Below are 288,358 nucleotides of genomic sequence, written 5' to 3'. Positions count from 1 at the left end.
GGCGTGACACTTCTGTGTCCAGCGGGGCGCTGGCACTAGCTGTGGCTGCATTTCTTTTATTCTTGACCTCGGCTGCCTGCATCTTCCTTGTCTTTGCCGTCTGAGTTTGGAAGATTACCAGTAGCGTTTTCCGGCCCCAGGAGGAGGATCCAGTCTTCAGCATCTCCCTAGAATCTAGGGACCCCGCTCCAGCCGCCCGAAGTGCTCCCGCTCCAAGTCCAGCCCCTACTGCAATTGCCTTCACCGTGGGCATTTCACGGCCTCTTGCACCTCTCGCAGGCTTCGACAGGGTTGGAGCCGCAGGGATACTCAGTGGCGGCCAGGAAAGCAGCAGTTAGGTGCACTGCGGCAGTCGTAACTCGTGGCGCCTCACACAGAGCCTCCAGAGCATCTCCACCAGGCAGAATCCGTTATTCATCCATCAGGACCGGTAGGTGGGGGGGAACGAACTCAGGGGAAGAGTCAGCTTACTCAGCCGCGGATGCGGCCGTCATCTTGCCTCTCTCTTCTTGTGTATATTTTAGATTTGTAAATTTTTCGGATGAATGGTGAATATTTTGTTGATGTAATATATTTTTATTTAAAATAAATATGTGTATAAAAAGTTTTAGGTTCCTGTAAAGTAATTGTTTTATGTGAAAAGTGTTTCTTAGTGTATTATTAATGATTATTTCATTATTTTGGCGATAATATTGTACTCCATATTGTGTGGATCGATATTTTGACATATTTTATGTTAATTTAAAGGTAACTACATTTTTGTTTCCGGTATTGTTGCTTTCGGTGTATGTAAAAATCGATATTTTTAACAACAATATTTGAGTCCTCGATATTTGTGAGTTTTATAGTTAAGTATACCTAGTCAACAATTGTGTTATCAATATTTAGTTTTTGATATTTTTATGTATCGATATTTGTTGGCTCAATATTTTATCAGTGATCCTCTTCACAGAGTAGCTGGATTGATACAAGTAGAGACATCTTATCTTGAAAGAATACCCAACGTCTGTCTGTGTCCGAGTTAGACCTATCAGCCGGCTTACATTTTTTCTTTTTGGCTTTGTTTCTTCTGAAAGACTTAGCATGGGGTTCAAATTGTATCAGCACACTTTTCAGCGCTGTTTCTTGAGGCATTACCACAGTTTCTTAAAGCATCACTGCTGTTGGTTGTATCTTTGGACGGCTCTTGGCCCTTCATGTTAATGCCCTGCTTAGCTTTGAGTACCTGAATTTTTGTCAAAGTGTCTCTGCTCATTGATGAGTTGCAGCATTTCTTTAGCTTATTCGAGTCATTTGAAGGAAAAAAATCCCCCAACAATATTTTTGGCATTGATTGCACATCACCGGTCTGGCTTGCTGGCAGTGGCTGGCTTGCCTTAATTCTTGTGTAGTCTTTTACAGCAGAGGAAAGCACTATATTGCAGATGCCCAGTAGATGTTACACGTAGGATAAGCCATTTACATGGTGGATATACCAGACAATCTGATGGGGGTCTGGTCTTATCCATTTAAGTCTGGGGTTAGGTTGAGACACTGTTTCTATTTATGCAGACAACACTATCATAATGGATCTTACACTTGTTGTGGTGTGATACTTTTGCCAACTATTGAGCTGCGAATTATCTAATAATTAATGTGGCTAAAACCAAAGTAATGACCTTGCTGAGAAACTGGTCTAAAACATCTAAGCAGACACTGGAAATAAACAGTCAACTGGTTGAGTTTGTCGCTGATTACGAGTATTTGGGCATGATTTTTTCATAGGAATCTTGACCTTAAAAGTCGCTTCTGATCCCAGAAACAGCGAAGCAAAGCAGCAGCGGGTGCGCTGGCCAGACTAGATCTTGAACTGGGCCACAATTCAGTGGAAGTGTTAAGAGAAACATACAACCTGAAAATCACAAACTTGCAGCTATATGGATCCGAAATATTGGAAGAGACAGAAATAAAACAGAGTTAATTAAAATGAAAATATGGAAGTCTTGGCTTGGATTGTCAAGAGGGACAGTGAACTCAGCACTGCGGTAAGAGTTAGGACTTCTGAATATTAAATTTACATACTTTTGGGAAAGAATAATGGAAGCAGCAGAGGGATCAGTAAGGTATATAATACAATCATACCTTCAGTCGGAGCCTTACCTGCCTTAGATGGTTAATATAGACAAAATTATAAGATCTGTTCACTCAACAGGGATTTTGAAGCAAGGTCCAAGATTGATGTCAATCAAGAAGAAAACGATTATGTTTTTAGTCAAAGCAAATGCCGATGTATATGATCTTGAGGTTTGTGGTCTCCGACCACAACTTTTCCCATACGCAGGAAACTGTGCTGATTGGATAAATGCAGCCTTATTTACAAAATATACAGGATAGCAGTATTAGACGTTGGATGCTGGTATTAGGAATGGGCTAAGTACAGCTCATCGATTGGAAAATGCCTAAAAGTGGACCAGTTCTCTTAGTAGGGAATTCAGGAATATGTCTTTGCTTCAAAAATACTTTTTCAAAGATCCATTTAATCCTATTCTGTTCAGCCTTTTTTCAAGAAAAAAGGGATCTTTTATTTTGTGGTTTTAGTGTTACGGATTAGAATGATTAACGTTTTGGTGACTACGGTTATGAAATGTGATAATGTAACCCTGTGTTTTAGGCTAGGTAATATTTTGTTTTAATTAGCAAAGGGAGGATAGGGTAGTCTCTGCTGTGGAAGGTACAGTTGTTAATAATTTAATACAATGCTATCCTATTATATAAGATTCTGCTAAGCACTTCACTTAATTATTTGCTGCTATGGATTCTATGTATTGTAAATTAGTTTTACTTTGAGGTAAACCTGGTGGATATCACCATCTGAATTTAATCACAGAAAGATTGGGATGTTCGGTTCATAATTTCATATGTTTCCTATAAATTACACTGCAACAAGCTCTTAGCAACAAGTTATTACCCCTAGTAAAGGTTGGTTTTAGATAAGCTTAGAAATAGAAGCAGGTAATGTAACAATTTGGTAAGCTTTACTACACGATTTTGATGAGCACCTTATAAACTTTATCGCTCCTATGATACATATGCACTTTATGACATTTATCACCCCGAGGTTAACCTTTAAGATATTGTGATGGGTTCTTTCAACCATATAATGCATGTAATTAATTGTATAAAACTTTTTTGTCACTTGGAATGTAATGTATTTTTAAATATTTGTAGGTTTAATGACAAGGTAGCACCATAAGCAATACATTTGTTAAGCTCAGGGCTGGACTGAGGGAGATTGATATTCTTAGCCTATCCTGCTTATTTGTATGAAGATATTTTACTTGGTAATCTTCCTCCACCCCCTGGTTGGGGGTGGGTTGTGAGATATCTTTTATTAATAGTCTATTGGTGTTAAATATTATGTATAGTGTTACACTGCTTTCAAAGTTTGTTTTTCTATGTCGGCATAACATCAAACTAAATAGAACTTGAATATAGGACAAAACAGGATTGCCTCAGTTATCTGTGTTGCAACTGGAACTTTGTGTTGCGGATAAGCTGGCTGTTTGCATTGTGTGCAGTCGACTTTAGACGCTGAATTATTTCAGAGACTATGAAATCTGGGACAGTACAGCTGAATTATGACAGACCCAGCTACCAATCTCTTAAGTAATGATAGTGTAGAACTTAAAATCCTTATTGACACATTCACAGTGTCTGATAATGTTACTGTCTCTCTCCCTTGAAATCAGGCCTATTCGATGCAGTTATATTTCTTGTAGGTACCCTTAGGATGACAGAGTCTGCAGAACCCATGGGGAAGCTTTTCCCACAATTAGATTCACCTGTGTTTACAGACTGTTTTCCAGCTAGGTTTTCTAGTGGGCCTACTTCCACCAAATGAACACAATTGAGACATGTGAGAAAGTTGCTCTTTTGACATGGTTAGCCCCCCACTTTTTGCCTGGAAAATGATGTGGTTTTGTTTAAAAGTGCACAGGGTCCCTACCAACAAGGTCCCTGTGCCAGAGCTCCATACCTAAAACTGTACCATGAGTGGCACAACTTCAGACCCCCCTGGAAGTCTCTAGTAAATGGTACCCCTGGTACCTAGGGAATTGGAGCTGAGTTCCCCTAGGGACCCCTCACCGAGACTATGCAAACTGCCACTGCAGCCTACAGGCCTTGGTGCAGAGAATAATGACAAAGTCGACCTGGCACACTCCTTGTGCGCCATATCAAGTAGCACTGCCTAAGGTATAGATAAGTCACCCCTCTTGCAGGCCTTACGAGCCCGAAGGCAGGGTGCACTATTTCTCAGGTGCGGGCATAACTGCATGAGCAGATAAGCCACAACAATATTTAAGTCTATTCTTAATATTGTAAGTGCCAGGGAAGCCATAAAGAGTATGTGGGCTGGAAACTCGACAACTTGGGTTCCCCAGCTAAACGGATTGAGTCGCGGGAGCTCCCGTCATGCTCCGCGACTGAAGGCGAGGTGAGCTGGGCGGCTTTCGTTTCCAGCGGCAGATGTCCTGGTAAGGGGAGAGCTGCTCAGGATTTCTGCCGCGGAGGCGCAGGGCTCAGGGCGGTTTCAGGAGGTGGCTGGTTCGGCCATCGTGGCCATAACGGGAGCTGGTCAGCAGGAGGTGGAGGTAGACTCTACGTAGGGGACGGCTGGAGCCATCGGCGGTGAGTCACTGTTTGGCTTGTTTGGCTCACCGCATCACCTGGAGCATCAGGCAGTTACTGTACCACGGGTTCTGGAGGCTTGACAGGATATTGCAAGTCTGGAAAGGAGAAGCATTTTCCATTGCTCTTTTTCCATCAAGTCAGAGATATTGACTCTCTCTTTTAGTTGCCCTATTCAGGAAAATACTGCCAAATGTTGGTCATTATATCTCCCTTTTTTTCCGCTGATTGTGTCATTGTGTTTTTTGTCTCCTGGACTGCTGCGCCTATTAATAGGGTGCTGTAGAAGTGCATAGTGTGCCAGGGGGTGGGCGCAGAAGTGGTCTAGCTAGGTTTGGGTGCAGCTTACGTCCCTCCTTTTAGGCTGCCTCCTCCCAGCACACTGCAAAAGAGATGAAAAGAATTTCCAGCGACAGTACTGCTAATACCCAGCTAGTAGCTAACTCCGCACGGGCTACAAAAAATCACAACAGGATCCCTTCCACAAAAGAAATGGAATTCAGTTTATTCAGCGGCGAGCCAAAGAATGAGTCCCCTAATGGGGATCTGCCCTTAAAAAAACAGGTGAGCAAAAGAAGGCCCGAAAGACGGCTATTCCTTGGAGCTCTGCATCAGTCAAAGGTGCTCACAATTCTAAGGTGAATCCTCCGCATGCAGCTAGGCCTCTCCTCTGGGACTGGAAAGTAGCCCGTCAGCATCAACTGTAAAACCCACAACAAAGTTGCACCCTGGAGATATGCAGTTGGGCACCTATTCACTATTTTCAGGCCTCAAAGCAAAGACCCAACAAACATCAGCCAGTCTAACTACACCTAACCAAATTCCAAGTCTTGATAATCATGATGTGTGTTCCTCCAGGAAGGCTATAACAAACCTGCTTCACGATACTTCTCTGTTCACCGCTGCTGCCGAGGCCCCAAATGAAACTTTAGCCATGACCGCTCCTCTAAGTCTTTCGGCTACACAAGCTGCTCCTTCACCCAGAATTCCTGAGACCACGGTGGGGCTAGGAGATACCTCGCACATCCTGCTACAACAAATTCTGGCAGAACTCAAAAGAATGAAAATGTCCAAGGAAGAAGTACAAAAGAAAACTGAAGCTCAGCTGGGCTCTATCCAATCTTATATTCAGCAACTTTCATCATGCATCACGGATGCAGAACAACGTGTATCAGACGTCGAAGACAAGATGCCTCTGCAAACCAACCAAGTCACCAAATTACAATCGGAGCTCATCCGCCTGCAAATTAAGGTGGATGAAGCAGAAAAACGATTGCAAAGATGCAATCTTTGTATAACAGGGGTTCCGGAAGGAAGCAAAAATGGCCAATCAGTAGTAGAAGTTGTTTCTGACCTTATATCTGAACATATATACCCTGAAGTCGCAACACAGAAGATCGACCTTACTATCACTCGGGCCCATCGTGTCCCTGCAGTCCAGCATCCCAATGCAAAATATTCAAGAACTATTATCGCAAACTTTGGTGACTTTAGAATTAAGGAAAAGATCTTGGCATGTGTCATCCAGGATAAAGTATACCAGACTTCCAGCGTAGGAAGGAGTTCAGAGGCATGAATAACTCTTTTCAGCAACTAGGGCCCCTGGCGGGCATTATTCAGCAATCCAAACTGAAAGTTTTGCATAAGGGGCGCGCCTGTGTTTTCCATTCTGTTGAGACGACGAAGGAGTTTCTATAGTCCCTACAGCATCCAGGAGATGGAAATAGGGGTTAGCTTTGCGCCTAAATTAAACCCACGGTCAAGAATGATGGGGCATATATGTGTATGGTATCTTTCTTCTGTTGTTTTCTTCTCTAGTCAGTAATCACAGGCAAACTCCACGATGCGTGGAGAAGTAAACAAAAGGCGCGGGGTTCTAGGAGCCTCCACTACTAACTGTTTACCCCAAAAAGAGCTGCTCCTAGAATAGTGACCCTGTTGAAGTTACAATAACATTGTGAGTGAAGGCATCTCACAAAAAGTGATGGACTGGTCTCACACACCACCTGGGGGCCGATTCCAATCATGGAAAAAGGCTGCACGAATAGTCGTACGGAGCGTTTTCTCCATAAAACTAGTACCAGGTAAACTCATTCTACAACCTAGGAAGTACGATTCGTACAGAAAGCCTTTTTCTGTACGAATCGTACAAAAGACCATACAGCAAAAACATACCCATGATTCCGATCCGGAACTGCTTGTACGCGACGTCCGCACGTATTTCAGCAGCGTTTTCCGGCCCAGCAAGTACGATTTGTACCGACGTCACTACGTACCTCGCTGTGACTACGGGAACGAAAAACTGCCTGGAAAGCAGAACCCTACGCCACGGAGCCCCGGTACGCGACGTACAGCCATGAACCCCATCGTACGTGTCATCCTGGTCTTCTTGGCCTACGACCTGGTGCACCGCACACGCCGCAGAAGGTGAGAACATGCGTGGGTACGGTGCGTACCACACGTACCCCTACGGCGCCATGACAACAGTGGTAGGGACAGTACCCCCGTGTTAGACCCGGCCTCGTAGCATGGCTCTTCCTGTCCTCGCACTACCTAACCGGGTACCAGGGACCCCAAGCACACGGCCCAGCCGATCCTTCCCACCAGAACACACACACGCAGCCCGGGCCTCCCCGTCCATGGCCTCTCTCCTTTCGGCCACCCCGGGCACGCGTGCCCACTTCGTGCACCAAGATGGCCGCCCGGCCCCAGCACAACCCGGGCCTAGAGGCGCCACTCCGGCTGGGGAACATCACGCTTCCAGGGGATGAGAGAGGGAGGAGCAGTTTCTATCGCACCTCTGAACTCCCCGGGGACGATGGGTTTCGATCGGCCCTCCGGCCTCCCTGAGGGCTGGCTCCACGCCTGCTGGGTGTCTGGGACTCCTCCCGACCCGGCCCTGAAAGGATCAAAAGACAATAGCAGGAAACCTCGACAAGCGACCCCCAGGTGACAAGACCCCTGCCTGCACAGACTCCGGACATCAAAGAGGGGTCGACCTATAACAAGGGGTGCTCTGGGACTGTCCGGCAGATTCGCCTTGGAACATCTGAGCCCTGCTGAGTGACTCGCGGCTCCCCGAAGAACGTAAGACCTCCGAACTTGTGCTTGAGCCCTGCTGAGTGACTCGCGGCTCCCTGAAGATCGTAAGACCTCCGAACTTGTGCTTGAGCCCTGCTGAGTGACTCGCGGCTCCCCGAAGAACGTAAGACCTCCGAACTTGTGCTTGAGCCTTGCTGAGTGACTCGCGGCTCCCTGAAGATCATAAGACCTCCGAACTTGTGCTTGAGCCTGCTGAGTGACTCGCGGCTCCCCCTGACTCTCTTTGGTCCCGCCGGACCCCACGACGACAAGCGTATCCCCCAGCTCGAGGATTGTGAGCTGTGCGCCGGGTACGCTCCTGTATTTGATCCGATCCCCCCCAAAGACTGTCCCGCTACCTCCTACCCCCGCCAAGACTCTGTGAGCCCACGCTCTGCTTGTAAATATCTGCCTTGCTGATCATAAAGATCCTACCACTTCGATTTGATAAAGCTTGAATCCTAAGAACCCTCGGTGTGGTGTCTCTTTGTCGTGTGGTGCCAAGTGTACGATCCTAGGTACGAGATTCCTCCCCTGCGGAATCTCCCGCCAGTGCCCGGCTACAATACCTTGAGGGTGGGTCTCAGGGCAGTCAGGGCCCCCTCCGGGCTCCCCTGAGGTCGCCTTCTAACATTGGTGGCAAGCGACGGGATTCGGGCCCATAACCTAGAGATCGTACCGTGAACGACTGACACACTATCGACAAAGATGGCAGAAGGAAGCGCCATGAGCCCCGCAGAAACCAACACCAACAGGGTTTTCCAGGTGGAACAACTAGAAGAATACACGCACAAAGAACTGAAGCAATTCTGCAAAGAACTTAAAATCGCTACCACCGGTCTCAACACCAAAGAAGATTTGCAGAAAGCACTGAAAGCTTGGGTGGATGCCGGGGCCTCCCGCCCAGAAGGCATGGGGGAGAGACACGACGAAGCAGAACCCACCCAAGGCGAAAGCAGCAGCAATCAGGTGCGAGGCTTCGTGCCAGACGGGGGCCTTTCCCCGGAAGAGCTCGCAGACAGAGAGAGAAGTCGCAATCACGAACTAGAGTTAGCCAAACTCAAAATCGAAGGCGAATTGAAATTAGCAGAAAAAAAGCTAGCAGTAGAACAAATGCGCGTACAAGGCGAATTGGAGGAGAAGAAGCTCCAACGGGAGCACGAAGGAAGGAAGCTCCAACTAGAGCACGAACGCAGCTTGAAGGAGATCGAGCTCAAAGCCAGAAACGAGGAGGGGAGGCCCCCGGGGAACCGAGAGGCGACCTCCCCGGCGGAACAGAAGGTCCACATCCCCAAGGACGTGGTCAAAGAATATTATAAAAATGATGACATTCAACAATGGTTCAGGGCCTACGAGGTCGCCATGACCTCTCATTGGGTCCCGCAGAAGGACTGGGGGGCAGGGCTGTGGGGACGGTTTATGAGCGAAGGAAGGGACACCCTGCTTGACCTACCCCTCTCCCTGCAGACCTCCTACAGCCACATGAAAGAGGCTCTCCTCACTAGGTACGGCCTCACCCCAGAGATGTACCGTCAGCGATTCCGGGACTGCAGGAAGATCCCGGGCACCACCTGGTTGGAGTATGTAAACTTTTTCAGTCGGGCCTTCGATGGGTGGATCAAGGGCAGCAAGGTCACCACCCTCGAGGGACTCACCGACCTCATGTTGTGGGAACACCTGGCGGCGAACTGCTTTGTGGAACTACGCCAGCATCTGCTCGACAGCAAACTCACCGATCCCCGGAAGCTGGCTGTGGAAGCAGACCGCTGGACCAACCCCGGAGCAGTGTAGGAGAATACCCCCGAGCCAGTCAGGGACCACCCCGCCAGAGAGGGGGAGGCACAGGTGGTCGGAGTTCGGGAGCCGCGATTCCGTCAGCAGGCTCAGATGGTTCAACAGCTGGGGGCCGCGAGTCACTCAGCAGGCCTAGGTGGTTCAATGTTCGGGAGCCGCGACCTCGTCCGCTGGGCTCAGATGGTTCAATAGCAAGAGGCCGCGAGTCACTCAGCAGGCCCAGGTAACTTCAGCATTCAGGAGCCGCGACAGCGTCTGCAGGCTCGGATGGTTCCAGGTCTTCTCTGCACTCACTTCTCCGGCACCCCTTGTTATACTCCGCTGGTTCTTTGAAGTCCGGAGTGCTCGCAGAGGGGGGACTGGGGTGACGGAGGGGGTTCAGCGGGATTTCCTGCCGCTCACTTCTTTGGTCTTTTCAGGTGGGTCTGGGAGGGACCCCAGACGCTCGGCAGGGGAGGCGCCTGCTCCCCAGGGGCCTGGTGCCGATCAAGTCCTCCCGGGGAAGGCGACCCGAGGTGTGACTGGGCTGGCGCCTCTGGGTCTGGCTCGAGGGTTCCCGCTCCCTCAGTTGGACATGCGTGGTAGGGTGTTGAGTCTGTCAGGCCTCTGGCCGGCCCGCGGATCGGGGGTGGCTGGGGCGGCCGGAGTCGGAGATGTCGTGTCTTGAGGGTGGTTGCAGGTTGGCTGGGTGATGGAGAGGCCGGTCTCACACGCGTCCCCCCCAGCTGAAAGGCGTGGAGAACTACCCATCCACTGGGGGGTTCTCCTCGCCGAAGCGGAAGAACCGGGACAGGCCGTCGGCGTTGGCATGATCCGTCCCGGGGCGATGCTCGACAGTGAAATCCATCCCTTGGAGAGAGATGGACCATCGTAGTAGTTTGGGGTTCTCCCCCCTCATCTGCATTAGCCACCGCAAGGGCCGGTGGTCTGTCTGTACCCGGAAATGGGTTCCGAACAAGTAGGGCCGTAGTTTCTTGAGGGCCCAGACTACGGCAAAGGTCTCTCGTTCTATAGTACTCCAACGCTGCTCTCGCGGCAGCAGCCTTTGGCTGATGAAGGCTATGGGCTGATCAATGCCCTTGTCGTCGAACTGCGAGAGCACGGCCCCAATGCCGTGTTCGGAGGCGTCGGTCTGGACCACAAACTCTTGGGAGTAGTCGGGGGCCTTGAGTACGGGGGCGGTGCACATGGCGGTTTTCAAGGCGTCGAACGCCTGCTGGCACGGGGTGGTCCACTGCACCTTCTTTGGGAGCTTTTTGGAGGTCAACTCCGTGAGGGGCCCCGCGATACTACCATAATTTTTAATGAACGTCCGGTAGTACCCCGTAAGGCCCAGGAAGGCCCGGACCTCCGTCTGCGTGGTGGGGGGCTCCCAGGACTTGATGGCGTCGATCTTCGGTTGGAGGGGGGCGACCTGGCCGCTGCCCACCTGATGCCCCAGGTAGACCACGGAGCCTTGCCCGAGCTGGCATTTGCTGGCTTTCACTGTTAGGCCTGCTTGGCGCAGGGCCATTAGTACTTGTCGGAGGTGCTGGAGATGCTCGTGCCATTGAGAGCTGAATACGGCGATGTCGTCAAGGTACGCGGCGCTGAACTCCTCGAGTCCGGCCAGGACCTTGTTCACCAACCGCTGGAACGTGGCTGGGGCGTTTTTCATCCCGAACGGCATGACCCTGAAGCGGTAGTGGCCATCTGGCGTGGAGAAGGCAGAGCGTTCTTTCGCTCCCTCCGTGAGAGCAATCTGCCAGTATCCGCAGGTCAGGTCGAAAGTGCTGAGGAACCGGGCGGCCCCCAGGCGGTCGATGAGCTCGTCGGCGCGGGGAATAGGGTGAGCGTCTGCTCGGGTGACCGCATTAAGCCCCCGATAGTCCACACAGAATCTTAGTTCGGGGGTGACCCCTGGGGCAGCCGCCTTCGGGACCAGAACCACCGGGCTGGCCCAGGGGCTGTCGGAGGGCTCGATTACTCCCAGGGTGAGCATCTTCTGTACCTCGGTCTTGATGCCGGTGCGGACCCGGTCAGGCACCCGGTAGGCTCGGTGTCTCACAGGCGGGCTGTCGCCGGTGTCCACGTCGTGGACACACCAGTCGGTGACCCTTGGAATGAGGGAGAAGAGGTCTGCGAATTGTCTGAGCAGCTGGCGGCAGTCGTCGGACTGCTGGGGGGTGAGGGTGGTCGAAAGTCTCACTCCCTCCACGGAACCATCCAGGTCTTTAGCGCACAGGGGGTCGGGCAGGGGCTCGGTGTCTTCTTCCGCCCCATCATCGGTGGCCAGTAGCAAACTTAATTCCGTCCTCACAAAGTGGGGCTTGAGACGGTTCACGTGGAGGACCCGGAGGGGGTTCCGTGGGGACTGTACGTCGACCAGATACGTGACCTGGCTCTTCCGCTCGACCACCTTGAAGGGACCAGTCCATTTGTCTTGTAGGGCGCAGGGTTTCACCGGGGCCATGACCCAAACCTGCTGGCCCGGCTGGAACTCGACCAGGGTTGCGTTCTGGTCATACCAGCGCTTCATTTCTTCTTGGCTGGCCTCGAGGTTAGCCTCTGCGAGTTCTCTGAACTTCCTTGTCTGGTTGCGGAGCGCCAGGATGTAGCGGAACACATCAGGGGGTGTCCCCCGGGGGCTTGTCTCCCAGCCCTCTTTGACTAGGCTCAGGGGCCCTCGGACGGGATGTCCGTACAGCAGTTCGAAGGGGCTGAACCCCAGAGACTTTTGGGGGACTTCTCGGTATGCGAACAGGAGGCAAGGGAGGAGGACGTCCCATTTCCGGCGCAGGGGCTCTTCGAGGCCCAGGATCATTCCCTTTAGGGTTCGGTTGAAGCGTTCCACTAGGCCGTTGCCCTGGGGGTGGTAGGGGGTCGTGAACTTATACGTGACTCCGCACTGCTGCCACAGGGACTTCATGTAGCGGGATATAAAGTTAGTGCCGCGATCACTCACAACCTCTCGGGGAAATCCGACACGGGAGAAGATCCCCATGAGAGCCCGGCCCACCACGGGAGCCGTCACGGTGCGGAGGGGGATGGCCTCGGGGTAGCGGGTGGCATGGTCCACCAGGACAAGGATGAATCTGTGGCCCTGGGCGGTCTTCGGATCCAGGGGTCCCACGATGTCGATGCCGACCCGCTCGAACGGGGTACTCACAACGGGGAACGGTTGTAAGGGAGCTTTGCGTTTTCCGCCACTCTTCCCACTGCCCTGGCACGTGAGGCAGGATTTGCAGTGTACTTCTACATTCGCTCGCATCTTGGGCCAATAGAAGTGGGTAACCAATCGTTGATATGTCTTGTCTTGGCCTAAGTGTCCTGCCAAGGGTACATCGTGGGCCAGGCCCAGGAGGAGGCTCCGGAACCGCAGGGGTACCACCAGTACCCGTGCTGCGCCTAGCTCGGCGGACTTTTGCTCGCTGTATAAGAGGCCATTGTCCCAATAGATCCAATGGGTTCCGGTTCGGTCACCGGCGGCCTGGGCTTCGGCTTGTTGTCTGAGTCCCCCGAGGGAGGGGCAGGTGGCCTGTTCCTGGCAGAACTCCTCACGGGAGGGCCCCCCCTCACAGCGCCACTGGGCCATCTCGGGCAGTTCTTCGAGCTCCGTCAGGGCCTCTGGGGCGGAAGGTTCCAGTCCTACCCCCCGGGTTAGTGTCTTCTTCTCCCTCTGAAGGAGGGTTGTCTGCTTCTGGTAGGGTGTCCCGGCTCTCAGGGATAGTGTTCGGTAAGGGGGCTTCACCGCCCTCGGAGAGAGGCAATCGTGCGGTCATGGAGCGCGTGGTGGCGCAGACCCATTCTGGTAGGCCCATCATCTCCAGGTGGGCCCTTCGTTCTACTTGCCCCCACGGGGAACTCTCCAGGTCGTTGCCCAGGAGGCAGTCTACGGGCTGCGATGTCCGGACCGCTACCTTCAGTTCTCCGGAGACCCCTCCCCACTCGAAGGGCACCAGCGCCATCTGGCAGAGGCTCTCAGAATTGTCGGAGGATACGACCGGACAGAGGGCCCCGGTTAGGATCTGGTCTTCTGAAATTAGGCTGCGGTGGACCGCGGTGACACTCGCCCCGGTGTCGCAAAGGCCCTCGACTCGGTGGCCGTTGATGGTCACCTGCTGTCGGTATTTTTCTGTTTTGGCGGGCAAGGGTGTCCCGGGGACCATTTCTCGATCACCAAGGGAGACCAGGGCCATGGCCGCCGGTTCCCATTCCTCGGAGTCTTCCATCTCTTCCCCCAGAGCCACGGAGGCCATCTGCCGGGCCGTGGGGTTGGTCGTTGTGGTTCGCTGATACTGGGGACACTGTGGGTCATTGGCGTAGTGTCCGGGCTGCTGGCAGCGGAAGCAGGTGATCCTAGCTCGTGGACCTGGTCGTCCTGGGGCTCCGGTGCTTGCTGGGGACGGTGCCGAACCCGCCGCTGGTGGGCTGCTGGGGGGGCTGGTTGAGGACCCCCCCGGGAAGTCTCTTGGTCGGCCGTGGTTCCCTCTGCCCCTCTGGCGGGGGGGGCCTTGACTGTGGCGGCCGTAGTCCCCCACGGGGCCCCGGGTGGCCCGGGTGTTCACCCAACGATCAGCCTCAGCGTCCAGCTTCCGAGGGTCGGTGAGTTTACTGTCCAGGAGATGCTGGCGCAGTTCTATAAAGCAATTGGCCGCTAAATGTTCCCAGGCAATCAGATCGAACAGTTCTTCGAAGGTGGAGACCTTGCGGCCCTTGATCCACCCGTCCAAGGCTCGGCTGTAAAAGTTCACGTATTCTACCCACGTGGTGCCCGGTATCTTCTTGCAATCTCGGAACCGTTGTCGGTACATTTCGGGGGTGAGTCCGTACCGGCCCACGAGGGCTTCCTTCATGTGGCTGTAGGAGTTCATGACCGTGGAGGGCAGATCTAGCAGAGTGTCTCTTCCTTCGCTTAAGAACCGGCCCCATAGGCCAGGCCCCCAATCCTTCTGCGGGACTCGGTGAGAGGTCATGGCGACTTCGTAGGCCTTAAACCACTGCTGGATATCATCGTTCTTGTAATACTCTCTTACCACATCCTTGGGGATGTGAACTTTGGTTTCCCCGGTGGGAGCGGACGGTGGATTCCCGGGTGGCTGTGATTTTTCGTTTCTAGACCGCCACTCAATCTCCTTCAGGCCGCGTTCATGTTCTAGCTGGAGTTTCTTTTCGTCGTGCTCCCTTTGGAGTCTCTTCTCTTCGAGTTCCCCTTGTAGCCGTAGCTGCTCGACGGCCAACTTCTTTTCTGCCAGTTTTATTTCTCCCTCGATTTTTAGTTTTGCCAGTTCAAGTTCGTGGTTGCGGCTTCTCTCTCGGTCCGCTAGTTCCTCGGGGTACAGGTTCCCCTCTGGCCCGTTGTTTCTCGCCGGGATGCTTGGTGGTTCATGGGTCGAGTCTCCTTCCGTTTGGGTCGGGGACGCCCCCGTCTCGACCCAGGTTTTCAGTACTTTCTAGAAGTCTTCCTTTGTGCTTAGTCCGGTGGTAGCGATGCCAAGGTCTTTGCAAAACTGTTTTAATTCTCTATGCGTGTAATAGTCCAATTGATCCTCTCGGAACGGTGAGCTTATTTCGGTACCTGCGGCACCCAGGGAGGTTTCTCCTTCCATCTCTGTTTGGTAGTGCGTCAGTCGTTCACTGCACGCTCTCTTTCGGTGTCGGCTCGGATCACACCGCTGCCACCAAATGTTGGAAAGGCGTTCGCCGGAGGGGGGTTCGATACACGTCCTGCCCACCCCTTTGACCCACCTCTCCCAAGTAGGCTGAACCAGGCGCGCCCACCCTGAGATACACTACGAACAGAGTGACACCACACGTATTCTTTGTAAGACGATAGGTTCTTTTATCGATGATTTCAAGGGATCTTTATGATCCAAGATGCAAGCAGTACAGCAGTGGCACAACGTACCACCAATCGGTCGGGGGGAATGGGGGTAGCGGGACAGTCTTTCAAGATAGTGTCTCTGCGAAATACCCTGCGGAAAGCTCACAATCCTCGAGCTGGAGGGTGTCGTGTCTCTGGGCGATCTCTTACCGAGTCGTCCTCAAGGGGGAGCGCCGCGAGTCTCTCAGCAGGCACAGGTGGTCGGAGTTCGGGAGCCGCGATTCCGTCAGCAGGCTCAGATGGTTCAACAGCTGGGGGCCGCGAGTCACTCAGCAGGCCTAGGTGGTTCAATGTTCGGGAGCCGCGACCTCGTCCGCTGGGCTCAGATGGTTCAATAGCAAGAGGCCGCGAGTCACTCAGCAGGCCCAGGTAACTTCAGCATTCAGGAGCCGCGACAGCGTCTGCAGGCTCGGATGGTTCCAGGTCTTCTCTGCACTCGCTTCTCCGGCACCCCTTGTTATACTCCGCTGGTTCTTTGAAGTCCGGAGTGCTCGCAGAGGGGGGACTGGGGTGACGGAGGGGGTTCGGCGGGATTTCCTGCCGCTCACTTCTTTGGTCTTTTCAGGTGGGTCTGGGAGGGACCCCAGACGCTCGGCAGGGGAGGCGCCTGCTCCCCAGGGGCCTGGTGGCCGATCAAGTCCTCCCGGGGAAGGCGACCCGAGGTGTGACTGGGCTGGCGCCTCTGGGTCTGGCTTGAGGGTTCCCGCTCCCTCAGTTGGACATGCGTGGTAGGGTGTTGAGTCTGTCAGGCCTCTGGCCGGCCCGCGGATCGGGGGTGGCTGGGGCGGCCGGAGTCGGAGATGTCGTGTCTTGAGGGTGGTTGCAGGTTGGCTGGGTGATGGAGAGGGCAACGCCGTGAGGCCGGTCTCACAATCACGCCACCCGATACCCTGAGGCGATCCCCCTACGCACCGTCACGGCTCCCGTGGTGGGCCGAGCCCTGATGGGGATCTTTTCCCGGGTGGGTTTTCCCCGCGAGGTCGTGAGCGATCGCGGCACTAATTTTATCTCAAAATACATGACGTCCTTGTGGCAACAATGTGGGGTGTCCTATAAGTTCACCACCCCGTACCATCCCCAAGGGAACGGCCTAGTAGAAAGGTTTAATCGGACTCTGAAGGGGATGATCAACGGCCTAGAAGAACCCCTCCGGCGTAAGTGGAACGTCCTGCTCCCCTGCCTCCTGTTCGCTTACCGGGAAGTCCCACAAAAGTCCTTGGGGTTCAGCCCGTTTGAATTACTATATGGGCACCCCGTCCGAGGTCCCCTCAGTTTGGTTAAGGAAGGGTGGGAGGCAGCACCCCAGACCCCCCCACGAGATGTGTTCCAATACGTTCTGGCCCTCCGGAACCAGACCAGGAAGTTCCGGAAGCTGGCCGAGGCCAACCTGGAGGCAAGCCAAGAAGAGATGAAGCGCTGGTACGACCAGAATGCCACTCTGGTCGAGTTCCAGCCGGGCCAGCAGGTATGGGTCATGGCCCCCGTGAAGCCTGGCGCCCTCCAGGACAAGTGGACCGGGCCCTTCAAAGTGATTGAGCAGAAGAGTCCAGTCACGTACTTGGTGGACGTCCAGTCGCCCCGGAATCCCCTGCGGGTCCTACACGTGAACCGCCTCAAGCCTCACTTCGTACGGACAGAACTGAGCCTCCTGCTGGCCACCGATGACGGGGCCGAAGATGAGTCTGATCCCCTCCCGGACCTCCTGTGTGTCAAGGAGAAGGATGGCTCTGTAGAGGGAGTGAACCTCTCCCCATCCCTCACTGACCAGCAACAAGCGGACTGTCGCCAGCTCCTAGGACAATTCTCCGACCTCTTCTCCCTGATCCCCCGAGTCACCGACTGGTGTGTCCATGACGTGGACACCGGGGACAGCCCGCCAGTAAGACACCGAGCCTACCGAGTCCCTGACCGAGTCCGGTCCTGCATTCAAGCTGAAGTCTCGAAGATGTTGACCCTGGGGGTGATCTAGCCATCCGATAGTCCCTGGGCCAGTCCCGTGGTCCTAGTTCCGAAGGCAGCGGCCCCCGGTGTCGCCCCGAGCTCCGATTCTGCGTGGACTACCGGGGGCTCAATGACGTCACCCGGGCCGATGCCCACCCCATCCCCCGAGCCGACGAGCTCATTGACCGACTCGGGGCGGCCCGGTTCCTCAGCACATTCGACCTCACCTGCGGATACTGGCAGATTGCGCTCACAGAGGAAGCCAAGGAGCGGTCCGCCTTCTCCACCCCAGATGGGCATTATCGCTTCCGCGTAATGCCCTTCGGAATGAAAAATGCCCCGGCCACCTTCCAGCGACTGGTGAATAGGGTCCTGGCCGGGATGGAACAGTTCAGTGCAGCCTATCTAGACGACATCGCTGTTTTCAGTTCCGGATGGAGTGAGCACCTCCAGCACCTCCGGAGAGTGCTAACCGCCCTGCGCCAGGCAGGCCTCACAGTAAAAGCCAGCAAGTGCCAGATTGGGCAAGGATCAGTAGTCTACCTGGGGCACCAGGTCGGGAGCGGTCAGGTCGCCCCTCTACAGCCAAAGATCGACGCCATCCTAGCCTGGGAACCACCCACCACCCAAACGGAGGTCCGAGCCTTCCTGGGCCTCCCTGGCTACTACCGAAGATTCATCCGGGGGTATGGCAGCCTGGTTGGCCCCCTCACCGAACTCACATAAAAAAAACAGCCCAAGAGGGTGCAGTGGACAACGGCCTGCCAGGAAGCGTTCGATGCCCTAAAGAAGGCCATGTGCACAGCCCCCGTCCTCCAGGCTCCCGACTACTCCAAGGAGTTTGTAGTCCAGACCGATGCCTCTGAGCATGGCATTGGAGCCGCCCTGTCCCAGGTGAATGACCAAGGCCTAGACCAGCCCATCGCCTTCCTCAGCCGGCGGCTGTTGCCCAGAGAACAGAGGTGGAGCACCATTGAGCGCGAAGCATTTGCCGTAGTCTGGGCCCTCAAAAAGCTGCGCCCTTACCTGTTCGGCACCCATTTCAAAGTACAAACCGACCATCGGCCCTTGCGATGGCTCATGCAGATGCGAGGAGAAAACCCCAAGCTACTGCGGTGGTCAATCTCCCTCCAGGGGATGGATTTCACCGTAGAACATCGCCCTGGTACGGACCACGCCAACGCGGACGGCCTCTCCCGGTTCTTCCGCCTCAGCGAAGAGAACCCCCCAAGATGATGGGTAGTTCTATCCGGCTTTCAGCTGGGGGGGACGCGTGTTAGACCCGGCCTCGTAGCATGGCTCTTCCTGTCCTCGCACTACCTAACCTGGTACCAGGGACCCCAAGCACACGGCCCAGCCGCTCCTTCCCACCAGAACACACACACGCAGCCCGGGCCTCCCCGTCCATGGCCTCTCTCCTTTCGGCCACCCCGGGCACGCATGCCCACTTCGTGCACCAAGATGGCTGCCCGGCCCCAGCACAACCCGGGCCTAGAGGCGCCACTCCGGCTGGGGAACATCACGCTTCCAGGGGATGAGAGAGGGAGGAGCAGTTTCTATCGCACCTCTGAATTCCCCGGGGACGATGGGTTTCGATCGGCCCTCCGGCCTCCCTGAGGGCTGGCTCCACGCCTGCTGGGTGTCTGGGACTCCTCCCGACCCGGCCCTGAAAGGATCAAAAGACAATAGCAGGAAACCTCGACAAGCGACCCCCAGGTGACAAGACCCCTGCCTGCACAGACTCCGGACATCAAAGAGGGGTCGACCTATAACAAGGGGTGCTCTGGGACTGTCCGGCAGATTCGCCTTGGAACATCTGAGCCCTGCTGAGTGACTCGCGGCTCCCCGAAGAACGTAAGACCTCCGAACTTGTGATTGAGCCCTGCTGAGTGACTCGCGGCTCCCTGAAGATCGTAAGACCTCCGAACTTGTGCTTGAGCCCTGCTGAGTGACTCGCGGCTCCCCGAAGAACGTAAGACCTCCGAACTTGTGCTTGAGCCTTGCTGAGTGACTCGCGGCTCCCTGAAGATCGTAAGACCTCCGAACTTGTGCTTGAGCCTGCTGAGTGACTCGCGGCTCCCCCTGACTCTCTTTGGTCCCGCCGGACCCCACGACGACAAGCGTATCCCCCAGCTCGAGGATTGTGAGCTGTGCGCCGGGTACGCTCCTGTATTTGATCCGATCCCCCCCAAAGACTGTCCCGCTACCTCCTACCCCCGCCAAGACTCTGTGAGCCCACGCTCTGCTTGTAAATATCTGCCTTGCTGATCATAAAGATCCTACCACTTCGATTTGATAAAGCTTGAATCCTAAGAACCCTCGGTGTGGTGTCTCTTTGTCGTGTGGTGCCAAGTGTACGATCCTAGGTACGAGATTCCTCCCCTGCGGAATCTCCCGCCAGTGCCCGGCTACGATACCTTGAGGGTGGGTCTCAGGGCAGTCAGGGCCCCCTCCGGGCTCCCCTGAGGTCGCCTTCTAACACCCCGCATGAATACGTGGGTACGGTGCATACCCCTACGGTCCCATGAGTACTCAGGTACGGACCGTACCCACGCATGAATATGTGGGTATTGTGCGTACCCCTACGGCCCCATGAGTACTCAGATACGGACCGTACCCACGCATGAATACGTGGGTACGGTGCGCACCTCTACGGCCCCATGAGTCCTCAGGTACGGACTGTACCCACGCATGAATGCGTGGGTACGGTGCATACCCCTACGGCCACATGATTAATCAAGTACAGACCGTACCAACGCACACATGCGTGGGTACGGTGCGTACCACACGTACCCCGTTACGGCAGCAGGAAATGTTGGATACGAGGCGTACACACGCAAGGAATGTGGCCATAGAGGACTGGCCCAGCATGTTACCTACAAATTGTTGTGTGTGTAAGTCCTGGCCAGCAGTGTACAGCTCCAAGGGGGTGCGTGGGTGTGTGCAGAGGTCTCTTAGCAGTGCCCAGACAAATGAGGGGTGGGTGCAGTGGCCTCCCAGCAGTGCCCAGACATATGAGGGGTGGGTGCATATCACTCCCAGCAGTGCCCAGGCATATGGGGGGTGGGTGCAGAGCCCTCCCAGCAGTGCCCAGACATATGAGGGGTGGGTGCAGAGGACTCCCAGCAGTGCCCAGACATATGAGGGGTGGGTGCATATCACTCCCAGAAGTGCCCAGACACATGAGGGGTGGGTGCATATCACTCCCAGCAGTGCCCAGACACATGAGGGGTGGGTGCATATCACTCCCAGCAGTGCCCAGACATATGAGGGGTGGCTGCAGAGGACTCCCAGCAGTGCCCAGACATATGAGAGGTGGGTGCAAGGACTACCAGCAGTGCCCAGACAAATGAGGGGTGGGTGCAGAGGACTCCCAGCAGTTCCCAGACATATGAGGGAATGTGGCCATAGAGGACTGGCCCAGCATGTTACCTACAAATTGTTGTGTGTGTAGGTCCTGGCCAGCAGTGTACAGCTCCAAGGGGGTGCGTGGGTGTGTGCAGAGGCCTCCCAGCAGTGCCCAGACAAATGAGGGGTGGGTGCAGAGGACTCCCAGCAGTGCCCAGACATATGAGGGGTGGGTGCAGAGGACTCCCAGCAGTGCCCAGACATATGAGGGGTGGGTGCAGAGGACTCCCAGCAGTGCCCAGACATATGAGGGGTGAGTGCATATCACTCCCAGCAGTGCCCAGACAAATGAGGGGTGGGTGCAGAGGACTCCCAGCAGTGCCCATACATATGAGGGGTGGGTGCAGAGGGCTACCAGCAGTGCCCAGACAAATGAGGGGTGGGTGCAGAGGACTACCAGCAGTGCCCAGACAATTGAGGGGTGGGTGCAGAGGACTACCAGCTGTGCCCAGACAAATGAGGGGTGGGTGCAGTGGCCTCCCAGCAGTGGCCAGACATATGAGGGGTGGGTGCAGAGGACTCCCAGCAGTGCCCAGACATATGAGGGTGGGTGCATATCACTCCCAGCAGTGCCCATACATATGAGGGGTGGGTGCATATCACTCCCAGCAGTGCCCAGACATATGAGGGGTGGGTGCAGAGGACTCCCAGCAGTGCCCAGACATATGTGGGATGGGTGCAGAGGACTACCAGCAGTGCCCAGACAAATGAGGAGTGGGTGCAGAGGACTACCAGCAGTGCCCAGACAAATAAGGGGTGGGTGCAGTGGCCTCCCCGCAGTGGCCAGACATATGAGGGGTGGGTGCAGAGGACTCCCAGCAGTGCCCAGACATATGAGGGGTGGGTGCATATCACTCCCAGAAGTGCCCAGACACATGAGGGGTGGGTGCATATCACTCCCAGCAGTGCCCAGACACATGAGGGGTGGGTGCATATCACTCCCAGCAGTGCCCAGACATATGAGGGGTGGCTGCAGAGGACTCCCAGCAGTGCCCAGACATATGAGAGGTGGGTGCAGAGGACTACCAGCAGTGCCCAGACAAATGAGGGGTGGGTGCAGAGGACTCCCAGCAGTTCCCAGACATATGAGGGAATGTGGCCATAGAGGACTGGCCCAGCATGTTACCTACACATTGTTGTGTGTGTAGGTCCTGGCCAGCAGTGTACAGCTCCAAGGGGGTGCGTGGGTGTGTTCAGAGGCCTCCCAGCAGTGCCCAGACAAATGAGGGGTGGGTGAAGTGGCCTCCCAGCAGTGCCCAGACATATGAGGGGTGGGTGCAGATGACTCCCAGCAGTGCCCATACATATGAGGGGTGGGTGCAGAGGGCTACCAGCAGTGCCCAGACAAATGAGGGGTAGGTGCAGAGGACTACCAGCAGTGCCCAGACAATTGAGGGGTGGGTGCAGAGGACTACCAGCTGTGCCCAGACAAATGAGGGGTGGGTGCAGTGGCCTCCCAGCAGTGGCCAGACATATGAGGGGTGGGTGCAGAGGACTCCCAGCAGTGCCCAGACATATGAGGGGTGGGTGCATATCACTCCCAGCAGTGCCCATACATATGAGGGGTGGGTGCATATCACTCCCAGCAGTGCCCAGACATATGAGGGGTGGGTGCAGAGGACTCCCAGCAGTGCCCAGACATATGTGGGATGGGTGCAGAGGACTACCAGCAGTGCCCAGACAAATGAGGGGTGGGTGCAGAGGACTACCAGCAGTGCCCAGACAAATAAGGGGTGGGTGCAGTGGCCTCCCCGCAGCGGCCAGACATATGAGGGGTGGGTGCAGAGGACTCCCAGCAGTGCCCAGACATATGAGGGGTGGGTGCATATCACTCCCAGAAGTGCCCAGACACATGAGGGGTGGGTGCATATCACTCCCAGCAGTGCCCAGACACATGAGGGGTGGGTGCATATCACTCCCAGCAGTGCCCAGACAAATGAGGGGTAGGTTCAGAGGACTCCCAGCAGTGCCCATACATATGAGGGGTGGGTGCAGAGGGCTACCAGCAGTGCCCAGACAAATGAGGGGTGGGTGCAGAGGACTACCAGCAGTGCCCAGACAATTGAGGGGTGGGTGCAAAGGACTACCAGCAGTGCCCACACAAATGAGGGGTGGGTGCAGTGGCCTCCCAGCAGTGGCCAGACATATGAGGGGTGGGTGCAGAGGACTCCCAGCAGTGCCCAGACATATGAGGGGTGGGTGCATATCACTCCCAGCAGTGCCCATACATATGAGGGGTGGGTGCATATCACTCCCAGCAGTGCCCAGACATATGAGGGGTGGGTGCAGAGGACTCCCAGCAGTGCCCAGACAAATGAGGGGTGGGTGCAGAGGACTACCAGCAGTGCCCAGACAAATAAGGGGTGGGTGCAGTGGCCTCCCCGCAGTGGCCAGACATATGAGGGGTGGGTGCAGAGGACTCCCAGCAGTGCCCAGACACATGAGGGGTGGGTGCATATTGTTAGACGGCGACCTCAGAGGAGCCCGGACAGGGGGTCCTGACTACCCTGAGACCCACCCTCAAAGTATCGTAGCCGGGCACTGGCGGGAGACTCCTCAGGAGGAGGAATCCCGTATCGAGGATCGTACTTCTGGCACCACACGACACAGAAACACCACACCGTGCGTTCTTAGGAATCACTCTTTATCAAACAGGTTAGCACTGCAAATATGTACAAGTAGAGCGCGGGCTCAATGAGTCTCGGAAGGGATAGGGGGTAGCGGGACAGTCTCTGGTAAAAGGTTCAAGGCAAGGACATACCCGGCGCACAGCTCACAATCCTCGAGCTGGGGGGTAGGCTGGTTGTCGTGGGGTCCGGCGGGACCGGTGGAGTCTGTGGAAGCCGCGAGTCACTCAGCGGGCTCAGGTACTAGTTCGGAGGTCTTACGATCTTCAGGGAGCCGCGAGTCACTCAGCAGGGCTCAAGCACAAGTTCGGAGGTCTTACGATCTTCGGGGAGCCGCGAGTCACTCAGCAGGGCTCAGGTACAAGTTCGGAGGTCTTACGATCTTCAGGGAGCCGCGAGTCACTCAGCAGGGCTCAAGCACAAGTTCGGAGGTCTTACGATCTTCGGGGAGCCGCGAGTCACTCAGCAGGGCTCAGGTACAAGTTCGGAGGTCTTACGATCTTCAGGGAGCCGCGAGTCACTCAGCAGGGCTCAGGTGGTTCTAAGTTCCAGGAGCCGCGACCGCGTCAGCAGGCTCTCGTTGTTCCAGCGTCGAATCTGCCGGACAGTCCCAGAGCACCCCTTGTTATAGGTCGACCCCTCTTTGATGTCCGGAGTCTGTGCAGGCAGGGGTCTTTTCACCTGGGGGTCGCTTGTCGGGGTTTCCTGCCAATGTCTTGTGATCTTTTCAGGGCCGGGTCGGGAGGAGTCCCAGACACCCAGCAGGCGTGGAGCCAGCTCTCAGGGAGGCCGGAGGGCCGATCGAAACCCATCGTCCCAGGGGAGTTCCGAGGTGCGACAGAAACTGCTCCTCCCTCTCTCATCCCCTGGAAGCGTGATGTCCTCCAGCCGGAGTGGCGCCTCTAGGCCCGGGTCGCGCTGGGGCCGGGCGGCCATCTTGGTGCATGAAGTGGGCACGCGGGCCCGGGGTGGCCGAAGGGGGAGAGGCCATGGACGAGGATGTCCGGGTCGGGTGCGTGTGTTCTGGTGGAAAGGATCGGTTAGGCCGTGAGCTCGGGGCTGCAGGTACCAGGTGAGGTGGTGCGGGGACCAGTAGAGCCATGCTACGAGGCCGGGTCCAACACGCGTCCCCCCCAGCTGAAAGCCGGAGAGAACTGCCCATCATCTTGGGGGGTTCTCTTCGCTGAGGCGGAAGAACCGGGAGAGGCCGTCAGCGTTGGCGTGGTCCGTACCAGGGCGATGTTCTACGGTGAAATCCATCCCCTGGAGGGAGATTGACCGCCGTAGTAGCTTGGGGTTTTCGCCCCGCAACTGCATGAGCCATCGCAAGGGCCGATGGTCGGTTTGGACTTTGAAATGGGTGCCGAACAGGTAGGGGCGTAGTTTCTTGAGTGCCCAGACCACGGCAAAGGCTTCGCGCTCAATGGTGCTCCATCGCTGTTCTCTGGGCAACAGCCGCCGGCTGAGGAAGGCGGCGGGCTGGTCTAGGCCTTGGTCATTCACCTGGGACAGGACGGCCCCAATGCCATGCTCGGAGGCATCGGTTTGGACTACAAACTCCCTGGAGTAGTCGGGAGCCTGGAGGACGGGGGCCGTGCACATGGCCTTCTTTAGGGCATCGAACGCCTCCTGGCAGGCGGTCGTCCACTGCACCTTCTTTGGCTGTTTGTTGGATGTGAGTTCTGTGAGGGGGCCGACAAGGCTGCCATACCCCTTGATGAATCTTCGGTAGTAGCCAGTGAGGCCCAGAAAGGCTTGTACCTCCGTTTGGGTGGTGGGGGGTTCCCAGGCCATGATGGCGTCGATCTTCGGCTGTAGAGGGGCGACCTGGCCACTCCCGACCTGGTGCCCCAGGTAGACTACTGATCCTTGCCCAATTTGGCACTTGCTGGCTTTTACGGTGAGGCCTGCCTGGCGCAGGGCGGTTAGCACCCTCCGGAGGTGCTGGAGGTGCTCACTCCATTCGGAACTGAAAACGGCGATGTCGTCTAGATAGGCCGCGCTGAACTGTTCCAGCCCGGCCAGGACTCTATTCACCAGTCGCTGGAAGGTGGCCGGGGCATTTTTCATTCCGAAGGGCATTACGCGGAAGCGGTAATGCCCATCTGGGGTGGAGAAGGCGGATCGCTCCTTGGCTCCCTCGGTGAGCGCAATCTGCCAGTATCCGCAGGTGAGGTCGAAGGTGCTGAGGAACCGGGCTGCCCCGAGTCAGTCAATGAGCTCGTCGGCTCGTGGAATGGGGTGGGCATCGGCTCGGGTGACGTCATTGAGCCCCCGGTAGTCCACACAGAACCGGAGCTCGGGGGCGACACCGGGGGCCGCTGCCTTCGGGACCAGGACCACGGGGCTGGCCCAGGGACTGTCAGATGGCTCGATCACCCCTATGGTCAACATCTTTGAGACTTCAGCTTGAATGCAGGACCGGACCCGGTCTGGGACCCGGTATGCTCGGTGTCTCACCAGCGGGCTGTCCCCGGTGTCCACGTCATGGACACACCAGTCGGTGACTCGGGGGATCAGGGAGAAGAGGTCGGCAAATTGTCCTAGTAGCTGGCGGCAGTCCTCTTGTTGCTGGGCAGTGAGAGCTGGGGAGAGGTTCACTCCCTCCACGGAGCCATCCTGCTCCTTGACACACAGGAGGTCCGGGAGGGGATCGGACTCATCTTCGGCCCCGTCATCGGTGGCCAGCAGGAGGCTTAGTTCTGTCCGCACGAAGTGAGGCTTGAGGCGGTTCACGTGAAGGACCCGAAGGGGATCCCGAGGCGACTGGACGTCCACCAAGCATGTGACTTGACTCTTCCGCTCAATCACTTTGTAGGGCCCGGTCCACCTGTCCTGGAGGGCGCCTGGCTTCACGGGGGCCATGACCCATACTTGTTGGCCCGGCTGGAACTCGACCAGAGTGGCATTCTGGTCGTACCAGCGCTTCATCTCTTCTTGGCTTGTCTCTAGGTTGGCCTCGGCCAGTGCTCGGAACTTCCTGGTCTGGTTCCGGAGGGTCAGGACATAGTGGAACACATCTCGTGGGGTGGTCTGGGGTGCCGCCTCCCACCCTTCCTTAACCAAGCTGAGGGGACCTCGGACGGGGTGTCCATAGAGCAACTCAAACGGGCTGAACCCTAGGGACTTCTGGGGGACCTCTCGGTAAGCGAACAAGAGGCAGGGGAGCAGGACGTCCCACTTACGCCGGAGGGGCTCTTCTAGGCCGGTGATCATCCCTTTCAGAGTCCTGTTAAACCTCTCTACTAGGCCGTTCCCTTGGGGATGGTACGGGGTGGTGAACTTGTAGGACACTCCACATTGTTGCCACAGGGACGTCATGTACTTCGAGATAAAATTAGTGCCGCGATCGCTCACGACCTCGCGGGGAAAACCTACCCGGGAAAAGATCCCCATCAGGGCCCGGCCCACTACGGGGGCCGTGATGGTGCGTAGGGGGATCGCCTCAGGGTATCGGGTGGCGTGATCCACCAGGACCAGGATGAAACAGTGACCTTGGGAGGTGGGGGGGTCCAGTGGCCCCACGATGTCGATCCCGACTCGTTCGAAGGGGGTACTGACGACCGGGAAGGGTTGGAGGGGAGCCTTGCGCTTCCCCCCACTCTTCCCACTAGCTTGGCACGTGGGACAGGACTTGCAGTGGGCCTCTACAGCTGCTCTCATTCTAGGCCAGTAAAAATGGGTCACGAGACGGCTGTAGGTCTTGTCTTGACCCAGGTGGCCGGCGAGGGGGACGTCGTGGGCTAAGCCCAGGAGGAAGTCTCGGAAGCGGAGGGGTACCACCAGCACCCGTCCGGATCCCAGCTCCACCGACTTCTGCTCACTGTATAAAATGTTATTCTCCCAATAAATTCGGTGCGTTCCAGTTTGGTCGCCTGCGGCTTGGCCCTCGGCCTGGCGCCGTAGTCCGACCAGGGAAGGACAAGTGGCTTGCTCCCGGCAAAACTCCTCCCGGGTGGGCCCGCCCTCGTGGCGCCATTGGGCTAACTCGGGTAGATCGCCCAACTCGGGGACCGGGGTGGTGTCGGACAGTGAGGGTTCGTCGCTGGCGACGGGCCCTTCCGATGGGGGGACGGGAGGACCCTCGGTGGTTACTGCTCTGACTTCTTCGGTCGGGGCGTCTTCGACTTCTCCCAGGGGGGGAAGTCGAGCTGACATAGATCGGGTGGTGGCGCACACCCACTCGGGGAGCCCCATCATCTCTAGGTGGGCCTTGCGCTCGACGTGCTTCCAGGGAGAACTCTCCAGGTCGTTCCCTAAGAGGCAGTCGACCGGCTGGGAGGTTCTTACGGCCACCCTCAGTTTACCTATCACCCCACCCCACTCAAACGGCACCAGAGCTACCTGACACATACTCTCTCTATTATCTGCGGAAATAACCGGGCAAAAGACGTTGGGGAGGATCTGCTCCTCGGGGACTAAGTGCCTGAGGACACCGGTGATGCTGGCCCCGGTGTCCCGCAGGGCCTCTATTTGGTGGCCATTGATCTTGACGAGCTGCCCGTATTTCTTCGTGTTGGAGGGCAGGAGGCTACCAGGGACCATCTCCCTATCTCCCAGGGATACTAGGGCCATGGCTGCGGGTTCCCACTCCCCGGTTTCCTCAACCTCCTCCCCCAGAGCTATGTTGGCTATCTGTCTTGCAGGGGTGTTTTGGGTGGCCATGGGGCATTCTGGGTCATTGGCGTAGTGCCCGGGCTTCTGGCAACGGAAACAAGTGACGGTTACCCTGTGTCCCCGTCTCCCGGGGGGTCCGGTTACTGGTGGGGGGGGCGCTGGGAAAGGTGGAGGTTGGGTCTTTGGGGGGCTAGGCTGGGACTCTCTCTGGCCTCCCTGGTTCCCCCCTCCTCTCTGGCGGGGTGGTCCCTGACTGGCTCGGGGGTATTCCCCTACCATGCCCCGGGTGACCCGGGTGTTGGTCCAGCGGTCTGCTTCCACCGCCAGCTTCCTGGGATCGGTGAGTTTGCTGTCAAGCAGATGCTGGCGTAGTTCCACAAAGCAGTTCGCAGCCAGGTGTTCCCACAACAGGAGGTCGGTGAGTTCCTCAAGGGTGGTGACTTTGCTGCCCTTGACCCACCCATCGAAGGCCCGACTAAAAAAGTTTACATATTCCACCCAGGTGGTGCCCGGGATTTTCCTGCAGTCCCGGAATCGCTGACGGTACATCTCGGGGGTGAGACCGTACCTTGTGAGTAGAGCCTCTTTCATGTGGCTGTAGGAGGTCTGCAGAGAGAGGGGTAGGTCGAGCAGGGTGTCTCTTCCTTCGCTCAGAAACCGTCCCCACAACCCTGCCCCCCAGTCCTTCTGCGGGACCCGATGGGAGGTCATGGCGACCTCGTAGGCCCTGAACCATTGTTGAATGTCATCGTTTTTATAATATTCCTTGACCACGTCCTTGGGGATGTGGACCTTCTGCTCCGCTGGGGAGGTCGCCTCTCGGTTTCCCGGGGGCCTCCCTTCCTCGCTTCTGGCCTTGAGCTCGATTTCTTTCAAGCTGCGTTCGTGCTCTAGTTGGAGCTTCCTTCCTTCGTGTTCCCGTTGGAGCTTCTTCTCTTCTAGCTCGCCTTGCACGCGCATTTGCTCTACTGCTAGCTTTTTCTCCGCTAACTTTAATTCGCCTTCGATTTTGAGTTTAGCTAACTCGAGTTCGTGATTGCGGCTTCTCTCTCTGTCCGCGAGTTCTTCCGGGGATAGGCCCCCGTCTGGTACGATGCCTCGCACCTGATTGCTGCTGCTCTCGCCTTGGGGGGGTTCGGCTTCGTCGGGGCGCTCCCCCGTGTCTTCCGGGCGGGAGGCCCCGGCATCCACCCAGGCTTTCAGTGCTTTCTGCAAATCTTCCTTGGTGTTGAGACCGGTGGTAGCGATTCTAAGTTCCTTGCAGAATTGCTTTAGTTCTTTGTGTGTGTATTCTTCTAGTTGTTCCACCTGGAACACCCTGTTGGCGTTGGTTTCTGCGGGGATCATGGCGTTTCCTTCTGCCATCTTTGTCGGTAGTGCGTCCGTCGTTCACGGTACGATCTCTCGGTGATGGGCCCGAATCCCGTCGCTTGCCACCAATGTTAGACGGCGACCTCAGAGGAGCCCGGAAAGGGGATCCTGGCTACCCTGAGACCCACCCTCAAAGTATCGTAGCCGGGCACTGGCGGGAGACTCCTCAGGAGGAGAAATCTCGTATCGAGGATCGTACTTCTGGCACCACACGACACAGAAACACCACACCGTGTGTCCTTAGGAATCAATCTTTATCAAACAGGTTAGCACTGCAAATATGTACAAGGTGAGCACGGGCTCAATGAGTCTCGGAAGGGATAGGGGGTAGCGGGACAGTCTCTGGTAAAAGGTTCAAGGCAAGGACGTACCCGGCGCACAGCTCACAATCCTCGAGCTGGGGGGTAGGCTGGTTGTCGTGGGGTCCGGCGGGACCGGTGGAGTCTGTGGAAGCCGCGAGTCACTCAGCGGGCTCAGGTACTAGTTCGGAGGTCTTACGATCTTCAGGGAGCCGCGAGTCACTCAGCAGGGCTCAAGCACAAGTTCGGAGGTCTTACGATCTTCGGGGAGCCGCGAGTCACTCAGCAGGGCTCAGGTACAAGTTCGGAGGTCTTACGATCTTCAGGGAGCCGCGAGTCACTCAGCAGGGCTCAAGCACAAGTTCGGAGGTCTTACGATCTTCGGGGAGCCGCGAGTCACTCAGCAGGGCTCAGGTACAAGTTCGGAGGTCTTACGATCTTCAGGGAGCCGCGAGTCACTCAGCAGGGCTCAGGTGGTTCTAAGTTCCAGGAGCCGCGACCGCGTCAGCAGGCTCTCGTTGTTCCAGCGTCGAATCTGTCGGACAGTCCCAGAGCACCCCTTGTTATAGGTCGACCCCTCTTTGATGTCCGGAGTCTGTGCAGGCAGGGGTCTTGTCACCTGGGGGTCGCTTGTCGGGGTTTCCTGCCATTGTCTTGTGATCTTTTCAGGGCCGGGTCGGGAGGAGTCCCAGACACCCAGCAGGCGTGGAGCCAGCTCTCAGAGAGCCTGGAGGGCCGATCGAAACCCATCGTCCCAGGGGAGTTCCGAGGTGCGACAGAAACTGCTCCTCCCTCTCTCATCCCCTGGAAGCGTGATGTCCTCCAGCCGGAGTGGCGCCTCTAGGCCCGGGTCGCGCTGGGGCCGGGCGGCCATCTTGGTGCATGAAGTGGGCACGCGGGCCCGGGGTGGCCGAAGGGGGAGAGGCCATGGACGAGGATGTCCGGGTCGGGTGCGTGTGTTCTGGTGGAAAGGATCGGTTAGGCCGTGAGCTCGGGGCTGCAGGTACCAGGTGAGGTGGTGCGGGGACCAGTAGAGCCATGCTACGAGGCCGGGTCCAACAATTTTAGTACAGCCAATTCTCCCACAAATGTCAGACCTGCCAGTTAAAAATCTGAGTTGCACATGTATGCCTCTCCCGCACCCCCCTCCCCAATACCTGAGTCAATGTGATGTATACAGATCAAGAAGTGACACCTCTTATTCAGGGTTACAACAACTGTGCTTACAAAATAGCTTCATTGACACAACATCACCTCGTGGGGCTGAGAACACATATTTGTGACAAACAACCATCAACAGATTGTTGTGAATAGCCACACAGGCAATGCCCAGTGTGAGTATGCACAAGCAAAATGTTGTATCCCTGTCCAGTGGACACATGTAGCACACATTAACCAAATCAAAGTAGGGCAGGGAACAATGCCACAGAGGCAGACCTATGCAGCACACACAGAGAATGTGCACAGTGTTGGATGACACACACGATTAGGAGGCCAGAGTGTCTCAGGGGACTGTAGTGGGCACACTGCTCCATGGTCCTGGAATGAGCTGACTCTACCATGTACAACCGTCATGGCACTATGCATATCTCACACTCATGCACATCATGTCTGAGGCCACAACATTGCACATGCATGCTGCAAGGGTGTCCAGTTGAAGGCTCACACTCCTATGTTGAGAATCAGCATCAGTGACAACAACTATGGACCCCCTACATAGTGAACAGGTCATGGCACAGGCAAGGTACCGACACAAGTCACAGACCACCCACCCACATAATGCAGAAAGCAATGTGCACTTAGATGTACTGGCACCATAGATGACCATGTGCAAATGTGATTACCCACACACCAGGGGACACATGTCAAGGAGAGGAAGGGATGAAAAAGATGGGCAGGTGACTTTTAGAAAGAGAAAATGCACTGCACATATGAACTCTGGGAGTGTATTCATGCAAAATAGCCCTTCCTAAAGCTGGCGACACATAACACAACAAAAAGCCATGTACCTACCCCCTCCTTGCTGCAGTTCCTCCTCTAACTGCCTATCGAAGTCAGGAAAGACCACTGCCAGGACACGTTTCATGCGGAGGGTCAGGTGTCGGCGCCCGCCGTGGCGGCGAGGTGGAGAGGTGTCCAAGTACGTGTAGGCACCAGTCGTACACGGACGTGTACTACTGGTGCCTACACGTACGTGTCCAAGTACGTGTAGGCACTGTTAGTACACGTACATGTACGACTGGTGCCTACACGTATGTGTACTACCAGTGCCTACACGTACTTGGACACGTACGTGTACGCACCAGTTGTACACGTCCGTGTACGCACCAGTTCGTACACGTACGTGTCCAAGTACGTGTAGGCACTGGTAGTACACGTAGGTGTACTAACAGTGCCTACACGTACTTGGACACGTCCGTGTACGCATCAGTCGTACACGGACGTGTACTACTGGTGCCTACATGTACGTGTCCAAGTACGTGTAGGCACTGTTAGTACACGTACGTGTACGCACCAGTTGTAGCCATACGTGTACCACTGGTGCTTACACGGACGTGTACGCATTTCACACGCTTACAAAGGTGATACAGCCGTACACATTCCAGGAATGGAGGGCTACGAGTCGCACATGGATGTCCATCTAGTACTTATCATTGCATAATTTCAGGTGCAGGCCCTAGGTGTGTTAGCCTGTGATCTTGCACAGGTCCTTCCATCTAGTTGCACAATTGATGTGTTCTGACCTGTGGACACATGTCATGTGTGATGGGGCACGATGTGGCACACATCACCTTGACATGTGCCACATGTGTGTCTGTAGTCCAACTGTGTCATGCATAGCAGCAGTGGGTGGCACAGTCATCAACACCCGCACCTGTCTCCTGATGCCAGGGACAGGGACATTTATGAACTGACCTGTCACGATCAGAGTGCCCCTTTGGGACTATGTCGGCTGTGTGTCATGTGTTCCCATTAGCTTCATGTCAGTGTCCCGTCAACGGCATCTGCTGTTGGTGCATCCAACAGGGGTCTGTGTGGAGATGGGCATGTAACACATCTACGCACACCATGCCACATGTGGATTCCCAAGGCTGTAGAGTCTGTGTGCATGGGACATCATATATTTTCAGTCATTCATGTGTTTGTCGTCTCAATGACTGTGTCTTTGTGTTGTCACGTGTACCCCTTCATCGCACTGTGTGTGAAATGTACATTTGACATTCAATGTGACCTGTGCGTGTGCCTTGCAGTCAGCTGTCTGGATGAGCTGACATCCTTCAAATGCAGCTATGTGGTTGTGTGTCACTCCGGTCATATCTGTGGCTCTTCACTCAGACTGGCCCCCAAATCATTTCAGGGCATGTCATGTTGACTTGACAATTAACAGGTGTATCATGCATTTTGTCGGATTGCCAGCAAGCTGCCATCTGTGTCCTGGATGTATTGCACACACCAGACTCCATAGTTACCTGATGTGTATTATCAGTGTAGCATGTGCTATGTTCATTGACATTGATGTTTGCCGACTCTCAATCTTCATTCCTCTAAACTATGTTTTGCAGGGCACCACCTATCCCAAGACTAATGCCAGACTTGGGTGCCATGATGGAACGTGCCTGCATCCGCCGTTACAGATTCACTCAATAGTTGATTGAGGACCTGACAAACAGGCTGGCACCACACCTCCAACCGCAACACAGGTATCCTACTGCGCTGACCTCCAAGATGAAGGTGATGGCAGCCTTACATTTGTTTGCAACAGGTACGTTTCAATTGACCATAGCTGATGTGGGTGGGATGTCCCAGACTATGTTCAGCCGTGTCCTGCATGATGTTTTAGCAGCCATGTTGGAGCACCTTGATGAATTCATCACATTTCCAAGTCCAGAGGGGTTGAGGGATGTCAAGGGGGATTTCTATGCCCTGAGTGGGATGCCCCATGTAATTGGGTCCATTGATGGTACACATGTGGCTTTTGTACCACCACAGGCACAGGAACAGGCCTATCGCAACCGCAAACATTACCACTCGATAAATGCCCTTGTGGTGTGTCTTGCTAACATGCTGATTTCCCATGTCTGTGCGCATTTTCCAGGATCAGCACACTATGCCTACATCATGAGGCGTAGCAGGGTGCCACAAATGATGCAACGGCTGCACAACGAACGAGCATGTCTTGTTGGTGGGTATAGTCTTTTTGTCCTATGTGTTGCGGTATCTTAGTCTCTTACGGCATCTCGTTACCCACTTATTTACATGATGTTTCCATGTAGGGGACTCTGGCTATCCCAACATGCCATGGCTGCTGACACCTCTCCGCAACCCAAGAACAGCTGCAGATCACCGGTACAATGATGCACACGGCCAGACCAGGCGAGTGATTGAGAGGACGTTTGGACTCCTGAAGAGCCGATTCCGGTGCCTGGATAAGACAGGCGGGTCCCTCCTTTATGCCCCGGAGAAGGTCTGCAAAATCTTCATTGTGTGTTGCATGCTGCACAACATGGCAGTTGAGAAGGCAGTGCCACTCATCCTGGATCCAGATGAGCAGGAGCATCCACCCGTGGAGGATCAAGGGCTTGGTCATGAGGCTAGTGATGATGAGGAGGAGGGGGATGATATCCGGAGTCAGCTCATACGCAACTTCTTCTCATAATGGTGAGTCACTGGCTATTAGTGTGCAAGCTTGTAGCATTGAGTGGCATGTGTTGCAATGTGTGTGTTCAGCTGACTGAATGCACAGTGACATGGATGTGTGTTCTGATGTGTCACTCGAGTGATGATGTCATGCAACACAGTTTTGCAGAGAGACTTGATCGGCAATTTACATGTGTCCAACATTGTTGCTGTTTTGTACACTTCCATGTGTGCGTTGAGAATCATTTTTTGGTGACTTCTCGTGTGTCTGTCATTCCCAGGTATTTGCCACCTGTTGTCTGGTTGTGTCATCGTTGTCCTCCTGCTATTCCTCGTGTGGATTGCAACGTGTGCTGCATCAGCGTTCCATGCACGAACATGTGGAAATATCAGTTTGGGTGAGTATTGTAGCAAGGCTTTTTTGTGGTGATACAGGTTGTGAATGTGTGGTGACTGCTTCTGTGCATGTTGTGGTACCATGCATACATGTCTTCTCACCATGGAGCATATGACATGTAGCATCACTCCCATGACATGATAGTCAGCCTTCTTGACAGTCATCTTTAGTGGAATATGGCGTCTGATGAAGGCTTCAATGTGTGTGTACCTTGGTTCTGAAACATTGCAGAGGCTACGGGTGGACATAGTGGGAGACATCACAACAACATGCTCTATGGGGAATTGCAGCCTCTCAGTGTGTATCAGGATGTGTTTTGCTCATCCCCTTACCTTGTGTGCCAGTTCATTGGGATTGACATCATCCGTGTTGTGAAGGGGGTGTCCAGCGTATGTCCCACATGTTCTGTCAACTGATCTGTGAGTCTGTTAATATGGGGGCATATCCCTTTGTGTGTGTATGTGGAATAAAGGTGTTCAGCACAATCCAAAGTGCCTCATCTCGGTCACTGCAGATATCTTACCAGTTTGCATACGTCATCTATGGCAGACTTGACAAAGCTTGGGCATATGAGTGTATGTGTACTTTGGCAACATGCATGCAGTGCTTCATGGCTAATGATCTCTATTGTGCATGATGTGCCTGGTTGTGTATGTATTTGTGCAGGTTACTGCCCACAAGGGGACGTGAATGGCTGCTGATGGTGTGTCTCCTTTGCGCATCTCCGCATTTTGCTGCCTGACACAGTGGCTGTCATTTATGGTGATTGATCATACACTTTCTGGGAGTGACCCATGAGTGAGCTGACACTCATTCCTTGACATACACCTGTTGCACTGTGCCTTGCAGACCTCCTTGTCTTTGTGTGTTGATTTTTGCATGATTTCTATGCCCTTCCGCCTGCTGCTGCCTCACCTGCGGCCACGCCACTCCGAGTGCCCTAATTCTGCAACCCCCATGCCTCTGAAATGCTCAGCCCTTCCCCCTCCCCCTCCACCCATTTGTAATGCAGCCAGCAGCTTTTCTGTGCCACTGTAGCCCCACCACCGTGCAAAAGGACGGACCGTCTGCGCCTTCAACATGCACAGTGCACGACCCTCTAGTCTTTGCATTACCCACGTCACACAACAGGCTCTGGCTGCAGCCTCTCTCCAAGCAATGTCCTCGTGACAATCATCCTCCTGCCATCAGGCAACCCCTAAGCACACACACGACACCTTCGCATGCTGAGTGTGCAACTCCAACTGCCTACACAGCGCTGCCCAGCCTCCCAGACCCTGTCATTCCAACCAGGTTAGGTGCCTCCTACTCCACACCCGCTCCATCCACCAGCACGCCATTGGACTCTGTTACCTCCTCAACACTGCAGCCCCACACATCACCTTCATGACAGTAACCTGGACAAAAGCATCCTCAGCACATGACGTCTTCATTGCCATCTCAGACGGATCCAAGATCACCCGCAGGGACGCCAACACCACTCACGGGGGCTGAATAGGTAATAATTGACAAGTACAGCCTCAGAGTCACAAGTCCGGGTTTGCAGCAACTCCCTAGCAACCCTCGGAGTAACACTCATCTACAGATCTGCAGGCCTACATCCACAATTCCGCTAAGCCATCAACACGTACATCTGCACGCAGGCCCTCATCTCCACAGGCTACATGTGGCTGGTGGCCCGTAACTTCTTGCGGGAGGGGACACACACCACCATCCATCATTGGTTCATCAACATTTGAATCCACGTCTCCAACAAGCAACACAGTGCCACTCACCCCGCTACCGATCCCTCACAGATGCCAGATGTAAGTCGCCACAGACAAGCTGTGTGGGACACTCAAAACAACACCACCGCCACAGCCTGCAAACTCACACACTGGATCAGCAACTGATCCATCAATCTAGCCACATTGACGGACTTTCCTGTGAAGCACAATGACAGTTAAGGCACCTGGGACAAGGCAGACCTACTGGACTCCTACAGACCTAGCCGGACTCTTGTGCAAACCTTGCAACACAAAGAGCCATCATTTTGCTTACAGCCCTGGAAAACACCACACACAGCCATCACCATATCTTCAGGAAGGACAAGTGGAGATCTTTCAGATAGTGCCGAGACACCCAAACACACAACATCAAGGAGCTCTTCAGCATTGTGAGTGAACTGACAGCAGATCTCGATCCAAGACACCCCACCCTTGCAAGGCAGATCCCATCCCTTGCTACTTTGTACCACTGCAAGCTCATGGCCATGGACAACTGCCTTGGCACACAGAGGCAGACAGCACTATTTTCCGCTGGACAAACCCCCCTCAGGTCATGGACTCCCATCAGCAGCAAGTACACAACCGGGATCATGTGCACCATCCACTCTGGCTCTCCATCAGGCCCCTTCCCACACAACTTCTCAACCACATCATTCGCCATCCTTGAAGCCCACATCCTGCGCGTCATGAATGTCTCCTTTGAGTTAGCCACATTCCATGGCTGCAGAAGGCATGCAGAGCCCCAGGCCCTTCTTAAACAACGGACGGCAGTACCACAGGATTTCCTGGTACATCAGCCTACTTCCCTACCCAGCAAATGTCACCAGGAAGACACTCTACTAGCAACTGTCCAATTTCCTACATGCTACCAGCTCCAGGCAACTGGCACCTGACCGTTTTACACAGTAATTACAACACTGCAACCGTCATCATTGCCAACACCAACGACTACTTTGCCCTGCTCACCAATGGTGAGCCCACCACCCTTGTCCTCTCAACGCCATTCTACACCATGTGCTACCACACTGTCAGCTCTCACAACTCCAACAGTGGTATCCAGAGGAGGGCCCATGATTCACTCAGGAAGTAACTCACCAGCAAGGGCCAGGGAGTCTGCCTCCACCCTGCAACATGTAGTACACTGGGGGCATCTGGCCCATGCCACAGGGCTCTACTCTCAGCGTGACAATCTTCAATGTCTCCATGACCCCCCTCTCCACCATCACATGCACACACAACCTCATCATCTGGTATGCCATTGACACCCAGCTGCTCCTCAAACTCACCAAAGGGCCAGCCATTGACAGATCCAAACTTCACAAAGGCATGAGATCCGTTGATGAATGGCTGTACATCAGCCATCTGAGGCTGGACTTGGACGTGACAGAGGTCATCATCTGAGGATTGTCCCCTTACGGCTGGGTCAACTCCTTGCGTCCCACTGGTGTGTGCACCGCACCAGCACCCAGTGGCCACGCAGGCAAGCTGGTGTTCGTCATGGACCCATCGCTCACAATTAACATGCAACTCACCAACATCTGTACCTCATGCTGAAATACCCTCCACATGCTGCTGATGGCCCCCAGATAGATCCACTCCAAGGCAAGACAGACCGTCCCCCTGGTCTAGGACGCCAGCCGGCTCACATACAGCACCGGCCTCTACAGAGGACAACAGCAAACATGCAGGAGAACTTATCCACATCCAGGGTGCATCCGCACACCTCATCTGCAACATCCCCCGCCCCAGCCACATCACCGTCCACCTGAGATAGGTAAAATGGCTCACTGTGTGCTGCAGGATCATCTTCAGACTCCTCAACCGCACTCAGGAGGCACTCCACAACCCCTGACCCAAACCGACCTTGGACGTGTGTCATCCAACACCCCGTTGGCCCTACTCCATGCAGCAAAATTTTCTACAAAATTTGTCTGTCAGAGCAATATAGCAAGACCCCCCTCAGCAGCTTGAGGACATCACGGGTGAGTGTTAGGCTCCATGTCTGCATTTTGTGATACATTGTGAGCCATGTGTGTCCACGACCGGACTCAGATCCAAGTGTATGGATGGCTGGAGTTAGTTCCACGCACAGGCATACTTTAACATATCCCCACACGTAGGTTGTGGACTCATGCTAAATGACTGCAACATGAAATTTCAATAATTACATTTTTAATTTTGAACTCTGGGGCGTGATTTGTGCACAGAAAAAGGGGAAATGCAGGGACCATAGTTTCCAAAGTTCACAGGGGGAGATGGGATCCTTGGCATTTGAAGTCATCAGAGTCCAGCCCACAGTGTTTGGCATCATTGGTCAGACTGTGACCAGCAAGTCCATGTGGCAGATGATGTCAGTCAATGGGGTGATGCTGTCACACATGAAGGCCAGGTGACCTGGGAGATGTGGATGGCCCGCTGCCTCTCACGGTCTTTTCCGTGGACGACCAACCTTCCTCCGGGGACCCTCAGATGCAGGCCTTGACAATGTTTGGGACGCTCCGTCGGATGAATCCTCCTCCTCCTCCTCCCTCCCTATGGCTGGTGCTGGTCTGCACCTGGTGTCACAGGGAGGGTTGCCCATGTTGTCAGCGATCCGACGGAGTGAATGGCTTATGTCCCTTTGCACCACCAGGAGCTCAGCCAGTCTTGCCTCCATCCGTCCTTGGTATTGTTGTTGACTGGCGTGTTTCTCGGCCTGCTGGTTTTTTATCTCAGTGAGGGTCACCACTACCTGGCTGATCTCCCTGGTGTCACGCCAGTATGCCTCCATGATGTTGCGGATGTGTGACATACCGGTCCCTTCAGCTGGCTGGTCAGGTTCTCGCCTCCGCCTGCCTCCACTCCCGCCACCCCTGCCCACACGAGCCGGGCTTGCCGTTGTGGGCACATCGGGTCGACGGGACCCCTGAGGGATGGCAGTGGCGGTGTTGTCTGCCTCCTCCTGGGTGCCCACCACACCTTGTCCCTCCTGGTCAGACTGGCTCTGTTCACTGCGGGCAGGGCTCCTGGGTGTCTCCTGTGATGTGGCAGGAATGGGGGTGGTGGTTGACACAGATGTTCCTGAAGCAGGTGCTGCAGGGGCTTGGACACCAGAGGGTCCAGGTCGGTCGGGGTCATCCACAGAGTGTTGAGAGGCGTCGCTGCTGGTGGGATCCGGTTCCTCCCGAGCCTGTGACTGTGATTCTTCCCCCCCATTGTTGGAGGGATGTTCATCACGTTGCCCTGTGTGTGAGAGAGAGACAATGTTGAAGCTGTTTAATGCAACATGCATGTTTCATACACATTCAAGTTGGCACAGTTCCTCCAGGTAGTTGTATGTGCCTAGCATTCTCCTCAATGTTCACTTGTGTATGGGTATGTTGCGGGGGACAGATTGATATGTTTGCCTGAGTCTTTGACATGTCCATTTGTGGCTTGGATGCTTCTTCGGCTAGGTATTGGTGTTGTTGTGTTACATGTCCATTGTGGCAGTGGGTAAATCCATTGCCTGTCCTGGTGGTGTGTGCTTGTGTAAGTGGTGTTTGTGACAGGGCCTGCTGGTGGGTGTAGTGTGATTTGGCCCTGGGGCTCCCAGGTAATGTAGCTGTCCCCCCATGGAGCATGCTGCCATGACAGTGAGTGTGAGTTCCTGTCCTAGATATCTGACCTGGTTGTCTTGGTGTTTGCACTGGTCACAGGAGGGCCTTGTGCTGCCTACACCCGGGCCGAGTGTGAGCTATCTTGTCAGTACTTTCCCAATCCCTATGCATTGCGCATGGTGCATGGGTATGTAGCTGGGCCATATGGGATGAGGGCAATTGTGGCTGATTTGGAATTCAAAAATGCGTTTTGGTGCACCCACCCTCCCAGCATACGGGACATCCATTCTTGAGTTGGTGCTTCGTGTAGCATGGGACATGGCATGGACTTGCTTTCTCAATGGGGCATACACATGTTCTTGGCATTCGCGTTGTTTGTGACTGTGGTTCTGGCGGGTGAGGGCTTGGGGGTAGTTGCGTGCATTAGGTGTAGTTGGGGTGTGGATGCCATTGCCCCCATGTTACGTAAGTGGTTTGTGTACTCACCAGGCTCTTGAAGTCCTTGGAGTCCATGTACTCCCACCGGCGGAAGCATGGCAATCACCTTCTCCTCCCAGGGATGGTAATGTACTGGTCTGCGGGGCGAGCCACCTCCAGTGATGTTGGTCTGGGCGTGCTCTTCATTCATTTTTCTCTTGACCGCCCTCCGCAGATCATACCACCTGGCTTGGAATTCATTCCTGGTCCTTCTGATGGGTGCAACAGCATTCACCCTCTCGATGATCCTCTGCCACAGGCATGATTTTTCAGCTATGCTGGTCTGTCTGCCCAATGTTCCAAACAGCTGTGGCTCGACTCTGATGACTTAATTGACAAGGATGTCCAGCTCCTCCCTTGTGAACTTTGGATTCTTGTCGGTGGGCATGGTGTGGGGTGAGGGTGTGGATGGTTGTGGGTGTGTGGGTCTGAATGTGATGGTGTGTGTGTGAATGTTTAGAGGGGGTATGTGTGAAGGGGTGTGTGTGTAGGTGTATATGTTTAGGTGGATGGGTGCAGTGGTTTGTGTGTGCTCTGTAGCAGTGGTGAGTCTGTTGCAATGGCTCATGGTTTGTGTGTGTGGGCCCTTTTTATTGGTCCAGTTTGAATTTTTGGTGGGTGTGTTATAAGGGGTGGTTGTGCGGTTGCCCCTCTGTTTGCCTGTTTGGATGTGTCCAGGTCAGTCCTTTTCATTTCTTGTGCAGTGTAGACGTGTTTTGTGGTGTTGTGCGAGTTGTATAGGCCCTCCTTGTGCTGTTTTACAGTGTCCGTGGTTCTGTACGGTACTGGGGTACGAGTCGTACAGCCACACACCCCCATGCGTTGTGTATGTACGGCGCGTACACGGACATTGCTATGTACGGTGCGTACACCCCATTGCTTCTGTACGGTGTGGGTGCGTAGACCGCCAGCGCGTATGTACGGTGCGTAACCCCAGCGCATAGGTATGCACCGTACCCCCAGCGCGAATGTACGGTGCGTACCCGCATCTTCCACTGTACATACGCGATGTTGGGGGTACGCACCGTACATTCGGCATGGGGTATGGTGCGTACATACCCGCTGGGTGTACGCACCGTACATACGCGCTGGGGGTACGGTGCGTACCCCCAGCACGTATGTACGCACCGTACCCCCATAGCGAATGTACGGTGCGTACCCGCAACATCGCGTATGTACGGTGGATGATGCGGGTACGCGATGTTGGGGGTACGCACCGTACATTCGCTATGGGGGTACAGTGCATACATACCCGCTGGGTGCACGCACCGTACATACGCGCTGGGGGTACGGTGCGTACCCCCAGCGCGTATGTATGCACCGTGCCCCCATAGCGAATGTACGGTGCGTGGGGGTACAGTGCATACATACCCGCTGGGGTACCCCCAGCGCGTATGTATGCACCGTACCCCCATAGCGAATGTACGGTGCGTACCCGCAACATCACGAATGTACGGTGGATGATGCGGGTACGCGATGTTGGGGGTACGCACCGTACATTCGCTTTGGGGGTACGGTGCGTACATACTCGCTGGGTGTACGCACCGTACATACGCGCTGGGGGTACGGTGCATACCTACGCGCTGGGGGTACGCACCGTACATTCGCGCTGGGGGTACGGTGCGTACCTACGCGCTGTGGGGTACGCACCATACATTCGCGCTGGGGGTATGGTGCATACCTATGCGCTGGGGGTACGCACCATACATTCGCGCTGGGGGTACAGTGCGTACAAACTTCGCTTCATAGCGGGCAAAGTCATTCCCCGTGTACGGGACGGTCCGGATCGTACTAGTACGGTCGGACTTCATTTTTACGATTTGTACGGAGAAGTGTCCGGGTCCGTCTCGTACTAATTTTCCTGCTACGATTCGTACGGATCGTGCCGATCCGTATGTACTTTTTCCCTTACGGATCGTACTTCACGGGTCGGACGTGACTTGTACGATTCGTACGGAAAAAAATACGGATACGAGTCGTACGGGAAAACAAAATACAGGATCGGAATCGGCCCCCTGGTGTCATGCTTCATCATTGAGCAGTCCTCGTCCTCTAAAACCTTTGTTTGATAGAGGGCGGGCATGCACCTGACGACAGGGATGCACTTCTAAACTACTAAGTGGGGGCCCGTGGGAATGTGAGTGAGGATAAAAATCATTATAGTTATTTTAAATCTATTTTAATGTGGCTAATAACTATATGATACTAAAACCAGTGGACGGTGTATGGGGAATTTATTGTCCCCTAGCCGTCGTGTGAGTGGTCAACATGTTTCTGCCGTGTTAGCCCAAGTGGGTCCAGGGCATTCATCAGGACCTAAGTATAAAGATGGGGGCTCCGTTCTTACCAACTGGTGGCAAGGAGATACCACTGTGCGGGTGTGGCCTAGGCCACTCTCAACTTCATAAACGGCTGTCGAAAATCAAGCCTAGATAAAAAAGTGCAATAAATGATATACATTATTGTAACGGTAAACTCGGGTCATGACAACATAAATATATACATTTATGAAACAACACATGCATTGGTTCATTAAAGGTGCGTGACTACTTGTGTGACATGTGACACTCTGGGGCCGATTCCAATCCTGGAAAAAGGCCCTACGAATCGTCGTACGGAGCGTTTTCTCCGTATGACTCGCACCCGGTAAACTGTCCCTACAACCTAGGAAGTACGATTCGTACAGAAAGCCTATTTCCGTACGAATCATACAAACGACCGTACGTGGGAAAAAACCTACAATTCTGATCCGGTACAGCTGGTACGCGACGGGGTGGGGGTGAGGGGCAGGAAACAAACCCCATACTCAAAGCCAAACCTATAATATGGAGGCCATACATTACCACCAGGGTCTGGTCACTTGGGGGGGCATGGCCAGCAACCCCTGCGTACCGCAACAACGGAAGTGGTCGTGTACGGTGCGGTCCACACGTACCCCTACGGCACCATTAGAACAGTGATACGGACCGTACACACGCAATGAATGCGTGGGTATGGTGCGTACCACACGTACCCCTACGGCACCATTAGAACAGTGATACGGACCGTACACACACAATGAATGCATGGGTACGGTGCGTACCACATGTACCCCTACGGCACAGTACAACAGTGATATGGACCGTACACACGCAATGAATGCGTGGGTACGGTGCGTACCACACGTACCCCTACGGCACCATTAGAACAGTGATACGGACTGTACACACGCAATGAATGCGTGGCTACGGCGCGTACCACACGTACCCCTACGGCACAGTACAACAGTGATACGGACTGTACACACGCAATGAATGCGTGGGTATGGTGCGTACCACATGTACCCCTACGGCACAGTACAACAGTGATACGGAAGGTACACACGCAATGAATGCGCGGGTACGGTGCGTACCACATGTACCCCGTTACGGCACCAGTACATTTGGGATACGAGGCGTACACACGCCAGGAATGTGGGCTTAGAGGACTGGCCCAGCATGTTACCTTCATATTGGTGTGTGTGTAGGTCCAGGCCTGCTCCAAGGGGGTGCGTGGGTGGGTGCATATGACTCCCAGCAGTGTCCACACATATGAGGGGTGGGTGCATATAACTCCTAGCAGTGTGCAGACATATGAGGGGTGGGTGCATATGACTCCTAGCAGTGTGCAGACATATGAGGGGTGGGTGCATATGACTCCTAGCAGTGTGCAGACATATGAGGGATGGGTGCATATGACTCCTAGCAGTGTCCAGACATATGAGGGGTGGGTGCATATGACTACCATCAATGGACAGAGATATGAGGGGTGGGTGCATATGACTCCCAGCAGTGGACAGACATATGAGGGGTGGGTGCATATGACTCCCAGCAGTGTCCACACATATGAGGGGTGGGTGCATATGACTCCTAGCAGTATCCAGACATATGTGGGGTGGCTGCATGACTCCCAGCAGTGTCCAGACATATGAGGGGTGGGTGCATATGACTCCTAGCAGTGTGCAGACATATGAGGGGTGGGTGCATATGACTCCTAGCAGTGTGCAGACATATGAGGGGTGGGTGAATATGACTCCTAGCAGTGTCCAGACATATGAGGTGTGGGTGCATATGACTACCAGCAGTGGACAGAGATATGAGGGGTGGGTGCATATAACTCCTAGCAGTGTGCAGACATATGAGGGGTGGGTGCATATGACTCCTAGCAGTGTGCAGACATATGAGGGGTGGGTGCATATGACTCCTAGAAGTGTGCAGACATATGAGGGATGGGTGCATATGACTCCTAGCAGTGTCCAGACATATGAGGGGTGGGTGCATATGACTACCAGCAATGGACAGAGATATGAGGGGTGGGTGCATATGACTACCAGCAGTGGACAGAGATATGAGGGGTGGGTGCATATGACTCCCAGCAGTGTCCACACATATGAGGGGTGGGTGCATATGACTCCTAGCAGTATCCAGACATATGTGGGGTGGCTGCATATGACTCCCAGCAGTGTCCAGACATATGAGGGGTGGGTGCATATGACTCCTAGCAGTGTGCAGACATATGAGGGGTGGGTGCATATGACTCCTAGCAGTGTGCAGACATATGAGGGGTGGGTGAATATGACTCCTAGCAGTGTCCAGACATATGAGGTGTGGGTGCATATGACTACCAGCAGTGGACAGAGATATGAGGGGTGGGTGCATATGACTCCCAGCAGTGGACAGACATATGAGGGGTGGGTGCATATGACTACCAGCAGTGGACAGAGATATGAGGGGTGGGTGCATATGACTCCCAGCAGTGTCCACACATATGAGGGGTGGGTGCATATGATTCCTAGCAGTGTCCAGACATATGAGGGGTGGCTGCATATGACTCCCAGCAGTATCCAGACAAATGAGGGGTGGGTGCATATGACTCCTAGCAGTGTGCAGACATAGGAGGGGTGGGTGCAAATGACTCCTAGCAGTGTGCAGACATATGAGGGGTGGGTGCATATGACTCCTAGCAGTGTCCAGACATATGAGGGGTGGGTGTATATGACTACCAGCAGTGGACAGAGATATGAGGGGTGGGTGCATATGACTCCCAGCAGTGGACAAACATATGAGGGGTGGGTGCATATGACTACCAGCAGTGGACAGAGATATGAGGGGTGGATGCATATGACTCCCAGCAGTGTCCACACATATGAGGGGTGGGTGCATATGACTCCTAGCAGTGTCCAGACATATGAGGGGTGGCTGCATATGACTCCCAGCAGTGTCCAGACATATTAGGGGTGGGTGCATATGACTCGTAGTAGTGTGCAGACATATGAGGGGTGGGTGCATATGACTCCTAGCAGTGTGCAGACATATGAGGGGTGGGTGCATATGACTCCTAGCAGTGTCCAGACATATGAGGGGTGGGTGCATATGACTACCAGCAGTGGACATGGATATGAGGGGTGGCTGCATATGACTCCCAGCAGTGTCCACACATATGAGCGGTGGGTGCATATGACTCCTAGCAGTGTCCAGACCTATGAGGGGTGGGTGCAGAGGACTCCCAGCAGTGGACAGAGATATGGGGGGGTGTACATCATCATCAGATGACCACACCTACATGGTGGCATGGACGCATCCCTAACTTTCGACTATGATGTTAGTGCTATTACAACACATCACTGACAGCAGGGTCCCACTCCCAGGATGATGGATGTCTGTCACATACTGCATGACAGACCACATGTGGGTGTGAGGACATATAACACATGCATACCCACCCATGGAGGATGCAGCACAATACACACCCTGATTTCATGTCAACAGACTGTATAGTTATGTAACTGCATACAAAACTAAGATAGCCAAAGTGAACACACACTGTCACGCACATCCCAGAAGTGTAAGGAATGTACAGGTGCTGGTCCAGCCACCAAGATGTTGTCTCTCATGGAAGGAATAGGGTTCAATTCCACCAGATACAATGCCCACAATTGTGAGTCAGGTGCCCAAATACCCTGCATAACAAGTACCATTTGTGTGGTAGGCCGTGATTACACACATGCATAGTGCTGAAAAGGGCCAATTTGTCCCTGAAGGCATTCCTACATACCCAAAACACAAGTACAGTGACTAGCAAGGATGGCACAGACGATTCAGCAGGAGACATCGGTGAGCAGGCATGGCCATTGTTGAAGGGATCCGTCACCAACAAAGGAAATGTGGACACAGGTCAGCACTACAATTGTGCAAATGTTTACAGGGAAGATGTCAGGTGCCACAGAGGAAGGAACACTCCTTGGGACAATGTCTCCAAACTAAATGAACACACACTACCAATGATTCTTTGCAGAGACATTGTGATGGCACACAGATACCATGGTCCACCTCATGACCATCATACAAAAACATTTCTCAGAACCCTAACACATTACCAGAACACCAACTCCCAGAGCCTCATCACCAACATCAAGTACCTGAAATGCAATAGTGTTGAAAGTAAAAGAAAAGGCTTTATTCAGCACCAAAAATAAATTTATGTAAAAGATACTATGTACAAAGGCCAATGGCCAGTCCATTTCTCAAGTCCAAGGGTGGACGTAGGGGACCGCGTCCACCCCTACCTTGCCTGCACTAAGGAACCTCAAGGTTTGTCGACCGGGGGGGGCATCATCTGTGGTAGGACCAGGCACCGCTGGGACATGAGGGGGAGGGGTAGGTGTGGTGGGTGCAGGGGCGGACGTCTCCACCACAGGGGGTGGGGGTGGGGCAGTGCCAAAGGTGGAGGTGAACTTGGCGCTGCACATGGCTGCTAGGGCCTCCATCCTAACCCCTGCACCTGAAGATACCCCAGGGCCAACGGAGGGTGTGGTGGCCAAGGGATGGGGTGCAGCGCTCTTGGGGGAGGGGGTGGACATGGTGGGGGACTCAACTCCCGTGCCCGGGGACTTCCTCGTCCGCTTGTGGGGTGGTGGCTCAGTGGGGGCGAGGCCCCGCTCAACCATACAGGTCTCCTTAGGTGACAGTTTGGCAGGGGAGCTAAGGGGAGTGGTTTTGGAGGAACAGGGTTGTGAGGACTGCGGACTGCGGCTGCGTGTATGTCGTCTGCCCCCAGCCCCTGTGGGTGTGCCTACATCCCCCTGAGTGTGCGTGCCAGGAGGTGTGCGCTGTGCCTTACTTGGGGGTGTGCTGGATGTGTCTGGTGGGGTGCGTGCCCGTGACTGTCTGGGTGTGCATTGGGCAGGCATGGGAGATGGCTGTGTGGATGGGTCCGGGGTAGGGGGGGACGGAGCACTGCAGGAGAGAAACTGCTGCCGTCAGGGAAGAGTCCATGGACCGCAGAAACATGCGTTGGTCAGACATCGTTGCTGACATGCCCTCCATGAACGACACCATCTGTGTGAGCAGTTTAGTGTGTCCATGGAGGACAGTCAGCACCGATGCCTGCCCAACCTGAAACTGCCGCAGTATGTCCACAGACTCTTCAATGAGGGCAGCAGGGGTGACAGGGGCAGGGGGTGCGGTGCCTGGGACGAAGGAGACATGGTGGGACTCTGCACGGACAGAAGGGACGGGAGCAACTGGGAGGGCGGAGATGGTAATGGAGAAGGCAGGGACAGATGTGGGGATGCTGCCAGTAGGTGTTGCAGCCTCTGCCTCCTCAGGGAGGTCAGCCTCAGACCCGTCGGCGTCGTAGCTGGTAGACAGGTCCTCCGGCTGACTCCCCTCGCCCTCCGTGCCACTGGCTCCTTCTGACTGCCCAGCACTGGCGGCACTGTCGCTGGGTCCCTCCTCCAGGTCCATGCAGGTGTCTCCCTCGGTTGCGGATGATGATGCTGTGGACAAGGAGAAGAAACCGAAATGCATCAGTCACCTGTATACATCTGACACATGAGCACAAGAACAATTGGTCACAGTGCATATCAGGCAATGCATCATAAGTAACAGCTAGATAACTCCGCACATATGTTAGCCCTGTACTGCCCATTTGGTAGACCCACTATGCCACTTGGACACCAGGGAAAAAAGAACACAAAATGCCACAACTTGAATGAGAAATACACTGAGTGTCTGTGAACCGGTGAGCACAACAATACAATGAAGTCATGCCACCTCTTGTTTCACCTGAAAGAAACAGTAGTGGTGCTCCCATTGTAAACTGACACACCTCAATACTCAAGGTGCCACCACACTCAGAGACCTGTAAGTACTTTGAAACACAAAACGAAAAAATGTAGCTACCTACAATACTTTACACAATCTACATGTTTTGAATGTGCTAATTCGCCATTTCGTGATAAGAACACTCATGTGCCTGCATGAAATATGTCGCACAAGGCAGTGCACACAAAAGTACATTTACACTGTCATTGAAGAAGCTGGCACCTTTTCTAAGAAGCCACTGTTAGAAATTAATGGTGTTGCAGAAAGTACATATACATGGGCCCACGGAGGTCCTGATGCCTTGAGACTCGTCAGTTTGTATCACCAACAACAAAGGAATCTCACAAAATCAAGAGCACTGTGGGAACATGTATATGGAGAATCTGCAACACCATTTAATTCTAACAGTGGCTTCTTAGAAAATGTGCCAGTGTGTTCCATAAAAGTGGAAATGTATTTTGGTGTGCACTTCCTTTGGTGACTTTTTTCATGCAGGCACATCAGTGTTCTTAACACAAATCATCAAATTTCCACATTTAAAACATGAAGAACTGTTGACAAGTGCTGTGAGTGCCAAGGTACAATTTTGTAAGAGTAACAACTTGAATTAAGTCAGTTGTCACATGGCCATCCGTCACCTGATTACACAGTTGGCTACACATATGACCTACTGCCTGTCATCTGGAGTGGCACACATGTCCACACCCAGGACAATGCATAAGCTAATGGGCCTGCAATTGGGTAGAAAAAAAGCCTAGCTGTACTGTGGGGACACCTTCATGGCAAGCCAGAATGTACACACAGATGTCATCACACAAGGTCCAAACAGCGTTGCATCTGAACCACACACAGGTGCTAAAAATGTATGAGCAGGAATCATGTTTTTATAAAACTGACACAGGCTGCAAAGCAGGTAAATTAAGCACTGGCCAGCATCACAAGGGCACTGCACGGTGAATCTTTGTACAGCCAAGTATCACACACAAGTCAGACCTGGCAATGAAAAATCCGGGTTGCACATGTATTCCTCTCCTGCACACCCCACCCAATGCCTGAGTCAATGTGATTGATACAGATCAAGAAGTGACACCTCTTATTCAGGGTTACAATAACTGTGCTGGAAAAATAGCTTCATTTACACAACATCACCTCGTGGGGCTTGCAAAACACATATTTGTGACAAACAACCATCAACAGATTGTTGTGAATAGCCACACAGGCACTGGCCAGTGTGAGTATGCACAAGCAAAATGGTGCATCCCTTTCCAGAGGACACATGTAGCACACATTTGCAAAATACTAACTTGGCCAGGGAACAATGCCACAGAGGCAGACCTATGCTGAACACACAGAGAATGTGCACAGTGTTGGATGACACACATGATTAGGAGGCCAGGGTGTCTCAGGGGACTGTAGTGGGCACACTGCTCTGTGGTCCTGGAATGAGCTGACTGTAACATGTTCAACCGTCATGGCAATATGCATATCTCCCACTCATGCACATTATGTTTGAGGCCACAACATTGGTCATGCATGCTGCAAGGGTGTTCATTTTAAAGTCACACTCCTATATTGAGAATCATCATCAGTGACAACAAATATGGACCCCCAACATAGTGAACAGGTCATGGCACAGGCAAGGTACCAACACAAGTCACAGAACACCCTCCCACATGATGCCAAAAGCAATGTGCACTTAGATTTACTGGCACCCTAGATGACCATGTGCAGATGTGATTACACACAGACCAGGGGACACATGTCAAGGAGGGGAAGGGATGAAAAAGAGCACCAGGTGACATTGGGGAACCAAAAATACACTGCACATATTAACTCTGGGAGTGTATCCAGGCTACAGAGCACTTCCAAAAGCTGGCGACACATAACACAACAAACAGCCATGTACCTACCCCCTCCTTGCTGCAGTCTCTCCTGTAACTGCCTATCGAGCTCACGGAATACCACCGCCAGGACACGTTTCATGTGGGGGGTCAGGCGTCGGCGGCCGCCGTGGGGGCGTGGACTGTCGAGCCCCAGCTGGACCCGGGCGATCCGCCGGGTCCAGCACAGGATGTCCTGCCACCTCTTGCGCACCTGGGGCAGCTGCCGACGATGCTCCCCCTCAGATCTCATGGCCCTGACGATGTCTTTTCAGATCATGCCCTTCTCGTAGGCAGTTACCTGTCAGGATGAGAAAGTGACACAACATCAATACACCTGCTCCATGTCCCAGAGACACACATTTGAACATCATTGAAATGTTGCACAGGGCATAGGATGCAGACAGGAATTACATCATACACAATAAGAAAGTGCCCTGTGTGCAAGCCCCAATGCACTACATGGCATTGAAAGTCAACAGGTTGGCATGAGGGGTGCGACACACTCACTGATCATGCCACACACTGTGCAGCACATGCAACAGCAGGCTAAAGGGCAGCACGTGCCAAGCAGTTACATGTCCCACTCCACTGACGCACCATCAGCATACTAGACAGACACACCCAAGCACAGATCACTCGCCTGTCATTGACAACACCGGATACAACCCTCACTTTGCATATGTGCCACTTGCCAGTGGGGTGTCACAGGTGTCATGCTAGCTCTGCAAGTCAGACACACAGCACGGCTTACTTGTCACATCCGATGGGTTGATCTGTTGCCTCCTTCATGCAGCTGTAGTGCAACACTTCACACAGACACTCACCCACATGACAAGGAACATTCACACACATCAATGTCCATGAGGTCGTACACATCATTTGGACACTCTCACCACTGGGCCACTCAACTCATACACATCTGTGAGTACAGTCACCTGTCACACCGGGGGGACCACTGAATCACCTAAGGACAATAGGAAAAAAAGCCACCAAGGATTCGCCAGGCTGAAAGTGTCATGCACTATGCAGTGAAAGTCACAGTAAGCACAATGCAAGTGAGGAGTGCACACAGGAACTACATAATGCTCTGCATGAGAGACATCAGCATGTCCCCCCCCTGGGACCCACTCTAAACAACATTGCATGTCTGTCCCACCTGGACACAATATTGACACTCACACAACAGGTGCATAGGCAAAGTTAGTGGACTCAGCACTCACCTGCTCCCCTGGTCTCCCATACAGCTTGGTGTACTGTGGGAGGAGGACGTCCAGCAAGGCCTGATTCTCCTCCTGGGTAAATGGCTGGGCCCTCTCACCAGTACGTGACATGGTCCAGAGGAAGCAGAGACAGCAGCAGTGTGGTCGACAGGAAAGTTGTGCAGGCAAGTGCCCTCTCATGGGTTCTGGCTGCCTTATATCTGTCTTGCTGAGGGGCATTCATTTAGAGGAGTACATAGTGATTGGTCAGATTAATTCGCATCCTACGTTTACTCCAATCCCTTTAAACATACACCAATGACTTTAAACATACACCAATGACAGCATTCACATCGTTCAAATTTTGAGCATCATGTCAAGTCAACAACCACTTTGCAACATTGGATTTTGTGGCCAACTGACTGTTCCAGGACACATGATCGACACTTTTCAACTGAAAACTGTCTCCATGACAATCAGCATGCATTTAGGGCCTAATACTTGTCCCTTATGTGTCCCCTATGTAAATTTGAAATCCACACACAGGTACGTTTCACACGTATCCCTACGGCACAAGTACAATGGTAAAACGAAGCGTACACACGCGATGATAGCGGGTGTACGGTGCGTTTCACACGTACCCCTATGGCACCAGTACTATGGTGAAACTAAGCGTACACACGCGATGATAACGAGTGTACGGTGCGTTAGAAACATACGGGTACACACTAGTTCACACGTACGGGTACGCACTAGTAGTACAGTGCGTTAGACACCTATGGGTACGCACGAGTAGTACAGTGCGTTAGACACGTACAGGTATGCACTAGTTCACACGTACGGGTACGCACTAGTTCACACGTATGGGTATGCACAAGTAGTACAGTGCGTTAGACACCTACGGGTACGCACTAGTAGTACAGTGCGTTAGACACGTACGGGTACGCACTACTTCACACGTACGGGTACGCACTATTAGTACAGGGTACGCACTAGTCATACAGTGCGTTAGACATGTACGGGTACGCACTACTTCACACGTACAGGTACGCACTAGTTCACACATATGGGTACGCACTAGTAGTACAGTGCGTTAGACACCTACGGGTACGCACTGGTAGTACAGTGCGTTAGACACGTACGGGTACGCACTACTTCACACGTACTGGTACGCACTAGTTCACACGTACGTGTACGCACTAGTAGTACAGTGCGTTAGACACGTACAGGTACGCACTAGTTCACACGTACAGGTACGCACTACTTCACACGTACGGGTACGCACTAGTTCACATGTACGTGTACTCAATAGTAGTACAGTGCGTTAGACACGTATGGGTACGCACTAGTTCACACGTACGGGTACGCACTACTTCACACGTACGGGTACGCACTAGTTCACACGTACGAGTACGCACTAGTAGTACCGTGCGTTAGACACGTACGGGTACGCACTAGTTCACATGTATGGGTACGCACTACTTCACACGTACGGGTACGCACTACTTCACACGTACGGGTATGCACTAGTTCACACGTACATGTACGCACTAGTAGTACAGTGCGTTAGACACGTACGGGTACGCACTAGTTCACACGTACGGGTACGCACTACTTCACATGTACGGGTACGCACTAGTTCACACATACGCGTACGCACTAGTAGTACCGTGCGTTAGACACGTACAGGTACGCACTAGTTCACACGTACAGGTACGCACTACTTCACACGTACAGGTGCACGCTAGTTCACACGTACGGGTAAGCACTAGTAGTATAGTGCCTTAGACACGTATGGGTATGCACTAGTTCACACGTACGGGTACGCACTAGTTCACACGTACGGGTACGCACTAGTAGTACAGTGCGTTAGACACCTACGGGTACGCATTTTACACGCTTACAATGGTAATACAGGCGCACACATGCCAGGAATGGAGGGCTACGAGTCGCACAAGGATGTCCATCAAGTACTTGTCATTGCATAATGTTATGTGCAGGCCCTAGGTGTGTCAACCAGTGATATTGCACAGGTCATCTCATCTAGTTGCACAATTGATGTGTGAGGACCTGTGGACACATGTCATGTGTGATGGGGCACTATGTGGCACACATCACCTTGCCACTTGCCACGTGTGTCTGTAGTCCAACTGTGTCATGCACAGCAGCAGTGGGATGGCACAGTCATCACCACCCGCACATGTCTCCTGATGCCAGGGACAGGGACACTCTATCAACTGACATGTCACGATCTGCGTGCCCCTTTGTGACTATGTCATGTGTGTGTCATGTGTTACCATGAGCTTGCTGTCAGTGTTCCGTCAACTGCATCTGCTGTTGGTGCATCCAACATGGGTCTGTGTGGAGATGGGCATGGGACACATCTACGCACACCATGCCACATGTGGATTCCCGCGGCTGTAGGGTCTGTGTGCATCGGACATCATATTTTCCCAGTCATATATGTCTGCGTTGTCTCAATGGCTGTGTCTTTCTCTTGTCACGTGTACCCCTTCATCGCAATGTGTTTGATATGTACATTTGACATTCCTTGTGACCTGTGCGTGTGCCTTGCAGTCAGCTGTGTGGATGAGATGACATCCTTCCAATGCAGCTATGTGGTTGTGTGTCACTCCGGTGATATATGTGCCTCTTCACTCAGACCGGCCACCAACTCATTTCAGGGCATGTCATGTAGACACCCGACTCCATAGTTACTGGATGTGTATTAGCAGTGTAGCATGTGCTATGTTCATTGACATTGATATTGGCAGACTCTCAATCTTCATTCTTACAAACAATGTCTTGCAGGGCATCGCCTGTCCCAAGACCAATGCCAGACTTGGGTGCCATGAGGGAACATGCCTGCATACGACGTTACAGATTCACTCAACAGTTGATTGAGGACTTGACCGACAGGCTGGCACCACACCTCCAACCGCGACACAGGTATCCTACTGTGCTGACCCCAAAGATGAAGGTGATGGCAGCCCTACATTTTTTTGCCACAGGTACGTTTCAATTCACCATAGCTGATGTTGGTGGCATGTCACAGACAATGTTCAGCCGTGTCGTGCGTGATGTTTTAGCAGCCATGTTGGAGCACCTTGATGAATTCATCACATTTCCTACTCCTGAGGAGTTGACAGATGTCAAGGGTGATTTCTATGCCCTGGGTGGGATGCCCCATGTCATTGGGTCCATTGATGGTACACATGTGGCTTTGGTACCACCACAGGCACAGGAACAAGCCTATCGCAATAGAAAACATTACCACTCGATAAATGCCCTTGAGGTGTGTCTTGCTAACATGCTGATTTCCCATGTCTGTGCACGTTTTCCAGGATCAGCACACGATGCCTACATCATGAGGCGTAGCAGGGTGCTACAAATGATGCTGTGGCTGCACAATGAACAAGCATGTCTTGTTGGTGGGTATACTCTGTTTGTCCTGTGTGTTGCGGTATCTTTGGCTCTTACGGCATCTCCTGACCCACTTTTTTACATGATGTTTCCATGTAGGGGACTCTGGATATCCCAACATGCCATGGCTAATGACACCTCTCCGCAACCCAAGAACAGCTGCAGATCACAGGTACAACAATGCACACGGGCAGACCAGGCGAGTGATTGAGAGGACGTTTGGCCTCCTGAAGAGCCGATTCCGGTGCCTGGACAAGACAGACGGGTCCCTCCCTTTTGCCCCGGAGAAGGTCGGCCGAATCTTCCTCATGTGCTGCATGCTGCACAACATGGCAGTTGAGAAGGCAGTGCCACTCATCCTGGATCCGGATGAGCAGGAACATCCACCTGTGGAGGATCATGGGCTTGGTCACGAGGCAAGTGATGAGGAGGAGGAGAAGGAGGATGATATCCAGAGTCAGCTCATACGCAACTTCTTCTCATAATAGTGAGTCACTGGGTTTGAGTGTGCAAGCTTGTAGCATTGAGTGGCATGTGTTGCAATGTGTGTGTCCAGCTGACTGAATGCAAAGTGACTTTGATGTGTGTTCTGATGTGTCACTTGAGTGATGATGTCATGCCACACAGTTTTGCGGAGAGACTTTCTTTGAAATTTACAAGTGTCCAACATTGTTCATGTTTCGTAAATGTCCCTGTGTGCGGCGAGAATTCTTTTAGGTGACTTCTTGTGTGTCTGTCACTCCCAGGTTTTTGTGCCTGTTGTCTGCTCGTGTCATCTGTGTCCTCCTGCTATTCCTCATGAGGATTGCAACGTGTGCTGAATCAGCGTTCCATGCACGGACATGTGGAAATGTCATTTTGGGTAAGGATAGCAGCAAGGCTTTTTGGGGGTGGTACGGGTTGGGAATGTGTGGGCCTGCTTCTGTGCATGTTGTGGTACCATGCATACATGTCTTTTCACCATGGAGCATATAACATGTAGCATCACTCCCATGACATGATAGTCACCTTTCTTGACTGTCATCTGTAGTGGAGTGTGGCGTCTGATGAAGGCATCAATGTGTGTCAACCTTGCCTCTGAAACATTGCGGATGCTACGGGTGGACATAGTGTGGGACATCACAACAACAGGCTCTATGGTGAATTGCAGCCTCTCCGTATGCAGCAGGATGTGTTTGGCTCATCCCCTTGACTTGTGTGACAGTTCATTGGGATTGACATCATCCGTGTCGTGAAGGGGGGGTCCAGCGTATGTCCCACATGTTCTGTCAACTGACCTGTGAGTCTGTTCACATGGATGCATTTCCCTTTGTGTGTGTATGTGGAGTAAAGGTGTTCAGCACAATCCAAAGTGCCTCATCTCTGTCACTGCAGCTCTCTTGCCAGTTTGCATGCGTCATCTATGGCATACTTGTCAAATATTGAGCATATGTGTATGTCTACTTCGGCAACATGCATGCAGTTCTTCATGGCTAATAATATCTATTGTGCATGAAGTCCCTGGTTGTGTATGTATCTGTGCAGGTTGCTCCCCACAACGGGACGTGAACACATGCTGATGGTGTGTCTCCTGTGCGCAGCTCCGCATTTTATTGCCTGACCCTGTGACCGTCATTTTAGGTGATTGGTCATACATTTTCTCGTAGTGACCCATGACTTACCTGACACTCCTTCCTTTACATACACCTGTTGCACTGTGCCTTTCTGACCCCCTTGTCTTTGTGTGCTACTTTTTGCCTAGTTTCTCACCCCTTCTGCCTGCTGCTGCCTCACCTGCGGCACCGCCCCGCCGAGTGCCATGATTCTGCAACCCACATGCCTCCAAAATGCTCTTCCCTTCCCCCCTCCACCCATTCTTTATGCAGCCAGCAACTTGTCTGTGCCACTGTTGCGCCAACGCCGTGCCAAAGGCAGGACCGTGTGTGCCTACACAGTGCTGCCCAGCCTACCAGACCCTGTCAGAACAACCAGGTCATGTGCCTCCTACTCCACACCCGCTCCGTCCACCAGCACGCCATTGGACTCTGTTACCTCCTCAACACAACAGCCCCACACATCACCTTGATGACAGTAACCTGGACATAAGCATCCTCAGCACACAACTTCTTCATTGCCATCTCACACGGATACAAGATCACCCGCAGGGACGGCACCAACAATCCCGGAGGATGAATTGCAATTGATTCACAAGTACACCCTCAGAGTCACAAATCCGGGTTTGCAGCAACTCCCTGGCAACCCTCAGAGTGACACTCATCTACAGATATCCAGGCCTACATCCACAATTGCGCTAAGCCATCAACACGTACATCTGCGCGCACGCCCTCACCTCCACAGGTTACATGTGGCTGGGGGCCAGTAACTTCTGGCTGGAGGAGAACCACACCACCATCCATCATTGGTTCATCAACATTTTAATTGACGTCTCCGACAAGCAACACACTGCCCCACACCCTGCTAACGATCCCCCAAAGATGCGTGATGTAAGTCACCACAGACAAGCTGTGTGGGACACTCAAAACAACACCAACGCAACACCCTGAAACCTCACGCACTGGATCAGCAACTGATCCAACAATCTTTCCACTTTGACGGACTTTCCTGTGAAGCACAACAATAGTTAAGGCACCTGGGACAAGGCAGACCTACTGGACTCCTACAGACGTAGCTGGACTCTTGTGCACACCTTGCAACACAAAGAGCCATCATTTACCTTACAGGCCTGGAAAAGACCACACACAGCCATCACCATATCATCAGCAAGGACAAGTGGAGATCCTTCAGATAGTGCTGAGACACCAAAACACACGACATAAAGGAGCTCATCAGCATTGTGAGTGAACTGACAGCATCCAAGACACCCCACCCTTACAAGGCAGATCATATCCCTTGCAACTTTGTACCACTGCTAGCTCATGGCCATACACAACAGCCTTGGCACACAGAGGCAGACAGCACTATTATCCGCAGGACAAACCCCCCTCAGGTTCTGGACTCCCGTCAGCAGCAAGTACACCACCTGGCTCATGTGCACCATCCACTCTGGCTCTCCATCAGGCCCCTTCGCACACAACATCTCAACCACATCATTCCCCATCCTTGAAGCCCACGTCCAGCGCGTCCTGAATGTCTCCTTTGAGTTGGCCACATTTCATGGGTGCTGGAGGCATGCAGAGACCCAGGCCCTTCTTAAACAACGAACGGCAGTACCGCAGGATCTCCTGGTACATCACCCTGCTTCCCTACCCAGCAAATGTCATCCGGAAGACACTCAACAAGCAACTGACATATTTCCTCCACGCAACCAGCTCCAGGCAACCGGCACCAGAACATATTCCACAGTAATCACACCACTGCAACCGTCATCATTGCCACCACCAACGACAACTTTGCTCTGCTCAACAATGGTGAGCCCACCCCCCTTGACCTCTCAACGGCATTGTACACCATGTGCTACCACACTGTCAGCTCACACATCTCCAACACTGGTATCCAGAGGAGGGCCCAGGATTAAATCAGAAAGTAGCTCACCAGCAAGGCCCAGGGAGTCTGCCTCCACCCTGCAGCATGTAGTACACTGGGGTCATGTGGCACATGCCCCAGGGCTCTTCTCTCAGCGTGACGATCTTCAATGTCTCCATGACCCCCCTCTCCACTATCACATGCGCACATGACCTCATCATCATCTCGTATGCCATTGACACCCAGCTGCTCTTCAAACTCACCAAAGAGCCAGCCATTGCCAGATCCAAACTTCAAGAAGGCATGAGATCCGTTGACGAATGGCTGAACATCAGCCACCTGAGGCTGGACTTGGACAGGACTGAGGTCATCATCTGAGGATTGTCCCCTTATGGCTGTGTCAACTCCTTGTGTCCCACTGGTCTGGGCACCGCACCAGCACCCAGTGGCCACGCACGCAAGCTGGTGTTCATCATGGACCCATCGCTGACAATTACCATGCAACTCACCACCATCTGTACCTCATGCTGCAACACCCTCCGCATGCTGCAAATGATCCACAGATAGGTCCACTACAAGGCAAGACAGACTGTCCCCCAGGTCAACGACACCAGCCGGCTCAACTACAGCACCGGCCTCTATGTAGAACAACAACAAAACTGCAGGAGAAGTTGTCCACATCCAGGGTGCATCCGCACACCTCATCTTCAACATCCCCAGCCCCAGCCACATCACCGTCCACCTGAGATAGCTAGAATGGCTCACTGTCTGCTGCAGGATCACCTTCAGACTCCTCAACCACACTCAGGAGGCAGTCCACAACCCCAGACCCAAAACAAACCTTGGACGTTTGTCATCCAACACCACTTTGGTCCAACTCCGTGCAGCCCACCTTGCCCTGGCCACCATTCATCACATCCACATAAACACTGCATGCAGGAGATAGTTCTCCCACCTCGCCACACAGACCTGGGACTCCCTCCCCGGGCACATCAACATGACCCATGACCTCTACACCTTCATGATACTCTTCCGAATTGGTCTGTCTGAGCAGTATTGCAAGCCCCGCCTCAGCAGCTTGAGGCCATCACAGGTGAGTATTGGGCTCCATGTCTGTATTTGGTGATACATTGAGACACATGTGTGTGCTTGACCAGACTCAGATCCAAGTATATGGATGGCTGGAGTTAGTTCCACACTCAGGCATCCTTTGACATATCCCCACACGTATGTTGTGGACTCATGCTAAATGACTGCAACATCAAATTTCACGTATTAATTATTTATTTATAGGTCTGTGGTGTGATTTGTGCACTGAAAAAGGTGCAATGCAGGGACCATAGAATCCAAAGTTCACAGGGGGAGATGGGATCCTTGCCATTTGAAGTCATCAGAGTCCAGACCACAGTGTTTGGCATCATTAGTCAGACTGTGACCAGCAGGTCCATGTGGCAGATGATGTCAGTCAATGAGGTGATGCAGTCGCACATGAAGGCCAGGTGCCAGGCCAGGTGACCTGGGAGATGTGGATGGTCCGCTGCCTCTCACGGTCTTTTCCATGGACGACTCACCTTCCTCCGGGGACCCTCAGATGCAGGCCTTGACGATGCTTAGGACGCTCCGTCGGACGAATCCTCCTCCTCCTTCTCCTCCTCCCTCCCTGTGGCTGGTGGTGGTCTTCGTCTGGTGGCACAGGGAGGGTTGCCCATGTTGTCGGCGATCCGACGGAGTGAATGGCTTATGTCCCTTTGCACCGCCAGGAGCTCAGCCAGTCTTGCCTCCATCCGTCCTTGGTGTTCTTGTTGACTGGCGTGTTGCTCGGCCTGCTGGTTCTTGATCTCTGTGAGGGTCAGCACTACCTGGCTGAACTCCCTGGTGTCACGCCGGTATGCCTCCATGATATTGTGTATGTGTGACATACCGGTCCCTTCAGCTGGCTGATCAGGTTCTCGCCTTCGCCTGCCTCCACTCCCACCACCCCTGCCCACACGAGCCTGGCCTGCCGTTGTGGGCACATCGGGTCTACGGGACCCCTGAGGGATGGCAGTGGCGGTGTTGCCTGCCTCCTCCTGGGTGCCCGGCGCTCCTTGTCCCTCCTGGTCAGACTGGATCAGTTGTTCACTGTGGGCAGGGCTCCTCGGTGTCTCCTGGGATGTGGCAGGAATGGGGGTGGTGGTTGGCACAGATGGTCCTGAACCAGGTTCTACAGGGGCTTGGACACCAGAGGGTCCAGGTTGGTAGGGGTCATCCATGGAATGTTGAGAGGCGTCGCTGCCGGTGGGATCAGGTTCCTCCCGGGCCAGGGACTGTGAATCTTCACCCCCATTGTTGGGGGTAAATTCATCACGTTGCCCTGTGTGTGAGAGACAGACAATGTTAATGCTGTTTCATGCAACATGCATGTATCATACACATTCAAGTTGGCACTGTTCCTCCAGGTAGTTGTATGTGCCTAGCATTCTCCTCAATGTTCACTTGTGGATGGGTATGTTGCAGGGGACAGATCGATATGTTCTCCTGAGTCTTTGACATGTAGATTTTTGGCTTGGATGCTTCTTTGGCTATGTATTGGTGGTGTTGTTTTACATGTCCATTGTGACAGTGTGTAAATCCATTGCCTGTCCCGGGGGTGTCTGCTTGTGTGAGGGGTGTGTGTGACAGGGCCTGCTGGTGGGTGTAGTGTGATTTGGCAGTGGGGCTCCCAGGTGATGTAGCTGTCCCCCCATGGAGCATGCTGCCATGACAGTGAGTGTGAGTTCCTGTCCTAGGTATCTGACCTTGTTGTCTTGGTGTTTGTGTTTGCACTGGTCACAGGAGGGCCTTGTGCTGCCTACACCCGGGCCGAGTGTGTGCTATCTTGTCAGTACTTTCCCAATCCCTGTGCATTGTGCATGGTGCATGGGTATGTACCTGGGCCATATGGGATGAGGGCAATTGTGTCTGATTTGGAGTTCAACAATGTGTTTTTTGCCACCCACCCTCCCAGCATACGGGACATCCATTCTTGGGTTGCTGCTTCATGTAGCATGGGACATAGCCTTGCTTTCTCAATGGAGCACACACATGTTAGTGGCATTAGCGTTATTTTTGACTGTGGTTGTGGCCAGTGAGGGCTTGGGGGTAGTTGCGTGCATTTTGTGAAGTTGGGTTGTGGATGCCATTACCCCCATGTTACGTAAGTTGTTTGTGTACTCACCAGGCTCTGGAGGTCCTTGCAGTCCATGTACTCCCACCGGCGGAAGCAGGGCCATCACCTTCTCCTCCAAGGGATGGTAATGTACTGGTCTGCGGGGCGCACCACCTCCAGTGATGTTGCTCTGGGCGTAGTCATCATTCATTTTGCGCTTGGCCGCCCTCCGCAGATCGTACCACCTGGCTTGGCATTCATTCCTGGTCCTTCTGATGGGTGCAACAGCATTCACCCTATTGACGATCCTCTGCCACAGGCGTGATTTTTCAGCTATGCTGGTCTGTCTGACCAATGTTCCAAACAGCTGTGGCTCGACTCTAATGACTTCATTGACAAGGATCTCCAGCTCCTCCCTTGTGAACTTTGGATTCTTGTCTGTGGGCATGGTGTGGGGTGAGGGTGTGGATGGTTGCGGGTGTGTGGGTCTGAATGTGACGGTGTGGGTGGGAATGTGTAGAGGGGGTATGTGTGAAGGAGGTTGTGTGACGGAGTATATGTTAAGGTGGATGGGTGCAGTTGTTGGTTTGTGCTCTGTAGCTGCAGTGAGTCTGTTGCAAAGGCTAATGGTTTGTGTGTGTGGGCCTTTTTATTGGTCCATTTGTGGGTGGGCCTCAGTTTGAATTTTTGGTGGGTGTGTTATAAGGGGTGGTTGAGAGTTTGCCCCTCTGTTTGCCTGTTTGGATGTGTCCAGGTCAGTAATTTTCATTTTTAGTGCACTGTAGACGTGTTTTGTGGTGTTGTGCGAGTCGAGTAGACCCTCCTTGTGCTGTTTTCAAGTGTCCGTGGTTCAGTACGGTACAGGGGTACGAGTCGTACAAGCACACACACCCCATGCGTAGTGTATGTACGGTGCGAACACGGCCATTGCTATGTACGGTGCGTACACCGCCATTGCATATGTACGGTGCGTACACCGCCATTGCTATATACGGTGCGTACACCGCCATTGCTAGGTACGGTGCGTACACCGCCATTGCTATGTACGGTGCGTACACCGCCATTGCTATGTACGGTGCGTACACTGACATTGCATATGTACGGTGCGTACACAGCCATTGCTATGTACGGTGCGTACACCGACAGTGCGTATGTACGGTGCATACTACGACATTGCTATGTACGGTGCGTACACCGACATTGCGTATGTACGGTGCATACACCGCCATTGCTATGTACGGTGCGTACACCGACATTGCATTTGTACAAGTCATTCCCCGTGTACGGGACGTTTACGGTGCATACACCAACACAATCATGCATTACAGGATCAAAAAAAACAGAAGTTTTCTGTCTGCTCAATCACACTCCTACTGCCTCAGGAAAGTTTTCCTTGTGCGTCCTATGAGGCTGCTCCCGGTCCTCCCTAATGTTAGAGTGAGGGAGTGGTGCTGTCGAATTTATAGTGCGATCCGTTTCACTGATTGATGGTAACTATGTCTGTAATTGCCGAAAAGTGCCTCCCGGTGTGTGGTTTCCACTGTCCTCTTGATCTTAGACTCAATCATGCCGGCAAGTGCCTGTTTGGGAAATGGCAGTGGTGCGCGCCTACTGATTGGGTGGACGGAACCAGACGTACCCTTTCAAGGGGCGTCCGGGGCGGGGTGAGGCTAAAGACGAAGTAAAAATACTCCGTGAATGGCTAGAAGGAGTGCGCGCATGGATGTTATTGTACACTAAAGTCAGGTGCCGCCCTAGTGTAGGTTCAGTTGTGATCAAGCGTTGTCATGCGTGCGATCGTGAAGCACAAAGGCGTATGTTGTTACCATAGTGATGCGTATGGCATCATAGGATTATCGGTAAACGACCGCCGAGGCAGAGTACGTGTTGAAGTTAGTGATTGTTAGACGGCGACCTCAGAGGAGCCCGGAAAGGGGTCCTGACTACCCTGAGACCCACCCTCAAGTATCGTAGCCGGGCACTGGCGGGAGATTCCCCAGGGGGAGGAATCTCGCAACTAGGATCGTACTCCTGGCACCACACGACACAGTGACCACACTGGGTATTCTCAGAAAACAAGCTTTATCAAATAGTTATCACTGCAAATATGTACAAGGTGAGCACGGGCTCGAGAGTCTCGGAAAGGTAGGGGGTAGCGGGACAGTCTCTGGTAACGGTTCAAAGCGGGGACGTATCCGGCGCACAGCTCACAATCCTCGAGCTGGGGGATACGTGGACGGAGTCGGGGTCCGGCGGGACCGTGAGAGGCTGGGGGAGCCGCGAGTCACTCAGCGGGCTCAGGTACAAGTTCGGAGGTCTTACGATCTTCAAGGAGCCGCGAGTCACTCAGCAGGGCTCAGGTACAAGTTTAGGAGGTCTTACGATCTTCAGGGAGCCGCGAGTCACTCAGCAGGGCTCAGGTACAAGTTCGGAGGTCTTACGATCTTCAGGGAGCCGCGAGTCACTCAGCAGGGCTCAGGTACAAGTTCGGAGGTCTTACAATCTTCAGGGAGCCGCGAGTCACTCAGCAGGGCTCAGGTACAAGTTCGGAGGTCTTACGATCTTCAGGGAGCCGCGAGTCACTCAGCAGGGCTCAGGTGGGTTCAGGTTCCAGGAGCCGCGACCACGTCGGCAGGCTCTCGTTGTTCCAGCGTCGATTCTGCCGGACAGTCTCAGAGCACCCCTTGTTATAGGTCGACCCCTCTTTGATGTCCGGAGTCTGTGCAGGCAGGGGTCTTGTCACCTGGGGGCCGCTCGTCGGGGTTTCCTGCCATTGTCTTTTGATCCTTTCAGGGCCGGGTCGGGAGGAGTCCCAGACACCCAGCAGGCACGGAGCCAGCCCGCAGGGAGGCCGGAGGGCCGATCGAAACCCATCGTCCCAGGGGAGTTCAGAGGTGCGATAGAAACTGCTCTTCCCTCTCGCATCCCCTGGAAGCGTGATGTCCTCCAGCCGGAGTGGCGCCTCGAGGCCCGGGTCGCGCTGGGACCGGCCGGCCATCTTGTTGCATGGAGTGGGCACGCGGGCCCGGGGTGGCCGAAAGGAGGGAGGCCATGGACGGGGATGTCCGGGGTTGGTGCTGGTGTCCGGGTGGGAAGGGTCGGCTGGGCCGTGTGCTTGGGCTGCAGGTACCAGGTTGCGGTGGTGCGGGGGCACGGAGGGCCATTCTACGAGGCCGGGTCCAACACGCGTCCCCCCCAGCTGAAAGCCGGAGAGAACTGCCCATCACCTTGGGGGGTTCTCTTCGCTGAGGCGGAAGAACCGGGAGAGGCCGTCCGCGTTGGCGTGGTCCGTACCAGGGCGGTGTTCTACGGTGAAGTCCATTCCCTGGAGGGAGATTGACCACCGCAGTAGCTTGGGGTTTTCTCCTCGCATCTGCATGAGCCATCGCAAGGGCCGATGGTCAGTTTGGACTCTGAAATGAGTGCCGAACAGGTAGGGTCGTAGTTTTTTGAGTGCCCAGACCACGGCAAAGGCTTCGCGCTCTATGGTGCTCCACCTCTGTTCTCGGGGCAGCAGCCACCGACTGAGGAAGGCGACGGGCTGGTCTAGGCCTTGATCATTCACTTGGGACAAGACGGCCCCAATACCATGCTCGGAGGCATCGGTCTGGACTATGAACTCCTTGGTGTAGTCGGGAGCCTGGAGGACGGGGGCAGTGCACATGGCCTTTTTCAGAGCATCGAAAGCTTCCTGGCAGGCAGCCGTCCACTGCACCTTCTTTGGCTGCTTTTTAGACGTGAGTTCAGTGAGAGGGCCGACCAGGCTGCCATACCCCCGAATGAATCGGCGGTAGTAGCCCGTGAGCCCCAGAAAGGCTCGGACCTCCGTTTGGGTGATGGGTGGTTCCCATGCCAGGATGGCGTCGATCTTTGGCTGTAGAGGGGCGACCTGGCCACTCCCGACTTGATGCCCCAGGTAGACTACGGATCCTTGCCCGATCTGGCACTTGCTGGCTTTTACGGTGAGGCCTGCCTGGCGCAGGGCTATTAGCACCCTCCGGAGGTGCTGGGGGTGCTCACTCCACTCTGAACTGAAGACAGCGATGTCGTCCAGATAGGCCGCGCTGAACTGTTCTAGCCCGGCCAGGACCCTATTCACCAGTCTCTGGAAAGTGGCCGGGGCATTTTTCATCCCGAAGGGCATCACGCGGAAGCGGTAGTGCCCATCGGGGGTGGAGAAAGCAGACCGCTCCTTGGCCCCTTCGGTGAGCGCAATCTGCCAGTATCCGCAGGTGAGGTCGAAAGTGCTGAGGAACCGGGCGGCCCCTAGGCGGTCAATGAGTTCGTCGGCTCGCGGAATGGGGTGGGCATCGGCTCGGGTAATGTCATTGAGCCCCCGGTAATCCACGCAGAACCGGAGCTTGGGGGCGACACCGGGGGCCGCTGCCTTCGGAACTAGGACCACGGGGCTGGCCCAGGGACTGTCAGAGGGCTCGATCACCCCCAGGGTTAACATCTTCGAGACTTCAGCTTGAATGCAGGACCGGACCCGGTCAGGAACCCGGTAGGCTCGGTGTCTCACCGGCGGACTGTCCCCGGTGTCCACATCGTGAACACACCAGTTGGTGACCCGGGGGGTTAGGGAGAAGAGGTCGGAAAATTGTCTGAGGAGCTGGCGGCAGTCCGCTTGTTGCTGGGTAGTGAGGGCTGGGGAGAGGTTCACCCCCTCCACGGAGCCATCCTGCTCCTTGACACACAGGAGGTCCGGGAGGGGATCCGACTCATCTTCGGCCCCGTCATCGGTGGCCAGCAGGAGGCTCAGTTCTGTCCGCACGAAGTGAGGCTTGAGGCGGTTCACGTGCAGGACCCGGAGGGGATCCCGAGGCGACTGGACGTCCACCAAGTAGGTGACTTGACTCTTCCTCTCAACCACTTTGTAGGGCCCAGTCCATCGGTCCTGGAGGGCGCCAGGCTTCACGGGGGCCATGACCCACACCTGCTGGCCCGGCTGGAACTCGACCAGAGTAGCATTCTGGTCGTACCAGCGCTTCATTTCTTCTTGACTCGCCTCCAGGTTGGCCTCGGCCAGTTCTCGGAACCTCCTGGTCTGGTTCCGGAGGGCCAGGACATTTTGGAACACATCTCGGGGGGTGGTCTGGGGCGCTGCCTCCCACCCTTCCTTAACCAAACTGAGGGGACCTCGGACGGGGTGCCCATAGAGTAATTCAAAGGGGCTGAACCCTAAGGACTTCTGGGGGACCTCCCGGTAAGCGAACAAGAGGCAGGGGAGCAGGACGTCCCACTTACGCCGGAGGGGCTCTTCTAGGCCAGCGATCATCCCTTTCAAAGTCCTATTAAACCTTTCTACTAGGCCGTTCCCTTGGGGATGGTACGGGGTGGTGAACTTATAGGACACCCCACATTGTTGCCACAGGGACGTCATATACCTTGATATAAAATTAGTGCCGCGATCGCTCACGACCTCGCGGGGGAAACCCACCCTGGAAAAGATCCCCATCAGGGCCCGGCCCACCACGGGGGCCGTAATGGTGCGTAGGGGAATAGCCTCCGGATAGCGGGTGGCGTGGTCTACTAGGACCAAGATGAAACGGTGACCTTGGGAGGTGGGGGGGTCCAGTGGCCCCACGATGTCGATTCCGACTCGTTCGAAGGGGGTACTGACGACCGGGAAGGGTTGGAGGGGAGCCTTGCGCTTCCCCCCACTCTTCCCACTGGCCTGGCACGTGGGGCAGGACTTGCAGTGTGCCTCTACCGCTGCTTTCATCTTAGGCCAATAAAAATGGGTCACAAGACGGCTGTAGGTCTTGTCCTGACCCAGGTGGCCGGCGAGGGGGACGTCGTGGGCTAAGCCCGGGAGGAAATCTCGGAAGCGGAGGGGTACCACCAGTACCCGTCCGGACCCCAGCTCCACCGACTTCTGCTCACTATACAGGATGTTATTCTCCCAATAGATTCGGTGCGTTCCGGTCTGGTCACCTGCGGCTTGGCCCTCGGCCTGGCGCCGCAGCCCGACCAGGGAAGGACAGGTGGCTTGTTCCTGGCAAAATTCTTCCCGGGTGGGCCCGCCCTCGTGGCGCCAATGGGCCAACTCGGGTAGATCTCCCAACTCGGGGACCGGGGCGGGGTCGGATGGTGCGGGTTCGTCGCTGGCGACGGACCCTTCCGATGGGGGAACGGGAGGACCCTCGGCGGGGACGGTACTGGTTTCTTCGACCGGGGGGCTCTCGACTTCTCTCCGGGGAGCGAGTCGGGCTGTCATAGATCGGGTGGTGGCACACACCCACTCGGGGAGTCCCATCATTCCTAGGTGGGCCTTGCGCTCTACGTGCTTCCAGGGAGAACTCTCCAGGTCGTTCCCTAGGAGGCAGTCGACCGGCTGGGAGGTTCTTACGGCCACCTTGAGTTTACCTATCACCCCTCCCCACTCAAATGGCACCAGGGCTACCTGACACATACTTTCCCTATTGTCTGCGGATATTACGGGGCAAAAGACATTGGGGAGGATCTACTCCTCGGGGACTAGGTGCCTGAGGACACCGGTGATACTGGCCCCGGTGTCCCGCAGGGCCTCTACCTGGTGGCCATTGATCTTGACGAGCTGCCCATATTTCTGTGTGTTGGAGGGTAGGAGGCTACCAGGGATCATTTCCCTATCTCCCAGGGATACTAGGGCCATCGCGGCGGGTTCCCACTCCTCGGCTTCCCCCACCTCCTCCCCCAGGGCTACGTTTGCTATCTGTCTTGCAGGGGGGATTTGGGTGGCCATGGGACACTCTGGGTCATTGGCGTAGTGCCCGGGTTTCTGGCAACGGAAGCATGTGACGGTCACCCGGTGTCCCCGTCTCCCAGGGGGCCCGGTCACTGGTGGAGGGGGCGCCGGGAAAGGTGGAGGTGGTGTCTTCGGGGGGCTAGGCTGGGACTCTCTCGGCCCTCCCTGGTTCCCTCCTCCTCTCTGGCGGGGTGGTCCCTGACTGGCTCGGGGGTACTCTCCCACCATGCCCCGGGAGACCCGGGTGTTGGTCCAGCGGTCGGCCTCCACAGCCAGCTTCCGGGGATCTGTGAGCTTGCTATCCAGCAGATGTTGACGTAGCTCTATGAAGCAGTTCGCAGCCAGATGTTCCCATAACATGAGATCAGTGAGTTCGGCAAGGGTGGTGACTTTGCTGCCCTTGACCCACCCATCGAAGGCCCGACTAAAAAAGTTTACATACTCCACCCAGGTGGTGCCCGGGATCTTCCTGCAGTCCCGGAACCGTTGGCGGTACATTTCTGGGGTGAGGCCGTATCTTGTGAGGAGAGCCTCTTTCATGTGGCTGTAGGAGGTCTGGAGGGAGAGGGGTAGGTCGAGCAGGGTGTCCCTTCCTTCGCTCAGAAACCGTCCCCACAACCCCGCCCCCCAGTCCTTCTGTGGGATCCGATGGGAGGTCATGGCGACCTCGTAGGCCCGAAACCATTGCTGAATGTCATCGTTTTTATAATATTCCTTGACCACATCCTCGGGGATGTGGACCTTCTGTTCCGCTGGGGGGGCCGTCTCTCGGTTTCCCGAGGGCCTCCCGTCCTCATTTCGGGCCTTGAGCTCGAGTTCCTTTAAGCTGCGTTCGTGCTCCAGTTGGAGCTTCCTTCCTTCGTGCTCCCGTTGGAGCTTCTTTTCTTCCAGTTCGCCTTGTACGCGCATTTGCTCTACCGCTAGCTTTTTCTCCGCTAGCTTCAATTCGCCCTCGATTTTGAGTTTGGCTAACTCGAGTTCATGACTGCGGCTTCTCTCTCTGTCCGCGAGTTCTTCCGGGGATAGGCCCCCGTCTGGTACTATGCCTCGCACCTGATTGTCGTTGCTTTCACTTGGAGGGGGTTTGGCTTCGTCGGGGCGCTCTCCCGTGCCTTCCGGGCGGGAGGCCCCGGTCTCCACCCAAGTTTTCAGTGCTTTCTGCAAGTCTTCCTTAGTGTTGAGGCCAGTGGTAGCGATTTGAAGTTCTTTGCAAAATTGCTTTAGCTCTTTGTGTGTGTATTCTTCCAGATGCTCCACCTGGAACACTCTGTTGGCGTTGGTTTCTGCGGAGCTCATGGCGCTTCCTTCTGCCATCTTTGTTGGTCGTGCGTCCGTTGTTCACTGTACGATCTCTAGGTGATGGGCCCGAATCCCGTCGCTTGCCACCAATGTTAGACGGCGACCTCAGAGGAGCCCGGAAAGGGGTCCTGACTACCCTGAGACCCACCCTCAAGTATCGTAGCCGGGCACTGGCGGGAGATTCCCCAGGGGGAGGAATCTCGCAACTAGGATCGTACTCCTGGCACCACACGACACAGAGTGACCACACTGGGTATTCTCAGAAAACAAGCTTTATCAAATAGTTATCACTGCAAATATGTACAAGGTGAGCACGGGCTCGAGAGTCTCGGAAAGGTAGGGGGTAGCGGGACAGTCTCTGGTAACGGTTCAAAGCGGGGACGTATCCGGCGCACAGCTCACAATCCTCGAGCTGGGGGATACGTGGACGGAGTCGGGGTCCGGCGGGACCGTGAGAGGCTGGGGGAGCCGCGAGTCACTCAGCGGGCTCAGGTACAAGTTCGGAGGTCTTACGATCTTCAAGGAGCCGCGAGTCACTCAGCAGGGCTCAGGTACAAGTTTAGGAGGTCTTACGATCTTCAGGGAGCCGCGAGTCACTCAGCAGGGCTCAGGTACAAGTTCGGAGGTCTTACGATCTTCAGGGAGCCGCGAGTCACTCAGCAGGGCTCAGGTACAAGTTCGGAGGTCTTACGATCTTCAGGGAGCCGCGAGTCACTCAGCAGGGCTCAGGTACAAGTTCGGAGGTCTTACGATCTTCAGGGAGCCGCGAGTCACTCAGCAGGGCTCAGGTGGGTTCAGGTTCCAGGAGCCGCGACCACGTCGGCAGGCTCTCGTTGTTCCAGCGTCGATTCTGCCGGACAGTCTCAGAGCACCCCTTGTTATAGGTCGACCCCTCTTTGATGTCCGGAGTCTGTGCAGGCAGGGGTCTTGTCACCTGGGGGCCGCTCGTCGGGGTTTCCTGCCATTGTCTTTTGATCCTTTCAGGGCCGGGTCGGGAGGAGTCCCAGACACCCAGCAGGCACGGAGCCAGCCCGCAGGGAGGCCGGAGGGCCGATCGAAACCCATCGTCCCAGGGGAGTTCAGAGGTGCGATAGAAACTGCTCTTCCCTCTCGCATCCCCTGGAAGCGTGATGTCCTCCAGCCGGAGTGGCGCCTCGAGGCCCGGGTCGCGCTGGGGCCGGCCGGCCATCTTGTTGCATGGAGTGGGCACGCGGGCCCGGGGTGGCCGAAAGGAGGGAGGCCATGGACGGGGATGTCCGGGGTTGGTGCTGGTGTCCGGGTGGGAAGGGTCGGCTGGGCCGTGTGCTTGGGCTGCAGGTACCAGGTTGCGGTGGTGCGGGGGCACGGAGGGCCATTCTACGAGGCCGGGTCTAACAGTGATCATAAATAAATGTGCGCTATTTTAAAAAATATCAAAAGAGACAATTCAGTGGTGTTAGCTAGCTGCAAGGAGCAGGGGAATAACCGTATGGAAGTTACGGCTGGAGTTAAATAAAACGTCGTTCTAATGACAGGTGTTACCTGTATGAGGGAATTGAAAGAATCTATTTGTACGTCTAGTCTCCCTTTTTTTTTGTCACTGGCCATCGTCAGTCGCCTGCTCGCCGCCATGTCACAGCACCCTAACTTAGGCAAAAGTGGGAGGGTTGGAAGGGGCACAGAGTGGGGGGAAGGCGGGTGGGTAATCACCTTTAAGGGAAGGGGGGGCCACCCAGGGAGCCCCAGACGGGTGGAGTTTCCAGAGCCAAGGGGGCCCACGGGATGGTGGGGTGAGGGGTCACGGAGGGTGGGGGGAGAGGAGACTGGCAGGGTCACAGGTGAGGGGGTAAAATAAAATGTAGCAAACGTGAAGAAGCTCAAAGGTCCAAGAAACTCTTCTTTCTTTTTTCTTGTTATCATGCAATATCTATTTCCCAAAAATGTCTATTAAATCGTTGTCCTGCAATGTAAATCATTTTAATAATAAAGTGAAGAGACGATCCATGCTGGGTTTAAATTCCTACAAGCTAATATAATTTTTCTCCAAGAGACACACTATAATGAAGGCTCACCTATGGATAAGGCTGCTGGCTATATCCAACATGAATTCTATGCTTCTTCAAATGCAGCCATTAGGGGGGTGGCTATATTAGTAGTTAAAAACCTCCATTGCGAAATCACGTTGGTGCATAGAGATCATAGTGCCAGGTGGCTTTGGGTGCAGATGAAGATCTCAGACCAGCTCTTTAACTTTGTGAGCTATTTCGGCCCTATTGAAGATTCTCCTGCAACACTACAGTCTCTGTACGATTTTGCAACTGTTTAGTCTGGGCATTTTGTGTTAGGTGGTGATTTTAATCTATTGATCAACCCGACTATACGTTGTTCCCGGGTTTATAAAACACAGACAAAAGTTGAGATGGCTATACCAAGACCTAATATTCCATTTCCCATTGGTTGACTGCTGGAAAGATGAATTTCCAGTCAAGAGACAATATATATGCCATTCAGGAAGATTTCACTTCTCTTGTATTGATTTTTTCCTGATTTCACATACTCTCTTAAAAACCGAGTCTGAGATACATGAAAATCACTTATCAGACCATGCAATAATTTCAGTAAAGTTCAAAATCAAAACTCAATCTAAGATCGCGTCTAGATGGATATTTGACAAATCCCTCCTCACTGACGAACAGTGGGTCTCGCATATACACCTTGCATCAGAGAAATTCCTTAATTTGAATATTAATACAGCTTTGACGTTTTCGGTATGGAATGCTTTAAAAGCCTTCTTAAGAGGGGAAGTAATTGCATACTCAGCCTTCAGGAGAAAGAATGAGAATGACATAAAACTCCAGCTAGAGAAAGAGCTGTGCAAGGTAACCACAAGATACCTTGCTCTACCTACCCCAGAAGGCAAAGTTAAACTCTCCAGCGCCAAGCTCAATCTACAAGATTTCTTTGTATCTAAGGAAATCTTGAGCCACAACTCAGTTTTGCAAAAAAGATATGAAGAAAGTAATCACATAGGCAGGTACCTGGCTTGGTCTGCAAAGCGGAGATCTAATGCCAATTGCATAAAAAGAATAATAGACCCAGTCACTTTGAGATCTACTTCACATCCCTCTGAGTTTTCAGAGGTCTTTCTTAATCATTACAAGGAGCTCTACTTTGAGACACATAACACCATCCCGAAGGCTGCTCTAGATTTGTTAGGCGGGAGAAATATCCCCACATTACCAACTGAGCATCGAGAGTTTTTGCGTGCAGCCGTTTCACCTGAAGAAGTTATCCAAGAGGTGAACCTGACCCGATGGCCAAAGCCTGTGGGCCACATGGAGTTCCTATTGAGGTCTATAAGATTTTCACCCTCCAACTGTACGTTTTCTTAGTGCCATTATTCAATGGGATCCTAGAAGGGGACCTAGTTCCTGAAACATTTACCCAAGCTGCTGTGATTAGTGTTGTTAAAAAGGGGAAATCGGCAGATGAGGTTAATTCATATAGACCTATTAGGCTACTAAATTCTGACTATAACAATTTTACTAAAATTCTTGCAAATAGGCTCTCACAAGTCGCTCCTTCTCTCATCCATTGCGACCAAAATGGTTTTCTTAAAGATAGGCTTTTAGCTTCCAACACCCATTACTTGATTCAGGCGATTGATTACTTTAACACTAATAAAACCAAAGCAGCAATAATAATGCTAGGCGATGAGAAAGCGTTTGACAGAGTGCAATGGAACGTTCTCTTTGCAATCCTAAACAAATTTGCGATCCCTGCTGAATTCTGCCAGGTGGTGAAAAACTTATACCACAATGCTAAAGCTTCTATAATTATCAATGGGAACAAGGCTGGCCTCATTTCAATTAGTTGGGAGACGCATCAAGGCTGTCCCCTATCTCCTGTGCTATTTTCCCTCTGGCATGTACTATAAGGCATGATCACGCAATTGCCGTCCCTATACCTGGATCCGCCAAACTTGAACTACTTGCAGACGATATGGGTCTCTACCTAGAAGCAGATAGAGATCATTTGGTGAGAGCTCTTCCCAAAATAAGGGATTTTACAGATATCAGGGGATACAAAATAAATTACTCAAAGTCTGAGGTTCTCCTTTTTAATTGCTCTTTAGATATTCTGCCACCCGCAATACAGGAGCACTACTCAACAACTAAGCCAATAAGGTACCTGGGGATTTTAGTGACCACCCAACTTGAGGACTTATATCTGCTAAATTTCATTCCCACATTAAATAAAATGAGTAATTTGTTTAAACAATTGGAAAATCTCCCTATATCAATTATGGGATGAGTCGCTCTCATTAAGATGAATATTCTCCCATTATTTTTATTTCTATTTTCTAACATAATGATTAAGGCTCCCAAATTCTTCTTTGACTCCATTTACTCAGAATTTAGACATTTTATTTGGCATGCAAAAAAAACGAGAATAAGATTACAAGTGCTAAGATTAGTGGAAGAGAAGGTCTTGCCCTACCGGATCTACGGCTATACTATCAAGCCTTGCTTATTAATTGGGTAAATTATAATAATTCAGGGGCCATGCTTGATGCCAATTTATTTCTTACCGTAATGTTCAAGGAACCCGAGATAGGCCTCGCTCCTTTTTTACCCTTACCTAAACTTCCCAAAAAGTCACGCTATAAGACTCCTAGAGTTATCACTTTGCATTTTCAAAAAAATTGGGAAGGATATGGAATCCTGTGGCTCCATCCCCAGTTGAAACTAGAAGAATGTATTCTTCTGGGGCTCCAATAGTCTCCTCGGAACTGTGACCAGTGGGCAAAGCTGGGGTTTCATGTATTACAAGACTTCTATAAAAATTAGAATTTCCTGGCCTGGCAGCAAGTTTTAAATTATAAGAGTAATATAAACAGCCTCCTGATTAAGCAGTTTTGCTTGGGTTTAATCATCACAGAAGACAGTGAAGGCACACTCCTTGGGAAGGCACATTTTGTATAAAAAAATTAAAGGGATAGGCAATTGATATTGATTATTTAAATCCGTGGAGAATAAACAGGTGATTTTAGATCATCTTGAGCGGGTGAGCTTTGCAACGAGCTGTAGCTTTAATCTTTAGCAATAGCAGAATTACAACAAAATGAGCTGCAAGACAGTAAGGGCTACTAATTTATGAAGGAAGGCATGGTTCAGCAAATGGATGGTCTACTATACCCCTGATAGACTCCACAAAATGTATCCCACTGTCGATCCTGGATGCTTTAGATGTGGACTTGCAACTGGGGATTGGCTCCATGTTGCGTTCACATGTAGCCACTTAATGGACTTCTGACAAGATGTCTTTTTCGAAATTAGTAAACAAAATTGGCAATCAACCTCCCTCCCGGTGCTCTAGCCGCTCTCTTTGGCAGAGCAGATGTAGACGAACATTAGTATCAAGATCACTTATCCTAGACAATTGGAAATCTAGGGTGATCCCGATAGTTTGCCAATGGTTTACTAAAATGCAAAGAGTTCTCAAACGGGAAACCATTTATGCAAAAAGGGTAGGCTCCGTTGCCAAACTTTTTCAGAATATGGAGGTACTGGAAATGAACTATTTTAGCAATTGGCATACGATAATGTTACATTGTACCAAGTGCTATGAATTTTGCACATACTGTTATTTTCTAATGATCTATCTTTATAATGAACATGCCACTTTATTGGTCTTATGATTTCTGATATTTTTATACACATTAGGGTTCCAAGCACTCTATTAATGGAATCAGAAATGCATATGTTGTATTCGTCAATATGAAATATATCAGGTTATATGCACATTTTCCTATGGTAAACTAGATAGAATATGGCTGAACTGGAAATTAACTATTTTAGCAATCAGCATATGATAGGTTTAACTTAGGTATTTTTCCAATTACAATGAAATCTGTTTATACTGCTAATATCTAATTATCTATTTTTAGTATGAACTTTCCATTATATGCAGAGTACCTTTTTGAATGCTCAATGAAAATTCAATTCTTTTTGCAACGCAAAGACCCCTTGAAGCCAGGGCAAGGTGAGTTCTTAGAAGAACAAGATGATTATTCTATTTCAACATTTATACTTTTTATTCATTTTAGGGAAAACCTATCCGTATAGGAAAAAAAAAAGCTGGATACCTATCGCAATCACTTTATTATTGGGAATCAAATATGCAATTTTGTTTTATCAGCAGAAATGAAATATACCATGTTTTATGTTTTTCTTTTGTATGTACTCTGAATTTTCTATGCACTGCTTATTATTTATACTAGATTCACGATGAATTTTGGATTCTGTACTTTTGCAATTGCATTATACTGGTTGTTTTATTTCTGTATAGACCTTTCTTTTACTACATTGAAACTAAAATAAAAATATATTTTAAAAAACAATGATGGTTTCACTGAACGCAGGAGTGTTTGGCCCCAAACAACTCCTCTTAATAAACCCCCACTGATGCAAGTGTTGGCTGTATTAGAACATGTACCCAGAAGGCACCTCAGAGGTGCCCGCTGAAAACCTACCAACTCCGTGTGGTCTCTAACTGGCTTTAGGCAGCCGGCCACCACCAGACATGTTTCTGGACCCATGCGGTGAGAACCCTTGCCCTCTGAGGCCAGAAACAAAGCCCATCCTGGGCATAGGTGTCACACACCCTCCGCAGGCAGGCACAGTGCTCGAGATGGAAGCTTCAAAGGTATTATCGACTTTGTAATGCAACCCCAGCCCCTGCTGCTAGCAGTAAATGGCAGCCCCCAGTTCAAACCCCCACTTTTGGTGGGAGATCTGGCAGCACTATGCCCCCCCCCCACAGGACCCATTGATCCCTACCTGTCACTTTCCTGTAACAACCCAAAATCTAGTATTTAGGTGGCACCCCCAAACCCTGAAATCGGATTCCTGATGACCTACTAAGCAGCCACAACAGCAAGAAAGAAGGACCTGTGACTGACTTAGTGCCAGCCCTGCCGGCCTGTCTGCTGCCTTTCGACCCTGCTACAAAAGTTGACTCGTTCTGAAGGTCCAGCAACCTCCAAAACCCTGTCTTCAATAAAGATCAAGAATCCCCATGGACAGTGGCTCTGTCCAGAAGAAACCATCTTTAAAGAACAAGAGCGCTGCCTCGAGGAACCACGAAACCACCCACCGGACCCACGGCTCAAGTCCAAGTGGCTCACTGGTCCTGCGAAGGATCCTCAGCAATTCTGAGCAAGAGTCAATTGTGGGTTGACCCCGCCGGACTCCACGCCGATACCTGCATTCTCTGCACGACAACCCCTCTAGCTGCAAACTGCTCCGGTAAGCATTTTCCGACGTCTAAGGACACCCCTGCACCCGAAGCCCCTGGGCCTTGGGGAGGACAGCCAACAGTGTCCCTACATCCACAAGCATCAGTACTTACATGGGCAGATGTATGTTTTCTTTGTCCAGCCTCCTGCCAGAACCTACAGCCTTTTTTCAACACCAATTTTCCCCATTGATTTGCATTGGACGCCTGATGCTGTGTTGGCACTCTTCACCCAGCTGCCCATGTGCCACTGAGTGTGTAAGTTTGGTGTTGCCTTGTGCCCCAGCGCCCACTCCCCCCCTTGTGCTTACCTTAACCCCTGGAGACTGGGTTACTAAACTGTGTTACTAACCTGTAAGTAGCCTCTCTTCGATTACCCCCTTTCTCTATTGGATAACATTGGCGCCAGATTCCAAATTTGAACCCTTCACCCAGCAACCTCTGTACTGCTGGAGGTGCAGAGCTATTACCTACCTGAAGCTTATCTGGTGTTGATCCTTTATCCTGAAAACCAAAACTGTAAGTCGTATACTTAACTACAAAACTGCATTCCCGTAGGTTAACGTTGCTGAACCAAAAAAATTGCATCAAGTTTAAAGTGAAAAGTATTTTTATTGAAAAACGTACACACCTTTTAACATAAATCTTGGTCTTAAAATAAATCTAGAAAGAAGCTAATTTTTCTAAAATTGGTGTGGATCTCCTTTTTGAGTCGTGTGTCATTTGTTAATCACTTTGTGCGTAACAAATGTCTTACACTTCTCTGTGTTAGGCCCAAGGCTGCTCGACCTCACCACCACAAATAGAGCACTTTGGGTTTTGGGGGAATCTTTGGACTCTTTACACAATATAACCAATTATTGGTATATTGCATAATGAGCAGCTTCCTACAAGACATAAGGGAGGTAAAATGATGTGCAAATGAGAAACTTGCCACAGGGCTTGGTTTGCCCATCTCAATTTCTTTATTTATATTGGGCTTGTAGGGTAAGTCCTCATTGTGTGTTAACTCAACCAATGGCCGGCTTCCAAGGTGGCATTGTTAAATTAAAATTTGCTGGCATGATCCCTCACATAAGGCATCCAAGGCGGTTGCTACATTTTTATTTTCATTGACCAGTGCAACTCTGGCACATGCACCAGTATTAACTGAGCCTAGTATCGAGTTTGAAGATGTTGCCTGGGCTTTGGCACTTGTGTTCTTGAACAAATATTCTGTGATAATTTTAGACATAGGGTCAGGAGGGGGTGCCAGTTCTGGGCTCAAGGTAGAAGGAACCTTAGAAGCTGGCCTCTAAATAATACATAGGTCCAAGCTGTCCAATTAAATTTGTGAGACCAGTATGGGTAGATCTGTCCTCTGTCAATGCTGCAGCTTTTGCATAGGAAACTATCAATCTATTATATACAGGTAGGCATCTTTCTGGCACTAGGACCATGGTGCATAACTTAAGGATAGTCATGATTTGTCTATATAGTAACAACTAAATAACAAATAAACAAAGACAGTGCTCGATGTTGCTCAGTATTTCTCTGTGCTAGTGTTGAACTCTTCAGCTGGTTGAACCAATAGTTAAAATGGTTACTTCGCCTCACACAAGGTGTATCAATCGATCAGACAATCTTATAGACAGCAAAAGCCATAAACCAGTGCATCAGTGTGACGATGAGCATGATAGCACCAACTATATATGTGGTGTCAGCTATCATAACATCCTTCGAAACTCACAAAAACTCCCACTCATTAAACAATATTCATTAAACAGTGGGCAGAAAAGAGTAAGAGGTGAGCAGCAAACAATATTGCAGTGCTCAATAATAGTAGATGTATAAAAGATGTATAGATCGGGGTATATCAGTAAATCAATTGCATGTGACATCACAGGAAGTGACATAACAAGAAGCAACATCAGATATTAAGACCTCACACATATGTTGATCAGGTATATCATAAGTATTAAGCGCATTATGAGATTTAACAAATGAGATTTTGCATTGGAGTTGTGCCAAAAAAGTGACGCAATCCTGATGCAAAATCTGGGCCTCAACTAATGCATTTATTTTTTCGCAACCCTGCCACAAAGATATTGGCAACAAACAGAAGCATGTCAGTAGATCTGTTCTGCTTAATTGGTTGCAAATACTGCATTTTGAAATTTTTGATTGGGTTAAGGCATCTGCTGCACATGTGCCCTGTAACTCTTAGGGAATGGTAGTAATGATGAGACAACTCTGGAGGTTAACGCATTTGTAGGAGAGATTTGTGTGTTTTGAGAAGTCCCAGATTTGAATCAAAGTAGTATAGAAGGTTAATGTGTCTCCTTCTAAGCACATCATGTAACATGCAGATGACATATATTTATTTTATGTAGATAGGTAAGTGGGTTACTGCTTTTAACACAGAGATCCTTTTGTTACCTGCAGTTCTCCTACACTTTGTAACCCCGTCTCAAGTCACTCATCTTGTACATTGATTTACACACTTACATGATTTATAGTCAATGTATAATGTGTATGTTTTGTAAAGAGCTATTTGTGTAAATACTGGGACAACAGACCTGACATTCTTACAATGCATGCATCTCTTATATACAAGGACTGATCAAAGGCAAAAGCATGCCTCTCTTAAGTACCTGTGAAGAGATAACAAGCTGTGTGCCTTTGTTTCCCCTCCGTTATTTTTAAGTGTGAGGTTCCAGACTGCCTCCAGTCAGCATCTTCAAACAAAAAGAAGGCTGATGGCCCCTTAAGTTAGGCCTTTATCTTTGGCCCAGCTGGAGGTGAAAAAAGCCCCCTCACCGCCTGCACATTGCTGCTGGGAATGGAAAGCAGACAAAGTTCAGGCGCTACTGAACGTGTCCCAGTGTCTGAAAATGGCACCGGATAAGTTCAACATACTTCTGTGGGGTTCAACTCCTTGGCAGGGTGGATGGTGTCCACCCCCTGAAAAAAAAGGGTGGACGCCGTGTACCTGCATGTATCCCCGACTTGTGCCCTGCATGGCCTGCCACGTCTGTATGCTTGCTATATACAACGTAGTCAGGAGGAGGAGCAAAAAGAGGAGTCAGTGAAGGGGCAACGCCTTTATTTTCGCTTGATGTATTTTGCATCCTGACTGCTTTGCAACCAATGTATAAATCAGTCATAGCACAAAACCATAATTCGCAAAGGGTTAAAGAAACCCCACCCTCATTAATATGCATGAGGCAGGATTTGTTTATCAACTCTTTGCAAATGGCCTTCGGGTGAGTGAGGGTTCTCGTCCTTAAAAGGAACACTTTCTGCTTTCTTTTTCCCTTTAACATATGACCTCCGGTTCACAAGAGACGTATTTTATGTGAGTTTCAGTCATAGACAGGGAGTGATACAATCTCTTCTGGGATTGTCTCCCTAGTGTGTTTTTTGATTGAAGGAAATAAGCCTGACAGGGACAGCAACCAGTCATCTCTGACCCCCTTTCACAGAAGGAGGACATTTATTTGTTAAAGCAGGCAATAAAGGGGCATAGGCTGCACTAAAAAAAAAAAATGAAAGTGGAAGCTGTCCCTTTTCCTAGCTTCCACTTAGCAAATGGATATCATCCTCTTGAGTTGTCAGTGTCTGATCAATGGTTTGCAACAAACAATTGTAATAAGTGGGGGTGCGCAGCTCACAAAGTCCAACATGCCAGTGTAGGTAGAAAAGTAACTTCTTTATTTGAAAATATTTCTCTTAAAAAACATTGATATCAGACAATCCAGCCAACGCGTTTCGTTCCCATATAGGGAGCTTCCTCAGCGCAAGAACAGTATCATATGAAAATGTACCAATCACAAAGTATATCTGCCAAACTTGCAAGAGTTCGTTGTCAAAAAAGCGATATCCGTTCACAAAAAGTGTAATGCTCCCAAATGATCCTGTTACCGATAGAAAGGAATTTCCAATCCACAACTCAGAAATAGTTCCAATAGTGATATGTTGGACCCATCAGCCAAAATCAATGATCTGGGAATAGCTCTCAAAGATTGGAAGACGTGATAGGTCAGTATGGCATAGGTGGAAACAGGCGGAATCTGTATTTGAGCCCGAGCCACTCCAGAATAGGAAGACCCAAGCCACTCCAGGGTTGAAAAATATGTCAGATCGGTGTGGCAACGATGTAATACAGCCCAATTTGGCTCGTATCTGTACTTATGACCAAGCCACTCCAGGTTTGGAAGACGTAACAGTTCGGTATGGCGTTAACAATAAAAATCTCAAAAAACGACAAGTCTCTTTGGCAGATTCATCTAGTCATTATTGCGTTATCCCAAGACGCTGAATATCAATCAGATCACGTGTATTGCATCGTGGCTCAAAAAGTATAATATGATTCCCCCTTACTAGGAGGACCCCCTTCTAAGAAGGAAATTCTATGCTGGATTTTAGTAGAACTTTACTGAGTTCATTGCTGTACCTTTATGATTTATTATGCTTATTAGATTAATTGATTGATGGCCCAGCTTATGTATTTCTGTAACTGATATTTATTAAGTAAATCTTTAAACTTTAACCCTTGTCTGTCATTATTTAAGCAGAAATTATTTCTACCCAATATTCCATGTCTACATTTTAACCCCTTGGATGCTCATGACGGAGCGGTTCCATCATGAGCATCGGTTGGGCTGTGCTCATGACGGAACCGCTCCGTCATGGCACCCACCCATGGGGGAAGCGCTGGCTTTCCCCCCATGGGCAGCCCAACATATTGGCACAAAGGCGGATGGCAGCGGAAGAGCTTCCGCTGCCACCCCCGCCCCCACCCCCTCGGCGATCCTGTGACATCAGCGCGCACAGCGCGCGCCGACGTCATCAGGAAGCGCTGGGACGCCTGGAAGCCATTGGCTTCCAGGCGTCCGGAGGAGAGGGTGAGTGTTTGGGTTCTCCGGTGGGGCGGGGGGGGGGATTTGGAGACACATTGAGGCATCGGGGGAGAGGAAAGAGTATTTCCTCTCCCCTGATGTCTCAATGTAGGGCATTCCTGCTTCACGATCGCGCACAGCGTTGCGATCATGCAGCAGGAATGCCCCACTAGACACCAGGGATGTCCTTTTTTGTTGAAAGGAAGCGACCCCTTGGGCAAGGGTCGCTTCCTATGGGGGCAAATTATTTTAAAGACTGGCCTTTTTTTGGCCGTTTCTGGGCCCAGGGAGGGCAGAAAAGCCCACTAGACACCAGGGAAATATTTTAAATTGTAATGGAAGTGACCCCTTGGGCAAGAGTCACTTCCAGGGGGACTTTTTTTTGTAATGGGAATTCTGCCCCCCATGGGGGCAGATCGGCCCCCCCACGAGACAGCAGAGAATTATTTTAAATAAAAATGGAAGTGACCCCTTGGGCAAGGGTTGCTTCCAGGGGGCAATTTATTTTTGAATGTGTATTCTGGGCAGATCTGCGTTTTTATTGGGTCTTTCTGGCCTTTTTTTGGCCGTTTATGGGCCCAGGGGGGGCAGAAAACCCCACTAGACACCAGGGACTCATTTTAAAAATGAAATGGAAGTGACCCCTTCGGCAAGGGTCGCTTCTAGGATGCATATTGTTTTTGTATGCGTATTCTGCTGGGCAGATTGGCCTGTTTTTTTTTGCCTTTCTGCCCCGGGGGGGGGGGGGGGCAGAAAACCCCACTAGACACCAGGGACTTCTTTTAAATTGAAATGGAAGCAACCCCTTGGCCAAGGGTTGCTTCCGGGGGGCAGATTTTTTTATATGTGTATGTTGCCCCCACTCGGGGGCAGATTAGCCCATTTTTTCCCTTTCTGCCCGGGGGGGGGGAGCAGAAAACCCCACTAGGCCCCAGGGATTGTGTTTTGTGTGTAATGGAAGCGACATGGTTGCTTCCTGGGGACAGATCTGCCCCTTTTTTGGCCTTTGTGCCATAGGCGGGAGGGGGGAGCCATAAAACCCTACTAGGCACTACGAATTTATTACTTTTGCAAGAGGGGCACATTTCTGTCTGCTGTTTTCTGCCCCATCTGGGGGACAGATTGGCCTGGCAGACAACCTCACCCGATCCCTTGGGCAAGATCACCCCCCATTTTTCTCAGCCCTATTTGAAGGCCCATCTGGCCGATTGACCATTTGGGTAGTGACATAGCGTGTTATAATGTCAATTGTTTTATTATTTGTGAATTGCAATTGTAATGCTTTATTTCTCCCTTTTTGTTCTAGTTCAAGGCTTTTGCTCTTTAGACTGTTCCAGGTTGCGGTTTCGTTACTGGTGGTTCTGCTGTTTGTGTAGTTGCATGTGTTTGGTAAGAGACTTTTTTTGTACAATGTAAATGAGTTTCATTTCGCAGCATGAATGTGTTTTTTGAAAATGGTGTAATAATAGCAGTATGTTTGGCTTCTGTTTTTTGAGTGTCAAAAACTTTTTGCATTTGTGCTCGATGTGTATTTTGTTGTCTTGTGAGTAATTGGTTTTGTTTTTTTCTTTCTAGTGGGATATTGTTGGTTTTTGCTGTGTCTCTGCAGAGTAGGTGCTGGTGAGTGTAGCTGTCTCTTGTAAGTGAATCGTATAGTTTTTGAGTATATAGATCTTTGGGATAAAGGCACACATTTTTTTACTTACTTATCTTGCACATTGTTGGCTGTTGTTGACTTGTTTGTGTAGTCTCATTTCTTAGTAAGGATAATGGCTAGCCGTAGGATTACTTCTCAGCAGGTTGTTGGTATGCTTTTTGAGTCTTCCTCTGACCATGGGCCAGAGACCGACTGATTCTGAGGCAGAGGTGGGAGGGGAAGATTCAGGCAGTGAGTTTTCTCTCCACATGGCATCATCGGATGATGAAGCTACTCTCAGTGCGGATGAAGCTACTCTTAGTGCGGATGAAGTGCCTATGTTAGAGGAGGGCTTTGATGTGCCGATAGTGCGGCAAGAGGCATCTGGGCTGCAGCCTGGGGCTGCAAGGCTTCCCGTTGGTGTAGTGCGGGAAGAGACATCTGGGCTGCAGCCTGGGGCTGCAAGGCTTCCCGTTGGTATAGTGCGGCAAGAGGCATCTGGGCTGCAGCCTGGGGCTTCAAGGCTTCCCGTTGGTATAGTGCGGCAAGAGGCATCTGGGCTGCAGCCTGGAGCTGCAAGGCTTCCCGTTGAAAGTGCTGACGTCTGGGTTGCCCCAGGCATGCTCCAGCCGGCATTGCCAGACTTTACTGGTGTTCCAGGGTGTAGAGTGAATACTGAAAACTTTTTTGCCAATACATTTTTTTCAGTTGTTTATGGACGATGTATTTTTGGCAGAGATTTTTGAGCAGACTAATTTGTATGCCGAACAGTTTTTGAGGGACAACAGTGCCAGCCTTAAGCCCCACTCTAGAGCTACCCGGTGGACTCCCACAAATCTGGAAGAGATGAAGAAGTTCTTGGGTTTAACTTTTTTAATGGGCTTGCTAAGGAAACCATCAATGTCTTCATATTGGTCTACTAGTCCCTTGATGGCAACAGCTATATTTCCGGCAGCCATGAGTCGTGATAGGTATTTGCTTCTGATTCGGATGATGCATTTTGTCGATAATGGGTTAGCGTTGGCACGAGATCACCCTGATTGTGACCGTCTTTTTAAGATTCGTCCTGTCATTGATCTCTTTGTTGATCGATTTTCTGAGATCTATGCTCCAGGGAAAGAAATAGCAGTGGATGAGTCTTTGGTGTTGTTCAAGGGCCGCTTGGTTTTTAGGCAATACATTCCTAGTAAGAGGGCACACTATGGAATTAAGCTGTATATGCTGTGTGACAGTCGGACTGGATATGTCTCTAATTTCAGGGTGTACACCAGTAAGGAATCCAGGATTAACACCCCTGGTTGTCCATCCACTTTTGGAGTGACTGAGAAAATTGTGTGGGAACTTGGTAGAGGACTTTTTAACAAAGGCCACCATTTATATGTAGATAACTTCTACACTGGTGTGCGGTTGTTCAGGGAATTGGCCAAAGTGGACACTGTTGCTTGTGGCACACTCCACTCTAACCTTAAAGGTTTCCCAAAAGAACTTGTTTGTCAAAAGCTTGTGCGGGGACAGTGCAGTGTGCTGCGTTGCGAGGAGCTTCTAGCTGTGAAGTTTTCAGACAGGAGAGATGTCTACATGCTGACTACCATCCATGATGAAAGCACTTCACCTGACTATTTGGGGTCAGGTTGCTGAAGTGCGCAAACCTGTGTGCATTTTAGACTATAATAGGCACAGGGGTGGTGTTGACAGAGTAGATCAGAGGTTGGAACCTCACGCTGCTCTTCGTAAGGCTTACATTTGGAATAAGAAGTTGGCTATCCATCTTTTCCACTTGGCAACCTTTAATGCTTTTGTTGTATTCCAGGATTCTTGTCCTGAGTCAAAGATGACTTTTGCTAAGTTTCAGGAGTCTGTAATAGGCAGCCTTGTTTTAGTGAAACAGGCATGTGTTCCTAGAGTTGGAGTTGTGGAGGATGTTGCTAGATTGAAATATCTCCACTTTCCTGATCACATTCCTCCCACACCCTCAAAAGACTTTCTCAGTAGGAGATGTAGAGTCTGTTGGTGAAGAAGTACGCGGAAGGAGACTCGTATGTACTGCCCCGAGTGTCCTTCTAACCCTGGGCTGTGTGTGCCTGCTTGTTTTAGAATGTACCACACGCAAAATAATTTTTGGGAGCCTCCATGAGTGGTAAAGTGAACTGCCTGGCCTCTATTGTTTAATATTTTTTGTTCAGTTTCAAGGTTGACATTTGTGTAGTGTATTTAGTTTCAGATTGTGTGTTAGAAGATTTGTATCTATTTGCAATTTGTTTGTGTTTTCTTATTTGTATAAAAAAAATCCTAAATGTGAAGGCGTTGTGCGTGGAGTGGCGCTTGTCTAGCGGTGTGCGTGGAGTGGCACTTGGCTGGCCGTGTGCGTGGACTGGCGTTTGGCTGGCGGTGTGCATGGACTGGCGCTTGGCTGGCGGTGCATGGACTGGCACTTGGCCGGTGGTGTGTTTGGACTGGCGCTTGACTGGCGGTGTGCGTGGACTGGCGCTTGGCTGGCGGTGTGCATGGACTGGCGTTTGGCTGGCGGTGTGCATGGACTGGCGCTTGGCTGGCGGTGTGCGTGGACTGGCACTTGGCCGGTGGTGTGTTTGGACTGGTGCTTGGCTGGCGGTGTGCGTGGACTGGCGCTTGGCTGGCGGTGTGCATGGACTGGCGCTTGGCTGGTGGTGTGCGCGGACTGGCGCTTGGCTGGCGGTATGTTTGGACTGTCGCTTGGCTGGTGGTGTGCGTGGACTGGCGCTAGGCTGGCGGTGTGCATGGACTGGCGCTTGGCTGGCGGTGTGCGTGGACTGGCGCTTGGCTGGCGGTGTGCATGGACTGGCGCTTGGCTGGTGGTGTGCGCGGACTGGCGCTTGGCTGGCGGTATGTTTGGACTGTCGCTTGGCTGGTGGTGTGCGTGGACTGGCGCTTGGCTGGCGGTGTGCATGGACTGGTGCTTGGCTGGCGGTGTGCGCGGACTGGCGCTTGACTGGCTGTGTTCGTGGACTGGCGCTTGGCTGGCGGTGTGTGTGGACTGGCGCTTGGCTGGCGGTGTGTGTGGACTGGCCCTTGGCTGGCGGTGTGTGTGGACTGGCGCTTGGCTGGCGGTGTGTGTGGACTGGCACTTGGCTAGTGGTGTGCGTGGACTGGCGCTCGGCTGGCATTGTGCGTGGACTGGCGCTCGGCTGGCGGTGTACATGGACTGGCGCTTGGCTGGCGGTGTGTGAGTAGTGACTAGCTGCTGGTCACTACACACACTGCTAGCCAAACGCCACTCCACGCAATCCGTGAGCTGGTGTGGTTGCTGTGTCAGGAATATGGGTGTGTGAAAGTGATGGGCCCTTGAATGGCGCTGTCTGCTGATGTGAGTGTTGTAAAGTGCTGGGCCCACGGCTGGCGGTGTGAATGGTTTTGTATGTGTCACACGTATGAAAGGTGTATGAATGGACTGTAAAGAGGTTGGTGCCTTGTCGTGGCTTTACAGCTCACGAGCTGTGAGTCAATGGTTCAGTTTCTCGTCCTTTCAATTATTAACAGTGCATTTCATTTTTGTGAAATCTCTGGTTAATACAACTGTATATACTGAACCATCACTCACCCTCGTGCCAAATCCAACCAGTAGTCAGTCAGTCAAATCACTTTATTCAATTAATTAAAATCACAAATGTACAGTACACATTGCACAATATAATAAAATCATGTAACCCAATAAGACCTATGAGCGATTTTTTTTTTTAAAGGAATTATTACAGCAGGATCCATTTTCTAATGCAAAAGAGCTTAAAACTCAATTAAGTCCAACCAGTATGTGTGTGTGTGCTTGAGGATTAGATGGCTGTGCAGTAATTGTTGTCTTTCTTTTCTCTTTGCCAAGGTGTACATTTCGTCGTAAACTAAACACCCATGGGAGTACATGGTGATGTCTCTTGTGGATTCCAACAAGTTATCTTACCCACAATGGTCTGCAAACCTCAAAATGTCTGTCACATTTTCCTTGCAATATTGTGCCAAAATGTTCACGCTGCAGAAAGAAATAACAAAGTTCCTACCCCTTCACCTTTCTCCAAGTATCCCAATAGAAATGGTACCTCACTCGCATGGGTGGGTCAAGGACCCGTGACAGACAAAGGCCCAAAACCTTCTGAGGCGACATCATAATTTGCCTATCACAAAACAAACTGGTTTTGCAAGGGGGGGTCACCTGGGATTTTGGCCCCGTGCTCGGCGGCCAGCTAGGGAAGCATACCAAACCCACACATTTCTGAAAAGTAGACACCCGGGGGATTCTAGGGAGGTATGGCTTGCATGGATCCCCAAACGTTTCCTTACTCAGAATCCCCTGCATACCTCAAATTTAGTTGAAAAAATAACTTTTTCCACACATTTTTGTGTGGGAAACTTGTGGCATCACAGGGCTGACACAAATTTCCTGCCACCCAGCGTTCCCCCCCCCCCCCCATGAGGGGTTGTCCTTACACCTTCAACATTGAAGATGCTAATCTTTACACTCCATACGTCAAACTGAATTCTGGTCATTTTGCCTCAGTTATGTTGTTTTTGAAGAATTATATCCATCTATTTACTAATAAGCCCTGAAGAAATTCCTGTGGCAAAGGGAACGAAACGCGTTGGCTGTTTGCTGTTTCTAAAATAAAGGAAGAAAAAATTGTTCTGGAATATATGTAATAATTGGGACTTAGCTTTGAGTGCACCTTCTTTTTGTGTGTTATTCCTTGGATCCTTTGAACATCTAACAACGACGGATGTTGGAAGTTGTTGCACCAAATTTACAAATTTATTATTTACATTTCAAATAAATTCTTGGAACTTAAGTGCTTAACCTTGGTCCGTCGTTGGTGTTGCTTTGTTTGTACAACTTCTCCACCTCAGCGGAGGAGCGGCAACTGGTAAAGAGCCAGGCAAGACAGCGCATGTTGGGATTTGTAAACCGAAATGGAATGGTGAGATGCAGTGGATGAAGTTTTAATTCTTCAACAATGTGGCGTTAATTCTTGGATTTGTAGAGACGACAAATATTGAGCTCTTGGCTATGTTTTCATCTTTCAAGGACAGCAATGTATAAATAGTTTTGGGCGAAATAAGCTTGTGGAAAGGCACCTTGGCTGTAGTTCAAGAGTTACTGAATTATCGAAGTTGTATGCTAAGGAGAGGTGTACTGTGAGGCGCTATCATTTACACCAGGATAAGGACGTAACTTTCTGTAGTGCAATTATACTAAACCAGGCCGGTGGTCGTTCATTCTTTGGTACACAGGAGTGACTGCACTGGTTACGTTAAGCTCCCACAGGTTTGAGAGTATGCTATGCGCGAAAGTGGACAGTATTTTGTGCATTGTAGAAAATTTCCATGAGAGGAAGCAAGCAACATTAACAGTGAAAAGTGTGGAGAGAGTCAGGAGAGAGCAACAGTATACGGTTACTTACATCATAAGGTGCCACGCAAGGATTGGCTGGCAAGCACTGAAAGTCATGCTGCGATTGCTTGAACTTTGACTGGAACGCTCTGGTACTGGCAGACAGATTGTGAGCTTGGTGAGATACAATAAAGAGTGCAAGAGGTCAGAAAGAAGAACGACTGTTGACGTTTGATAAAATGGGGAATCCCTTTTCAAAAACACAGAAAGATTCATATAAGAAAGAGAGAAGTCCACCCAAAGGCACACCAGCAAGGGAAATGGCAGCAAAGAAAGGGTTACACATGTGCATGTGGCACAGCCAATGGTAAAAATATACTTTGAAAGATGGGGAATTACAGTTCTCATTGAGTGATACATTCCACATCCCTAGATTTGAAAACCTAAGGAGGATGTATGATTTAAAGCCCCAGCCTAGACCCACACAATTTCAGGCCTTAAACCTTTGGGAACAGGTAGCGAATGTAAAGAAGCAAATTAAATTTGTGCTGAAACTCCATAATAAGGCTTACTCTTGGATTAGCACACAGAACGATGAGAGGCAGTGGAGATGGCGAGAGGATGTGATTGAGACAGGCGGAGCTTACCCGTTGATATAGGGTCAGGACATAGAAAAGGAAAAGACCAATACCATAAAGTAACAAAGAGATGGGACAGAGGCAGAAATTGATGAGGGGGATGCCTTCACAGAGGAGCTCTGAAGAGTAATACCACACTTGTATCATGCAACACCTACAGCAGGTGCAACAGCCCAGACGCTAGCAGAGAATGATTCTATTTCTATACCCTCTTCCAATGCCAGTGCAACCCCAAGTTACATTGAGATCACTGTCACACCCATTGCACAGACCCCAACACCTGCCACTTCAATTATGTCTCAGACCCTGACTAGCATAAGTATTCCTTCCACTCTGATGATCACTAGCAAACCCCAGAATCACCCACTCTTGAGTATTCCCCTAACTCCAGTAGACACATTGAGTATATTTATTGCTGGAACCTCACAGGGAGAAATCCCAAGAACCCCAATTACGAGAGGGACCATAACACCTACAGCTCCCAGACTCACCTCACAGCCCAGCGGACAGACCCCACAAAGACTAAACATACCTCAATTAAAAATTGAGTTTGAGGAGATCACAAAGGATAATGTAGGATTGGATTTCTTAGGACACTACAATGAGAGTGAATTGCTTAACCTGAGCAAAGAGGCTGCAAGAGTGGCACAAGAAGCTTATGCAAAGATGGAAAGGGTGGCTGATAAATGTGGGTTTGACGACGCAAAGGATGAAATTGTGAAAGAATGCCAGGATGATAATAAACGACAGTGATTTGAGGTTGCTTAAGCTGAAGGGATTGAAAACGCATGTAAGGGAACTGATTGAGGCATCAGGAAATAGAGAGATGTGGAGATATTTAGGGAACCGTGGTCCAAAAAGTAAAGGTTGAACGTAAAACGGAAACAGGAACCCATGAGGAAGGGGTAGAGAGAAGTCACAGAGGGAGCAGGAACTGATTGAGGAATCAGGAAATAGAGAGATGTGGAGAAATGTAGGGAACCGTGGTCCAAAAAGTAAAGGTCGAATGTTAAACGGAAACAGAAACCCATGAGGAAGGGAGAGAGAGAAGTCACAGAGGGAGTACTAAAGGAATACCCTTTGAGGGAATCCAGGGAAGAGCTTATGTTCCTTGTCCATGTACATGTCCTCATCCATGTACATGTCTCTTGGTCTAGATCAGATCTCTTCCACTTCACGAATACTCTCCCAAAGTTGAGGGAAAACCTTGACAAATGGCACACTCAAATAGATCAGATAGTAACAATCTGAAAGGGCTTGTGGGGGGATTTGGGTTTGCTTTTAAAAGTATCAGTCCCAGAGGATCTGTGGGCGGAATGCAAAACAGCTGTAAACTTGCCAACGCACGAACCCCGAAGTAGCAAACACAAATGTCCCGTCTTCATTAGTGAAGACCAAGTATGATTCAGTCATTGCCCACCTCAAAACTACAGTCCCCCAAATGGAAAAGAATGTGCCCAAGATTTTCCAAACATCCCAAGAGCCCAAAGAGCCAGTACATGCTTACTTTATGAGATTAATGCAGGTGTACATGGAGTACAGTGGTATGAATGATCCTCTTGGGAACAACATAGGAGGATTTCTCGCTTTGTTTTTGTATAGGGCTACAACCAGAAATCAGTACACGAATAATACAGGGTGTCCTTTGCTGGCAAAGCTAGACCGTAGACAAGATACTGCAGTATGCAAAATATACAGTGACACATCAGATTCAAACAGAGAGGACTGAAGGTAATATTCATGGTCGCCAGACCAAATTAGAGCAGAATGAAGATGTGAGGGGAATAAATATGCCAGATCCAGGGCTAGACTATGATACAAGTATGGAGTTGAACATTCAGGGAGTCTCCATCACTTAAGGAGGAATTCTCCAAGGGATTGGAAGAGGATAGGGATTTATGCCTGGAACAAGTATAAGCGCTCTGAAGAAAGTTACCTGCCACATTTGCAACTAGGTTGGCCACTAGAAATGGGAGTGCCGATACAACCCTGGCCTGGTGATGAAAGACGGTCAAGTACCTAATCCCATGACGCAAAAGGGACCCTACCCCCGTGACAAGACCTACAATGATGAACCAAAAAACCCAAAGGCCAGGACTACCACAAAATTCCTTGGTGCCCATACAGATGCAAGGAGGAAACCTTTACTTCCAATCTAACGTTACAGCGCAGTAAAACCCATTCATGACTCAGGCTTCCCCAGTTTCCATTATGTTCAGAAACTCAGTTGAAACCGAACAGGCCCCACGACGGTGCCGTAGGAGGGGTGAAAAGTGCCTGTTTGGTGCAACTGGAAGTGGAACAGAGTGTCCCTTATTTAGCAGAAGAGGCCAATGGACATTCTATATCTTTCCTGATATATACTGGAGCCACCAGTTTGACCGTTAGTGCAGTTGAGGTCCCGAACCTACCCCTCTCTGAAAAAGAAGTCCCAATGATTGGCATCATAAATCAGCAGCATCCTAACCAGTATTTCCCTGAAAAATAGGGGCCATCAAAAAGCATCCCCAATTCGTCATATGCAACTCAAACCCCAGGAACTTGTTAGTGAGAGACCTACTCTGTAAACTTAACTGCGTGACATATTGCCCACCAGATGGAGCAGAGTTGGAGAATCTGGCGGCAGATGCCGAGTTCAAATTGCAGACACAACAGCCTGTTGTACGAATATATCCTGTCTTCACCATGGAAGATATACACCTGGATCTAAAGGAATCAGTGAGAGAAAAAGTGTGTGATTTTTTGGGGAAGGAGATTGGATTAAGGGTGCTAAACCCCTACAGATAACTCTCAGGTCTGATGCAGTCTTTCCACAAACTCATCCTCACAAATTGACCCCAGAAGCCATCGAAGGGATAACTCCTGTCATTGAAAATATGATAGAACTGGGCATTTTGAAGGAAATCATCAGGAGTCCATGCAATTCTCTGCATATATGGCCTCACAAAAAGCAAAAAAAAATGGGGGAGAGTGCAGGACGTCCGTAGAATGAACCAAATAATAATTTCATGCTATGCCGTGGTATCAAACCCTGCGGTAATCCTATTCCAAATTCCACCAGAAGCAGAGTGGTTCACGGGCATTGACTTATGTCAGCCATTCTTTTTCATTCCCCTTCACAAAGAGAGACAATATCTCTTTGCATTCAGAATCCATGAAAAAAAGTATTGTGTGGAGTTGGGCTCCTTAGAGGTATACAGACATCCCCGCATATTTTGATTGGATACTAAAGAACCGAGAGACCCTACAGCTACCATGCAGTTCCACCTTAGTGCAGTACATCAATGACCTGTTCATAGCATCGATGACAAAATCAGTTTGTAGGCAGGACACCATCATCCTCCTCAACCACCTTGTTTAGAACGGGCACAAGGTTTCCCCTGAAAAACTGCAGTACTGCCAGAAAGAAGTTAAGTAACTAGGACATCAGATTGACAAGAGAGCTAGAAGAGTGGACAATGAGCACATTGAGATGGTCCTCAAAATGAAATTCCTGACCACACAGACATAAGTGTGAATGCTCTTGAGAAAGGTTGGCTATTGCTTACAATGAATCCCAAATGTTTTCCTTGTGGCGAAGCTTCTGCTGAGGTTGATGCATACAGATGTCAGTGACCTGGTACCAAGGGATGACGAGAGAATAGAAGCCTTCCAGGAGCTCAAAAATGTACTTTGCAGTGCACCTGCTCTTGGAATGCCAGACTACACCAAAGAGTCTATCCTCTTCTGCCATGAGCATGATGGGTGTGCTATACCTGTGATGGCATAGCCCATGGAGAGGCAAAATTCACCAAAGCCTATTTTCCAGCAACACTTGATCTGGTAGCCGCAGCATTGCCTGGCTGTCACAAAACAGTTGCAGCAGGTAGTCAGAGTATTCAGCAAGTAGAAGAAATTGCAATAGGTCACCCCCTCATTTTCATGATGCCCCACTCAATTCAAATCCTCATGTCTCGCACCCGCACACAGCACTTCACCAATAGCCGCCTAAACCGCTATGACAGAACTATTCTGGCTGCAGACAATGTCTCTTTAAAGAGGTGTAATGCCCTAAATCCTGCTTCTTTGTTGCCTACTTCTGATGAATTAGAAGAAAGTTAATTTGATTATAACTGTAGGGATGTCACCTTGCTATGCAGAAAGCTGAGACGAGAGATACTGAACGTGCCACTTCTTGAATCTAACCATACCATGTCTCTTGACAGCGCTTGCCTGAGAGACAGACGTGGCATTTTAGAGCTGTGTACGGTGTCTATACCCTAAGTGGATTTGTAGAAACATCCTACCTATGCCATGTAACTGTTTGCCCTTATTAGAGACTGTTGCACTGGCTCTCGAGTCACCATTATACTGACAGTATAGGTTTGGCGTTGTGCATGAATTTGGCCAATTGTGGTCCCAGAGAGGATTTTTTTACTTCAGCTGGTTTGCCTATCAAGAATAGTATGTATGTCAAGAATCTGTTGAATGCACTCCAGATGCCTAGGGAAATAGCAGTAGTGAAGTATGCTGCACAGAGGAGTGGCAAGAACTTTGTCACAAGAGGCATCTGCTGCGCAGATGAGATTGCTTGATACTGCACTCTTGAGCCCAGCACATTTCACATGAATGAGTCATGCTGTGCTGAGGGCTAGACAGTTTCAAACATGCTCCTGAACACTGTACAAACATTTATCGAGTTGAGGGAGCTGCAACATGAAGCTCCAGAGATCAGAAAGGTGAAATGGGGAAGGTCAGAATGTATAAAGGATGCTAGAAACATCTGGGTAGCTAGTGACGGAAAGTCTGTTTTGCATGACTCTATGTTATCTGCGATGCTGAGACATGTGCATGGCCCACCAAACATGGGACAAGATAGGATGGTGATGACCTTTAGGCAGTATTGGTATAATCCTCACTTCTGCACAATGCCTGAAAACCTCTGCCACCGTTGCGTGACTTGCCAAAGGCAGAATGTAGGCAAGAAGGTTGTGGTGACTATGAATCATATAGGGAAGTCAGATGGCCCCTTCAACCATCTCCAGATTGATTTCATGGAGATGCCCCGTTGTAATCAATTGAGGTACATATTGGTGATTGTATGCTTATTCTCCATTTTGTTTTTTAAACAAACTTTATTGCCTTTTACATACATCTCAGGCGCTTCTCCACATCCTTACAGGTGGACACCTTAGATTCTGAATCTCAACATATCACGTTGTGTGTATAGAATAAATATAATCATTTCAAATGCATTAGTATAGTTCCCAATTCTATTGTATGCTTATTCTCCTATTGGATTGAAGCATACCCCACTAGGAGATGTAACAGTCTGACAGTTGCCTAACTACTATTGCGGGAATTGATTCCACAATTATGAATGCAAGTTCACCTTGAATCAGATCAAGGGAGTCATAAAAAAATTAAGTGATGCAGCTGTTGTGCACGACGCTAGGGACTGACCAAAGGTGTCACTGCTGTTGCAGTGGTTAGTCAGAGCATTCAGCAGGGGGAAGGAATTGTGATAGGTCTCCCGCTCATTTTCATGGTGCCCCATTCAATTAAAATCCTCAGGACTCGCACCTGTACGCAGCATTTGAACAATAACCGCCTAACCCGCTTTGAGAGAACTATTCTGGCTTCAGAACTTGGCTCTTTAAAGAGGTGTAATGCCCTAAATCTTGCTTCTTTGTTGCCTACTTCTGATGAAGGTGATGAAAGTGAATTTGATTATAACTGTAGTGATGTCACCGAGCTATGCACAAAGCCAAGACCAGATATACTGGATGTGATACTTCTTGAATCTGACCACACCATGTCTATTGACAGCTCTTGCCTGAGAGACAGATGTGGCATTTTAGAGCTGTGTACACTGTCTATACCCTAAGTGGAGTTGTAGAAACATCCTACCTATGCCATGTAACTGTTTGCCCTTATTAGAGACTGTTGTACTGGCTCTCGAGTCACCATTATACTGACAGTATAGGTTTGGTGTTGTGCATGAATTTGGCCAATTGTGGTCCCAGAGAGGATTTTCTACCCTAAGTGGAGTTGCAGAAACATCCTACCTGTGCCATGTAACCACCGCACAAGTAGCTGAACCGATTGGCTTACTAGAGCATGCTGTACTAACTCTCGAGTCACCAATAAACTTACATTATGGGTTTGGCGTTGTGCATGACTTCGGCTAATTGTGGTCCCAGAGAGGAATTTTTAATTCAGCTGGTTCATCTATCAAGAATATTTTGTATGTCATTAATCTGTTGAATGCACTCCAGATGCCTAAGCAGTAGTGAAGTATGCTGGACACAGGAGTGGCAAGGACTTTGTCACAAGAGGCAACTGCAGGGCAGATGAGATTGCTTGATACTGCACTCTTGAGTCCAGCACATTTCACATGAATGAGCCATGCAGTGCTGAGAACAAGACAGTTGTTGCAAAGTCATCCTGTGCCCTGGGCACCCCCCAACGTTTTGCTGACTGGTACTGGTGGTAACTGACTCTGACTGATCCTGGGCTCTGCCCAACCAGACACTTAGAATACAATGAAAACACCTACATACACTAGGGTACACTATGGGTTGGGGTACCCCTGTGATTGGCATGACCTACCCTATAAGCCCCTAGTACATAAGAGGGCAGGGGGATTGAAACTACCTCTAAGTCCCTAGTATATAATAGGGCATGGCAGTTTAGAGGCCAGCAGCCCTTTCTGCACTAGCATGTGTGCACTGCTGAAGCCTGAGGTCAGTTTAAAAGTGGCTCTGTGTTGCGGGACTGCTTTAAAAAAAAGTACATTTTGCCCAAACTCGACTTTGGTGTTCGGGGCACCAAAAAATGGATAACCTACAATGTTTGGGCATAGTAGGAACCCCTAGGGTCTCCTCCCGGAGTCCCAGGAGTGGGGTCCGGTATTTATAAGGAGGACCCTTATAAAATGAGTTTTATATGCCCTGGGTTAAGTGAAATTGCACATTTCACTCCCCACATTGTGATAAAGTGCTGCACAAAATCGACTTTGGTGCTAGGAGCACTGTGGAGGGATGATCTGAAATATTTCTACATAGTCAGAACACCTAAAATCTCCCCTGGGTGTTCCAGGGGTGGGGGTCCTGTAGATATAGGCAGAGTACTTAAAAACTATCTTTTTAAAAGCCCTGGTGCTGGACAAATGGCCCAAGTCATTTTCTCATTGCAAATTCCCTGCCGCATAGGTTAACATGGCAAGAAGTTATTAACTACTAGATCCTGCTAGGAGAAAGATAAAAAGGCATTCAAAAAGGCATTCAAAGGCTTCCCAGAATGGTATTAATACATCCAACAATATGATATTGTTGCATTTCTCCTAAAATGTACAGACAAGAAGTTATAAGACTTTCTTGTCTATGAGCCCAGATTCAGCCTTCCAGTGGTCTGTCCTGATTGGTCAGAGTTAAGTGAATTAGCCAGGCTCCTTTGAATAGGTGATAAAGAGCCCCTGGCGTTAACCAGCTCTGCTGGGGGGGGGGCAATTTTCTGTTACACAGGAATGCTGGAGCAGGGGGAGGAGTCTTAAACAGTGGACTTCAATGGAAGGGGAAGACAACAGTGTCATTTACAACTCTACTCTTTTAAACCCAGCCAGATGCTAGGTTTAAGGAAGGAATAAGCAGATGCAAGGGGGCGAGACTATGGAGATTAGCCAGCTGGAAAATCAGCCATGATGAATTTGGAAGAATTGGTGCACTCTGAGACAACATTGTGCCAAACTCTGCAGGATGTGGCCATACCTCTGGGCGTTGCCCTGCCCCCTATTAGACAGGAGTGCCCGCGTGCTTGACCCAGAGAACTTGGAATAAGTATCTGAGAGGGGCACATTATCTCGGATCTGCTGCTTGAAACCTAAGGAAGCAAGAAGGGCCATGCTGAGAAGTTTGATGTGAAATCACTAAGGCCTCCTGAAGAGTGCACCTTCTGTACCATCTGGACTACCTTGCTGTAAAAGGACTAAAGAGTGGACTCCCTGCAAGCTACAGGTTAACAGAGCTCACCTGGAACATCACCACCAACAATCCTCAACCTGGAGCACTACCAGTGGATTTGTAAGGGTTTTGTCCAAGTGGATTGTGGGAACTGAAATCCTCAAATTTCAAGGACCATCTTGGAACTTCCAGACCCTTGGAGTAAGTTTAAGACACTTTGGGACCCTTTGGGAAATTTCAGGAAGAAGTTCCAGAAGTTTCGAGGACTTTGGAGCAACTTTGGGAAAAAGCTCAGTTAGTAGACCGACTCAACCTGGCCTGCCAAGCCGCCTGCCTTCAACCGCAAGCCGGCCTACCGTCCAGGTTCATACCGCTGAAAGCTCTGTAGGTCCGACTTCCAGAGTTTGACCCGGAGTAGGCAAAATCCCAGGCCAGCGAACCCTCACCGAATCCGGCCTGGTGAAGATCTTCGAGGGACCCCGTGGGAAAAAGCTCAGTTAAAGTTTCTAAGTCCGAACGAAGAAATGGTGACCGGGAGCAACCGCAAGACGCCTGCCTTCAACCGTGAGTCGGCCTGGATCCTTGGTTCATCCAGGTGGAACTCTCCGGATGTCAGACTTCCATAAGTTTGACCGGGAGCTCGTCCCAAGGCAATCCAGCGAACCCTCACCGAATCCAGACTGGCTGAGAACTTCGAGAGACCCCAGGAAGAAAAGCTTCAGAAACGTTTCTAAGTGAGAAGGTTAAAACTTTGACTGAGACCTACCGCGAGAGGTAGACGCGCAGGGCTCCATCGCGGTCGGCCTGAAACTTTGACTTTGACCCGGTCTATCACGACCAGATGTCCCAATAAGGTGCTATAGGTTTCTATGTGCTATATAATGCTTAAACTTTAGAAATGCATATCTCCGGTTCCCTACATTGGATTTTGTCCTATTAGTGTCATTTTAAAGATAAAAATATTTCCTATTTTTATAAATTGGTGTTGGATTTTTATTTTGTATTGTTTCTTAATTATTCACTGAGTTGGTGTTTTTTAAATGCTTTACATACCTGTCTTTGAGGTTAAGCCAGCCTGCTCGCAGCCAAGCTACCAAGGGTTGAGCATGGGAATAATTTTCTAAGACCTATTCTGAGCCCTATACCGTACTAGTGGCCTTATCCCCAGCGGCAGATATACATTTGCCCCTACTAATAATCCACTTGAACACTGTACAAATATTTAACAATATGAGGGAACTGAAACATGGAGCTCCAGAGATCAGAAAGGCAAAATGGGAAAGGTCTGGATGTATAAAGTATGCTAGCAACATCTGGATATCTAGTGGTGGCAAGCCTGTTTTGCCTGACTCTGTTATCTGCGATGGTGAGACACATGCATGGCCCAACAAATGAGGGACAATATAGGATGGTGATGACCTTTAGGCAGTACTGGTAGATTCCTCACTTCCGCGCAATGCCTGAAAACCTGGTCCACCGTTGCACTACTTGCAAAAGGCAGAATGTTGGCAAGAAGGTTGTGGTGACTACGAGTCACATAGGGAAGTCAGATGGCCCTTTCAACCATCTCCAGATTGATTTCATGAAGATGCCCCGGTGTAATCAATTAAGGTACATATTGGTGGGAACGCTAGGTGGCGTGCAGGCAAGGTGGCCGCACGGTAGTGAGGCTCTGTAAGCCCCAGAATCGACATCCAACAATTATCCTTATTCCACGGGGCCATCTCACTCAGAAAATGACCCCAAGACACAGCCTAGGGCCGGCTGCACCGACAACGGGCTTTGAGAGCCGGACACCCGCTGGAAACTATCACCCTGAGACCGCGTGAGTGCTGCGGCCTGCTACGCGGGGGAAGACCGGCTGGCTCGATTGAGGGAGGAGCCGGAGAGTGATCGTGCCGGACGGGCGTCCCCGTTTCACCCCTTGCCGCGAAGGGCTTGAAGATCCTGCACGCCCTGCCGGGCGGGGCACCCAGGCTGTATGCAAAGACCGCAGAGGAGCGGCGGCGGCCGGTGCACTGGAACACGCCTGGCCAGGCCACGGAGAGTGAACACCTGCTACTGGGCGATGGGCCCGGATCCGACTGCACCCATGCCCCCCCTCCCCTGCCTGCCTGCGGACTGCCCGAGACCTCCCCCCAACAACAGAAAAACAAAAGCAACGCTCTGGCAAGTGAGTAGGTTGATCTGACGGTGGATCGAGCTGAGCGGCGGGAGTCCGGGGAAGACGAGGCGGGCCGCCTCGGGCACCGCTCGCCCGCGCTGCTGACACGCGAGGCTGAGGAGTAAGGCCTGAACCATACAGAGCTCCTCCTTCCCCCTCCTGAGACTTTGTGACGGGCCCCCCTCCGGTGCTCGTGGAGCGAGGGGAGCCTGGGTGCCCAACTGCTGCGAGACCTGTGTGGCGAAGGGTTGGGAGGGAGCGCTCCCCAACGATAGTTTTTTCGGACCGCAGACCGGGCCCCACGTGCTGACCTTACCGCTGGCTCCTGCGGAGGAAATATGGCAGGGAGTGGCGGAGAACATCGGCCCGCGGTGTGGGCGGCGGCGAGGACCCAGGGGCCTGGAGGATGCTGCTGAGGCCCGGACACGACAAACTAATTGCCGGGCAGCCGCCCCTTGCCTGCTAGAATTGCGCCAGGCTATGGAGACTGGTGGCCTGCCCCGCCGGTTGGAGAGTCGTGTGCCTGTAAGCGAGCAGACCCAGAGGCGGTCGGGACTGAAGCTGTGAGGCCTATTGAGCGTTGCCCAATCACTACACTGCTGAGATATAGCAGAGGGCCCGTGCGGGGCGAGGCGGGGGGGCTGCGCCTGGGGGCATACAGAGGGAGAGTCACAACACACCGAGAGCCAGACACAACAGCTGGGGGTACTGGAGAGCGACTATTCACACCGGTGTGCCGGACCTTGACTTGGGGGCCGCCGGCGATTCCACCACCCGCCCACACAAATGCGATAATGGGGAAGCCAGACATCAAAAAGCCCAAGCTCACGTTTGACTCCCGCAGGATGCCCAGAGGGCAGCCTCCCGAGGAAGAGTGAAAAGACGCTGGCCAGGTGAACCAAGGCGAAGAAGTAGTCAACATGAAAACGCTACTTACCACAATGAAAGCTAGCTTCGCCTCAATTGAGGGGAAAATGGACTCCATGTGCGCTAGAATGGATCAACTCACTCAAAAGATCTAGAAACAGGATGGCAGAATCAAAGAGGCGGAAACGCGAATCTCCATGCTTGAAGATGACCACCAAGGGCGGCGGAGCAACTCATGGACATTGATAAGCTGCTAAAAGTGATCGCAGCCAAAAACGAAGACATCGAAGCTCGCTCCAGGCGAAAAAATATACACATCACAGGAGTGCCTTAAACAACCAACACAGGGCGGCTGGAGGAGTATGTTGAAAGACTGTTCACTACCTGCTTTGGAGAGGAGAACTTTTCCAAAATGCTAGTCGTGGAACGGGCGCACCGCACATTGGCACCGAGGCCCCCCCCACCCGGGAGCTCCGCCCTGGCCCATAGTCACAAGACTGCTCAACTTTCGAAATCGTGACGTAGCACTTCGCAAAGCAAGAGAGCTGAAACGCGTTACATTAAAAAACAATGCCATCTCACTGTACCCTAACTTTACTCTAATTTCCAAGAGGCACGGAAAGCGTTCGTACCTATCAAAAAGAAATTGCAGCAAGAAGTAATCGAATATGCCATGTTGTACCCCGCACGGCTGTGAATAACCCACGGCGGGAGCCAGTTCATCTGAGCCACTCCGCAGCAGGTGGCGGAGTACTTAAAAAAACACAGTGCTGGCGGCAAAGAGGACGGAGCGATCTCCTTCGAGCGGTGGGGAGGATCGCACACAGCAGGACGAGGAATAACGATCCGGAACAAGCAGCGGACTGCCGATACTTACTGGTTTGACAGTGAACACTCCATACGGGGTGCGGACCCCAAGAAACAGGTAATGCCAAAAACTGACAGTCTGGGACCTTCTGAACTACCAATAAAGTGAACATAGACGGAGAGAACCTGGCTGGATACCGATTTTCCATTCCGGGCCCACCTCCTGCACAAAGTGTTGTGTGGGAGGTGATGTCACGCCCCCTGGGATACACGTCTCCGAGGGTGTTCCCCTTTATTCACCTAGCACGGGCTGTATGGTTAGGCTGTTGCCTATGTTGTTGTTTTGGGGATCTGTTACAGCCAAAAGTCACTAGCAACCCTGGGACAAGTATGTTATTGCCTCATGCTAATGTTGGCGCCCCCAGGCCACCACTCTCTCACGCTTTGGGGGGCTATTGTACACAATTGAACTGGCTTCCAATCAGACAGAGAGCTCATTTTAAAGGCCTCTGTATTGCCCATAAAGCAATTTTGGCCAAGCACCAGTGTACATAAAAGAATGCCTGAGAACTATGTTCCTGGCTGGACGCTGTGATCATCTGAGGCCTGCCGTTTAGTCCCTTCCCGGTATATCACCAACTCCAAAGGGGGTAGAGCGGTCTCTGTCATGCCTCCACAAATTTGGAACAATTTACCTGAGCATCTTCGTAGGGAAACGGTCCTTCTCACATTTAGAAAACAACTCAAAACGCTCCTATTCAGGGCGGCGTTACTCACAGTATAAGTCTGCTGCCTGCCGATTGCCGTCTGTGCTTCCGGTCACTCTTTCTAAAAAGCGCTTAGAGGCCTGAAGGTGATTTTGCGCTATACAAAATACATTTAACATTAACATTGCACGATAACGCCACAGCGACGAAGGTGCACCGCCAAGACAGGCTAGCTTTGACGAGGCTGAGGGGGAGTTTTCAGGGCACACTGGGAGGGGACATGAAGGAGGGACACGTACACGGCAAGTTGGGGTCGCTGATGTGGGAGGGGGGGCAGGACACCTAAGGCAGGCACCTTCACAACTGCACTGTATACTGGAGACTGCAGATACAGCGCAAGCGAAATAGCAGACAAACATGTTTACAAAATGACAAGGCACGGGACACAAGGCAATGACGGGCGAGGGACAGAAAGACAATAGTGCATCACACATGGGGCTCCTTACGTGGAATGTCCAGGGCCTGGGGGACCCTAGAAAAAACCAGCATATATTGGGGTACCTGGAAAGACATCATGTCAGTATAGCTATGCTCCAGGAGATGCACACCCCCCCAAACGCAGCAACCCCAGTTTGCATCACGATGGGCATCCCACAGATATTTCTCCTCGTACTCCACGTACTCAAGGGGCACGGGTATTCTCATCAGAAAATCAGTGCCATACATCAAGGAAGGCTTTGCCACTGACCCACAGGGTAGGTTCTGTATGACCTGGGGTAGGCTTGCGTCAGCATCTATCACCCTCGTCTGTAGCTACGGGCCCAACGTAGACGACAAAGACTATTTTATCTCTTTGTGGGCACAAATAGTGAATATTGGCTCGACTCATCTTATATAGGGGGGTGACTTTATCTTGACGTTGTGCCTTGCGCAGGATCGCTCTCACCCGATGCTGCATCATTTTTCCAAATATTGACGGATAATTTGCTGGTGGACGTCTGGTGCCATCATCACCCTACTACGCGGGAGGGAACTTATCACTCTGCAGTACATAAGAGCTGGTCCAGGCTGGACCTTTGGATTGTGTCGCAAGACATCGCATTACACACCATTTCCTCTTGCCACCTAGCGCGCACCTACTCAGACCACTCCCCTGTGCTCATGAGGCTGAATCCGCTGGGTATGGCGCCTTCAGCCCACAGCGCTTCTTGACTTGGTATTTGCTACGGAGTTGGGGGAGGCGCTGGAGGAATTCCTGAGGCTCAACATAGACTCAGTCTCCTCCTTGGCTACTGTTTGGGAAGTGCTGAAGGTCACCCTTAGGGGCCACTGCATGGCCAAAGCGGGAGGGATACTCAGAGATATATGCACGACTATAACCAACCTGGAACGCCAGATTAAATTGCAGGAGTCACACCCACAGCAGGAATGCGAGGGACCCGCCCTTGCAACAACTCACAAACTCCTCACAGAATACCAAGCTGAAGCGGAAAGGGAATGCTGATTTCATGGCAAATATCACATGGCGCGTAAATATGGGGAGGGTGAACGCCCTGGCAGAGCTCTGGCAGAGACTATTAGGCCACCAAGGACGGCTAACTATGTGATGGCGGTCCTCGATGGGGAGGGCCTAGTTCACAGAAACACCCAAGATGTTATGGGGGGTCTTTATCGCTCATTACAGAACACTGTACACATCCTGCGCAACAAGGCAAGCTGAGACCCCGACATATTTGAACAGATAGAACTAGCCTGGCTCAGCAACTGGCAGCGGGAATTCTTAGCGGCCGATATCGGGGTCGACGAAATCAGGGAGGCCATAATGCAAATAAGCAACGGGAAGGCGCCGGGCTCAGACGGCCTTGGCATCGAATTTTATGAAAGCTACATCGATACACTGGCCACCTTTCTGAAAGCACTGTATGAAGAAGCAGTCCAAACCGGGACGCTTACGTCCACCATGCGGGAAGCATTATTGGTCTCCCTTCTGAAACCAGGAAAACCCCCAGACTCATATCGCCCCCTGTCCCTAATTAATTGTGATGTTAAGATACTGGCTAATAGGCTTGCGCTGTTGATGGACAACCTCATTAGGCCAGACCAAGCAGGTTTCATGCCTGGCCGATCAACCTCTCATAATTTGCAGACCCTTTTCGCTGTAATGCAAGGTATTGACTAGGAGGAACAGGCAGTGGCGGTCTTCCTCGACTCCCTGGAATGGGGATACTTACTCGCAGTCTTAACACATATGGGGTTCTCACCTGGGTTTCTGCAATGGATTAAACTATTGTATCATCTCCCAAGCAGTTCGCTGCTCCTGAATGGAGAACTCTCCCCAGCATTCAATATTTCCAGGGGCACACGACAGGGGTGTCCTCTTTCACCCATACTGTTCCCAATAGCAATGGAGCCGCTGGCAGCCATGCTACGGCAACACCATAAGCAGTATGCGCTTGACTACCCCACTCGGCCCGTCTTGATTTCGCTGTATGCAGACAACGTCACATTGTATGTGCGCGACCAGGCAGACGGATTCAACGCAATGGTTCGTGAAATAATAAAATTTGGGGCATACTCGGGTATTACCATTAACTGTGGCAAATCTCAAGTCCTGCCGCTCTCTCCGGTACCTCGGCGGCAACATAACCAAAGATAAAGGTGCACTTCTGAAAGCCAATTATGGTGTGGTCCTTGATAAGGTGGAAGATCTGATTACCAGATGGATAGAGCTACCGCTTTCCCTTGCTGGCCGGGTGGCCTTAATGAAAATGGTCATTATGCCCAAATTCCTCTACCTATTCACGAATATCCCTTTCTCTCCAGGTTGCCATTTTTTCCTTCGGCTAAAGAGCCAGCTCATCCGTCTGGCATGGGGTGGGAAGCAACCTAGGATAAAGTGGAGCACCCTCACACTGCCGTTTACACAGGGGGTTTTGAGGCACACGATCCTGATCTTTACTACCTCAGTGCTCAGGCGCAGTACGCGGCGTATTGGCTGGCTCCCCCCCCCCATTCATGACACACCTTGCAGTGGAACAGGGGCTTAGGACGCCCGTACCCCTCACAGGGTTCCTTGGCTTGGAGAACATGATTGCTGGAGGAAAATCGAACACTATTGCTTGCACTAATAATGCGTGGCATGCCATAGCTAGGCTATCACAAGCACCCATGCTATACTCCCCATTACTTCCCCTTAGAGACCAGCATAACTTGCCAGTTACTAAAGAAGGCATTTGTAAGCGCATGTTACAAAAACTGGGAATTAACACCTGGGGGGGGGCATGTACCAGCAAGGGAAATTCAAAAGCGCATGAAGAATTATTTGGTGGAGGAGCCTAGCGCGCATCCAAGATGGTCGCGTGAGCACAGGGCTCCCCGGACCCTCGCTGCTCCTCGGAATTTATCCTGACTTTATCCTGACTTGGTTGATGGAATCTGGAAGACGAATGTTGGCTGAACACTAAACTCCTTTCGGAATCCAAATCGGACCTGGCAATCCTGAATTATGGTGGTTTGAACTTTTGAGGCCCAACCGATGGCTGTGCCCGATGCGAAGGTGATCTGTGGAGCCGGGGCGTAGTTGAACAACAACGGCAGCGGGGCTGTGCCAGTGGCCGTCCCATCACTTTCGGTTTCACTTTTGGATCTCTGAGGGGCTGGACAGTGGAATTGCTTGGTGCGACTGGGCTTTCACTTTGCCTTCGCTTGATGCCTGTATCTCCGCCTGCTACCAGTGTGCCCATCGACGGTGGTCCCTTCGCTCCGCCACATTGCGGCCTCTGGTGCGGCCCGCGTCTGCTTGGCCTGTGCCCCCTCGACGCTTCCTCGGTGGTCCCCTTTGGCGAGCGTGGTTCTCATGGGAGGCAAGGGAGACCCCGAGAGGCGTAAGACCAAGACATCCCTACATGGGGGACCGGTCCAGACGAACAACATGGACCGCTACACTCAAGGTAAAGGGTCCCCCGGGACGGCCAGTGTCCCCCCGGATGATGCCAGTGGTGGCCCGTCCGTTTCTCCAGATCTGTCCCTGCAGGACATCATGGGCGCCATTAATGGCATCAGGGAGACCATCGCTACGCAGTACGAGGCCTTGGCCCGTAAAATCGACAAGGTGGCCATTGATGTTACGCTAATTCGGGCGGATCTCTCTAAGACCAACGAGAGGGTTCAATCGCTGGATGTGCGGACGTCCTCCCTTGGTACGGACGTGTCGGACCTGCAGACTACTCTCGGCGATCTCAAGTCGGCCAACGATCTGATGGCCCGGCGGCTGGAGGACTTCGAGGGACGGGCTCGACGCAATAACATCCGCGTCATAGGCGTTCCGGAGACCTCCGACAACCGCCCGGTTGATCTCATGGTTGAGGAGCTCATCCTCGAACAGCTTGCCCCCGCTGGCCTGAGTAAGTTTTTCGCCGTGGAGCGGGCCCATCGAGTTCCAGGTGGTCGGCCGCGACCGGGGGCCCCCCCGAGGCCTATTGTTGCGAAACTTTTTCATTACAGAGACCGAGATGTGATTCTGCAGGCCTCACGGGTCCATGGCCCGGTCCGATATGAGAACTCGTCCATTAACTTTTTCCCGGACTTCACCCAACTTGTCCAGAAACAGCGGATGGGCTTCCAGGGGGTGAAGCGTCGTCTCCCGGAGCTGGGTCTCAAGTACTCTATGCTTTTTCCTGCTAGGCTCCGAGTGGAATATGAAGATCGGACTACCTTTTTTGACTCTCCTGTGACTGTGAGTGACTGGCTGGATTCCCTGCCGGACCGGGGTGACCGGACTGGGCCCTCTGCCGGTACCGAGGGTGGCGGGTCTCCTTCGGAGTGACTTTTGGTCCTTGACTTTGCCATTTTGTATTGTTCGGCTGGGTTCTACTTCTTTTGTGCATTTAGTTTCATTCTGATCTGTTTGGGGGGCGGGCGGGGACGGGTCCCTTTCCTCCTCCGGGGTCTTTTCGTAGAATGGGGTTTGTAGGGCGACAGGCACACTGCAAGTTGGGGTGGTTTTTTGGACCGCAGGGGTGCAGGGTGGGGGGTGTTGCACTCGGGGGGGGGGGTTGGTGGGTGGGTGGGGTTGTTTGGATTTGTGTTTTTTGTTTTCAAGGCGAGGTATTGGCTATGGTTCAGTTTCGGGTGTTGCGCTATTTGCTAGGGGACCTTTGATCTACTGGAGGGGATGGGGGGGGGACGGGTTGAGATTGATGTCTTGGAACGTCAACGGATTGGGGGACCGTATCAAACGGGGTGTTGTGCTGCAATATTTGCGTCGTCTGACTCCTGATGTGGTGTTCTTACAGGAGACGCATCTGGTTGGTAATGTTTGTCATGCCATGAACAGGGGGGGATACCGACTCGTGGCCCATTCTGGTTTCACCACTTGTTCTAGAGGGGTAGGCATTCTCCTACGATCTTCACTTCCGTTAGAGATCACCAGGGTAGTCCTAGACGACAGAGGGCGCTATGTGGCTCTGACTGGGAGGTGGGAGGGGCAGTCCCTTTCCTTGATCTCGGTCTATGTTCCCCCGGGCCTCCAGAACTCCACCTTCTCAGACTTGGGTCGTATGCTGCTTGGGCTTCCTGACAGTCTTTTGCTTATGGGTGGGGATTTTAATTCGGTTGTCTCGGGTGACCTGGATCGCCACCCGCCCAGGGCCCTCCCTGCTGCCCAGGCGTGGCTCGGCGGACTCCTGGACACCTTCGGTCTGGTGGATTGTTGGAGGTTAATGCATCCGACACAGTGTCAGTACACATTTCACTCTGGGGCCCATGGGAGTCTCTCCAGATTGGATTATTTTCTTATGCCCGCGGCCCAGACTGCCCGGATTCGAGAGGTTAAACACCTGGCCCGGGGTATCTCTGATCATTCCCCACTGTGGTTGCTTTTTGACACTGGGACGCGGTCCGCTGGGCGGATCGCTCCTATTAACCCTTGGTACCTGCGAGACCCTAAGATCCGTGATAGCCTGATTAAGTCGATTGATCAATATTTTCTTGAGAATGAGGGGTCGGTGTTGTCCTCAGTGTCCCTGTGGGAAGCTTTTAAAGCAGTGCTCCGCGGGCATGCCCTGTCCCAGATAGTGGAGGCTAAGAGGGTTAAGAGTGAGGCGGTGGTGACGCTGGAGACTGAAATATCGGGGCTGGAGGCAGCCTTGGAGGCGGGTGTCACTCCGGATGGGCTGCATGCCCTCAGCCTGAAGCAGTTTGAATATAAGTCTCTTGTTACTGACGCTGCCAAGACCATGTATAGGGAGCAGCAGGGTAGGTTGTATGATGCCGGAGACAAGGCGGGTAAGCTGATTGCCTGGTTGGACAAGAAGGAGAGAGTGAATCGTGTGGTCCCGGAGCTTCGGGCTTCGGATGGAGTGTGTGTGACTGAGCCTGGTGAGATTGTGGAGTGTTTTGCTGACCACCTCCGGGCTGTGTACTCCCCGGTGTCTGATAGAGATGAGGACGACTCTCGTCTTCTGCTGCGGGATATTGCCCTGCCCGGCTTATCCGTCGAGGACCGCGAGCTGATGGATGCCCCTTTGTCTGTCGACGAGATTGCTACTGCGATTCGCTCCCTTCGCTCGGGCAAGGCTATGGGCCCCAACGGCCTGCCGATTGAACTATATAAATTACGCCCGGATAAAATCGCGCCTTTCCTCCGTCGTATGTTTCGGGAGTCGCTCGAGAGGGGTTCCCTTCCCGACGACCAGCGTCTGGCTACTATAGTGGTGATTCCCAAGGATGGTAAGCCACGTGACCGCTGTGCCTCATATAGGCCTATTTCCTTACTAAATGCCGAACCCAAAATCCTTGCTAAGGTCCTCGCTAATCGCTTGCTGAGCGTTATATGTGACTTGATACATCCGGATCAATGCGGCTTCATCCCTCATCGTAATACCGCTCTCAACTTACGGCGTCTGCACGGCGTCCTCGCTAGGGCGGAGTACTTCTCTGAACCGGCCATATTGGTTTCCTTAGACGCCACGATGGCCTTTGACACCATTGAGTGGCCATTCCTTTGGGCCGTCTTGGCGAAGTTTGGCTTTGGGGAGGGATTTCTTAGCTGGGTGAAGCTTCTTTATGCTGGACCAATGGCTCGGGTTGTTGTCAATGGGCGGGTTTCTCGGCCTTTCGCTCTCGGGAGGGGAACTAGGCAGGGGTGCCCGTTGTCCCCTCTGCTCTTTGCTCTCGCCTTGAAACCGCTCGCTGCCTGGCTCCGTTGGGAGCCCTCGCTCAGGGGGCTCCGGTGGGCCCCGGGCTTCGAGGATCGGGTCTCGTTGTACGCGGATGATATTCTCTTGTACCTCACCTCGCCGCGGAAGTCGCTCAATGTTCTCTTTGATGTCCTTACTTCCTTCGGGAGAAATTCGGGTCTGATAATTAATTGGTCCAAATCTTGCGTGTATCCTATCTCTGGTGGCCTTCCTCTCTTGCCGCCTCGGCTTCCGCTCCAAATATCTCAGTCCGGCTTTAAATACCTGGGGGTGTACGTTTCGTTGGATCCGGCGGTCCGCTATGAGCAGAATCTCCTGTCTCCACTCCGGCGTTTGAGGGCGGATACGGCTCGGTGGTGTAAGTTGCCCTTGTCTCCACTTGGTCGCGCGGCGCTGTTTAAAATGATGTCCCTTCCCAGATTTCTTTATGCACTCCAGAACTCCTTCGATGTCATTCCGGCGGCCTACTTTAGGGAAGTGGAGAGTTTGCAGAGGAGACTGGTTTGGGACGGGCGAGCGCGCATCGCTTTGGCAAAGCTGACTCTCCCCTGGTATGACGGGGGCATCGCGCTTCCTGATATTAGACGGTACTATTGGGCCTCCCAGCTGTCTGCCATTAACCATGCTACGTACGCTCCTGGTTTGAACCCGGCATATGAGATGGATAAATTCCTGCTTCCCGGCGGTAACTATAACAGAGCGCTTTACTCTCGATCCGCTGGTAGGACCCTCACGGGCCCTACTAGGATTGCGGTACGTGTGTGGAAGGCGGCGAACGTGGCGATGGGCTGGAGTGAGCGTTTAACGTGTGCCACTCCTTTATTCGCCTCAGAACGCTTGGGAAGCCTCTGGACAACGAAAGGCTTCGAGCACTGGGACACGATCGGCATCAGCAGAGTGGGGGACCTATGGGTTAAAAGTGCGGTTAAATCCTTCGCGGCGCTCCAGAGCGAGCACGAGCTTAGTGAAAGAGAGTTCTTCCGTTATGCACAGGTTCGGCATGCCCTGCTCTCGGTCTTTGGGGAGGGGACCACGGTCCCTGCTTCTTCGCCTCTCGAGGACCGCATACTCGACGGTCACGTCCCCGACAGTACTATCTCCTTGATTTACAAAAAACTGATAAATAATCGGGCTGACCTCTTGGTGCGTCTTCGGGAGGCATGGACGGGAGATGGGGTGGAGTTGGACGACGAGGACTGGCAGACTGCACTGTCATCCCCTAAGGAGGTGGCCATCCCGGCCCGTCTCCGTCTGGTCCAGCTTAAGATTCTCCATCGTGTTTATGTGACGGGCCCCCGCTTGGTCTCGATGGGGTTCTCTGACGACGGGCTCTGTAAGCGTGGCTGCGGGCTCAGTGCCACCTTTCTCCACATCCTATGGGAATGCCGCGAGGTGGCGGAATATTGGCGCCAGGTGCATGATGTTATGAGACGAGTCACCGGGGTCGCTCTGCTGCCGGAGGTGCGTCGCTGTGTTCTGAATGTATGGGAGCCCAATGACTATAATGCGGCTCAGGCTCGGTGGGCGGCCTTGGGGAACATGATCGCAAAGAGAGATATAGCGCAGCTTTGGGGTTCCCAACGGCCTCCCACCGTGTCTGTATGGAAGGAGAACATGGACTGGTGCATGTTCAGGGAGAAAACTGTGTATGTGGCTCGTGGTAAACCGGGGGCATGGGGTAGAATTTGGGGGCAGTGGAACGTGTATCGCGGGTCTATCTGTGCTCCCCCCCTGGTGGATACGTCTGGGGTTGCCTCGTCCCCCTGATCCTTGAGGGTTCCTTGCTTATCTCGCACTTCGGAGTACAGATTTGGTTCTCCCGTGGCCCCCCCCTCCCTCTCAGGCCTCCTTTTATTGACCGCCCTCGGGTGGTCGGGTGTGGAGTCCCTCGGCTGTGGTTCGACGCCCATTTCAAGTCGTCTCGCCTTGCTTTTTGTTTTTCTTTATTTTTGTTGTTATTTATATTAAAAGTGTGTATCCTGACTTCCCTTACGTGCAGTCTGAGCTACTGTAATATAGCGGAGCCCCTGTGGGCCAGTCATTGTTTTTGAACTGCTTGACCACTTTAACTACTAGCGGCCGGCCCTGGCGGTTGTAGGCCCGTGCTTGTAACCTTTTCTCTGCACAATAAAAAAATTTCAACAAAAAAAAAAAAAAAAAAGAATTATTTGGTGCTATCCCCTCCACCGCTATGGACTGTTTCCAAACGTTTGCCTCCGACAGGGCATTAGGGCCGCCACACCGGCATTCCCGGAGGAACCTCCCACGCTGCTCCCACTACACCAAACGATACACGCTGGGGCATCACATGCGGTATCTCGCATATACAGAGCTACCATTGGGGCGGGAAAGCACAGAGCTCAAAAAGCAATGCAGGGGTGGGAAGTGGAACTAGGCCACCCAATTACTGCCGAAACCTGGGCGTACTGTTGTCAACAAACTGAACGCATCACTGCCACCAGCAGATTTCAGATCATTCATTTCAAATTCCTCTGTAGGGTGTACTATACTCCTGCGAAACTGCATAGACTCCAATTACGAGATAATGACCAATATGATCGCTGTGGGCGGAAGGGAGTGGGCTTCTTACACATTGCATGGGAATTCAAGCCCATAGCCAATTCTGGATGAATGTGGGGGCTGCCTTGGGGGACATGGTTGGAGGACAGACCGACCTCACCCCTAAGATGGAACTCCTGGGCTACCTACCTGGGTACAAGGACAATACCAAATGCTTCCTGGTGATGGCCCTTCTCTTAGCCAAGCGAAAGATTGCATGCCGATGGAGAGTGGAAGGGCCCCCAAATTTAAGGACTGGCTGGCGGATCTCATTTACGGTCAGGAGCAAAATAATATCTATGCTGAGTTACTCCTGCCACGATCATGTCCCCAGGATATCTGGGAGCCTATCACCAACTAATTGCAGCAAGCTCCTACAGGCAACAACGAGGAGGGAGCTCACTGGCCCTAGACTAATCAACGACTGGGGGCTGCTGGACTCCGAACTCGAAGCTCACCCCTACATAACGAACACTGTGTCGCCATGTATGCTTCTCCCTTGCCCACGTTAGAAGAAACATACTGTATTCCAATTCCTACGCCTTGTCTACTCATGATGTATCTGTTTTTTTTTTATTCTTGCCTGTGGGCTGTACTGAAGTATCCATATATTGCCAATGTACTGCCTGCCATGTACTGCAACTGTTATGTTAACACACCGAAAAATGCCACTAAACAAAGTTTAAGGAAAAAAAAAAGATACATATTGGTGATTGTATGCTTAGTCTCACATTGGATTAAGGCATACTCCACCAGGAGATGTAACAGTTTGACAGTTGTCTAACTACTATTGCTGGAATTGACTCCACAATTACAAATGCCAGCTCATCTTGAATCAGGTCAAGGGAGTCATTAAAAAAATTAAGGGATGCAGTTGTTGTGCAAGATGCTAGGGACTGACCAAAGGTTTCACTGCAGTTACAGACCAGAAACTTCAGGTGTGGTAGAGAGGGTAAACGGGATGATCAAAGCAAAACAGTCTAAAGCCTGTGCCTCAACATCCCTCAAGTGGCTCATGCACTTCCCTTGGCACTGATGAGCATTTGGAGCAGCCAATGAAAGAGAACAGGACTTTCTCCACATGAAGTGCTAATACTGAGAGCCATGAGAATCCCTTCTGTCCCGCCTTCTGCTCTCATGAATATCACAGATGACCAGGTTCTCTAGTACTCCACAGGTTTGGCTGTTGTGGCACATTCTATCTTTCACCGGGTTGATGTTGCAACTTTATCTGTGCGAGAAGCTCTGTGCCATGATTTGAGACATGGCGATTGGGTTCATGTGAAGAAACACGTCCTCAAGTCATGCCTAGAGGAGTGCTGGAGAGGCCCATTTCAAATGATCCTGATAACTAACACCACCGTAGAGTGTGCTGGATTGCCACACTAAATACATACCTCCCATACCAAGAGGACGAGCAGAGGAAGAAGAACACTGACTTGTTGAGTCTGCCCAGGTTTGAGGTTTCCGAAGCATCCAAAGAGAACGACCAGTCAGAGACTTCCCAGCCTTCCACAGCAGAGCATCAACAATTGCAAGGACAGACCGGCAGCAATGATTTCTCAGTCGTAACCGACACTCGAGACTCTAGACTGAGACTACGAATCTACAGAGAGAGTAAGAACTCATGGAAAGCAGAGACAAATCTGTCGAAATCAGGTGTCTCTGAATTAGAGAGTGGAATTGACAAAGTTCTGCTTCTTAAAACAAATCAGCATCTATCGAGCTGAAAATCAAAAGTACCTCAAGAGAACAAGTTCAACCAGAAGAAGAATGGTCAAGGACTAGACGAAAGAGACTGTTAACAAGAGTTAAGAGGCCAGAGACAATTAGGGAAGTAAGCAAGTTAGAGGAATAAGAACAACAAGAATTTAAAGACGTCAGTGACGAGGACCTAGACTCATCACAAACCCCTAAAAGATCCAAACAGGAGAGAAAGGCAAATCGCAAATATTCAGGTCTCAACTCGACATGCTTCGCAAACATTTACATTCAATCTGATGATTGTCTGAATGACCTTGATGAACCTCCATGAGTCAAAATGACAGACGAGAAGGTTCATCTTATGAAGACACTATTGACAAAAGCTGAAACTACAGAAGGATAGCTAAGGCAATGGAAAGAGGACTACAGGGCCCTTAAATATCCAGCCGACTCTGAATAAAATTCACAGTAGATTCAGAGATAGATTGGTGACTACTGTAGGAAGGTGGATATCTGATTATGGTTACCCCCAACTTTTTGCCTAGTGTCTAGCTGGTTTTTCGACTTAGTTGGCCTGAGATCCTGCCATTCAGGGTCTCAGGCTGTCTGCTCTCTCTTTAAAATGGACTCCATGTACCCTAGGTACATTCCCAATTGGTAAGGATCACCTTATTGGACCCTGTACAGTGTACCCTAGGTACCCAGGGCATAGGTGTACCCTAGGCCTCCCAGGGGCTGCAGCATGTATTATGCCACCCCTGGTCTGGCCTTCCAATCAGACACAACTGGCTGATCACTCAGCTGGGGCAAGGTCGTGTAATCACCCCTTGCTTAGATATAGTATGCCTATATCTACCCTTATATATAGACACATGTGTACCTATCAGTCACTCCTATGGCAGGCCTTAACAATCCTGGAGGCAGAGTGCTTGGTAACATGTGAGATGGTGCTCTAGCATGAGCTGAGCCTGTCTGCAGCTTTCGGAACCATGTCCTTATAGCTGTTCTATGATATAGCCTACCATATACTCTTAAAGTGCCTTATAATCTTAAACGGTTATGGTAACTATGGTTTGGCTTTATCAAAACATGTCGTGTAAGGTGTCTAACACTTTGGAATAATACCCCCATACCATTTCTGGTGATGAGGATATTATTCCTCCCTTCTAGAGGGAGAGACATGTTAAAATCCTACTTTGCTGTTTAACTCTAACCAAAGCCTCAGCATCACAAAATGGATGCTGCTGCCACAGACACGAGTCTGACCCCCTGCTGCTGGGAGTGATCCTGGCAAGGGAGGCTTGGACAATAGGTTTCCTGCTTGGGGAGGTGCTAGCACCTCCCCAGACAGCCTTTAGTGTATTGGGGCAGGGTGGGCTGAAAGGAATGAGACATGCCTGGGGCACACAAGGTGTTCCTTGCATAGTCCAGTTCAAACCGGCGCTGGGACACTCCAGCCCCAGCTCTGGCGCGAAACTGGACAAAGGGAAGTGGGTGTAACCACCCCCTCCCAGGTCCCACCCATAAGGCGTGACCTAGCAGGTATCCCAGCCCCCCAGATTAGTATAAGAGTGGGAGTTGGGCCTCAAGACTTTAGATTATCCTGAACCTGCAACTTGAACAGAAACTCTGGACCTTCGACATTCGACGAAAGAAGAAGACTGAAGAATCTCCCTTGTGGCCAAGGAGTGGCTACCCTGTGCAAACAGGCACCATCAAGAGACTACCCTTTGCTTTGCCCACGTTCTACGAGGAACCGACTGCAGAGCCCGACCAGAGCCTTGACTTCCAGACTTCTCCGACCCTGATCCACATCCACAGCAAAGCTGAGATCCGTGGAGGCGACGAGCGACGTGGGACCGGCTACCTGGGAAAAGTGGCTAGTAACTTAAAGCGCAGCTTCTGAGGCACCCTCGAAGTTGTGCACCGGGGATTGAGAAGCCCCAACCCCAAGCACCATCTGCACCGAAGATCAGCCCCCCACACTCCACGAGTCTTGCATGGGGCCCTTCTGCATTTTCCTGCTTGCCGCGTCTGTCCGGTTGCTTGCCCGCTGGCTGGTGGCCTTTGTGACGACGCACCCTGAAATCTTCTGCGCTGGTTTGGCTCCTGCAGACTGGCTCCCGCTTCTCTGCAAAGAAGAAGCACCCCAGACCTTCCTGGTCTGCACCAGAAGCAAGTCCTCCGTTCTTCGTGGGTTCAGCTTGCCAAGGCTTGGTGAGTCCTAGTCCAACTTCGACGCCGCCGACAGCAAGAGCCTTCGTGGGACAGCTCGCCTCCTGGTCCTGGTCGTCCTCGACGCTTCCTGGTCCTCCTGGCTGCAGCGACAAGCTTCACCTTCACCTGCAATCTTCACGACATCGCCTGGTTCCTCCCTGGTTCCACGTGGTCACTGGCTAGTGACCCTGACTCTGTCCCTTCTGCTTGCAGGTTTCCTCTCTTCTTGATCCCAGCCTTGGGATCCACCGGACACTCTTCACTGACTGCCTGTCAGCATCTTTCTTCAGGCATCCATAGGAGTCGACGACGAAAACGACGCATCTTCACCCCTATGCACCCGCAGCCTGTGGGCTAGGTAACTTGGGTACTCCGGTGCTCATCAGGATAGTGACTATCCTAGTGTCTAGTTTTCAAGTCTCAACTTCCTAGCTACTCCGGAAGTGTCCTAAATCTATCGTTTTCTAAACTGTACTATTGCTATTGACTTTTACGCATTACGCGTGAGTGTTTCCACTCTGCATCCCGTGGGCCTCCCACTTCCTAACTAACGCTAGTGTAGTGTAGCCCCAGCGATTCCCTAGGCCTAGGCCTATTCTATTTCCGTGACAGTGGTTCTTATACCACTTACTTAGTATATGGTTTGCGTGGCCCCTAGGGCCTAACTGTATTACTTACCTGTGTGACTTAATGTATGCTTAAATAAGACTGTGTTGTACTTACCTCTAATCTCATAAAGAGTGCTGAGGGTTTGACTAGAATAAATACACTTTATTTTATATATATATCTGTTGTGGTGTCCTTTCATTTGGTATTCAAGGGATTATATATGGTATCACAGCTGGCTTCACATGCCATTCAGAGTTTAGCCTAAGACTGCTCTTGTCCATGCTACCACTAGGATAGCTGGTCTATAAGGTTGACTTTACAACCAATCACCATAAGGGTATTTGGACTGATATAAGGTGTACACTAGAACTAGTGACATCATACATCAGGCCAACTTCTCACATCTACACAATAGATTTCAAAGGACTAATTACTTAAACCGTAGTATAATATCTTCACTTCATCTGATGCAAGCTGACATGGCACAGCAATGCTTCAAAACTGTCATAGTAGTACTGCTTGTTGCCACAGCTGATTCAGTAGTAGGGTGGATGTTAGAAGTTCATCTGCTAGAGAGAATGTTTCACCCCTGCAAACTAATCAAGCTGATAAATGCGAAACTAATAGAGAAAATCATGTCGGTAGATTTTCCCACGCCCATTCCTCTGAGAATGTTTATAGCTAGAACGTATACTACCAGATCCTTGCTGAATATGTTAAAATAATTAATATTTAAAATTGCTTTGTCTGTTCCTATATTCCAGCTTCTGCAGCCAAACGTTTGGTGTATTGTCATTTCCCCCTGTTGTAGGTCTTCTCATGTCGTGTTTCCTTAATCTTTTTTATCAGCAGCATTCGATTAAAGTGTTTTATATGATCAATAAATGCCCTTTAGAAAATATACAGCTTGTAAAGGGAGCAAATATGTATCTTTGGGCAACTAAGCGGGACTACCAATTTTCTAAAGCCTTCAAATGACTGGATTAGCATGAGTATATTATGAAATTCTTTACTTCCTTAACTAAAACAAATTCCACTAACCATGAGGTGCATGACCTAACCTGCAACATTAGTGAAGATGAGAAAACATTTGTAGATGAGTTAAATGAAAGAATACGACAAGATGAAGAGGATGGAAGGATGGAGAAGGAGGGAACCAGAGGAAAAGATAAAGGGAACATAGATGATCCACCCCCATATTTGAGTACTGACCTTGCAAAGAAGGCAACCTTATGTACGCTAAGACGCTAAGAAGACAAAAAGGGAATGAGACCATGGAAGATGTAGGATGGAGTAAATGCGAGCATAGCTACTTAATCAAGGATAAGAGTTTTTGCTGAATTTGAGTGAAGTATTAAAGGCATATAATATGTATGTGATAAGTTAGCTTATGTTCAGCTGCCGCACAATTGGGGAGGTAGTTGCTATGCAGCTTAAGTTTTCCCTAAAATCTATCACACTGATAACATAAACTATAAACTGAACTCTTGAATAAGACAGAGCCAACGCAGTTTCAAGCAAATACTATGTGATATCTTTGGAGAACTATAAACCATCAGTAGATGTCGCTTTGTATTATGTTAAAATTAGAAAGCTGTCATGTCAACCCTAGTAGGCAGGATAGCCACTAACACTGCAGTTATCTTAACTGTTGTTAGAATTGGGGATCTCTGGTTGGCACAGGTAGGGACTTGTGACAAACAGGGACCCTCTCCTCTAGTCAGGGTAAGGGGTTACACTCCTAAAATAACCCCTGCTCACCCTCTAGGTAGCTTGGCGCGAGCAGACAAGGCTTATCTCAGAGCGTTATAGGTTAAGCATTTGTGACCACATACAGTAACCCAGTGACAACACCACAAATGGACACCACATTAGATTTATATAAAAAATAATGATCTTTTATATAAAGACTTAGCACAAGACCAAATAACGACAAAAATAACATACACAGTTCAAGAATATGATTTTAGAAAGAGTTCTTAGGTTACCGACAAAATCATTCACCTTAGCGTCCGTTTTAACCCACAGTACCTTATGATGCGATAAAAAGTTCCTAGCGGCACTTCAGCGTTGAAAATCAAGGTGTAGCTTATCCGGTAGAAATTTACACGCTAAGGCACAATGCGACAAAATTTGGCCCGCTAACGAGCGGGGCAACAATTTCACCAGCGGTTATCTTGGTTGAGTCTGCGACGATTTTCGCAGCGATAAAATTACTCACGCTAGCGTGGCGATGATCTTGGCTTGTTCTGCGACGATTTCACACAGCAGCGGCAGGCTCTGCGACGAAGTTCGCAGCGATAGAATTCTTCCCGCTAACAGGCGGAGCGGGGATCTTGGGCTGGTAGCGATCAAATTCGGTCCGCTAACGAGCGGTGCGATGATTTTCCCATCGCTGATCGGGCTCAGCGGCAGCAGGCTCTGTGACGATGCTCGCAGCGATAGAATTCTGCCCGCTAACAGGCGGAGCGCGAATCTTGGGCTGGTAGCAATCACATTCGGTCCGCTAACGAGCGGTGCGATGATTTTCCCAGCGCTGATCGGGATCAGCGGTAGCAGGCTCTGTGACGATGTCCTCAGCGATAAAATTCTGCAAGCTAACGAGCGGTGCGATGGAAATTTTCTCGCTAAGCTGGCTGTGCGTGAACAAGTGGAGATCTTTGATTTCTTTCTTCTTGGCCAGCTTCCCAACAGCAGGCACAGCTCCCAGAGGCCCCAAAACTGGTTCCCGCACTCTAGGAGGGGCAAAACTCACACAGCAGAGTTCAGGGGGAAGCTGGGGGTGAAGTCCTTTTGTTCCTGGGACTTCTTAACAGGAGGCCAGCTCTTCTCAGGCCCTTGGAGATCTTTTAAAGCACAAGTTGAAATAAAGTCTTTGTAGTCTTTCTCCCCTCCTTCAGCAGCAAGGCAACCACTGCAGGCCAATCCCCCAGGTCAGGGACAGTACTCCTCCTTACAGCTTTCCCAGTTCCTTCTCCTCAGGCAGAGGTTCTTCTTGTCAAGCAGGATCTAATTTCTTGGGAGCAGGGTCCCAATACTTATACCCCTAAATCCTTTGTTCCTCTGGGGTAGAGGGGCCTTTGCCCAGTCCAAACCAGTTCCTGAGCACTTTGTTGACATGTCTCTGACTTTCCATTCAGAGTGCAGGGCAGACATCAGCCGCTCCACAGGAGGTGGAGCCAGCATTGTGGGGGCAGAGCACAGCCATATTCAGAGTCCAGGTGCACTCCTCCCACCCATCTGGATGTAGATCTCTCTATTCACCACCGGGCTGCCCCAGCCTGTCTCCTGGAATTCCCCAGCCCTGTCACTCACAGAAACCAGACAGCAGATACACATCCTAGCAGAGGCGGGCTGAAATGGTTAGGCAAGCAAATACCAGCTTTCTAAAAGTGGCATTTGCAAACACAGAATATTAAAACAAACTTTACTAAAATATGTATTTTATTATTCTGAGTTCAGGCATACTAAACTCGAATTTCTACCATGTTCCCTGGGTCTGCTAGGATCATAGAATGTAACAATTCTAACAGCCCATACTGGCCTATGGAGAACAGGTAGCCTTACAATAGTGAAAAACGAAATTGGCTGTAATTCACTATTAGGACATGCCACACACATCAGGGCTTGTCCTACCTTAGGCTTACAATGCACCCTGCCCTTGGGCCTACCATAGGGGTGACTAATATGAAGTTAAGGGAAGGTTTAGGGACTGGCAAGTGGGTGTACTTGCCCAGTCAGCATGACAGTACCAGACTGCATGCAGGTTCTGCAATGTCAGACCTTAGACATATTTTACTAGGCCGCTTCTGTGGGTCGCACAACCAGTGCTGCAAGCCCACCAGCAGCATTTGTATTTACAAGCCTGGGCACCCCTGGTGCACTTTACTGGGGTCTGACAGTAAACCAAATGAGCCAATCATGGAATCCAACCAACATATATATTTTACAATGGGGAGAGCGTATGCACTTTAGCACTGATCAACAGTGGTAAAGTGCCCAAAGTCATAAAACAGCCAACAGGTCCGCAAAATATAGGAGGAAGGCAAACAAAAAAATTCAGGGATGACCCTGCAGGAAGGGCCAAGTCCAACACAACCCCCTTCCAGCCAAAACGCAGGGCAGACCAATCACCACCGGGATGGTCTTCCCTGCTTGGGGAGATAGAACAAGGACCTGGCCCGCAACTGCAGGGGCAGACTCCCGTTCTACGCCACTCTGAACCTATTGGAAACCCTCTGTCCATACTCTCAGGGTCCACCAAGCCAATCAATGGGGAACCCTTCTCCTCACCTGTGGACACCACCTGTGCAGCACCTAACCTTAACTGGCTCACAGGTGTGTCCCAACAGACAGACAGCAAAATGCTACAGTGGCCACTGACAGTAGTCAGGGATGAGACCCAGGCCGTATGCCTCCCAGGGCTGTCAAACCTTTGTGGCGCCAGGCAGCGGTGGGCAGTAGCCCCAGGTGCTTGACATCCTTTGTCCATTCTCCCTCCTGTCAGGTCAGGTATGACATCCTGGCACTGACCCACCAGCCCCAGGCCTGTACCCGGCAGCTGGACCGAAGACTGGGGTGGCCTCTCCCACACCCGGTCCTCCTCCTTGGGGCTCTGCACCCTCCCACTTGGAGTGGTACCCCCTTCCAGAATTGCCAGGGCACCTGTGGCAGGTGTCCTGCGTGATTCGCCCACCAGTTCAGGGGTTCTATCCTGCAACTGGGCGTCCAGGTAAGGGGGGGGCACCCTGAACCTGTCCTTTCAACCTAGGGTCTAAACCCTTCAGTTGAGCTGGGGTCAGAGGCGAGGACTCCCTCCTTCTGCACCCCCTTCCAGATGGCTGTACCCTCCCACCTGGAGTGGTACACTAAGAAGCAACATGGGTCAGGACACTGATTACAGTTGTCCCACCCTCCAGGTCAGATAACACCTGAACCTGGCTTCCCAACCCTGGGACCAACCCATGCGGTTGAACGCTCGCCTGGCGCACCAGGACTTCCCGGGGAGCACGCATGCCCCCCCGGAGGGTGACACATAACTCATGTGTCGTGTGACAGTCTGCCTGGCGCAGATCTCCCAACCCCTGTCCATCCGACAGTGCGCGAAGATCCCCCAGGACAGAAGTGGTGTCACCATGGTCATTCACTGGGGATGCAGCCCTTCTGGCTGGCCCACAACCCACTGGTTCTTCCACTGGGGACTCTTTCCCCCTCTCACCCCTCACTCTGGACTTCTGCACCCTCCCATCTGGAGCGGTACTGCCAGACACCCGAACTGATGGAGGCCTGCTTACAGACACTCCCCGTTCACCAGACACTAGGGGATCCCGCACAACGGGCAGCCCCTCAGGACAGACTAGGCTCCCCATCTGGTGTTCTCTTAAAGAACCATCCAGGCTCTGAGACTGAGGTTGGGCATTGCCGGGACATAACCCATTCTCACTCCTTCCTCTTAAAGACAGGACGTGAGGCCCTACACCCCTCTCACTACTACAGGACCTAGTTGGGCTACTCTGAGCCACTTCCACCACACTGGGTTTGAAGATACCTGAACCACTCATCTTGAGATCACTCTCCAATGCCTTTCCAGACCCTCTGGACTCCACCAAAAGGTCTGCCTCCAATGTGAGCTTCCTGCGGTCATAGAACTCACTCTCCCACGGTGTTGGCATAGCTCTGGAAAACAGGGACTTATAATATGCTCTCCCACAATTGGATCACACAGCCCCCTAGCAGGGTTAACCAAACTATCCTTCACCTCACCATCCAGCGCCTCGCACACGTACTCCACCCCACTCTCCTGAGACTGGCAAGTCAGTATCTGACTGTCTCTATCACACAACCAACACTCTTCTGGGCGGTCTTCACACTCACATACCAGGACTTCAATTTTGGGGGAACCCCTCTCCCTGCACCTCTCATCTAGAGTCATTAGAGTGTCCCTCCTACCACTAGGACCATGTACCCCTGCGCCAGTTACCCTATTCCCCTCAGGGACACTGCGCGCTACTGGAGCTACCTCATGTCCTTGAACCTCCTGGTGTATGTTAACCCCTCCTTCAAGTCAGGCGCCACATCTGTGTGTGTACTACTCTCTCAGCACTAGAAAATTCAATATTGCTGCCACCATCTGAGCTGGATTCCTCCTCCCACTCAGCAAAGCTCAATCTCTGAGCTACACACATTTCTGGTTGCTGGGCAGAGACACTCATGGTCTCAAGCATCTCGATCTCTAAGTTAAGCTTCCTCATTATCAAGCCATGCTCCAGTTGAATTCTTCTCTCTTCCAGAGCCAGCTTTTTGCTTTCCAACTCCCCATTCAATTTTGCCATCTCCATTTCATGTGCTCTGGTTTCTTTCCTGTCTGCCAACTCTTCTGGCGACAGGCCTCTGCCAAAGCTATGGACGCTTTCTGCTGGTTCAATTACTATCGCATCCTCAGGTGACCTTGACTCAATCCAGGCCCTCAGCGCCCTTTGGAATTGGGATTTGTTTCTGCACCCAGTCGGGGAAACTCCAAACCTTTTGCAGAAGCCCTTCAGCTGGGCTAATGTGTAGCTCTCTAGTCTCTCTTCTTCCCATTCAATATCTTCAATTTCAGAGACTACAGATGCTGCTCTCCCCACAACGACTGAACCAGGCATGATTTCTTCAAAAAAAATGGCGATTTCCAGCAAAACAAAATTTAAAAAGTGTGTAGCTGCGTTATGGTCTGAACTCACTAAGTGGTGTTCATCAATCACTGTACATGAATCACAAATGCAAATTCAGAATCCTCACCGCTGCCCACCAATGTTAGAATTGGGGATCTCTGGTTGGCACAGGTAGGGACTTGTGACAAGCAGGGACCCTCTCCTCTAGTCAGGATAAGGGGTTACACTCCTAAAATATCCCCTGCTCACCCTCTAGGTAGCTTGGCGCGAGCAGACAAGGCTTATCTCAGAGCGTTATAGGTTAAGCATTTGTGACCACATACAGTAACCCAGAGACAACACCACAAATGGACACCACACTAGATTTATATAAAAAATAATAATCTTTTATATAAAGACTTAGCACAAGACCAAATAACGACAAAAAAAACATACACAGTTCAAGAATATGATTTTAGAAAGAGTTCTTAGGTTAGCGACAAAATCATTCACCTTAGCGTCCGTTTTAACCAACAGTACCTTATGATGCGATAAAAAGTTCCTAGCGGCACTTCAGCGTTGAAAATCAAGGTGTAGCTTATCCGGTAGAAATTTACACGCTAAGGCACAATGCGACAAAATTTGGCCCGCTAACGAGTGGGGCGACAATTTCACCAGCGGTTAGCTTGGTTGAGTCTGCGACGATTTTCGCAGCGATAAAATTACTCACGCTAGCAGGGCGATGATCTTGGCTTGTTCTGTGACAATTTCACACAGCAGCGTCAGGCTCTGTGACGAAGTTCGCAGCAATAGAATTCTTCCCGCTAACAGGCAGAGCGGGGATCTTGGGCTGGTAGCGATCAAATTCGGTCCGCTAACGAGCGGTGCGATGATTTTCCCAGCAATGATCGGGCTCAGCGGCAGCAGGCTCTGCGACGATGCTCGCAGCGATAGAATTCTGCCTGCTAACAGGTGGAGCGCAGATCTTGGGCTGGTAGCGATCAAATTCGGTCCGCTAACGAGCGGTGCGATGATTTTCCCAGCGCTGATCGGGCTCAGCAGCAGCAGGCTCTGCGACGATGTCCTCAGCGATAAAATTCTGCACGCTAACGAGCGGTGCGACGGAAATTTTCTCGCTGTGCGTGAAAAAGTGGAGAGCTTTGATTTCTTTCTTCTTGGCCAGCTTCCCAACAGCTGGCACAGCTCCCAGAGGTCCCAAAACTGGTTCCCGCACTCTAGGAGGGGCAAAACTCACACAGCAGAGTTCAGGGGGAAGCTGGGGGTGAAGTCCTTTTGTTCCTGGGACTTCTTAACAGGAGGCCAGCTCTTCTAAGGCCCTTGGAGATCTTTTAAAGCACAAGTTGAAATAAAGTCTTTGTAGTCTATCTCCTCTCCTTCAGCAGCAAGGCAACCACTGCAGGCCAATCCCCCAGGTCAGGGACAGTACTCCTCCTTACAGCTTTCCCAGTTCCTTCTCCTCAGGCAGAGGTTCTTCTTGTCAAGCAGGATCTAATTTCTTGGGAGCAGGGTCCCAATACTTATTTCCTTTGTTCCTCTGGGGTAGAGGGGCCTTTGCCCAGTCCAAACCAGTTCCTGAGCACTTTGTTGACATGTCTCTGACTTTCCATTCAGAGTGCAGGGCAGAGGCATCAGCCGCTCCACAGGAGGTGGAGCCAGCATTGTGGTGGCAGAGCACAGCCCTATTCAGAGTCCAGGTGCACTCCTCCCACCCATCTGGATGTAGATCTCTCTATTCACCACCGGGCTGCCCCAGCCTGTCTCCTGGAATTCCCCAGCCCTGTCACTCACAGAAACCAGACAGCAGATACACATCCTAGCAGAGGTGGGCTGAAATGGTTAGGCAAGCAAATACAAGCTTTCTAAAAGTGGCATTTGCAAACACAGAATATTAAAACAAACTTTAATAAAAGATGTATTTTATTATTCTGAGTTCAGGCATACTAAACTCGAATTTCTACCATGTTCCCTGGGTCTGCTAGGATCATAGAATGCAACAATTCTAACAGCCCATACTGGCCTATGGAGAACAGGTAGCCTTACAATAGTGAAAAATGAAATTGGCTGTAATTCACTATTAGGACATGCCACACACATCAGGGCTTGTCCTACTTTAGGCTTACAATGCACCCTGCCCTAGGGCCTACCATAGGGGTGACTAATATGAAGTTAAGGGAAGGTTTAGGGACTGGCAAGTGGGTGTACTTGCCCAGTCAGCATGACAGTACCAGACTGCACGCAGTTTCTGCAATGGCAGACCTTAGACATATTTTACTAGGCCGCTTCTGTGGGTGGCACAACCAGTGCTGCAAGCCCACCAGCAGAATTTGTATTTACAAGCCCTGGGCACCCCTGGTGCACTTTACTGGGGTCTGACAGTAAACCAAATAAGCCAATCATGGAATCCTACCAACATATATATTTTACAATGGGGAGAGCATATGCACTTTAGCACTGATCAGCAGTGGTAAAGTGCCCAAAGTCATAAAACAGCCAAAAGGTCCGCAAAATAAAGGAGGAAGGCAAACAAAAAAATTCAGGGATGACCCTGCAGGAAGGGCCAAGTCCAACAACTGTTGTTAATAAAGAACTGCTCGCAATGAGAGCCATGATCATACAGAACTGCCTCACCATAGACATTCTACTCACAAAGGAAGGCTGAGTTTGCAAAGAACTGTATGCGAGGGAATGTTGTGTGTACATCTCTAAAGTAGATATCCAGATTAACAGCTATAGTATCAATATCACTAACATCACCCATGAACTTACTGAACTGAAAGAGCAGGTGCCTGAGAAGGTATAGGCTCTGCATTCAGGTCAGCAGGACAGGGATTTGTCAGAAAAGGCGAATAGATAGGCAGTATAGGTGGAGGAATACTAAAATTGCTTTTGACCCCTCTCTCAGTCATACTAATTGAAGTGCATGTGTCCTTTTTTACCTATAACTTTGCAAGAGAATTTCATCAAATGGTGGGTTGAACCGTGGCAAAAAGAAGCTGTGAGCAAAGAGCGGTAGGAAACGGAAAAGAGCAGACCTAAACATTGAGGAGATGCAGAGTGAACTTTATGACACAATGAAAGAATTGGAAAGACCCAAGCAGAAGAATCCCAGATTGATGACAACTGTTTTGTAATGAATAACATAATGCATATGATGATTTAGAATCATCAGAGGGGACGTTGTGGGATCTGTTTTCTATCAGTAGCGCATAACAGACAAGAAATTGAGCTTTCACTAATTTAGGCCAACTTTGTTCTGCCATCCATCTTGGATACGACACCGTAGTATACCACATGATCATTGCTGTTGCTATTATTTTGCTGTCATAAAATACTTTAGGCTTTGCTATGAAGTGACTGAGGGTCTTATTCCGAGTTTGACGGGCCTCCTGCCACCCCTATTTCCCCCTCTTTGGCCGTAATTACAAGTTTTGGTACTAATTAGTGCACCTGATAAATAGCACCTATTAAGAGTTTATGGGAAATAACATATGTATTTTGGTGTTTAACGCACCAAAATCTGCATGATACAGTAAATACTGTATGCTATTCCGCTGTTAAAGGTTTGACTTGCCGAAATGTATCGAGCCTTTAGGTACTTAACACACCCAATAATTATCGGATACTTTAAATACCTTTTAACTTGGAATTCCAAACCATGTGTAAACAGGGATTTAAGCAAAGGTCGAAATACACCGAACACTTCAATATCAGGGTCTTAGAAGGCGAACCTATGCTGGATTTTAGTAGAACTTTACTGAGTTCTTTGCTGTGCCTTTTTTTATTTTTTTAATCCCTTCAATGCTGATGACGGAGCGGTTCCGTCATGAGCCACGGTTGGCGTGTGCTCATGACGGAACCGCTCCGTCGTGGCACCCACCCTCCTGGGGAGCGCTGGCGCTCACCCCATGGGTGTCCGATTTCGCCCCCAGAAAAGGGGATGGCGGAGGAAGAGTTTCCGCTGCCACCCCCGACCCTCCATAGGAATCCCATGACGTCTGCGCGCACATTGCGCGCTGACGTCATCAGGAAGTCCCAGACGCTCTAAAGCCATTTGCTTCCAGGTGTCGGAGAAACAAGGTAGGTTTCCTTGTTTCTGGGGGAGTTTGGACAATGCATCAAGGCATCAGGGAGAGGAAAGAGATTTTCCTCTCCCCTGATGTGTCTTTGCAGGGCATTTCTGCTTCACGAGCGAGCACAGCGTCACGATCGTGCAGCGGAAATGCCCCCACTAGCACCAGGGATTTATTTTATTTATTTGGGAGCGACCCCTAGGGCAAGGGTCGCTTCCAAAGGGGAGCATTTGTTTCTTGATGTTTTTCTGCCCCCCCCCTGGGGGCAAATCAGACTGTTTTTTCAGACATTTTGCCCCCAGGGGGGGGGGGGGGCAGAAAACCCCACTAGCCACCAGGGTTTGTTTTTGGGCCAATAGTATTTAGATGGAAGCGACCCCTTGGGCAAGGGTCGATTCCAAAGGGGAGCATTTTTATCTTGATGTTTTTCTGCCCCCCCCCGGGGGCAAATCAGACCATTTTTTCAGCAGTTTTGCCCTCGGGGGGGGCAGAAAACCCCACTAGCCACCAGGGATTGGGCCAACAGCATGTAGAAGGAAGCGACCCCTTGGGCAAGGGTCGCTTCCAAACGGGAGCATTTTTTTCTGGATGTTTTTCTGCCCCCGCTGGGGGCAGATCGGCCCGTCTTTGTGGCCTTTCTGTCCCAGGGGGGGCAGAAAACCCCACTAGGCACCAGGGATGGCATTTATTTTTAATGGTAGCGACCCCTTGGGCAAGCGTCGCTTCCAAAGGAGAGCAAATTGTTTGGATGTTTTTCTGCCCCCCCCCCAGGAGGCAGATTTGCCCATTTTTTGGCCTTTCTGTCCCCAGGGCAGAAAAACCCACTAGCCACCAGGGATTTAACTAGGGATTTTCTCATTTAAATGGAAGCGACCCCTTGGGCAAGGGTCGCTTCCAAAGGGGCATAAATTGTGTGCATGTTTTTTCTGCCCCTCCCCGAGGGCAGATCGGCACTTTTTTTTGGCCTTTTCTGGCCCCCGGGGGGGGGAGCAGAAAATGCCACTAGGCACCTGGGATGGTATATATTTTCAAATGGAAGCGACCCCTTGGCCAAGGGTCGCTTCCAAAGGGGTTTAAATTATGTTTGTGTATTTTCTGCCCCCTACAGATCTGCCCCTTTTTTGGTCTTTCTGCCCTAGGTGGGAGGGGAAGGCAGAAAACCCTACTAGGCACCAGGGATCTATTTTATTTTTGCAAGGGGTGGCAAATATCTGTCTGTTGTTTTCTGCCCCACCTGGGGACAGAGTGGCTTGGTAGAAAACCCCACATAGTCCCATTTTTCTCAGCTCTATTTGAAGGCCCATCTGGCAGATTGACCATTTGGGTAGTGACATTGTGTGTTTTAATTGTAATTGTATTATTGTTTGTAGAATGTAATTGTAATGTTTTATTTCTCTGTTTTATTCTAGTTCAAGGCTTTTGCTCTTTAGACTGTTCCAGGTTGCGGTTTTGTTACTGCTGGTTCTGCAGCTTGTGTAGTTGCATGTGTTTGGTAAGATAGTTTTTTTGTACTATTTACTCTAAATTAGTTTAATTTCCCTACATGCATGTGTTTTTTGCAAATGGTGCAATAATAGCAGTATGTTTGGCTTCTGTTTTTTGAGTGTCAAAATCTTTTTGCATTATTGCTCGATGTGTACTTTGTTGTCTTATGAGTAATTGGTTTTGTTTATTCTTTCTAGTGGGATATCGTTGCTTTTTGCTGTGTCTCTGCAGAGTAGGTGCTGGTGAGTATAGCTATCTTTGGCAAGAGAGTTATATTGTTTTTGAGTATATAGATCTTTGTGCTAAAGCCACACTTTGTTTATTAATTATTTTGCACAGTGTTGGTTGTTGCTGACTTGTTTGTGCAGTCTCCTTTCTTAGTAAGGATAATGGCTAGACGCAAGATTACTACTCAGCAGGTTGTTGGTATGCTTTTTGAGTCTTCCTCTGACCATGGTTCAGAGACTGACTCTGCATCTGAGGCAGAGGAGGGAGGGGAAGATTTAGGCAGTGAGTTTTCTCTCCACATGGAATCATCGGATGATGAGGCTACTCTCATTGCAGATGAAGCGACTCTTAGTGCGGATGAAGTGCCTGTTTTAGAGGAGGACATTGATGTGCGGATAGTGCAGCAAGAGGCATCTGGGTTGCAGCCTGGGGCTGCAAGGCTTCCACTTGGAAGTGATGACCTCTGGGTTGCCCCAGGCATGGTGCAGCCCGCATTGCCAGACTTTACTGGTGTTCCAGTGTGTAGAGTGAATACAGAAATGTTTTTGCCAATACATTTTTTTCTGTTGTTTATGGAAGATGTATTTTTGGCAGAGTTTGTTGAGCAGACTAATTTGTATGCCAAACAATTTTTGAGGGACAAGAGTGACAGCCTTAAGCCCCATTCTAGAGCTACCCGGTGGACTCCCACGAATCTGGAAGAGATGAAGAAGTTATTGGGTTTAACTTTTTTGATGGGCTTGCTAAGGAAGCCATCACTGTCTTCATATTGGTCTACTAGTCCCTTGATGGCAACGGCTATATTTCCGGCAGTCATGAGTCATGATAGGTATTTGCTTCTGCTTCGGATGCTGCATTTTGCCGATAATGGTTTAGCATTGCCACGAAATCACCCTGAGTGTAACCGCCTTTTTAAGATATGGCCTGTCATTGACCACTTTGTAGATCGATTTTCTGAGATCTATGCTCCAGGGAAATAAATAGCAGTGGATGAGTCTTTGGTCTTGTTTAAGGGCCGCTTGGTTTTTAGGCAATCAATTCCTAGTAAGAGGGCACGCTATGGAATTAAGCTGTAAATGCTGTGTGACAGTAGGACTGGGTATGTCTCTAATTTCAGGGTGTACACCGGTAAGGAATCCAGGATTAACCCCCCTGCTTGTCTGTTCGCTTTTGGAGTGACTGAGAAAATTGCTCTTCGTAAGGCTTACATTTGGTATAAGAAGTTGGCTATCCATCTTTTCCACTTGGCAACCTTTAATGCTTTTGTTGTATTCAAAGATTCTTGTCCTGAGTCAAAGATGACTTTTGCTAAGTTTCAGGAGTCTGTAATAGGCAGCCTTGTTTTAGTGGAACAGGCAAGTGTTCCTAGAGTTGGAGTGGTGGAGGATGTGGCTAGATTGAAAGATCGCCACTTTCCTGATCACATTCCTCCCACACCCTCAAAAGATGTAGAGTCTGTTGGCAAAGAGGTACGCGGAAGGAGACTCGTATGTACTGCCTGAGTGTTCTTCTAACCCTGGGCTGTGTGTGGCTGGCAGTGTGCGTGGACTGGCGCTTGGCTGGCGGTGTGTGTGGACTGGTGCTTGGCTGGCGGTGTGCATGGACTGGTGCTTGGCTGGCAGTGTGCATGGACTGGCGCTTGGCTGGCGGTGTGCGTGGAATGGCGCTTGCCTGGCGGTGTGCGTGGACTGGCACTTGGCTGGCGGTGTGCGTGAACTGGCGCTTGACTGGCGGTGTGCGTGGACTGGCGCTTGGCTGGCGGTGTGGGTGGACTGGCGCTTGGCTGGCGGTGTGGGTGGACTTGCGCTTGCCTGGTGGTGTGAGTGGACTGGCGCTTGGCTGGCGGTGTGCGTGGACTGGCGTTTGGCTGGCGGTGTGGGTGGACTTGCGCTTGGCTGGCGGTGTGAGAGGACTGGCGCTTGGCTGGCGGTGTGCGTGGACTGGCGATTGGCTGGCGGTGTGGGTGAACTTGCCCTTGACTGGCGGTGTGGGTAGACTGGCGCTTGGCTGGCGGTGTGTGAGAAGTGACTTGCTGCTGGTCACTACACACACTGCTAGCCAAACGCCACTCCACGCAATCCGTGAGCTGGTGTGGTTGCTGTGTCAGGAATGTGGGCGTGTGAAAGTGATGGGCCCTTGAATGGCACTGTCTGTTGGTGTGAGTGTTGTAATGTGCTGGGCCCGTGGCTGGCGGTGTGAATGGTTTTGTATGTGTCACACCTATGAAAGGTGTATGAATGGCCTGTAAAGAGGTTGGTGCCTTGTCGTGGCTTTACAGCTCACGAACTGTGAGTCAATGGTTCAGTTTCGTGTCCTTTCAATTATTAACAGTGCATTTCATTTTTGTGAAATCTCTGCTTATTACAACTGTATCTACTGAACCATCACTCACCCTCGTGCCAAATACAACCAGTGTGTATGTGTGCTTGAGGAATAGCTGGTTGTGCAGAAATATTTGTCTTTTCTGTTTTTGTCAAGCAGGGTGTACCTTGTCCCTTTTTGTGAATGTTGTAATGTGCTGGTTTTGTGCCTGGTGGTGTGAATGGTCTTGTGTGTATCATGTATGAAAGGTGTGTGAATGGCCTGCAAATCGGTTGGTGCCTTGTCATGGCTTTACAGCTCACGAGGTGCGAGTCACTGGTTCAGTTTTTTGTCCTTTCAATTATTGACAGTGCATTTCATTTTTGTGAAAGCTCTTGTTAATAAAATTTTATATACTGAACCATCACTCGCCCTCGTGCCAAATCCAACCAGTATGTGTATGTGCTTGAGGAATAGATGGCTGTGCAGTAATCTGTCTTTTTTGTCTCTCTGCCAAGGTGTACATTTCATCTAAGAAAAACCTACCAACTGTAGATATTGTCGTAAACTAAACACCCATGGGAGTACATTTTGATGTCTATCTTGTGGATCCCAACAAGTTATCTTACCCACAATGTCCCGCAAACCTCAAACTGTGACTGTTGCATATTCCTTGCATTATTGTGCTCAAAATTTCACGCTGCAGAAAGTAACAACAAATTTCCAACCCCCCAGCATTTCTCCAAGTATCCCAATAGAAATGGTGCCTCACTCGCGTGGGTGGGTTAAGGACCCGCGACAGGCAAGGTCCCAAAACCTACTGAGGCGACATCAAAATTACCTATCACAAACCAACCTGCTTTTGCAAGGGGGGTCCCATTAGTTTTTGGCCCGGTGCTCGGCAGCCATCTAGGGAAACCTACCAAACCTACACATTTCTGGAAACTAGACACCCGGAGGAGTCCAGCGAGGTATGGCTTGCGTGGGTCCCCCAACATTCTCCTACCCAGAATCTCCTGCAAACCTCAAATTTCGCTGAAAAAAATCACTTTTTTCTCAACTTTCTGTGTGGGAAAGTTCTGGAATCTGCGTGGATCCACAAATTTCCTCCCACCCAGCGTTCCCCCTGGTCTCCCGATAAAATGGTACCTCACTTGCGTGGGTATGCATAGTGGCTGCAACAGGAAATGGCCCAAATCGTACTGTGGAAACTTCAAAATTACCTATAACAAAACTACCTGCTTTTGGGGCGGGGGGCACCTGAGATTTTGGCCCCGGGCTCGGCGGCCATCTTGGAAAGTACCAAACCCAAACATTTCTGAAAACTAGACACCCGGGGGAGTCCAATGAGGTATGGCTTGCGTGGATCTCCCTACGTTTTCCTACCCAGAATGCCATGCAAACCTCAAATTTAGCTGAAAAAACACCTTTTCCACATATTTTTGTGTGGAATCACTGTGCCAGCACAAATGTTCTACCCCACACTGTTCTCCTTAGTGTCCCAGGTGAAATGATACCTCACTTGTGTGGGTGTCCAACGCAGAATTGGCTAAAACTTATTTTTTTTTAAATGTAGCACTTAGAATTCTCGGTGCTATACCCTTATTCCCTATGTTTTGGGCTCTTCCCAGTCACAGGCCCTTGCCCCACCCACACAAGTGAGGTATCATTTTACTCCGGAGACGCAGAGGAACGCTGTGGGGTAAGACATTTGTGCCAGCCCTGGGTACCTTTAGAATCCCCATGATGTTGGAAAAAAAGGACGCAAATTTGGCGTGGATACCTTATGTGGTCAAAAAGTTACAGGGGCTTAAGCACAAACTACCCCAAGTAGCCAAAAAAAGGCTTAGCACGGGGGGGGGGGAATGCCTAGCAGCAAAGGGGTAAACAAACTTTATTGCCTTTTACATACATCTCCCACAGCACAATATCCACTTTGCATGTTAACCTTTTGAAAGTTCAGCTTATCCCATGTCCTTTATCTCCTTTACATGTGAATTGTTGTAGCATTATCATTGTCTCTAGTGCTATAGTGCATTCCTACCACCCCTGAGCATTCAGTCCCCTCCCAACCCCCCCTCCCCCCCCTAAAACTTCACCTCAACTCTTTGCTGTGCCCTTAATTGATTTAGAAGCCTAATGGATGAATTGCGTGATGGCTTAACTTATGCATTTCTATAACTGATATTTTAAACTTCACCCCTTGTCCGTCGTTCTTAAAGCTGAAATGTTTTCTACCCAATATCCTACGTGTACATTTTAATAAATAGCGAGACGGATACAGCAGGAAGCACCGAAAGCCGATAGGGACCACACCACTCTCGGTCCAGTTGTTTGTTGGTCCGTATCGAGGAGTAAAGTGAGACACCGGTTTGCGCGCTGACACAATCACCGGCCTTCTGTTGTTAGGTGTTTGTGCGGTGGAAAGAGGGAAATTTCTCGAAAAGACAATATTTTTTCACATTCGTCAGCCTATGGTCTGTTAACTGAACCACTGAAATGCTTAATTTCCAAGCCACCCCTACTCCGCGTCTCAATTTTGTTCCATAATCGCATAATTTCCTTTAGCCCCAGCCTCTCACCAGCGTTATGACCTGTTACCATGGGAACCCGTTAAATTTCGGCAGAAGGCCTCGCCCCTCCGACCCCATTTCTCCTGTCACTATACACTGACTAACCTATACAGCTGCACGAGCTGCTTCCAGAAGCAGAGAGCCTTCGGGAGGGGCGGGGCGTGAAGAGACACTTATGCGCATGTGCGGTGCTCCCCCTGTTTGTGTTGGACGAGCGTCGATGACGTCACGGGGCGGGGTCTCTCGTAATAACAAGGAACGTGCCTGAGGGCAGGCGGCGTAGGCCGCGCTTGAGCCGAGGGCGAGTGGGGCCATGAAACCATTCAGGGGCCCCGTACGGGTCCCTTGACCCCACCACGTATGCGGCGAAGGAGCACCAAAGGAGGATTCTGATAGGTGCGTCTGTGGATACGCAGTTAGCACCTGGAGGGCTTTGATTGTGTCGGAGGTACATGACACCAAGACGAGAAGGACTTTTCTTGCGAAGGAATTGGACTACCATGGCTTCGAGTATTTGTCGCTGGATATGTCTGGCCCCGAAGAAGGATGACTGGCTATTTTGTGGATAATGATACCCAGCGTGTCCTGATCGAGTGTTCTGGGTTAATTTTGCCATGAGAGAATTCTCAAGTTTCACTGGTCCACCAGCAGGATCCAGTCTGTTTTATTTCTTTGCATTCTGGGATCTGTAGTCCTGTGTTATCCCATTACTAAAGCAGGCAAAAAGAATCAAAATGCATAGAAAACTGAATGAGAGGCCCGCGCGTGGACCTGGGAAACTCTGGTTCTCTGCCCTGCAAGATGTGCACGGTAATGCGTGAGTGGAGTGTAAAAATGTTTAGTTCTATTGGAGGGGTGTAGATGTGTTTTGGTCATTTGGTGGGGGTTATGTGCGTTGGTTATGCCTCAGAGTTATAAAAGTGTTTCCGTCATGCACAGGGGATATAGTGGGTTTTTTCGTCAGGCGAAGGGGGCGGCTCGTAGAGGTGTTTTCGGCACTCACGGGGGGGGGGGGGGGGGGTTGTACAGATGTTTTGATCAAACGGCAAAGGACTGTAACTGTATTTTGGTTCAGCACGGCAGTTGTAGAAGTGTTTTAGTTGTGCAAGTATGATCCGGGGGTGCATTGCCCAGATGAGGGTGCTGTGCTAGTATTATCCGGGGGTGCATTGCCCAGATGAAGGGGCGCTGGAGGCGTTTTGCTCCCGGTGGATGGATTCTGGAGCTGTTTTGCACCTGATGGATCGACTGTTGTGGAGGTGTTTGCGATGAAGCAGGGGCGTTGCTTCTCTGCAAGCTTAAGGTGCGGTCGCGGTTTGGTTTCTGTAAATCACTGTGTGAGGAGGCGGGTGCCGCGGATTTGTGTGTTTGCAGGCACAGGCCTGGACGGGATATTAGCACCCTTTCGGTTTAATATAAAATACACCGCTGCCCCCCCCCCCCCCCCCCCCCCCCCGCGCTACATGCCTCGCTTGTGCAGAAGTCGCTGTAAAAGATGCTTTGCATTTCAGAAATTGTAGGTTAATCACAGTCCAATACAAGCTTAAGAGGGACCGTCGCAGTATTGTGTGTGGTGTAAGTGGCCGATGTTCTGCCTCAAGAATGTGCAGCAACGATTTCCATGAACGACAGCTGTTGGGTCGCCGTTGTCCCCGCTGACGCTTGAGCTGCCAGTGTTTAGCTTTAGCACTGGCAGTGAACTACCACGTGGCTTGTGTCGGAGCAGGAAGGTGTGGCTTGGAAGACCAGCACGGCGAATAATAGTTGGGATTTCTCCTTTGGGTGTTACTGAGCCGATTCACTTGTTGACCTTTCTGTGCAAATACTTCACCATCTGTTGTCTTCCTTTCCTCTTATGTATAATTTAGTTTTATGGATTAACTTAAGACCTTTGCTCTTTTGGTCTGTTAATTATTTCTTCCCCCCCCCCCCCCCCCCGAAACACTTCAGAAAGTCATAATGATTAACATATCTACATTTGTACGACCAGACAAATGAATCCTAGATTTTTAACAACTTTAACAGGATCAAACTATAGGATCGTATTTGGATGGGTAGATGAAGACCCTTATCTCATGGTTTCGCAGTTAACCGTTGTCCCAACTCATTTCAGGGGTGTGGAATTTAATAAAATATCATCTTGTCCATGGGACAGGTTGCTTCATAAATTTACTTGTCCTGTAACAAAATCCACTTGCCCCTTTGGTGCCATGTAGTGCATCAACAAATTATGGCAGCAATCTCTTTATAAAAGAGCTCAGATATAGCCTCTATGAAAATGCCAGGGCTCATACCATAGTAGTATTTGAATACTTGCAATCCCCTTATGTTGCCACATTTCTGCAGATCTACATACTGGGGCTGAAGGTAGCGGTAAGCAATAGTACCAGGGTTAGAATACCCTTTTGAGTCTGTGCAAACCTACCAACGTGCATGTTTTAAGGATTTTCAACAACTCTTCTCTAATATTTTCCCTTATGGAGAAATGTTGGAAATGTACTCCTGACAATGGCAAATGTAAACCTTCTTCCAGAGTTGGGGAAAAAAGTGGTTTAAGGGAAAGTGATATTGCAAACACTCAGTTTTTCGCATGAGCAAATCTACACATGCAGATTTGCTCATGCTAAAATGCAGTTCATAAATATTTTTAGGAGTATTATTTATTTTCCTACTTCTGTTAATTCTTGGGAATTCACGAAAGCCGTGCAGCTGCACTTAATGCAAGGACATATACCATGGGTGCCCTTTTAAGACTTTCTTTAATATTTATGCCCCTAATTTGGTCTGGCGTTGACCATGACCTTCTGTGTTTATTGAAATTCTGTCTCTCTGTATCGGCTGGCTTCACTGTGAGTGACAGCATTCTGCTCTTTCACAAGGAGCATATCTGCACACAAAGTTGTTTTGTTCAGTACCAGTAACTACTGTGGCAGTGAGTGCTTTTTTTGGACCAAAAAACAATTTTTGCTTTTGCCAATGTTTGTTATAATGGGGAGGACCCAGCACCTCCAACATCCATAAGGTTTTACAAAAAACATGCCAAATCAAGTCACACATTGACAAAACTAAAAAGCTGATCACCAATTTCAGACCTACTGACTTTGCCAATGCTTGTTTGTTTCCCATAATCCTATTGAAACTGGTTACACCGATTTCCCATTATGAATATTTTTGGGAAATACTACCATGCATCAACACATGTTACTAAATGATGCTGCATAGAAATGGTACCTGAAATTTCACAGTAGATTAGCTAAATGTTTTTTTTTTCCTGCTTTCATGTTTTTTAGGAACATTCTATTTTGAAAGCAAGTCATCATCAATCTTGCTTCAAGCTTCTGCAAATATCTGCATCAAATCAGATAGCATTCTGGGAGCATTATACACAGCCTTATATTGCAAAACTTTGAAAACGTGTGTACACGTTTTTATACTGGAACCACTGTCAGTGCAGTCGGAGCGTACAACATTTACTTTGAGTGCTCACCCTAATAATAAAGGCTTTCAATTAATGAACCATAAATACAAGTTTGGACAGTATTAACATATGGGCAAAAATATTACCTTAACTGCAGACCATGCCCTTCCCTGATCCATAATGTTGTACTGCAAAATGGCAACCAAAGGGTTTGTGCTGCAGGAGGTTGGGCCTACTTGTCCCAAGGACAAAATACACATGAAAACTTGTTGCCCTTGACCCCAAACAATATGTCCTGGGTGTCGAATTCCACATCCCTGTCATTTCCTTTAGATAACATTGTGATTTAAACGACAGTAGCTGCGGAACCCTGCAATATTCACAAGCTTGCTTTTGTTACTCTGCACAAAAAAACGCTGTAAAATCAGCCTGTCATTAATTAAAACATAAATAAATCCATTTAAATCTGAACTGCAGTGGACAATCCCACTTATGGGGAAAAAGGAAAAACAGCTGGATGACAATAACACGAAGATGAGGCTAGCCAAAAGTTGTGTGAAACTCCTCTGTCTTGGGGGAAACAAAAGATTGCTAGTTAGAAGAAGATTCTGCTCTATCCCTTAAGAGCCTACCACTAAAATTATTCAGGTGGCCGCAAACGAACCACATGCCGTCTATGTAAAACAGTGAATCACAATTTCACATCACTTGTATTTGCAAAAACATTTGGCCCTGAAGCGGAAATTGTTGCAACATTCGGTTAATATTAAAACCTGTTGATAACATATGAACCAGACAGCAGAATCGCATATTAGCAATTCAGATTTAGGGCTTTTTTCAAAACCTTGTAATCCAACATTCAGAATGTGATAAAACCTCGCATGAAGTCTAAAGTTCCTATCTGTACATACGTTGCTTAAGTTCTTGAATGAATGAGGGCATGAACAAACGGTCGTCTTAGAGGTGAACGCAGTGCCAAAAAGTTACCAACGTTTTTGTACACCGTTGTTTTTTTGTAAAGGCTTTATTGTGTTTTGGGAGACCATTTAACCTTTGTTATCTGTTCTGCATTTCTTTTTGTTACTCTTCTGTTTTGCCCTCAATAGTGCTGGTTTTCGATTTATAACTGTTTCAGATAGTTGAGGGTTAGTTACAAATACTCAATGTTTACCGTCTGTATAGGTTTCTACAAAAGTGACAATTCTGTGATAGTTTCTTTGTTGTTGTTTTTTCCGTACAGTAGACTTTACCACAGTTGGATAGTGGACTCATCCATCACAGACCAGTCGCGTCTGCTGGACCCTTGGCAGGGAATGCTCCTCTTAGACACTTCTCATATGTCCTTCCGATTGTCATTTGATGTTTACACTGGTCCACCTGGTAAGACATTGGTTGTCTGTCATTAATGTATGTGAAGAATCGTGAGGAAAGTTATGCCTTGTTTCTAAACTGTTAGTTCTAGCATCGCACAATCTTTTGTCATTGTTTCCTGTGTGCAGAAGTATAATCTATTTTCTTACCGAAGTATCAATTTACTGAAGATACAACATTATTAACATTTGCCAAAAATTCACAAAATGATCCCTACAGGCGTAAATTTATTTGCTGCTGCAGACTTCTATGGCACAGCTGTGGAGAGATCTGCAGTTGTAAATCCTGCTCAGTGAGTGTAAAGTGTGCTTTCCAAGGTGATGTTTGCCTTGAAAGTTTGAAAATACCAACTTTAATCTTCCCCCTTTTCACCAAGGAATTGGTCAGAGATTTACTCAAGCCAAGAGCAAGATAAACTTCCCTTCCAAGATAGAAAGGGGGGCAGGTAATCTCCTCCCCCAAATTTCCTCAGGGTGTAGAGGAAGACTTTCCTCTGTGGAGAGAAAAAGAATTGTGTGTTTGCTTAGGGGGCTTAACTACTATGTGCGCTTTACACTATATAGAAATTCACACAGGAGTCAGAACCCACAGACCTTTTCACTTGACATTCCTAGTGATGCCAGTGTTAGATTTATCAAAACATATACTCAAAGGGCACCTCATGTGCCACCTGAAAACCTACCAACCCTGGTGTGGTCTCTGACTGGCTTTAGGCATCCTGCCACCACCAGACATGTTTCTGGACCCCTGGGTCAAGAGACCCTGCTCTCTGAGGCCTGAAACAAAGCCCATCCCGGGTGTACGTGTCACACCACCTCCTCCAGGATGATTGGGACCCATCATACTACACCTTGGCATAATATGTCAGGATATACCAACATTGTGTCAGAGCCAGCATTTTACCAGGGCTGGGCATCATGCCATAGATGCCAGCACATTGGTGGGCAATGTGCATTGTTCTTTCTCACATTCATGTGCTCACCCAGACACTCATTCTAATTTTTATTTTTAAACTTACCCTTCCACTCCGGAGCTGTTATCCTAAATTTCTGCTGCACCTTCCCTCACATGGCCAGTTGATGCATCTGATAGTCTCACACAGGAGGATGGATGGATATTTAAGAGCACCATGAGTGGCCACTGGGATCCCAGTGGGAGTGCGACATGGGTAGGGACGAAGGAGCAAGGAGTGTGATACAGCACAAAAACAAAAAGAGTTCAGGAAATTGGGAATGGTCTGTCACGTATCCTCCCTACACTAATTAAGAAGTCAATAGATGTGACATTCCGAAATAGCAAACTAGTCAATATTTGTTGCACAGGTTTTGTTAGAGATAGCCAGTGGCCCTATTCGTTTAACAAGTCCTAATCCGGGCATTCTCTATTCTGAAATATGAACCCTCACGCACCTGGATGGCATGCTTCATCATTGAGTTCAGCTCCACACATTATGGGTGGTACAATGGTTATTGGGCACCACACCCTAAGGTAAGCAGCTCTTATTTTGGGAGGTCTTTTAACTGTCCATGCTAGTGGATTGGGTTTTCAGTTGTGGTGAGTGTTTCAGTGTTATAAGTGAAAATATCGTCAATGCTGACTAAGCATTGCTAAATACTGTTTGTTGTTCTGTGGATATTCACGCTAAGATTACACAACACAAAGAGGACCAATTGAACATTATTTGTTCGGTGGTCCCCCACTTCTGATCTACATTTCTCAAGCCAAAACCTCCCAGTTGAATCGATCAGCATCTCTTTAGGGCCCTGCTTTTATTCACCCTACCCTATAGGGATAAACCTCTGTTGATGTGGGTATTATAAGTGTGCTAGCCTCTGGTGCAACACAAGAAAGTGCCCATAAATCCGAAGACTCGCGGGTTTTGGGCCAGGAGGGCTTGTAAGGGAAGAAGGTCGCACATCACGTCGCACATGCAGATTAATAATGACTTGCAGTTACACAAGCTGCGCATAGGCGTGTTTGATGGCTTTGACATCTTGCACAACTTCGTAAATGCGTACTGTAAATTTCACACATTTAACAGATTGCGATTTTGTGAACATGTGTTTTTTTAAGTATTATTTATTTATTGATTTGTATTAGTTACAGGATGAAGACATTGTTTGAAGATATCAAAGCATCAGTTAAAAATAATGATATAGACCGTTCTTTTTGGAGGCCTGTTCTTCCCTGGGGAGGAATATTTAACATCAAGGCAGGCCGTAAAGCTGTGTCATGTACACCGTTTTATGTTGAGATAACTCTGAAAAATACCTGTACAATTGATGGCTTCCTAATGTTGCTGTACGTTATACTACGAGAAAACCACTCTTTCCCAAAGGAACTATCACATTACCTGGGAAAGGAGTTTGTCGAATGCTTTCTTCAGTTAATGGACTCCTACAGTTTCACATCAGTGAAGTTACTGTGGATCTGGGATAAGATGAAAAAGCGTCAGTACAATTCCAAAATACAGAAAGCTTCTTTAGAGATTGATCTGTTTGGAAATGAACATGAGAACTTTACAAGGAACCTTGAAAACCTGATGGTGACAATTCAGGAAAGCTTCTGTTCAAACCTAAGATGTCCAACCCGCGTGAAGGAAAGCCAGCAACGAACAATAAACATAAAGTAAGTCTGTGAAACCTATTTAAAACCTTTCTTAATCATAATGTTATTCATATTTCAAATAATTATTAAATAGCATTTGTTTCTGCAGTGGTTCAAAACTTGGAATTGAATGCAAAGTAGCACAGGCAGTAAAATGTAAATTTATTCAAAGCACATTGCTACAGATTTTCCAAATATAACATTGATGTTAAATGTAATTTTAAAGTACGTTGAAAGGAGACTGACTGAAAAGCACATTTTTACCTTTCTTTTGTATACGTTTCATAAAAAAGGGTTGTAAGATGGGGTGGTGGGGCTACATATACAATACCATCAAAAGAAGGTAACCTCCTCCACTGTTGATTCAAAATAATTTTACCAGAATGCTATTAATAACCTCAGTGTAGGTGAATAATGCATCAAAATTCAGAACTTTTTTATTTTATGTGTGTTTAACACTATACTATTATACGGAGAAAAAAAATGTAGTGTTCCACACCATACACGTGCTGAATGTGAGTCAAGAAAATGTTTAAACCACAACTCATTCCTAAACCATTACATTATCTATAGGTATGTACACTCTATGTGCCAGCCCAATAATTCATTGGGGCTTGCAGGGGGTAGAGACATTAAATGCTGATGTACTTTAGACCCCAATATCCAGAGGTCAAGGTCCGGACCAAACAAATAATTTAAGTCTAAGGGGTGATTTATTTTTGTAAATGTTCCACAAGTCCCAATTGCCTTGCAGAGTTAAACACATTTCATCCCTCCTGTCTATTCAGGACAAGGGCTTTTGTGCTTATTCTTTGGAAATAGAAAAGGTGTTTGGAGCTCATCTTGCCACTATGGGTGATCTGTAAGGGCGTGCGGAAATGGCCTTACTTAAAGGTTTATGAAAGGTCATGATTGCCTTTCTTGCATGAAAGTGGGAAGTGGGATGCATGTTTTGCAACAGGAATAGTATCACTCTGTGTTAGACCGTTCACCCGTAGGATGGTCTCCCCCTAACCTTTTGCCTGCTCACCTCCACTTTTTTCTGTATCCTTCACTTTTTGCGCTATCTTCTTGTTGGCTTTAGGACTCTGAGCACTTTACCACTGCTGATCAGTGCTAAAGTGAATGTGCTTCTCCCCTAAACATGGTATGCTTTGTGTGTATACAATTGGCATATTAAGTTTACTTGTAAGTCCCTTGTAAAGTGGTATACCATATACCCAGGCCCTGTAATCTAAACTCTACTAGTGGGCCTGCGGCACTGATTGTGCACCCACACAAGTAGCATTTCAGCCCGGTCTCAGGGCCTGCTATTGCTGGCCTGTGTGTGCAGTTTACTACCATCGTGACTTGCCGTTTGAAACCACTTGCCAAGCTTTAAACTCCCCTTTTTATTACATATAAGTCACCCTTAAGATAGACCTTAAGTTGCCCGAAGGGTAGAATGATGTGTAACTAAAATGCAGGACATGTGTTTTCTAGTTTGACATGTCCTGGTAGTGATTAACAGCTAAATTCGTTTTTCACTGCTCTGAGGCCTACTCCTCTCAGGCTAGCACTGTGAATTCCTTAAACCACTTTTAAGCTGTAAATCCTGATCAAAAAGTGTAGCTTGATCATGTTTCATAGGGTTTATCACCACCATTCTAAAGTTATCAGACAGAGACTATTAGTTATAGATTCCTTACCTTCGAATTACCCCCAGGCATCAAACTGCATCTGGAGATTTCTTTTCGTAGTAGTACCCTTGTGCGTCGGTAGGTGGCGTTTTGTTGACTCCATGTCCGTTGTCAGCGTCGTGGTCGCAGGGATGATGTCGCAGTGTCTACTTAGAAGCCGTCCCTGAGTGCTGACGACAGTTCTTCCTTTTCCGTGCCAGCCAGTGAGAAGAGCGGCCGTAGTCACTTTTTGACTAACTCTTTTTCGACTTTCTGTTGACTTTTTTTATTTATTTATTTTTTGAGTCTCTCAACTCCTGGTGCATGAGGGATGTCTAACCGTCGACCCGGCTTCAAACCTTGTTACTCCTGTCACAAGTAGATGTCGGGGACCGATCCGCACCATGTGGGCCTTTGGTGCCTGTAGTGCGACCACAACCCAAAGTCTTGCTCCGAATGCCAGGCCCTGAACCAAAAGTCTTTGCGGGAGCAGTCCCGAAAGCTTTTGGAGGTCTGGCAGTCTGCTCCGTGCTGCTCAAGTTCCCGGTCGAGGGGAAGGTCACGGGACCGGACACGGAGCCATCACAATTCGTCATTGAAGTCTTCGCTTTCCTCTGGTAAGTCAAAGCACAAAAAGAAAGCGAAGAAGCACCTTCGCTCTTCGCCTTCTCCCGAGCGGCCGATGCGGGACCCGGAGCGCTGTCGCTCTCTGGCTCCTTCTTCGGTGCCTGCTGAGAAGGCTCCGCGCTTCTCTCCCTTTCCCGGAGCGCCCCCTGCCCAGCTTTGTCCGTTCTACGAAGCGCTGCACAGCATTTTTGGGCAGCCCACCCGCAGACGTGCCTTCGGGCCTCACAGACTCAGCTGGGGCCCCTAGGGCTTCAATGCTGGCATTTCCGGCCCGCACGGCCCCTTTGGATCTGGGCCTGGATCGGGATCGGTCGCCCTCACTGTACCTTCTCTGGCACCGATTCTAGTGACAACCGCGCCTGTTGCTCCCTCACCCGTAGGGCGGCTGAGGCCTTGAGCTTCCTACGGTGGCAGTCGGGACTAACCTCCTGACTGAGGTGCTTCAGCCGGCAGCAGCCTCTTCGGAGCCCCTGCTGCCGTTTAATGAAGCCCTCACTGGCATCCTTCTGGGCACTTGGTCCAAGCCCAGCACAGTGGCTCCTGTGGATAGGACGATTGCCCGACGCCACCGCTCAGCCCTGGGTGACCCACTTTTCCTCTCCCAACAGTGCAAACCTGTACCTCCAAAGTCGCGTTCCCTACTGCTCCCCCAGATAGGGAATCCAAGAAGCCCGACCATCTTGGGAAGATGTTTTTTTCCGCCAGCTTAGGACAGCAGTCGGTGAACACCTCATGTCTCGTGCAGTTACACCCACTCTGTGTGGGACACGGTTGTGCACGTGCTGCCACAGTGCCTGGAGGAGGCCCGGGCCGTACTCTCCCGTGCGGTCACAGAGGGTAGAGACGCAGCAAAGTTTGCCATCTGATGTGGGCTGGATACCGCCGACTTGCTGGGAAGAACAATTTCTACGTCAGTAGCCCTGAGGCGCTATGCCTGGCTGAGATTCACTGGCTTCGCTGGGGATGTCCAATCGACCATTTTGGACATGCCCTTTGATGGCCTGTTTGGTGACAAGGACGACCATGCACTTGAGTGCTTCAAGGATTCTAGGGCAACGGCCGGATCCTTGGGCCTCGCTGCCACTTCTCATCCTGTCCAGTCTGTCTTTTGCCCCTTTCGTGGCTACGGAAGGGGTGCTCAACCACGTTCCACCCACGGTCACAGGCCTGTGCAAGCTGCTCAGCCCCTGCATAGTCGGGGACGTGGCACCAATCGCCGTAGGACTTGGGGCCAACGGGTAGGCCAGTCCGCCAGTGCCCTCTGCAGCAGCCTCCAAACCTTCCTAGTCCAACCTTTCAGGTCCACAATTTGCCAGTGGGCGGCAGATCCGCCATCTCCTCCCCCATTTTTCCAGCATACTAGGCCTTCTTTTCTGCCCAAGGTGGTTACCTCTTTCCACTTAGGTCAAACCATCACATTGTCCACCTTCTTTCCGCCTCCTCCCAAAGAGGAGAGACTCCACCGTCTGGACCCCAAACGTGTGCTCTCTTTCTACCTTGACTGCACTAATGAATTCCGGGTGGACGATCAACTCTTCGTGGGTTATGTGGGTGCCAAGAAGGGTTGGGCAGTGCATAAACATACCATCTCTCGATGGATTGTCCTATGCATCAAAATCTGATATTCTTTGGCAAAAAAGAAACCTCCAGTATGACTGCACATCCACTCTACCAGTGCGATGGCAGCCAATACTGCTTTGAGGCATGGAGTTCCCTTACATGACTTCTGCCAGGCTGCCAAGTGGGCATCTTTGCTCACTTTTACACTTCATTACTGCCTGGACAGCCAAATCCGGAGAGACCGCTTTTTCGGCCATTCTGTTCTCCAGAACTTTCTGGTGTGATCTTGTTTTGCAGGCCTACCTCTGGGATTGGTTTTGCTTGGGTATGTATTCTAAGGTAAGGAATCTATAACTAATGGTCTCTTTCAGATGAACAAGTTACTTACCTTCAGTAACGATATATCTGTAAGAGACCGATATTATTTATAGATTCCTTACCGTACCACCCATCCTCCCCGTTCTGCGAACTGACTTCTAGGGATAGGGACTCCCTTACAGGGCCTCAGTTTTGTGCTCCAGTGTCTTGCACGGCTCTGCGCTTCTGGTGTCAAAAGTCGTGTCAGGACTGACGTCCGCGTGCAGAGGCGGCATCTAAGTAGACACTGCGATGTCATCCCGGCGACCACTACGACGGACGCGGAGTCGACCGATGCGGCCAACTGACTCGCAAGGGTACTGCTACGAAAAAAGTTTTCCATATCCCGTCTGACGCCTTGGGGTGAGTCTAAGGTAAGGAATCTATAACTAATATATGCATGCTTGTTACGGGTTCCACTACCGAGAGATAGACCTCCCATGTCGTTATAGAAAATAAGTTTGTTTGTGTTGTGGGATTTAATTTAGGCTGTTGCTGCCACATGATAATATGATGGGAAACGTTGAATAATATCTACATTGGTTTTAGAGTACTGATGCTAAGTTTATTATGGGATTCAATGTACGTTGTTATTGCCAAACAAATTACATAATTATGCCTTACTTAGAAAAAAATTAGATGATTCCTCACAAAGCCTTTACATCACAGAATGGTGATAATATAGTCCAGTCTTCAGATTCAGATATAGGCAAGAAGTGAATAAAAAATAAAGGGAGTATGGACAATTTGATCCAAGCGATTTCAACCAATTATGGATCAATTTTACAAGAATCTATGCACTTATTTTTTTTCATTAAGGTCCCGTAATTATTGGTAAACATATATCGTCCTGTTCTGAGAAATATCCCTCTGTGTCAAAAACGAAAAATGTTGGGGTTGTATATCATGTACATTTTTTTTAAATTCTTTTTTATTCTTCCAAGTTCACTGGCAAAGCTCAAAAGCGTCCAGCTTTTTCTCCTTTTTTCATGTATCGGGTGTTGGAAAGCTTGGTCGTTAACAATTTCTTTCTGCCCTAACTTTTTCTTTGTGTCCACCATATGCTCGTGTGGGTGCCCACAAATTCGGAGATGTAGGGTATGTCGGTATTCTACTCTGAAGTCAAGCCAATCTAAGGTGGTCAAGGTGTGGGGCGTGAGAAAATGTGTCCTACAGGAAAGATGTTCTCTAACTTATGCCAAGCGTTTTTTTTAAACTAATGGTTCCTTTGTGTTTGGCAACCATGGATTGTCCTCTAAGGGAAGTGCCAATGAGTACAGTACTGTGCCCCCCGTCATCCATAGTGGTCTCCTCCAGGCCCAACAGGTGGTAGACACAGTTTGGATGTCAGTTCTGTCTTGTGGCAGTCTGGTCCCTGTCACCGCCAGGCCCCCGCATATCGCGTGTGGGGACGGGGATCTCCTATCCCGCACACAGAGTGACCTGAGGCAATGTTGAAAGTCACTTTTTCTTTTTCTCTTCTGTTTCCCACATGTGTGGTGGATATTGCTCCCACTATGTGAGCTGTGAGAAAGCTTTTAAGATCTGTATATTTTTTACTGCAGAATCAGTTTGGAAGAAGAATTACAATACGTCCGTCTTACAGACTCTTGTCTTTTGCTCTTTTTAATTATCCTCTCTAAATAGGTTATCTACGAGAATACTTTGAAAAAAATCCAGTTAGGACTCACCTGGTTGATCGTGGTGTGTAGTGATGCTTCTGCACTACCAAGAATGATAGAATAAGCCTAGCGGCTCTCATGATCCTTTAGCCCTGACGAATGCACCGACCAGGTAGGTTGACATTTGAGGGCAGAAACATGTTGGCGACTAGCAGGCGGTTTTGAGCCATTGTGCTCTCCTTACCCGCCGAGCGAAGTGTTTTTAATTGTACCCAAAGTCCTCATGAATAAAGGTGATAATCGAGGAACTTTGAGGTATTTGCAGATTGTCTGGATCTCGCCCTGTCCAGTAAGCTTTATGTAAGAACTCCCTCCTACTGCCAAGTCTTCGCAGAGGTTGAGTCCGCCTTGGCAGTACCATCTTACCAGGGTTGGGAGAGGATGCCGATGATGATGAAGCATGACACTAATATGTGTGTGAGACATCCTCTTCCATTAAGGATGACCTTCCGCATTGTAATTTGACCCACACTGAATATAGTGACAACAGATGACCCCCACCCCCAGAAGTATAGTACGGAGTCATCCCTGTATATCTGTGTATCTCCCACGCAGGCACCCTACTTTTTGTGATATATGATTTATGCACGGGAGGATCGTATGGGTCTGTTTTCCTCCTCCTCTCCTTTTTGTGATATCCGCATAAACCATGGCAGCCTGACTAGAATCTCTGCCCTTGGCAAGGATGCTTTCTGTTATAAATAGACAAGCATTTTTGGGTTTAGGCAGAGGAGCACTTGCTGTCATTTGCAAGGTTGCTACACGCTGAAACCTCAACCTGATGACGGTTGATCAACTTGGGATCAAGACGTGGACCTGCATTCTTTCCCTCCAGGTAATAGGGTTGGATCATTCAGTGAGGGATTCTTGGCAGAACACATAAATACAGCCTAGGCATTTAGGTTGGGGAATGCATAGATATATATAATTTTTATATGCCTTCATATATACATTGTCTTAGCAAGATGGTGGAAATTTTCATCCTGTTCACTGTTCTCGTATTGCTAATCACTTTCATCTGCTTCTGTCTATTGATTATTGCAGCACATATATTTTATACAAGAACCACAATGGTTCAATAAATATTGAAAACACCCCATTGTGTATTCCATGTTTAGCTCAGTGCTCAATTTCTGTTCAAGAAATAAAGGGTCCTAGCTCTGTTACCACAATTCCTGGGAGAGCTCAGGGATGCAATTTTCTGTGGTTACCAAAACCATTTGCTAGCTGTCTAGGTTTAGGGGTGCATATGATGGCATGCTGGGCCAGCTGATCAGTAGGATGACATATCCTGCGGGGTGCACGATAGCAGTCTGGCACCATCCCTAGGTTTATGTTGCCCAACAAAAGAAATTGGGGAACTACACTACAAAAGTGTACATATCTTGTATTAGCAGTAGAGAATCCTCTTTTCTTGTAACTGCACCATGGTACTGTAAACTTCCATTCAAAGGGTTTGTGCTGCAGTGGGTGGATTCACGCCTTTGGAATCAATTAACAAGAAGCCTTGTTATCCTTGACCCCCCAACAATATGTCCTGGCCTTGAGTGATCAGAGTTCCACACCTCACGGTATGGCTATTTCTTTTCACTGCATCCTCTAGACTTCCAATGTCCCTTCAACCCTCTACCTCCAACCCCAGCCCCTACCCCCCCAACCCTGGGGAGGGGGGGTAGTCTGCAGAGCTTCTGCTACCTAACATACCACTCTCACAAGGTTGCTTTAATTTACTGCTGCCCTGGCTCTCAGCAAGGCAATCTCAGACATAACTACCATCATTAGTCCCTCTTGTCAGTTGTATATACCTTGTCCCTGGCCAAGTTCACCTCATGTTCTCTACCCTGCGCATATTTCATCTCTCAATCTGAAAACCATTTGCCTGGTACATACTGCTATATGGAGTTCACAGCTGGAAAACCACTATGACTTAAAGAAATGTGAGCACTCTATTCTCTGCAGTTTTCCACACATCTCTTAACTTTCCTTTCCTGCGAAAATTCTTGTAATCAGTCAAACAAAAACGATAGTTTTGTGTTTGTTGCAATCCTGCACAGTGCAGATTCCGCCCCTCACATTAAATTGCCATCACTGACGTTCGGCTTATACTGGACTTGGGCTGTAACGTGACCCTTATCTTCCTTCGCCTTTGACACAGGCTCCCACAACATCTTGGTGACCCTTCATTTTAACTTTGTGTCCAACGCCTAGCTCACACCTGACTGAAATTGTTCCTTACCCACTGCTCGCACACTGTCCTCCATTCCGTTCCTTTTGTCTACCTTTGCTTGTGGAGTTTCTTTGGAGCCCCTTTTAGTCCATCCTCAAACATTAAATGGTTCCTATGGCTACCTCCAACAGCTAACTTGGTTCCTCTTTATGGCGTATACTGCAATACTCTGATTGTAGTACCTTTCAGTGGCGAAGTGCTTGCTACACAATCCAAGTTTTTCAATCGTATTTATGATGCAACTGTTTAAAACTCGGTAGCAATAATACCAAAGTTCTTGTCTTCAAAGCAGTTCTAAAATAAGAATCTCATTTTAAACAGCCAATTTGCAAAGTGACTAGCACATAGGTTGGAATGGGAGGGAGGGGTGGTGTGAACACTAGAAAGGCTCAGAGCAGAGGTGTCACCATCCAGAAATGAGAATGCGAGGACTTGAACAGCATTCTGAAGTCCCTTTCTATGAGGATTGGTTTCACCTTGTTTATTAGATATTGCGTGTTTGTGTGCTCATTTTTGTGTGTGTGTGTGCTCTGGTTTGTGTGTGTGCGCGCTCTGGTTTGTGTGTGTGTGTGCTCGTGTGTGTGTGTGTGCTCAGGTGTGTGTGTGTGTGTTTCTTCTGTGTGTTCGTTCTTATCAGGATTAGGGTGAGATGGGTGTCCAGAGTCCTTGTTCCAAGGATTGGGTTATGTCCCTAACATTATCTTCAGTTCTCCAGGCCCAGATAGTAAACATGCCGTTTTGTGGGTACTCTCCTGTTAGTGCCCCTACTAGCTGGAAATGTTGTCCAGGCCAGATTTAGACTACATGACCTTGAAGTTGGGTACTACAGAGGGATATTCTTTTGGTGCTAATCTATTTCATTACCAGCAGTTTACTGCTTTGACTTGTAATGTGTTTGCACCCTAATTGGTATCTCCTTGAACTTTAGCCAGATTAGGATACACACTACTGGACTATATATCCCTGGACATAGATATGAACAGGCCTATTGGGATCCTACATATCACCTTGGACTTTTGTGAAGGCTCTATCCTTGTTTGTGTTGTGGGGTTTTGCTGGAAAGTGAACATCTTGGCAAGTTTGATCCCCTGTGGGTGAGCTCTTCATTCAGAGCCACTGACAAACTAGTTCTCATAACCAACTTGGCATCTGTGTCACCGTATCTGACCGATCTGCCCAGTTGACTGGCTAAAGTAGCCAAGTATTATAATAAACCCAAAAGTTCACATAGCTTACCGAGAACATCCCATTAGGCTGACCTTGACCATGGAGCTGCATGTTTTTATTATATTGCCTTATCGCATACGTGATTTAGCATTTGGGGTTGTATGTCAGCACCTGAATTTGCCAGGGCATTCTGGTGGTTATGCATTATTATTTTAACCTTTCTTGCCTATTTTTCCACTTGTTGCTCTGATTCAATTGAACATGTCATGTGGTATCTGATTTCCAGATCAACTTCCACTTCCTTGAGTAATTAATCTCTGCTCATCAATGTGGTTATCCAGTGAGTTGAGTGTAGTGAGATTTGATTCTCTGAGACACCTCTTATAAATGACAATACCAACTACATAGAGTGCCAAGCAGTCACCAGTTGACCCTAGGCCTAAAGGAAAAGCCTTCCTGGACTCATTTAAAAACTAGTGCCTAAATAACTTGGTACTAAAGTAATAACTTTAAGTACATTGTCTTTTACATTTCAGGCAGGTTTGTTTTTTATATTGTAAAGCTTATTAGTCCTCTACCATATTGTTTCTGCTCAACGTCTCAAAAACCTTCTTTCATCTGACTAGGTCATAATCGAGTCGTCTTCTTGGGAAAGTTCATGAAGCTCACCCCTTGTCGCTATTTACAAATTTGTCTTATTGTTACTTGCAGACCCCACGATTTTTTGAGGCAGTAAATATTGAAGTAATGGAAATTATTCATGCAGTTACCCTCAGGAAAATCCGGAGTAAAAGTAGAAGGACATCTGGCAGCACCAACCTCAGTATTGGAAGGATCTGATTCTGCATTTAACTCTGAGGTCTCATTAATTGCACTTTCAAGCTTTGTTTCTGATAACAGTTCTTGTGATAATGTTCTTAGACTCTATTGCATCAAATTCAGTCGTACTTTTCATGTTGACCCTAATTCTTATGTTGGTTTTTTCTCAAATAATGTTTCAGGCTTTCTAAGAATCCTGAATTGAGGTTGGTTTCACTTTCAAACTGTGACAAACACAGCTATTTAATCTTTAGGAAAGCTTTCTTAAAGTTTCCAAAAGACTTCCCTCTTTGATGGGATTTCTCTTCAGATTCAATGGCAGATATTGTGATCAATATTTTTATTTTATTTTCCTGTTCCAGTTTCTCTCAGTTGTTTTTATTGCCTATCCCCTGAATTAAGAGAGCCCTCTCTGACTCCCTATGTATGCCTTTTGCAAATAATCTTATAAGTACATGAAAGATGAGACTTGTATTTTCATTTATTTAGCACAGAAACTATAGGTATTTCCAGCTAAAGGGGTTCAAGCTTAATGACTTTTTCCTGTAGTAAGTGTGCTAACAGCATGCAACGTTAGACAAGATGAACACAATGGAAATCTAATTTTGCGCTTTTTTGGGTGTCCTGCTTCAGCATACATATATCCTTTTGGAATTTAATCAGACTCCTATACCCCTTTTGATGCACAGCCCATCCAGAATTGATATTTGTCTTCCAAATTGATTCTAAGGTGATATTGAACAAATGGATGTGCTGTGACACAATTCTAGTCTTAATTTATTCTACTTAGTACTGTTAATTAAAATAGGCTAAAAAGTCTAGCTGCGTTCAATAATCAATGAACAACAACAAAGACCAACCCAGTTGGGGGTCCAAAGTAAAAGTATGACCCACTGTAATTCACAGGAATGTTGGGAAACCATTAGGTTTGTTAAAAGAACCCTCACCCACCAACCTGATTGGTGGCATGCTTCATCATAGGGTTCTCAGCTGTGCTGCCAAATGCACCCAGCTGTGCTGCAACGCCTGATTTACAGCGGAGCGGGGATTTTTTTGTGAGTGAAAGGGACCAGTGCCTGATAAAAGTACCTCCAGGGTATCCAATCGTTGATATTTATTCCTGGGTCTCTGGGGCACGTTTAATGAAACTGGATGTAAATGAAGAGAAATTGGTCTTCTATATCCCAATTACATGGTCTACATATTACAGTCTCAACAAAATAGTACTGAGGCTTTCGTCAGGGCCAAAACTAAGTGAAAAGAAAGTGTGCACACACGCTATGGTGTGCAGTGAAACGGTGACAATGCCGTACTTAAGGTTACCACTGTAAAGTAAGTTTATCTGCAACAATAAAACACAACATAAAAAAGAACAAAGAAAAGTTATCCTATACATGTATAAATATTGATCATAGGGAAGGGTGTGCTGAGAAAAATGCGAATACCCACTGTACACAGTCAAGTTGTGTTAAAACATTTGTGAATGGTCATCGCAAACATGTGACAGGATCCACCTGGCAGGCAAATGTACACAGTGATTGCCATATTGCGCAAAAGGTAGTGTACTGCAGCATGCCGGCGAGTGGAGTACGGTGTGTTCAATAATCTCCTTATGTCTGAAAATATATGCTGTTTGGCAAGCAACTGTAAAGGAGTTGTCCAGGGAATGTCTCGCATGTAAGTAACTTGTACACTTCAGTGTAATGGGTGATCTTCCACTTTGGGTTTTCGCGGATGAACTTCATGCACCAACGCTAGATAATGTAAACTATAATCATCAATAGGGATGAGGCATTCCCATACAAGCATGGCAGACAACAGAGCAGCAAGGATTGCATTCTTCTCCTTTTCTTCTGATATTACCCAAAACATTTTCTCTAACTGCGGCTGCTAATGCTCTGCTTAGTAATTAAGAAACGGTGTGCTATGTAAACTGCGCTGGGCTTACTTCTTATGTAGTGTGACACAGCTGACCCCTTCTCAAAAGAACCCACTTCAGAGAGGTTGCCCCCATTCTCTATAAAGTAAATATTTTTAAAGGAGCTTAAAAATGAGGTGTTTTAGGAATTTGAAAGTTTAGAGTTAATTCATTATTAAAGAGAGATCAACTTGGACAAGAGACTTTTTTTTTATTTTATTTTTTTTAGATCTTTTCTCTTCTAGCAGCATCTTGGTACCACCGGAGAACCACACATTGATTCAGTATACATGAAAATCCTTGTAAGAAAAAGTTTATTGGAATGAGTGGATGTTTAACAAATCACTTGGCTAATATCTGTTTTGTGAAATAGGTGATTTAATCTGAGAATTGTCCATGCTGGTTCCATTGAATTTGGTCTCCCTAAGAGAAGCCCGTTGACTTAAATTCAGTACCTGTCCCAGTAAGTGAGCAGCAACCCATTATGTATAGATCCAAGCACACTTCTCATGTGTGTCCGCATTTGTGCCGGAGAGTACTTTTATGCATGAGGTCTGTAGATCTCCTAAAACAAGACTCCACACATGATCCTCCTGATATAAGACTCTCTCTCTACCCACAAAAAGAAGGTCTGACCTTGGAAATATGACAGACCCCACAATTCGGCTCTGTAAGGGCACAGATTAAATATGCACGTAAGGTATGTTATATGGTGGCTTATCCAGAGTTCCGTGGCCAGACAGTGTTTTAATTGATCCTCCTTTCCACAGATCTCTTTTTTAAAACCTTCCCAGTTTCAGACTCGATCTGGACATTTTCGAAACAGCAGTTTCGCCTATGCCATGTTCATCTGCTCTGCTTTGGCCGCTGATCTGCCCAGCTTCATTGTTGGTTACATCATTGATTTAATATTATATAGTACCTAAGACCCTTCAATTTTTGTTCCGTACCATAACACATGAGTCCAAAGGTGTATTGAATTAGGCCATCAGAAAGGGAGTTTAGGCTCTTTAATGGTCCCAGAGGAAAGGCACTAGAAGCAAGAAAAAAACCATGGTCTTCACCCTGAAGAAGCAAAATGAATAAAGTTCAGGTCGTAAAATGGGATTTGCAGTTCCAAACACCAGCCCCCTTGCATGCACATTAGGGAAACCCTTGTTGAGGAAGAACATGCGCTTCTTACTGACTACCTCTGGCTTCAACCCCGCCTCTCTACCTCTCATCCCGCCCCCCTCCCTTACTTAATGGCAGCCGCTGCAAGGAGCGCAAGTGAGACCTTGACTTCCGGTCTAGGTCAGCTCTCTTCTCTGCAGCTCCGCATCTGTCACCTTGCCGCTGCGCCGAGTCCTCCTCCTGGTGAGGGTTCGAGCTGGCAGACCGTTCCTGACTCCTGCCTGGAGCTGCACCTGTCTCCGCTTCTCGCCCTCATTGTTTCATTGATTTCTCTCTCGCCCTCTTCGTTTAATTTCCAACCTCTTAATTTATTTAAAATGTTCTCTCCTCTGCCCCGCTAGGTGTTTTTCCCTGCCGGTCCTTTTGCTCCGCTGTTTTCCCAGCCCCCGTGCCCACCTCCCTACATCTCGTCCTGCGCCACCCCCCTACTTAATGGTGGTCGCGCAGTGAATGCACCAAAGGCAAGCCCTTCTGCGCCCGGCCAGCGCCAGGGACCCTGGATCTATGTCCCCACTGCCTCCGCCCTAATTGCACTCAACCCCAGGAGAAACAACCACTGTCAGAGATCGACGCCGAACAACACCCACGGCCAGATCTCCTGCTGACTGTCCTTCACCATCAACAGCTCTCACTCTACCGCAGAACCCACGACGGCCACCCGCACCACCGAAGCCCTGACGGGCTCCTCCTCAACATACACTCCCTCAACAGACACGCCACGGAGATCTTGGACCTGCTCGTCTGCCTCTCGTCTGATGTCACCAGCGCCACTTCCGCCCCGACATCTCCACCGCCATCCCCGACAGATACAAGATCCAAAGAAAGGGCCGCCCCCTCCGCCCAGGAGGAGGACTCTCCATCGCAAAGAAGAGCTCCCTTCTACTCTCCACCTCTAGGATGAGCGACCCCCCTCTCCAGCCCCAGAACGACGCTGCGTGGGACCCTTGTCTAAAGACCCCCCCTGGACCTCGCGCCTCTTCCGTCACCACCATTGCCGACCTCACCGCACCCCACGCAATCGCTGCCACAGACTACATTCTCATCGGAGACCAGAATTTCCACCTCGACAACCGTAGCAACCCCGACTCCACCACCCTACTCGACAACCTCGGACTGAAGCAGCTAGTCACCACCACCACCCACAGAGCCGGACACACCCTGGACCCCATCTTCACAGGAGGGAGTAACATCCACTTCAGCCACACCACGCAGACCCTCTGGACAGACCACTACTGCGTACACTTTAGTTTTACCACCACCACCGCACCCAAACCCGCCCGCGCCCACCACGGAGAAACTGGAGCAAGATCACAGAGGAACACCTCCACGCCACCCTCCTCCACGACCCCCCTCCGGTTCGACTGACTCCGACTCCGCAGCCAAAAAACGACACCAATGGATCGCCGGCTGCACTGACAAGCTTGCACCCCTCTGCCACCCCGTCCAACAACGCCCCCGAAGGCCACCTGGTTCACCATCGACCTCCAAAAAGCCAGGCTCTCCTGCAGACTCCAGAAATTCTGGCGGAACAGGAAAACCACTGAAGACCAGAACAACTACAGAAACGCCATGAACAAATACCACCAGCGCAAAAGAGCCACCAAGCGGACTTTTATCAGAACAAAATCCACACAAACGCTAAGGAACACTTCAACTTCATACAGCAGTTCACCAACCCCCCCCCTCCCCCCCTCCCCCAGCGAAGCCACGGATGTCACACACCTTCTCAGGACCTCTGCATCAAACTCTGCTCCTACTTCCACCTGAAAATCTAGGCCCTTTACGACAACTTGAGCGATTAGTCTCCCGACATCGCACCCCTCCCCACCACCGGCAACCAACCAACCATCACCACCTGGAAACCTGCCACCACTGAAGACAGCACCACGGCCATAAAGAAAATTTACTTGGGAGCCCCCACGTACCCCTGCCCACCTCACATCTACCACAGAGCCACCGCCGCCATAGCACCCCGAACTAGGCCGGACCATCAATGCCTCCCTCTATTCCGGCATATTCCCTGACGACTGGAAGCGAGCAGAGATCAAGCCCCTCCTTAAACCCTCGGCCAACCCGACGGACCTGAAAAACTACCGCCCCATCTCTCTCCTTCCCTTCGCAGCCAAAGTCACCGAGAGATTCATCAACACCCAACTGACCACCTTCATCGAAGAGAACGCCATCCTCGACCCCTCCCAGTCCGGAGTTCGCAGCAACCATAGCACCGAGACCGCCCTCCTTGCCAGCACCAATGACAGCCGCATGCTACTGGATCGGGCCCACACTGCGGCCCTCCTCCTACTAGACCTCTCCGCAGCCTTCGACACGGTCTCCCACCGGACTCTTGCAGCCAGACTCCACGACGCCGGTATACAGGGAAACGCCCTCGACTGGATCTGCTCCTTTCTCTCCGGCAGAACTCAAAGGGTCAGACTCCCTCCCTTCCTCTCCGAACCTACTGAGATCAACTGCGGAGTACCCCAAGGATCCTCGCTCGGCCCCACGCTCTTCAACATCTACATGCCCCCCCTGGCCGCCATGGTCAGACATAATGGGCTCAGCATAGTATCCTACTCCGAAGACACCCAACTCATCCTCTCTCTCACGTAGAACCCCAAAGACACCAGACTCCGCTTCCAAGAAGGAATGAAAGTTGTCGCAGCCTGGATGAGCAACAGCTGCCTAAAACTGAACTCTGAGAAGAGAGGGGTCGTCGTCCTTGGACCCTCCCCCACTGCGTGGGACAGCTCCTTGTAACCCCCTGCCCTCGGAAACCCACCCACCCCAACGGACCACGCCCGGAACCTCGGCATCATTCTAGACTCCTCCCTCTCCTTGACCCCCCCCCCCCAGATCAACGCCATCGCCTCCGCCTGTTTCAACTCCCTCCGCAGGACTTTCAAGTGGATCCCCCCAATGCAGAAAGACTGTCACCCACGCACTCATAACTAGCAGATTAGACTATGGCAATGCCCTCTACGCCGGAATCAACAAAACCCTGCTACGCAAGCTGCAGACCATACAGAACACCACAGCCAGACTCGTCCTCGGAACCCCACGACACGAGCACATGACCCAGCACCTACGAGACCTCCACTGGCTCCCCATCGTGAAGAGAGTGACCTTCAAGCTACTCACCCACGCCTACAAATCCCTCCACAACATCGGACCTAAATACCTCAACGAAAGAGTCTCCTTCCACGTACCTAAAAGGAACCTCCGCTCCCCCGGGCTCGCCCTGGCAGTGACCTCTGCAGAACCAGAGCATGCGGAAGAGCCTTCTCCTACATCGCAGCAAAGACCTGGGACGAGTTTCCAGTCAACATCAGATGCTCCCCCACTCTGCACACCTTCAGGAAGTGCCTCAAGACCCAGCTCTCCGAATGATCGGAGCTGAGCTGCACCCCCTCCCGATTGATTTTGATTTACTACACAAGGTTCTTATGAGTTGCCACAACTGACTACTTTGGAAATGTGTGCTGGAAGACAGTCGTTTTCCTGTATCAAAGACTCCCTTGGCCACTGTTTTGCAAACCACTAAAAAGACTGCTTCTAACCTTGAAGAAAAGGTATCTTACATTGGGAAAAGAACCATTAAGAAGCACTTTAAAAGATTTGCTTTTGTCTTTGACTTCTTGTTTTCTGGTTACAGCACCCATCCCTTAATAAGGAGGGTGATAGTGTGAGGTAGAGAAGTAACTTTTGCCAGAGTACTACACAGGATGCATCATATTTGATTTTCTTAGTACAGTTGGCTAGGATGCGCCCCCAGAATCTGAGTTACCAGTTTTGGAGGGGCACTGGTCTTCTGAGCATGTGTCCTTTTCACTTGTGGTTCGAATACCGTTGAACCATTGGACAGTCAGCCATACAATTAGCACCAAAAATCAAATATAGATTTTTACAGCTCTTGTACCTTTTGATGATCATTTAGTGGCTGCTAGGAGAATGTTTGAATCAATCATCAATTATCGTATTTATAAAGCGCACTACATACCTGTGAGGGTCTCAAGGCGCTGGGGGGAGGGGGAGAGGGGGGAAGAGACGCTGCTACTTTTCGAAGAGCCAGGACTTGAGAAGTCTCCTGAAGGTTAGGAGGTCTTCAGTCTGCCGCAGAATCATACCAGCTGGGCCTTGGTTTACTCCTAAGAGCTGATATTTATTGTCATCCTGCCCTGCAAAAATTACACCAGATTACTTTACAGCCAGTGCATCTTTTTAGGCATTACAAAAAGTTCCTTTGGTTTGGATAGTCTGTCTTGGGATGTCTGGCACTTAATCTATGTGATACCATCTGTCTTATAGAATCTTGGTATATGTCGTTTTGTCTGTTCCTAGATTTCCATTGCAGCTCCATTGCCACTGAATGAGGTGAACTGTCTTCTTACTGGGTGCCTAAGCTTTGCTTTTACACATGCCATTTGATGGTTAGCACTTGTTTGGTGAAAAGGCTGATCATTGCTGAAAAGTTAACACCGGGTAGAGCTACAACAGTTGCTTTAGGATTTACTTCGCACCCAGCAGATTCTATCAGAAGTATAAAATGTTAACAGTGTGCTAATCCCCCTAATCAAATGCCTCAGGCTTTTCATCATTGGAGAGGAAGTGTGTGAGGAAAACAGCTGACTTCATCTTCCTCCTGCAACTTGAAAACTTCTTGAGGAGTTGTCATGTGACACAGATTTTTGGTTTCCTGCCATTTTCTATTCCTGATCCTGAGCTGTTACCACTGGGTTTTGCAGATTGTTGAGAGGATTTGGTTTTCCATTTCTGACCAAACCACCATCTGTTCCCCTTCTAGTTTCCCACATTTCTGCCCCCCACCCCTTTACAATAGCTCTTTTTGTACAAGGGAGCTAAAGAATTGGTTTCAGAAAGAGGAAAGAGCTTTTACTTTAGATTTTTTATGAATTCATATTTAATACTTTATTAAACCCAAAAAGGGAAAAGTGTGAGACTTGCTCTCAACCTGCCCTGCCCTCAGCGAGTTACTTGGGTAGGAAATTCAGAATAGTTGCACTGCAGCAGGTGCTCTCAAGATGTCCTGGATTGAATGATCTCTGTGAACCTTCCAGACCATATATCCATATTCCAATGATTACGTGTTGCAGGCAGTATCCAAGATTTGCATTAAATGGAATGGGTTACCTAATTGCGATTCCACCTTTTGGCTTACAGCCAAGGTTAGCCGACCACCTTAGTGAGGAACTGAATTGAGAAGAAATGATGGAGAAGATGCATTTTGTGAACAAGTTGGCGAGCAGTTAAGGAAGTAATATTTTAGCTGCTGAAAGATTATTGAATTGTGGGGGTCCATATCAAATACATAATTTTATGTATAGTTGCTACAGTTCAGAGTGGGCTGAGGGCAGACAATTCAAGGTACTATCCTTTTCACCTAGACTCTGCATAAAGTGCCTCGCACCAGTTGTAGCGCATCTAAGCAAACAGTGGTCCATTTCTTCCCGCCTCCACCCTCACCTGGATGATTCATTGGTGATGGCTTCAATAAAGGCAGTGAAAGTCATTCAGGTATGTTCTAAGCTGTTTCTGAAACGTGTATTGTCAATCAACTTTGCCAAATTTCAGATGGTCCTGTCTGGGCCCATAGTCTTCCTGGGTGCGCTACTAAATGCTGCCTAACCCAGTCTGCAGAACACTGTGTACAAGCTCTACTAGAAAAGTCCTGCTTTGATAAGTAGTCATGAGTGGTAACAGTCAGACCGTTCATGGCACCTCTAGGATTCGTGATGTTCTACACCACCATGATGCCACTTTATGATGCACATTCTGGAGGAGGAATGGCAATGCACTGGACGCAAGTTACTAGAGCTTGGCCAGATGATGTCCAAGTGATGGATCACAAGAAAGCAAACCTGCACAGACTAACCCGGTACCCACCTCTGATGGCGGTATGCTTTACTTCCTACTGAGTATGCCGCCACCAGGATAATCTTCTAATATTGTGTCCTTTACCACAGACAAATTGCATCCCAACACAGGATCCATGATGTGCACATCACTCTGCTTGATTATATAATTGATGGTAGTGGTTTTGCGTGACAGAACCTTAATGGGGCTCCCACAGGTGGAAAGCCTGAAGACCTTCATGGCAAGGTGGATCTCCGACAGCTGCAGCACCTTTATGTGTAGGAACTGTCATACACACTACAGGCCCTGCTCCAACACATCAGCCAGATGGGTGACCCAGCCCAATAAGGACATGTCTCACTATGGTAGTCTAGCCGGCATCTCTGTGAAAATGAAGAGACACATCCACCAGTGCAGATCTGGATGAAATGACATGAAGATAAGCAGCCTCGCAGAGTGGCTCCTCTGCTGTTGGAGCAGTTGCTTGATACAGCATCACTGAAGGACTCTGATGTTCCAGCTAACACAAGGCATCTTAGAATGCCAGAGACCTCAGACCTAGCAGGCACAAGACTTGGTAGAATCTGATATATATATATATACCATAGAATCATCTCCCTCATTTCTGCAAGCCTCTGAATAGAAGGAAAAGCTTTTCAGTGGGTCATATCTGGAACCATGCCTCCAAATGTCAAGCTCTGCCTGAGTGTAACGTGAGATTTCTTGTGTTGGTTTTGAAGCCCAAGTTGTGGACAGTGTTCATAATGCGCTAAAGATATGCCTTGAGCAGTGCTGGAGAGCCTCCCCAACCAGTTCAATTCATGAATATATGGATTTCCGATGGCCATATTGAAGCGCCCACCACTGTATTTGAAAATGTAATGCAGTGGTTTAGCCAAGCATCAGGACTGTGAACTGATGATGCTGGGGCCCCACAGCGACCCTCAGGCAATGTCTGTGGGCTTGGATATTGAAAGAGGGAAGGGGTTGTCCTGAACCTGCAGTGATGTCAGTTAACTCCCTCCGTTTCCCTCAGCCAACTTGGCATTGAGGGCCAGCAGGACTTGGTTCAGAGACATCCTCTTGTGCATTCTTGCTAAATGAACAGGTTGAAGAGGTGATGGTAGAGAATAGGTCTCGTAGTCTCAACAGCTTCCCCTGCTGCTTTCCTTCTGTGGCATCACTACTACAAGCCTTGTTCGGTAGGGTTAATTAGTTATTTTGTCTTTTTTTGTTTGTGGTATGTTTTTGTTTTGCTCATAGGTTAATCTTTTGTGAAATGGTTCTCTGAAGGAACTTATCTGAAGTAGAATGCTACAATGTATCCCTGTGTGCCTTTGCCAAAAATAGGTGGTCTCCCACTTTCTGATGCCCTTCTGGTGTATTGTTGAACACTAGCCACAGACTTGTTTTCAGAGCCCAAATTCCACATTGAGGTATCGTATGAGTCTGATAAGGATATCTGTTTGTAATATCTGTGAAAGGGCTTTAACTCTGAGGTCTTAGCGAGAGACATTTTACCTAAGGTGATGAAAGCAGATTCATTTTGACTGTGAATCAAAGAAAAGCACTATTGACCAAAGTATATGAGGCTTGGAAAAACCAGAACGGACACCAGAACACCAGGTGGTGGCTTATATACTCCAGTGTCAACACATCCGGCGTGCAGTCGTGGCTGAGGCCAAATAGCTATTGTTGGGCAGCAACTTACAATATGCAGCCTGAGACCTGGTGGATGCTCCTATGGTGAGGAATCCACAGGAAGATTGTCGCTCCAAAATATACCTACCAAAAGGTAAGAAACGTTTTCGTTGAATGCTTCATTCAAAGGATGGGGTGCATATCTGGGTTACGTCTGGACAGAGGTCTTCGACTTGCTTCCTGGCAACTGCTGCCCATCACCATTATTGAACTCAGGATGGTCAAAAGGACACTAAAGACATTTAAGCCGCATGAACAGGACTCCTTTCTTGCTCCCTCTCAATTTTAGCAGCCATGTCCACATATCCTGCGTGCTGTTGATGATTAGCCACACTGTGAACCACCTACCCAGAGTCTGACGTCGGGGCAGACTACCTTAGCAGGGCATGGTCTGAATCTCACAAGTGTGAACTGGGTGGATGTTGTAGAACACCTATTCAGCCATTGACCTGTCCTGATCATCTGTGTCTGTATGGCAGAGAAAAAGACAAAATGTCTTCAGGTGTTTAAAACCAGGAACACTGGGAGAAGTCCAGTCTGTGGATTGGAGCACAGATGTCCTGCACCAGGTGTCTTTCTTTCGTTATTCACTTTATTTTGGTTTGTGAATCCTAAAGGTACATTAAAAACATACAATATCTTTTTAAGCATGAATTGTCTTCAAAATCATAATTCATTCACTGTAATAATTAAAAGTTTAAAAACAAATTTCATCCAACACGATTTAAAAACAAGGCAATGTAACCAATGGAGCCAGAACAATTTGAGCAGAAAAAACATGAACACGAAAATACTGACTAAATGCACCGGATAGTTACAGTCAAAAACATTTAGACATACACCACATCGAGAATAGGTATCTGGAAACATTGAAAACAATAGGTTTGTGGGTATCCGATTTCAAGACTCTGAGTGCCTCGACACAATGCGATGTTCCTACACAGTGTGACTAACCATTTGGACCTAACTTTCTTGTAAGTGGGGCAAAAGAAAAGAGCATGAGCCGCCTTTTCCTCAGCTATGCCACAGGATGGATAATTCTGCTCCACTTCATGGCCCCCAGAGCTCCAGTGATTGGTAAATGTACAGATGGGAAGGGTTCCATGCCTGAACTGCACATATAGCTTCCTAGCTAAAGGTTGACTTTCGTCCAGGAATCCATCCAGTCTATAGGTATCCATTTGGCCTATGAATCTAAGGGTCTGGGATCCCAAGGAAGAATTCATTAGGAGGGATGCCAACTTATAGTTCTTATAACATTTGGCAAGTGCCATTTTAGAAACAGTTGGACAGGCCTCAACGGGAATATCCCACAAGCTAACTCTACCCATACGTTTTAGGGTTTCCCCAATGTGACAGCCACGCCAATCTCCCAATGACCCTAAGATCTCCTCTAGAGCCGATCTATAAGATATCAGTTCCGGTGTGACCCAGATTCTTCTCTAATATAGGAGGGGGCCTGAGGCAGATTCCCTCCGAGATAAGCCTAATGCACAGGTCAAGTCTCAGGGGAATCAAATGAGTACTGGGGGGAGATTCAGCAAGTGCCTAAGAAAACTGCTCTCTGTCTACGCGATATCACTGACAGACTTATGACCCCATAGCTCAGCCCCATAAATTGAGGCCCCCAGGCCTTTAAGTTTGTAAATCTCAAAGGTGGGGATGATTGGCTTGTAAAAAGACTCTCTATAAACCTTGGAGAGCCGGCCAGTGTATTGCGCTAGTTTGAGTCTTTGCTTGGCAATGTGGAACGACCAATCCATTCGTTCAGTAAGTGTTATCCCGAGATATTCAAAAGTTTAGACCCTCTCTAACGGGATCCTGTTCAGGGTTGGGTTTGGATGAGTGGAATTAGATGTATTAGAGACCATGAATTTGCTTTTGCTAATGTTCATTTCTAGTTCCCTCGATTTGCTAAAGTTGTCAAGAACCCTTTGGATACCTATAGGAGTGTTTGAAATGAGTAAGGTATCATCAGCAAACATTAGAGCGGGCACCTTTTTAGATGCAATCCTTGCACTGTGCTTCTATGTAAAAGAGTTCTCTGACTAGCGTTGAGTGAATCTCAGCCACCCTTGCCTGTTGGATGGATTTGCCATCTTGGGAGATTACTTTGCTCAATTCTGCTCTATGGAGTACACTCGATCTTATTCTACACCTGCTAGAAACTAAACTAAGTCTTCCATCCAGGTGGTCTGTTCATGTGGCCGTAGTCTTTCTATTTGAGAGTGCTAAGTCAAGGCAGAGAGCATCATGGTCACTATTGTGTCTGATTCGCCTAGCAGAAAATTATAGGCAAACTGCAAGTTCCTAAACTTTATAATAACACAGTTGCCAGGCTGATCCGTATGGCCCTGCCCTATCCAATTCACCTTTCGGGTAAGAAGAATGCTGCCAGCCAATGCAGGGGAAAAAGGTTTATTTCTTGTGAGTCAGTGCAGACATTTATTGGTCAGATCTTCCTGCGAGTCCCTCTGGCCCATTTTTAACTCTGGTACACTTGATAGAATCATGAAATAGAAACAGGATCCTGGCAGTACATTTTTAATTGGAACTTTTAAATTATGGGCAATGGCTTCCTCCGACAGGGCTCCCACTTGATTATCCAAAGATTGGCTCCTCCCAACATTTGTAATAGATCAGCTCCTGTGGTTTTGGCCGTCAGACCCAGTAGGGCCAGAGTGGGTACCCTGTGGCAGCCTCCGGTGTCTTTTATAATCCAGCTCCACTGCCTGGTGTGGAGACTCTTGGAGTTGAGTTGCCGAATACATCCATTGGCACCAAACTGGGCATGGCAGAGAAGGGGTGCCATATTAACCCTTGCGTTAGAATGCCCTCAATCTTCAGCGACCAACATAACAATAGGCCAGTGACAAGCCAATAAACTTCATACCTGGCCTCTGCCTCTCCAAGCATGGCTGTTACAGTCCTAGTGTTTGGACTTTTGTGGGTCTCCTTTGACTGCATGGAAGTGCTGACCTTGCTCAGTAGTCAGTTAACCAGTGCCATCATCGACAAGAAATGGACAAAGCTTTGCGTTTAGTGCTCTGAAATTGCTTGTGCGGAAGACAGCCTTCAGAGTGCTGTCTCCTTTTCACAGGAGCATAAGTGATTTTCAAGCCTTTTCAGCCGAGGAGCCTTACATCAAGTTCCATCCCAGCAAGTTCCGTCCAAGGGTGCATTTGATTATGCCCTCCAAAGTTGATCTTTTAGCTTCTATCTCAAGCAGTTTATATGTTTGCCTGTATTTCAAGTCACCCAAGGGTATGACATAGTCGTAGTGCTTACCACAGAGCTGCAGATTCTCAGCAGGCTCAAGGGATTAGGCCTGCCATTTTAAATTTAAGACATCCAACATCAGGCCCATAGAACCCTTCAGTAGGTATTTGATGTTTAGAGTCACCTTTTCTCACATGGGTAAGGCGGCATTGTGTCTGGATTCTTATTGGAAGAGAATTTTCCAATCTGGAGTGGGTCCAGGAGACCAGCCAACACCATTTTGTCCAGCACGTTCATGGCTAGCTATGGATGGACTTTCTGGCACTGTTTCCAATAGTACATCTTCTTGCTTCCAGACTATGCATAGGTAGGGTTTTAGTTCATGCTTCACATATAAAAAGGGACTTTCAACCAGAAGTGGCTGATCTTCAGGGACACCCACTACATGGCTTCCAGGGCCATGAACTCTTGCCACGCACCTGCAGTTGTGGCTCAAGTATTTGGACCATAGGCAGAGGAAAATGTCATTGGCCTCCCGTTTGATAGAAATATTTTGTTCGATTCCTCAAAAGATGATGTTCGTTTTAAATCACATACGACCATAACCGTCGAGCTCTACAGGCCTTTCAAATGTCCTCTTAAACACCTGCTTGCATGTTATTACTTTGCGCAAAAATATAAATAGTATATATGCAGGTATATATAGTATAATATGCTTATTAAAAATATTGAGTCTGGTGAGAGACAAATACTGTATATTCATGCATACTTGTGTGTGTTTTTATTTTTATGTATTTAACCCAAATCCAGTTGGAAGGGATTATTACATTTGTACAGTAATGCAAAATCTCATGGAAGAGGCCTCGTAACTGTTAGTTGTTTCCATATGATTCATAATTGTAATATGCGTTATGTGAAGTAGTAAAGAGTTTTATATAGTCCGTTTTGCTTTAGTTTGGTAATAAATCATAAATTGACCTTTGCATTACAGTAATAAATGCTTAAATGCACATTTGATTTTAATATCACATTATTGGACTATATTTTCACTGGCATGGCATACATGAGGTTTTTGAATCCTTAGCAGTTGACATGTCAGCAGAAAGAATGTAAGCCTTGGCATGCTCTTTCACCAAGCACATCATTTATTCCAGAAGAAACAGAGTACTGTCCTCTATGCCATCAATAAAATTAATATTGCCGTAAACTGTTCTTTGGCCTCGTGTGGGGATTTTTTTCAGAAGCTTTACACTGCTCTTTTTTTAGGGAGTTGTTGAAAAAAAATCTCTTTCGTTAGTTGAGAAGGGTTCCATGCTTACTGTGCTTCTCTCCATGCTTTCTTTCAGTCCTCCGCATGAAATTCCTCACAGAGACTTGATTCAGCTGGCAGTGGATGAGCTTTTCTGTTCTAAGTTGGAGCTATGCGATGAGTACGGGTAGGTGTTTGACAAAATGCTGCTGTTCTTATGTGTTGTTTAAATGCGGACTGCTTTTAAAGAGAATTTCAATTGCAAACAACGTTTTATGTTCATCTGGCAACCTTTTACTGCCAGTAACTGATAATAGCCACATGGCTAGTAAATGTAGACTTACTTTGTTCAGTCACTTTAGAGCAACACAGTTATTAGCGCATGGTTAAGTCTGTGATTTATCGCATTGATACGCTCTTGATATCTCCCGCCCCCCCTCCTGACTCAGTCAGTGTACCAGTATGAATTATAAATCCAATTGGACTGCAGCTCATACACAACCTGCTCAGCAATACTGTGCTGGAATTATTTCTAGTAACTAATCGATGCCAGGGGATTGGTGCAGGTTACCACTGCTGTCGAACAGCTACAGGCAGCCACTATAGCTGGCACAGGTATCCTGGGTGCAGGGGACAGTGAGGAGGCCTCCAGCCGCAGCATCATTATTCCATCGGTGAGTGACCCCAGATGGCAGAGTGCAAGGCAAGGTACAGCATCCAGGGCCTCATCAAGGGAGGCCAGTGTAAACAATGGCTGCTCTAGTGCTGTGCGTGGCCATAAGAAGTAGTAGTGTGACTGAGGCATGCAAATGGGTGAGGAAATCCATGGCATATGACAAAGTGCTGAATGTTGTGCATGGTCTGCATATATGCCTTGTTGACCTACAAAAGCCACGCACAAGTAAGGAGTTGATGGCTGTGTGCACACAGTTTATCTGATGTTAAGGTGAATAAAAACACAGTTGATCAATATTCATGAGGTGCTTTGTCTCCTCATTACTCGCCAAAAAATAGTTGTGTGTTATTTCATCACGTCTCTGTCTGCCATCTGCTGCACCAACACAACCTGCTGCTCTGTGAGGTGGATGTGGTTCATCCTCTTCATCGGACTCCGAATCTGTGAGATCCAATGGTATGCCATTGGTTGTTGCAAGGTTGTGCAGCATGTCACTAGTGGCCACAATTTGGCAACAGATCGCTGGCCTATACTGCAGTGCACCTTCACTTTTGTGTAGAAAGCGGAACCTACTATTCAGTAAGCCGAATATCCGCTCTGACATTTCGTGTCGACTTGTGTGCAGCATTGTATTTCCTTTCACTCGGAGTTGCAGGATTGAGGTATGGTGTGAGTATGAAGGAGCGCTCAGCAATGCACTGTCATCTACAGGATGAAAAGCATATGGTTAATCACTGTCCTATTTCTACAGCTCTAAGGAGTCTATCAGAGTGAGTAACATGCATTTACCTAGCAGGTATCCTTTGCCAAATTCACCCCCATGAGACGTGTGTATATTCCAGTGTCTGAATATGAATGAATCGTGCGTACTACTAGGATACTTGGCCACTATGTCAGTTGTTATATGTGAGGCATTACATATGACCTGGATGTTGAACGAATGAAAGGATTTCCTGTTCCTAAACACATACTCATTATCTGAGGGGGGGACAGATGGCTACATGTGTCCCATCAATGCACCCAATTACATGTGGAAATTGTGCTAACTGGTAGTAATCCAATTTGGTCTACTACAATGCCTGTTGTGTGGTGGAAAATCTGATGTAATGGTGTATTCTCTGTACCATTGCCAGAGCAGAGGTTGTAGCCTATTGGCAATCAGTTTCGCAAGATTTTTACGTCTACATTTATTAAGGATAGTGGCCTATAGGAATCTAACGCGTCCTCTGGCTTCCCAGGTTTTAACAGGGTAATTATTATCGCTTCACACATCGATGGCGGGAGGATTCCAGACTCACAAACCTTTACAAACCGCTCATACAAATGGGGCGCTAGGTCCTCAACATAGGTTTTATAAAAGGTAGTAGTTAGCCCTTCGGAGCCGGGGGCTTTGTTGGATGGCAGACTTCTTATGACCTGTGCCACATCCTCCACTGTGAATGGAAAATCAAGATAATCCCTGTGTTGTTGACTCAACCAGAGCACTTCCAGGGAATCAAGAAAAGGCAACAGGCCTTCGGGGCTGGAACCCTGTGTAGTAGTGTAGAGGTTAGAGTAAAAACCAGAGAACTCATCTAATATGGCTCTCTGACCTCTAATGACCGATTTGGTCTGTAGTTTTCAACTTCGTAATAAAGGCTGAAGACCGTGGAGCACGAAGCATTGCTGCCAGTTTTCTTCCAGGCCTATCTTCCCTCCCCGTATCTCCTAGCCTGCTCGTATTTACCTAGAAACTTAACTTCCTTTGTGCCTCTTCCTCAAACTCGAGCAATTTGGCCTTCAGTGTTGTCAGAATGTTGGGATTCCCAGTGGAGTAGAATTGGGATTCGAGTTCTCTGATTTTGTTTTTCAAGTGTAGCAAGGGTCCCCCCGATGGCCTTCAACACACCCGCCTGTCGGGCTATACAGTTCCCTCTAACCACAGTTTTAAAGGCTTCCCACAATGTAGTCCTAGTGTCCACAGTGCCTCCTTTGTCTCCCCTGATTTACTCCTTAAAAGCGTTGTCTAAGAGGGCGTTATGCGGCAGTCTCCATGTGTACATACGCGGAATGGAATTTGGTAATTCAAAGTACAGAAGACAGGGTGCACGATCCAGTAAAGACCGGGGAAGATGTAGGGCCTCCCTCGCCCATATAGCCACATCGCGGGTAACTAACTAGTAATCTAATCTTGACCATGCTTTATGATGATCTGAAATACATGTCCCTTACTGAATCATCGGGTGTGTATGCCTCCAAATGTACACTAAGTCCCCGTTCGACACTATGGCTTGTAGTGTAGCGCTGGCCGCAGGATGTAGTGTTCGAGAAACCCCTTTCCTGTCAAGTACATCATTAAGAATGGTATTAAAGTCTCCACCCCAGATAATGGTGTCACAGTTTGTTGCTTTCACCTTGGCCCATAGAGCTTGAAAAAACTCTGAGTCAGTGTTGGGGCCATATACCGCGACTAACACCATTGGATTTCCACCCACTGTGCCCTGTATTATTGTGTATCTACCTTCTGGGTCTAGTTGTATAGCACCCGCTTTCCAGTCCAGACCTCACCTGATCAGCACAGCAACCCCTCTAGAGTAACTTGAATAAATAGAGGAGTAAATCGATCCCCATCTACTATGTCTTAATCTGGGAGACGATGGAAGATTAGGATGCGTCTCTTGCAACATGCAAACATCAATGTGGAGTCTCAGCAAATAGGAGTGCACTAATCTGGCTTTCCTACCATCATTCAGCCCTCAAATGTTCCAGGTGAGCAGATTTAAAGAAGTCATAGGGTGTCAGCGTCTATATAGTGCAGCGAAATACAAGGAGCGAAACATTAATAGCAGATATGGCTTCACATGATTATCAATATGGAAATTAAAAAGCATAGACCTGGCAAACAACAAAACAATCCGACCCGCCACCCACTCCAACCCCCCAATCAGGTTGCAGAACACCCATCCCAAACAGTGTAACAACCACAACTACTAGTGGGAGCTCTCCCATGGGGACGTAGTACTGTCAACATTGCTCAGGGTGGCCGAGAACCTTTCGGTGAGTCTTACCTAGGGTCTTGTAAGAATGTAAACCAAACACCCAATCCCACCAATGACCATATAGAGGGTATGCAGCTATCCCGTGAATAACTAGTCAAAGAGTTAATTGGTCACAGTTAAATACTATATCCTGCTGGAGCAGTCGTATTACACGTAGAATCAATGAACATATATGTCAGTGCAGCAGATTGTAGATCCATTATAACATAAACATAAGTATACCCCACCCCCCAATTCCAACAAAAACAAACCAAACCACGCCAACTGGCGACATTTTAGCACAACCCTGAAGAATCTCGGGACTATGGGTGATTTTCAGTTGTTGTCACTTAAATTGTTCTCTGCAGCCGCCGATCTCTTGGGACGTTGTCTGGATGCCTGTCCGCTAACATGTTTTGCAAATTTAAGAGAAGATTTTGCGTCTGTGAAGAAGTGAGCAGATCTGTCATATGTGACCTTGAGTTTGGTGGGATAAAGAAGTGCGTACAGGATCTGGGCCTGCAAGAGTAGACGTTTTAGCCTGAAGGAACTCCCACCTTGCCGCCTGTACAGCTGGAGTAAAGTCTGGGTAAAAGGAGATATTGTTGCCTCCATATGTAATCGTCCCCTTACCCCGGGCTAGGCATAGGAACGCGTCTCGATCTTGATAGTTCAGGATTTTGGCCAGAATGGGTCTGGGGACAGCCCCGACTGGTGGTTTGGGGCCCAGAGCACGTAGTGCCCTCTCCACGGCGAAGACCGAAGAGAGGTGCGGGTCAAACAGTTTGTGAAGCATCTCTGCTACGTAAGTCTCCATCTTCGCAATTGCTGTCATCTCCGGTATCCCAGTGATACGGAGGTTACTTCGGCGAGACCGGGCCTCCAAATCTTCATTTTTGGCGTGAATTACCCCAAGCACTTTGTCCATGTCCATCTGGAGGAGTTGCTCCTTTGTCTCCACTTGGAAATCATCGAAATCCAAGACATTTTCAAGCACATCCGGGCCTAGTCGTGTGCGTTCCCACCTGCAATTTAACTGCGTCCAATTGGGAGGTTACCGCGTCAAGTTTAGTGTCAATGTTCCGTAGACTGGACCTCATCTCCAACATTAGAGTACGTAAATCCTCCCCCTGGTCCTCCACGTGCTGGTCTGGTGGGTGCTTCGCACCTGCCTCTGAGTCGTGCTCAGTGAGTCTCGTGGTCCGCCGTTGGTCGAAGCTGAGCTTCGGCTGCTTTGCGTCCTGTTTACCCATGCCTCAACCCATGTCACGAAATCGTCTTGTATGCGCTACAAGTCAGTCTCGAAGCACGCTGGTGATGCCCAGTCCGGATATACCCACCAGATACCGGCCCACTGAAGAGGGTCGTAGCTGGGTGTCACCTGTACCCCAGCCACGCAGGAAGTGAGATCTGGCAGGGCAGCCGGGCAAACAGCAGGTAAGTCCCCCCCGCACGGAGTGTCACTTTACCGGTCCGTGCAAGTATGACAGTTTGTTTTCTGCCGCGTCGAGCCCGCTTGGCGTGGATATAGCCTAGTGATCAGGTGTGGCAGACTCGTAGGGAGAGGGAGATGTTCTCCCCCTGCAGACTCTATGGAGGTGCTTTTGTTCACTCCACTATAGCGGCCCGGTCCACACCAGTAGTCAATGTGCCGCCAGTGATTCCTCCAGCAGTGCCCCAATCGCATGCTAGGGTATCGGCATCGTCCGGAGGCCCACCAGAGGGTTCAGGCCCGGTCCCGCTCACGCTCCCAGGGCAGTCTGAACCACAGGTGCGATCAGCAGATAAACGCTGTCGGCGATGTTTTAAATCCACCAGTGGGCCTCAGTTACATCCCGGGCCGCGCAGTAGCATCGCGCACTGTTAAATTAAGTCCTTCCCCGGCCTTGCCAATGTGGTGACGCTTACCCCAGCAAACTCATTTTTGAAGGTCGCACCCCTCTCCAGTAGCATCGGTGCCAGTGTAATCCCCCGCCAACTGCCCGCTGTCTGGACAGACGTTCAGGGGGAGGGGGGTGCAGATCGTTTACCGCCCCCTGCAGTTTCCGCCAATCGTCCGGTGTTACCTGTAGATCGATCCGCCCAGCAGTTGACCGGCAAAGTGCACCGAAGTCTGTGTCTGGGAGAGCCAGGGCCCACCGCAGACCCGGCGCCGCGGTCTGGATTTTCGCTGCAGCTGGCCGCCTGCGTTTTCACCGCCTAGCGGTCTCAGGCCGCTGTAGATCGGGACTCGCACTGCTGTCCCCGGAGCACCTCCAGCGAAGAGCGTCGGCTTGATGGGTGCTGCACCCCCCTAAGCTACGAAGTGGGATCGTTTAGCACAGAGAGTGCTCACCAGTTGTGCGAATACGTGCAGCATATTCTCTCGGCAGAGCTCGCCTAAGTGGCGGCCATTTAGCAGCATGGCAGACCACGCCCCCCATGCAGCAATGATCTTTGTACCATATACAAGTAGCCTTCCACAAGTGATCAGTCAAGCATTGTCACCTAGTCCAGATCAAAATGACTCTTTGTTGGCCCACATCTTCAGTGTGCTTTTGGTGTTCGTGAAAGGCACCCTCTAATATACCTATCAGTGTAGAACTTTGTTACACACAGATTCTCTGGGTCACTGTCAGTATATCTGCATGTGCCATTGATGCATAGACCCATGTTTATGTTGAAGGTATCCAGAAAGTCCAGTGTCTCTCCATCCCCTTTCTGTTGGTGTGATTTTGAGGTGAAAAGCTGTGTGCACTTGGCTCATTCACCCAGTTAGATCAATCCTTCAAATTATCCATCAACCCCGTTACATTTTTTTAGGTCGAGCCTGGCCCAGTGCGCATGCGCTGCTCTAGGAAAACGACCTCATGGAATCACTCTGGACTTTTCACACGCTTGTGCGTGTTATTTTTTTGAGCATTTTTTTTTATTGGGCTTTGCATGCGTCTTTGTAAAAAGACAGCACGCAATTGGGCAAAGGCGGGTGCATGTCCCCCCTTTCCCAGGAAATGTATCTGCCCACGGCCTACGGCTTGCGGTTACGAGCAGAGGCGCCATCTGTTCGGGGTCATGTCACCATCTGTTTTTAATTAGCGCGTTTGCCGCGCTGCCGTGCTCATTCGCCCCCGCTTCTCTCTCGCGCCATTCTTTTTAACCAACCCTCCCTCCACATGCACAGCCCTGCCAATGCAATGTTTGCAATGAGAAACTTGTGCATTCGCGGTCATGCTAGGCCCATTGATGTTGACTTGTAGAAGGAGGAAGGCAGCAGAATCATGTTTTGACAGTGGTGGCAGAGGTATCGAGGCCTCTGCTTACACACACGGCTCCTGATTTTCTCTACTGTGCTCGCTTTCTGATTTGGTACTGGCATTATATAATGCAATCTTAACTTTAAGGCAAGCACCCTATTAATCTTATGTTTCACCTCACAACCGCAGGTTCGAACCCCAGCGTGTCTGCTCAGCCTTTCATCCTACTAGAGGCAGACGAACTAATTAACATTCATTTCGTTGGCAATAAACATCTGTTACTCGGCACCAAGATACAGCATACTCCAGACCCCCCAGTCTCCCAATGAAATGTAAACCTCACTTGTGTGGGTGGGCCTAGTGCCTGCGGCAGGCAAAGGCCCAAAACGTATTGTTGAGACATCAAAATCATCTTCCGCGAAACGACCTGGTTTTGCAAGTGGGGTCACCTGGGTTTTTGGCCCCTGGATAGGAAAAGGTCCGTGCTAGCCAAACCTCCCTGGACTCCCCTCAGTGTCTAGTTTTCAGAAATATTTGGGTTTGGTATATTTCCCTAGATTGCCGCTGAGCCTGGGACCAAACGCGCAGGTGAACCCCCTTGAAAAACCAGGTTGTTTTGTGATAGATATGTTGGCATCTGTGTTTTTGGTCCCGGGCTTGCAGACATCTAGGGTAGCCTAAAAACCCAGACATTTCTGAAAAGTAGACACCCGTGGGAGTCCTGGGAGGTGTGGCTTTCATTTTTCCCTCAACATTGTCCCTCCCAGAATCCACTCCAAACCTCAAAATTAGCGTAAAAGTCACATTTTCCTCTTATATCTGTGTGGGAAAGTTGTTGAAAACCCTGAATCCGGTCCTAGGATGCTTGTTTCCAGTCCGGCAGTTCGGGCTGGACTGTTCCCATGAGGCACAGGGTCAAGACTGATTTGCATATGGCTGGGTTCAAACTGGAACGGCAGGGTGAGCAAAAAAACGATGGATTTAGGCCCAGATCTCTGTACTGGGGTGAATGTAGGACATTGTTCTGCATTTTGTCCATCAACTGTTGTTTTTGCATGGATCACTGCATGGCACGAATGTCCTACCCCTCAGCGTTCCCTCAGTACCCGTTTAAAAATGATCCCTTATTTGTGTGGATATACCAAGTGCCTATGATATGGAAGCGCCAAAAACGTGTAGCGATTGAGGGGGGCCCAAGGCGGGTCCAGAATGGCAGTTTGTGTATACGCTTTTAGGCTGACGCTACTCTGGGAACCCACACAAGTGAGGTATAATTTTTTCTCGGGAGAACAAGGGGAACGCTGGGTGGTAGGAAAGTTGTGCCTGCACGGTGATCCTACAACTTTGTAAGTAAATTGGAGGTTTGTGGGGGATTCTGGGTAAGAAAACGCTGGTTGATCCAAGCAAGCCATGCCGCCAGCCAAGCATCTTTCCACGCACACCGCCGGCCAAGCGCCATCCACGCACACATCCAGCTAAGCGCCATCAAAGCACACCACCAGCTGAGCACCAGTCCACATACACTGCCAGGCAAGGGCCAATCTAGACACACCGTCGTCAAGTGAGAGTTCGCACACACACCATTAGCCAAGTGAAAGCTATAGGACGCTGGCTCTGTATATACTATACCAAAGTGAGGTATAGTGTGCAGAGAGTCCAGTGGAACCCAAAAGGTAGGCAGAGGTAAAGTAGATACCACCTCACTCTCTGTTTGTGGTAGTTTGGTCTAGCAGTAAGGCTTTATCAGAGGACAGCATTTGTTGTACACACTCAGTCAGCAAATTATCTCACACTCTCAAAGACTGAACTTCAGACCAATTGTTTTTGTATAAAAATATTCTTTTAGTTATTTTATTTTCTAGAACCAAGCAAGCCTGGCACTGGTAAGCAATAAATACTTTACAGTAGTAATGCAGTTGTAACACAGTTTGGATTACAATTGTATATGCATGTTGTTTTGATTTACAGTACGGTTACTGAGAAATGCAGTGCTTTGGAAATACAATACATATACTTTGAATGGGCTTTTTAGTAAAATGACCAGTGCATTACTTTCAGATTACTTTTCTTACACAGGGTAGTATACCTGGATACCACACTGGGACATTTCCTGTTAACAGGTAGGTAAACGCGGTTTTGTTATTTAGTACAGTTGTAGAAGGTTTTTATAGATTTTCCAGCTCCACACAGAAACTTATCATAGAAAAACAGTCAATGTTATCCTATGGAGGAAAATAAGGTTATCGGTTCAAAGGTAAGTACTTTGTTGTGAGAGTTGGTATTCTGGGGTTAGACTCGGGGGTGCCCCAGGGTCAAGGATGCACTCTCGTTACACCCTCAGCGGCACTAGGGCGGCTGGGTGCAGAGTGCTGAGGCCCAGTGTTATCCAATGGGGGATAGGGGGCCTCTGGTTGGTGGCTGCTGACGAGCAGGCCACTGGGTTCTGGGAGCAAAGCTCCTGGACCTACGCTCTGGGCAAATGGGAGTTTAGGTCAGCACAAAAGATGCACCCTCCGCAGCACTGGGGCGGCTGGGTGCAGAGTGCTGTTTTGGCGTCTGGTGCCCTGTAGCTTTCAGTGGGGATTCTATGGTTTGCAAACACACTGCAGGCTCGGGGATGAAGGTCTTCTGGGTGCGACCACCACTTGGAGAGGTAAGTTGGGATGCTGGTGGTTGGTTAGGCACCATCGATTGGGGCACCCAACTTTGGAGCGCCAGGTGCAGGTGTGCCTTTTAGGGTGAGATCTCACCAGCTCCTGGTCGCGATTGGGGGGACCTTCCGGTTTGAGGCTGCAGGCATCGGCTGGAGGCTTGAGGCAGGTCAGGGATCACTGGATCTCGGGTCAGGATCGCTGGGGAGAGCACCTCGTGGTGTTGGGCCACTCGAACTCAGGCTGTGGGGGTTAGGTGCAGAGTGGGGCAGACCCGCGGATCCTTGCGGAGCTGGAGTCTATTTTTGAACAAATCCGGTGTTCATGGGAGACAGTCTGTGGGGTTGAAGGCAGGCAGGTCCTCTGGGTTTCTTGAGGTTGCTGGATGCGGGACACACCGGGATTTTGCTGGAGCAGGTTCGAGGTGGGGACAGGCCGGTAGGGCTGGGGCGAAGTAAGTGGGTGTCCTCCTCTCGGCACGGCTGTTTGGTCCTTCTTTTCTTCTTCTGGTTTCTTGTCTGAGGAAGCAAGGTTCAGGGGTACCCCTAAATACTAGATTTAGGGGCGTTACTGGTAGGTAAAAGGTTGGGACTAATGGTTCCCTTCCCTGGGGTGGGTACACCCCCTATTATGCCACCCTCCAGTGTGAGAGGGGCATAAGTGTTTCCCTGGTTGGCTGGGTGCCCCCATCTGCAAGATGGCGGGGACTTAGAGTTGTGCTTCGCCTCCCACACCTAAGGGGTGGAGTTGGCAGAGGTGGGCACACCTCTCTTCCTCACTTGTTTTTCCCGCCGGTTCTCACGCCCAAAGTGGAGGTCAGAACCAGTGGGGACCAGTTGCTGAAAGCAGCAAGTGGCCTGGGGAGGCTCACACAGGCAGCAAGCCTTTGAAGCTTCCCCTTTGTCGACCCTGCCCATCCTGAGGGAGGAGGCTTGGCACCTCGTCCCCAGGATGTGCATTGTTTCAGGCCCCTGAGAGCAGCAGGCTCTCGACCCTGGGGTCCAGAAACATGTTTGATGGTGGCAGCTGAAAGCAGCCTCTCAGCCTGGACACATCTCTAAGATGCCCTCTGTGTGCATTTTTCATTAAACCCCACACTGGCATCAGTGTGGGTTTAATGTGCTGAGAAGTTTGATACCAAATTTCTCGGTTTTTAGTGTAGCCATTAATGACAAACTCCCAGCACCATTTACTCTTAATGGCAGCACTGAACTTACAATGTCTAAGAATTGACTTAAATGCACCTGTACCCTCACCACTGGTATAGGGCACCCAGCTAGAGGGGTGACTGATCTATGTGTGCCCTGTCTACTCTTTACTTTGTTCTGCACCAAAACGCGCAGCCTGCAAAGGCAGTGTGGGAGTGTAAAGGTACAGGGCCTCTAAGGGCGGCACAATAAGTTCTACAGCCCTTAGAGGCCTTCCCTGGTCACAGTGCCCTGGGTACCATTTACCAGGGGCTGATCTGTGGCCAGAGATACCTATCGGGTTTTGTTTTCAATGCAGTTTTAGGGAAAAAACATAGGCCCTGGCCACCTGATTAGCAGGAGCTCAGGGCACACTCAGTCAGAGCACATCAGCAGTTCAGCAAAAAGTGGGGGCTACCATGCAGAAAGAGGGCTCTTTCTCGCACAAGGCCACACATCCCAGCAGGAAAATGCCAGCCAAAGGTCAGTACATGCAGACCATCAGCCAAACTCCAGTTTACACGCACACAAAATCTTCCTGGTTTCTAGTGGTTTTTGTGCCCTAGTTGGGGGTAGCTGAGACTAAAAATATCGCCGAAACAGCTAAAATGTGTGCCTATAAAAAGGGGAGCGACCCGTGCCTATGGGGCTTCTCCCTGACATGCCCATAAACATATCCCTGGTTCCTAGTGGGCTTTCTTTGCCCCCTCCCCCTGAGCAGATCAGGGGCTTTTGTGGGGAGGGCGGGAGGCAGCCCCCACTTCTATGTACATAAAAAAAAAAACTGATGCCTAGTGTGCTTTCTGCCCCTCGCCCATCCCCGGGGGGGGGGGGGGGGGGGGCACATCGGGGTCTTTTGCCCCCATCTGCCTCCCAGAGGGACTTCGTGTGCGTGGACGGCCGGGAGCAGTCTGAGCACTGATGCTTCGGATGGCTCCTGGCCGCCCGATGCCCCAAAGGTGTTAATACATTGGAAAACCCCGATATGTGTCTCCCTCAGTCAAGCAGCCAAAAAACAAGTACCTTTATTTAGATACAGCCTTTATATACATAGGTAGGTGTGAAGCCTGTACCCTGAACATATGGGAGATTACTAAGAAATGTTTGTTTCTTCTAAACCATCACATGTTCCTAACATACCCTGACACATGGAACACCCCTGCCATTACGTGTCTCACTACTAATCACACTTGCAAACATTCACAGCAGGAAGGGGTTGAGATGTGACCTAGAGGTGGGAGATGAATTTCGCAGGAAGTTAATTAGGGCAGATAGGTTTTACTGTGCCAGTGATGCCCGAGAGATTACACAAAGAGTCAAGTATTTGTTAGGCAAATTGTTTAAACCTCACCAGAAAAACCCAGAGAATCTGCCTACCGCCATTCACATCTTGACCCAAGAACATAATCTGCGGTGTCCCTCAAAACTCGTGCCTAAGCCCCACTGTGTTTAACACCTACATGAACTTCATGGCCAACATCATAAAAACCCATTGACTAAGCATCATATCCTATGCAGACAAGACCCAGCTCATCCTCTCACTATCTGAAGACCACTGCACCATAAGTGCCAACTTCGCAGTTACATGACCAGTATTGCCGATTGGATGTAAAGCAACTGCTTAAAACTAAACACAGACAAAACTTAAGTGCTGATCTTTGGAAACACCTGCTTTCTGTGGAATGACACCTGGTGGCCTTCCGAACTAGGACCCTCCCCTCCTCCGGCAGACCAGGCCTGCAACCTCCTCATTATCCTAGACAGCAAGCTGACCATAAGAAGCCAGATCAATAGTCTTTTCTGCCTGCTTCCTCACCCTCCGCATCCTCCGGAAAATCTTTGAATGGCTATCCATCACCAGACGAACCATCACTCAAATCCTTATCGCAAGCCTGCTGGCTGATGGCAGCGCACTCTACCTCTGAATCACCACTCGCCTCCTGAAGAGACTGCAGACCATACAGAATTCAGTGGCCAGACTCATCCTCGACCTCCCCAAATGGACCTATATCACCCCTCACTTCAAGAAACTCCATTGGCTCCCCAATCAGAAGAGGTGCCAATTCAGGATGCTCATCCACATCTACAAAGCCCTATACAACTAGGAACCAGCTTACATCAACCACTGCCTAAACTTCCACCAACCCTCCAGACTTCGCTCCACCTATCTCTCCCTCACGCACACACACCCCACAGCCGCCAATGCTCCCTCTACCTCACTGCAAAATCCTAGAACAACCTCCCCCCTACCCTCGCGGACCTCATCCTACCTTCTAGAGTTCATGAAAGGACTGAAGACCTGGCTGTTCAGCTGACCTCATTCGAAGAAGCAAGGCCCTCAGCACCTGGATACTTTGGCGGGTAATTAGCCGCCCTTTATTAATCCTGTTCGATTGAAATCCCGTTTGATAATGCATCTGCCTAATTTGACATCTGATGCACTGGGAAAGTAAAGCACTAGGATGTTAGACCAAGAGGCAGCATGAGAGGCTGAAAAACTGAATCTAAAGTTTATGAAAGGCATTGGAGCGGACATCATGAGAAGCCTGGCAGAGTATAGAAGCCAGAGCATGAGGCTCGGGCTCAGGCAGAAAAGATCAGACAGCCTCTTACTTGAAAATGGGGTTGCTGTACTGTAGGGAGCGGCATGCCTATGCTCCATTGTTTTCTCTCACACTGTTGGAAACTAAAGAAAAGGCCCCTTTACACAGCCAACCTGCTCCCCCTGTGCCCACACTTGAACAGGTTCATAAACCGGAAGGAAAGGTGTACCTACTGTTGATTTGAAGATCACTCCTCCAATCCAGATATTTCTGCCATTATCACCGTCTGGCCAGTTGAAGGCTGTTTCACATTTCAGCCCGTAATTGAATCTCCTCTGTACTTGCTGATTGGCTGCGAGCACCAAGATGACAAAGATGTGTTTTTGCTTACCTCAATTTAATGTTTAGTTGTCCTTGAGACAAAACATTAGACATTAAAAGTTCTTGCCCGTGAAAGAAATCTAGCTGTCTCTGCAATCGGGCGATACAAATTGCCACCCATTGAACATTGTATGGCCCAGGAGGGAAGCGTACATCAGCCGAAGAATTAGAACCAATCCATTCCTGATAATAAGAAATTAGTCCAAAAGAACAGCTCTGACGTTCAGGAATTAATAGATTTGGTATGACAATACCAAAGTGTACAATCCAGAATAGTCTACTCTGTGCACCTGAGATTAGTAAAATATAACAAATCTCTTTTTTTGAATATATTTGATGCCCTGAGTCTTAGCCTCGCTTGCTAATGGAAAAATGTCTTCCCTATAAGATGTTGGGTCTACTGACCCTGATAACTTTCCTTGCGGATGTTGAATTCAGACCAGTCATTGTAGAGGCATGATTAGCTCCTATTATTTCAGGATGTTGTTAAAAGGCCGATTCTGTGAAGACTGGAAAAATTGAAACATTGCTTATGACTGCCTCCCACATGGACCTGGCTTATCCATCACTGTGTAGCACCTTCCTCTTCCTCCCCACTCACTCCTTTTGTCTCCCTTGCCCATCTGGTGGTTTTCCCTTCTTCCCAACCTTCATCTCTTTTATTCATACTGTTTTTGTTTTCTTTAACAAATATCTCTGGTCTTCAGTGGGACTGCCAGGGAAGATGTGATGTATACCCTCCAACTTGAGGGACTGTGGGGGTGATGAGTCTGGGCTTCAAGCACTGAAGGAAGCCTGCTGAAATGTGACTTTCACAGAAATGATAAGTAGAGTTTGGCATGTATGTGTTTACCTTTCTTTTTTTTATTTATAGAAAAGTAGTTCTTTTGTCAATTTATTTCTTGTTTTGAAGATCTTTTTGTGACCAAGGCTACTATTAAGATTCTGTTGCTTTCGCAACACAGATGATTTTTTATTTTTTAAAGCCCTGATTTCTTTTGCCTGGATTACAAAGCATGTGAGCGGAGAGCTCCTCTCTCGCCACAATAAAAGCACACCATCCAGCAGACTCACAAACCTTGTTAATGGAAGCTGATCAAAGCGCACTATAGACCGAGGAAGCAGGTAACTGGTAAAACACAGAATCTGGCAGCTGCAGGAAAATGAAGCGTCTGAACCCGGCTTGGATGTATGAGATTATAGAAAAATGGATCTGGAAGGCCCATACTGAAGAAAACTGCCAATTGCAAGTGGACCTACAATGTAAAAAAAAAACTTGCAGCATCCTGACACTGGAACCTAACCAGAAAACATTAATTAAAAAGGGAAAGCTTGAGAAGTGAATGATCATACAAAGAAGATGACAATGCAGAGGCGCTCAAGCTGATTTTCGAATGAAAAAGATACGTCATCCCACAGATCTAGAGGGTCAACAGAGGCTCAAGGGAACCAGATTAGGCAGGAACAAGTAACCTATAATCTGACAGGAAGATGCTATATAGATAGGGCACAACTGAAGTATATGGACTACTTCCCTAAGGCGCAAAGACCTCTGAATCCATGGGGCACAATAAGAGAAGTGATTGGGGCAGAGGGAAGAAGAAGCAGTTTCGACCCTACTGAAATACGTTCAATCGAGAAAATGTCGGTAGACTTAGATGGAAAGAGTGGGGGCTGAGAATCTGTTGTAATCTCATTTCCACATATGGTATGTTCCCTCCACCTCTACCCTTTTGTTCTTCAGTGGACACTCCCTTGGGAGTTTAACTTAGAATGTTGGGAGTCCTCTGCTCAATTCGGAGAGTGGATGGCTAATAAACAAGTCTTACAATCTCTTACCTCATCTGGTGATCTTTGGAATTGCCTACACTGGTGACGAAACACTGTGAAGGGAGCAGTTTTAGCCATTTCTCCTTTGTATACTATCTCCAAGTGCTGTATTGAAGTGAACACAGAATTGACGGAGTATTGAGGTCATCAGCTGTTCCTGACATTTTCAGTGCAAGGTATTTGCAATCGTATTGGGACAATCCTCATGCCAACATGCAGAATTCTTCAGTGAAGTTCACAATTGTTATATGTGGGCAGTATATGGGAGCAATTGTAGAATATGCTAATTAACTCTATCTGTGGTGAAAAGTTAAGCGAGGAGATCAGTATACAACACCATAATTTGTAAGTGAATCGACGGCTTCCAGTTCAAGTAATCTCAGCTGTAACTTTCTGTCAGGAGATCGTTTCTCTGGGGCCAGTTGCCCTGTCAAGTTTCGGACCTCAGAGCTGTGCCCTGTCACATAGCGGTCTTCGGAGGTGCCGCATTCCTGCCGAGTGACATTCTGTATGCTCTGGAAACCAAGAATTCTCCGCAGAGTCGGGGAGACGGTGCTACCAAGCTAAGATAGCAGACAGTGTGCAGGTGCAGGGCGGAGTCGATCCTGACTGGAAGCAGCGTCTGCAGCTGTGGAGGCGTCGTTCCTGTGCGCACGCGTTCTCAAGAGACAACGAGGAATTAGTGTTCCACAGGATACTTAGTTCCTGTGTGAAGGGAGCAGCATTTCAAGGAAATAGTGTTGCCTCGAAGGTACAGAGTCTGCGCGCTAAAGCAACAGCATTACAGAGTCTGCGTGAAAGGAGCAGCATTCCAGTTGGGGGAATTAGTGTCCCTTACAGACTTGCGGAACTTGCGCATAAAATTGCACCTCTGTGATTGTTCACCCGGTAAGGAGCATTTTCAAGACTGGGGACTTTTCATTTCAGCTAGCAACCAATACCTCCCTGCTTAAGGGGTTCATTCCAGCTTTTGATCCAGACTGTAATAAAAATGACCTGCACCTTTATTCAGTCAAGCAGGTGTGGGATCTGGCAAGAGACTAAGCTTCTGGTTTATCAACCCCCCCCAAAAAAAAATTATATATTGTGCTCACAGCTCCATGTACCATTAGACCTTAGTACCTTCTTAGGTGCTTGCATTCGCTTTGTTCTTCCTCCACGCATCATACTCTAGCATGATCACCCTTGTGCACTCTGCTTCAGTTCACCTCCATAGGGTAAAATAATGGCTGCAGCGAGCATGAGCCAACCCCTGTCATTTCTCAGTGAAAATGGGGAGCCAGAAATAAATTGGAAAGACTGGGTCACATTATTCGAGTCGTACCTTATTGCGGTGGGGGGGGGGGGACGATTCTCTTGTTACGTAAGCAGCACATTTTACTTCATAACTTGGGTGTTTATGGGCGAGGCCCACCCTGATCCAGAGAATATTAAAGAAGGGGAAGAAGTAGTCTTGGACATTTTTGAGAACATTATGGCCAAATTAGATATTCATTTTGGAGACCAGGTGAACATTGTGTTGGAGCTCTATAAATTCTTCTGCAGGACACAAGAGAAACAAGAGTCCGTTAGCAATTACATTGCTGCCTTAAGGGGATTGAGTCAATCGTGTGACTTTGGAAACCTAACTGACTCTCTCATAAGGGACCAACTTGTACGCTATACGAACAACCAGCGCATACAGGAGAAATTACTGGCTAAGAACCCTTCGCTCAGAGAGGCAGTTGCCATTGACCAATCTATAGAACACACGGCCAAATGCATTAAAGAAATTATATCGCCCAATAAATTGGATGCCAACGTAAAGTAGAACGTAGAAGAGCCTGAGGTTTGTAAAGTCACAGGGAGGGAAAGTATGCAAAGCAAATCGCAGTTTGATGAAAGCAAACTCAGATGTGACCGTTGTGGCAGCAGCAACCACCTAGCTAACCATGTTCAGTGCCCAGCTAGAAATGTTACATGTAAAAATTGCAATCGTAGGGGGCATTTTGCAAGAGTGTGCAGAGAAAGTTATCAGAACAGAGAAGGTGGGGGAAAAGCAGGGTGTTCTGTAAAAGAAATAAGTAATCTGTAAATGTAAATGATCCCAAATGCAATGTCATGCTAAACAGAAATGTGATCACCATGTATGCTGATTCGTGCTCGCCATTTACTTTGTTGAACCATGCTGATTTAGTTAACATGTGTGCTGATGGTAATGTGACCCTCGAGAGACCTGATTTTTCTCCCACAGGTTAAACCAGACAACCCATACCTCTCATGGGTATGAAGAAAATGCAGATTGAGGTTAAAGAGAGGAATACAGTAGGGAATGTGTACATTGTTGAAACAGGATCTAACTTATTGGGATGGCAACATCAAAAAGTGTTGGGCAATATCCTTGATCCCAACAACAAAGATCAAGTGCTCGTGCTAGACGATACCCATAGTGGATCAAGTATATGCAAGGAGTACCCAAAGTTATTTTCCGACAAACTTGGTCTTCTCCACGACTTCCAACATAAAATTAAGATCAAAACCAATGCTAGGCCAACATAAGCTTCGTCCGATACCTCATTTAATGAAGGAACCTTTACAGAAGGAGCTATAGAGGCTGTACAAATTGGACGTCATCCAACCTATTTACACATCTGAATAGCAACTATTCAGTAGTGGAGAAGCGGGCCCTAGCGTGTTACTGGAAGGTGAAGCATTTTAAATTTTTCCTGTGGGGGGTGAATTTTTCTATCCACACAGACCACAAGCCACTTACCTTCATCTACACTGTGAAAGGCATGGAACATGGCACACCCCGAATTTGCAAGTGGATTTTAGGACTTGAAAATTTCTGCTTCAGAGGGGAATATGTTCCAGGGTGCAAAAACAATATTGCAGACTTTTTGTCCTGCTCAGCACTACAATGTGAACAACATGAAGTGCTAGACAGTCCCATTCTAGCCTTAACAGACCCTGCACTCACAGAAGAGGAGTGGAGTAAGGGCATGGAGGAAGACAAGAGGCTGTGCAAGTTGAAAGAGATTATGGTAAAGGGATGGCCTAATAAATGCAGTGAGGTCGATTAGGAAATTGGAGACTTTTGGGAGGTCAGGTTTGAATTGAGCCGCATAGGAGGGAAACCTTTTCGCAACGATAAAATCATACCTCCGGTAAGTCTAGAAAAGCTGATTGTAGAATTGGCCCATGAAGGACATCTGGGGCGTAGCATCACAAAGAATAGAGTTAGTGTAAACTTCTGGTTTCCCAGAATGGACTCCATGGTAGAGCATATGGTAAAAGATTGTCACAGCTGTGCAAGAAGTGACGAGTCCAGTTCTACTCACAAAGCCCCGTTGTAGAGGTACCCCTTAAACCATGGAGTAAATTGGCCATGGACATAATTGGGCCAATGGACAATTTAGGGACGAACAAGAAATTAATGTTGGTGCTGGTTGATTATACCTCACACTGGGTTTCACACAAGATCGTACATGGGGTCAACACTATTGCTGTCATAGAATTCCTTAAGGACATATTTTCATGGGAGGGTATCCCATCTACCCTCATCACTGTCAATGGGGCACAATTCATGTCCCAACAGATGAAGGCTTTTCTATCCAACCTCCATATCAAACACGAAAGAACAGCTCTATATTGCCCTAAGGCGAATGGCTTGGTGGAAAGAGCTAGCAAGCTAATCAAAGAACACCTACAACTAGCTGTGATAAATGGTCACGAGATTGAGTCATCCTTGCGGGACTGCTTATGGGCCTATCACCCAACACCATCACAGGGGTGTCCCCATTCGTAGCTCTCAGAGGAAGAGAACCTTGTACAAAGTTAAACCCCATGTGATTGAGGGGTGGTAGGGCTATTGAGTCCAATCTTATGAAAGTGGCAGATAAACGTAGATCACACCAAAGCAAATGCAAGAAATGGTACGATGATCAGAATGGCGTGAAGGATCCTAAATGAAAGGTAGGAGATTTGGTACAGGTCAAAATAAGTGTTCAAGACAATGTGAGCAAAACCAAGTACTACGCCCCTTGCCGTTTAGCGAAGATCTATACCAATGTGGTTCAACTGGAGAATGGACAAATGTGGAGTTTCGACAAGATTGTTAAATGCAGTTATGTTTAACCATGTAATGTTGGGGAGGTGTGTTGTAATCTCATTTCCACATATGGTATATTCCCTCCACCCCTACCCTTTGTTCTTCAGTGGACTCTCCCTTGGGAGTTCAACTTAGAATTTTGGGAGTCCTTTGCTCAGTTCGGAAAGTGGATGGCTAATAGACAAGTCTTACAATCTCTTACCTCGTCTGGTGATCTTTGGAATTTCCTACAGAATCCTTTTGAAGGGTGGGATGCAAAAATATGTGTAGAAATTGTTGGTTTTTATTTTTTTTATTATTTTCTATTTTGATGTTCGTTTTATAGGGGGTGGGACAGGGAGAAATCTTCAGGCTGCAAAATAGCCAAGGCAACCTTGCTAAGGTGACTAGGTTGATGGGTGACAGACAATAACATTTTATTGGGAACCTCATTCAGCATTTGGGGACTAAATGCTGTGGGTGAATGAGCACAGATCAATCTGATTGCATTCAATACATCACTGTAATTTATACTAGTTATTTCCTCAGGGCTAAGTCTTCCTCCACCACTTTAGGTTCCAAGCTTCATTTTGACATGATGGCTGTAGGAATGAGATTTAACTTGATCATCCTTGGTCATTATCATGGACATGTTCCAATTCAGTATGCAGGCTCAGACCAGGTCTATGCATTCTGTTTGTTCAGATAGTGCCTTCTCGATCTGCAGCGCATACTTGGAATTACAGAGCAGTGTCTTCATGTTTCAAAGCCACACTGTCTGCAATTTATACACGGACTCTTATATTTTCTGAGTTACTGTAGGCAACTCAGTTTCAGCATGATATGGTCCTTGTCCTTCTGTATGAGGGAATTCTGCTTTGGAGGAAGGGTTTACAGACTGTAATCATGTAAATCTAAGAGTAGGAGTGTTACAGCCATTTCCACATGTAATTTTAATAGTTGTCACATATGAAATACTCCTCTTTAAAGATTTGGAAGACAATGCACTAATGTTTCTTTGACACCAGATTCCTTTTCTGTCTCCTTTCTTTATCTTCCTCTTTTTCTCCAAACTCCCCCAATTGCCTTCCTTCCTCTTCTATCAATTTCCCACAAATAAATTGTGATAAAAGTGAAATTTTCAATCACTTTACCACATGGTCCACTGAATATCCACTTAACTAGATTTTACTTTACACATATAATGCTTGCTTTGTCACTAGTGATCACTTGTACAACTACATGTTGTAATGAAATAGGACACTGTATCACTACACTAAGAGAAAGTTCATGAACACTGGTTATTTCAGACTTGGAAAAAGTCCCAAGCCTAAAAAATTTGGACTAATACATAACTTTTTGTTAACACGTATATAATCACAATAATGACCGCTACCCATGATTTTGAATATTACTAATTAATCAGTATTATGCAATCTAATTTCAAATGTTGGTTCCTCCAGCTAACTTCCTTGATATTTTTCTTCTGGGGCACAGGAATAGCAAATGACTACCAAATGTATGTCTTATATTTTACTTGGTCATTGTTGGGGTTGGGAGCCTGAGGTAATAAAAAATAAACCTCCCATTTGTAAAGGGTTATTTACAGCGCCTTATGTGAAGACATTCATTTTTGCGTCGTCGTATACATTGTGATTTTTGTTGTCGCAATCTTGATACTGAAGCTTTCAGAAAGCAAAGCTCCATCCCGCTAGTGAAAGAGGATGACCTCCTGGTGGTGCCTCTTTCCCTGGAATGAGACGCTGCCCATAGTTCTGCTTGAGTCTGCTGGCCACTAAACAGCAATGTGCTGTGAACAGTGAGCTGAATCCATATGAGGTGAGCCATGGTCCCAAAGCGTGAGTGGAAGTGGGTTCCGGGAGTCATGGGGCCTTGCAGATGGTCAAAAGACCTATTGATTGGCTTACCATGACCCAAAAGGATTATAGTGGGAGCATCCATCACAGAAGTGCTCAGATGTAGAGACTGCTCTTTTACTCATTTGACACTAGAGGACACCAAAACAGTAAAAATGTAGCAAAATCTGGTGTTTTCTGATTTCTTCTAAGAAACTCATATTAATTTTGGTGGTGTTTTTATCACTTATAACTAAAAACTAGAAACCCTACTCATAGTCTAACCAAACCCTTCCAACCCTGAAGACGTTACACCAGTTTCCTACTTGCCATAGATATAACCAAAATCTTGGTAATTACGCTTCAGCTACACTTACGCAGACTGCTGCAATCAGACCACAGTGGCTTCATCCAGAGAAGAAATACTGGTGACAATATGAAAAAAGCCCTATTTCTTGATAACTTTCCAAGAAAGGGCTCAAGGAATGTCTGTATATTGCGAGAAAAGCATTTGATAGTGTGGATTGGGTATTTTTAAAAGGTACACTGACAAATGTAGGAATGGGCAAGAGATTCCTTAGGTTGACATTGGCTGGCTTTGTTATCCTGCAGCTCATATAGGAGTAAATGCAAGAGATTCAAACAGATTCACAGACAAGGCGGTGTTTATCCCTCTTTCTATTGCTCTTCGCAATATCCTGAGGGCTCCTCTTTTGACACATGAGAGAAAATGGTGACATAAAAGGCATAAACTAGGTCCAGATTAATTCATAGTAACCATTTTAACTGATGACACTTTTGCTTCATTCTTGGAGCAGGAGAGGTCACTACCAGCTTTGTTTAGGGAGTTTCAAGATTATGAGAAAGTGTTTGGCCTCAGAATCCCCACTGTGATGTCTGACAGGTAGGAAATACAGTAACCGACACAGACGACCCCCATTTAGCGGTCTGAGACAACCATTGATTACTGAAGCATACACCTGACTAGTAAACTCCCAGAAATCAGAGAAAGGAATAGGACTGTTCTCGTAATAGTAGTTAAAACCGACTTGAGCAGTCAGAAACTCCCAACGCTTTCCTGGGTTAGGTGCATCACAGCACTCAAAATGTCATTTCTCCTGAAAAATTCTTTACACTTTTTAGGCCATTTCTGGTGTGTATTTGAAAGGATTATAATAAAATGTTGTAATTCTCATGCCAAGAATATGTATGGCAAGGTAGGAAAGTAAGAATAGTTGGGAGGCAAAACCTGAGAACTAAAGAGAACTGTGTGGGAATTGCTTACTTATGGTCCTACTACCAGTAAGTACAACTGGGATTCTTGACAGAGTGGACCATAAAAAAGGCTGACCGAGCTATGTGCAGGATTGACAATACTCTGTCCAGCAGAAGACTTGCAGAAAAACATTGTGAAGGCAAGCTGTACCTATCCCTCGCCCCGAAAGCAATGCTGGGAGCATGGAACACATATCAGGCTGAAGAGGTCAGAATACTTTAGTGTACCCGTTAACTTAAATAACAGAAAACCCAAATTTCCCTCCAGGCATGAACAGTAGGGTTTTTCAGGCATGGAAAGAGAGAGTATGTCTCTCAACCCGCAATATGTTTCAGAATGAAATACTGAGTTATCCTGCAAGTGTTGGAAGATGCCCGGCTTGAAGAAAACCAGTTTCTGCAATCCATTGCATGTCAACATTAGGCTGTGAACCCTTAAATTAAGGGATTAGTGACCAGGCGACCGACTCCCTTTGAGAAGTTTCTCCTGGAAGGGGACATTTCATAGCATGTTATCTCCACCACTTTCAGACAGATCACTGGACTCTTAAGTGGGGAAGACCAGAGCAAACTATTTTGCCACAACCATGAATGACAGATTCATTGATTTAAAAAAATTATGCTGATGGTACACACAAACGTCACACAATAGACTCCACCAAATTCAAAAGGTGCTGGAGGAAATGTGGGGAAGAGCAGACACTGACACAGGCATGATTTTTCTGCCCCTAAAATTCACTTGCTCTGGGAAGAGGTCCCAACAGTGGTGGAGAACATCAATGGCTCAGCCATAGGGAGATTCCAAGAGGTGATCCTGCTCTGAAAGCTGGCGGAGTCAATCCAACCACTACATACCAACCAAGGCAGACTAGCAGAGAAACGAGAACTACTAACACGTTTGGGTACAACATTGAAATTAACAAATGAAATGTTTCTTCACAAGGTTTTGTGGGAACTATTCGTGGAGAACTTTCAGATGATATGCTGGAAAGAGACTACAAACAGTGGAAGCCACTAATCAACTATATGGCAAAAGAATACTGAGAACTGAAGTATTACCGTTGTCCAACTTCTTAACATTTTGGAGGGCGAAAAACAGGTGCTCTAAGCCAACATCTGACTGAGCAGCATTAAGCAAGGGAGGGAATGAAGATTCATTCTGAGAGGGGTCTAGAGATGTAGCTCTAGAGAGTAATGGATGGGTGAGGGTATTTAGGTGAAAAGGAATACACCTGTTAGGTGTTTCTGTAGTACATCTAAATGAAGATCAATATAGATTATTCAAAGAATCCACAATTCATCCCCAGAATCCTAAATATATCTGTGCTGAATCTTTATCAACTTTTAGCATCAGCATGCTACCACTGGACCAGCTCCTCGTCCACTTCAGGGAATGAGTGCTGCACATCCATAGTGTTCCACTGTGGCCTTGTGATGCATCGAGCAAGGGAGGAGAGCTAATAACACCACTTTACTTGGCACCAGCTACAGTGGGAGAGATCGGGATTAACAGTGCTTCGGCGTGGGTGCTTAGAGCCAGGGCTCTGGCTTGGTCATGGAGGTCGTGCAAAGAGGGGCACTGGGATAATTGGTGGTTTTGCACGCAAATGGAGTGGGGATAATGAATGGAGCAGTAATCTCCCATTGTTGTAAGGGCATTAATGAGCATATGCTAGTTACATGTTACCAGGCTTCTTGCATGCCCAGCTAACCTTTGTTGTTTTTTTTTTTTTCCCCGTACTTCTTGTTGGTAGTAATCCCATTCATGCATGCATGTGATCCACTTAATGTCCAGTGCTGGAAAAAAATTAAGTTACTTAGCTGTAACTATAGGATCGAGGCATGTGAGCTGTAGATCACATGGTTTGCATAGCCTGCCATTTAGTGTTGGTTCTGGTTGTTTGAACTTTGTTTTTCATCGAAGAAGTATTTTCCAGTCATGAGGTAGGTCACTCCTCCTTTTGGTGATAGTGTGCATGGGCATCGACTCCATTGTTAGATTTTTTTTTTTTCAGTCATTGGGTTCGTATGTGGATTGTTGCACTCCGGTTCAGCACCGTTTCTCGGGTTCCCTTCGATGCACAATCAACTACCCTCTACGATATTGTTTCTCGATCGCGTTTCCCATTCTCCACATATCGTTTTGACTCAAAGACCTTCGATCGGGAAAACTGGTGGAGGGCTGTTGGGCCTTCCTGTGCCATGCTCCCTAGAAGTCGATGGAACGGAATCCATTCAAACTCTGTCCTGGGTGTCGCGCCAAGTTTCTGCGCACCGACCTGCACAAAGTGTGCAACCTTTGTCTATCCCCGGAACACGACGCGAAAGACTACGACGTGTGCCGATATTTTTGATCCAAGAAGATGCTTCGTGAACATTGGGCTCGACGTCACGAAATGCAACATCAAGGAGGCTCCGTACCGGATATCTTTGGCAGAGATTCCGATCGAGGAAAAACAACAAGCTCAAGGAGCCGAGGAAGTAGAACACGTCTCAGTGTCCAAGGCCAACTCCGATATGGAGGAAGAGGAACAAGTTATACCGGGTCAGCGTACCGTGAGTACAGAAGCTCCCTTGCCCCAACAACACAAGACCAAAAAGGCTCCGGTCCTTCCTCTGCCTGCGGGCCAAGTTCGGCACTGAGAAAGATTCTAGCACCCCGGGCCTGGTGCCAAATCACAAAGACCAGCCTTCCGGCTCAGGCTCAAGTTGGCCCCATGCCGGCACCGAATCGAAATCCTCGGTGTCGAAATCAAAGCGTGTCGTGGTCCACATCCCACCTTTACTGAAGACTAAATCTTCAGAGCCGAAACGTTTGCCGCCGAAAACAACAAGCAAAGACAAAAAGACTCCACCAGTGGCCTCGGTGCGACGTTCCACCTTCGGATCCGAAACAGAAAGAGCAAGTTATAAACCCGGACACTGGACATATCCATGCCAAATTGCCTGATAAAAGGTAAATGGGCCAACAAGAGGAGCACCACATTCCTTTGAAGAGAAAATATGTGGGTACTAACCCTTCACCACCTTATATTCCACCTCCTTTGTTCACTGATCCCAACTTACTCATCACACCCACAAATTCACCACCATCACGATCACCTGACCCACAGGATGAAGGGGATGGGGATCAGGATAGGCCACAGGATACTGACCCATGGGAGGACTATGACACTGACCCAAACATGGATAATGACCCTGACATATATCCGTCCAGAACCTCCTCCGATTTCCCCCCCCCCCCCCTCCCGCCCCCCCCGACGACCATATAGGATACAGTGAGCTACTTAATAGGGCTGCTCATTACCATGGGGTGGAACTACATAAAGAGGCTTTAGAGAAGAATTCCTTATTTGAGACCCTAGGTTCCTCTCAAAGTACTACCCATGCACTGCGAATGCCTAAGGGGATGCTTAAACACGCAGATGAGGTTTTTAAAGACCCTGTAAGGGCAAGAATCCTCATGCCTACGGTTGAGGAAAAAATATAAACCTGCAACTACTGACCCTGCCTACATCAAAGGTCAGCTGCCTTGTGGTTTCCAATGCTCGCAAGAGGGCGAACTCACAGACCCAAGGTGAGGCCCCTCCTCCTGATAAGGAGTCGAAATTAATTGATGCCTCCGGCAAAAGGGTTGCGTCACAAGTGGCTAATCCTTCGCGCATTGCTAATGCTCAGGCTTTGTTAGCCAGATATGATAGGGCTCATTATGATGAGCTAGAAAAGCTCATGCAATTTCTGCCTGATGAACATAAATCAAAGGCTCACAATCTTATTCAGGAGGGAAAACTAATCACCAATACATCCATCAAGTGCACCCTAGATGCAGCAGATACAGCAGGCATGCTTGGTTGAGGATTTCAGGTTTCAAACCTGAGGTGCAAGCCTCTATTTTCAACCAGCCATTTGACAAAGAACACCTCTTTCGGCCAGCAATTGACACCTCGCTGGAAAAGATGAAAAAAGATACTGAGGTTGCAAAGTCCATGGGGGCCTTGCAGTTACCTACAAATAGGGGTTCCTTTCATCGCTGCTTTTACAGGGGTGGCTCCAAGAATATTTCCACAGAAAATCCCTCCTCCTCTTACAAGGGCAACAACCAATCGCCCTCATCAAGAGGCAATTTTAGCGGAGGTTTTAGAGGGAACAATGGTAAGGGAAGAGGCAGAGGCCACTCCACACGCACTAACTACAAAAATAACAAGCAGTGACTTCCTTCCACTACCCCGATCATTCCACTCCTGTCGGGGGACGTCTCTCCCAATTTCTCCCTGTCTGGAACACAATCCCCTCAGACAAATGGATTTTACAAATTATCCAATATGGTTAGTGCCTGGAACTTACAGACACTCCCCCAAACATTCTTCCACGATCACACGCAATGTCACAAGAACATCTTACCCTTCTAAAGCAAGAAGTTCTCTTTCCGTTAGAGAAAGGAGATATAGAACCAATTCCATTAAAATATCAAGTGGCCGGGATATACTCCCTGTACTTCTTAGTTCCCAAGAAGGCCGGCTCTTTCAGGCCTATACTAGACCTCAGAGATCTAAATCTATACATTCAGTCGGACCATTTTTACATGGTCACACTCCAACAAGTGCTCCCGCTCTTTCAGCAAGGTGACTTTCTGTCCACACTAGACTTGAAGGATGCCTATTTCCATATCCCAATACACCCTGCTCACCGCAAATACCTCCAGTTCGTAGTAGCAGGCCAGCATTATCAGTTTGAAGTGCTCCCATCCGGAGTAACTACCGCACCCATGGTTTTCACCAAATGCCTAGCAGTAGTCGCAGCTCATCCACGAAGACAACACATTCATGTCTTTCCATATTTGGACAACTGGCGCATAAAAGCCAGCTCGCAAGAAAGCGGTCTACGTCACACTCACAAAAGAGTGCAGTTGCTCCACGATCTTGGATTTACAGTAAATCTGTCAAAGTCCCATCTCCAACCATCCAACACCAAGGCGTATCAGGGAGCCACAATAGATGCACAAAAGGCTTTGGCCTACCCCAAATCCAGCCACAATCCGCAACATGCAGATTCTGCTCCGTCAATGTCAGCCTCAACACTCATTACAGGCTCAAGTGTTCGTGCAGTTCCTGGGGATGATGGTGTCTTGCATCCTAATAGTCCCTTACGCAGGACTTCAAATGCGTCCCCTTCAGGAGTGCTTAGCACGTCAGTGGAACCAGGCTCGGGATCTGTTATCAGATCTAGTGTTGGTGGACGGCCGCACCCATCTCTCCCTACAGTGAAGGAATCCTCAAAACCTTTCAAAAGGGCGGCCCTTCATTGACCTGGTTTCACAGATAGTGCTAACAGCAGACTCATTGCTCACTGGTTGGAGAGCTCGTCTGCAGACGCATACAATTCAGGGCATGTGGAGCCTGCAGCAAAAGCAGCTTCACATAAATCATCTACAGCTGCTAGCGTTTTTTTCTAGCACTCAAAGCATTTCAAGTTCATCTAGCAGGCAAAGCTTTCCTGATCCGTACAGACATGACAGCAATGTACTATATTAAAAAACAAGGGGAGGTGACACTCTCCAGCTGTTGCAACTAGCACAGACAAAATGTATCTCCTCGCAGAACACCTTCCAGGAGTAAACAATCAGATTGCAGATCCACAAATAGGAACTCCACCCTCAAGTTCTCCTCCCATCCTTTCAAATGTGGGGCTTTCCAGACATAAATCTGTTTGCCACAAACCTAAACGCAAAATGCCCAAGCTTCGCATCCAGGTATCCACACCCATTGTCCAGAGGCAATGCACTATGGATAAGCTGGTCAGGGATGTTGGCCTACGCTTTTCCGTCTCTCCCACTCATTCAATTAGTGGTTCGGAAACTCTAACTGGCATCCCTGATACTAATCCTAGTTGCTCCAACATGGGCCCGTCAACCCTGGTCAACAACCCTGTTGGAGCTCTCAGTAGTTTCTCACCAAAAACTACATATTACACCCAATCTCCTCACGTAAAGCCGTAGAGAGATAAGACATCCAGATCCCAGTCATCTCAACCTTGCGATCTGGCTCCTGAAGTCTTTGAGTTTGGCTATCTCAATCTCCCCCCAGACTGCATGGATATCATCAAAGAGGCTAGATGCCCTACCACAAGAGCTTGCTATGCAGCAAAGTGGAAGCGGTTTGTCATATACTGTAAAAACAATCCGATCAACCCGCTTGATGCTTCAGTTCAAAACATAATATGCTATTTATTACATCTGCAGCGCTCAAATTTAGCGTACACATTCATAAGCTTACATCTTGCTGCAATGGCTGCATAACTCCAGAATAGACAACTTCTGTCTCTCTTCAAAGTGCCTGTCATTAAAGCATTTATGGAAGGACTTAAGAGTCATTCCCTCAAGACTTCCACCTGCTCCAGTTTGGAATCTCAACATTGTCCTCACCAGACTCATGGGTCCACCTTTTGAGCCATTGCACAGATGTGAGCTGCAATTTCTCACTTGGAAGATCGCTTTCCTCATAGCTATCACATCACTGAGGAGAGTAGGTGAGCTTCAGTCCCTAACAATTGTAGAACCATTTTTACTAGTACACAACAACAAAGTGGTTATTCAGACCAACCCAAAATGTCTATCCAAGGTAATTTCTGCCTTTCATATCAACCAATCTGTTGAGTTGCCTATGTTCTTCCCTCAACCAGATTCTGTGGCAAAACGTGCTTTACACACCTTAGATGTGGAAAAGAGCATTACTCTACTACATAGAAAGGACAAAAGCTTTCCTTAAGACATAACTATTTGTGGCTTTTGCTCCACCACGTAAAGGCTATCTCAAATCAAAATCCGGTATTGCACGGTGGATAGTCAAGTGCATTCAAACATGCTATGCAAAAGCAAAACTCACATTGTCAATTCCTCCTAGAGCACACTCCACACCAAACTAGGGGCCTCCATGGCATTCTTAGGAAATATACCCATAGATGACATCTGCAAAGCTGCAACAAGGTCTACACCTCACACATTCACAAAACACTATTGTGTAGATGTGTTAGCAAGACAGCAAGCTAGTGTGGGCCAAGCTGTTTTACATACACTATTTCAAACAACTGCAACAGCTACAGGTTAGCCACCGCTTTGGGAGATAACTGCTATATAGTCTATGCAAAGCGCGTGATCTACAGCTTACATGCTTCATACGGAAAATGCAACTTACCCAGTATGCATCTGTTCTTGGCATGTAGAGCTGTAGATTCACATGCGCTCACCCACCTCCCCGGGTACCTATACCTGTTACTTAGCTACATGTATACGTGGACATCTCTTTCTACTACTCTCACTAACTCCATTATCACCCTCTGTGGGAAAACAATCTAACAACGAAGTTGATGCCCATGTGCACTGTCACCGAAAGGAGGAGTCTCCTACCTCGTGACTGGAAATTACTTTTTCGAAGAAAAACAAAGTGCACACATCTGGACCCAACACTAGATGGCAGGCTATGCAAAGCATGTGATTCTACAGCTCTACATGTCAAGAACAGATTCATACTGGGTAAGTAGCGTTTTCCTTCTCTAGTATCTTTCATAACCGCACACAAAGGTTGAAGGTCCTCTTGGTGGCAAAAACTGCTTTTATTCATTCTATTTCTTGAGATATGGTGCCCTGTAGGGTTAGTGGAGTTCCAGGTCTATCCAGCAAGAAATGAAAAGCTAGGCTATCAACGCCTGTTAGACGTAAGTGTTTAATACAGTCATGTGTAACGTTTTATGTAAGTGTGTGAATTGATGCTAGTGCTGGTAGGTAATAACATTTTTTAATCTAAGGTACAATAAAAGGAAACACACCTGCTGTTCTAGTTAAGTCAGATTTCTAATGTAGACTGTGAGCTTCCAGAAAATAGTAAATCGCCTGCCTTTTTCTCTCTAATAGGTGTGATGGATTGAGAGAATTCTCTCAGCGGGTTTTCTGTCATGGAGCACCTCCCTTTGTTATTTTAAATATGCAGCAGTGGAAGTCTGAAGAACTTGCATATGTACCTTATTACTTGGGGTTATCCGATCACAAGTAAGTTTTGCTTATCCTTTCTTTTACGTTCTTCCTATTTACCTTCTTTATATGTTCTGCCTGTGCTGGTAGAGTTTTGTGATCCACCCAATCTGTCACGGTTTCCTCAGGACACTAGGCAGCAGCCCTGCACCCCAACCAACAGGGCCGGACTGGGAACTGAAAGCAGCCCTGGCAAATGTTGCCAGACCAGCCCCAGTCCGGCATGTAGCGAGCGAGCCCGACCGCTAATAGGAGGTTTGGGGGGGTTCTTTTTTTGGAAAACAGACCAAAATGGTGAATTTTACAGCACATTTTTCATTTTTCCTTACATATTCAATTGTATCAACTTTCAAAGCACAGTAAATAGTAGATGATGACCTTAAAGCGCACCATGTTACCAAGTGGGGGGGAAAAAAGTAGGGGAACTATGGGCAGAGAATCAGAGGGTGGGAATAACCGAAGGATTGGATCAGTGGGCAGAGCCAGAGGTGTGGCAAGAATGCGCAAACATCCCAATTTTTAGTATTTGTTTGGCATTTCACTGCCCAGTTTAATCAACCAATTGATACACATGATTATTTAAGGTTATAATGAGTTATTGACATTAAAATACATTCACAAAGTGGGATATGCTTCTAATCACAGAATGTCCCAAGTACGATAAAACGTGGAAGCCCAAGCCATTTGTCGCCGAGCAATGGAGTTTGTCATCAGCACTTCTCCTTTTTTCCACAACAGCAGTTCAAACATGAATGGCAAAATATCCTAGTTTGCAAATGTTTTCTATATAATCATAGCTCTGCCATATTTGCCTCATAATGCAAGATCTGCTGCATGATCTAACCATTTAAACTAATAAATTGTTTTAAGCTCAAACGTATCAAAAGTTTATTAAAAATGTGGCTTGTGTTGCTGCAGAGTGGATGGCTTATTGCAAAGGTTGACTGGTCACCTTTCTCTCTGCTGCATTTGTATGTTCCACTGGTACTAATGAGGCAAAATCTTTCCAGAGACTGTTAGCATGTGTACAAATCTCAAAAATAATAAAATATCAGAAAACATACTGCATTACGCTGCAGCCTTTTTTTTTTAATGCATAATTTAGTCAACACTACAGCATCATTTTGTCCTCCTTTCCTGCATAATTAATTCCAGTGGCCCCACAGCAGGCAGCACATGTTACAAGTGCTAGTGAATGAAGCCGAGAGAACGTGAAGTTTGTAAACTTAGTTTAGTGTGCGTGCAAATCCTGCATTGCTAATCCCTGGTGAGTTGTATGTACTACTGCTGAAACAAGGCCAATGTAGGTACCTATGGGTGAGGCAGACTGGCCTCAAGGGCAGGGCTGTCCGTAGTACTGGTGGTGCCCTGTGCATTAATGTTTGTTAGTGCCCCCCAATGACCACCTCTGCCATGGATTTCCTCACAACCACCCTTTAACAGTGCACCACTTCTTCTTTTTTTTTTTTTTTTTTTTTTTTTTATTAATTAAGCAATGCAGGGTCAATTCACAGAGTTTAAATTACAGTAGTATTCGGCATATTTCAGACTGAAAGACAACTTATACTACTGATACATGAAACAGTTCCCTTGTATCATTCATTGCTAACATTGACGTGATCTAGTAAAAAAAAACAACATCAAAACACCTCCATTAGGTCCTGCCAGATCACAAACAGATATATGACTAATCAGTTTATATTAAGTTGTCCTTAAATATTAATGAAGAAAGGGGGGGCGGAGCTTGGCTCGCAACGAAGATGGCTGCCTGAGCTCGGAGCTCCGGCGAGCCACGACAAATATTCGCCAATAATCCTGATCCCAACCTCTCCCAGAACAACGGTTGGCCCCAGCGGAACATCCTGAGGTGCTGGGCAGTCGGCCGGCGTAATTTCCAGCCCGCTCAAGCGAAGGGGCGACCTCCGGAGCCGGCGACTCGGGAAGCGTCCTAGGCCGCAGATCCCCAGCCTCGAGTGAGGAGGACGGCCGACGACGTGAGGCAACGTGCGGCCGGCGACGGCCGCGAGGGGCGGACCCGAGGCGCATAGTGGCGGACAGAGATCGGATGTGATGGCCCGCGGCGTGCACAGAGGCAGCAGATAGCGCCCTGAGCGGGGCGCCGAGAAGGAGCGAGCGAGATCGGCGGAGAGCACGCTGGGAGGCCCTGGGTGAGCCCCGCGGCGCTCGGAGCGCGGAAGGTCAGCAGCACCCCCTTCAAACCCCGAGGCGAGCAGGATAAGTGGAAGAGCGTCTTGGAGTGAGGAACGTTGGGGGCATTTCCGGGCCTCGTTGAAGTGGCGGCCTGGGCTGGGGGCACCGGTGTACCCGGCGGCGGCAGTGCGGAGTAGTCAACAGGATAGGAGAAACCACGGGCCAGGTGCCTCCGGGGTAGAGCTGGGCGCGAACGCCACGAACAGGGAGTGAGAGAAGCTGAGGCAGAGCGGGTGGCCTAACAGCAGCACGGTGAAGACTACAGACGGCTGGTGAGCCAGGTGGTGCCAACGGGTGCTGAGTAAGCCACCAGGACGCCCGCGGAGGGCTGCCTGCGATTGCGCCACAGCCACGGGGCGGCGGGAGCGTGCCCAGGCCGAACGGCATTGCGCTGAACGGTGTGTTGGTACAAGATGGGTAAATCCGACAAAACCCAGTCAAAACTGAAGTTCGAGCAGCGGCGCCCCCAGCCGCAAACACCGCAGGAGGATGCTGCGGGAGGCGGATCTGAGCCCGCGGAGGACGACCGGGACTTGAGGGGCCTCTTGTTGTCCATGGAGAAGGGGTTGCAGAGCGGCATCACAGCCCTGGGCGCTAAGATTGACGCGCTCTCCTACCGAATGGACCGCATGGGGGAGCGCCTGGACAAGCACTCGGAGCGCCTGGACCAAGCTGACAGTCGCATATCGGAGGTGGAGAGCGCGCAGACGACACTGGATCGCGACCACAAGAAGCTCGAGCGCCAAATGCAGATGCTGCAGGACAAAACGGAGGACTTAGAGGCCCGTTCTCGGCGGTGCAACTTGCGAATCACTGGCCTGCCGGAGTCCACTGCCACGGGCCGAATGGAGACCTTCGTGGAAACACTGCTGATTGCGCTGCTGGGGGAAAGAGGTGTTCTCCGGGATGTTCGTGGTAGAAAGAGCGCACAGGTCCCTGGGCCCAAGGCCCCCGCCGGGTGCACCGCCCCGACCGGTTATAGCTAAACTATTGAACTACAGGGACCGGGATGCAGCGCTGAGAGTTGCCCGGGAAAAGAAGACCTTGTCCTACGAAGGGTCGCCCATCTCGCTCTACCCGGACTTCACGGCCCGGGTGCAGGAGGCTAGGCGACAGTTTGCCCCTGCCAAAAAGCAGCTCCGGGAACTAGGAGTGGACTATGCAATGCTGTACCCGGCTAAGATGCGAGTTAACCGGCAGGGCAAGTCGCACATCTTCCAAGACCCTAAAGCACTCCAAAAGGCGCTGAAGGACTGGGCGAAGGAGCAGCGCCGGAGCCCAGCGACGTCACCGCGGGGGGACGAGAGAGACGGCGACCTGGACGCACAGGACTGACCATGAGGACAGGACTCACCTAGTTGGTATTTTTGGCGGGACATGCTTGGCTGAAGGGATGTAGGCTTTGGGGGGCGCGGGAGGGGGGCGTTTGGACGATATCGTTAGGGAGTACAGTACAGTGTGAGATGCACCCCCCCCCCCCCCCTGACTAGGCGCAAAAGGGAGGCACATGGACAGTGACTCATCCCCCAATTGCTCCAATCCTTGATGTGGTTATTGAGGACGCTGCTGGTGCCTACCATCTGAGAGGGCCGCTGAGTTGTGATAACAGTGCGCTGGGAGGGAACGGGAGACATAATAGTGGCTCGCTGGGCCGGGCGGCGGCAGTTAGGTACTAGGCGCTTCCACACTAGTGTGTGAGCGCTGAGCGACCTCCGCCCGCGTGTGCGTCCCACACCTTTGAGGGTTCAAGAGTTATGGGTGGGGTGGCGGGAGGTATGGGGTGCCCAAGTTTGGGAGTCTGTAAGGCCGAGTTGGGGTGGGTCTTCTGTGGGTGGGGGGGAGGGAGGGGTTTGGGTTACGGGGGTTTGAGGTCACTAGGTCGGGGTGCGCGTTTTGATCTGCTAGTATGCTCCTGCGCTTGGAGACGCGCTCAGTTGAGGGATTTGCACCCTAGAGCAAGCTATGGCGAACACCGAAGCGGCCATACCTGAGAGGCACGACACACTCAGAATCCTCACTTGGAATGTAAGGGGACTTAATGATTACCGCAAAGCCCGTAAAGTAATGCACTATCTTAAGAGGCATAAGATAGATATTGCTTTCCTACAGGAGACGCATCTTCCTAATAACAGCCCTATCCTACGCACTAGGGACCTGCGGGAGGCACATGCGGCGGGGTTCACTACACACTCTAGAGGGGTGCTGACATGGGTAAGCGCGCGGGTGGAGCACAGATTGCAGTGCATTGCCACAGACAACGCGGGCAGGTTTGCGCTCACGCGCTTCCAGGGAAAGGGCATGGATTTACTCCTGGTTAATTGTTATGGGCCGAACTATGACTGCCCTGAGTTTTTCACAGCGCTGACAGGAGCGGTGGGGGATGCAGGCGCGCGGCATGTGCTTTGGGGCGGCGACTTTAATGTAGTGTTGGACCTGGAGCTGGATAGATCAGGCGGCCCGAAACGAGCGCAACCAGCGGCAGCGAAGGCGATTGCTCGAGGTATGCTTTGTTTGGATCTAGATGATTTGTGGAGAACTCGTAACCCGGCAATAGGGGGCTACACACATTACTCAGCATACCATAACCTGCATACGCGGATAGATTACTGGCTACTATCTGCGCCCCTCCTACCGCAGATACGCGAGTGCGCGGTACTCCCGCGCACGCTTTCCGACCATTCGCCGATACTGGTCTCCCTGGCGGCGCCCAGAAAGGTCCCCCCGCCGTTTCTTTGGCGATTTCCCCCTTACTCGCTGCTGGATCCCCTATTTAAGGAGGAGCTGACGGCTGCTATCGAGCTATTCTTTGCCACCAATCTGGGCTCCGTGGAGGATTTCCAGACTGTCTGGGAGTCCTTTAAGGTCTACATTCGCGGAGTGGCGATGGCCAAACACTCGGGGGTACTCCGGGATATCCGGCGGCGCCTTGCGACGCAGGAGCGCAATCTGGCTGCACTGGAGACCAGACTGCTAGAGACGGGCGGAGAGGACGCTACTGAGGAGATAAAAACTCTCCTGGCAGAGTACCACGAAACTGCTGATACAGAGGTGCTACATCTAGGGAAGTACGCTACGGCCAGGGTTTATGGTGAGGGTGACAGACCGGGGTCGGTGTTAGCTAATCTGCTCAAGGCTCGCAGACGCAGAACCGCCGTCGCGCAGATCAAGTCGGGGGATGGCTCGCTGCTCACGGCGGAGGAGGAGGTGGTGGAGCGATTTAGGTCGTATTACGCCAGGCTCTACGCTTCTCAGCAAGCCGGGATGGAAGACAGCATAGGGGACTATCTGGACTATATAAAGTTGCCGTTCCTAGCGAACGAACACAGGGAGTTTCTATCCCTGCCTATCGAGAGGGATGAAATTCTAGAGGCCCTTGCGAGCATGAAGGCGCAGAGCGCCCCTGGAGCTGATGGCCTCACTGTCGCGTTCTACCGCGCTTTTATAGACCAGCTTTTGCCGCACGTGTCGACGCTGTTCGACGATATGTGCATCAAGGGACATATGCCGCCATCCATGCGCGAGGCGCTCTTGGTCGCTATACCGAAGCCGGGCAAACCACCCGATGAGTGCAGCTCCTATCGACCACTATCGCTGCTCAACGTAGATGCGAAATTATATGCCAAGGTCCTGGCCACGCGGTTGGCCCTTCTCGCTCCCGAACTGGTCGCCCCAGAGCAGGCGGGGTTCATGCCGGGCAGGAACCTCACATACAATTTGCGGACAGTGTTTGGCGTCATGCAACATGTTCGCCCTGACGTGCGCACGCTCGCTGTCTTCCTCGACATGGAAAAGGCCTTTGACTCTGTCGAGTGGCCATTCATGCGACGGGTCCTGACGAGAATGGGGCTAGGCCCGATCTTCCTTCAAATGATAGGGGTGCTGTATAGTGGCCCCACGGCGAGAATACGATTGGGCGATCGAGTCACGGAACCGATAACAATCTCGAGGGGCACGAGGCAGGACTGCCCCCTATCGCCTCTGCTGTACGCCCTGGTGGCGGAACCGCTGGCATGCGCTATGCGTGAATACCACAGCCTACGAGGTATTAATTTTCCGACTTATAGGATAACGGTATCCACGTATGCAGATGACACCCTGCTGTATGTCAGGGACCCAGAAAATAACCTGGCCCCAGTGTTGAGGGAGGTTGTTCAATTTGGAGCGCTCTCCGGGCTGAAGGTTAACTGGGACAAGTCTATCGTGTTCCCGCTGACACCGGTAACGACCCCATTTGATATGGAATACCCGTTGCAATGGTCGGAGGAACCGGTCCGATACCTGGGGATCCAGCTCCATAGGGACTCAGAGGTGGTGCTGTCTGAGAATTACGGAAGGGCCATCAGTAAACTGGAGGACGACGTGGAGACCTGGATCAAGCTGCCCCTTTCGTTATTGGGGCGCATATCCATCATGAAGATGGTGGTACTCCCTCGGTTTCTGTTTCTGTTTGCGAACATCCCCATGGTGCTGTCACGTGCTTTCTTCGCGCGGCTACAGGCGTCAATGATAAGGCTGGCGTGGGCTGGCAAGCAGGCGCGGACCAGCTGGAGAGTACTGACGCTACCTTACCAGATGGGTGGCCTAGGGGCGCCCGACATGGAGCTGTACTATCGGGTGGCGCAGGGGGCTCAGGCGCATAGCTGGATACACGGGGGTGAGACTGTCCCGTATCTCAAGTTAGAGACATTGTTTGCGGCGCCTCTGCCGCTCCCCGCGGTCATTTTTGAGCATCCGGACCGTCGCACGGGATTTCTTGATTCCTTGAACTCCACTAGGCATGCCTGGAACTGTATACTACAGCGCGAGTCGGGGGCGCAGCTATATTCACCGGCAATGTCAATTGCTTGGGCGGTGTGGCTGGCCCCTTGTAATGAGGAAGCAGTGCAGCGATCGCTTAACGAGATAGGTATACACACCATGGGTGACATGTTTGCTGACGGCCAAGTCAAGACGTGGGAGGCGGTGGCAACCTCGGGCATGGAGGGAAAAAAAGAAAAAAAAAAAAATATTAATGAAGAAAGAAGAAAAAAGAAAAGAAAAAGAGCCGAGAAGAACAAAAGCAAAGTAGGTATGCTAAATAGCTTAACACCTCAGTCTTGCGTGTCCATATATGCCCTAACAGCGCCCCATATTCGCTGCCCCAATGCCTTTTTCCGCCTCCCCTTCAAGATCTACAAATTGTATTCCATATTATACGTGAACAGAAAACGAGTTCTCCACACATCAAATGGGGGGGCCTCAGTTTGTAACCACGCTGAGGCAATACACATCCTTAGCACTGCTGCTGCCATGAATATCAAATAACAAACTTCATTACTGGGGTCTGTGCGCACACCACCATTGTCTATACCCAACAAAATCTCACTAATTCACAATTGTATAGGAGCGCCCAGAACCTCGGATAAAAACCTGTTTATGTGTCTGAACAGTTCTGATAATTTAACGCAGGTACCAAAGATATGTGCTACATCAGCATGTAGAGTATTACATCTGAAACACTTTCCATCTGGATCTCCACCCCACTTTGAAATGTTATCAGGCGTACGATAAAGATAGAACAGAGTCTTATAATGTTGTGTCTTAAGATTGGCAGACATGAATAAGCGGCCAGCCAATTCAATCGAGAACTCCAGCGGTATTTCAGGGCACATTAATCTTTCTTCCCATTTCATGCGATGAGCTTCCAAGTCGTTAGACATTGCCTCAATGATTATATTATATAGTACCCCTATGCGAGCGCGCTTTTTATTTGCCTCAATAAGAGGATTAGACACATTCACAATATTCAGTTTAACAAATTACTCACGCAACTGCAGATACTTAAAAAAGTGCGAAGTGGACAGCTGATATTGTTCCTTCAATTGGGAGAAAGATTTTAACCCATCTGATGTATAGACCTCTCCTACTGTAATTAGGCCTCTTGAGCGCCAATTAACCACTATACGATCCCAGCAGATACTGGGATGCAATACACTATACGATCCCAGCAGATACTGGGATGCAATATCGGTGCAATTAAAGGGGTATAGATAGACACACTTCGAATATTATACTGCTTCCTTATTACCTTCCAAATCTTATACGCAGCGGCTATCACTTTGAACCTAGTGCGCTTGTAATAGTTCCAATCGATGTCAATAAAAAGACGGTTCCTAGCTTCGGCCCCTAAAAGCAAAGAATATATAGAAGGTTGCAGTGCTGGCTCCACAGGTCCCTGACCGGTTAATAAAATATTCATTCGCTGCAACATACATACATAGTAATACAAAAGGAAATCAGGGACTGCCCAGCCACCCACTGCCCTAGGAAGCATCATGTAGTTATTAGCCCGACGCACTTTCCCCTGGGACCACATGAACCTCATGCAAATTGCTTGCAATTGTGAAATAAGTGTACAGGCAATCTCTAATGATATACACCGATAAAGATATAACACCTTAGGTAATACCATCATTTTCAGGATGTTGCATCTACCAACCAGTGTCAAATGTAAACATTCTAGCTGATCCAACTGCTTGCGGACCCCGTGTATCAGCTTCTGCCAATTGACTTCTACCGTAGTCAAGGCTCGAGCGCTAATCTGCACTCCCAGATAAATAACCTTGTCTGAGACTCGTGGATCATCGTAAGACTTAATATTCATTCATAGTATCTGAGTCTTAGCGGTATTTAACTTGTACCCCTATACCGATCCATATGCCCTTGCGAGATTTTCGATTTCGGGCATAGCCATAGACGGTCTTGGTGAGAGCACGGCTACATCATCAGCGTACGCCAATACACGATACTGCTGAGATTGTATCCTGACTGGAGGTACCCTGCTGCTTTTTTCTATCATTTTTAAAAATGGATCTATATACAAAGCAAACAGCAGCGGAGAGCATGGGCATCCCTGCCTAGTCCCTCGTTGTATTGGTACCACTGCTGATTGAAGCCCCATTACATTGATCCGTGCACTAGGTTGTTGGTAGAGCACCTGAATTGATTTAATAAAATTTGGCCCAAATCCCTGAAGTTTCATCAAATCCCATAAGAAGGCCCACGACACTTGGTCGAAGGCCTTCTCTGCATCCAGTAATATAAGACTCAGTGGATTCCCCGACACATTTGCGTGATCAATTAGAGTAATCACCCGGTTAACGTGATCAGTTGTGCCGCGTTTTGGGATGAACCCATGCTGATAAATAGAAACCAAAGGGGTTATCACTTCTGAAAGTCTGGTAGCTAGAATCTTTGAATATACTTTCCCATCTGTATTTAATAATGAGATAGGCCGATATGAGCCTGGTAAATCCGGCGGTTTTTCCTTTTTTCTAAACACTACAATTCTCGCTTTGCCCCATGTTATAGGATGCTCCCCTTTCTGCGCCATTCAGAATGTGGCTAACATGTCCTGTTTTAAAACTTGAAAAAAAGATTTATATATCTCGAGCGGAAGCTTATCCGGACCCGCAGCCTTTCCTACTGGTAATGCTTTAATAGCCGCTTCCAATTCAAACATCTCTATAGGGGCCTCCAATATATCTGCTAATCCTTCATCTAATTTTTGCCCGGCATTTTGCCCCAGAAAGGACCGAGCTCTATTGCTGTCATATTCTTCTGCTGTATATAGACGGGCATAAAAACTTCTGAAGACTTCTAGCATTCCACTCTCGGTTTCTTCATTTTGTCCAGCTTCATTTTTCATACTTTTAATTCGCTGAGTAGCTTCCCTAGTCCTCACTCTCTGGGCCAGACACCTCCCACTTGCCTCCCCATACTCATACAACACCTGTCTCTTAGTCTCAAAGGTCTTTGCTGCTTCCTTGCTCCAATGATTATTAACCTTGGCCTTAAATCGCGTCACCTCGGCTGATGTCTCATGGGTATCCCTATTATGAGCGATGTCTTGAGTCAGCAACTCCTCCGCCTTGCCTAAATCCTGGTAAAGCTCCTGTAGTTTCTTTCGCAGCTGTTTTTGAGCGTACAATCCATAGCTGAGCACCTCGCCCCTAAAAGCTGCTTTGAACGTATCCCAGACTATCCCAGCCCCTGCACTTCCCCCATTTGAATTAAAGAACTCTCGGGCCCACTCACTCATATATTCTTGAAATTTAGCATCCAACAATAACTTACGATCAAAAGAAAATTCACGGGGCTTGCAGGGTGGGTATAGTATCCGAATAGACAGCACTACTGGCCCGTGATCGGAAGTCACTCGGGGATTAACCTATATTAGTGCATCGTGGAGCAAATTGTGTGAAACTAAGAAATAATCTAGGCGAAATAGTTTTTGGTGAGGAGCCGAGAAAAAAGTATATCCTGGATCAGTCTTCCTGAGATAGGCCCAAGCGTCTGTTAGCCCATGTGCATTCACCATAGATCTTAGCGCCCTGTATACCTATGGTTTCCTACCTACATACATATATTGATCACTACCTAATGTTCCAGAATGGAGATTAATATTCAAGTCCCCACAGAGAATTACGGGAGCGGGCCAGGTTGCTAATTGGACATTCAGGTGTTCCAGGACTGCAGCCTCATCAAAATTTGATCCATAGATGGAGCAAACCGTACATTTAAAAGTTCCTACATTACATTCCGTGATTGCCCACCTACCAGCACTGTCCTCTAAAACGCGTCCACCATCAACCAGATTTTTCCTTGCTAGTATAGCCACTCCACGAGTTGTAGTAGACTGCTTAGTACACACCAGCACACTATACCCTAGATCACTTAAATACTTTCGCTTAGACCATGCTAGATGTGTCTCTTGAAGTGCAATAATATCGCAGTTAAGCCACTGCAATTCACGAGCAACTCGTTGCCTTTTGTTTAAAGCATTCAGTCCTCTCACATTTAGCGTACCTATTCTTAGCATTCTAGCTGCCATCTGACTCTAACTCTAAAAAAGAAGAAACACTCTGCTCCCTGTCCTGCATTACTTCCACATAATCAGTAAAGAATATACCTGTGATCTCTGTTTTTCCCTTTTTAACCACACCCCTCTGGCCCCCCCCAACCCCGCTGGCCCCACACCGAGACCACCCTCCCTTTCCCCCTCCCCACTTCAACCACCCCTTGTGAGCAAAAGGACATAGTCCTTAGTGATGCGAGTGTGCAAGATCCACCTCGGCAGAGGACCTGCCAGGCCGTTGCCCTCTCCTATATTTATCTGTTATCTGTTCTTACTAAAGCGACATATTTCTAATCATATTTTCTAACCTTCTGTATGAACATCCTTCAGAGCGGCACCTTATCCCATTACTCCATATATACTTTTAATTGCATAGTCAAGCTCGAGTGTCGCTCACTAAACAGACCTGCTTTTCTGCTCCAAAGAAAAAAATTAGCTAAAAAAGACAAAAAATACACAGATAGCATTGCAAAGCCAAAAATGTCCGATTGGTGCAGGCTGATGCTGCCTCTCCTCCCTCTTATTTAATTCACCTCTAGTAAACAATATACCCCACACATTAAAGTAACACTATATCTAACTGTGTTTTTTTTGTTTTCTTTTTTCTTTTTTTTTTTTTTTCCCCCTTTTTTTTAAGGTGCTCCACCATTGGTGTCAATAGACTTCAGATATGCTTGCGCCTGAGATTCCGAGGTGAAATATTTAGGTTGCCCCTTATAAATCACCTTGAGTTTAGCAGGGTTCAAGAGGAATACCTGCGCGCCCTTAGCTTGAAATGGCTGAAATAGTTGTCGAAATTGCCATCTTAAAGACACAGTTGCTGGGCAATAGTCCGGCCTGACAAAAAAGTCACATCCAGAACCCTTGCGCCGCTTGTCCGGGCGAGCAAGATCATATAGTGCTTCCCTCAGAACAAAATTATTCACACAAATTAATATCGCTCGTGGAAAAGCTTTAGTACCTGCCGGGGCCTTTGACTCCCCGTGAGTCTTGCGCAGTACAAATGGATATCTATGTGCCCTAGTAATCTCGTTCTCCCACTGCCATTCAGCTAACTCTGGGAATGCTTCTGCAAAAGTCTCAATTATAAACTTTCGAACGTCTTACCCTTCTTTCATCTCTGGAATTCCCAAAACACGCAGATTATTGCGCCGAGCGCGGTATTCCAGATCCGTCATTTTCCACTCCATATCCACTCTAGTAGCCTGCAGAGTCTCTATCGCAGATTGTTGCTTAGTGAGTATATCTTCAGTGCTCGATGTGCGTTCCTCTGTGTCTGTCACCCGCGTGGTAAGTTCGTTAACGGACTTAACCATCCGCCGCATAGTGTTCTGTAGTTTCCGTACTGCACCCTGAGTGCGATTACTTTCAGCCTTGGTCTCAACCCGGTGAGCCATAATGCTCTTATATATTAAGTCCAGAGTTACTCCATTAACGCCTTGGTCTTGGTCCTGCTCCTGTAGTTGAGACTCATTTCCCCCCGATGCCCACAGCGGTTGTACAAGAGGGGTCATTTCCTGTGAGACCCCTTCGGTTTCGGGGTTTCGCCGGACCGTGTCTTGATAATCCACCAGCCCCCTCATCTGTGTGGGTGAATGAGCCGTGTCACCGGATTCCTCCGACAAGTATTCCTCGTCTGTAAGTGCCACCTCATCATCACCCCGCTCGCCTTGCAGACTGTTACCGTCATCCTCCGATACAGCAGATAGATCTGGCTTCTGGCATTGAATAAAATTTGCCATCAAACAATGCAGAGTCTGTATCTACCAGGTCCTCTGTAGCTGTTCCTAGCCCATTCATGCCCCCTTCTCCATTCCTGATAATGCGCTCAGAGGGGGTCGAGCCGTTGGTATCAACCCCATCACCGCCTGTCACCCCTACAGTGGGTCTTATGCTAGTGGCAAAAAAAAAAAAAAACGTGCACCTCAAGTTTTCATACCCACACTCTCTATCAGATGCATTTAATTTGATTACAGCACCACTCCTACCATTGTAGGTTGTCAGAGCACTTTACATCACACACATTACACAGACAATCAATATGTGTGTAAATCACTGTATAGAAAATGTTACATAAGACTAAGGACTACAAGATGTAGGAGTCACATGACAACCATACTAGTAGGCCGAATAGTTTAACCCCTTCGCTGCCAGGCCTTTTCCCCCTCCTGTGCCAGGCCTTTTTTTGGCTATTTGGGGTAGTGCGCGCTTAGGCCCCTGTAACTTTTTGACCGCATTAGGTAGCCACGCCAAATTTGCGTCCTTTTCTTCCAACATCATGGGGATTCTAAAGGTACTCAGGGTTTGTGGATTCCCCTGGAGGGGTCACAGAAAAGAGCCAAAATACAGCAAAATTTTTTATTTTTTTGGGGAAAAATTGGAAAAACTGGCTGCAAATGAAAGCATCTGGGTTTTTCCCTGCAAATGTTATCAAAAAAGGGTTTGTGGGGTTGAAATCACCATTTTCCCAGCTTTTCGGGGATACTTGACTTTTGTCAGAAACCCAACATTTTTTACACCGTTTTGGCATTTTTCTGGGACATAGCCTATTTTTGCTATTTTTTGTGCTATTGACCTCCTTCCAGTTAGTGGCAGAAATGGGTACAAAAGCAATAGTGGATCCTTTCGAAAAGAAGACAACATTCTGAATTCAGCAATGGGTCATTTGTGTAGATCCATCAAGGTTTTTTTATAGAAACAAACAGTTAAATGTAGGATAAATTGAAATTTAGTTGAAAAAAACAGCCTTTTGTGTCAACGTTTTCACCTGTAACTTCTTCTAATTATGACAGCTCTTTGAAAGCAATATACCGTTGCATCCGCTGGACATTACTGGTTGTGGGGATATATAGGACTTGTAGGTTCACCAAGAGCCCAACGAACCCAGACTAAAAAACTGAGCAGCATTTTGTAATGTTTTTTTTTTTTTGTTCCGGGTATATAGCAATTATTGTTGGAAAATGTATACATGGAAAAATTGGTATGAAAGACACCTATGTATTTCTGAAATGGGAACAAATTACAGAGTTTAGAAACAGTGCATATTTGCACATTTTCGAAATTGGGAATACTCATACTTGCATGACAATTATTGGTCATTTTTCAAAATGACTTTTTTTTTACACAATGTCTTTCATTTGGAAGGGAGAAATGCATCCAAAATCAATAGGTAATAACAGTTGCTTTACAAATCTGAACTACCCTAAGTCTCCCGATAAAAATGGTACCTCACTTGTGTGGGTAGGCATAGTGCCCACGACAGGAAGTGGCTCAAAACCTAAGCTGAACACACCACATTTTCACACTGAAAATGTACACTTTTTTTTGCGAAGAGTCTAGCTGTAGTTTTTGAACCCTAGCCCTGCCGGCACCTAGGGAAACCTAGCAAACCTATACATTTTTGAAAACTAGACACCCAGGGGAATCCAGGATGGGGTGACTGGACTGCCTCCCACCATGGTCTGTTACCCAGAATCCCTTGCAAACGTAAAAAAATGGCAAAAAAAACACATTTTCCCCCACATTTCTGGGATGGAAAGTTCTGGAATCTGCGTGGATCCACAAATGTCCACCCACCCCGCGTTCCCCAAAGTCCTACGAGAAAAATGGTACCTCACTTGTGCGGGTCGGCCTAGTGCCCGCGACAGGAAACGGCGCAAAACGCAACGTGGTCACACCTCCATCTTGCAGTGAAAAATGACCCCTTTTTGTGAAAGTGACTAGCTGTAGTTTTTGAACCCTAGCCCTGCCGGCACCTAGGGAAACCTAGCAAACCTATACATTTTTTAAAACTAGACACCCAGGGGTATCCAGGATGGGGTGACTTGACTGCCTCCCACCATGGTCTGTTACCCAGAATCCCTTGCAAACGTAAAAAAATGACAAAAAAAACACATTTTCCCCACATTTCTGGGATGGAAAGTTCTGGAATCTGCGTGGATCCACAAATTTCCACCCACCCCGCGTTCCCCAAAGTCCTACGAGAAAAATGGTACCTCACTTGTGCGGGTCGGCCTAGTGCCCGCGACAGGAAACGGCGCAAAACGCAACGTGGTCACACCTCAGTTTTGCAGTGAAAAATGACCCCTTTTTGGCAAAGTGACTAGCTGTAGTTTTTGAACCCTAGCCCTGCCGGCACCTAGGGAAACCTACCAAACCCACGCATTTCTGAAAACTAGACACCCGGCGGCTTCCAGGGAGGTATGGCTTGCGTGGATCCCCCAACGTTTCCTTACCCAGAATCCCCTGCAAACCTCAATTTTTGCTGAAAAAATCACTTTTTTCACACATTTTGGGGTGGGAAAGTAGTGGCATCACCAGGCTCACACAAATTTACCACCACCCAGCGTTCCCCCAGGTCTCCCGGTAAAAATGGTGCCTCACTTGTGTGGGAGGCCCAAGTACCCGCGGCAGGCAAGGGCCCAAAACGTAGTGAGGCGACATTTGGGATAGGCAATGTTGATGTCGCCTCACTACGTTTTGGGCCCTTGCCTGCCGCGGGTACTTGGGCCTCCCACACAAGTGAGGCACCATTTTTACCGGGAGACCGGGGGGAACGCTGGGTGGTGGTAAATTTGTGTGAGCCCGGTGATGCCACTACTTTCCCACCCCAAAATGTGTGAAAAAAGTGATTTTTTTCAGCAAAAATTGAGGTTTGCAGGGGATTCTGGGTAAGGAAACGTTGGGGGATCCACGCAAGCCATACCTCCCTGGAAGCCGCCGGCTGTCTAGTTTTCAGAAATGCGTGGGTTTGGTAGGTTTCCCTATATGGCCGCCGAGCACCGGGCCAAAAACCTAAGTGACCCCCCTTGCAAAACCAGGTGGTTTTGTGATAGGCCATTTTGATGTCGCCTCACTACGTTTTGGGCCCTTGCCTGCCGCGGGTACTTGGGCCTCCCACACAAGTGAGGCACCATTTTTACCGGGAGACCTGGGGGAACGCTGGGTGGTGGTAAATTTGTGTGAGCCTGGTGATGCCACTACTTTCCCACCCCAAAATGTGTGAAAAAAAGTGATTTTTTTCAGCAAAAATTGAGGTTTGTAGGGGATTCTGGGTAAGGAAACGTTGGGGGATCCACGCAAGCCATACCTCCCTGGAAGCCGCCGGGTGTCTAGTTTTCAGAAATGCGTGGGTTTGGTAGGTTTCCCTAGATGGCCGCCGAGCACCGGGCCAAAAACCTAAGTGACCCCCCTTGCAAAACCAGGTGGTTTTGCGATAGGCCATTTTGATGTCGCCTCACTACGTTTTGGGCCCTTGCCTGCCGCGGGTACTTGGGCCTCCCACACAAGTGAGGCACCATTTTTACCGGGAGACCTGGGGGAACGCTGGGTGGTGGTAAATTTGTGTGAGCCCGGTGATGCCACTACTTTCCCACCCCAAAATGTATGAAAAAAAGTGATTTTTTTCAGCAAAAATTGAGGTTTGTAGGGGATTCTGGGTAAGGAAACGTTGGGGGATCCACGCAAGCCATACCTCCCTGGAAGCCGCCGGGTGTCTAGTTTTCAGAAATGCGTGGGTTTGGTAGGTTTCCCTAGATGGCCGCCGAGCACCGGGCCAAAAACCTAAGTGACCCCCCTTGCAAAACCAGGTGGTTTTGCGATAGGCCATTTTGATGTCGCCTCACTACGTTTTGGGCCCTTGCCTGCCGCGGGTACTTGGGCCTCCCACACAAGTGAGGCACCATTTTTACCGGGAGACCTGGGGGAACGCTGGGTGGTGGTAAATTTGTGTGAGCCCGGTGATGCCACTACTTTCCCACCCCAAAATGTGTGAAAAAAGTGATTTTTTTTTTTAAGCAAAAATTGAGGTTTGCAGGGGATTCTGGGTAAGGAAACTTTGGTGGATCCACGCAAGCCATACCTTCCAGGAAGCCCCCGGGTGTCTAGTTTTCAGAAATGTATGGGTTTGGTAGGTTTCCCTAGATGGCCGCCGAGCACAGGCCAAAAAGACAGTTGACCCCCTTGCAAAACCAGAACGTTTTGACATTGTTTCTACAACGTGAGAATTTCGGCACAATATTGCATGGACAATGTGACAGATATTTTGAGGTTTGCAGGACATTGAGGATAAAAAACCTTTTTGCAATTCACAAGAGAGACATCACCATGAACTCCCATGGGTTTACGACAATATCTACAGTTGGCGGGTTATTTTTACATGGAACATACACCTTGGCAGAGAAACTAAAAAGACAAAGAATCCTGCACAGCCACCTATTCCTCAAACGCACACACATACTGGTTGGATTTGGCACGAGGGCGAGTGATGGTTCAGTATATTAAATTTTATTAACAAGAGATTTCACAAAAATGAAATGCACTGTCAATAATTCAATGGAGAAAAAACTGAACCAATGACTCGTGAGCTGTAAAGCCACGGCAAGGCACCAACCGCTTTACAGGCCATTCACACACCTTTCATACGTGATACACACAAGACCATTCGCACCACCAGGCACAAAAACAACACATTACAAAATTCACAAAAGGAACAAGGTACAACCTGCTCCAGAAAGGCAAATATTACTGCACAGCCATCTAATCCTCAAGCACACACACATACTGGTTGGATTTGGCACGAGAGTGAGTGATGGTTCAGAATATACAATTGTATTAGCAAGTGATTTCACAAAAATGAAATGCACTGTTAATAATTGAAAGGGCGAGAAACTGAACCATTGACTCACAGCTCGTGAGCTGTAAAGCCACGACAAGGCACCAACCTCTTTACAGGCCATTCATACACCTTTCATACGCGTGAGACATACAAAACCATTCATACCGCCAGCCGCGGGCCCATCACATAACAAAACTCACACCAGCACACAGCGCCATTCAAGGGCCCATCACTTTCACACGCCCACATTCCTGACACAGCAACTACACAAGCAGATGGATTGCGTGGAGTGGCACTCAGCTAGCAGCAGTGTGTGTAGTGACCAGCAGCAAGTCACTACTCACACACAGCCAGCCGAGCGCCAGTCCACGCACACCGCTAGCCGATCACCAGTCCACGCACACCGCTAGCTAAACACCAGTCCACGCACACCGCTAGCCAACCGCCAGTGCAGGCACACCACCAGCCAATCGCCAGTCCACACACACCGCCAGCCAAGCACCAGTCCACGCACACCGCCAGCCAAGCACCAGTCCACGCACACCGCCAGCCAAGCACCAGTCCACGCACACCGCCAGCCAAGCACCAGTCCACGCACACCACCAGCCAAGCACCAGTCCACGCACACCACCAGTCCATGCACACCGCCAGCCAAGCACCAGTCCACGCACACCGCCAGCCAAGCACCAGCACACCACCAGCCAAGCACCAGTCCATGCACACCGCCAGCCAAGCACCATTCCACGTACACCGCCAAAGAAGTGCCAGTCCACACACACTGCCAACACACTTAGGATTTCTTTAGACAAACATAAAAACACAAACAAATCACAAATAGATACAAATCTACAAACACAAAATCAGAAACTAAACACATTGCACGAACGCCAACCTTGAAACAGAATCAAATTTTTCAAAGAATACAAACCAATCAGTTAACTTTACCACTCATGAATGCTCCCAAAAATTATTTTGCGTATGGTACGCTCTAAAACAAGCAGGGACACACAGCCCAGGTTTAGATGGACAGTCGGGGCAGTACATACGAATCTCCTTCCACGTACCTCTTCGCCAACAGACTCTGCATCTCCTAGTTGGAAAATCTTTTGCCGGTGTGGGAGGGATGAAATCAGGAAAGTGGCGATCTTTCAATCGAACCACATCCTCCACCACTCCAAATCTAGGAACACACAACAAGGCTAGCTATCACAGAGTGCTGAAACTGAAGAAATGTCAACTTTGACGCAGGAGAACACTCCTTGAACACAATAAAAGCATTGAACATTGCTAATTCGAAGAAATGGATGGACAACTTCTTATACCAAACATAAGCCTTCCGAATAGCAGAGTAAGGTTCCAACCTCTGATCTACTCTGTCAACACCACCCATGTGCTTATTGTAGTCTAGAATGCACACAGGTTTGCGCACTTCAGCAACCTGACCCCAAACAGCCACAGGTGAAGTACTCTCATCATGGATGGTAGTCAGCATGTACACATCCCTCCTGTCCACAAATTTTACAGCTAGTAGTTCATCACTACGCAAGGAACTGCACTGCCCCTTCTGAAGTTTTTTGCAAACAAGCTCTTTCGGATAAGCTTTACGGTTAGAGTGGATTGTGCCACATGCAAAAGTGTCCACTTTATACAATTCCTTAAATAATTGCACAGCAGTATAGAAGTTATCAAGGTACAAATGGTGGCCTCTGTTAAACGGTCTCCTAGCAAGATCCCACACAATTTTCTCTGCAACTCCAAAAGTGGACGGACAACCTGGGGGGTCAATAGTAGAATCTTTACTAGTGTACACACGAAAATTAAAAACATATCCTGTCCTACTCTCAGACAACATATACAGCTTAATTCCATAGCGTGCCCTCTTGCTAGGGATGTACTGCCTAAAAACCAAACGGCCCTTGAACAAGACCAAAGACTCATCAATAGATATTTCTTTCCCTAGAGTATAGATCTCAGAAAATCGATCCACAAAGTGATCAAGAACGGGCCGAATCTTAAAAAGACGGTCACAGTCAGGGTGATCTCGTGGCAACGCCATAGAATTATCAACAAAATGCAGCATACGTAGCAAAAGTAAATACCGATTACGAGTCATAACTGCAGGAAATATGGCAGTTGCCAACAAGGGGCTAGTAGACCAATATGAAGCCAAGGTTGGCTTCCTTACCACACCCATCAATAAAGTCAAACCCAAAAACTTCTTAATCTCTTCCAGATATGTGGGAGTCCACCGGGTAGCTCTAGACTGGGGCCTGAGTTTGTCGCTGTTGTTCCTCAAAAACTGTTCAGCATACAAATTCGTCTGCTCAACAATCTCACCCAAAAATACATCATCCATTAACAACTGAAAAAACTGTATAGGCGAAAAGTGTTCACAATCCACTGTACACCCCGCATCACCGCTAAAGGCAGGCAAAACCGGCTGCACCATGTTTGGATCAACCCAAAGTCCAGCACTTCCAGTAGGAAGCCTAGCAGCCTCAGACTACAATCCAGATGCCTCTTGCACCATCGGCACAGCAGTTTCCTCCTCTAAGACAGGCACTTCATCCGCACTGAGAGTTGCTTCATCCACACCAAGAGTACCTTCATCTGCACTGAGAGTACCTTCATCATCCGATGATTCCATGTTGAGTGAAAACTCACTGCCAGAATCTTCCCCTCCCTCCTCTCCCTCAGACGCACTGTCAGTCTCATAATCCTGCTCAGAGGAAGATTCAAGAAGCATACCGACCACCTGTTGAGCAGTCATTCTACGGCTAGCCATATTGCTTACTAATAAAGGTAACTTGTCAAACAAGTCAACAACAACAAACTCTTTGTGAAATAAGTAGTAAACAAAAAGCACCTTTGTCAAAAACTCAAATATACTCCAAAACAATACCACTCACTTGCCAGAGGCAGCTAAACTACTCACCACCACCAACTCTGTACAGACACAGTATGGATCAACAATATCCCACTAAAAAAGAAAGAGAAAAGAAATTACACATAAGACTATGCAAAACACATCGCAAAGAATTTCATGCTCAAACCACTAACTAAATATGCTGCCATTATGACATCACTTACAAAACAAATTCATTCAGACATTATATTATTACTCATTTGGTGTAAACACAACAACAAAAAATTTCTTACCAACACAATGCAACTACACAAAACTGCAGAACAGCCACCGTCGAAAAGCTTTAGACTAGAATAAAAAGAAGAAAAAAAACTTTATTGTAACATATGCATATAATGCTCTATACCATCACGTACTGCGCAAAATATATTGCTTGAACCTCCCACTTTCAAAAAGAAAAGATCGATGGCCCAATCCTTTACAAGCAAAGCGGCGAGAATCTGGAACTGAGCCTCCGCTCTGGACCACCCCCTCCCTCTTCCCAGTCCTTCAAAACTAACCTCAAAGTTCTCCTCCTGCAAAGACACTTCCAAACTTAATTCACACCCTCTATTGTGTGAAGGAAGTCTTTACATTATAGGAAATTCTGTTCTCCATGCCTGTAGAAGTGCCTACCCAGTGTGTTCCTGTGTTTTGCGTGTCTGCCATTTATTGCACTTTTATACCTCTACTTGTACTTTGTACTCTTTTGTAAGTTGACACCACTACAGTACACCTGCTTGTGCTAAGACATCAAGCCTTCTAAGGTCTAGTGGGGCCTTCTACGGTCTAGCATGCGAAAGTACAGTGGTGTGGTGGACTGGTCATGAATGCTGAACCCGGTTCCCCATTTCCAAATTCAACAGCTCCGGCCATAGTGCCACATCCCCACTGAACGCCATACTTGCCCACTGAGAGAAACTCGCACTGCCTTCAGCTATAACCTAATTGTGCCCGCTATAAACACTTGGATGTGGCTCAATTCAAATTATGCACTTGATAAGAGTAATACGCTGCCTAAAAAAAAAAAAAACACTCCTAGGGAATGCAAAGCATGTGAAATGTAAGCAGAAACAACATGGTTACCTAAACGATCTCTCACTAACTATTCAGAAATCAGCGAGTGGTTTCACCTGAAAAGTTATGGACATGACTAGAGTGCCCTGAAGGGAACCGTTTCACTGTCCATTGCTTACATCCTTACAAAACATAAGCAGTATGGTAGACCACATCCATAAACACAGAACCATGGTGCACATTGTGTTTTCCAATTCACCCATCAACCAGGTATTGCAGTACCTCCAGAAATGGTACACTCTCCCACCCTGGAAACAACAATGCTGTTCAAAGGAAGACGAGAAAACTAAAGTAGCACTACACTGGCAAACTCTGATGCTGGTGTACTTGGATGCAAATAAAATCAATCTGGCCACTTTGCAACCCCTTTGTCTTACTTTATTTAGTCCCCCCTTGGCACAACAATGCTGTTCAAAGTTAGACGAGAAAACTAAAGTAGCACTACACTGGCAAACTCTGATGCTGGTGTACTTGGATGCAAATAAAATCAATCTGGCCACTTTGCAACCCCTTTGTCTTACTTTATTTAGCCCCCCCTTGGCACAACAATGCTGTTCAAAGTTAGACGAGAAAACGAAAGTCGCACTGCACTGGCAAACTCTGATGCTGGTGTACTTGGATGCAAATAAAATCAATCTGGCCACTTTGCAACCCCTCTGTCTTACTTTATTTAGCCCCCCCTTGGTACAACAATGCTGTTCAAAGTTAGACGAGAAAACGAAAGTCGCACTGCACTGGCAAACTCTGATGCTGGTGTACTTGGATGCAAATAAAATCAATCTGGCCACTTTGCAACCCCTCTGTCTTACTTTATTTCGCCCCCCCTGGGAACAACAATACTGTTCAAAGGAAGACAAAAAAACAAAAGAAGCACATCACTGGCAAACTCTGATGCTGGTGTACTTGGAAGCAAATAAAATCAATCTGGCCACTTTGCAACCCCTCTGTCTTACTTTATTTCGCCCCCCCCCCCTGGGAACAACAATGCTGTTCAAAGTTAGACGAGAAAACGAAAGTACCACTTCACTGGCAAACTCTGATGCTGGTGTACTTGGATGCTAATAAAATCAATCTGGCCACTTTGCAACCCCTCTGTCTTACTTTATATCGCCCCCCCTGGGAACAACAACGCTGCTCAAAGTTAGACGAGAAAACGAAAGTCGCACTGCACTGGCAAACTCTGATGCTGGTGTACTTGGATGCAAATAAAATCAATCTGGCCACTTTGCAACCCCTCTGTCTTACTTTATTTCGCCCCCCCTGGGAACAACAATACTGTTCAAAGAAAGACAAAAAAACGAAAGAAGCACATCACTGGCAAACTCTGATGCTGGTGTACTTGGAAGCAAATAAAATCAATCTGGCCACTTTGCAACCCCTCTGTCCTACTTTCTTTCGCCCCCCCTTGGTACAACAATGCTGTTCAAAGTTAGACGAGACAACGAAAGTCGCACTGCACTGGCAAACTCTGATGCTGGTGTACTTGGAAGCAAATAAAATCAATCTGGCCACTTTGCAACCCCTCTGTCTCACTTTATTTGGCCCCCCCTGGGAACAACAATGCTCTTCAACGTTACACGAGTAAATTTCACTGGCAAACTCTGTGTATTTTTATAGTCAAACAAAAAAAATCAGGGCACTTTGCAACCCCTCGCACTTATTTAGATTCCCCCCACCCCCCTACGCGACCAGCACCCACCGATCACAAAATAGCCCCCCTCCCCAGCCCCGAAACTGACCTTTACTCTCCGACGCACAGGAAGCGAATGGCTTCCTGCGCCTCGGAGAGCAAAGGGGAAGCCTCCGATGACGTCAGCGCGCCTCGCGCGCTGACATCATTGATGACGCGGGCGGGGGGCGGCAGGGGAAGGTCTTCCCCCTGCCTCCCCAGCAAAAAAAAAAAAAGATCGAGGAATCACGGGGGGGGGGGGGAGCGCCAGCGCTTTCCCCAAGGGTGGGTCCCATGACGAGATGGTCTCGTCATGGGCACAGCGCGACTGTGCTCCATGACGAGACCATCTCATCATGGGCACAGAAGGGGTTAATAGTGATTGGAGAATTTAAAACGAAATACCATGGTTGGTTGGGGGTTCTCTTTAATAATCAGAACTTTTTGCAACATTATGATAATCAAAGACGGGGGGAAAAAACATAACGACGCTCTAATTTATACCTTGCAGTTTGTAGGCAGCTCTTAGATGACAGTTAATAGCTCACTGTTCTATGTTAGGATTTTAACGTATAAACTGCAAGTAACAAAAGGATCTCTCTGACAAAAGCAGTAGCCCACTAACCTATTTACATTATGTGCACTTTGTGATCTGCATGGTACATGTTCTTTGAAGCAGGCACACTAACCTCTGAGCTACCTTTCCATGAGTCAAAACTTCCACTAGACAAAATTCTGATCTCTCTCTAGGAAGAACATTAATCACCAGAGTCATCATGACATTTTTATTGTTGCTGGAAATTGTTGTAGGTCAGAAAGGAGGCAGCAAGCGCTTTTTAAACCATAATATACTTGCAAACATAATGCCTTCACCCATAGTCAGCACCCGGTGCGGTTACACCGGTTGCACTGCCTTAGAGCTGGCCATTCTCAAGGGTCCTGTGACCTCAGTGACTGTTGTTCTAGAGTGTGCTGCTTCATAGGCTTGCCCGCAAGACTGGAGGTGAACTTCAGTATGGATTGTGGTGGACATGCCTTCAAGGTTAACCCACACTTGCCACGCTAGGGTCCACCTGCTGGTGCTAAGACACCAGGGCTTCTAAGGTCTTCCGAAGCCTTCTAAGGTCTAGCATGGGATTGTGCTCTCTCAGGAGAGTGGTCTGGTGGACTGGTCATGACGGCCGAACCTGGTTCCCCAGTCCCAATTCAGCCGCTCTGACAATAGTGCCACATCCTCTCCCCCACTGAACACTATACTGCCCCACTGAGAAAAACTCACACTGCCTTCAACTACAACCCAGTTGTTCAGAAATCAGTGAGTGCTTTTGCCTGAAAAATTAAGGACACGACTACAGGGCCCTGAATGGACCCGTTTCAATGTCCATAACTTAAATCCTTACAAAACGTCAGCAGTATGGTAAAAAGACCACATCTCTGGACGCAGAGCTGCAGTACACATTTTGTTTTCCAATCCACATATTGAAGTAACCCCTAGGATTGGTGCACTAGTTGCAAGCCCAGGGAAAACAAAGACCAGAAAACAAAAATAGCGCTTCACTGGCAAACTCTATAAAAGCGGCGCTAATGTGTTTGGGTGTGAATAAAATCAATCTGGCCAGTTTGCTACCACTCTGTCTTATTTTATTTTGTTATTTTTCATATTTTTAACGTTTTATTCCCGATGCTGCACTTTGGAATTAAAATGTCAGAAAAATACGACATTTCCAGCAAAAGTGTCTTTCTTTTTTGGATCCATTTCACAGGGAAGCAAATCCAAGAAAGGCGCGGAAAGAGAGTGAGAAGCAGCCCTGCCCTAACCAGGCCTTTTGCTTCTAATGTCGAATTCGAATCCGGCCCACGTGCCCAAGACCAGACAGCGCCCTGCCCCATGATGAATCCTGATTACAACAGCATGCAGGCCTGACACTCACAGCATGCATTGCAACTTAAACGACTGGACCGGACGGTCCTGACTAGACTTGCCTGCAGACAGGGGGCCGGGGGGTTAGAAATAATTACATTTCGTGCCTCGCTCTTTTTCTCGGTCAACTTGTCTCTGCCTCTGAGTTCACAAGATCGATGCCTGCCTATTTGACCTCGCACGCGCACTTTGCTCGAGCCCAGCCCGAATACACCTGATCTCAAAATCCAGACCCCACCCTAAGGGGTGAACTACACCTCGGCTTACCGGCCACGCGCAGACACGGGGGGCGGGCGGAGGAGACATCTGTGCGCCATGGATCTGTCTGAGCAGCAGCAGGTGCATTTATTTAATACATTATTCATGGAATACTGCCATCATTAAGCACATAGCATTAATTATGCATTAGATTTAGCTGCTACTAAACTGACTCAGGTCGGTCACGGTCTGTCACCAGGGCCAGGGTCCAATTCCAAACCGCCCCCCTGGCACAAAACCAGCCCCCGGCACAAAACCGGCCCCCACCCCATCCAGCCTGCCGGGGGATTGCCCGGTGTCCAGACTTACCAGTCCGGCCCTGCCCACCAATCTTGTTTTCAGCCAAGGTTTGGCATCAAGCCAATGGGGTGAAGGTGTGGACTTAGGGAAGCGGAGCCCTCCAGTTTTATATATAGAAATGTCCTGCAGTGAAGTAATGGTGAGAAAGAACTATGTTGAGCTTCTTACATGAACTACTGTTTATCTGGCTTCTGTAACTTATTGGCAAATTACAGAGTAGAAAATAGGGGGAATCCAAGTATGCTACTTGGATCACTGCAAGAAACACACTAGATGGACTATCAATTCGTCAAATAGTTTAAAGTGTATTCCAAAAAGCCCAAATTGGTTGTGGCGCTGGACTCCTGCTTAATTCATCTTATCTTTTTCCTGCAAGACCATTAAGGTGAGAAAATAGAGAATGTTTCATGTCCGTCAAGCATCAAATTTGCGCTATGGGGCAGGCATTTGACAGCAAATGCTGCTAGTATCTTCCCCTTGATGTACAATATGCACCAAAGTTTGCACTTTTCACAATTTTCTTTTTTTCTCCACTTCTATAAACATAATTAATTGTGCCAATGCCTGTGGTAGTTGATTGGGCTTCAGATTTGTTTATATTTCTCATCTTTTGTTGTTCAACTTCTGCAGTTTTTTTCTTCTTAGTGTTTGCCTTTTGTAGGTCTCATTTTTGTGATCCTGTTTTCCTGATGGGAAAGGCGCATGAATGTTGAACAGAGTCGCTTATCAAGGAGGGTCCATTCGGCTACTACATGACCACATTACCTTATAGGTTGCTCTTCTATGAATCCAAGACCACTATTGAATTGTTCATATTCCATAATTTTATGCCTATAACCTAAGAAGACATCAGGTAGAGAGCTTGCAGGGATTTTGCTTTTTATCAGTCCTCCCTGGCTTGCCTCTGCCTCCTCTTGCCTTCTCTCCTAAGCACAAGATTGTCTGCCATTGGATCCAACCTGCAGCAGTTCACAGCAAGTGCATCAGACTTACCCTCTATTACCACCTTGTGTTCCAGAGGCTGTCCCCCTTTCACACTCTTCAGGGATATGAAATATGGTTTGGGGGGGGGGGGGGGGGGACAGGAGAGGGAGAATCCTGAGGGATTAGTACTAACTTGTTACCCGTTGCACCACAGCCAAGACTTGCGCATTAGCCAAAAAGGAACCTCCAGTAGGGCTGCGTGCTCATTCCACTAGGGCTACGGCAGCAACTATTGCATTGGCACGTGGAGTCCCACTTCTTGACATCTGCCAGGTGACCACCCTTTCACATGTTCACCAGACATTACTGCCTGGACAGCTATATTGCCCATTCTGTCCTCTGGTACTTTCTGGTGTGAACTTAGTTTGCTGTCCCTACTCCGGGGATGGTATTACTGGGGTATCTGTTCTAAGGTAAGGAATCTATAACGGTCTGTTTCAGATGAACAAGTTACTTACCTTCGTTAACGATGTATCTGTAAGAAACCTAGGTTAGTTATAGATTCCTTACCGCCCCACCCATTCTCCCCGTTCTGCAAACTGATTTCTAGGGATAGGGACTCTTACAGGGCCCTAGTTGTGGTGCACCGGTGGCAGTGTCTTTCATTGCTCTGCGCTTCTGGCGTGGAAAGTCATGTCAGAACTGACGTCAATGTGCAGGGGTGGCGTTTAAGTAGGCACCGCTACCTCATCTCGGCAACCGCGACGACGGATGCGGAATTCCCCGACGCCACCCACCCGATGCACAGGCGTACTGCTAAGAAAGAATTCTCTGGGACCAGTCTGACGCCTGGGGTAATTCTAAGGTAAGGAATCTATAATTAACCTATGTCTCTTACAGATACATAGTTACCGAAAGTAAGTAACTTGTTCTTCTGTCTTCCTACAAGTTATGTGCACTTATATGGCACATTTTCACTGCTTTTGTATGGTCCTAAAACACTTCTGAATCTGGACACCCTAACACCTCGGCAAGGGCGGCTTCTATCCTATAACATTAGCACTTCAGCCGTTGTGAAGACTAAATAAATACTAATAACTCACCATATGGGATTCCATACCAAGCATTGGCAAAGCCAATAGGTGTAGGCCTATAAGAGATCTATTGGCTTTGTCAATGTTTTTTTAGATATATTATACAGCAGCGCTAGCTTCAGTGCAGCCTAACTGGAAAAAAAGGAACTATAACGCAGACAACATTGGCTGTGTCATAAAGCTCTTTTACATTACTCTCAGCCATTTGCAGCATAGCTAAAAAACATTAGCAAAGCCAATAAATCTCACACAGTGAAGACCTGTTGGCTTTGCCAATGCTTGTTGACTTTGGTAGTCTATGTGGGGATTGACTTCACATACAACAGGCAGGAGAGAAAGTAAAATGCCTTTCATGCCTTCCTCTGGCGTTCCACTTTTATTTTAGCCTACAGCAGTGCAAGGACGAATAAAAAGAAACTTGCATTTGAAGATTTTGCTTGGGGTTTGAGGGGTGAATCAATGTGAGCTTTCTAAACCATGATTGTTTTATCCTGCATACGAGTGATCATTTTCTATTTCTGAACCTGTCCTAGCGTTTGCAAGGCACTTTTTTGTGATCAGATGCCAAAGTGTTTCAGGGTTATCACGGCAGCCCGCACCCGCAGCGCAGCCCGCAGCGCAGAGGACGCGCGCTGCGGGCGCGCCGCCAGCGCGCCTAAGGTGCGCCAAAGGTAAGCCCGTCTGCGCCCGTCCGCGCCAGGACGGGCCCAGGGCCCAGTCCCCCTGCTCCTCTCAGCTCGTCACCCATCAGTTACTCTGCAAGCACACTTCGGCTACTCGCCATGAGTACCCATGACCTCTGCCTCCATTCAATCTCTCCCGATGAGCATCAAAACAAATGCAACCACTGTCCATTCAGACTCAACCCCACTCCTCCCCCAAAGTTAGGACATTCAAAATGGCCCTGCTCAACTGCAGATCCCTCCCCAAACACAGCACCGAGATTAACCTTCTAATACTGAACAACGATATCGAAGTGCTGTTCCTCACGGAAACCTGGATCAACTCAGCATCTGACCCAGACATAGTTCAAGCCCTACCCCCGGGCTACATAATTAAACATTTAGATAGACCTCAAGGACAAGGAGGCGGCATAGCAATTATCACCAAAGCTCACCTCTCCTGCCAACTCAAGGACAGCCCAGTCCTCGAATGCGAAAACACTCACTTCTCCCTACATCTCTCCCCGGAGAAAACTCTGTCGGGACTTCTACTCTACCGACCCCCGGGCCCACCTGGACAGTTCCCTAACTCGCTGGTGGAGACAGCCACCTCTCTAGCCTGTCTATCTTCCAACTTCACAGTGCTAGGAGATCTTAACATTCACTTCGATGACCCAAGGAACAAAATAGCTGGAGACCTCAAAGAAGACCTAGCCGCACTCAGCCTTCCCTTGAAAAATCCTCACCCCACCCACAACAAGGGCCATCTCTTGGACCCCATCTTTTCTAACATCCCGGAACTCACCACATCCTCACCCCTACCTATCTCCTGGACAGATCACCATTTGATCCTCCTCAAACTTCCAATCTCTACCGAACTCACCCATAGCCTCCCACCCCAAGCACCCTCTCGCCCGTGGCACAAACTAAACACGGATGCTTGGACCAGCCAGCTGATAGCCTCCACCCCCACCTTGGACCCGGACCCTCACTAGCAGACACCCAAATTCGATCCTGGATTAAAACATCCCTAGACGCGGTCCTCCCCGTCAAACACCTCCCCAGTAAAAGGGGATCATTCAAGTCACCCTGGTTTACTCCGGAACTGCGTGAACTACGCAAAAAATGCAAAAGACTCGAACGTCTCTGGAGGAAAGATTGGACCTTAAACAGCAAAGAAACTTACAAATCATCCATGAAACAATACAAAACCCTTATAAAAAATACGCAAGCTATCTATTTCGAAGAGAAAATCCTAGCTGCTTCCAACTCCTCCAAGGAGACCTACCGCATAGTAAAATCACTTATGACAATCCCCGAACCTCAGCTGGCTGCTGATCCCACCGGAGACGGATGTACCGAACTCGCCGAGTTCTTCTCTTCCAAAATCCTCAAGATCCTAAAGACTTTCCCCCAGCCCCACCCTCCAACAGACCCTCCAGATTGGCCTATCGACAAAGACGCCCCCCTCCTGAATGCCTTCCTCCCCATCTCCACCGAGAGGTTGGTGGCCACCCTCAATCTTGTGAAGAGCGGATCCCCGGACGACCCAGCTCCCATGAGTAAACTGAAATTAGTAGCCCCTATAATATCCCCCCTCCTCACCAGGCTGATAAATGCCTCCTTCTCCAGGGGGATAGTCCCCGCCAACTGGAAAAGTGCGATAGTACGGGCACTCATCAAAAAACCCCACCTAGACCCCTTGGATCCCTCAAACTTCAGACCTATCTCCCTCCTCCCAGGCATCAGCAAAGTTGCAGAAAAAATCGTAAACTAACAGCTCTCAATATTTCTAGAGACCAACAACCTCCTTCGCCACTCTCAGACAGGGTTCAGACCAGGACAGGGGACTGACACCGCCCTCCTGGCCGTTACAGAGGAGACAAGATCTATCTTGGACGCAGGGGGATCAGTGGCAGTGATCCTCCTGGACCTGAGTGCCGCCTTCGACACGGTGGACCACACCATCCTCCTCCACCGCCTCCAAAAAACTGGCATCACAGGGACTGCCCTGGCCTGGTTAAAATCATTCCTGGAACACAGGACCTTCCAAGTGGCTGACAGTTACGGTCACTCCAAAGCTCTTCCTCTTAACTGTGGGGTTCCCCAGGGATCCTCCCTGAGCCCCACCCTTTTTAACGTTTACATGGCCCCCTTAGACAATATAGCCTCACCATTCGGCATAAAGGTGGTCATGTACGCCGACGACACCCAACTAGTCGTCTCTATCAACCAGGCTGATCAATCCATGGAGAATCTAGCCACCTGCCTGCATAACATATCCAAATGGATGGGCGACTCCAGATTAAAGCTCAACGGCGAAAAATCTGAGATTATGCTCCTAGGCGACCCAAACAACCTCCCCAAAACCCTTGCCTGGCCACCCAGCATGGGTACCCCCCCCCCCACCCCCCACACCAAAAAACGAAATCCAGAGCCTAGGCTTTTGGCTCGACCAGGATCTCCGCTTCAGAGCCCACGCGAGAAAGACAGCCGGCACTTGCTTTGGGCTCATGCGAGCAGCCCGGAAGATCCTACCTCTTATCCCTTCCCAGTCTAGAAAAATTCTTGTCCAGGGCCTTATTTTATCTAGACTGGATTATGGAAACGCCCTGTACCTAGGCGCTCCAGTAGCTGTCATTAAAAAACTTCAGCACGCCCAGAATGCCGCAGCAAGACTGCTCACGGGGACGAAATCAAGGTGCTCAGCTAAACCTTCTCTCAAGGCTCTCCACTGGCTCCCGATCCAGGAGCGCATCGCCTTTAAAACCTTATGTATCTCTCATAAAATCTTACAAGGTAAAGGCCCACCTATACTAAAACCATTCATCAAACCCCATAAATCTACCAGACAGCTCAGGTTGGACTCCCTTTTTCTTGCTAGCGTCCCCAGAATAAGAAGAGCATGCACGGGTGGGCGCCCCTTTGCATAAAACGCCCCCAAGCTCTGGAACAGCCTCCCCCTCAGCATTCGCACAGAAAACAATCTGCTTTCATTCCGCAGATTACTGAAAACTTAGCTCTTCCCCCAATAATCCTATACCAGGAGTGCTTTCAGGCCGACACTATAGCGCTGGGACGCCCGAGGGTAGCTACGCGCTCTATAAAACCCAAATCAAATCAAATCAAACTTAACACGCTTTACATTTACAGGTTCAAACTCTGTGAATTTGAAATGCCTACTGTGATATTTGTCTTTGGAAGCACAAGCTTTCCGGGCTCTGTATATAATATTTGGCAAGGAGAACTCTGCTACTTAAGCACGCCTGTAACTTTGCTCGATGTTGTCTAGGTTTTGTTTCTTTGTCATAGAGGTTTGGAGTGACGTGATATCTGGAATTTGGTAATTAGTGACGGCTGTATAGGATGCCTTACTGAAGTGATAACATTGCATAGACATTGGCCATTGAAGAATAGTAATTTGTTAGCAAGAGGCATGCCAGGCAAGACAACTCTGGTGTGAAACATTGCAGAAGAGTAAGTTGTTTTCAGTGTAGCTGGAGATCATGTGAATGCTCATTTCAAAGCAGTCTATATGTAACATCTCTATATTGTTATATGTATGTTCAATCGGGACTAAGCTCTGCCTGCCTCGTTGCTTAGAAGCCAACCTGCAGAATAACTGGGACATCACTCAACTTTCAGAAGTACCATTATTGTCATGATTGTATTCCAGCACAAGAAGTGATGAATTTCAGCAGGAGAGCTGTAAACCTGTCATTAACATGTCAAAATATGCATGTGACACATGGAAAATAGCAGTAGAAGTACAAAAAACAAGCCAGGAAGGGGAAGCGGGTATGAAATGCTCCCTTATTGAATAATATGTTTTAAACAAACATTAAAAATGCAATAAGTCCCGCCTTTTATTAAGTTAAAGCAATTTGCTTTGCTACACAATACCATTATCAAAGCAAATGGCGCTAACTTAATCAAAGGCGAGACCTATTGCATTTTCAATGCTTGTTTTTCCAAGCATTGGCCGCGTGCGCACACAACTCCCGCTTCTCCCCCTTCCCCACCACATATCGCGTCTCGCGGCCACATCAATAAGATGTGGCCTAATGCCTAGAGCGTACGACCTCAAAGCTTGGTAACCAGGTTCGAGTCTCTGCGCCTCAACCTCTTCTGATTCTGGGCAAATCAAATAATCTCCTCACGCCTAACAAAACATGGATGTGCCCGTCTGGAACAGCTGGTGCTCGTGTAAAGCGCCCTGATACCTCCGGGTTGAGTTCGAGCTATATAAACCTACAAGACAAAAAACATGGCTCTGCAGATCTCATACGCCCTCACACGTGCACTCACTGTCACGGGCCTCAGAGATGCTCTCGTTCTCGCGGGGGATGCACTCTCCCCCTCCATATGTAGCCCTCGCTCCGAGAAGAGTCACGTACTTCCTGCTGGTTGGTGAAGAGTGAGACACAAGCTCTCACGTGACAAAATCGGGGTATAGCGCCCAAGAAGCGCATCTCGGGTTTAAACAAGCATCATCATACAAATAGAACACGGTGACCAGTACGGGGTTGTTTTCTCTACCCCACTCCCCAGTGATACTCAGGAGTGACACCCTCAGTAATGACACACCCAGTAATGACACACCCGGTAGTGATACATCCATGAGTGACAAACTTAAGAGTGACCCACTCTGGAGCGTAAGTACATGGGCCCCTGTCCATGCCGGCTGGAGTCATTAAGATGTGGCCTAACTGTTAGAGTGAATGACCTCGAAGCTGGGTTACCAGGTTCGAGTCTCTACGGCTCAACCTCTTGTGATTCTGGGCAAATCACTTCATCTCCTCACGCCTAACAAAACATGAATGTGCCCGTCTGCAACAGCTGGTGCTCGTGTATAGCGCCATGATACCTCCGGGTTGAGTTTGAGCTATATAAAATTGCAAGACAAAAAACACGGCTCTGTGGATCTCGTACGCCCTCACACGTGCACTCATGGTCACGTGCCTCAGAGGTACTCTCGTTCTCGTGGGGGATACACCCTCTCCCCTCCATAAGTGCCCCTCGCTCCCAGAAGATTCACGCACTTCCTGCTGGTTGGCGAAGAGTGAGACACAAGCTCTCACGTGACAATGTCGGGGTATAGCGCCCACCAAGCGCCTCTTGGGTTTAAACAAGCATCGGCATACAAACAGAACACGGTGACCAGTACAGGGTTGTTTGCTCTCCCCCCCACACCCCACTTGCACACTCAGTAGTTATACACCCTCAGTAGTTATACACCCTCAGTAGTGATACACCCTCAGTAGTGATACACCCTCAGTAGTGATACACCCTCAGTAGTGATACACCCTCAGTAGTGATACACCCTCAGTAGTGATACACCCTCAGTAGTGATACACCCAGGAGTGATACATCCAGGAGTGATAACCTCAGGAGAGACACACAGGACTGACAAACTAATAGTGACACACCCAGGAGTAACACAATCTGGAGTGTAACTACAGGGGACCCTGTCCCTGCCGGCTGGACTCATTAAGATGTGGCATAACTGTTTGAGCGAATGACCTCGAAGCTGGGTTACCAGGTTCGAGTTTCTACGGCTCAACCTCTTGTGATTCTGGGCAAATCACTTCATCTCCCCCCGCTTAACAAAACATGGATGTGCCCATCTGGAACAGCTATTGCTCGTGTAAAGCGACATGATACCTCTGTGTCGAGTTGGAGCTATATAAAACTGCGAGACAAAAAACACGGCTCTGCGGATCTTACACGTCCTCACACATGCACTCACTGTCACGTGCCTCAGAGGTACTCTCGTGCTCGTGGGGGATGCACTCACTCCCCTCCATAAGTGTCTCTCTCTCCCAGAAGATTCACGCACTTCCTGCTGGTTGGCGAAGAGTGAGACACAAGCTCTCGCGTAACAAGGTCGGGGGTATAGCGCCCACCAAGCGCATCTCGGGTTTAAACTAGCATCGGCATACAAATAGAACATGGTGACCAGTACGGGGTTGTTTGCTCTCCCCCACGCCCCAGTGATACACTCAGGAGTGAGACCCTCAGTAATTGCACAGCCAGTAGTGATACATACAGGAGTGATAACCTCAGGAGAGGCACACAGGACTGACAAACTTAAGAGTGACACGCCCAGGAGTGACACACTCTGGAGTGTAAGTACAGGGGCCCCTGTCCCTGCAGGCTGGACTCATTAAGATGTGACCTAACGGTTAGAGCATATGACCTCGAAGCTGGGTAACCAGGTTCGAGTCTCTGCGGCTCAACCTCTTGTGATTCTGGGCAAATCACTTCATCTCCCCGTGCCTAACAAAACATGTATGTGCCCGTCTGGAACAGCTGGTGCTCCTGTAAAGCACCCTGATACCTCCAGGTTGAATTCGAGCTATGTAAAACTGCGAGACAAAAAACAAGGCTCTGCAGATCTTACACGCCCGGAAATTGTTTGTACTGTCTCCACGCAAGGAAGCTAGAGATGTTTAGGAACGACTGCTGTGGCACAAAATGCCATGAACGTGCATGTGTGTGGCATAGAAGGACTCCCTGCAGATAAATCACGGATTACAGTGACATAGCGCGTGACAGTAAGAAAATAACAAGCGCTCGCCATGACGTTTTCGTCGCCTTTTTCTGCCGTCCCACTTGGACGGCCTCGCCTGCTAGAAGGTTTCTTGTCTATATGGGGCCATGTGTTTGGCTCCATAAAGAAGATAAGAAACCTTTTATGCCAGCAGGGAGTCAGACGAGCCAGTCCAACTGGGACGGCTTTGAAAGAGAAAAGTGTACGTCACTGGAAGCTCTTTTCCAATGGCTGGCCACCGTTTAGCATAAACGGTGACGCCAGCCAATGGAAAAGAGGGGCGGGGCTTAAACCCCGCTAGTGAAAGCTACCCAAAAACATAAAATCTCACCAGCGAGACTGCGCATGTCTGCGCAGCCTACACTAGCCGAGACCTAAAAATGTCAGAGCCCCATTCAGAGGGCCACAGGCCACGCAGGGGTTAATGGACCCATCTGAGATCGTTGGGGCCTTTAATTCATGATGCCCCGGAGCAAATCCTACTATGTATCCCACTAAGCTGGGTCAAGCACCTCCTTCTGCACTTGACTTTCAGTACCGTAGCACAAGCAGTCAAGGCTCCCTCGGAGTAAAGTGTAGATACAGATCAGTGATCATGACTCATAACTCAACGTGCATGCAGCACACACAGTAGTCCAGTCACATACTTATTTTGTATTAAAAGTATTTTAATTCTTCTTCTACACATACAAAGGTAAACAAAACTCCATAAGCAATAACACAGTCCCCGTGGTAGTTGTCAGGCCACCCCCTGGCTACCAATTTCCCATACAATGGGTGTGTTGTTGTTCCTCACCCGCATGCAGCAGCATCCAGGGAATGTAAACTACTAGGCCCTGTTCACTGGGTTTCCTCTTCTTGGACTCTGTCAGTAAGGTGTAGTAGTCACTTAGAGTTCAAGTAGGGTTACAAAAACCAAAGGAGGTATATCCCCTGGGTCCTGGTCGGCCCAGTTCTCGGCGTACCCGCTTCGGTGATCCCCTGGGACCTGGTAGGCCCAGTTCTCAGCTTCCCCGCTTCGGTGGTACAAACCCTGGCAGCAGTGCAGTGCGGTCCTGGCTGGGGATCGGCTAAGTCTGGCTGCACGTGTTTACATGAGTAGCTCCTGGTAGATGTCGGCTCTCTCTCCTGAACCACACTTACAAGCGTCCTGACAATTGGAGTTGCTCCGGCTCCAGCCAAACACAGCATGTCCTGTTCTTCCTCGCTCGGGGATGGGGGCAGTCTCCTTGCTCCAGTGGGGCTCCAGCGTGTCTTCAGGCCTCCTTGCATACAAAGCCTACCTCATCTTGTTTGTAGCAGCAATTTGGGTCATGGGCCGCTGGCCTTATTGCTCGAATGGTCCCTCCTGGCATACGGGATCACTTGAACGAACATCAAAGTGCAGTCAAGCTAGCTTCCATTTTCCTCTTCCGCGGCCCCTCCTGGCAAACGGGGTTGCAGCAACTTCCCGCATATGGTCCAATCGATGGGACTGTTTCTTGACGCATGGCGGACCCTCCTGGCATTTGGGGTTGCCAATTTGCACAACGCTGCACACGGGCAATGGCCCGATCGGTGCAGCCCAGCTCCTCACAACTTGTTCAGGAGCCCCACATGTCTGGGCTTCCCTCTGGATCTCACTCCCTCCAACAGGCTCCGCTCTTCTCCCTCATGGGCACATCGTTCTTGGTGAGCAGGCAGGTACTGGGGCTCTAGGTTTTATGGCAGGTGATCTTGATTTCCCTGGGTAATGTCCCCATGTTGTAGGGATTCTGCGTATGCTCAGAACTATGCGCAGGAAACCAGAACCTTAGAGAATTGTGGTGTACCAGAAACTCCCCTCAGAACTAAGAACCCCTTATCCGACTAGCTTAGTGTCACATTCGTTATCCGAGATTTAGCTCGGCGGTCCCAATGTATAGACAACCCAGAACAAGCGACTTAGTTATTCTCAGGAATGGTGGGAACCCGAAATACCCGTTTGCACATATATATCAGTCCACAACAGAATAACTAAGACACAGTAAAGTTTAAAGAATTTATTCATAAACCTCGAGTCCTGTTAAACAATACTTTGGCTAACATAAGTAGACAAATGGTTAAGATCATTACCATTAACATTGTTACAATACCATAGAATATAAAAGGAGCGATCATATTATAATGACAGTGGAAAATAACCACCCTCCTTTCTCTAGTTACTAATAAAATATTATTAGACTATTAGAAGGTCTCATAGGCTTGCATAGGGGACCCCATACCGTATAGATCAGCTCAGGTGTGTCACATCACAGGATCAGCTCAGTGTTCTCTGCAACCGCTCTTCTATCGAATGCCCTAACAATATGCTGCGCTGTGTTATTAAAGCCCTCGACTTTCTGGTATTTGCAGCTGCGTGCATGTTGTGACTAAACAGTGGTACGATCACCCTGAACATAATCAGCCGGCACCGTCTAGTGTCCTAGAACAGTTCTTTACTCGATGTACAGACCAAGGGCACTAGCAACTGTTAAGGATGTATAAATAACATTCACTTGAGACAAGAGCGAGTCTGCATTTCTCAAAGTAATAACATGTAACAACAGTGTCGGGTGCAAAGGCAGCGAAAGCAACAAGATGGTTTTCCAACAGCTAACGTGATTAAGCTAACTTAGCACCGTAAATAGGGAGTGGCCTAAAACCACGTGACATCCCCCTTTGATCGAACCACAGTATAACCAGGGGCGAATATTTTTACAGAACGCAGAGTTCAAGATCAATGATGCAGACTAAAGAGCTTGAAATGAGAGTTCAGAAAAATGAGAGGAAAAAAGAAAAATGTAAAAACACAATCCATCGTCCATAGAAGCCAACGATCGTTTGTGAAAAGATGGCAAAAAAAAAAAAACTTTATTCGACTCGCCATCAGGCAGTCAATGTAGGAAAGTATAAGCAGCATACGCAGCTGCGGCTTCCAGTAGAAAATCATTTGAGTCATCCGCAAAATTTTCGGACATCCAGTTCAGCAAAGAAAAAGAACACACGTGTTCCACAGGGAAATGAGCATCAAGCACTCCACGTGGACAAGAAGCAGGCATCTCGATGTAACTTCGTGCCAGGAAGTCAACTGCTGCTCTCTCGATATCCCATAATCCGAGGACTCCATGCGCCGCACCCAAGGCCATAAACCCGACTCCAGAACAGTCAAACTCATGAACCACTAAGGGATACATCAGTCGATCAAAATCCAGGTCAGGTGACACCAAGTTTTACAGACACATATCCAGAGCCCATTGGAACGGACATTCGAGACAGTGAAAGACAGGTTGTACACAAGTGAAAAACGGGAATCGGAAGGATAATCCATAAGCGACACTCAAGGTAGCCAGTGGCAGAGTTCCATAAGATTCCCACATCCGGCTACGCAGATGGAACATGCTGGATCCGTGGTCGAGAAGCGCAAGTCGTGCAGCCATAGCGTAGTGCGCAGACCAACAGGAGTATGCCAGCAATTAATGCGAGTATCAGAGGAAACCCTCCGAAGACCCCAGAAAAAATAGAATGAAAAATAGCTGGTATTACACCAAAGATAGACTGGAAAGACGTCACAAGGCCAGAGCCTACAATTTTAAAAAAGTGCACCAGACCAGTCGTAGAAGAAGCATTGAAGATAGTGTGTATTAGTGTGCCAAAATGTAGGGGGAGGTCAGTATTCAAAAGCGCTTGAACTTCCGTGCGAGTGTTCGCAACTTGAAGGAGAAATGTTTCTCGTGATGAAGTCAACGCAACCTCTTTTTGAGACAAAAGAGCCCTTATTCTGCTCATCCTATTGAACTCTGCTTTCAAGGTTGGAATCGTCGGCCAGATGGATATATCCAGCCGGCCTTGCGGGGGTGGGAAAAGCACGTTATTACAGCAAACTACTCTTCGTGAAACTGAAACAATATAGGGAATTCCTGCTAACATCCCACAGCAAGCCTCACTATTTAGAAGCAGATAACTACCATTAGCAAGCAGCGTAAATGACGGCGTTATAACTTGTACTGGAATGCCCTTCAACACGCAAGCTAAATTAGGGGCATTCATATTACATGATCCATGTAATTGGATATGTCTACATACTACTGAATGATCTGGAGCAGTCGTACACTCCTCACCCTTCAAATAAACTTCTTTGCCGTCTCTCTCACATCGATATGTAAATGGGAGAGACCAGACTTCATGCAAAAATGCAGAACCAAGTTTTTCAAATCTGCCTAAGGCATAATGTTTCATGCACGAACTAAACTTATACATAGAAATTGGTAAAGTTACCATTCCATGTACGAGCCACACTGAATAATCCGCCTCAGCAACAGAAAAAGGCAAAGGTTCTAACTTTTCTATATGTAGTAGTGAATATGTAGCATCTTTCATGGACATGAATTGTTGCTTTGCTGACAGATTAAACGGGCGGAATAAAGACGAAACATTCATGTAATCCCATGGTACTTTCCCCGCCTTTAACGTCTGCAAAGTCCAAGCAAATTGCATAATCGATCGTAATTGATTTTGACCATGATACAATACAGACACATCGTCCTGGACAATATCTACCACAGATGAAACCATGTTGTCCAATGTATATATTCTTGAAGATAAGGTATTAATACTATTATCTATTACTGCCAATACTTTTTCCATATTGGCTTGGTCAATAGCACGGAGTCTGGAAGCAGCCTCAATCTGTGACAACTTCCAAACCTCGTTGTAAACCGCATACACCCATCTTTTGGATCTTCCTAATGCGGGACCTTTAACAAAATCATTCAAATCTATTTTGTCATGTAATTGTGATAAATGAAGTTTAACAGAATCTAATGTGGAATGTTGCAACCATGTCTGACATAATTTACCTACCGAGTAGGTAGTGACAGTATGTGAGGACAGAAAACGTGGGTCTACTCTATCCTGTATGTACCCGGGAATTAACCCCAAAAATCTACGTTGACAGGTATCCGCACTTTTCTGCCATATCAACCAACCTGTAGGGTCTAATGCACTAATATTGAAGGTGGAATTGGAAATAAAAGACTGCAACATAGTAAGGGACAGATCTGTGTGATTCTCCCAACCGGGATAAGCTCTCAGATCCGGGATCGAGGGGGAATTTAAGTTTTTAGAGATAGCCAATCCAAAACAGGTTGTCTGAAAAACAGTAGAATTTAAAAACAACATGTGGTTTGGGATCAGGCAGGCACGATGCAAAGCTTCTGTACCTTGTACCTGCCAAGATTTAGTACCCCAAACTGACTTGAGATCAACAGCCTGTTTCCAAACGTCATACCCACCAATTGCCAAATCATCCATGAAGGACTTAGAAAACAACAATTTAGTGTGGGTCAAACGCACCTTTGAAACAGGGTCCTTGTTAAGCTTAAAATAAAAAGAAGCATTATTAGTTACACTAAAATCTGAAAAATATGAAAACTTTGCGATCAAAGTTTTTGAACTTCCAATCTTCGGGGCAGGGCAATGCTCCCACTGTGTGAAGTTAACCAAACTACGAAATGTGTTTGCCCTATGGAGAAAATGTGTGCCATAATGTTGATAACAAAATTGCTCTGCATAGTTCTCATTATTCAAATACAAATCCTCAGCATCAAAAGCGGCATAGTATTTTAAATCAGAAAACAGTGCCTCTATAGTTTTAACATCCCAATCATCAGATCGAATGTCTTGCTTCACCACATCACCCATAGAGACACGATATACAGATGGCACATTAATCACTTCCGTGGGGCCATGAATTTGAAATTTAACTGCATCCCATGCTATTCCATCACGAACAGGCCAGGCGGTGATATTAACAAAGGTCAGGTCCCTCTTCATGATGTGCGACGATGAATGTGGGGCCAGAGTTCCATTAATTAATCTAATTGTAGAACGTTCATTCAGGTAGTGTCCATTTATCAACCTAAAAAATACCACCACAAAACCAACGGACATGAACAAAAAAATACAAATTAGCACCAGCCAGATGTAAATCCAGGGGGGAACCAAAAATTGTCTCTTGAACCAGGCAAAAAATTTAGAAAATTTGGAAGGGGCAGTGGAAGTCAATGATTCAGTTCCAAAGGAAAAATTAGACTGGACAATGTCAGTTGAATGCAAAAGGGGCAATGGGACATCAGTAGGATATGAATATTCAGCATCATCAGGTAAAGCACCATCCGCAGGTGAAACAGCAGAATCAGAAAGTACTTGCATTTCAATGGCAACCTCAGGTACTACGTCAGATGGTCGCATCACAACAGCACTGCGCATCATTGAAGGGCAAGAAACTGAAGGTGTCAGACTATGAAGTATCGGCCACCCTGTGTAGCTTGACATTGTCAACCGAAATGTACCTGTTGTCTCTGTGACCAGGAAGTGGAGGCAAAACAATTGTGCGGGTACCCTCAACTCCAAGCACCGGCACTGGTGCACGATAAGAGGGTCCAAACTCCTTTTTCTTCTCCACCTTCTCACGGACCAGATCACCAACTCGGGGTAGCCAGCCGACTACCGGAATCTGCAATCCAGCCTCGGTCGCAGAAGATACGTGCTCTTTTGCTAGAGTGTCTCTTGTTTCTTGAAGATTCTGTAAAACAGTACAGTGGTCATCTAAGTCAAAAGGCGCGGCAGCCGCCGCCATGTCGAGACCCTCAAGGTCAGGAACAAACATTCGAACTCCGAAGAGCATCATGTACGGGGTCCTCCCACCCAGAGACCTTCTAGGGAGATTATTAAGTGCACGTTGGACGTCATACAAATGGGCTAGCCAGTTCTTGCCAGTACCTAACACCCGGGCCGTCAATGATTGCTTTAGGTCACGGTTCATTCGTTCCACAACACTATTGCCCTCAGGCCGATATGGAGACGAAAATTTGACTTGGACCCCCAAACTTTTCATGGCTTCTTTGTAAGCCTTAGAGGCAAACGCAGGGCCCTGATCAGAGTGAAGGGTGCCACATGCAAAACTCCCTATAAAGACACGCAATGCTTTGATGACAGTCCTGGCGTCAGCACTCCTTTGTGGCCATACCCTAAGAAAACGTGTGCACGAATCTACTGCAACCAAGATATACTTGTACGCAGTGTCTGAGGAAAAAGGACCGCAGTGATCTAAATAAACACACGCTAGTGGTTGATTAGATATATGCAGCTGCGTTTGCGGTGGCCGCGCCACCGTAGATGGCTTTATTTGCTGGCAAATTCCACAATTGAGGACATAAGTCCGTGTATGTTTGTACAAACCGTACCACCAATAACGCTGTTGCAACAGTGACACAGTTGCGGACACTCCGGCGTGCGCTGACGCAACACCCTCATGCGCAGCCTGTACCAAAGCAGGTCTGCAGTCCGAATTGGGAATAACCCTATCCCCAACCTCATTAATCCTCACCAACGGGACGTTATCAGGACTTAAGTGATAATGGTATCGAGAAGGGAAACCTCTAGGGAAGTTTGTCCCAGATTCTGTTGCAGCAATAGCTGCCAAGATGTCATCATCGATCTTTGTTTTGGATCTTGTAACTGCTGCTACTAAGTATGTCGCCACTGCTGTTTTAGCCGCCTCGTCAGCCAAACTGTTACCGACAGCATGGACACCAACTCGTTGGTGACCAAGAGTGTGAATAACACTCAGAAGGGGTAGACTGCCTTTTAGTTCAGCCACCCTAGCCCAAAGCGTTTTATGCTTCACTGTGCTACCTTTTGAATCACGAAAACCATTCGTGATCCAAAACATCAGATTGTCGTTGTAAGATTGAACACAATAGTAAGAATCACTCACTATAAGAGTTGTGACTTTATAATCAGCAAACTCCAGTGCAAGCACCAGAGCTCTAAGCTCCGCCAATTGTGCGGTACAATCACCCAAGGTCTGCGTATGCACCGCATCCTGAACGAATTCTCCATTCACGAAAGTACCAACCACAATTGCGCAAGCTGCTGAATAAGCGTGCCTCGATCCAGTTGCGGGTTGCGCAGACCCGTCAGTGTAAATGACACAATGGAAGTCCTCCAACGGGCGCAATGTAAGCGGAGCCGGATGAACTAATTCATACTCCAAACTCTCCTGAGTCTGAAGTCCTGCGTCAAAAATGTATTCGACATCAGGTGAGGCTAAGGAGGTTGCCCATTGTATCCACCGTGGATGCAAAGCTTTAGAATTCGGCACACTTGCTTTAGTGACTGCCTCTAGGGCAGGGAATGGTGTTACCACCATCATGCGTTTCCCCTGTGATAGCGCTCGTTCTTTCAGGATTGCCATCTGAACAGCTGTCAAAACCTTTTCGACAGTGGAGAAACGCATTTCAGCCGAAGTATATAAATGAGACTTGTAAGCAATGGGGACTGTGTCGCCTTCATTGTAAGTTAAGTACGTGAACCCCTCAGCACCCGGCACAATTCTAATTACCAGGTTTTTGTGGTTATCACGAGTTTGTAAATATATCGCAGTAAGAAGGTCAGACTGCAAAGAGTGTAATGCAGCCGAATGTTCTGGCAGCCAGCAAGATTTGGTAAAAGTAGGTTGCACCAAGGCATATAATGTCTTGATACGCTGGGCATATTCAGGAATGTAGGTGCGACCGAAATTCAGAAAGCCCAGCAATGATTGAAGTTGTTTCAGTGTCGTAGGGATACGAAGGCGTGCGCATTTCTCAAGGAACTGCGGAGCCAAGCCTCGGCCCTCATTGTTGAGTTCGTACCCCAAGAATAAAACAGTGTACTCGGCAATGTGGGACTTCTTAAAGTTAAACTTGTAACCAAAGTCCGCAAACATACAAATTATGTTGTCCACGCGAGCAAGGTGAGGAAGCAACTCGTCGTCAGTTAAGTAGATGTCATCAACGTACGAGTATGCCTCCGGGTCTACCATCTCTAAGAGAGAGACCACCCGGGCAGCAAAGACCCCAGGACTATTTTTATAGCCCATTGGAAGCCTTTTGAACACTTTTTGTTTACCACCCGAAGTAAAAGCGGTCCACTCATAACTATGAGGGGATATGTTATGGCAATAAAAACCATTGGACAAGTCAAGTGTGGTTTTGAACCTTTTTCTCACAAGACTATCAACGAGAGCCGAACTATGGGTATTTTGCACCGCACAATTCCGGCAGTGCGAGTTTAAGTGCCGGTAATCCAAAACTAGGCGGTACGATCCGTCAGGCTTCGTTACAGTGAATAAAGGATTATTCATGGATGACACACATGTTTCAATTACACCCTGATATTCCAATTGTTCAAGGATAGCCGCGACATGAGACCTAGCCTCACGTCGCATAGGGTATTGGGGTTGTGGCTGGGGGTCGGACCGCAATGGAAAATCGTGGAGGGTAGAACTTTTATCCCACCCCACCTGATTACGATACAACGCAGGTGCAAGCACCCGCGCCCACTCCTCGGCTAACTTCTCAGACTCCTCCTTGGGCACTACGTGTCCAAAAGAAGGAAGAATGACTTCTTCCCCCCTTGGAGCGTTTAGAACGAAAGCCGGGGGCCAATCTTTCTCCGCCAATAGTATATCATAGGTGGTCGTTAGATTATCCCAAAATACCGCGTTAATTTTTCGTTGTATGTCACCCTCAATATTGAGGACTACGTCAAATAATCTCTCGGGGGGGCTACGCGAGTATCAGCAGTTTCTACTGTTACATAGATTTTAGTTGCTGTCGCCTCCAGAAATGGACGCAGTGCTCCCCGCACTACTGTAACTTCCGCCGCGCTGTCTAGCAGCGTCAAAGCCCATTTCATGTTCAGAAGCTGTGTCCGCACCATCTGAGGCATACTTCGCTGAGATAGCAGCAACTTTCTTTTTCTGAAACGGAGGACGCGGATGTGCAGAAGCCTCCTGCTTGCCTTTTACGTCCGCCTGTCTGGGTTGCTCACGTCCTTGAGCACTCCGACCTCTCCCACGGTCTCCGCCACCAAAGTGTGAAGCCGCTGATTCCTGTGAAGAACGAGGAGAGCGCTGGTCAGGAACCTGAAACCTATCAGGTGACTTAATACGAGAACGATCACGCAAATCATAAGTTCGTTCAACATATGCCTGAACCGGGGAAGCTGGACGGGTCTCCTGTTTCTGTTGCTGTTTATCTTGTTTTTTGGCTCTCCAATTTTGTTTAGGAAAGTTAGGTTTATCGTCTTTCGTAGACGAACTCACTTTAGTGTGCTGTACTACATCAGGAATTTTGATGACGGGTTTCACGCCCAGGGCACTACGTCCAACCATCCTATAGGCTTTTGCAATAACTTTTGCAAACTCCCTCGGCTTATCATCATCCGCAATAAGCTCCATCATGTTTCCCACTTGAAACTGCATGGCATCTCCTTTGAGATTTCCCATAATCATGGAACATACTACATCGAAGCTGTCGATAAGCCGCATTCCCAATTCAATAGCTGCTTCCGCACCATGGTCCTCCTGGACTTTCTTGATAACGGAAGGTAGTACCGACATAGACGTAGTACCGAAGCACTTCGAATAGGTCGCGGCAAAGACCTTGCCCCAATTGTCACAATCGACAATGTCTGGGACTAGTTCTTTTGGCAAAGTAATAGTGAGAATCCTGTGTTTATCCACAGGACTAGTGTTAGGAAACACGGCTTCTAGTTGATCGAATTTCTCTGCAAGCCAATAAGGATACTCATCCTTATTCTGGGGGCGCTTGCCAACAACCGCGTTTACCATTACAGGACTGATCACAACCGCATGATGATGATCAGCCCCGTGTCCCGCAACTGCAGGTGCCCCCACCTGTACAGTGCGCGACACATACTGCACTAACGCCCTATGGACCGTAATCAGGGTAGTGTGTAGTATACGTAAGCTATCCACTCCTACCGTCAGGTAGCGTGGATGAGGTGTATGTCCGGCCAGCACCGGCCAAGTAGCTCCTTCAATAGACAAAGGACCCAGTCTCGCCGGGGTGACCGTGTGGGGGAGGGCGCCATTAAACCAAATAGTGTGTTGCCAGGTAGAGATAGGAATTTCCAGAGCCATATATGGCGTATACCTTAGAGGCACCGGTGTAGCAGTGTATTTGTGGAATGTTTTATCGACCTCTTCCACAGCCTCAAAGGTAACCCAAGAGTAAAACAACTCATAAGGGTAAGTAGCACTTGCACTTACGACAAATACCACTGCCATCCCGTCATCAGGCACCCCATACGTCCTTAAATGAGCACGCAGAGACACCCTACTGTGAGCGGGAATATCCACCGCCATAAGGACTTAGAAAAAAAAGATACAACGAGATCTTTAGTAGCACTTGGGCTTATATTATTTTAACCTTTTTTATTATCAAGCTTGAAAGAACCTATAGCCTAAAACCTAGGTAGGCTAAGCCGTCACTCCTGTTATCCGGAAACCAGAGTGAGGGCGTTGTGGACTAATAAAAAGCACTACTAAGGCATCTCAGATATTAAGACCAAACGTTAGGTGCGCCATGTCGTAGGGATTCTGCGTATGCTCAGAACTATGCGCAGGAAACCAGAACCTTAGAGAATTGTGGTGTACCAGAAACTCCCCTCAGAACTAAGAACCCCTTATCCGACTAGCTTAGTGTCACATTCGTTATCCGAGATTTAGCTCGGCGGTCCCAATGTATAGACAACCCAGAACAAGCGACTTAGTTATTCTCAGGAATGGTGGGAACCCGAAATACCCGTTTGCACATATATATCAGTCCACAACAGAATAACTAAGACACAGTAAAGTTTAAAGAATTTATTCATAAACCTCGAGTCCTGTTAAACAATACTTTGGCTAACATAAGTAGACAAATGGTTAAGATCATTACCATTAACATTGTTACAATACCATAGAATATAAAAGGAGCGATCATATTATAATGACAGTGGAAAATAACCACCCTCCTTTCTCTAGTTACTAATAAAATATTATTAGACTATTAGAAGGTCTCATAGGCTTGCATAGGGGACCCCATACCGTATAGATCAGCTCAGGTGTGTCACATCACAGGATCAGCTCAGTGTTCTCTGCAACCGCTCTTCTATCGAATGCCCTAACAATATGCTGCGCTGTGTTATTAAAGCCCTCGACTTTCTGGTATTTGCAGCTGCGTGCATGTTGTGACTAAACAGTGGTACGATCACCCTGAACATAATCAGCCGGCACCGTCTAGTGTCCTAGAACAGTTCTTTACTCGATGTACAGACCAATGGCACTAGCAACTGTTAAGGATGTATAAATAACATTCACTTGAGACAAGAGCGAGTCTGCATTTCTCAAAGTAATAACATGTAACAACAGTGTCGGGTGCAAAGGCAGCGAAAGCAACAAGATGGTTTTCCAACAGCTAACGTGATTAAGCTAACTTAGCACTGTAAATAGGGAGTGGCCTAAAACCACGTGACACCCACACCCAGCAGGGAGACTAGCAGGCTAGGCCACTTACCCTGGCCAAAGGCAGAAGTCTTGCAGAACTCCTCCTCGTGCCGCCGGCTAGCTGCTCAGCAGATGACAAAGTATGTTGTCTCAGACTTCCTTCCTTCTAGTCCTTTTCCAAACACAAAATGTGATTTAGGGTTTGGATCTTTGAAGTATTATGTTGAGGTTCTCCTTCTTTGATATGGACCTCTTTCCCCATCATCCTGCCTTCTGAAAGATGTCGGTGACCGCAAGCAGCACTCCAAAGCTGATTACCCACAACAAGATTCATGTGAGTGACCAGAGTTCACACCTTGATGTCAGCCACAGTGATTTGTGCATCAAAGGTTAATCCTGGGCACTTAGCCCTACCCTTTATGATTCTTTTATCAGCCCCACCTCCCTCTTCCTGAGATGTGTCCAGGCCCTTTCCTTGTGATCGGTCACTGATTCAAAGTTTTTTTAAATGCACAAGGTGGGCCCGGCTCCCCCTCACCCAGTGCTTGTCCCACTCAGCTTCTAGGAATGCAGCAATATACACTTTTGTCTGGGGCGATTCCTCTACTCTTGTTTTAAGCAGGCAGGCCTGGGCTGCCCAAAATGGAAACCAAGGTCCACCTTGTAATATACCAGTGCAGACATTTCTGCACTCTATATATTTACAGCCCACTCCACTGTCTAGTATTGTTGTGCCCATGTATCATGCTACCACCATCCACATGCAGCACTTGCACTCAGTCTGAATTCACTTTTCAATCCTATAGTCTCTCTGTACTGCACCAGTGTCACTTTAAACACCCTCTGCCAACCCACACATTTACCATGTGCACACTGTTCCACACTGCACTCTCTGTGTATAGTGCATGTCTGGCGCGCTCACCTGCACTCAACCCATTTTCATTACGCACACACTTCTAAATCAACCTGAAAGGTGAATGAGCCTGTAGGCCTCACTCCAGTGACTCTGGGTAATAAGGACCTGGTCACCACTACTGATCATTACACAGTATGCTTTCACCACCGCACTTGAACTGTTTAATTCCTGGTGAAGGAAATGGCCTTCCATCACTATGAAGCTAGCACTTTGGGCACTCCTCCTGGTCCAATAAGACCGCAATCAATGAGACCGGCCTATGCCGTGGCGCATACGCATGATTAATGTTCATGTATGACAGGAAAAAAATAATTAAGGATCCAGACAATGATACAGTTGGGCACTCAGGGTAGGGGTAAACGTCTTTCCCATGCAGAGGACCTTTACATACCAACAGAAACATTCAGTGGTCACTGTGGGAGAGTTCAACCTTAATGCTTGTGTTTTTTGTTTTTTCTTTTAATGAACTATTCCTATCAAAGTTTTCTTAACATACATACCATATATCTTCATATTTACTGTACCGTACTAAGCAAATATTTGGTAGTATATTTTGGAAATGTCACTACCAAGTGTATGCTTTTGGTCAAGGTTTATTGATTTGTCCCACTATTACATCTTGTGTGTTTTTATTTGACTCCAGTATTGTACCACAAGTGGGCATTCCCAAACAATGTGATAGTAGTTCCCTGAGGCAGACGCAGCAACTGAGGCCCTCTCAACTCCTGTTTGCCAGAGTTTCTCAAGATCATAATTTGTTCTGCAGAAATATTTAAATTGTGTAACTTAAGAAGGAATCAATCGTCTTAAGAGCGTAAGGTCATTCTGATTGATACTTCTGACCGCAACTTCCTCACGTTCAAATATCCCCCAGGCACCAAACTGGATGATGAGAATATTCCAGCAGTGATACTGCATGCTGGTAGGTGGTGTTGTGTTGCCTGACTCCATACCGCCCAGGAAGTGACAGAGCGAAGCTGTATACAAGTACCACCCCTACCTTCTGACCTCTGTTCCTTCCTTTCTGCACCTGGTGGTTATTTTCAATTTGCTGTACTTCTCTATCTGATAGAGACTACTAGCCGCAGATTCCTTCATGTAGAATTATCCCCAGGCATGAGACTGGATTCGGAAACTTTTTGCCACCGCATCCCTGCGTGCCAGGGGGCGGGGCAACACCGCCTAGGCGTCGTCCGCGTATGTGATGTCAGTGAGGTCACATAAGCCCCACCCCGGTGTGCCTACGTCAGTTTTTTCCTTTTCCGTGTGCAACGCGGATCCGGTCTTGCTACGGGCCTGTTTTGTGCCCTTTTTTCTTCATCATTGTCCTTCTCTTGGTGGAACAGTGTGGGAATGCCTTCGGAGTTCAAAGCTTGCACGTCGTGTGGGCGTCTTATGTCAGCGACGGACCCTCATCGCATTTGTATGTGGTGTTTGGGGGAGGATCACGGCACCACGGATTGTGAGGCGTACCAACAGTTGAAGCCGAAGTCGCGGCGGGAGCGCCAAATGAAACTTCTCTCGGCACGTCTCTCCAGGTCGACCGCCTCCCCTCGATCAGCCTCGGCAGACGGCTTCAGATACGGCCGTGGTCGTCAAATGTCGCAGTTTGTCCCCGGGGGCTGGGTTTCGGCCTGCCGGGGGCGTGGACTCTCCAGCGGTGATGCGGCCCCGCATTTCCTCCTACCCACTGTTTCCCAAATGATGGAGCATCAAGAGTCCAGATGGAGACATACGTGGTGGCTTTACAGGCCTCGCTGGCGTCTTTTCCTCCTTCCCCTCCTGGGGCGTCAGCGGTTCCCTTGCCTTGACTGGGTCGGATCCAGGCTTGGAGGATGTGGTGCTTTTGGGGTGCGGATCCTCTGTGGTCCCTCCTTCACACCACGGCGTCTCTGCCTCGCCGCAAACTCCCACGGGAGTCACTGTGGTGTCACGCGAGGTCGCCGGGGCTCGAGTCGCATCCCCGAGCCCCTCTCGGTCCCTTGACAAGGTGTCTAAGGCTGAGGTGATGCTGCTATGGCGCCAGCAGCTGCTGGACCGGGCGGCGCCACATGGGTTGGTGGACTCTCCTCGTCCCGCTCCGGGTCAAAGCTGGGCACGAACCCCTCTGAGGTTGGGTCGGCCCTGGCGGCGCCACATGGCTTGACGGACCACCTCTGTCGTATACTGGGCCGAGGCTGGCAGAGGGCTTCGTGTCACTCCCCTGGTCCTTCTCGTCCCTCCACGCAGGCGACTGCCTCGGCAGAGGTCGAGTCGGCGCCATTCCGACAATGCCCCTTGGCCACTGCGACTCCGGCCCCGCTCCGGTCCCCGGCGCAGTGTGACTTCCAGGAGCCCTATCCAGTGTCTCCTTCGGCGCAGGCTGGCATTACCGCTCTGCCTCAGGCGGTGGACTCTACGGCTCTTGACAGGCGTCGAGTTGCGGATTCGTCTTCGGACGCTTCCTCTTCTCCGGAGGCTGCCTGCATATTGGTGTCGTCCTCCTCGAAGACTGGCCGCCGAGTGGTGTATTTTTTCACCGGCATCGTCGAAGGGTGGCTCCCCGCCGTTTCTGAGGCCGCGGTGTTCGCTGGAGGAGCGGCAGGTACCCCCTTCCTCGGCTCCTCCTACCTTGCAGGTCTGGCCCCTGCCTGTTCCGCTTGGCTTGGGAATGGCCGCCTTAGTCTGCAGCCGTCGCCCACGGAGGAGCTGCTTTCTCTGCCGCGGGGCCCTACAGAGGCGGGTGCGGCCTTTGCTCACGCGGTGTCCACGGCTGTGGATATTCTGCGCATGGGTGACCCGATTGCTCATTTTCTGACGGATCATCTCTTGGAGGTTCTCCACCAGGGCTCTGGTGTGAGGGAGATCTTGCTTCCCTTTGAGGGTTCGCTCCTTTCGTACCTGACGGGGGCTTGGGGCATCCTGCTTCAGGGGATCGGGTGCCTCAGCACCTTCTAAACCGGCACCTCCGGCGCCGCATGTCTTTCCCTCCACCCCTCTGTCGCCAGTCCTCTTTTGCAGACTGCCTTTCCCTCCCTGCCGCTGCTGTTGACTCCGCCCTCCCGGGAGGCCCGCTGGCTGGACTCTTGGGGGCGCAACATGTTTGCCTCGACCAGCGCGGCCCTGCGGGCCCTGAACACCTTGTGTGTCCTGGCTAGGTCCTCCTCTTGTCTGTGGGACTCGGTTGAGTCTTTGGGATCCGCAGCTTCTCAGGAGACTGTTCAGATGGACTTACGGCATCATGCGTTGGATGGCCGGGAGCTAGCGGCGTTTATCCTTCACTCCGCTCTGGACATCTCAGAGGTGCTGGGCCGGGCCATGGCTTCCTCAGTCGCTCTCCGTCGCCATGCTTCATTTCGGGACGACGTCTTCCCCGAAAATATTCCGGAGCGGCTCATTGATCTTCCGTTTGATGGTAGCCTGTTGTTCCATGCCCCAGCTGACTCCGCCATCCAACGGTTCCTGGCGGGGCTCTGTCCTCCTCCCCCTTATACTCCTCCTCCTTCTCCTCCTCAGTGATTAAGGAGTTGAGCTGGTTCTGGTCCTTCTTGGGACGGTCGCTCTTGTGGTGGAGTATGTTTTCTGGCCATTGAGTCCTCCTTGTGGGGACTTTAGCTATGTTGGCTGCTGGAAGGCCCTTGTTTGCGGTGTGTGTGTTTTTTGCTAGAACTGTTACGCAGACTTGGCCCAGAGATTAGGCCTTCTGTTTTTCTTTGGGCTGATTGTCAAGCCGTTCGCGGGGTATTTTTCCTGTGGCTCTTTTGTTTTTCCTCTGTTGCGGAAGTTCTTCCAAAGAGGGTTCCCATGTCTTGGGACTTAACGTACCCTATGTGGGATAGTGGTAGCTGTTCTACAGCTTGCGCTCTGCTAGGGAGTTCTGGTGGCCCTTTGGTGCCTGTTCTCCGTGGCGTTTCTGTATGTTGCTTTGCTTCTTGAGGGCATGTGCGCGGCCCCACGTGGGGGTGTGTCCGGCCCTTTCCTCTTCTCCCTGCTTGGGATAATTCTGTGCCCTCCCTTGTCAGGTGTTGGCCACTCGGTCTTCCTGGGGCCCTGGGCTGTTTTTTCTGTTCTGGCGGCTTGTCTGTTAGCGCCGCTCTGGTTGGCCTTCCATCTGGTGTGGCTTAGCCTTCTTTTCCCTCGTTTCCTTGGGCCCTCTGGGCTCTCCCCCTGGCTTTGGAGGGATGCTTATTGCCTTGAAGGGGTGTGGGGTACTTTGGCCTCTCTGGCCTGTCCCTTGGTTCCTCTATCGTGAGTGTGCGGGCCCCTCCTTTTTCTTCTACACCCCCATCCCTCTGGGGTCGGTGGTGTTCTGCTTGTGGGGGACTCCTCTTTCCTGGGAGGGTCCGGGTTATTGCCCAGTCCGCAGATCTGGTCCCTTGTGTGACCCTCTGTCCTGTTATGGCTGGCGGGTCTTTTCGCAGACCCTCCTTCCCCGTGGGTATTGCTAGGGTATCTATTCTACATGAAGGAATCTGCGGCTAGTAGTCTCTATCAGATGTACGAGTTACTTACCTTCGGTAACAATGTATCTGGTAGAGACGATTCTAGCCGCAGATTCCTTCACGGCCCGACCTTCCTCCCTGTTCTGCGAGGACCCGTGGGTTGGTCTCCGCACTCGCCTCCTGGTGGGGGGTTGTGTCTCTTGTGAGTGCATTCCTTTGCTCTTGGTGGGTTGTTCCGTCTTGTTGCTGTTCCTTCCTCCCCTTGGTTCTCTGGAGGATGGTGTTATGGTGCTCCTGTGCCCCGCTACTCGGGCTGCTCCAGGTTTGGGGGAGGTTTTACCTTCAATCTCTGCCCTCCCTTCCTCTTGCTGCTGGGGGTTCCTGCCCCTCTGCCGTCCTCTGTCTGGGGGTCACCTGGCCATGCCATGCCCTGCCCTTGTTCCTTGGAGTATGGTTGCCTTCTGTGCCGGGGTGGCTTGGAGGATTATTGTTGTTGTTGTTGTTGTCCTGTCTGTTCTGGGGCTGGCTCCCCTCCCTTATTTCCGGGTGGGCGTTGTAGGCCTGCTACAGGTGTCCTGCCTTTACATATGTTCCCTGTCTCCGGGGGAGGGGAGGGAAGACGGTTTACATGGGGCTCTGCTCTGTTCTTTATTCCGCCCTTGCCTTTGGAGGCTGCAGTGTTGCACTGCTCCTTATGGTGTCGCTTGTCTCCATTCTTTGTTTCTACTCTTTCGCACACTGTTCCCCTGCTCCCACAGTTTGCCTGGTGACTCTTCGTTGTGGCGCGGAAAATTTCTCAGAAGAAAACTGACATAGGTGCGCCGAGGTGGGGCTTATGTGACCTCGCTGACGTCATGTACACGGACGACGCCTAGGCGGAGTCGCGTGGTATCGCCCCGTCCCCTGGCGCGCAGGGATGCTGTGGCAAAAAGTTTCCGGATTCAGTCTCGCGCCTGCGGATAATTCTACGAGAAGGAATCTGCGGCTAGAATCGCCTCTACCAGATACATTGTTACCGAAGATAAGTAACTCGTACTTTGCTGCTCTGTTTTTTTTTTAAAGCTGGTGGTAGTTTCTTTCAATTTGCTGTCCCCTTGAATCCTGAGGGTCCCTTGGGTACAACTAGCCCACCAGGTACCTCCAGTAAGCGCGACAGAGCTGCGTTGCAAAGAGGTGTAAAAAGGGGCGTGGCCTTGGACCACCTCTCTGCAACGCAGCTCTGTGGCGTTTACTTGAGGTACCTGGTGAGCTAGTTGGCCCCCAGGGACCCTCAGGATTCAAGGGTAATTAATCCCCCAACTTAAAACCCGCCAGTGGGCGCGTTTGCACAGTGGTGAAGGGAGGGGGCGGGCCTGATGTAACGTGTGTACTTATCCAATCACTCCGCCAAAACCAAAGCACTTATAAATTCACCATGCACTCTCCTTGCAGTACTCCAATCATCCAGTCACTACCCATGTACTCAAGCAATGACCCAGGCACTAACACATGCACTGCTACAATCCCCTGAGCACTACTGATGCAGTCCAGCCATCTCCTTGTCACTACCCATGCACTCCTCCAATCACCCAGCCAGCACCATGTACTTATCCAATCACTCCGCCAAAACCCAAGCACTTATAAATTCACCATGCACTCTCCTTGCAGTACTCTAATCATCCAGTCAGTACCCATGTACTCATGCAATGACCCAGGCACTAACACATGCACTGCTACAATCCCCTGGGCACTACCCATGCAGTCCATCCATCTCCCTGTCACTGCGTATGCAGTCCTCCAATCACCCAGTCAGCCCTATGTACTTATCCAATCACTCTGCCAAAATCCAGGCACTTATAAATTCACCATGCGCTCTCCTTGCAGTACTCATCATCTAGTCAGTACCCATGTACTCATGTAATGAACCAGGCACTACCTCATGCACTGAACCAGGCACTACCTCATGCACTGCTACAATCCCCTGAGCACTACCCATACAGTCCAGCTATCGACCTGTCACTACCCATACCATGCTACAATCACCCAGCCAGCACCATGTACTTATGCAATGGCCCAGGCACAAACACATGCACTGCTACAATCTCCTGAGCACTTCCCATGCAGACCTCTAACCACCTACACACTACTGATTCACTCCCCCAATTACCTAGTTAGTACCCATGAACTCCAGAAATCCCTCAGTCACTACCCATGCACTCCTCCAATCACCCATCCAGCTTCATGTACTTATCCAATCACTCCGCCAATCACTCCCTCGGAACCCCAGAACAGACTTGAAGTTGCAGTTCTACTGGAAAGAGGTCAGAGAGACACCGTTGCAAGATTTTAACCATTTGAACGCCAGTTATCTCAGCAGCTTGCTTGAAATACTCAATGCTGGAGGAATGCATTTGAGAGTACAAGGTATATTGTCTTTCCTCAAGGTGCCACGTTCCTCCAGATAATAAGCCCCAGTTACATAACCAATCTCCAGAGGCTAGTTCTCCTATGTCATGTGCTATAACTGTGAATGTCTAAGGTAGGGTTCATAATGACATTGAAATTTCCATCCATCCCCAATGAATGCCTTACCCAAGGGCTTGTGCCTGAGGAGTGCTGAAAGGGAACTCCGTTTTGTCATTCAGAATAGGGTAATGTAGACCCTATCAATCTTGTAGTCCCAGGGACTCCTGCAAACACCATTCACCTATTGTCATAGGTGAGCAAGCACTGCACTTGGCCCCAAGCACCAGATCCTCAAGCTGAGTGTGGCCTGTGTTGTTAGGGCTGATGTGTCCTGGTTCTTCAGACCACCGCTGTGCCTCTCACATGCTCCTTTCGGGTGGGGGGACCTGCCTCAGCTGAGATGTTTATTGGCTCATTCCACTCTTGTTTTAGAAAACCTCTTTCGCTGGTGTCTCTTGCATGGTGACCTCCGCCCAGCGCCTGCTGTTTATCATGAACCAGTACGCTTTGCCCATGGTCAGGCTGTCCTCTGTAAGGCCTGTTTTGTTGTTTTTGCTGAGTCCATGCAGCGGTTCAGATGGTCGTTATCTCACTTAGTCTGTCTTGTTGGTCTAGCATCCTGCAGGACTCATCGGCTCAATCCAGGCTAGTTTGCCCCGTCAGCAGGGCCCTTGCAGGAGTGACCAGGGCACTTTCACAAGCCAACTGCAGTTATGTAGGTAGATTTCTAAATGACTGTTATCAGATTACTAATGGAATATTATCAGGGTAGAAGGGAGCAACATTCAATCGCATCTCTCCGACCATCATGCTGGCCAGGTTCCCCAACCTCTTAACTTTTTCAAAATTGCGCATCACCATGTTTAATAAATTTGACAAAATAGCGTGGGTAAGATGTTTGAAAATTGAGGTATTGTAATCCCATGTTGAATCGCGCCCTTTATCTCTCCATAGAATTCACAACCAAGAATGCACATTCAAATGAGCATGTTTAGAGCCTTTTGTTTATAAGATTTCATTTTTCTTATTATTTGCTTTTTACCACTTAAAATCTATACTTCCTTTCATTTAAATATTTGTTTGTCTTTTCAGGTACTTGCTGGAAGGTGCGACGTTGTTCAATAAAGAGGAACACCACTATTCTGCAGCTTTCCAGATTGATGGATTTTGGATGCACTATGACGGCCTCAGAAATGTCAACTTAATTTTGCTGAATAAACCCCCAGAATTTCTTCTTCTGTCATCGTTGGTTTATGTTCGAGCAGCTGAAAAATAACTAATGCCTGAAAGCTCAGTTGATTATGCAAAATAGTTTTTTTTCTACCCTCTTCATGTATGTACACTTGGCATCCAAGTAAACAGTTTGGACTACAGTAGTTCTTTTCTTGTATCGTCAGGTGCATTTTCCTAGATCAAAACACTATGCAAAAGTTTGTATTGCTTTTTACAGTGTATCATATATTTTTGTACAGAGCATTTATTTGGAATAAAAGCTATGCTTCTTTCCTTGTAAAGAGTCGTCCTTGTTCCTTTGCATTGCTCATTGAGCAATGTTTTTGAGTAAACTGGGCAATACACAGACTGGAATAAGTGAGTCTTGCACCTAGAGGTGTTGAAGAAAGTTTTAGTTGTATTGTTGTGTAGTTTCCACCAATCAATAGGAACTATACGTTTGTGGAAGACAAACTTAGGATAGTTGCAGGCTAATTCCATGCACCTCCGAAGGATATGTTGTCCCTTGGAAAAGCTAGCTCGCAGTGCCACTGTTTGCCCCCCTAAACCCGAACAGGGAACAAACCGTTCTGGCAATCATTGAACATGACAACTCTGTTCCCTCAGAAACCGTGGTGAAGGACTTCAAACTTTCGCTCAGTCACTATTGCTTTCTTTCGATCAGAGAAATATACGAAGACTACACAGAGGGGTGTTTTTCAATATTTATTGAACCAGAGTGATTCTTTTTTTCTTTTTTTTTTAAATACATTTTTTATTGAGCAGTGCCAAATGGAAGAAAAAGACATGACTTCAAAGCATATAAGCAATCCATCAGAGACTATCAACAAAAACATCCCAGACCTTTAAGAACTTCTTTGTTGCCCCCACCCATTTAGCCTAAGCTTCCTCAAAGCATTTTGTTTGATTCATTTTACACATCCATTTCTCAAATAGTGGTATCGTCTCAGATTTCCAATTTTGTAAAATCAATGAACGAGCAACTAACATCATAATTACAAGGAAAAGAGCATGAGAATCTGAAAACAACATATCCTTAGTACTTATGCCGAACATAACGATTTATGGAGAAGGTTTACACAATTGTCCTGTCGCTTCACGAAAATATTTGCTCCCAGAAAACACATAACTTTGTACAAGGGTAAAAAATATGATACCATCCGCCACCTAGTGAGGAATCGCAACGAAAACATTTATTTGATACCTCTGGATAGATTTTGTTTAAGGCTTCAGGAGTGTAATAAAGCATCCAATTTGCCAAGAATGCCATTCTTTTATAATTGGCAGCACGCAAAGCCTTATTACCAAAAATTGAAATTCTTTGCCAATCTTGGAAGGAAAAAGCACATTTTGTATTGATTTTAATTTTTTCCAAAATCTTAGATACCAGAGGGGATTCATCCTGATGATTCAATATACGGTACCAATTACCTACGCCGGTTAGTCTTGCGACATAAAGTGCCGAAGCAATATTACTGGGAGGAGTACCAAGGACTATATTATATTTTTTCGAAAAGTTAATTATTTGAGTATATTCAAAAAGGAAAGTCTATTTGAGCCAGCGGATCTCGCCTGGGCTTCCTCCCAAGTAATTGCCCTCCCTTGAATGCCTAATTTACTCAGAATTCCCAATCCGGATTCATTCCATTTTCTCATTTGTGTCGAATGCATATATAAACCTAACTCGCGGCATTCAATCAATTTAAGTGAAAAATAACCAGAAAAACCTCTTTGTTTAAAAAAACAAACGATTAGAAAAATCAATTCGAGTCTTATAACAGGTTTTTTTTGGGCAATTTTGAAGTTTTCAAAAAGGTCGGAAGTTGCATACCAGCTTCTTGAGTCATTAAACAAAAAAAAAAGTTGTCGAGCGAATAGGGTTTGGATAGAATACATGTCATGTAGTCACATAGGGACGCTTCGTAATATAAACAAATATTCGGTAAAGACAGTCCTCCCATATTAATATCAAGTTGTAAAATTGGAAGCTGAACTCTAGGATTCTTTTTGTTCCATATAAACCTTCTAATCATAGTATCAATTTGTTTAAAGAAACGAACGTTAAGTTTAATCGGGACATTAATAAATTAAAAAACCAAGAGAGGTAGAATAGACCTTTTAATTAAAGCTATTCGACCCACCAAAGTAAGAGGAAGATTGGACCATTTAGCCAAAAGATTAGCGATCTTATCGCAGGTTGCTTCATAATTATTTTTTAATAAATCTCTGTGGTGTGTTGTAACCAATCCCTAAATATCTAACTGGGTCAATTTTCAACGCCTGGGATTTTAATTCTTCCGGTAGACAATCCACCCCCGTATTTAACATCAAAATCTCAGTTTTAGTGGTATTTATTTTATACCCTCCGATTTGTTCTAACTTTTGAAATTCTGCGAGAGTAGATTGAATATTTAATTTTTCCGGATCTAAATAAAGAATAGCGTCGTCTGCGAAAAGTTTTATTTTAGTCATCCCTGCAATAGGGGCTCTAATATTCCTATTTGAACGTAAACTAATTGCTAACGGTTCTATAAAAAAAGTAAACAAAAGAGGTGACAAGGGGCATCCCTGCCTAGTTCCACGATTAATTTTAACTGTGCCTGCTTCACCCCCATTAATTATAATCTGTGCCTGAGCTTCCAAATAAATATTTTTAATCATCGTTATTATAGATGATGGAAAGCCGAACCTTAAAAGTGCAAAAAATAAAGAGTCCCAATTAACCAAATCGAAGGCCTTTTCAGCATCCACCATCGCTATGCAAGCAGAAGTCTTATTGCTATTAAAATAATCGAGAGCTTGAATCAAATAGCGGGTATTAGTTGACATCATTCTTCCCGCAATGAACCCTGTTTGATCGCCATGAATCACTTCCTTGGCTGCCGGGGTCAAACGCAGGGCCCAAATCTTCATAAAAAAATTATAATCTGCATTCAGTAAACTAATTGGACGATAAGAGTTAACATTATTAGATGGTTTACCCTTACTTACGACTATAGCTTTTTTAAATTCTGAAGGAATTACGTCCCCCATTTTTATATAATCAAACAACTTAACCAAAAAAGGAGTTAACTCTTTCCAAAAAGTTAAAAATAAATAAATTGGGGAGTCCATCCTCACCACACGCTTTAGCTGACACCAAAGATTTTATGACTTTCTCAATCTCAGCTGCAGTTATTTGAATTTGAAGTGTTGACACCAAGCTATCCGATAATTTGGGAACAAGAAGAGAATCAAAATAGCTCTCAATCAGCTCTTTATTTATTCGATTATTAATGGTATAAATTTGTTGATAATGATCAACAAATATACGAGCAATCTCCGCTCTATCAGTGGTTCTTGAGTGTGTTTGGTAATCTAATATTTCGCTTATGCATGCAGATTCTTTACGAGCTCTTGTAGAACAGGCAAGCATCTTCCCCACCATTTGACTTTCCTCATATACGTTCTGCTGGTAAGTCTTAGAGCAGTTAATTTCCTCTTAAACAAAGAAATCCCTTAACTCCTTCATTGCTTGATCCAACCTAGAATAATTTAAAGTGCCGCCTGCATTAGCAGCATCAATTACTGACTGTAGAATTTGTGCTATCTTATCTCGACGTTCCTTAGATTTATTAGCCATAATAGCGAACATCTCTCCGCGTGCTGAAGCTTTGAACCCCCCCCAAACAGAAAAAATGTCAGCTGTTCCTTCATTTATTAAAAAATATTCATTTATCTAAACTCGAAATTTACTAATCCAAACTGGGTCCTGTAGCGGAAGCCGGTCCAGCTGCCACTTGGACCTGCCTCTCCCAGCCAGATCCAGTTCGACATCTACTAAAACATAAGAATGATCGGAGAATGCATTGGGGCCTATACTTGCATCTTTGAAATTAAAGGAGGGAGACATTAATAAGAAGTCTATACGTGATGCGGTTTTATACTTACGAGAGAAACAAGTATACTCCCGAGTGGCAGGATTTAAAACCCGCCAGGGATCGATTAAATAAAGATCTTGAATCAGAGCGTCCAAAAGCTTCTTTGTTTTGGGTTTTTTTTTTTTTTTTAACTTATTTTTATTGCCATTTTCATATTTCATACATTTTACATCATTCATATTCTTCAGGTGAGCGTATCCGATCATACATCCTGTAATGGTGTTTAACAACTGTACTGATTGATGATTCGTCACCAGGAAGCATAAATAATGCATACAGTTATCCTGACGTTTAGATCCTGCGATCTCGAGTTCCATATATGGCAAAGGAACTGGGGTTTAACATAGGCATAAACTAGGGAATGGATATGGAGGAATATGTCCAATTACACTGGCGAGGGAATGTAGCGTCGTGATGGTGAGGCACCGCTGATACTTATGTTTGCCTATCCTAGTCGGTGCGACCGAGAAGTGCAATAGTGTACCTGAAGCTAAGGCTTGTCAAGAGCTCGTGTGGTTGGGTGTCTACGGAATCAGGGGGGTAGGGCCTGTAACTGTGTGCCCTGGATTAGTTGTGTAGATGCGTCTGGTGGGTCCGCCCCTGGGGAGAGTTGCCCAAACTGGTACAATAACATGGCCCATTCCATTGAGATAGGATGCTTGCAGGTCCCTTTCACCTCCTCCTCCCGTAGTGTCTCCTCCTCCGCCGCCGCCCATTTGCGCGTAGCTCCCACCCACGCCGCCAACGGGGGGGCGGCGGGGGAACGCCAATGCATGGCTATGCTGCGTTTGGCCAATAGCACCGCTAAGGAGAGGAAGCGCGTCTGCACCTTGTGTTGCTTACTTACGCGAAAGATGCCTATGGCGCTGGCCTCCCAAGTGTTCATGTAAGTTAGCCCAGTGAGGGTACCCAAAGCAGTGTGAATGTGGTGCCAGAAAATTTGAATGACGGAGCAGCTCCAAAACATATGTCGAAAGTCTGCATCTTGCTCATGACATCTGGGGCATAGGAACTGAGTGTCGGGGTAGAATCGTTGGAGACGTGCAGGTGTTAGATAGGCCCTGTGTAGGATGTAATATTGGATGTTTTTAAAACGTGCGTTTCTGGAGACCTTCTTAGGGTATCTCAAGGCTCTCTCCCATTCCCCCTCATGGAGCACCCGCCCGATCTCCGCCTCCCAGGTGGCCCGGAGGGTCTCCAATGGTTTATTAGTCAATTCCCGTATGGCTTTATAAAGCCAATTCTTTCTTTTGGGTTTTAATTGTTTTTTCCCCTCTATTAGAGGTATCTAGCTTTAAATTCTGAATATAGTCCCCGCCTAGAACTATTCGACCCGGAGCCCCCATCAATAATTTATAAAGTGTGGATAATGCAGTGTCATCATCAAAAATTGACCCATAATAGTTTACAAAATTTAGAATCTGATTATTAAGTGAAACTTGTACCCAGAGCCATCTCCCAAAGGGATCTCTTTGTTCATGAAGAAAAACCCAATCAAAATCGCGAGAAAAATAGATAGCTACCCCTCTTATAGCAACTCCAGCAGAAGCAAAAAAGGCTCTCAAATATTCCTGGAATAAAATAATTAGGAATATTAGTTTTTAAATGAGTTTCCTGTAGATAGATAACGAATTTGGGGTTTTAAAGTAACTAGCCATCTAATCGAACCTCCATATTTACGTTTATTCAGAATGCCATTAACGTTAATTGACACAACTCGACAATTGCTAGCTGGAATCATTTTTGTTATTTGTAGAAAATAAATAAATCTGAGAACATTCTAATCTACCATAAATTACCAGTGTAGTCCCTAACATGATATCCCAACAGCACCTGCTCAAATTTCTTTTAGAACCCTTCCCCCGTCCCCACTAACTCTCCCCACCCAAAACGGACCCTTCCTAAACCCACCGGGAATTATGGAATTACCCGCTGTCCATAATTCCCTCCTCCTGAACATATATTGGTGCCCTGATATTGCACCACCCAGTGGACTCACCATCCCCCGCGAGAGAACAAAGAGAGGGAAAAAAAAGCAGGCCCCAGAGACCAAAAACCAGAAGGAACAAGCAAACCAAATATCTATACAGTCTATATAACTTAGCAGCAGCCAAGCTATATGACAAATATAATGATTCTACACGGTTATTGTTTTAAGCAGTTCCTGAGCTTCATCTAGGCGAGTGAACAGATGGAATTTGCCATGAACGAGGACTTTGAGCTTCGATTGTTGAGCAATCGAGGCTTGAGCCCCTTGAGCCTTGAACAAAAATAAAAGATTGACAAACTCCTTTCGTCTTTTTGCCGCTGTTACAGACATGTCTGAAAAGATTCTACATCTCCTCCATTTTCCGTTTCGAATTGACGAGCCTGAATTGCTGCTGAGAGGATTTTTTCCTTTATTCGAAAATCGGCAAAAATCACAAGAATAGTACGAGGAAATTTTGCGTTAGGAGGAAGATAAGCAGGAACTCGATGAGCCCTGGTCAAAGTTAAGTCGCCAGCAAAATTTGGAAGCACAGTTTTTTTTATAAACATTTCTACCCATTGGATAGTATTGGTCCCGTCAAGCCATTCAGGAACACCAACTATCCGTAGATTGTTACGCCAAGAAAAACTCTCCAATTCCTCAATTTTGTCCTCCAAAATCTATTTTTGCCTGTAGCGTTACTTCAACTTGCTGGAGGACACCCACTATTTGATCTTCCAAAGTGGAAATCCTTGATTCAGCTTCAAGGAATCTAGCCGGGAGACTCGATACCGCTTCAATTTTTTCCAGAAGCCGATGAATAGCCTGAGTTTCGACAAGATGGATTTTTTTCATACCCCGAATTTCCTCCAAAATCAGATTCAGCATAGTTTTAATATCCATCTGACATGCAAATTCCTTTTCTTCCTGAATTACCAACAAAGATTTTTGAGACTAAGGGGAAGAGGGGGGCACCGGGAGTAGACTCGCGGCGGACACTGCCATCATAGTCTCAGAATTTTGAGGTATATTCCCATCCTTCGTCAATGAAGCTTTTAGCTGATTCATTGATTGAGGAGAAATTTCTTGAGCTGAGATAATAGTATCCCCAGAAGGCTCACTCGTTGATGCCTGTGTAGCCGGTACCAGCTCTTGCCCAATGTCTAGCGAGCTTTTTGAAATACTCGGAGAAACCGTTTTTTTTCGAAAAAAGAGGAAATTCTTTGGTATTTTTCACTAGCCTTTTGGGCTGTATCTCAACAATTCCTGGAGGAGCTTTACCATCGTTTTCCGAGGCCATCGGCATTCTAATCAGATTCAGAGGAGAGTCCTCTAGCCCCGAGCTTTGTGAGCTGAAAGAGGACTCAGGTTGTTGATGTTTATTGCTCCCCTTAAAATTAGTTGATTTGACTTTCAATGAATGTGTCTTAATTTTAGCCGTCAAAATAGCCTCTGCTTTAGCAGCTGCAGTTGCCATTTTATGTTGTTTTCTGAGCATACTTCGCCTTGAACTAACAAAACTCCCAGAGGGAAAAAAAAACAACAACAAAAACTGAGGGAACACAAGCCCGCGTCTGAACACCCTATACAGTTAAAGTTTTTCTTAAAAAAAAAAAAAAAAGATGCCTCTGGTTTAATTTTCCTCAATTTTGGCCCGGTATAAAACTAGGAACCTTAGTAATGTTAGTAATGTTGCCAAGTCTCGTATATAAATGTTTATCCAACTTTTTACGTGCCACCTTCAGTAAGTCCACTAGCCTGATCATAAAGCCTCCAGATTTCTCGAATCCAGCATAACGCCACAAACAATAGAAATCTAAGACCGGAGCACCAAACCGCCTCCACATGATAGAAGGGATAGGGGATACACACCCATTCTGATATTTTCAGCTGGCTCACAGTCACTTGTAACGTTGCCCCCAGACTAAGTTTGCTGGAGCTGATAAACGAAAAACGTGGGACCCCCAATATGACACTAGGCATATCCCTCAATGCATATTTGAATATTTGTTTCCATGACGATTTTTATTCCGAAATTATCCAAGCTGTCCCTTTCTTTCCCTTCTTCCTTCTCTCCCTTATCAGTTCGATCTTCAGTCTTGTTTCATCTTGCATGCAGCCGACTGTTATTTTTTAATGGGACATAAATCACCAACCTTGCCGCCAGAATGCTTCCAGTTGCTCTCACATAGCCGAGAAACTTCTTTCCCTTTTCCGACCACAATAAGAATTTAGTAACAGCCACTTATTCTTGAAAGCTGCAAGCGATGTAAACTCGTGCTGGAAAGCCTCTGTATTCCCAAAAAAAACTTCAGCAGCTGAACACTAATCACCGAGACCTCGGCAGCCAGACATTCCTTTTCGCGCTCAGCTCCCAGAAATTTTCAGCAAGCATAGATCACCTCGGCAGTGTAGCGTTATTCACCACGCTCATCGCCATTCCTTCTCCTCGGTTTCTCCCATGAGGGGCGGAGTCACACACCTGACTAAGGAGAGACGGGGATCTCCATAGTCTGTCTCTCATACCCTAGAGTTACATTCTTGTCAGTGAACCAGAGTGATTCTTGTATAGAATATATGGGCTGCGATGATTAATAGACAGAAGCAGATAAAAGTTATGAGTGTCAACATAGAGAATAAAACCTAAGTGTCTAGTATGTGAATGTATGGTCGGCCAAGAAAATCCCCTACTGGATGATCTAAACCCCTTACCTGGTGCATAAGAGTGTATGATCCCGTCTTGGTCACGAACTGGACTCTCCTCACAGAGATGTCAGTCAGCTGCCACGTGAAAGTTTCAGCATGCAGGGACCCTTCGAGATCAGCAGAAGTGTCTCCTCTGATTAAGTTAGTCAAGAAGGCTATATAGTGAAAATGACATCCTGGTTTGTGTTCTACAAATAGCTGTGTCACCATAAGAATGTAATAATAAACACATTTGTATCACGCATGTGAGAGGCCTTGCACTTAATGCCAAGGCAGTATGATCGTATTCTCAGTGTTTTGTGTTAGCATGATCAATGTTTATGCGGAACCAGTCCAAGCGTCATGAATGCAAAATGTGTGGCAAGCCTTAATGTGGCAAAGAGAAGGCAACTTTAGTAAACAAGCATTTTCAATACAATAGGTCTCGCATTTACGCAAGTTTGAGCTATTGGCATTGTAAATGATAATGCCTTTTATTTATGTTGTGAAAACGAAAACAAAAATCAAAGGCATTGTCGTTTGCAATGTTAATAGCTCAAACTCGCGTAAATGCGAGACCTATTGCATTTCAAATGCTTGTTCTGTCTGCGTGTATTTACTTACGCGAACATCCCTTTTCACCTGCGTTTATTGCTTAGCAGTGAGTAAAGCATAGCTGTAGGAGAGTAGGGTCTGCAATCCTATGATCACCCAGATTTTTTTGCTTTTGCTTCATTGGTTTACGACTTTCCCTGGCTGTGGGCCTGCCAATCAGACCCACAGCCTAGCTGTTCTCTCTCGAAATTAACACACATGTACATTAGGTGCATCCACTAATTGGAACTGGGCCGCCTTGTCAGTCCCTGTCTCAGCATACCACAGGTATCCAGGGCATCGGTGTACCCAGGGCCTACCAGGGGTTGCAGCATGTATTATGCCACCCCTGGTTGGCCGCCCAAATTTGACACAACTGGCTGCACGACAGCTGGGGCAAGGTGGTGTAATCACCCGTTGCTGTAGGTGTAGTATTCCTATACCTAACCCTAAAATGGACACATGGATGCCTATCAGTCACTCCTATAGCAGGCCTTATCAATCCTGAAGGCAGAGTGCTGGGGATCATGTGGGACGGTGCTCTGGCGCGAGCTGAGCCCGTCGACGGCTTGCGGAACCAAGTCCTAAATAGCCGTTCCATGGTGACGCGGGCCAACTACCTTAAAATGCATTATAATCCTTGCGGTTATTTGCTAACTTTGGCATCGCATCACCTACACATGTCGAGTAAGGTGTCATACGAATTGGAATACGAACCCCTCGCCAATTCTGGCGACGGGGTTAGCATTCCGCCCTTTTAGAGGGGCACGACATGGAAGTAACCTTGAACCCCGGTTAAAGTTGACTCAAGCCTCAGCATCACAAAATGGATGCTGCCACCAGACACAAGTCTGACCTCCTGCTGCTGGGAGACCTTCCAGCGAAGGGAGCTTGGACAAAGGGTTTCCTGTCGAGGGCGGTGTTAGCACCATCCCAGACAGGGTTTGTGTATCCCAGGTAGGCAGAGCTGAAAGGAAGGTGATTGCAAGTGGCACCCCGGTGCTCACTGTGCATAGCCCGGCTCAAACCAGTTTCGGGGGCACACCAGCCCCTGAGCTGGGGCGAAGCCGGACAAAGGATAGGGGTGTAACCACCCCCCTCCTGGTCCCACCCATAGGTAGGACCTAGTCACAGGCCAGCCCCTTTTTCCTAGAATAAAGGTGGGAGCGGGTCCCCTTCCCAAATTGGATAATTCTGAATCTTGAACTACTTTCCACGAAAGGAACTCTTGACTTTTCTGAAGACTCTCCCTTGTGGCTAAGGAGTAGCCACCCTGCACCAGCAGGCACCAACTAAGCGCTTGCGGTTTGCTGTACGTCTCTCCCACGGATCAAGACTGCCCAGCTCGACGAGACCCGGGTTCCCTGCCATCTCTGACCTCTACCTACATCGTCAGCCCAGCTGAGATTCGTAGGTGTGACGAGACCTGCGGGACCGGCCATCTTCAGAACCTGCATGACGCTTATCTAACACGCCCACCGAGGGACCCTCGAGTGAGTGTACCTAGGGTTTGAGAAGCCCTAACCCTGAGCGGCTCCAGCACCGAAGTCCGCCTCCCCAGCATCCACGAGATCTGCGTGGGGGCCCTTCTGCTCCTTGCTGTTCACCGCGTTGTCCGACCACTCGCCGACCGGCTTGTGGCCCTCTTCACGACGCACCACGATAGCTGTTTTTCATCACTGGTCTGGTTGCTCCAGACTGGCTCTTGCTCCCCTTCAACAGAGGAGTACCTCGGACCCTCCTGGTCCACTTCAGACGCCATCTTGACTCCCCCGCGTGGGTTTGCCACTGCCAAGACCTGCTGCCCCACTCCTGGGCCCAGCATCATCGACAGCAGACACCTTCGTGGGACAGCTCGCCCTCCATCCTGGTCGCCGCCGCGCCTCCTGGTCCGAGGAACAGCCGAGTCCGACGTCATCCACTCACCTGGTCGAGGTGACTTCAGCCGGTACCTTCCTGGCGACGGGGTTAGCATTCCGCCCTTTTAGAGGGGCACGACATGGAAGTACACGATCGCTGGCTAGCGGTTGAGAACTGAGTCCCCTCTGCTTTCAGGTTTCCTTCAACACCGATCCAGGCTTGGATCTCGCTGAAACATCGACACTGGTCGCCTGCCAGCAACTTCTTCTTTCAGGCTCCTGAGACTACAACGAGGACTCCCGACATCTTGCCGAACCTCACGCAGCCGCAGCCTCTGGGCTAGGTAACTCGAGCATTTCGGTGCTCCATCGCAGGTTCGCTCTACAAGTGTCCAGTTCCTTTTTCGTTTAGTCCCACTGATCGGATCACTCCGGAATCAGTAACTCCAGACTCTAACCACTCGCATTTCACTGTTAGCGTAGATGGTTTCTCGTGCCCTTCGGGCATTTGTGTAAATTGTGCAACTGAAGTATTTTCTAAGAGTTTTGTAGTGTGCTTAGCTCCCTGACTCATAAAGAGCCAGGGTAGTCTTGTTATAAATAAATATCTTTTATTTTCATAACAACTTGTGTGGTGTCCTTTCACTTGACGTTCAAGGGGTATATGTGATGGTAAACAGCTGGCTTAACACGCCCTCTAGAGTTTAGCCTAAAGACTGCTCGTATCCACGCTACTAGGATAGCTGGTCTAAAAGGTTGACTTACAACCAATCATCAATAAGGGTCGTTTGGAATGATACACAGTGATCACTAGAATAGTGAGCACTACATATCAGGCCAACTTCTCACATTGGTGAGCAGCGGTTGGGATTTGAGCTTGCTGTTGTTTTACCACACACGTATCCTAAGAATATCAAAGTGAAAGATCACATAAGTACCCAGGTACATATAACTTAACTTAGAATACTCTGAGTTCTACTGAACCAGCTGTTGTAGCGTAACAGGGCTTAGCACACCCTGACTACAACTCTTAGCAAGGGATCAGTAGGTAAACAAATAGTGTAGGTAGGTGCATCACTTACACCTCACTAGAAGCATGTCGGTCCACGGAGAGTCTGCGGAGACTCCCTTAGTGGTCAGTGACCCTCCACAAGTCATGTCACGATATGCAGCTCTTAGCTTCAAGGAGATGAGACAACTGTGTGCCTCCAGGAAGGTAAACCAGGGTTCTAACCCTACCATCGCATTTCTGATAGGTCTCTTAGAGACGTACGATGCCAGGAGGTCCTCTAACACAGGTCCCCCCAATGCTGATGGGAACATGCCTCCCTTAGAGGGAACCCTTGGTGACCCAGACCTCGACCTCCATACAGAGGAGGAAGACGAGAAGGAGTTATCAGGAGACGAGGCAAACAAAGGTCCAGTGGTAGTCGGCAGGCTTACAAGGACCAACTTAAGCAGGCATGAGAGTGGAACTGGGGGAGCCCCGGGCCCACGCTCAAGCAGGCCTAACATTGGGAACGGACGAGCTAGGTCTCTCTCCAGAGGCTCTAACAGATCTGTTCGAACACATGTCTCTCAGGCATCTTCTCAGAGAGGAATGACGTCCCCTCAGAGAAGGGAGCATGAAGCGAAGATGAGGGAAGTCAATCTGAGGATCGAGCGGGAAGAACTTGCCCTCGCCAAAGAAAGACTTGCCTTAGCCCGAGAGCAGAAATTAAGTGGGTTAGATCCCACTGGTGGCAGCATTCTCCTTAGAGAGAAAGACAGGGGTATAGACACTAGACACCTGAGTAAAATAGTGCCCCCCTTTAAGCAAGGGGACGACATCCACAAGTGGATAACTGCTTTGGAGAGGGCCTGCACTGTCCAGTGCGTCCCCCAAAATCAGTGGGCAGCTATACTGTGGCTCTCCTTTGAAGGTAAAGGGCGAGACAAGCTCCTCACTACGAGAGCTGAGGATGCAAACAACTACCAAGTCCTGAAGAATACACTGATTGATGGGTTTGGCTTAACCACGGAACAGTACAGGTTGCTGTTCAGGGACACCCAGAAAATCCAGTCTCAGGATTGGACTGACTTTGTCGATTGTGCCACTAAGGCTCTGGAAGGCTGGTTGCTGGGTAGCAAGGTTACTGATTACACAGAATTGTACAATCTTATCATGAGAGAACAGATTTTAAACAACTGTCAGAACCAATTGTTGCATCAGCACCTTGTCGACTCGGATCTGACCTCTCCCCAAGAATTGGGAAAGAAGGCAGACAGATGGGTCAGAACAAGGGTCAAGCAGAACCAGAATCAGAACCAGGGTGGTCAGAAGAAAGCAGACCAAAAGGGTAGTAACAAGAACGAACAAAATGACCAGAAGTCTTCGACAGGTCCCCAACAAACCAAAGAGGGTGGGGGTCACGCTTCACAGAAGAAGAAGACTCAAGAAGGCCAGTCAAAAAGGTGGTGCCAATACTGTAAAAGTAAGACTCACTGGTTTAGTGAGTGCACCAAGAAAGGAGGGCAAACTCCTGCCACTGCAGCCCCTAAGGCACCTGCACCCCCTAGTACAGTCAGCAGTGGTAGTGCGCCTCCCAAGGCATTAGTTGGGTTAACCTTGGGAACCGAGGGGAGTGACGACTTAGTCAGCACGCTCACTCAGGCCGTCCTTGTCTGTACAGGGGATATGGATATGTCCCCTGATGCCAGTCCCAATACTTTGGGCAAATACAGACAGACACCTTTGATCAATGGAAAAATGGCTCAGGCCTACAGGGACACTTGTGCCAGTGTCACCATGGTGACGCCTAACTTTGTGGACCCTGGACAGATCATGCTAGGTACCGATTACCTAGTGACCAATGCCAGCAACATCACTACCAATCACAGTATGGCAGTTGTTGATTTCTCCTGGGGAGGGGTAAGTGGCCCGAAAAAGGTTGTGGTTAGTTCAGACCTCCCCGTAGAATGTCTGTTGGGCAATGATTTGGAAACGTCACAATGGTCAGAAGTGGAGCAGAGGACTCACATGGAGATGTTAGGCTTGCCAGCACATGTCCTTGCTGTGACCAGGTCACAGGCCAAAAGATGCCCCACTGAACAGGTGCTGGATCCTGGAAGAACGGACCAGACACCTTCCAAGAAAAGGAGCAGTAAGGGTAAGGCTTCGCCTTCCCCCTTGCCCCAGGTCGTGGATCAAGTCTCTGAGGAGGCTGACCTTAAAGAACTGAGGGAAACTGAGCCGAAAGAGCTTGAACCTGGTCAGGTTGAGTTTCTGGGCTCAGGGGGACCCTCCAGGGAAGACCTGGGGAAGGCACAGTTAGACTGCCCCTCACTTGAACCCCTCAGACAGCAGGCTGCTGCTGAGGCTGCAGGGAACGCCACAGGTACCCACAAAGTGTACTGGGACGATGGACTCCTGTACTCCGAGGCAAGAGACCCCAAACCTGGCGCGACCAGGAGGCTGGTCATCCCCTTGTCTCTGAGAGGTTTCCTTCTTACCTTGGCCCACGAGATTCCCCTTGCAGGTCACTTAGGCCAGAATAAGACTTGGGACAGAATTGTTCCACACTTTCACTGGCCCCACATGTCCGAAGATACGAAGGAGTTTTGCCGCTCCTGTGTCACTTGCCAAGCCAGTGGTAAGTCAGGTGGCACGACAAAGGCCCCCCTCATACCACTACCGGTGGTGGGGGTGCCCTTTGAACGAGTGGGGATCGACATTGTCGGACCAATGGAACCCCAGACCGCATCAGGGCACAAGTTTATACTGGTGGTGGTGGACCACGCCACCAGGTATCCTGAAGCTATTCCCCTTAGGACCACTACAGCCCCTGTGGTGGCACGGGCCCTAGTTGGAGTGTTCTCCAGAGTGGGCTTCCCTAAGGAGGTTGTCTCAGACAGAGGTGCAAACTTCATGTCGGGATATCTGACTGCAATGTGGAAGGAGTGCGGTGTCAACTACAAGTTCACCACACCCTATCACCCGCAATGCAATGGGCTTGTTGAGAGATTCAACAGGACCCTAAAAGGGATGATTCACGGACTACCTGAAAAGCTTCGGCGGAGATGGAATGTCCTGATACCCTGCCTCTTGTTCGCCTACAGAGAGGTCCCTCAGAAGGGGGTTGGCTACAGCCCTTTTGAGCTTCTGTTCGGACATCCTGTAAGGGGACCCCTGTGTTTGGTAAAGGAAGGATGGGAGAGACCTCTCAGAAAGCCGGCATCAAACATTGTGGACTATGTGCTCGGCCTCCGCTCGCGGATGGCGGAGTACATGGAAAAGGCATCTAAAAACCTTGAGGCGAGCCAAGAATTACAGAAAGCTTGGCACGACCAAAAGGCTGTCCTGACTGTGTACCAGCCTGGACAGAAGGTGTGGGTGCTGGAGCCAGTGGCCCCAGCAGCACTCAAAGACAAATGGTCTGGGCCCCACACGATCATTGAGCAAAAGGGAGAGGTCACCTACTTGGTAGACCTGGGAACTCCCCGGAGCCCCCACCGGGTGCTCCATGTAAACAGGCTCAAGGCATATGTCGACAGGGAGGGCATGGGCTTGCTCATGGCCACAGATGAGGGACAGGAGGAGGAGAGTGACCCTCTCCCGAACCTGCTCTCTCAGAACCATGACGATGGGTCAGTAGATGGTGTTGTCTTTTGCGGCAGCCTCTCTGGACATCAACAAAAGGATTGTAAACAGGTTCTTCAATCCTTTCGACATATGTTCTCTCTGACACCCAGTCAGACCAATTGGTGTACCCATGAGGTCGACACTGGGGACAGTCTGCCCGTAAAGAGTAAAATCTATCGACAGCCTGATCATGTCAGAGACTGCATCAAGACAGAGGTGCAGAAAATGTTGGAGCTGGGAGTCATTGAGCCCTCGGACAGCCCCTGGGCTAGTCCCGTAGTTCTCGTGCCGAAACCTCACACCCAGGGCGGTAAGAAAGAGATGATTTTTTGCGTGGACTACAGAGGCCTCAATGCAGTCACTAAGACTGACGCCCACCCAATACCAAGAGCAGACGAACTTATAGACCGGTTGGCTTCGGCCAACTACTTAAGTACGTTTGACCTGACAGCTGGGTATTGGCAAATCAGGTTAGCTGAGGAGGCCGAACCCAAAACAGCATTTTCTACCCCGGGTGGGCATTATCAGTTCGTGGTAATGCCCTTTGGTTTGAAAAATGCACCTGCCACCTTCCAAAGGCTGGTGAATCGAGTTCTCACTGGGTTGGACGACTTCTGTGCGGCGTATCTGGACGATATCGCTGTCTTTAGCTCCACCTGGGAGGATCACCTGGTCCACCTGAGGAAAGTGTTAGAGGCCCTGCAAAAGGCAGGCCTCACTATCAAGGCCACTAAGTGCCAGATAGGGCAGACACAGGTTGTATACCTGGGCCACCTTGTAGGTGGAGGCCAGGTTCAGCCATTGGAGAGCAAAATACAGGCCATCCAGGACTGGGCTCCTCCAACCACCCAGACTCAGGTTCGAGCTTTCTTGGGCCTGACTGGTTATTACCGGAAATTTGTCAGAAATTATGGATCCATTGTGACCCCGCTAAACGATCTGACAAGTAAAAAGATGCAAAAAAAGTTCAGTGGACAGCAAGCTGTCAGAAGGCATTCGATGACCTAAAGCAGGCCATGTGCACAGCACCTATCCTAAAGAGTCCAGACTACTCCAAACCATTCATTGTCCAAACAGACGCTTCGGAGTTGGGTGTGGGAGCTGTTCTATCTCAACTGAATTTTGATGGTCATGACCAGCCCATAGCTTTTATTAGCAGGAGGCTGACCCCCAGAGAGAAGAATTGGTCAGCTATTGAGAGGGAGGCCTTTGCTGTGGTTTGGGCCCTGAAGAAGTTGAGGCCATACTTGTTTGGCACTCACTTCAAGATTCAGACCGACCATAAGCCCCTCTTGTGGCTAAATCAAATGAAGGGTGAAAACCCCAAACTACTTAGGTGGTCCATTTCCCTACAGGGGATGGACTTCACAGTGGAGCATAGACCTGGCACTGATCATGGCAATGCAGATGGGCTCTCCAGGTATTTCCACCTAGAGCAAGAAGACTCACCTGGTCAAGGTTAGCTTATTGTCCCAAAGTTTGGGGGGGGGTCATGTAGGAGAGTAGGGTCTGCAATCCTATGATCACCCAGATTTTTTGCTTTTGCTTCATTGGTTTACGACTTTCCCTGGCTGTGGGCCTGCCAATCAGACCCACAGCCTAGCTGTTCTCTCTCGAAATTAACACACATGTACATTAGGTGCATCCACTAATTGGAACTGGGCCGCCTTGTCAGTCCCTGTCTCAGCATACCACAGGTATCCAGGGCATCGGTGTACCCAGGGCCTACCAGGGGTTGCAGCATGTATTATGCCACCCCTGGATGGCCGCCCAAATTTGACACAACTGGCTGCACGACAGCTGGGGCAAGGTGGTGTAATCACCCGTTGCTGTAGGTGTAGTATTCCTATACCTAACCCTAAAATGGACACATGGATTCCTATCAGTCACTCCTATGGCAGGCCTTATCAATCCTGAAGGCAGAGTGCTGGGGATCATGTGGGACGGTGCTCTGGCGCGAGCTGAGCCCGTCGACGGCTTGCAGAACCAAGTCCTAAATAGCCGTTCCATGGTGACGCGGGCCAACTACCTTAAAATGCATTATAATCCTTGTGGTTATTTGCTAACTTTGGCATCGCATCACCTACACATGTCGAGTAAGGTGTCATACGAATTGGAATACGAACCCCTCGCCAATTCTGGCGACGGGGTTAGCATTCCCCCCTTTTAGAGGGGCACGACATGGAAGTAACCTTGAACCCCGGTTAAAGTTGACTCAAGCCTCAGCATCACAAAATGGATGCTGCCACCAGACACAAGTCTGACCTCCTGCTGCTGGGAGACCTTCCAGCGAAGGGAGCTTGGACAAAGGGTTTCCTGTCGAGGGCGGTGTTAGCACCATCCCAGACAGGGTTTGTGTATCCCAGGTAGGCAGGGCTGAAAGGAAGGTGATTGCAAGTGGCACCCCGGTGCTCACTGTGCATAGCCCGGCTCAAACCAGTTTCGGGGGCACACCAGCCCCTGAGCTGGGGCGAAGCCGGACAAAGGATAGGGGTGTAACCACCCCCCTCCTGGTCCCACCCATAGGTAGGACCTAGTCACAGGCCAGCCCCTTTTTCCTAGAATAAAGGTGGGAGCGGGTCCCCTTCCCAAATTGGATAATTCTGAATCTTGAACTACTTTTCACGAAAGGAACTCTTGACTTTTCTGAAGACTCTCCCTTGTGGCTAAGGAGTAGCCACCCTGCACCAGCAGGCACCAACTAAGCGCTTGCGGTTTGCTGTACGTCTCTCCCACGGATCAAGACTGCCCAGCTCGACGAGACCCGGGTTCCCTGCCATCCCTGACCTCTACCTACATCGTCAGCCCAACTGAGATTCGTAGGTGTGACGAGACCTGCGGGACCGGCCATCTTCAGAACCTGCACGACGCTTATCTAACACGCCCACCGAGGGACCCTCGAGTGAGTGTACCTAGGGTTTGAGAAGCCCTAACCCTGAGCGGCTCCAGCACCGAAGTCCGCCTCCCCAGCATCCACGAGATCTGCGTGGGGGCCCTTCTGCTCCTTGCTGTTCACCGCGTTGTCCGACCACTCGCCGACCGGCTTGTGGCCCTCTTCACGACGCACCACGATAGTTGTTTTTCATCACTGGTCTGGTTGCTCCAGACTGGCTCTTGATCCCCTTCAACAGAGGAGTACCTCGGACCCTCCTGGTCCACTTCAGACGCCATCTTGACTCCCCCGCGTGGGTTTGCCACTGCCAAGACCTGCTGCCCCACTCCTGGGCCCAGCATCATCGACAGCAGACACCTTCGTGGGTCAGCTCGCCCTCCATCCTGGTCGCCGCCGCGCCTCCTGGTCCGAGGAACAGCCGAGTCCGACGTCATCCACTCACCTGGTCGAGGTGACTTCAGCCGGTACCTTCCTGGTACCCACACGATCGCTGGCTAGCGGTTGAGAACTGAGTCCCCTCTGCTTTCAGGTTTCCTTCAACACCGATCCAGGCTTGGATCTCGCTGAAACATCGACACTGGTCGCCTGCCAGCAACTTCTTCTTTCAGGCTCCTGAGACTACAATGAGGACTCCCGACATCTTGCCGAACCTCACGCAGCCGCAGCCTCTGGGCTAGGTAACGCGAGCATTTCGGTGCTCCATCGCAGGTTCTCTCTACAAGTGTCCAGTTCCTTTTTCGTTTAGTCCCACTGATCGGATCACTCCGGAATCAGTAACTCCAGACTCTAACCACTCGCATTTCACTGTTAGCGTAGATGGTTTCTCGTGCCCTTCGGGCATTTGTGTAAATTGTGCAAGAGTTTTGTAGTGTGCTTAGCTCCCTGACTCATAAAGAGCCAGGGTAGTCTTGTTATAAATAAATATCTTTTATTTTCATAACAACTTGTGTGGTGTCCTTTCACTTGACGTTCAAGGGGTATATGTGATGGTAAACAGCTGGCTTAACACGCCCTCTAGAGTTTAGCCTAAAGACTGCTCGTATCCACGCTACTAGGATAGCTGGTCTAAAAGGTTGACTTACAACCAATCATCAATAAGGGTCGTTTGGAATGATACACAGTGATCACTAGAATAGTGAGCACTACATATCAGGCCAACTTCTCACAATAGCTACCTCATGTATGGCCCAAACTGCACAGTAACCTAAACAAGTGACACTGCACTTGATGCCTGGCCGCACAGCTAAGAAAGAAATTCAACTCCTAATCATAAATTATATTACATTGCACAATTCACAGTTCAATGTGTCTCAATGTTTGGCCGCGGTTCGGCATTCCTCTATTTCCTTTACTAGAAGATTATTTTGTGGCCCACCAAGCACATATCCTGTTATTTTCCCCACAAGCACTCTTCAGTTAGAGCCATTTTATTTGTTCTCTAGCCTTTACAAGCTATGTCATGAATATTAGCCACCAATAGCGACGGACTCAAAAGCAGACGGACTCCTGGAAGGAGGCGTGGGAGAGGGAAGGGGTGACAGAAAGAAATATACAGAGAGAGACCAGGAGTGAGAGAGATATACGATAAGATGAAGTGGGGTAGAACGAGGACAATTCTACAAACAAGGGCAGACTAATGAAGACAGGAGGAGAGAGGTACACACAATGCAAGTGAGTAGAGAAAAACAAACGGGTAGAACAAGAGAAACAGAACCACATAGGGGATGAAAGAAAGACTCGCAAACGAAAAAGAATCGGAATATATATAGAGAAAAGGAAGCAGGACATGACACACCGATAAAGCAGAAAGAAATACATGAAAGAGGAGAAGAGAAACGCAAAAGACCGGGATACACTGGCAGTAATAGATTGAGTGGAAAAGAAACACGGAGAGCAAAAAAGCCAAAGAACGGTAAAGAACATTGTAATAGTATGGAAAATAAAGCATCATGAAAGCTAGACAGGGATAATAATTCCACGGAGAAAGACCAAGGGAAAGAGAAATGAAAACGAAGGAAGGTAAATAGGTTGTTGTGAGGAATGATAAATGGATGCACGCTTCTCTTCCAGGAAGTAGCGCTTTTACTGGAAGCCACTCATCCATTGGTGAGAAGCTGCTGCTCTCGTTATCTGAGGTGACATGAGATCCCTTGACTGAGAAAGGAGGAGGAGGGACGGGCATGTATTGTGTCCATCAAAGGCCTCGGCCAAAGAATTACTGCTCTTTTCAGCAGGCTTTATGTGGGCTACAAAAGAACAATGTCAGGACCAGGCGCAGGGCCTGTGTGCAGGAGACCCCCGCTGCTGGGGGTCAGCGCATCCCCAGTCTGCCTGGGTGGTCACCGAGGCGGGGGTCAGGCCTGGCCCTGCGCAGAAGAGGGACAGAGATGACTTACTCCCTGCCAGCAGTCTTCAGTGCACACTGACCCCACCGACCCCAAACGTAACAAGCATCTGCAGAGCCCTGCTAGTTAACTAGGAATGGTCTGCAGTCACTGGGCCCAAAGCTCCGCTTCACCAGTTAATCTCTAAGGTGACGTGAAAAGGACCCAATGTAGGTCAATTATCCATCTGGTGGGGTGGCCAGTGAGAAGCTTTTGTGGGGGTCGGCCAAAAACGAGTTGCGAGCCCCTGCCCCAAAGAATCTGGTTTCAATCCCAGCTTCACCAAACTGTGCGACCCTGGGCAGTTGTTATCTTCACCTTGCACGCACAAACACGGCGTTCGCAAAGTGGCATCCAAACACAACTCGGGCACACCAGTGCCCACAAGCAAGACTCTTACACAGCACTCTCATGTGTGTGGCCAACTCGACACTTGTGGAGCCATGCGCCGCTTGTGCCCATGCTCTCATAGCTGTCCCTACCGTTCAACACTCTCCTCCGCATCCGTACAGGACATGTGCATGCGTATGGTGCAAGCAGGAGTTGTGATAACGCCACGAGCCGTACGAGTGCACGTCTCCTGTCCCCCATATGCGTGCACATGTCCTGTCCCCCTTCGGCCAAGAAACCGACAACAGTAGATCTCGCCAAGGCGAGCAGCGCATGCGCTGTGTCGCTAGGCGAGGCCTAAAAAGGAATTGTGTACATGCAAGAATGAAAATTCCTACAGGGCCTAACTCTGGCACATGGCAGTGTGACAGGCACTTTCAGATCTGGGAATTCAGAAAAGGACACAACTAACTAATCATCATCCGTCCTAGTCCATAAGGGTTGTAAGTAACACACTACATTCTGGACAGGTTGCTCTTTCACAATAAGGTTTGTTATGTTTTTGAGTCTTAATCAGCTGCCTTCTGTCTGGATGCCCCACTAGATTGACAGTAACAATGTGAAAAGCTGTCCTGAAAAACAGAGGGTGCATATGGGAGAAAGGCGTTCATGGTGAAAAGTACTCTTTCAATATCCACATTTAAAGTGTTATTGCTTCTGTGGTGTTTGCGCTGACTGATGGACTAGGAGTATGTTGATACACATTGGTAGACGAGGCCCATAAGAATTCTGAACCAAACCACTTTTAGCTTTCTCTAGCAAAGGGTTCTGGTGGACCATACCAAACACTTACAGTGGACTTGGAGCCCACCCATTGCTTACCTTAGTTTGTTTTGCACTATCATTTGCTTGTTTCTTACTCAATGGCTTGCCTTCTTGTATTTGTCCCTCCCCTGGAGCATAGCCTTCTTCCCACAATTTTTTATTTATTTGCTTCAACCTTTCCATTGCTCACATTTAGGGAACTACCTTTTCGCAGCATGTTTGGCTGTAGATACACATACTTCTGCCATCCGCTCGTGTGTGAAACTAAAGTCTGCTGGCTTCGGCAGAGGTGGTTTGGCTGATATTTTCATGGTAACAGGATGAATGAAAAGGCTCTTCTGCTTTGCACTGAGCTCTTCTTGGAGGCTTTGCAGGATGGGCGGCTCTGAATCCTCAGAGGCGACTGTCGACGGTGCACTTTGAGTCGACATGGTATTTGGAATTGACAGAGGCTTGGGTGCCGGCATAGAGTGATTTTCGGTGGTTGTGAGACAATTAGGACTCTACCTATAAACTGGATCAACGCCTTTGGACGGATCCTCTTCAGATCTGAAGCCTTCTCCCAGTGCCAACTAGAACCCGAAGACGGCAAAGACCCTCGAGGTGGCAGTGCCTTGTGCGATGGACTGCACGTCTTATCTACCTCGGGAGTGGTGTGTGCCTCATCATGTAGATATGCACACGATGTATACATCTGCAAGCTAATGCATACACACTATGTCTTCTCCGACAGGCAAATACTTAAGTTCTACATGAAGTAAAAGAACTGCAACACCAATCCGAATTTGTACCTTACAATCTGCCACTGACCGAAAAAATAGGCATAAACAATTTGAGTAACAACAAGGGTATAGTCGTCAAACCTGCCGATAAGGGTGGCGGTATAGTCGTAATGGACAAATATGACAACGAGATTCTTCGCCAACTTAATGTTACTCACTACCGCAAATTGACTTCAGATCCACTCATCTCCATACAACAAAAATTATCTACAGTTACCTCCCAGGCCCTTCATGGTGGTATCATCAGTAAGAAAGTACATGCTTTCCTTAATAATCCTCACCCAAGAACACCGGTTATCTATACCTTACCCAAAATACATAAAAACCCATCTATACCACCGGGCCGGCATATAGTCTCTGGCTGCGATTCCATTTTGGAACCCTTGGGCAAATATATTGATGCCATCCTGAAAGAATTTGTTCCACTCACCGATACCTTTGTCAAAAACAGTACTCATCTGATCAATATCATTGAGGACCTCCCATTCAACATCGATAACGACCTTATGGCAGGCCTCGATATCGAATCGTTGTACACCAACATCCCCCAGATAGAGGCCCTGGGGGTGATTTAACCTCTATTAAATGCACAATTGCGACCCATGCATATCCCCACGGAGTTTATAATTCAACTACTCAACATTGCATTGACCAATAACTACTTTCTTTACAATGAAACGTATTACCCCCAGATCAAAGGAGTCTCCATGGGAGCTTGTTTTGCCCCGAATTTTGCGGTTCTGTATGTCCACCATTTAGAGTCCACACTTATCCTGTCAACCCAAAACCCTTTTTTGAGTAAGATTATACTATGGCGTCGATATATAGACGACATCCTCCTCCTATGGCAAGGGCAACTAGAAGACCTTTTGTCTTTTGCCATCTGGCTCAATAACAATCAACCACATCTTAAATTCACCTCTGACATCAGAAAAAATGATCTTCCATTCCTTGATCTTACATTACATGCGGAAGATGGTACCATAGGTACGACTCTTTACCGAAAACCCACAGAACGGAATACCTCCTCCTCTATTCTAGCTATCACCCCGGGGCCTCCGTGATGGCTATCATACGGTCAATTCCTACGCATACGGCGTAATTGCAAATGGCGCAAGGATTATTTCCGCGAAGCAGCCATGCTATCAGAAAAATTGACTAGCAGAGGCTATCCTAAATACCTAGTCAAAAGGGCTTTTAAACGGGCTTGGTACAGCCATAGGGAAATAATTTTGGCATCATCCACCAAACGTCAAAACACACATATTCCTTTTGTTTCAACCTACAGTCCCTGCAGCAACAAAGTTGGCAGAATAATCAAGAAAAATTGGGCATTGCTCCGCACTTTCACACATTTTTCTGAACCTCCTTTACTATCCTACAAAGGAGGAAATAAACTCTCAGACAAATTGGTCCATGCCATTACATGGCCATCTAGAGAGAAGAATGACCAGTCAGTAACATCATTATGGGGCCTTCCACCAATCATAGGCCACTTTAAATGCCAGAATTGCAATGTCGGTGACCTTACCAATGACACGAAGGTATTTGTCACCACAGAACGTACTTACCAACTTAAGCATTTTTCCAACTGTCGCACCAAAAATGTTATCTATGCGATTCGGTGCCCGTGTAATTTACTTTACATAGGCCAGACGACACAAATGGTGAAAGATCTCATCTCCCAACATAAGAGTCGCATTAGATGCAATGTCACTACTGTACCACTGGTAACACATTACAAAGACAACAATCACTCAGAAACAGACATGATATGGCAGGTCATCGACCGGCCACAACTATCCATTCGTGGTGGTAACTTTCAACTGTTGATGAATAAATGTGAGTGTAGGTGGATCACACGTAACTCCGTAGCCCAAGGCCTAAATTCCCTTGATGAGTGGAATACTGTCCTCACTATAACATAGAACCGCCTATCCTTACTTCTCTAAGCAATGTCCTGGTTCCTATTCTGTATGGACATTATTTCTGAGCGTTATTATTTTTCTGACCTGTAAATTACTGTACTTTATTGTATATATTCCTTCCTGAATGTCTGTTCTTTAACCTATGGAATGTATTCATTCTTAATTCATCTGAGCATGTGACATGTCCCAATTCAGGCAATTCATTATAGTCAAATGGTTTCCTACTCAAGATGTAATTGATTACCCACCCGTTTACTTTGTAATTTGATTGCCCTTGTAATTTGTATTTTGTTTGATATATTTGCTTTTCTTCACTTTTTTGTGTATTTATTAGTCCATGCTAAGTTGTCAGACAGTGTGCTGCCTTTAACCGTTTTTCTTGAGTACTACCTTTCAATGCAATTTCATAAATCTTGAATGGTTTGTTATGTACTTGTATTTGTCACTCGGTGCCTTTTTAAAACGGCGTTTTACTTCTCGGCGCTTTTTTTTCCCTTTTCTGGGCATTTCACTCTAGCCCCTACGCTCTGTTCCATTCTTACTTTTATCTTATTTCCCCGCCCCCCCCCCCCCCGGGGCTCCTTACAATTGCTCCCGCTCTCTAGTTGTTTTGCAGTTTACACACTGCAAGTATCGTCACGTGATCTTGCCAACGTTTATTTCCGGGTATGTCCTTGTCTTTCACTCGAGAGACACTTTATTCATTCTCCTGGCTATGTCGTAGCCTCTTACCGAGTGCATACACCCATCGGACTTAACCTGCCGCCACTCACGCCTAATTTACCGGTAAGATAACAGTGCCTTCCTCCACTTACTAACGATCTTTTAATCTTGATCGTTGCCTTCCATTGTTTGATTGCCTTCCCTTTCAGAGCGTTGCCCTTCATTACATTCGCTCGTTGTCCTAAGTCGTTGTACTTGCCATTCCCAGTAAGTCCCTGTTACCGCATCTCTGACCCTTGCACCAAACTTAAATCCTTGATGGCCCTTACCTAACAGGTCTTCCCCCTCACTTAGACCTCCCCTCGCATTGGATTGCTTCCTCAAGTTATTTCGCCCTTGGTTGCCAGACGTACAGGATCCACCTTCCCTCTTCCCTCACATTGAATGCCTACAGGTATTATTGGTTTTTCTACCTTCCTCTCCGGATTTTTTCTGACTGGGTTTCTACCCTATTGATTTTCCCTCCTTTTTCTTCTAATTCTATAGAACACCCCAAATTGAATTATGTAACCATCGTCCTGATGATGACCTCAAGTTAGAATGGTCGAAACGCCGTCGACTCTATAACGCCAATTGCAGCATTTTTATAGGTCACCACAAACAATGAAATTACGTTTTGTGATTGTAAATACTTTGTTTGACCTTCACTGATTACCTTACTATTTCTTTGCGCCACCTCACGTTGTTCTTTAATCACTTGTGTCACTGCACCGTTTATTCACCTCAACACTTTCAGTGCACATCTGATTGTTATGGTTACTGCAATTTAGTTGTAATTCTGTGCCTCTATATGCAAATACAAATCTTTTCACCCTCCTTTGGTCTCCCTTGTTTTCTTCCCTGTGCTATGTGATTGATACATTGTTTAATCAGTCCCCCCCCGCTTGATTTACCTGTTGAGACGTTGTTTCTATTGTTACAATAATTACCCGGTCTCAACTGGGTTAACGGGTTACTCCTGTTCTTTTTTTGTCAAATACTTAAGTTGCAGCACGAATACGCAGACAGTGCGCCGGATCAAATTAACACTTACACTTAAATGCCTCACATGGATCGTAATGGGGCTGAACAACCCGCGAAAAACTAGACCAGTCCTTGCCCACCTCACTAGACACAATATATCAGTGGTGCTACTCCAGGAGACCTCTTGTAAAAGCTACAGAAAATCATCTGCATGCCAGATGGGCGTCCCATGTATTCACCTCTTCATACTCCTCTTATGCCAGCGGCATGCTGAGTCTGGTACTATTTTATTGTACAGGGTACACTGGAGAGCAGACACATGATGCTTGTCAATGTGTATGACCCCAATATTGACAACAATTTTTTTCCTCTTTATGGTCTATGTTACAGGGTGACTCCCCACTTATTTGGGGCATTTAATGCTGTATTTTAAAAAGCCTTGTTTTTAAAATACAAAACATTGCAAAGGTTGGAGGCGATTGAGCTGTTATCTGAAATGCGCCAGCTTGATGTGGCAGACATTGCCGGTTTTACAATTGTAAAAGCGGTAGTAATGTTTGATTGTGTCGCACTTCAGTAATCAGTACATCATCAGACAAGGTAATGTGACAAGCTTTCTTATTTTTGTAACAGAAAAATTTATAGGAATGGTGCCACTGAGGGTTACAAATGCACCCTACTACCTTGGGTGCATATACACCTGGGTCTCGTAAACGTGGCCCTGTGATACTATGAACAATACACGTACCCCGGCACTCATATGTAATATTCTTATATAGTAAGAAATACGCTATTAGGCAAAGGACTTAATTATCATCTCGTACTAATTCAACACAGAGAGGTTTTTATGCAAAAAAGTATAAATATTTTTAATTTCATCAAAAAGTTTTTTGTATGTGATACTGAACAAGACGTTTTGATAACACAGTATTCCAAAGACAGAAACCCAATGGGACACCTTTACATATTTAATACATTGGTATGTTGGAATTCATTTGTGGTTGGTGACATTGGTTCCGTAATCTTGGTCTCAAGCGCGCTACAGCCGACACGTGTTTCGTCACGACAGTGACTTTTTCAAGGCTGTAAGGGTAATAACACGAACTCATATTCTGTACACGTTAAAATCAGATTGTCTACCATGTGCAATTATCGTTTAGAGTCATGCACTAGGTAAACCACATTAAAACAAACACTATGTACGACCAATGTTGATAAAGATATCTCTGTTGTAAATTTGTCAGATCTTACCCTTTCTGAAAATGACTTGAATGTACTTAGCAAGGGGCTGAGTTTCTGTCCTACCAGGTTACCGGACTTTACGGGGATACATGTGGATTTGTTTAAATTTGTTCGCCATCTCAAATTGAAAACATTTTTTGATAATCAACCTATGTCTTTGCATCCAGAAAATGCTGTATCTCTACCTTGTAACAAAACAATAAAAGAGATACAGGATATACACTTGTTGTTATCTCTAGATTATTGTTCTAATACACCCCCATCGATGACTGATGTCCTCTTGGATCTAGATATCATGCCAAACCTTAATTTAGATAGTGGCCTTAGGCAAAAATCTATATTTGTTCCAACACTACCATCGGACAACTTAATTGACACATTTTATAAAGCGACAACTATAGATCTATATAAATTAGAAGATAAATTCAATACCAATCATGGCCACATTAACTTCAATTTAACTAAAGAAGAAAATCTAGCTTTAAAGAGCTTAGTGGCACAAACTGAGGTGGTGTACAAGGAAGCAGACAAAGGAGGAAATATAGTCATCATGAAAAGGACTGACTATGTTAAAGAGATTGAAAGACAATTAACAGAAGAACAATCTTATACCCGTTTAAAGAGCAATCCCCTAAAAGATATCACGTCTTTGTTACATACTAAACTTACGAGTTGGCGGGAAAAAGGTCAGATCTCAGAAGCAGAATTCAGGTATCTCTACAATCCAACGCCTAGGTCCCCTTGTCTATATGTTCTACCTAAAATACATAAACCTAGTGACTTTCCAAAGGGTAGGCCAATAGTTTCAGGTATTGACTCTCCAACAGAACATATCTCGGAATATATAGACGTCTTCTTACAACCCTTAGTACACAATCTGCCCTCATACATCAGGGACACTGGAGATCTCCTGAGTAAGTTAGAAGATCTGGAATGGACAAATGACCTCTCTTTTGTGACAATGGATGTCTGCTCACTATACACGTGTATACCTTTAGAAAAAGGCATACAGGCCTTAGCAGAATGTCTGGGATATAGGGATGCCACCCACTACGAACACACACAGATGATATTAGATCTCACAAGAGTGACCTTAGAAAACAATGTCTTTCTACACCAGGATACCTGGTACAGGCAAGATGTAGGAGTTGCCATGGGATCTAAATTTTCACCGTCCTATGCAAACCTATACATGGGTGTTTTTGAACAACATCATTTGTGGAAAATGTCTGACACTACACTTACGGAACACATCATGTATTGGGGTCAATACATAGATGACATTTTTATCATCTGGTCAGGTAGTGAATCGTGTTTTTTGGAATTGTTCCAACATCTTAATAACAATCCATATAATCTCAAATTTACTCATAAGATAAGCAAGTCAGAAATGGAATTCCTAGACGTAATCTTGTATATAAGAGCAGACAAGATAGTATCTAGACTGTTCAGGAAACCCACAGCATGTAACTCCGTGTTACATGCTAGCAGTGCACATCCAAAGTCGCAAATAAACGCAATCCCCTATGGGGAAATGACTAGAATTAAGAGGATTTGCAGTGAAGAGTCAGTTTTCCATGAGGAACTTAGAGAGTTAGAGACAAGATTCACAGGCAGAGGATATTCTCAAATACTATAACATTAGACAACCTGGGTCTGGTACTGGGTCAACAAGGATAAACAAAAGGCAAAAACCACTCATTCTGACATCTCTAGTTAGAGAAGATCCCTTTAGGGAACAGAACCCATCAATCACCGAGGAATCAGTGTGTTGTCATCATCTGGGTCTGTCTCTCCTGACACACCACACCAGAGCTAGATAGAACAGCCTGGTCGCGGGTCAGGGGAGGTGGCATACAAGGGTTGTAATCAGATCTCCACCAGAAATGACAAGAAAATAGTAATTTCTCCTTCGAGTGAAAGGGGTTCAAAAAAAGTGCAGCACTAAATCAAAAAAATGTGAATAAAAATGGCTAGAGAAACTCAAAAGTGCTTTAATCGGTAGAGCACCTCTGCCAAAATTAAAAAGCAAAATGGCAATTTAGCATAAATACATCGTCATTATGCTCATTGTCCATAGTATTTGGTCGACATGACATGTTTCTGCCCACTAGGATCTACAAAGTATCGAGGGCATTCATCAGGACCTTAATTTCGCTGCTACTATGAATAAGTGAAAGTGTAAAAGTATATTATATTACAAACATTCCTACCACCGGTTGAACTCCATGGATGTAAAAACCGGACACCTAGGAAAGTAAAAAAAACATAAATGAGGAAATGCGAAGAGCTATCCGTGTTGACAAGTCCAGCAAACAGCAGTACAAATATACCGCCACACAAAACACAAATTTGTGTTAGTAACATCTAAAAGTGTATTAGATTGCACTTACCCTACAAATGTGGGTGATACCCTCACCTCAACCTGGCTCTACTCAGGGAAGGGGGCCCCGCTCTGATAAAGGGGAGAGGAAAAAAGAAACAGGGCTGTTGTAAAACATGCCTAAATCTTGATGTTCCCCATACCAAACGACTAAGAAGTATAAAGTTTATCCATGTCTCTCAAAATATAGGTGGAGGCACAAAGTATGGCATTAATGTCCCAATCAGGGTAAATAGCCCCTGTCCTCTAAACAGATAGAAAGAAAGATGTAGTTAAAGGGCCATTGAAAAAGATCCAGGGGGTTAAAAACCCCTAGTGTTAAGGACTCTTAAGTTGTTCATGAAGAATTCTAGGGCATTTTCAGAGCAAGAGCCAAGCTTACCTCTCCGTCGGTACCCCAGGGCGGTCTATGAGTAAAGACCAGAGGTACCGACGCGAGCAGAGGGGGAGTGTTTTATAGTCTACTGAATTGTAAACAGGTGAGTCTGTTTCAGCAAGATGGCTTTAGTAAAGCCTGCAAAATTTGCAATAGCGCGAGGACCCCAAAGCCGATAAAAGGTACTGCGCATGCGCTCGAAACGCGATGAAAAATGTAAACAGATAAATCTGGTACAGCCAATCAGTTTCGGCAAAGCGCGATGACAACTGCGATCAGACTACACCAGGGCGGCTTCGGTAAAGCCTGCAATGTTTGCAACAGCACAAGGACCCAAATGACAGTGGTGAGTACTACGCATGCGCGGTGATCGCGACAGAGTGCGCATGTGCCGTACCAGAGACATCGGTCCACCATTCCTCCGTTATCGAGCACTGCGCATATACTGAAAGTGCGATTGAGTGCGCAGGTGCCGTAATCGAGGCGCTATAATAATACATCTCGAATACAATGGATTCCCACCCTTGATGAATGTAAGGGAATTACGGCAGGCTCCAACCCCAGAAGCGGCCAGTGTACATAACCGCTATAGTCACTATATAAACTGAATACCTGAAGGGAGTTCCCAAAACAAAACGTAAAATCCCCTACGAGGACATCATCATAATCAGACAACCTCTATAAGCGCGTGCCACAAGCCTCTCATTTGAGCGTGTTAGAATTGATGGGCATGCGCTCATATCTATTTCGACACAGAGAGGGATATGTGGTGTGTGGGGTTTTGTCAGACCCACGAAAACAGAAAAAGGGGAACTATTATGACTGAGTTTAGCGCGATAACCTTATGATAGGTTCAGTATGTAACTAAAAAGGGTTCAATACAGAATTCACAAACATAGTGTATTGTACAAGTGTTAAAGACCCTCCAGTTGAACGTATCGCACATCTCTGAGATGGGTGTACCGTCTACACTCAGATACCACAGGACTTAATGACGATATTCCCTGGCTTTTGCTTTAAACTTGTTGGATATCAAAGAGTACGTCTCTCACTTAGTACCCCCCGGTCAACACCTCCCATTCTTTGCCTTATCTGTGAAAATGGTGTACATGATGTGCGATACGTTCAACTGGAGGGTCTTTAACACTTGTACAATACACTATGTTTGTGAATTCTGTATTGAACCCTTTTTAGTTACATACTGAACCTATCATAAGGTTATCGCGCTAAACTCAGTCATAATAGTTCCCCTTTTTCTGTTTTCGTGGGTCTGACAAAACCCCACACACCACATATCCCTCTCTGTGTCGAAATAGATATGAGCGCATGCCCATCAATTCTAACACGCTCAAATGAGAGGCTTGTGGCACGCGCTTATAGAGGTTGTCTGATTATGATGATGTCCTCGTAGGGGATTTTACGTTTTGTTTTGGGAACTCCCTTCAGGTATTCAGTTTATATAGTGACTATAGCGGTTATGTACACTGGCCGCTTCTGGGGTTGGAGCCTGCCGTAATTCCCTTACATTCATCAAGGGTGGGAATCCATTGTATTCGAGATGTATTATTATAGCGCCTCGATTACGGCACCTGCGCACTCAATCGCACTTTCAGTATATGCGCAGTGCTCGATAACGGAGGAATGGTGGACCGATGTCTCTGGTACGGCACATGCGCACTCTGTCGCGATCACCGCGCATGCGTAGTACTCACCACTGTCATTTGGGTCCTTGTGCTGTTGCAAACATTGCAGGCTTTACCGAAGCCGCCCTGGTGTAGTCTGATCGCAGTTGTCATCGCGCTTTGCCGAAACTGATTGGCTGTACCAGATTTATCTGTTTACATTTTTCATCGCGTTTCGAGCGCATGCGCAGTACCTTTTATCGGCTTTGGGGTCCTCGCGCTATTGCAAATTTTGCAGGCTTTACTAAAGCCATCTTGCTGAAACAGACTCACCTGTTTACAATTCAGTAGACTATAAAACACTCCCCCTCTGCTCGCGTCGGTACCTCTGGTCTTTACTCATAGACCGCCCTGGGGTACCGACGGAGAGGTAAGCTTGGCTCTTGCTCTGAAAATGCCCTAGAATTCTTCATGAACAACTTAAGAGTCCTTAACACTAGGGGTTTTTAACCCCCTGGATCTTTTTCAATGGCCCTTTAACTACATCTTTCTTTCTATCTGTTTAGAGGACAGGGGCTATTTACCCTGATTGGGACATTAATGCCATACTTTGTGCCTCCACCTATATTTTGAGAGACATGGATAAACTTTATACTTCTTAGTCGTTTGGTATGGGGAACATCAAGATTTAGGCATGTTTTACAACAGCCCTGTTTCTTTTTTCCTCTCCCCTTTATCAGAGCGGGGCCCCCTTCCCTGAGTAGAGCCAGGTTGAGGTGAGGGTATCACCCACATTTGTAGGGTAAGTGCAATCTAATACACTTTTAGATGTTACTAACACAAATTTGTGTTTTGTGTGGCGGTATATTTGTACTGCTGTTTGCTGGACTTGTCAACACGGATAGCTCTTCGCATTTCCTCATTTATGTTTTTTTTACTTTCCTAGGTGTCCGGTTTTTACATCCATGGAGTTCAACCGGTGGTAGGAATGTTTGTAATATAATATACTTTTACACTTTCACTTATTCATAGTAGCAGCGAAATTAAGGTCCTGATGAATGCCCTCGATACTTTGTAGATCCTAGTGGGCAGAAACATGTCATGTCGACCAAATACTATGGACAATGAGCATAATGACGATGTATTTATGCTAAATTGCCATTTTGCTTTTTAATTTTGGCAGAGGTGCTCTACCGATTAAAGCACTTTTGAGTTTCTCTAGCCATTTTTATTCACATTTTTTTGATTTAGTGCTGCACTTTTTTTGAACCCCTTTCACTCGAAGGAGAAATTACTATTTTCTTGTCATTTCTGGTGGAGATCTGATTACAACCCTTGTATGCCACCTCCCCTGACCCGCGACCAGGCTGTTCTATCTAGCTCTGGTGTGGTGTGTCAGGAGAGACAGACCCAGATGATGACAACACACTGATTCCTCGGTGATTGATGGGTTCTGTTCCCTAAAGGGATCTTCTCTAACTAGAGATGTCAGAATGAGTGGTTTTTGCCTTTTGTTTATCCTTGTTGACCCAGTACCAGACCCAGGTTGTCTAGTGTTATAGTATTTGGTTAAGGGGATTCACAACCTGCTGGTCTTTAAAATCTTTCCCTTGGACCTTCTCCCACGTGTTTTTGTTGTTACAGAGGATATTCTCAAACAACATTAGATGGTGCCAAGAAAAAAATACAGAGGAGAACAAGATCGGGCTTGCTAAAACCAGGTAACAAGTGTAGACCAAATAATAAAAAGGAACGCAAAATAGCATTGGTGACTGATTTTAACACACACAGTCACCAAATCTATAATGTCTTTTTGAAACACTGGCACATTCTGAAATTGGACAAATCAATAGATAAATACATCGCACAAAAACCAACAGTTTTACATAGAAGAGGTACCACATTGAGGGAACTACTGAGCCCTAGTTACTTGCCGCCTGTAAAACAAAGAACCACCTGGTTACCGCCCAAACCTCGGGGCTTTTTTAAGTGTACAAATTGTAGCATCTGTCACTTTGCAGAAAATAGGATCACTGACTTTCAGTACAACACTACGGTCAGGTATCAGATTAAACATTTTATTAACTGCAATACCAACTATGCAGTTTATTGCATCATATGCTGTTGTGGCCTTATTTATATAGGCAGTACCATCCGTCCATTAAGGGAAAGAATACAAGAACACATGAGAGCAGTAAGGAATAACGATTGTAGTTACCCTCTCGCTGTTCATTTCAATCATAGTCATTCCCTTGAAAACATCAGAAAAATAAGATTTCATGGCATTTCACACACAGTAGCTGGCCCTCGAGGGGGAGATAGAACCCTTACCCTAAGGAAAACTGAGGCACAATGGATTATCAAATTGAGGGCGGTGGAGCAGGGGCTCAATTTTGATAAGGAACTACATGTATTTCTGAAATGATGTATATTAAGACATATTGAATGATTTGTTCAGTGGTAGGATGTGGCATAGATTTATAATGCTCGACTGTGAACACCTTTTTGCACCTCTGCTTAAGTATGTGAACAATGATACTGACATTACATATATGAATGTATGACATGAATATGGAAAATGCATCTAATTATCCTAGACCATATACCACTACTGTTTAGGATAAGAGAATTAATGATATATATTTTTAATCTGATGTGTTCTCATAAAAATGATTTCAGTTAGTTTTTACGAAAAACATTGTCTCTTTATAATATTCTTATTGACATTGTTCTTTTTCTCTCTTTTGATTATTTTCATCCTTTACTCCTTTCTTTTCTTTTCTTTCTTTTCTTTTTCTCTAGAAAATCGGGACTATA

The 288,358-nt window shown here is 48.7% G+C and overlaps 1 protein-coding gene and 1 long non-coding RNA gene across 7 annotated transcripts in view; both read left to right on the top strand.

The window, feature by feature from the left end:
• The first annotated feature begins 133,871 nt into the window (after positions 1-133,871).
• DORIP1 (dopamine receptor interacting protein 1) lies at positions 133,872-253,723 on the top strand. Of its 6 annotated transcripts, none has more exons than XM_085626941.1 (6): positions 133,872-134,035; positions 138,298-138,437; positions 140,529-141,056; positions 166,361-166,450; positions 196,888-197,022; positions 253,302-253,723. In XM_085626941.1, the coding sequence occupies exons 3-6, from the start codon at positions 140,536-140,538 to the stop codon at positions 253,483-253,485; spliced, it is 930 nt and encodes a 309-aa protein (XP_085483067.1). In that variant the 5' UTR covers positions 133,872-134,035; positions 138,298-138,437; positions 140,529-140,535; the 3' UTR covers positions 253,486-253,723. The 6 variants fall into 6 exon arrangements, with proteins under 6 accessions (XP_085483067.1, XP_085483069.1, XP_085483068.1 ...); XM_085626943.1 differs by having other exon boundaries at positions 133,876-134,449; XM_085626942.1 differs by having other exon boundaries at positions 133,885-134,035; positions 138,301-138,437.
• Positions 253,724-278,896: 25,173 nt separating this feature from the next.
• The window catches only part of LOC146799378 (uncharacterized), a 16,865-nt gene continuing 7,403 nt past the window's right edge, over positions 278,897-288,358 (top strand). The window contains exon 1 of the long non-coding RNA XR_014968892.1: positions 278,897-279,018. This is a non-coding gene — a long non-coding RNA (uncharacterized LOC146799378). The remainder of the gene's footprint in view (positions 279,019-288,358) is intronic.

This window comes from Triturus cristatus, chromosome 9, assembly GCF_964204655.1.
Source record: "Triturus cristatus chromosome 9, aTriCri1.1, whole genome shotgun sequence".
In the NCBI taxonomy this organism is placed as follows: domain Eukaryota; kingdom Metazoa; phylum Chordata; class Amphibia; order Caudata; family Salamandridae; genus Triturus; species Triturus cristatus.
The sequence above is the reverse complement of the archived record's forward strand: the minus strand, read 5'-3'. Positions and strand labels throughout refer to the sequence as shown.

What these genes read in the sequence shown, in the direction of transcription:
- DORIP1 (XM_085626941.1), top strand. Translation starts at nt 140,536, where the DNA reads ATGAAGACATTGTTTGAAGATATCAAAGCATCAGTTAAAAATAATGAT. An exon ending in GAGCTATGCGATGAGTACGG is followed by an intron (nt 166,451 to 196,887) that starts GTAGGTGTTTGA and finishes TCTCTCTAATAG; the next exon opens with GTGTGATGGATTGAGAGAAT. An exon ending in TTGGGGTTATCCGATCACAA is followed by an intron (nt 197,023 to 253,301) that starts GTAAGTTTTGCT and finishes TTGTCTTTTCAG; the next exon opens with GTACTTGCTGGAAGGTGCGA.